Below are 288,358 nucleotides of genomic sequence, written 5' to 3'. Positions count from 1 at the left end.
CATACAGATAGCCAAAAGGCACATGAAAAGATGCTCAACATCATTAATTACGAGGAAAATGCAAATCAAAACTACAACTCACACCAGTAAGAATGGCCATGATTAAGAAGTCTATAAATAGCAAATGCTGGAGAAGGTCTGGAGAAAAGGGAACCCTCCTACACTGTTGGTAGGAATGTAGACTGGAGCAGTCACCATGAAGAACGGTACAGAGGTTCCTTAGAAAACTAAAAATAGAATTACCATATGATCCAACAATCCCACTCCTGGCCATATATCCAGACTACACTTTAATTCAAAATGATACATGCTCCTCAACATTCATACAAGCACTATTTACAATAGGCAGGACATGGAAGAAACTTAAATATCCACTGACAGATGAATGGATAAAAAAGATGTGAAACATATAGACAATGAAATATTACTCAACCATAAAAGAATGAAATAATACTATTTGTAGCAATATGGATAGACCTAGAGATAATCATACTATATAAAGTAAGCCAGACAAAGATAATTTTGTTTGATTATGATTTTTTTATATTTGGAATCTAAAAAAATGATGTAAATGAACTTATTTAAAGTCAAATGATCCTTAGGAAGCATTACTATGAACAAAGCAAGTGGAGATGATAGAATTCCAATTGAGCTATTTCAAATCCTAAAAGATGATGCTGTTAAAGTGTTGCACTCAATATGCCAGCCAATTTGGAAAACTCAGCCATGGCCACAGGACTGGAAAAGGTCAGTTCTCATTCCAATACCAAAGAAGGGCAATGTCAAAAAATGTTCAAACTACCTCACAATTGCACTCATTCACATGCTGGCAAGGTCATGCTCAAAATCCTTCAAGCTGGGCTTCAACAGTACATGGCCAAGAATGTCCAGATGTACAAGATGGATTTAGAAAAGGGAGAGGAACCAGAGATCAAATTGCCAACATTTGCTGGATTATAGAAAAAGCAAGGGAATTTCAGAAAAACATCTGCTTCACTGACTACACTAAAGCCTTTGACTGTGTGGATCATAATAAACTGTGGAAAACTCTTCAAGAGTTGGGAATACCAGACCACCTTACTTGCTTCCTGAGAAACCTGTATGCAGGTCAAGAAGAAATAGAACTGGACATGTAACAATGGACTGGTTCAAAATTGGGAAAGGAGTATGTCAAGGCTGTATATTGTCACCCTGCTTAATTTATATGCAGAGTAAATAATTTGGTACATAATTTGCTGGGCTGGATGAAACACAAGCTGGAATCAAGATATCAATAACCTCAGATATGCAGATAACACCACCCTTATGACAGAAAACAAAGAGGAACTAAAAAGCTTCTTGATGAAGGTGAAAGAGGAGAGGGGAAAAAAACTGGCTTAAAACTCAACATTCAGAAAAGTAAGATCATGGCATCCGGTCCCATCACTTCATGGCAAATAGATGGGGAAACAATGGAAGCAGTGACAGACTATTTTCTTGGGCTCCAAAATCACTGTGGACAGTGACTGTGGCCACATAATAAAAAGATGCTTGCTCCTTGGAAGAAAAGCTTTGACAAACTCAGGCAGTGTATTAAAAAGCAGAGACATCCCCTTGCTTATAAGGTCCATATAATCAAAGCTATGGCTTTTCCAGTATTCATGTACAGATGTGAGAGTTGGACCATAAAGAAGGCTGAGTGACAAAGAATTGATGCTTTCAAACTGTGGTGCTAGAGAAGACTCTTGAGAGTCCCTTGGACCACAAGGAGATCAAACCAGTTAATCCTAAAGGAAATCGATCCTGAATATTCATTGGAAGGACTGATGCTGAAGCACTAATACTTTGGCCATCTGTTGTGAAAAGCCGACCCACTGGAAAAGACTGTGACGCTAGGAAAGATTGAGGGCAGGAGGAGAAGAGAGCGGTAGAGGATGAGATGGTTAGATAGCATCACCAACTCAATGGACATGAGTTGGAGCAAACTCTGAGAGATAGTGAAGGACAAGGAAGCCTGGTGTGCTACAGTCTATGGGGTCACAAAGAGTCGGATATAACTAAGCAACTCAACGACAACAATAATAAAATAGAAACAGATTCATAGACATAGAAAACAAACTCATGGTGAACAAAGGGGAAAGGTGGGGGAAGGATAAGTTAGGAGGCTGAGACTAACACATATATTCTAATATATGCAAAATAGATAACGAACATGGACCAACTGTATAGCACAGGAGATTATATTTAATATTTTTTAATAAGCTATAAGGGAGGAGAATGTGAAAAAGAATAGATGTATGTATATGTATAACTGAATCATTTTGGTATACACCTGAAACTAACACAACATTGTAAATCAACTATACTTTGATTTAAAAAAATTATTAAAAAAAAGAAAAAGAAGGCATCAAAATACAAGAGCTTTTCATTCATGCAGTTTTTTTAAAAAATGAAATGATAGTTGATATAAAAATCACATGATAATTTCCTTTAGAAATACTTAAATAAGTGATATAATGATCTATAGTGCTCTGATTTCAAAAATATCAATACCTATAGCTAAGTTCCTTTGCTATCTACCTGAAATTATATCAACATTTTTGACTGATAATACTCCAATATAAAACAAAAAGCTTAAAAATATATCAATACTTATGTTTGACACTATATCCTTTGCAATTCTTTAAATTTATGAAGAAAAATATGTGACTATGTACATGGCTTTTCAAATTTCCCTTAGGGTATATGTGAATAAGAAGGTTGAAGACAATACTGATCTAGAAGATCTTTTATTACAAAGACCCTTAAAGACCTGAAAACTCCAAGTCTAAGCACTGTTCTACCTATGAGGGTCAGGGCATCTGATCTGCTTTCTGGTCCTGCTTCACAACGTCCCTTCCAACTTGTATATATATATTCCAATCACCTATATCTTTTCTCATGTTTTACTAGCAATAACATAAAGACAACATTTCTTATGGAATCTGGCACAAATAGAAGGGAATGGCTTAATTTACCTATGGAAGGAGACACTTGGAATATTCCATGGCTGCAGGCTATGTTCTATCTTATTAATTTCCCCATTTTCCATATTCAATGAGACTATAGCTTCATTTAGAAAGCTCTGTAAGACTGCAGACTGTAAAATAGGACATGTGGAGCCCTGGGGCTTTTGTGGGGGTGAAGGTCACGGCCTACTCAATGTCTGGGATGGATATTGTTCCACTTGCTTCCTGAATTATCAGGTTCACTTAAATACACTAAAGTAAGCCTGGACATACTCTGGAATAGGATGCAAGATACACAATAAGAATTTAAAGCTATCACACAAGACTTCTAGGAAAGTTTGAAATTGTGGTAGGAGCCAGTAGCTGTGCTTCCAGGACCACTGGGTGTTGAGTCCAGCATTTGCTGCTCTCAGGGAGGGCTCAGTGGATGTTTGAGAAGCCTGCTCTTTGGGCTTTGCCTCTTGGTGGTGGGCCTTGGTGTTACGGGCAGAGAAGAGACTCCAGGCATCCTTAATGCCTACATTTTACACTCTTATAGATGTGGCTCTTGTTGTTTGGTCCTGCTGCTGGCCTTGCCCCTGAGGCCATTCCAGATACAGAGTTTGAAAGGTGTTTGCAGGGTTTGCAGAAGTTCTAGTGGGTTTTCTTCTTGGCTGACATTCAAAGGGGAACTTTTTTTGCTTGGGTTACAAGGAGGTCGATATCTCATTAACAACGATGACAGATTGTAGGAGCTCAAAGATAGCCTCTTGCCAAATGTGAAACAACCAATATGTTTATGAAATCATTTAATCCATAATCATGGCATGTAATGAAAGGGGCTGGTGGCCTGGCATTGTCATTTACAAGGCTGACACTGTCCTATGTTTCTGTGAATTATGGATTGAGCAAACTCTAACTTATGAGTCGTGAGAAAAAAGGATTCATCCAGGCAGTTCTTGAAGCTTGTAGAGGAAAGGTGATGTCTTTAATCAACCTGAAGATAAAAATCATGCTTCTGAGTTATTTCACTATTCTGTGTAGTGCGTTGTTCCTCTGATTCTTAGCATTTTCTGAAGGATTTGGGGAGCAGAGGGGGTAACATTCAGTTTTGCTGATCATAAGCTTTTTATTTTCCAAAGATGCTATGGACGTGGTGCAATTATTTTCTTTGCAATACAGAGACAATAGAACTGTGACATTGAGTGCACTGCTTGTATTGACCTTGAGAAATTACTTCAGTTGACCATTCATCAGATAAATTGAGAGCCATAATTTGGCCCTAAATGAGGCTGCAGACAGAGCATCTGTGAGATTTCTGTGGACTTTGGGTTTCTCATCATTCTCCATAGTGCAGAGCAACCCCTCTCTGAACTCTGACTTCACTGATCAATATTTCAATGGGTCATTAATTGTGTTCATAGTGATTCATTCCTTTATGACCACTGCAGAAAGGCCCCATTTGTCCATCTCCACACAGCAGGTCAAGTTTAATACACATTTGGCAAATCCAGGCCTATCGTGACCTTTGGTGTCTTAATCTGGAAGGTGATGACACTGTAAATGTTTATACAGGTGATGAGGATGACATGATCCCAGGTGGGAAACATCAGCACACTGATGCTCAGTAAATGTCAGTTTCAATGTCTTGCTCCCACCAGTATTAAATATTCAACACATTCTCCCAGGGCAGGGAAAGGGTGCTGGGGTATAACTACATGCTCTCTTGGCTTTAATGAGGGTGGGGTGTTGCCCAGAGTGAATCAGACCCTGGGTGTTGGCTTGTAGATGAACATCAAGAGAACCTAAGTATTGGCTGCATATCACTGTTGCATGGTTTATGTATACATTTCCCCCCTGCTATTCCATATTCCCTAAAATCCACATTTTGAAGAAGAAAGGTACAATTTTGCCTATTAAATTTCAGCCACTCTTATGGCCCTTGAGTGCACTGCTCTCTGCAGTTACATTTTATCTATACAGTTCTGCTGGATTTGGGGGTTTCCCTTGTGGCTCAGATGGTAAAGAATCTTTCTGCAATGGAGGAGACACAGGTTCGATCCCTGGGTAAGGAAGATCTGCTGGAGAAGGGAATGGCAACCCACTCCAACATTCTTGCGTAGAGAATTCCACGGATGGAGGAGACTGGTGGGCTACAGTCCATGGGGCACAAAGAGTCAGACACAACTGAGCAACTAACACAACACGCTGCTGGATTTTAGTATTACAGCTAAGATAAATGCGCTAAAAATGCTTTTGTGAGTAGCCAGAATCCACAGGGGGATTTGACATGGAATCCAGTTCTAGGTTTCCACGTTGTCGTCTCCTCCCCATATTTTTTCTCATATAATGGGGATGTTTGAGTGATTTAGGTTGTGGTCAGATGTGGCAGGTTACCTGAAGATAACACTTTACCAACCTTTGTATGATCCCAGTATTCACAGATACACCTCTTTTTGATGTAAGAGTTGTCTCATATTCACAACTTAGTCCTGTGGTTTATAAATATAGAAATATAAGGCCAATTTATGTTTTTAGAAAGAGCCACTCCCTCTCCCCATCTTCAGAGAAATAATTAATGATATGTGCACAAACATGTCGATAAGAATGTTCACTGCAGCTCTCTTTATGACAGCAACAACAACAACAAAAAAAACTATAATTATCCATAATTATTGAGACATCAGTGTTTGTAACCTTCACAAAAAATAATTCCACTTCAAATGTCAGTGGAGAAGAAAACCCTCTATAGCCACTTCTGTGCTGGAAACTCTTCCCAACACATCTAGAAAGGCCTCAGGAAAAGGGGTCAGTGGCAGGGCCAGAGGGGAAAGGGCCATATTTATAAAATAAAATATTTACTTCTGTCAATGGGAACCACTTTAAGCAATGGGAAGCAATCACACAGTCCTGTCTTTCCAATGTTCTCAGTAACAAGTGACAAGAGTGAACACCTGGGGGGTGCTGCAGTGGGGTGAGGGGAAGGGTTGGGAACCATGCTGATATTTCCACCTAAATTTCAATGTCCTAGAAGTCTTGGGTTTCATCTTTAAAAATGAACATACATTCTGTATTTTATGCTACAATAATCCGTCCTTTATATCAATATTTAGGAAGCTGGATGTTACTGCTATTGAGTAAAACTGATGCCCCCAAGAGTCTGCGCCATGTCCCTCTTGGGCTTTGAAGAACCCATGGCTTTCTGCCAAGGGTCAGTTACCCCAGTTGAAAACCTGAAGTTGGGTGCATGTTTTTATTAGACATGTTCTCTAACACTCTTAGAAATATCTGCTCTGGGAGGGAGGTGGAAGGGAGGTTCAAGAGGGAGCGGATGTATGTATACCAAGGGCTGATTCATGTTGATGTTTGGCAGAAACCAACACAATTCTGTAAAGCAATTATCCTTCAATTAAAAAATAAATAAACTTAAAAAAAGAAGGAATACTTGCTCAAATGATCCCTGAAGCAGCTGTAGTAACTCTTAGTGAGGTATTAACGCTGGCTGCGGAGCATGTCAGGAGAAAGGGGTCCCCCAGGAGCAGACGAAGAGGGCGGTGGTGGGGAGCCCTCAGGAGAGGCACAGAGATGACAGGGGGGTGACCTTGGTCCTGGAGCGGATCTGCCTGCTCAGCTCTGTCTCAGCAGGACGACGGCCACGCTCCTTGCAGGCAGGCATGTACATTGGAAGAGGGTCTGTTTCAGGGCAGTGAGACAGGTGTAGCACAGATGAAACGTGAGGGTTGGTTCGTGGTTCCGGCTGTGGTCACAGCTGGAATGAGGAGAAACAGCATGCAGTCCAGATACCGGGCTGCCTTGAAGGAGGTGGGAGAGCAGGTCTCTCAGTCTGCCAGCTGCTTGGAGCCAGAGTGGAATTTCCCTCTCGGTTTCTGACACTGAGATAAGATTAAAAAAATGCAGGCAGAGTAGGGCAGGTCTTTGTGGCGTAAGGGGATTCCATTCTGCCTTCACCTAAAAACAGAGGCTTCCTGCTTCACACTGAAGAGCTGGAAGAGGTGCTCTCTCCCTCCACTGGCAGCCCCTGGACTGGTCTGGTTTTAGGGGGAAGCATCAAGAACGTCGCGAGGACTGAGACTGTGGCCTGTCGCTGGGTCTGAGGGCCAGCAGACAGCAGCAGAAGAGGTCAGGAGAACAAATATGAAAAGAATACAATCGCAAAGGCAGAGAGGGCTTTGAGTGTCATCGCCAGCCAAGGAGCAATAAAAGGATTCCTCAGGATTGACTATATTCCTGGCACTGAGAGCCATCAAGTGAGTTGTCAAAGGAAAGCAAGAGGCTGGCTGAGCTCTCAGTGTCGTTTTAGCTTGGGGATAATGAGGCAACATTTGGTTCAGACTAAAAATGTTCAGGCATAGATTTACTGTGAGTGAGTCGTGCACAGATGATCAGCTTGAGGCTGACAGGGGGTCCTGGACTGTTCGGAGGTTCATAATTCACTGCAATGGCTTGGACTCCCAAGGAGATAGACAACTCCTCCTTTTGTTTTATGAGAAGAGAAATATGAGCTTGTTTTCATACAGGAGGCCTGGTTCCCTTCTCTCAGTGTCCTTATTTTAAAAGTGAAACATAGTGAGATGACGAATATTGGATGCATGGGATAGGTGGGCATAAGCTGAGGAACTTATGACTTTATGAAACTCTTCTGAGTTTCATATTGCATCAGCCAATTCTACTTAATAAAACTGACTATATAAGTAACTGTGGGGGGTATAAAATACATGTCTAGGAATTACATATCATACTATATAAAAAAGGCTATATTCTTCACCCAGAAATCTTTTAAAGGATTCATTTAGCTTAAAATGGGATATTTTTGAGACAAGCCATGAGAAAAATACTTGTATGTAACTTGGTTTCTTGATGCTCCCTGAGTATATCTAAATGAATAATTCTCTTAATTTTCATTTTCCAGTCACTGGAAACCTAACAACGAATTCCAGGATAAACACTGGAACCTTTCAAGGCACCTACTGAACGGAAATGTCTGATGGTCCTGAAGCAGAGTTGGCACTCCAGCCTCTGCAGGAGCTGTCTGCTGGCTACCCAGACATCTCTTCTCAGCTCTTTCAGGGCTGGCTTAAGCTTGGAAATGGGAAGCATACTTCCTGAAATGTCCAGGAAAGTTCATATTGTAGAGTTTCCTATGTTTGTGTTTTGAAGGAAGCTGCTAAAATAATTTGCTATTATGTTGTGGCTGGAGTTTTCACAGTCATCATCATCACTTGTCATAATTTTAAAGCCTTGACAGATTTGTTTACTCATATATTTATATATGGGCTTCCCAGGTGGTGCTAGTGGTAAAGAACCCGCCTACCAATGCAGGAGGAAGATCCCCTGGAGGAGGGCATGGCAGCCCACTCCAGTATTCTTGCCTAGAGAATCCCATGGACATAGGAGCCTGGTAGGACTACAGTCCATAGGGTCTCAAAGAGTTGGACACGACTGAATCAACTTAGAACATATGCACATACTTATATATGGATGCAGTACTGTGTCAGATGTCAGACAGCCAGAGAATCAGCTTTAAGTAGTTGCCATCAACGTAGGGAAGATGAAAGTCAGGCAAGGGACTTCCCTGGTGGTCCAATCGTTAAGACCCTACACGTCCAAGGCAGGAGATGCAAGTTTGGTCCCTGGCTGGAGAACTAAGATCCCACACACCTCCGAGTAACTAAGCCTGCACACTGCAGCTATGCTGAAGCCTGCGCTCTGGAGCTTGCACACCACAGCTACAGAGTCTGTTTGCTACAACAGGAGATTCCGCATGGTGAAACAAAGATCCTGCCTGCCACAACTAAGTCCCGACACAGTGAAAGAAATAAATATCAAAAAAACAAACCCACTATATTTGAAAAAGGCAAGTCTGAATGTCCACCAAGAACATGACTGTGCACAGTACAAGCCCTGAGCTGGCTCATATGCTTTCTAAACATAAGCTGACACTATAAACAAACAAACGGACAAAAGTCATGGTAGCAACAGATGTACCACAAATCCCCAGGGTTCTAAGACAAGCAGGAAAGATTACAGCATGGTAGTGTTTTATGAAGGAAAACCAACTCTTAGAGCTTGTGCTAAATAGTTCATTAATACTAGAGTTTAGAAATCCAAGGGAGAACTCTGTGAGAGACTCTGCTTGTAATGTCTTAAACTTGCTATTTCTATGATCAAAGGAAAGCAATTGAATAAACCAAGGATATTTCTCACATTTCCACCTCAATTTCCACCTGCTAGGTTATACACAAAATTGTCACCTGATTCCAAAAGTATAGCTGATTAATGATTATAGCCATTTCTAACGATGAGATGGACCAGAGCACCATACCAGGAGTGTGTTTCAGCAGGGTAACTTTGCACAAGTTAATATTTCTGAGCTTCAGTTTCCTCTTCTATATAATCCCTATTTGGTTTAAAAGTATATGACATGGATCAAATGAGACAATCAAAGTATATGCATTTGGAAAACTGTCAAATTGTATTTAAATGTGAGTTGTGATTATGTTTGTCTACTCTTGCAGTTTTATAGATATTTTAACATCTCTCATTGTTCTCCTTTTTAAAAAGTCCTAAATATTCTCCAGATTAGTTTGGGATTAGCTGGTTAATCTTTCCAAAATATGTTGCTGCAATTTTAATTTGATTGTATTTAGTTTATATATTAATTTGGGAAAGACTGACATCTTGACCACAATGGGTGGTTTAATTTGATAACTTAAATTAATACACAGAAATCTCCTGCACTCATATATACTAACAATGAAAGGTCAGAAAGAAAAGTTAAAGAAACAATTCCATTTACAATTGCAACAAAAAGAATAAAATACCTAGGAATAATCAACCTAAGGAGGCCAAATATCTGTATGTAGAAAACTATAAGACACTGAGGAAAGAAACCAAAGATAACAAAAACAGATGGAGAGATATACCATGTTCTTGGATTGGGAGAATATTGAGAAAATGACTATATTACCCAAAGCAATCTACAGATTCAATGCTCTGTCAAATTACCAATGGCATTATTCACAGAGCTAAAACAAAATTTTTATAATTTGCATGGAAACAAAAAACATCCTGAATAGCCAAAGCAATCTTGAGGGAAAAAAATGGAGCTGGAAGAATCAGGCTCCCTAACTTCAAACTAAACTACAAAGCTACAGTAATCAAGACAGCATGGTACTGGCACAAAAACAGAAATATAGATCAATGGGATAGGATAGAAAGCTCAGATATAAACCCATGCCCCTAGGGTCACCTTATATTTGACAAATGAGGCAAGAATATACAGTGGAGAAAAGGCAGTCCCTTCAGTAAGTGGTGTTGGGAAAACTGGGCAGCTGCATGTAAAGAATGAGATTAGAACACTTCCTAACACCATACACAAAAATAAACTCAAAATGGATTAAAGAACTAAATGTAAGGCCAGACATTATAAAACTCTTTGAGGAAAACACAGAACACTCTTTGACATAAATCACAGTTAGATCCTTTTCAACCCACCTCCTAGAGTAATGAAAATAAAAACAAAAATAAACAAATGAGATCTAATTAAGCTTAAAAGCTTTTGCATAGCAAAGGAAACCACAAAAAAGACAAAAGACAACCTTCAGAATGGGAGAAAATATCTGCAAATGAAGCAACTGACAAAGAATTAATCCCCCAATACAAACAGTTCCTGCAGCTCAATACCAGAGAAACAAACAATCCAATAAAAAAATGGGTGGAAGACCTAAATAGACATTTCTCCAAAGAAAACATACAAGTGGTCAACAAACACATGAAAAGATGCTCAATAACACTGATTATTAGGGAAATGTAAATCAAAATTTCAAAGAAGTATCGCCTCATACGGGTCAGAATGGCTATCAGCGCAAATTTGATGCATGAAGCAGGGCACTCAAAGCTGGTGCTCTGGGATAATCCAGAGGGATGGGGTGGGGAGGGAGGTGGGGGGTGCTCAGGATGGGGGGGACACTGGTACACCCATGGGTGGTTCATGTCAATGTATGGCAAAAATCACCACAATCTTATAAAGTAGTGAAAGTCACTCAGTCGTGTCTGACTCTGCGACCCCATGGACTATACAGTCCATGGAATTCTCCAGGCCAGAATACTGGAGTGGGTAGCCTTTCCTGTCTCCAGGGGATCTTCCCAACCCAGGGACCAAACCCTGGTCTTCCATGTTGCAGGTGGATTCTTTACCAGCTGAGCCAAAAGGGAAGCTCACGGTAAAGTAATTAGCCTCCAATTAAAATAAATAAATTAAATAGCCCCCTCCCCCCAAAAAATCTACCAAAAATAAGTGCTAGAGCCAGTGTGGAGAAAAAGGAACCCTCTTGCCCTGTTGGTGGGAATGTAAATTGATACAGCCACTCTGGAGAATAGTATGAAGGTTCCTTAGAAAACTAAAAACAGAATTACCATATGACCCAGCAATCTCACTACTGGGCATATACCCTGAGAAAATCATTATTCAAAAAGACATACGTACTCCAGTATTCACTGCAGCACTATTTACAGTAGCCAGGGCACGAAAAAGTGAAAAAAGTGAAAGTCTTAGATGCTCAGCTGTGTCCTACTCTTTGAGACCCCATGGACTGCAGTCTGCCAGGCTCCTCTGTCCATGGAATTCTCCAGGCAAGCATACTAGAGTGGGCAGCCATTCTTTTCTTCAGAGGATCTTTCCAACCCAGGGATCAAGTCTGGGTTTCTCGCATTACAGGTGAATTCTTTACTGTCTGAGCCAAATAGAAGTCTTATTTACAATAGCCAAGACACAGAAGTGACCTAAATAGCCGTCGAGAGATGAATGGGTAAAGATGTGGTACAGATATACAAAGGGCCATTAGTCAACCATAAAAAGGAATGAAATTGGGTCATTTGTAGAGATGTGGATGAACCTAGAGTCTGTCATGCAGAAGGAAGTCACAGAGAAACACAAGTATCGTATATTAATGCATGTATATGGGATCTAGAAAGATGGTACAGATGAACCTGTTTAATGCAGGGCAGGAATAGAGACACAGACATAGAGAATGGACATGTGGACACAGCAGGGTGGGGAAGGAGAGAGTGGGATAAACTGAGAGGTGAGCACTGACATATGTACACCGCCACGTATAAAACAGATAGCTAGCGGGAAGCTGCTATGTAGCACAGGGAGCTCAGCTCGGGGCTCTGGGTGATCTAGAGCGGTGGGGTGGGGGGCAGGGGGGAAGCAAAGGAGGGAGGGGATATATATACACACACACACACACATATAGCTGATTCATTCTGCTTTACAGCAGAAACTAGCATAACATTATAAAGCAATTATACTTCAGTGAAAAAGAAAACAGATACTTAGATACATCAGGAGCTCTAAAAAAGATGCAGGTAAATGTGGACATATGGAGAATTATCTTTGCTTTCCTCAGTTTTCAAAACCATGCTAATTCAAAAACATCTTCATTTTTGGTTTCTTTGTATAACCAACTGTGAGGGTCTGATTTACTATACCGTAAGACTATCCTCCAAGTATAACAAGTGTTATTGGCTAACAACTTAATCCATTATGGTTCCTTGATGATGACAGCTGACAATTACAGGAAATAAATTCTATTTAAGCAAAAAAAAAAAAAATGGCTTCCCTGATAGCTCAGTTGGTAAAGAATCTGCCTGCAATGCGGAGACCCTGGTTTGATTTCTGGGTTGGGAAGAAAAAAAAAATTGACAACATGATATGTTGATCTCTTGCTGATGCATTTTGGTGTATTTTTTTTTTTTTTAAATTTCAGCTATTGTATTCTTCAGCTCTATTTTAAAATCCATTGTGCAAATTCTCACTGTGTTCATCCATTTTTTTCCAAGTACACTGAGCATCTTTATGATCATTACCTTGAACTATTTATTGGGTAGTTTGCGTCTATACTGTGACTTTAGAAACTCAGTGGAAATTGCGCCATTCACTGAGAAAGGAGAGACTGGTTACTTCCTATTTGTCCTCACATCCTTTCCCCCTCCCACCCATGCTATGCTCCACGTCAGAATCCTTACTGCTCAGGCTTCACTGTCAGATGGATTTTGGTTTGGCCCATGGAGGCAATGGCAGAAGACTGATTAGCAAGAAGAAGGGAGCAGCCAGTATCTCCTTCTGCCTCAGGTACTTTCAGTACAGGCTTTGTCTCTTTCGTGGCTCTAGATTCTGTCAGCCTTTAGGGTCCCATCTTTCCCTGGACAGCACTGACTTCCGGACTCTGATGATATTTCCACCTCTTCTTCCTTCCAGCCTTTCATCAGGTGATGGTAACTAATCTATGGGTTGCTTCACCATCTCCAGTCTTCATCACCTGTGTTGTCAACTCCTGGTATTTAAACATCTCCACTGGAAAGACCTAGAGTGACCCTGTTTTCCTGATTGAATACCTGGGTTAAACAACACTGGTTGGAAGGAGAGAGGAAAATAAATAGCTTTCTGAAATTCGAGGTCTTTTGTTTTTAAATTAATTTTTATCGGGGTGTAGCTGCTTTACAATGTTGTCTTTGTCTCTAATACAGCAAAGTGAAGCAGCTGCACGCTTACATATGCTGTGCTTAGTCGCTCAGTCCTGTCTGACTCTTTGCGACCTCGTGGACTGTAGCCCGCCAGGCTCCTCTGTCTGTAGAATTCTCCAGACAAGAGTACTGGAGTGGGCTGCCATGTTCCCAAACCAGGAAAGATCTTCTGCATTTCAGGCAGATTCTTTACCAACTGACCTACCAGGGAAGCCTGTGCTTACATATATCCCCTCTTTTTTGGACTTCCTTCCTATTTAGGAGGTATATTTTAGATATCAAAGTGGAGATGTCAAGGAGTGACTCCTTGATGGAAGAAGCCATATTATAATATCAAGCATTCTACTCAGACCTGTCCAGGAACATCAGGATATATAAAGGGCAACATGGGTCATGGAATCAGACAAACTTAGATTCATTTCCTGTTTTACCACTTACTGGCTATATTAATTAGAAATATACTACAGCAAAAAACAAACAAATCCAAAACAAATGTTTATGGCTTGGTGCTATAGAAATGTAACACAGCTAACCTCCACATACACAGGTGGGTATGTCGAGAATGAAGCTGGATGTGAACCTAGAATTCAGGTCAGAGGTGAAGAGATGACAATTTGGCACTTGTCAGCATATAGATGACACAAGTCTGAAGACAGATTATGTAATCCAGGGAGAAAACACAAGAAAGAAGAGAAGGGGTCCAGGATGGCCCTGGGGAATTTTGATATTCAAAATTCAAATGGAAGAAGAGAAAACTGCCAAAGGACATATGGAAGACTTGTCCAGGAAGGTAAGAGGAAAATCAACAAAATATGGAGCTGCTGAAAGAAGAGAGGAGTTAATGAAGAATGAGAGGCTATCTCAAAGGACTACAAAAGATTGAGTAATTAATATGAGAAGAGGAAAACAATGCACTGAATTTGTCAGCATAGAGCTCTCCCAAGGCCATTGCAAAAGCAGCTTTCTGGGAGGGTTGCAGACTGGAGGGAGGTGAAAGAAAATAAAAACAATTTTTGTGAATGTCTCCTACAAAGAGACACAGAGGCTTGACTTCCCTGGCTTCCAGTTACTTCTCTGGTTTGGCATTAGATCTCCTGGGACTTGTTGTGACTCTCCTGGGACATCTGTGAATGCTTGCCTTTGGTGTGAGATGTTTCCAACTCTATAAATGGGGGGATGGGGAATGGAGAGGAGGATGCATGTGAGTCATCAGTTCAAAAAATGAATGTCTTTGCTTTATGCTTACTAATATTTGGAAATGGCTGGTATGTGAGACACATGGGCTGTCCCCACAGGGTTGGGGCACTGATCTTGTCCCTCTGAATAGGTATGTGTGCTCATGGAGGTGTCTGATCTTGGAGGAATGCCTCTCTGCTGGGCCATGAAGATGAAGGCTGACAACACCATGCATGTCACATACGAGGCCACATCCTCTCCACTCTTAGCTATTGTTTAGCTCAGTGTTTCCCAAACTCCTCTTCATTATGATCCCTTAAGGAGCCTGTTGAGACATCTCTTCCTAATGGTCTCTATCCCATGAAATTTCATACCAAAGATATGCCGTGTCTCTGTTTATGTGCTATTTGTATATCTTTGTCTACACGTAAATGAGTAAATGTTTTTTCACTCCCCTAAAAATCAGTTTTATTGTGGTGTCACCTTCTTTGGGAATGCATGGTCTTAGCATAATGATTTATATGATTTGGAGTGGGGCTCAGCAATTTTTTCCTATGAGGAGCTAGATAGTAAATATTTGAGGCTCTGGAGGCCATATATGGTCGCTGGTCTCTGTCACATAGTCTTCCCCCCTGAACAACTCTTTAAAAATCTCAAAATGATTCCTAGCTTGCTGGCTATACAAAAACAGGCTGTGGGCCGGATTTGACTCACATTCCACAGCTTGCTAACTCCCTGATTTGTGATGACACAAAGGGTCAAATTTCAGAGTTTAGTTGTTTTTTTTTTTTTTTTTTTTGCAGATTTCTTGCATGAGAGTTTGAAATATGTGATTTTATTTTAGGTTTAAAAGGCTACACAGAATTCATTCATTTATTTGTCAAGTAATGATTGACTACTTGTGGTAAAAGGTATAAAATAATTTTTCTTTTCTTGTTTTGTTTTTTGACAGTGCTTTGAATGTTTTCCCTTTAATGTAGGCAAAGCTCTCCTGCCTGTAACTTGGCCTGAGGTCCATGGAGCCGGGGAGGGGAAGCTGATAGGAGCCGTTATGAATGCACTCAGTACCTTCAATATTATGGCAAAAGAACCAACTAAGTAACTAAGTGTTAAAATGAATCCAGCCAGTGATGTGCAGATCATGCTGTGGGTGATAACCAGGAGGATGCAGACTGAGGTCAGACAGACTGGCGGTGTATCTGCACTGACTGTGGTCTGGTGGCATGACCTTGGACAAGTCACTTAACCTTTTAGTTTGTGTGTCTGTAAATAATACTGTAGGTGATAATAAACCACCATTATGGAGCTGCTGGGAGGACGACCTGTGGTCTGGATCCCTTGGAGCAGCTCTGTGTGGTTGACTTCCTTCTCTCTTCCTTCATTTAACATAACTGAACTGAAGACAATATGAATATTGTTATGAATTATGTCAGAAAAGCAAGCACATACCTATTTCAGAAATGAAGACAACGGTGGCACTTTTTATAATTAGAATGCTAATGGAATTCAGGAAGCACATATAGTGCACCTACAGGAAAATATCCCCCAGGCAGTCTAGTTTGGGAATCTCCATTTTTTAGAGCATCTGAAGTGCTTCTGATACAGATGGCCCATAGGCTGCACTTTGAGAATCACTGCCCTGTTATTATGCAGAAAAGTAAGTTGAGGTTTCAAGATCCCAGAGATATACAATTTATTTTTTTTACCAGGCTTCCTGGTAGAAAACAAAGTTAGTGGAGGTGATGGAATTCCAACTGAGCTATTTCAAATCCTAAAAGATGATGCTGTTAAAGTGCTGCATTCAACATGCCAGCAAATTTAGAAAACTCAGCAGTGGCCACAGGACTGGAAAAGGTCAGTTCTCATTCCAATCCCAAAGAAGGGCAATGCCAAAGAATATTCAAACTACCACACAATCACGCTCATTTCACATGCTAGCAAGGTCATGTTCAAAATTCTTCAAGATAGGTTTCAACAGTACATAAACCAAGAACTTCCAAATGTACAAGCTGGATGTAGAAAAGGCAGACAAACCAGAGATCAAATTGCCAACATCTGTTGGATCATAGTAAAAGCAAAAGAATTCCAGAAAAACATCTATTTCTGCTTCATTGACTATACTAAAGCCTTTGACTGTGCGGATCACAACAAACTGTGGAATATTCTTTAAGAGATGGGAATATCGGACCACCTTACCTGCCTTAGGTCAAGAAATAACAGTTAGAACTGGACATGGAACAACAGACTGGTTCCAAATTGGGAAAGGAGTACGTCAAGGCTGTATATTGTTATCTTGCTTATTTAACTTCTATGCAGAGTACATCTGCAAAATGCCAGGCTGGATGAATAACAAGCTGGAATCAAGATTGCTGGGAGAAATATCAACAACCTCAGATATGCAGATGATACCACTCTAATGGCAGTAAGTGAAGAGGAACTAAAGAACCTCTTGAGAAGGGTCAAAGAGGAGAGTGAAAAAGCTGGCTTAAAACTCAACATTCAAAAGAGAAGATCGTGGCATCCTGCTCCATCACTTCATGGTAAATAGATGGGGAAACAATGGAAACAGTGACAGATTTTATTTTCTTGGGCTCCAAAATCACTGTGGGTAGTGACTGCATCCATGAAATTAAAAGACGCTTGCTCCTTGGAAGGAAAGTTATGACCAACCTAGAGAGTATATTGAAAAGCAGAGATATCACTTTCCTGACAAAGGTCCATATACTCAAAGCTATGGTTTTTGGTGGTAGTCATGTACAGATGTGAGCCCTGGACCATAATGAAGGCTGAGTGCGAAAGAACTGATGCTTTCAAATTGTGGTGCTAGAGAAGACTCTTGAGAGTTCCTTGGACCACAAGGAGATCAAACCAGTCAATCCTAAAGGAAATCGATCCTGAATATTCACTGGAAGGACTGATGCTGAAGCTGAAGCTCCAATACTTTGGCCACCTGATACGAACAGCCAACTCAGGAAAACACCTTGATGCTGGGAAAGATTGAAGTCAGGAAGAGAAGGGGACAGCAGAGAATGAAACGGCTGAATGGCATCACTGACTGAATGGACATGAGTGTGAGCAAATACCAGGAGATAGTGGACACAGAGAAGGCAATGGCACCCCACTTCAGTACTCTTGCCTGGAAACTCCCAGGGATGGAGGAGCCTGGTAGGCTGTGGTCCATGCGTTCACAAAGAGTCGGACATGACTGAGTGACTTCACTTTCACTTTTCACTGTCATGCACTGGAGAAGGAAATGGCAACCCACTCCAGTGTTCTTGCCTGGAGAATCCCAGGGACGCGGGAGCCTGGTAGGCTGCTGTCCATGGGGTCGCACAGAGTCAGACACGACTGAAGTGACTTAGCAGCAGCAGCAGTGAAGGACAGGGAAGTTTAGCGTGCTGCAGTTCATGGAGTCACAAAGAATTGGACATGATTTAGCAATCGAAAAGCCACCAGGATTCCTGAAACTTCAGGGGCAATAAAGAGGGGAAAATGACAGGGTCTGGGGTAGGGGGTCTAGCACTGCTGTCTAACTGGACTCTCTGCTACTGTGATCAGGCTAAACAGGCTCCACAAGGAAACAGAATCTAGCTTGACCCAGGCTCATGTGGCCATCCTAGGTGCCCTTCCAGGTGAGAGGGTCCAGCAGACAGAGGCTCTGGGTATTCTGTCTGTTTGGGTCAGGGCCTCGGACAATTGGGGATTCAGGAAACAGATCAAAGGCAAGAGGAGAGGAATGATAAGACCTGATGGAGTCCAGGATCTCAGACACAGTCAACGTTGAATGACCAGTTTTACTCTCCACTGACTGCAGGATAACTTCTCAAGGGTCTCTGTTTTCATAGTTGTAAAATGGGAAAATTCCCACTTTAGAGTGACGCTACAAGGATGACATTATATAAGGTATTTAAAGCACCCTGTGTGGCACCTAGCACATTGCAAAGTGAAAGTGAAGTCACTCAGTTGTGTCTGACTCTTTGCAACCCCATGGACTGCAGCCTACCAGGTTCCCCCATCCATGGGATTTTCCAGGCAAGAGTACTGGAGTGGGTTGCTGTTTCCTTCTCCAGGGGATTTTCCCCACCCAGGGATCAAACCCAGGTCTCCCGCATTGTAGGCAGATGCTTTACCGTCTGAGCCATGAGGGAAGTCACCCTAGCACACTGTAGGTCCTCAATAAATAGGGGATCATTACTGGGGCAGGGAGAGTTCTGATTCAATATGAACCCTGGAGGGCTGATCAGGAGATCAGGCTCACACCAGTCTGAAAAGAGCCAGAGGAATGGTCACCTCCTGAGATATGTAGCAGCAGTGAGGTGGCCCCCATAATCCCTAAGAGGAGGGTGAGGCTTTGTGCAGGGATCACGCTACTTTGGACAGAGGCGACCGGGGTTCCAGGTAGCTGAGCCTGTGGATGGAAGGGCTCATCCTCTTCACTGCTGGGGCCTCAGCAGAGAACTCTACAGAGCCAGGCTTTGGGCTTCGGGATGCAGGTCAGTGGGAGTGGCCAGCCTCACTGGGTCTGAGACCTCCTCCATACTCCATCCAGAACATCCATTTTGCCGGGATAGTCACTCTCAGAGACGCTAACCTTGTGAATGTGGGTGAGAGCTGAGAATCTACATTTAAAACCCTCCCCGTGAACTCCCTTCCCCTCTGGTCTCCAGCCTTAGAAACACTGTTCTGGGAGGTGGGAAGACAGGCGTAGGGAACAGGGGTCTTGGCTTTTTGTATTTGAAGCCCCTCCTTTGAATTTGGGGGACACATTAGGAGGGGTCATAGAAATTAATCTGCCGTTAGTAAGAGCTGCCTCTCCTGTATGATCCCATGACCACATAACAATGTCTCACGCTGCCCCAGAAGCGCCTGTCACCCCAGTGGTGCCTGGTTTGCCCTCAGAAAGTTGCTTCAGTTTGAGCAAAACAGTTACGGCTCTGATTGCACTCCTCAACATACCGGGGGCGGGGGTGGGGGGCACATTCTTGTGTTCACCCTTGGAGTCCTATTTGACTTCTTGCTGTGCCCCCACCTCTTATTCCCAGCAAGCTGTGTTCCCCTCCACCTTGCTTTGGAGGACAGAGTGTCAGCTGACTATTTGGAATGTACCCCTGTTATAGGAAGAGTAGATCTTATGTATGATCAACAGCTGGGGGTCCGCTTGTTCCACAACTATTTTTTTGGATGCTGGGGTTAAGAGCCATGGACATAGACACACAGAGAGATGGGGAAGAAAGAGAGATGTGCAGAGCCCCAAAGCAGGAGTTGAACTTGATGGAGACAGGTGAGGCACCATTCAGGATAAAATATTTCCTTTTTCACAGGAGTCAGTGCTTGCAAGTGATTCTCAGGCTGAGAGAAAGCCTCCACTTTTTGTTTCTCTGATGCCTTACGGGGTGAGAGGCTGTGTTCCCTGTGTGGACTGACTCCGCACACCCGTGGATCAGCTGGGTCACATGGATCATTGTCACAAGGCCGGAGCTTTCCAGCTTCTGGTCTGGCTTCAGTAGTTCGGCTGTGAACTGAGACAAGTCTTTGGAATTCACCCTGTTCCTCCTCTAGGGCATGGGAGCTTGTCCCTGCGGTTTTTCTGTCTTCTCTTTGTTGGTGCAAGCTTTGTTGGTGCAATGTGTTCATGCTAATTGGATGTATCTGACTGAAACTGTTTTCTGCCGTCATTATGAATGGAAAATGATGATTATTATTTATAAGAATTTCAAACAAAAACATACTCCTTATAAACGAATGTAGAACTAATGTTGTATGGAAATAGCATAATTTTTAAACTGAAGACACGGACATCTGTCAGCTCTTTTGCCATCTGCATGGTTTTGGAGGCAGCAGGCAGTTAAATGCATTGCCCTCAATGTGCTAAAGTTTCACAGGCCTGGGAGTGAATCTCTGATGTTAAAAAAGGCTCTGCCGAGTTGAATTTTTGCAGGGTGGAGTACCAGTGGGCAAAGCTTTCAGGGCAAAGCTTTTGCAGGCCAGTGCTGTTCAAAGTGTGGTCTGAGGCCATGCCAGTTGGACAACTATGTGAGCCTGGTCCATGAGGACATAAGTATGAATATGGTTAGCACACAGTTTAGTTTTTGTGTTTGTTTGAAGTTTTCTTTTTTTAAAAAATACATTTAGAATTTTGATAGCAGTTTGGCATCACTGATGTGTCCCAGGGCTGACTGGTGACTTTGTCTTTGAATGGCATGTTGACTAGTCTGGTGGTGACCTTCATGATGAGTTGCATGTGGTGTGAGCTGCAAACTTGTCGCACCTGGTTGGGCCATGTGAAAAGTTGGAGACGAGTATCCTGAGCTTGTGGAAATTGCTTTAAACTCTCTTCTTCCATTTCTGTCAACATACTCTTCTATAGGATTGGTTTCTACTGTCAGTCTATAATTCTAATTAAGACAAAACAGAAATCACTTAGATATACCTTACTGCCTGTGACTAGCACTGTCAATCCAATTTTGGATTGCAAATGCCTCGGAGGTGAGCACAAATCTGGATATGAGAGATGAAGCCAGCAAATCAGGAGCCAGGGCAGGTCAGAGGAGGGGTGGAGCTGGGGGTAGGGACCCTAGTGAAGTTCAGGGGTGAAGAGTGGGGCACCAAGTGCCTCCTCATTGTTGGGGTGTGGGCGATGAATGGGGAAGAGTTGGGAAGAGGGAGCAGGGAAAAAGAACCTGGTCTACTAACACCTTACATATTTTAATCCTACAAACAGTCTTAGGATGGTATTTGTTCTAAGCTCAGGCTTCAAAATGGATAAAAACAAGTGCACACGAATCCCAGCATGCCCATCATCCGCTGAGTAGAACACCTGGAGCTTAGCTGTCTTCTCTAGGGAATGAAAATGAGGGTTTTTCTGGCAAGGTGCTTATGCCAACTGCTACCCATGGTGCAGTTAGAGCTTGAAATAGCACAAGAAACTGCTGGGGGCAGGAAGGGGATTGTACTGAAGTTTGTTTGTCGTTGAATTATAGTTAGGGCCACAATAAAATACAAGGAGGGAATGTTTTGCAAAAACTATGAAGTTAAAAAGTATTTTTATTCCAAAACGGTTCAGTTGGTGCTAAAATGTCAAAACAGCAGGTGGTTCACTATTCTTTTTTGTAAGTTCAATAATGTGAATTCAGAATTAAAAAGACTGACAAGTCCTGTGGACTTCTGTTGCATTTCTTCATTGAGACACATTGAGACATGTCTTCCAAGTCAGTTTTATAAACATTTACCTTCTGCCCCCAAGCCCCGTACATGCTTGGCAATGGAAGAGCTGTGGGATATGGGGCCCCGGGATCACTTCATTATTTTGGTTTGACTGGATTGTTAACTCAGATGGGTAATGCATTAAAAAAAATAATAATATTGCAAATGAATGAAGTGAAAGCAGAAAACTTGGCCAAAGTCACTCAGGTAGGTACTGGCAGTTGGAGCTGGAATTCAGGATTGTTCAGAGGATGGGGTTGACATGCGTTCTTGCCCAAGACTCTCCTTCACTGCTTAAATCATCAAACCACAGAAAATCATTTAACAGTCACCAGGCAAGTCAGATAGGAAAAGGACACACCACCAGAAGCCAGTGGGTCTTGTTTATTGGTGTGCAGACCTAATCTGGAGATAGCGAGAAAGCAACAGAAGCCCTTATCTCTGACAGAGGCAGGGCAGGGCGGGCCAGCAAATTATGATGGAAATAGGAACACCAAGGGGCACTGGCCTCATCTGCTTCTCCTTCTACTTATTCTTGACAAATGTGATTTATGAATCCCAGTTCTTTTGTCCCATTATGGAATGGAGCTATCAGTTTCGTGTCCTGACACTAATTTTGTTCTAAGCCGTTCTGTCCATTCTTTTGCATTTCCTGGCAACATCTGTGTACCCGCTTGTCAGTTCCATAAATCATTATAGATAAGCAAAGCCTTCTCTTAACCTTTAGGAAAGATAACATGACCAATATTTTCTGAGCATATCCTTGCCAGGTTTGCTTTGGGGAGATAAATGGGGCCCATCTTGATGGTGCATCACTAAACAACAGCGTGATTTATGGGGTGGAATGGGCTTTGCTCTCTGTGACTCTCCCAAAACCTTTTCAAATGTCTTGGAAGAATCATGGTGAGTTGAAAGAGAACATAGTAAAGATTTTTGGTGAAGACTTTCTATGGAGGATTTCTGCAGCTGTTCCTAGGCACCAAGGGAAGTAGAGTGTGAAAAGTTTTAATACAGTCACTTAAATTATCTAGATAGTCTTTTTGAGGGATGTGAGTCTTATGTTTTCTTTCTGTAAGTTTATACAGACTCCACCAAAAAGTCTCAACCAAGAAGGCTCCTTCTAGCTCCCAAAGACACACATATGCAGTCTGCTTCTAGAATGAAGGGAATTGAACTAAGATACAGGAATGTATATAGCTTTTGAGAAAATCTGTTTACTATAGCATAACCATGGTCCTGCACACCTAAAGAAAGAATATATCAACAAAACATATGTCTAGCATAAACGTCAGAGACAGAAAATGTGTTGTGGCTGATGTTCAAGCTGGTTTTAGAAAAGGCAGAGGAACCAGAAATCAAATTGCCAATATCTGCTAGATCATCAAAAAAGAGAGTTCCAGAAAAACATCTATTTCTGCTTTACTGACTATGCTAAAGCCTTTGACTGTGTGGATCACAAAAAACTGTGGAAAATTCTGAAAGAGATGGGAATACCAGACCACCTGACCTGCCTCTTGAGAAACCTGTATGCAGGTCAGGAAGCAACAGTTAGAACTGAACATGGAACAACAGACTGGTTCCAAATAGGAAAAGGAGTACAAGGCTGTATATTGTCACCCTGCTTATTTAACTTATATGCAGAGTATATCATGAGAAATGCTGGACTGGATGAAGCAAAAGCTGGAATCAAGATTGCAGGGAGAAATATCAATAACCTCAGATACGCAGGTGACTTTGCCAACAAAGGTCCGTCTAGTCAAGGCTATGGTTTTTCCAGTGGTCATGTATGGATGTGAGAGTTGGACTATGAAGAAAACTAAGCACTGAAGAATTGATGTTTTTGAACTGTGGTGTTGGAGAAGACTCTTGAGAGTCCCTTGGACTGCAAGGAGATCCAACCAGTCCATCCTAAAGGAGATCAGTCCTGGGTGTTCATTGGAAGGACTGATGTTGAAGCTGTAACTCCAATCCTTTGGCCACCTGATGCAAAGAGCTGACTCACTGAAAAAGACCCTGATGCTGGGAGGGATTGAGGGCAGGAGGAGAGGGGGCGACAGAGGACAAGAAGGTTGAATGGCATCACCGACTCAATGGACAGGAGTTTGGGTGGAGTCCAGGAGTTGGTGATGGACAGGGAGGCCTGGCGTGCTGCGGTTCATGGGGTCGCAGAGAGTCAGACACGACTGAGTGAGTGAACTGAACTGAACGGAGACAAGGGCAATGGAGTTAATCAGTGGGTTGGTTTCAATGACTCTTGTCCATGGAGTGAACTTGGGCTGTACTGGGTACTTAAATTCATCTGTCTTGCTCCCTTGTAAAATATGGATAATGTGTGTGTACCTAAGTGTCATAAGGATGAAGAGAGACATTATCCTGCCTTTCCATGAAGCATTTTTTTTCCTCCTCAGTATGGAGACTTGGACTGATCATAGCTACTTATTTTATAGCACATGATGATCCTAATTCCCTTCACAGTCTCTCTTTATGAATTCATTTGTTGTCTCTTTCATCTCCCATTTCCATTCCTAGGTTCTGTTCTCAAGAAGCTCCCACTCTAGGGGAAAATCAGAGGTATCACATTATGGTGTTGAAATCATTTGACTTGCTGCCTTTTGCTCATCAGCTGGACGGCTGAGTTTCAGTTCCCAGGGCTGTCTTTTTAACTTAGCTCCATCCACAGAATCTAGAGAATACCAAGATGATATGCTTTAGAGTTGGCAGAATGAGGTTGGGACCTAATTTATTTATTTACTTATTTTTTCAGGATAAACAAACACATACATACATGGATACACACTCTTTTCTTTCTTTTTCCTTTTCAGGGGATATCATGGGATTTTGTTTTTGTTTTTGGTAGGCATTCACTTATGCAAATTTTTAAAACTGCTCACCTGTTTTCATTTTGCTTTTGGAATAAGGGGGTCTCTGATTTGGTCGTTACCATCCATCAGGGTTGGGACTTGATGCCCTTGGTCCTGCTCAAAATCCGTGCAGTTTCTGCCTGAATTCCCTTTGGCGGCAGAAGTGAATAATTCCTAGCTCAGTTTATTCTGGGTCCCTTGGCAGGGGAAATGGAATCTTTTTTATTTTTTAATCTCCAGTCTTTTTTTTTTTTTGCCACACAGCACAGCTTGCAGAATCTTAATTCCCTGATCAGAGATTGAACAGAGTCATAGCCACTGGCCCACCAGAGAATTCCCTCCACTGTCTTTGTCTTGTTTTCATCATCTTTTTCGTTTTAAAGCCTTTATTGAATTATTGAACTTGTTACAATATTGCTTCTGTTGTCTACATTCTGGTCTTTTGGGCATGAGGCACTGAGATCTTAACTCCCTGACCAGAGATCAAACCCACCAGGGATCGCTCCCCCGGATTGGAAGGCAAGTCTTAGCCACTGAACCACCAGGGAAGGCCCTCCCCCCACTTTAAAAAAAATAAATGGAGTTTGTGGCAATTTCTAGTATTCATTATCTACTGCTACTAGAGTGTCGGAGGGATTTCCTTTTTGGGGGCTGACAGATTATCAGTGCTCCTCTCTTCTGCCAGGGTTGTTTTCTTGGGGTTGCAGGATGCAATTAGATAAGGAGGTAAGGTCCTGAGGAAGGTGGGACTTATGTGGGCTGCCGATACAGCACCCTGATTGCCATACCACCAGCAAGAGAAGTTTTGTTTTGTAAATCTTGAGGCTATAAACGAATAAGGCTTCACAATTAAAGAAAATTTCATTACAGATTGTACGCTTATAAAAGGAGTATTTTCATGCCTTTAATTCTGTTTAATTTGATATTTGTATTACCGTCATGGCTTTTTTTCTTTATTAAATATTTTTTTCCTCAGTTTAACCTCTCTGTACCATTTTGGGTTAGGAGTACGTATATGCAGGATATAGTTGGGTTTACTTTCTGACCGTGTATAAGAATTCTCCTCTTTCAACAGGGAATCTACCTCAGATCATCTGTTTTCTAACGGAAATATTTCGCCGTTCCATGACTTCTGTTCTGTTTACTCCTCTACATATTTTCTTTCCTTTTACTTTCTCAGTCACTTGTTAAGTGTATGTCAAGCCTTCAGTTTAGCTCTTTTTGTTCAGCTTTTTAGAAATATTCATCTCTTTTTCCAATTTTTAAATTCAGTGACTAAAAGGCCCTTTTTATGTCATTCTTGGGATTAAGACTGATTATATTTCCCCCCTCACTCCATCTTTGATACTCTAATTTGGGATTATATATCTGGACTATTATCACTATTGAATACTCTTGCTTTTGTTACATATCTTTAGTTTTGATTCTGTTTGTGTGTGTGTGTGTGTGTGTTTGCATCAACCAAAATTCAATTCTGATTTCTGTTTTTAATTCCTTGCCACAATTTCCCAATGACTTCATTTTTTCCAGTGAGTTGCTATCTTGAGTCCGTACTTTAGTCTGTTACTTTCTAGTTTATTTTACATCTGACAAATAGAGTTGATATATTCTTGTATTTTAGTGAGAGCATAAATTAGATTTGTTATGAAAATTTCCTTTGTATCTTACAGCAGTGTCATTCAATGTTTGCTGTTTCCCTGCATCATGTAGGAAGTGGGGGGGAAAGGAGAATGAAAGGTGCCTGGTGTTTTTTGGTATGAGCAACCAGATGGATGACATCTCATTTGGATATTCCACTGTGGATATGTGAAGTGTGAGCTATCTTCTAGATAATCCTCTGGTGGTATATTAAGTTTAAAATTCACTGGAGATGTAAAGATAGTTGTCACCTTTATATGTGTGCTAAGTTGCTTCAGTTATGTCCAACTCTATGGAACCCTTTGGACTGTAGCCCACCAGGCTCTTCTGTCCATGGCTTCTCCAGGCAAGAATACTGCAGTGGGTTGCTATGCCTTCCTCCAGCGGATCTTCCCAACCTAGGGATCAAACCCGCATCTCCTGCATTATAGGCGGATTCTTTACTGCTGAGCCACCAGAGAAGCCCCTATGTATGGGTCTTATTAAAATGATAGGACTCTGCTGCTGCTGCTAAGTCACTTCAGTCATGTCTGACTCCATAGACAGCAGCCCACCAGGCTCTGCCGTTGCTGGGATTCTAGATTTCATCAAATGAGGATAAAAACAGAGAAGAAAAGACCCAGTCCTGAGGAATGCCAGGGTTCCTGGGTAGGAATACACAGATTTGGGGTAGGGGCAGAGTCATAACGAAGCAGCTGCTACTGCTGTTTAGTCGCTTAGTTGTGTCCAACTCTTTTGGACCCCATGGAGTATAGCCCACCAGGCTCATCTGTCCATGGGATTTTCCAGGCAAGAATACTGAAGTGGGTTTCCACTTCCTTCTCCAGGGGATCTTTCTGACCCCGGAATTGAACCTGAGTCTCCTGCATTGGCAGGCAGATCCTTTACCACTGAGCCACCACGGAAGCCCACGAAGAAGCAGAAAGGGAACCAATGATGTCGGAGGAAAAGTAGGAGATGATACGTTACAGAATCCAAGAAAGGCAAGTGCTTAAGGCCACTCATTAGTTTCAGTATAGCATGAAATTAGCCATTTAGACAATCTAGACTTGCTAGTCAAAATAAACTTCGCCCAGCTGAATATAAAGTTGAACACCAACTGGATGAAACAAAGTAAGCAACCATCTAATTAACATTGGGAATACCAGGAAAAAAAAAATAACTGCCTACTCTCGAATCCTTCATTCAACCTATGAGCATGGGGAGCATAATGGTTTTCGGTCAAACGTAGAACAGTTGAGATTTTTATTTTAAAGTCTTAAATTATATCTGAACATCTGGTTCTGGAACCGTGCGTTATTCACCCATTCTAGTAGTTTAAATAGAAAAGGTAGTTAACGAGTACTCAAAGAATCAGGCGTGGAGGCTCTGAAGTTAGGAGGAAAATCAAAATTATATTCACCAGGGCTCCTCACAGGTACAGTCCCATGACTAAACAAACATTCATCCCACACTTCTCATCAAGGACAGTGACCTGGCTGTTGGTAGGAATGTAAACTGGTGCAGCCATTATGGAAAACAGTAAGAAGGGTCCTCAAAAAACTAAAACTAGAATTGCCAAATGATCCAGCAATCCCTCTCCTGGGCATAGATCCACATAAAACTATAATTTGAAAAGATACATGCACCCCTATGTTCACAGCAGCACCATTTATAAAAGCCAAGATAAGGAAACAAGCTAAACGTCCATCGACAGATGAATGGATAAAGATGTGGTACATACATATAATGGAAAACTACTCAACCATAAAAAAGAACGAGAAATGCCATTTGCAGCAACTTGGATGCAACGACAGATTATCATACTAAGTGAAGTAAGTTAGAAAGAGAAAGACACCATATGATACCACTTATATGTGGAATCTAAAATGTGACACAAATGAACATATCTGTGAAACAGAAACACACTCAAAGGCAAAGAGATGAGACTTGTGGTTGCCAAAGAGGGAGGAGGATGGGGAGGGGAGGACTGAGAGCTTAGAATTACCAGATGCAGAGTAGTATATATACAGGAGAGATAAACAAGAAGGTCCTACTGGATAGCACTGGGAACTATATTCAATATCTTGTGATAAACCAGCATGGAAAAGAATATGAAAAAGAATATATATGTTTAATTGAGTCCCTTTGCTGTATGGCAGAAGTTCACATGACATTGTAAATCACCCATACGTCAATGAAATTAGAAAAATAATAACTGACATTAGCCTTAAAAAAAAAAAAAAAAAGGACAGTGACCTGAGAAACTGCTGTGAAATCCACTGGCTGATGTTACAGTTTCTGCAATACCGATACTTCTCTCTCAAACTCCCCCTTCTTTCCAGGGAAAGGGACTGTGCGCTCCATCCTCCCATGTCTTGCTTTCTAAAGGGAAATCTGTGGGGCCATTTTACTTCTGTGTCCTATCTGCAAGGAAGGCCAGGAGAACAAGTTCTCTTGCATTGGTGAGTCTCACAACGTGGAAAAAACAAAATACAGAAAGGGTCTTCGAAAGGTGCTGAAAGCCATCAGTAAGACAAATACAGAAAACAGACTGAATCCCAGTAAAGTCACCAGAAGCCTCAGTGATAGGAAAACTGGGAGAACAGTCCTAATCTACTTCTGTAATCAGTCTATGTCATTTCTTCTCATAGCATTTTAAGTTTGCTATCTTGCTAAAAAAAATTTTTTTAAATTTTGATTTTTTACAGCACATATGAATAGAAAACAAGCATGATTCTTAGTTCTCTTAACTTGCCATACCTGTCTTTTCTTCTTTTTATTTAGTCCTTTCAAGTGTCATTGTCTGGGAGTGACTCTGAGGTGGTGATTTGAAAGTAGGAGGTTGTCTGGGGGTATTCTCTTGGTCATAGCACCTGTAAAGAAGGGAGAACAGGGACTTCCTTGATGGTCCAGTGGCTAAGACCCCGAGCTCCCAAAGCAGGGCACCTGGGTTTGATCCCTGGTCAGGGAACTAGATCCCACATGTCTTAACTAAGACCTGGCACAGCCAAATAAATAAATACATTAAAAAAAACAATTTTTAAAAAGGGTGAGTATTAGCACCAGGCAGAGGGAGAAATAACAGCAGCACCTGCAAGGTGTATGAGCGTTTCCTTATCCATAAATGAATCATGTGTAAAGAAGCTTTGTGATAAAGTGAGACTGGTAGCTGAGAAGGTTAAGAGTCTGCTTGCAATGAAGGAGACCTGAGTTTGATCCCTGGGTTGGGAAGATGCCCTGGAGAAGGAAATGGCAACCCACTCCAGTATTCTTGCCTGGGAAATCCCATGGACAGAGGAGCCTAGCAGGCTACAGTCCATGGGGTCGCACAGAGCTGGACACAACTGAGCGATTTTCATTTTCTTTCAAGAATGGAAAAGGCTGGGTTACTCTAAGTAAAATAGGTTTTTCATTCTTTTCTTTGTTAACAGAATTTATGCATTGTGAATTTTTGAGAGTAGACAAAATTTTCTGATTTACTTGACCATGTATCTCCTTTTTAAAAAATTTTTTAAAGCAACACACTTTTGGGAGATGCTGGATCACCCTAATTCCTTTAGCCCTGGGGGTTTTGCAGTTGATATACATGGAATTAAGCACACTCCATAGACCTGACCTCGATGGTCAGATAATCCTCCATTCTTCTTTATTAAAACTAATATAACTTTTATCTTATGAAAAAAAAACCTGTATCTTATTAGAAGATTTACATAAATGAAGCATCCACAACCTTACCATCTGCACATCATTGGTGAGACCTGTGTGTGTATTCTTTCATAATTTAAAAATGCATATTTATAGTTACTAAAATATGGGATTGTGCCTTAATTTATTTTATGCCCTGATTTTTCACTGAATAATACACAACAAATAGGTTTTCATTTCCAAACGACACACCCACAGGATCATCTTTAGTGTCATATGGGTATCTTGTAACTTAATTCATTCATTACTATTGGACATTTAGATTTGTCTACAATATTACTGGGGCTTCTCTTGTAGCTCAGCTGGGAAAGAAACTGCCTGCAATGCAGGAGACCTGGGTTTGATTCCTGGGTAGGGAAGATCCCCTGGAGAAGGAAATGGCAACCCACTCCAGTATTCTTGCCTGGAAAATCTCATGGACAGAGGAGCTGGTGGGCTACAGTTCATGGGGTCGCAAGAGATGGACACGACTTAGCGACTAAACCACCACCACAATGTTATTATGCAAACAACTCCCTTATTAAAAATAGTGCTGCAATGGGACTTCCCTGGTGGTCCAGTGCTAAGTGCCAAGACTGTGCTCCCAGTGCAGGGGGACTTGGTTTGATCCCTGGTCAGGGAACAATACCTCATATACCGCAATTAAGAGTTCGCATGCTGCAACTAAAGATTTCACATGCCTCAACTGAGACCCGGTACAGCCAAATAAATTAAAAAAAAAAAAAAAAAGCTTCTAATAAGCACAAATAAATATTAAAAAAAGTGCTATAAAAACATTCTTGTGTCTAAGTCTTTTAAATACTCCCTTAACAAGTCTCCCTTATTTTAAATCTCCCTTAACAAAACTTCCTTAATCTTAGAGAAGTTAATTTAACCATCTTAAGATTTAGTTTTCTCCTCTGTAAAATGGAACTTTTAAGAGAATCTCCCTTTCATGAGGCTAATGTGCTGTAGTCCATGGGTTTGCAAAGAGTTGGTGATCACTTATTGTGGGGGAGGGAGCAGCTGGTGAATGTGAATCGGAGTGAGGGCAGGGCCACACACACATTCCTCTTTCAAAGAACTTGTTATTTAAAGGCATGGAGACGTGGTGAACTGTGAGGGTGAATCACAGATCACGTTCTCAGTTTTGTAACGGAGGAGACTTTTCTGCATAGAAGTCAGAGAGGACAGTAAATTATTTCAGAATAAGTCAGAAAATTATTTCAGCCTACATTCTTTCAGAGGTTACTTGGGATGGCCATTTACATCTGTCATCTTAAATCTCCATGAGGCAGATTAATCTCCATCTTAAGCTTCATGGTACTATTATCATTTTTGTTTCACTAGTAAAGAGAGTGAAGCCAGAGTTATATAACTTGCTTAGCGACAGAGCAAGCGGGGTGCTACTTCAGCCTAGTAGATGGACTGTAAAGTCTTGGCTTGTTTCTTATTTACTAAATAAAGATGGTGGAAACATCTTCTTCCTCCCATCCAAGAAATCCAATACACATGTGGGTGGTACTGCGAATGTCCTGGCGTAGACAGCGAGGGTCTGAGACCACTGAGAGACCTAGGGTGAGATCATGCTGCTCACATGGCCTTTTCACCTCCTGACTGACCCCGGGTGTGCCTAGAGCACTGGGCAACTTCACAATGAATGCATTGAGCTTCTGGTAGAGCTTTCTGCATCTCTGCTGTATGTGGCCAAAGCAGCCAGAACTCTTGGCAATTGCATCCAGATGTTGCCTTTAGCTGGAAAGCAAACAGCAACTACCTCAGCCTCTTTCTGGATCCAACAGAAGAAGCTTTGGGTTTGGTGTACTTCTTGGTGGATCTGCTGACACATTTCTTTTCATTTAGGGCCAAATGTTCTGAAAGCAGAGCCTGCATTGTATTTCCCAAACACGCATAAAAACACAAACAAAACTCATGTTTGCAAGCCCCAAATAAGTCCTTCTTACGCCTTAAGTGCCTCTGGAAACCATCCAGTGCCACAGTGGGTACGGTGTCTGAATAGTCCTTCATAATTGTGTATGCAAAGGCTGCATATTCACGGTTGTGTGAATGTCTCTAATTGCCTTTGATTACATGGCACGCTCTGTCCTACTCTCTTGAAATGAGGGTTCTTTATAAACCAGTGGCTTCCTAAATTTGATATAGGTTCCCGTGGAGTGAAATTCTGTACAATGGAATTTTCTAATTGGAGCTGGGAGGAAAAGAGAGGGAGGAGAAATGGAAGGGGACACCAAATTCTAAACCGATAAAAAGAAAAATCCAAATGTAAATTATTACATCCCATTGCTTTTCTCCCAAACAACTCTGTAGGCAGAATAGAACTGGCACCTTGGCCAAGTCCCTGCTGGGTGGTAGACTTGTGTAGCCTTTAATAGCATCTGATGCTTCTTGGAGCCTTGTTGGATAAATATAAAATTCAAAAGGGCCAACCGTAGGCAAGACAGAAGATGTGGGGGAATGTGTCTCATATTGTCTATTCATGCCTTCATAGGGCCTAGTATCCATCCTCCCCGTCCATGCTGGGAATGGGGGTGAACAAGACTGATGAGGGACCCTGGTCACCAGATGGTTGTTGCCCGTGTGGACTGTTTGGATGGGAGCTGGAGAGACTCTTAGGATTACCTCGCACTAGATGACAAGAAGTAATGGGTTGCCCACTGGCAATTATAGAAGGCAATGGAAAGGTCAACAACTTAGCACTATCTTGGTTTACTCAAAACTCTTTACAACTCATGTTATAAAGCTGAGCTGGGAGTTCCCTGGCAGTCCAGTGGTTAAGAATCTGCCTGCCAATGCAGGGGACACAGGTTCAACTCCTGGACCAGGAGGATCCCACACACTGTGGGCAACTTTCCGTGCCCACACGAGAAGCTACAGCGAAGAGTAGCCCCTACTTGCTGCAACCAGAGAAAGCCCGTGTGTGGAACAAAGACCCAATGCAACCAAAAATAAATAAATATATATACACTCTTTTGTAAAAGCTGAGCTGATTCCTGCCTTCTCTGAGTCCATTCATGTCCCTCAATGCTGGGCCTACATTTTTGTTTATGTATTTTATGTAGTCTTTCACATTGGGGGAAAGCTAATCAGATGTAACAAGCATAGAGATTATGCTGACAGGGAAACATTTTACAGGCTATACATTTTATTGCTTATACCCCATTTTCACCCAAAGATGGTACATGTGCTTCAGGCAGGAAACTTAAAGCCAGCAGTGATACATTATAACCAATTTTCTCTGGAGTCTGAAGCATACTGTTGGCCACACAGTGTTTAAAAAAATCATCTTTCTTTTTCTGAGTCATAGGTTCACAGCTAAAATTTTTCGTAATGAATTGAGCCTGAATTTCCCATTTTACAAAAGGCAGCAAGAGTACCAATCACACAAATGGAATATATATAACACACCAGAAGACAGAACTGCCACAAATCCTCCCAACTGCTACTGAGTCCCAAAACACTCCCCAACACAAATGGATCATAATGACTGGTCAGAACCAACTGGCAAAAGGGCCCAGAGAGCAGGTGCTCACAAGTGGTCCTTAAAATCAGAGACACGCCAGAACCAATGACAAAACATCAAAATAACAGTGCTCATAAATGGTCCTAACATCACTCTCACGTCAGAACCAGTTGGCAAAGATACCCAAATAGCACTTCGTGCTCGAAAGATAAGTTAGCCGGGTCTTGACGAACTTACGGGGTCACGGGGCTTGTCAGCTTGGCCAGATGCATGATTCCGTTCCACCAAGGAAAAGCGTACACTGCCGCCAGTGCTGAGCAGGGGAGAGACAGAGAGGGTCTCCCCAAAAAATGGTTTCAGCAGCTGCTGGGAAGAGTGTCCCAAACCACCTGTCTGGGAGCAGTGGCCCCTCGAAGCCTTCCGGGCATGTCATCATGGCGGCGGCTCCGCTTTGGGGAAAACCCCCAGGAGCCAGATATCGCGAGAGCACAGCCTCACACTGGCACCAAAAACTTACCTAAAGTGGGTTCGGGTGTTTGCCGCTTAAAAGCCAATATAGAGGCAAGGTTGGTGGAAAGGAAAGCTTTATTTTGGAAGCTAGCAACCAGCTGGGGAGTAGAGAGGAGCTTTTATAGGTGAAGGGAGGGGGCCCCATGCAGAAACAGCACAGTCAGCTCTGCCAGTCGTCTTGATACTGGCCGTCGGTGGTCTGATCAGTGTGGTCTTGATTGTTTTAAGTACAGTTAGTCTTCAGTTCTGGGGTCGGTTTGTTTCCATTTGTTTGGGGCCAATTCTCAGGATTGAGGCAGCTTACTTCATGCCTACAGTTTGATCCTCATGTAGTTAACTTCTTCCATCTGGTGGGGGTTTCAGTATCTACAGAATAGCTCCAAGGATGTGGGTTGTCTTCCTCTCTTTCTCCAGTGTCTGGTGTCTTGTAATATTAAGTTTCAGAAGAAAAAAAAAAAGTTTCAGAAGAGAAAACTGCTCAATAAAAAATGCAACTCTACTTTTCTTAACTGTGCTCTAGACCATAGCTTTTTTGGTTAGTATTGTGGTTTTCGTTTGGGTTCTTCAGGGGATAAATGCAATCCAGCTGTTTGGAGTTGGGGAATGAAAAAGTTTAGCCAGTGGGAGTGGGGAGCATAAATATGTGTCTTTATAGTGAAATACCATGTATTGAGCTATGTGCACAATGAGCACTGCATCATGGGCCTTTTGAAACATTTTCTCCTCTGACAGATATTCAAGAAACATATTATTCTTGCATTTAAACCAATAGGGAGACTATGGGTCTGAGAGCATCAGAAACTTTCCAAGCCTTGGAATGTAGTCAGATTTGTCTGAATCCAGAAGACATGGTCTTTCTGATAACAGTCTGACTCATTTTGGAATTGCCAGGGTCTGGCCTCCTGTCCCCATTTTCCCTTGGATTCCCTTTCCTTAACTCCCAGTTCTCAGCGATGAGTCCTAGGGTGATCTTCTAGTATATTGAAGGCTGATCTGATAGCAATAATTTATACTATGCATTGCTGTTGTTGTTTCTATTTTGGAATGCATTTCAGAAATGGGGTTTTGGAGACTAGTTCTGTGTAGAACTCTTCCGAAAGGGCCTTTCAGATGTCTGAAGATGCTGGAATAAGGCTTGCCAACATTGCTGCTTACAGAGTTTTGGTAAACAAAAATGAGGCCAAGCGAGACAATACCCTGCAAAGCGACCGTGGTGCTGCTCCAATATCCCCTGAGGGGGTGGACCATCTTCCCAGCTGCCCTGAACATTGGATGCTAATGTTTCACACCAGGAGAACTGTCCTGGACTGAGGGAAGTCACCTGGTCTTAAAGAGCTAGGGAAGTGACTAATATGGGAGCATAAGCTCCATTACTTTAAGAAGTAGTTCTCTGTAGGTCAGGACAAGGCCAGACTAACTATACCTGAGTCACTTTCTCTTCTCTTTGTTCCTCAAGTTCTTCACCTATGAAACAGAAATAATAATAGTTCCTATCTCCTAGCATTTTAGTGAGTATTAAGTGAGACAGACAATCCATGTGTATCACTCAAGGTTCAGTCAGAGAAGCAGAACTACTTTAAGTTACATAGAAGACAAAGTTATTATAAAGATTGGAATGTGCAATTGTATAAAACGACAGAGGAATCTGCCAGGCTGTGGTCTCCTCTTCTAACGTTGAGCTTCAAGTAGCTTTAGTAAAGCAGGTTGGCAGTAAGACGGGAGAACAGGGTGTGGCTGAGAACAAAGACAAACAAAGCCAGGAGAATGAACTGGAAGCCATGACTGTCTCTCCTCACCCACAAATTCAGTGCCATGGCTGACATGCATGAGAAGCTGGTTCCCTTCGCTAAGAGCCATGGATGCCTGGGGAGAAGCTGCAGGAGGAAACAGCAAGAGTTGGAGGAAATGACAATAACCACATGAGACAGCTGCCGTAGTGTCTAGTGCCTCATACTGACCTTTGGAGCATAAAAACTACGGTGACTGCCTCACCTCCATGTTTCATGTCTCATGCAGAATTTCTCTTGTGACCCACACTGACCTGGAGCCCCTCAGGAAAGGGAATTCTGGGAGATGTAGTTCCAGCTTAGCTATGTGGTCACAGCGCAAAGCCCATGAAGGCTCCAGGAGTGTTAAGAGGCTGAGTGTGTAGCATGGTAATAAATGTTAAGTATTGGCGTGGCTGAATTATGAGAAGACAGAGGCAGAAGGTTTCTAGTCTGAGAAAACCAGGAATGAGGGTAGTGGTCCCCCAGGGTCCACTGGAGGTTCAAGTTTGAGGTGGAGAGGGTTACTCTGCAAGCTGGAAACCTTTCTGCTTCTCGTCATAGCTGCCGACACTGTCCCAGGCTGGCAAATTGCACTTTGCCTTCTCAGAGTAGTCTCCCCCTCTTAACGCATAAAGGCCCTCTTCTTAGCCCCTTCTGGAGCTCTTTTTCTTCTGATTGTAGAAGAGACTGTAGAAAGAGGCTGGCTGTAGCCATAGAAACTCAGCTCAAAGCGGGATTTTGTGCTCTCCACGGCAGGTGCCACAGCCTTTGGAGCTCTGGCTTATGGGCTATGCGACGTCATTAACTCTGACTGGTTTTTTTTTTTAAGATTTTTTTCTTGATGTGAACCATTTTGTAAAGTCTTTATGGAATCTGTTACAATATCGTTTCTGTTTTATGTTTTTGTTTTTTGGCTGTGAAGCATGTGGGATTCTAGCTCCCTGCCCAAAGATCGAACCTGCACCTCCTGCGTTGGAAGGTGAAGTCTTAAGCCACTGGACCACCATTCAGACTCTCTACTCAATCAGCACACCCCCTGCTGCAGCGACATCAGCCCCTCCCCATCCTGTCCCATAAGACTCCTAATCATGTTAGGAGATGGTAAGCTTTCTCCAAGAAATTATAAACATGCTCTCTGGGGATCCCTGCAGACACTCCGAGAATTTTCATGAAGCACTGGCTGGTCTTCACATATAAACTGAAAGTAAATAAGAGTGAAGAATCTCTGATCTGTGCCCCCATGCCTCAGTTTATTTGTAGGGAAGATAAGGTTGTCAGCCACCTTCCTCAAAAGGCTATTCAGAGGTTTCACACTGGAGACTTGACATTTATTAACTAGGGTTAGATGAAACCTCTGATTTAATCTCCAGAAAAAAATGCTTTGAGTGTTTTAGTCATAGGGACCATATAAGCATGAAGAATTTTACCCATAGCTCTTTAAGGAGGCTGTGGTCAGTCAACAGGGGCATGGGCCAGTCCTTGGCATGTTCTGTTTATAGCTGTGTCCAGACAAGTGGAGAATGAGAGATCAGTATATACTAGGTTGACTTATTAACTTTTAACTGTTCACATACTGAACAAATGTATTCTGAAAATATTTACCATAGACGAGGATAGAATCATTTTGGTCAACAGGTTACAATTGGACTACAGCCTCTTAAGAGGGTAAGACCACTCTTGGGGGATAAAACTGTAAATATTGTTGAGCCTTCTGTGTGCCAGTCACTACACTATACACTTTCACATAAACATCTCCTTTAATTTGCTCAATAATTCTTCCAGGTGAGTATTACCAATATCATCTTTGAGGGTCAGAAATATCAAGTAATTTGTGCATGGCCACAAGCTAGGGACTTCCCTGGTGGCTTAGTGGTAAAGAACCCACCTGCAATGCCGGAGACATGGGTTCTGTCCCTAGGTCGGGAAGACTCCTTGGAGGAGGAAATGGCAACCCACTCCAGTATTCTTGCTTGGGAAATCCCATGGACAGAGGAGCCTGGCAGGCTATATAGTCCATGGTATTGCAAAAGAGTTGAACATGACTTAGCTATTAAACAAAGACAACGACAATACAAGCTAGGCAGGAACTAAACCAGAGCTCTAACCCAGGCTGTATTAAAAAAAAAAAATCCATGCTCTTCTCACTATATTATGAAACACCAATAGTTGCTTTCTAGGTCAACAGCTGTATTATTTAGCACTTACTATTTATGTTATTTTTGCAACAAAGAGGTAATCTAAGTAAAGATAAAACAACCTTTTATGGACTATAGCAATTATATTTTAGAGTACACAATTATTATTAGTTCTTACTAGTATAATAATAGTATTAATCATAATATTAGTATAATATATAATAAATTATTTTTATACCTAGGCTTATAAAAAAGCAAATAATGTTACTATTCTTGTGTATTTGTGAAACAGATTCTACTCCTTGAAATAAAGACTAGTAACAGATGAATTCTTGCAAAAGGGAAGCCAATTGCATCTAGCTCTGGGAAGGAAGCTCCAGGGATCTGAAGGATACAAACATTAAAGAGAAACCCGAAGCATGATGTAAGAAAGCTTACTTGTGCAGTAAAATCACAGTACTTCAGGTCATTCCATTCCTCCTGTTTGGTTTAGGGATGTAATGTCTATTTCTCCAAGATTAAACCATCACCAAGAATCTCTCATTGTTTCTTGTCTGTGTATGCTGGAAAGGTGACTTTTCAAATGTCATCTATTTGCTGTAATTATTCAAGTTTCAAGTCAGAAGCACAATAAAAATCATTCTGTGTTTGGCCTGAAAGGAAGACACTGATAAGCAAATAAGTGTGCATTTCACTCACATCAACAGTCACCTGAATAAGCTGATCTTACTCCATACATTTTACTTTTTTTTGACTATTACAAAAGTTCATTTAACAAAAAATTTCAGTTAAGAAAATGTACATGACCCAATTTTTCTCATAGTAAAATGTGGAGAGGGGATGCATGGAGGAAGTTGATTGCTCTGGTGAACACGGCTATTGTTCATACTCATTCCAAGGCTTCTAACATGATGATACTATTTCTTCGTATTACCACCATTCCAACACATTTTACTTTTAACATCTCTTGTAACTGGAGATTTTAAAATCATAGAATGCAAACAATTCCTATTCTCCTCCCCGTTTCCCTACCCAACCTGAGCTGTCTCCAGAAGCAATAGAGATGGAAAGGGGTGGGTATACAAAGGGGCCTTGTGGAGGCTGCCATGTCAGCAAGTGCTCTTCGAGTTGTTCTTCTGGAGGTGGTGATGGATTTACCTCACCCTGTTACGTGGACTGCATTCCCTGCCAAGGACGGGACAAAACCACACCCCGAGTCTAGGCTCTGAGTCTGATCTCTGTCTCGGTGGACTTTGCTGACTGACTTAACATGCTGCAGGCAGACATCATGCTCATCTATTGCCGTGGCCTGGACGTGCTAATAGATTGTGTGCTGATCATGACGGATGGGCTTGGGGATTTTTCTCACGATGTCAATACTCATGAAACTCTGAACTTACCACAGTGAGAGGAATTTCCTTCTCCAAGGCAATCCAGCCTGGCATTCTACCCTCAAGGAGTTTAGGGTCTATTCACTGAAATAAATGTAAAAAAAAAAATTACCTCCAGTCAAACACAAAGTGACAGATGCTAACTCAGTGGTTCTGGCCAGGGCCACTCAGCTTCAGAGGTGCTGAGCTTGCTCTGGGGTCACTGGACTCGCTTCTGTAGAACCTGGGAAGTCACTGGAGGGTTTTAAGCAGACGGGGTAACAGGATCAAAGTGATGCTGTAGGAAGATGATTCTGGCTTTGAGACTGACTCCGAAAAGACCCCCACCAGTCTTGCAGGTGGCACAAACTGGAGTTGTGATGTGATTCTCATGTGACAGTGATTGCTGTGATTTTTCTGTTAAAACTCCCTGACCCTGGGCCTCGCTGGTGGCTCAGTGGTAAGGAATCTGCCTGCCAATACAGGAGACACGGGTTTGATCCCTGGTCCAGGACGATCCCACATGCCATGGAGCAACTAAACTGGTGCATCACAACTGTTGAGCCTGTGCTCTAGAGCCTGGGAGCGGCAACTACTGAGTCCATGTGCTGTAACTACTGAGTCCATGTGCCGGAACTACTGAGTCCATGTGCCCGAACTACTGAGGCCATGCGCCGTGACTACTGAGTCCATGTGCTGGAACTACTGAGGCCATGCGCCGTGACCACTGAGGCCACGTGCTGTAAGTACTGAGGCCATGCGCCGTAACCACTGAGGCCTTGCGCCTAGAGGCTGTGCTCCGCAACAAGAGAAACCATCCACACAACTCAACTACAGAGTAGCCCCTGCTCCCCACAACTAGAGAGAGAAGTCTGCACAGTGACAAAGACCCATCACAGCCAAAAATAAACAAATAAAATTATTAAAAAAAAAACAAAACCTCCCTGACCCAATATTGAAGTTTTCCAAGAATATTTTCAGAATGTCTTCACTCAACACTGGTTCCTTGACTGTTTTCTCCAGGGAGTTAAAGATAAATGTTTAGTTAGGAAATAACTTTGGTGATTCATCCCAAATGTAGAAGAGGAAGTCAGGGTGGAGAGATTTTCTTCCAAGGGCTGGTACTAAAGAAGTGACTGGAGGTCCTTCAAGGGGTTTCTCAGTTCAGTCCCTCCTCATCTTTGACAAAGCACATTTGAAAAATAAAGGAGAACGTGGATGACTTGAATGCTTTAAGCATTTATTTAGTAGATATATAATGAGATTTATAGATTGTGGACATGGCTTTTTTTTTCTGCCCGCATCCATTGAACATTTGCAAAGATGACTCACACATTAGAGCAAAAAAAAAAAAAAAAAAAATCCAATTAACTCCTCAAAGTAGAAACCACATGAACCATATTTTCTGAAAGTGTTTTTAATCACACACACACAGGAAATAAAAAACCTGAGAGAAAAATCAAAACTGTAATTACAGAGTATTTTAAAATGAAGGAAAATATGGTCAAAGCTAAACTCAGAGGAAAAGTCATAACCTCGAATGACTTTTTTTACCTTAATAAAGAATGAAAATAAATGAGCTAAGCACATTTTCAAGGAGCTGGCTTAAAAGGAGTAGTAGACAAAGAATACTGCCATGCATAGAAAAACATGGGGCCAGGTGAGTAACCTGAGAACCTGAGTAAATGAAACCAGTGAAGGAAATCTGAAGATGACCCATTGTTTTTCTTGGATATAGGTACTGTCCTCTTCCAGGGCGTATGTTCAGTACTTCAGTACATCCTGAGTTCCATGAAAACATGGAATAATAGCTGTTTAAACTTGATGAGATGATTAAAAAATCTTCCACTTTTTCATTTTTGAAAAGGAGCTGTAAAATACATTGATATTACTTTGTTAAAATTTAAAGGTACAGTTAAAATTTTGTTACCCACAGGAAGACTGAGTACTATTTAAAACTCCTTATTGGAAGCTAAGGAAAAAAACATTACACCGGTCGAAAAACATCAGGTGACAAAGCACACAACCGGATGGCAACTGAGAAAAATCTAAGAGATCATTACAGGGTGTCATTAAACTAGTTTTAATTTTCTCGGTCTGAGTTGTTTGTAAGGGTTTCTGTTTTGTGATAAATCTGTGTAGTGCACCTGCTTACCCAGTTTCCTGGAAGTGCTATTTTGGGTGATGCTGAACTTTCTTTCAGTCTCAGATTTATACCAGCCTAAGCCCTGCTGGTCAGTATTTGCTGAAGTTATCAGAGCATGAGAAAACGACTCTTACGCCTGAGTTTTTTATCCCAGATTCAGCTTTCTCCTACTCCCTGCAGATGCAGATCCCAGAGTAGACTTTCAGCCTTCATCTTTTTACTAAGACTGTGCACTTTTGTCCTTTTCAATACTTCATAGGTATCTTAGTGAAATGCAGGAAGAAAGGGGCTAAAATATTACACAGGAATTCTCTACTGAAGATTTCGCGCCAAACTATGCCCCTTGGAATGTTCTAGCTGATGCTAAGAGGTGTTCCATAGTTCTAAATCACTCTCTTTAAGCCCCCAGAGTTTCTATCTGAGCACATGACATTTTTTCACAAGTACCTGGGCCTGACTCTAGGCTGGGGCTGACAGTAGGTTTCCTTCCTGGCTCTCTTGTCCTTGGAGCAGAGAGTGATCTGAACCAGCTTGTGAACTTCGGTGGTGCTTTTTCTTTTGTCTTGCCTTTTAGCAGTACTTGGCACCACACTTTTCACATGTGTTGTGATCTTCCCACTGGTTTTATTTTTCTTCCTTTAACAGCAATGAGGACAAAATCTAATAAGCTCCTGTATGTGTACTAAGTCAGTTCAGTTGTGTCCGACTCTTTGTGACCCTATGGGCTGTAGCCCACCAGGCTCCTCTGTCCATGGGATTCTCCAGGCAAGAATACTGGAGAGGGCTGTCATTTCTTCCTCCAGGGGATCGTCTTGAGCCAGGTATTGAACCGACATCTCTTAAGTCTTGTACATCAGCAGGCAGGTTCTTCACCACTAGTGGCACCTGGAAAGCCTCAATACCTTCCTACCATGTACCATCTCACTTGTTGCTTTCAATATGTAACACTGATGCTGGACTGTTCATTCTGATGGGGGTGTGTATGTGTGTGTACTTGTGTGTGTGTGGTATGCACAGTTGGGGGGTGGGGAGGGAATGGTCTGTGAAATCAACCCTACTGGTAGCCAGCTGGACATCTAGGCAGCCCCATCTAGTGGGCTTTCTTTGCAGCCCACTGCCCACATTAAAGCTGCCACGTGCTAAGCCGCTTCAGTCGTATCCAACTCTTTGTGACCCTTTGAACTAGCCCACCAGGGATTCTCCAGGCAAGAATACTGGAGTGGGTTGCCTTGACCTCCCCCGGGGGATCTTCCTGACATAGGGGTGAACCCATGTCTCCTGTAGCTACTATATTGCAGGCAGATTCTTTACTGCTGAGCCACTGGGGAAGCCTAGAGGTGCCACAGATGTCTGCTAATGATGGGGTGACAGAAGTTCTGTTGTTCACCTCCTGAAGCCCTGAGAAAGGTTCAGCCGGGTTCTTCACTTCAAATTCACCATGATGGAATCCAATCCTACAGCACTGGTGGTGAAGCGCAGGGGCCAGCGTCCGTGCTTTAGCTAGATGTGCGCCATCCTTTAGCTGGAGGCAGGGGGAGCTGAGGGGGGACAAGGAGATTCTCCACGCTGTGAGGAATACCCCCAAGCCCCCCTTTTCTTCTTCATATTAGCACTTTCCTCTCCTTTCTTGTCCCCTCACCAGGCTGTGTCTCCCAAAGTCTTCATCTCATCTCTATTCCAAAACTGTGGTCCTTCTTCTGGCCATTTCTTTAGTCATGGAAACCTTCAGTACTTTGGTAGGTCATAGCAATCCCGGTTCCTGCCATTTCTGCAGATAGGCAGGGGGAGAAGAGCAGGGGCTCCTAAAATCTCTCTCTTTCTCTCTGTGAGTATCCATGGCAACTGTGCTATGAGGAATATTTTGCTTTTCCTCTGATATCTAGATAGCCCCAGAACTTCAAGGAACACTAGCCATCTTGCATTTGGAGGGTGCCTGCTGTCAATAAATTGGCACCTACCAAGAGCATTGCCAGCGACTGAACAACAAAGGCATCTGCCTCTACAGAGATTGAACCCCATGCTGCTGTAGCTGTTGACCTTCAACACCCCTTGAGGGAGTTCCGGATGGAGTGGGGCACTCTGTGATCCAGGGAATCTGGTGGGACAGCTCTTTAGATAGTTGGATGTTTTCAGGAACAGATTTTATGATCTCAGTCCTTGTATCTCCTCATATCTAGAGAAGCACTAAATCCCTTCATGGTGACATTAGATCCTCATGACTAACAAAAAACCTTTTGTAAAATGAGTGCTTCATGGTATTGAACTCCCCCTTCACCAAAACTTTATATATTGACTTTCCCCCACTGCCGCTTTGGAGCAATCTCTCAGAGCTATTTGAGATGCTGCCTCCCAGGCTTGCAGTCCTCATTTTGTCCCAAATAAAACTCAACTCACAACTCTCAAGTTGTACATCTTTTTTAGTCGACAGTTATGGCGACTGATGAAGCAAAGTCCCAGAGGGGACTTCCTTCCTTCAACTGGACTCCACCAGGAACCGGAGCTTTGGTACCAGCAGTGGCCCCTTGCCCCATTCCATCTCCTCGGGGAATGCAGACGAATTTGGGTAAGTCTCTCCCAGTTCTTGAATCTCCAGTATTGGTTGAGTTATATTTGGCTGTGGAGCAGGTTACCTGCCCCCTCCCAGTAGGAAAGATACTGGGAGGGAGCCCGGGTGAAACATACAGGGCATACTCACTCACGGTCTAGACACTAGTGGGGCTCGGTTGAAAGATTCAGAGAAATCCCCACCCAGGCAAAGATACTGGGTGGGGGGCGTGGTTGGCTGAAAGATGCCAGGAGAATTACCCACCCGGTGGAAAGGTACTGGTAGGGGGGCTTGAATGGGGAAAAAAAAAATCGAGTAATAGCTGGGGCTGGGCTGAAAGATGCCGACAAGTTCACTAGTGATTTTTATTGACAAATTCAGCTTAAAATGGGAAACAAAATCTCTCAAAAATAGAAACAAAGGGGTGTCAGAAAGCCAGCCTCTGACTAACACTCCAGCCAGATTCACGTCCAATACGTATGGAGCTCATACTTGCAAGTACCTAGTTAACTGGAGAAATTATACTAAAAGAGATCTCAACCTAAAATGGCCAAACTGGGGTTCTCTTGATATTCCAAAATTGACATTTTTGCACGCACAATTAGAAAAGGCTGGCTGTGTTTACTTTGACTGGTATCTAGAAGCTTCTAAAATAGGAAATGAGAGTAACTTTTTGCAGGAAACCAACAAGAAATTGCTTGAAACTATCAAAAAAGGCTGCTAGCACTGACTTTGCCAGGCTGCAGGTCTAGTGGAACTGGAAAGTCATATTTGGCATTTATGCCATTTGGCTTTTGATTTCTGGGCATCACTTTACCATCTTTTGGGGGCACTCTTGCCACTTGGCTTTTGATTTCTGGGCATCTCTTTGCCTTTTGTTTCATTTGGAATGTGACTCCTGGCTGGTGAAGTACTGGTGCGGTTTGGTCTTGTTGGTTTGGTTTGAGTGCGCAGACATCTGATACAAATCACTCCAGCTAATATGGAAATTGCTCACTCTAAGGTACTACACTCCACCGGGGAACCCCTTGGGGAAAAAACATTTTTTTTTTTTTGGATTGGTCAATCTATAGCTGTGATCCAATGACAATAAAAAACAGCCTGGGGTTTATCAAACTAAGATCCCCTACTTCCCCAGAGGGACAATCCCTGCTGGGACCAATCTGCCCTTGTTATCAGGGCCAATTTGAATATTATCTGGTCCAAATTCTGGCTATAAAACTGTAACCACAGAAAAATACAATTTTTGACAATGTGGTCACAATATTCTTTAGTCTCCAGAGAAAGCTTACAGAAAAAAAAATTTTATCTCCTTAAAATTCTTGCCCCGAGGAAATAACTCCTCCTATACCTTTAGACCAGAGCTCTCTGGATCACTTACCTAGACCATCTCTAATTCCTAAAACTAAAAGGGAAAAAAAGGGGAACAAAGCCTTTTAAAATCTTATTCCAACCATTTTTTACAACTAGTATAGATAACTAAGTTTGGAAAACAAAGCTATAGGATCTCTTGTGTCTATTTGGATATATGTATGTCTCAGTGTGTCTTTGTTTTTTTGAATAATATTGCTGAGATTAGTTTGTAAATGAGCTGTAATTGAATTGACCTTAAAAAAAAAAGTAAAGCACTTACAAATCAAACAATTCTAAATACAAGAGAAATTAACCTAAATGAATTTCAGGTTCATGTGAACTGGGAAACATTCAGTATTAAATACCTGATATTAATGTTGGGTCTATGGCCATACCACCCTGAAAGCTCCCAGTCTCGCCTGATATTAATGTTTGTTGATCTAACTAAAGTAGACATGTCTAAGAGTAATTAACACTAAGCAGAATATTTTCACTGTACCTAGGTTTAATATAAGTTAAATATTATATCTGTTACAAGTTTGTCAGCAAGGAAATTACCTCGAGTGAAGAAACTTGTAAAAAATGTAAATGAGATTATGAGCCTTTAGATAAACTCTATTAAGAATAATTATGCTTTAGGAATATCTGTCTAAAATAGTCTCTCCAGACTGGGGTAACTTGAAATTCTAAGGGGTGTGCTGAACTAAGTGTTGCAAGTCTATTGAATAGCTAAGTCATTTCCAAATAAAATAAGATTTTGAAACGTTTACTATCCTAATTTCCTCTTACAGAGAAAGAGGTTTGGGATTTAAAAAAATGAATGATGTTTGGTGCCATCCTAAAATGTTCTAAGAAAGCAAAGGTTTTAGAAATTATCACTGATATTTATGCTCAGCAACCTACAAAATGCTAATATAAAAGTCAGTTCTTGGTTGCTTAAGGGAAGTAGGAAGTGTGTTTTCGGAAAAGAAGGTATGAGGAATGGAATTGCATTTTGTGAAGGGAAAAGGAAGTAAGCCTGATTTATAGGTGGCTTTTTAGGATGGAAGAACACAGTAATGGGTACAGAAAGTGATAAGGTTTGTGAAGAGTGAACCATGAGGAAAGAGTTTTGTATAAGGTGAGGACTAAGTTTAAAATAAAGTTAAATTTACCTTTTAAATAAAGTAAGTTGGTGCAAAACTTGAATTTAGCTTTTCTCTTTGTTAAGAGGACATCTTTTCTTCAGATATTGAACTGCCTTTGATAATAGATTTAAGTTTCTTTATCTCTTAAACGACCTGTTCTGAAATCCTTTATTGTTATTTTGGCTAAGTGAATAGCTACTGGTTCACAATGACCTATAGTCCTATCTGACTGAGTGTTCTCAACCTTTTTGATATTTGTTGACAAAACTTCCTAAATCATTCTAATGAAGATTTCTAGCTAACTTTGGGAAGCTTCAGAGGGCCCCTGAAACATCCCAAAGAGAGATATTATACTCTCTCTTTATATATATATAATATATATATTATATATATTAGGTTCATTTTGCATACAGAATTACATGGGGAGTATTGTCAAGTGAGTAATAAGTCTCAGGTTATATTGTATGGTACATGTTACTAATATAGATATACTAGAAACTGTATGGAGTTCCTAAAATTCTGATATGTTTGGGTAAAATGTTATCAGGCATAATTCTAGTTACTATCTCAAAATATAGCACTAATCAAGTTTAGCAAAAATGCTTCCTCTTCAAGAAAATATATAGACAGGACTTTTGGATAAATACGTTTCTGAATTGGGTAAGGATTCTAATGGAAAACCTGATGACTTCACAAAGGTTAACAAAAGGCTGGATGAACTGGTGAATGTGCTTATAAACTTTAAGGTTTCTATCTGAAAAATTACTGATTTGAATCTGTGTTTTCCAGGTGTAAGACACACCTTCCCCTCAAACTAATTATGACAGTAATTTGGTAAAATTGTATTTTATAAACAAATTGGAACATTTATCTTTTCTATCTGAACCCTCCGGAGATTGGAAGCTCTTAGCTTCCAGTAACTTTATCAGATAAGTTAGAAAAGGTTATCTCACTAACAGGTACAGAAATCTCAAGGAATTTTGGAGACCTTGAGAATGGAGGAATTTACTTAGATCTCTTAGGCAAAATTTGTGATAAACCTTTGGCATGACTTTCCTAGCCCTGAAAAAGAGAAAGAGAAAGAAAGAAAAGAAAGTGAAGTTGCTCAGTCGTGTCCGACTCTTCGCGACCCCCAAGGACTGTAGCCTACCAGGTTCCTTCCATCCATGGGATTTTCCAGGCAAGAATACTGGAGTGGGTTGTCACTTCCTTCTCCAGGAGATCTTCCTGACCCAGGGATTGAACCCCGGTCTCCTGCATTATAGACAGACGCTTTACCGTCTAAGCCTTCAGGGAAGCCCTGAAAGGTTTTATTTTAAAAGTTCAGTCTGAGACTCTATAAAGTCTATAAAGTCAGCAAAGCAAAAAAGTCTATGATCATTTATGGTTATATAAATCATCAGGCCAAGTTTATTGGGACCAGGCCTATATTATAAACAAGTCTTAATTTGGTTATATTTGGTTAAAATGATGGTGATTTTAGGGAGAAAAAGATGTTTCAATGAATGTTAAATCCCAGTTTGTTAATGGAGGTCTGTATCTACTAAGAATCATTTCCTGAATAGTTCTTTGCTGTTAGGGTATATTAATGTAACATTTAATTGAATTATTAAAGGACACGCTAGGGTTGTTTCTGAGGCTTATCTCAGTAATCTGTCTTTGGATGAAGATCAGATGCCTCAACCTGATGAAGATTAAGATGACCTGCAACCAAGACTAGAAAAAGACATAAATTAAAGAACTGTCTCTAACCTGGATGGAAGGACCTTTCTATCAGGTACTCTTAACTGACTCATGCACAGTGAAACTGATGAGAAATTGACTCTTGAATTAACTCCCTCTTCCAAAGACCAATAAGCTGGACTGGTATATGGAGAGGCCTGCTGACCTCAAACTCACCTTCCTCAAACACTACACTACCCTAGGACAAGAAAGAGACAACATCAGAAGAAGATAGCTTGCCCAAGATGCTGATCTGACTTGTGTGATCATTTATGTTTTCTTGATTCCTTGGACCTATGCCTATCAATCAAATGTTTTCTGTCATGGATATGATTCTATGCTAGTTTAAAACTCAATCCAATTGTTGGGTTGGGACCAATTACCTGTGTCTAGAACTTCTGGGTTACCTTGGTGGATTTCTGTTCTCTAGGGCTCTGATTGGATACCCCCTAGGAAATTTATTTTAGATGAGGGTTCAGTCCTGTTCTATCTATTCATGATATTACTAGATGGGATCCTCTCATCTGGCCAATTAATAATACCTGCTCTTATGCTGGCCATAGATTTAAGTTTTCTCTTAGGGTCATTCAAACACAATCAGAGTGATGAGCTGTCTCAATAAAAAAAATTAACCTCTCATCTATTGAAAGGAAATGCCCACAGTTGTGGGGTGGATCTACATGGTTAACACCAGGCTATGGTCATATAAGTTTAAAAGCTCCTCTATGTTCAGTTCAGTTCAGTCGCTCGGTCGTGTCCGACTCTTTGCGACCCCATGAATTGCATCATACTAAAAATGATCAACCTGGTAATTATGAGACAAGGCTGGGTGCTTTATGAACTATGTCTATTATTACCCTTAGAGAGAGTGATTGGTATGGAACTCAGTGGATTTGTGGCACTAATTTATGACCTTCACATCTATAGGGATGGATATGAAGATGTAGCCTGGGATTCCCATGAATTTAAGGTCATACATTTTAACAAATTAGAGGTAACCCCAACCAATCTACCATTGGTATGATCACAGTGGGTCAAGGATCTGTATTCTACTGGTATGACCATTTAGCAGCTTTTGTGGGTATGTGTGTGCTTTCAATGGGGTTAGAGAATGTAATCGGCCATATTGAAGCCTTAACAACTTTCATAAGCTTTAAATGATAGTAACTGGGCTATCAGCTTACTGAATGCTGAGATCTCTATGATGGGAAAGGCAGTGCTACACAAATACAAGGCCCTTGACACCTTACAGCATCTCAGGGAGATATCTCTGCTGCAATTCAGAGTTAATGCTATATTTTCATTCCTGATAAATCCTTTCATGTAACACATTTGATGAACCATATGAAAAATCAGATTTCTGCTTTAAATCACCAACTTCCTAGTCTTGATGATCTCTTAGGAAACTGGTTTGGTGTGGGAGGCTCATGGCTTAAATATTTACTTTTAATTTCACTAATGTTATTAACTATATTATTTGTATTTTGCCTCTTTCACAAGATTATCGTTTCTTGTATTACCAAGTGTATGACTGAGCCACCAACGAAAATAATGATGACTAGACTTGAAGCAGTTGATCAAATGTATAGCTCGATATTTGATCAACAATTGTAATAGTATAACTCTAGGTATGGGAAGATGCAACAGAAGGGAACACTTTTCTGGACCATAATTAGAAGACAGGTGTCCAGAGATCTTTGACTATTAAGACCTAGTCCAGTAATAGCACACTGAGTGGACTATCAACAAAAACCTTCTTCAGAACTGGGAATGAGCCTTCCCAGGGACAAAATGATCATGAAATGCCCCCCAAAGTATGGTCGGATTTATGACCACAAGGGGGCCATGTCAACTATAAATTGGCACTTACCAAGAGCATTGCCAACTACTGACAACAAAGGCATTTGCCATCTGCCTCTACGGAGATTGAACCCCATGCTGCTGTAGCTGTTGACCTTCAACACCCCCTGAAGGAGTTCAGGGTGGAGTGAGGCACTCTGTACTCCAGGGAATCTGGTGGGACAGCTCTTTAGATAGTTGGATGTTTTTAGGAACAGATTTTATGATCTCAATCCTTGCATCTCCTCATATCTAGAGAAGCACTAAATCCCTTCATGGTGACATTAGATCCTCATGACTAACAAAAAACCTTTTGTAAAATGAGTGCTTCATGGTATTGAACGCCTCCTTCACCAAAACCTTATATATTGACTTTCCCCTATTGCCACTTTGGAGCAGTCTCAATCTGAGAGGCTCCCTCCCAGGCTTGCAGTCCTCATTTTGTCCCAAATAAAACTTAACTCACAACTCTCAAGTTGTACATCTCTTTTTAGTTGACACTGCCAATACTTGATGTTTGCAAAAACTTATGGGCCACATTGTGCAGAAAGTTTTTTCCTCCTTTCTAATGCTGGCTTGAATGACAAAGTCCCCACTCCAGTTATCTGTATGTGTATAACAAATCACTCCCAAATCTAATGACTTAAAAACATCTTTATCTTGTTCATAAATCTTACGTTTGGGCAGAGCTCAGCTTGATGACTGCCACTCTGTGATGTCTGGGTTGTTCTCTGCTGCAGTAATGTGTGGTCTCACACTGGGTCTCTCTGGGATCGTGTCCTCAGAGTAGATAAACTTACACAGTGGCTCAGGGTTCGCAGGGGTAGAGATCCAAGAGATCCAGGCAGAGCTTCAGGGACTTTTCTGACCTAGCCATGGTTGTCACGCAGGATCACGTCTGCTGCATTCTGTTGGCCATAGAAGACCAGCCCTGACTCAGTGTGGGAGGGGAACTACACAAAGGCAAGGCTATCAGGAAGCAGAGATCAACCACGAATATTTATCAGAAGAACAGATGCTGAAGCTGATGCTGCAGTGCTTTGGCCACTTGATACGAAGAACTGACTCATGAGAAAAGACCCTGGTGCTCCTTGGAAGAAAAGCTATGACCAACCTAGACAGCATGTTAAAAGCAGAGACATTGCTTTGCCAACAAAGGTCCGTCTAGTCAAAGCTATGGTTTTTCCAGGAGTCATGTATGGATGTGAGAATTGGACTATAAAGAAAGCTGAGCACCAAAGAATTGATGCTTTTGAACTGTGGTGTTGGAGACTAAACACCACAGAGAGTGGTGAGTCCCTTGGACTGCAAGGAGATCCAACCAGTCCATCCTAAAGGAAATCAGTCCTGAATATTCATTGGAAGGACTGATGCTGAAGCTGAAAACTCCAATACTTTGGCCACCTGATGCGAAGAACCCACTCATTGGAAAAGACCCTGATGCTGGGAAAGACTGAAGGTGGGAGGAGAAGGTGACAACAGAGGATGAGATGGTTGGGTGGTACCACCAACTTGATGGACATGAGTTTGAGTAAGCTCCGGGAGTTGGTGATGGACAGGGAAGCCTGGCGTGTTGCAGTCCATGGGGTCGCAAATAGTCGGACACAACTGAGCGATTAAACCGAACTGAGGATGTGACAAAACTGTACCCCAAAGCTTCAGCGGATGTTCCACTAGAAAGAAGAGATCAGGACACATGTTTTCTGTGCTCCTTCCAGCCACTGTGTTGTCTTTATTAGATGGGATTAAGAGGCAGAGAGCATTTGTTTATTCCCTTCAATGGACTGGCAGTCATGTTATCCATCCTGGCTCTCAAAGAATCCGTCTTGACTCTGCACACTCAGTTTTCACATTGTATCAGAGAGGGAGGACATTCTGGATGCTGGCTTTAAAATGAGAGTAAGGCATCCAAACTACTGTGGAAGCAGCAGCCATCCTGTCTCAGCTCCTAACTTCACACTAAGCAGTAAAAAAAGAAATAAATGGAGACAAACGGTGCTTTGGTTTGGGAAATAATGTTTACATGCACAGGATGCATCCACTTAAGTCTTTTAAAAACCAATTGTTCTAAGGACTTTATTGCTCTGTAACAAAATAAGCCAAACTGACATTGATTCCAAGGTCACTGTGAACTGAAGTTTAACTGTATTAATAAGATGTGAGTCTGAATGCTAGGAGGAGGCTGGAGGAGGAAGGCATCACAGTATATTGCGTTCTTGTAAACAGTAGTACATACAGAGTTAAGAGGGACTCCTCTAGTTGATGCTAAATAGGACCAAGTACCTCTGCTTGCAGAGGGATGAAGCATTATGGATTACATTCCATTTTACACCTGCTGGGGCAAAATATCCTGCCCTAAAGAAGAATGGATTCCAATCTGGCTACTTTTCTCCTAAGATGCTGTTTCTATTTCTCCTCCGTGATTCCGGTTCCCTGTAAGATGGGCTCAGCCTCCAAAAGGGAGTCCTGTGGGATGGCAGGAGGGGGAACTGCCCCTAACACAGAAGAGGTCAAAGGAAGAGGAAGCTTTCACGGAGACTTTCTGCCACATTCACGTCCCCAGCTCCATCTCCTCGGGGAAAGGATTTCATCATCGAAAGGAAAGGGCTGTATAGTCGTCAGTAAGTAAGCTCTCTGTCCTACCTTCCCCCACTTGGCCCACCACCTCCATGCTTCATATCCTGCATCTGGTAATGAGAGGCAGGAGGGGCTGCCTGACAGCAATTCCGGGGCAGATCAGGTCTTCAAGTTGCTGCCACATCAGCTTAGCCCTCACACCTAACACACACCACCAGGAGGTACTCTGAGGACAGAAGATTTGGCTGGATTGTAAAGTGGGGGTGGGGGTCTGTGGGGAGCACTGGCATGTTAGGGGTTAGGGAGTAGGGCTTCCTGCTGCTCTGTAGGAAGACCGCAGGCCTCTCACATGTGACGATGCTGACTGGTGGGTACTGGGGACAAAGGTCGGGAACCAGAATCACACCTGGCTACCTGGATCTGAGCCTCACCCTCGGGCCACCCCACAGACTGGAGCGCCCTCCAGCAGGTTAACTTACACCACATGGACGGGGAGGGAGCTGAGTTCTGGGGGACAACAGTGGTTACCAGCTGCTGGGTACCGCACTTGGCTCCACGAGCCGAAGCTCCCAGCCTCACCCCCACCTCGGGCAGCCTGGACGTGCTGTGCCATGGGCCCCCTGCCTTGAGGCTGTTCCCCCACAGTCTCAGACCCTTGAGTCTCGTCTCACTATTTCCTGGGTAGCTGGTCAGGGCGGCAGCTCCTCTGGGTTAACACAGTGTGAGATGAGGCATCACCCCAGGGCTTGCCGACTTCAAAAGGAGGGGCCAGCAATCAGATGTTTTCTAGAACATCGAGGGGGACCAGGCCTCTCTTCTTTCCACTGAGCACTCTGATAAAGCCGTCTTGTTCTTCTTCAGAAGCCACACAGATCTGAGTAAAAGGAAGGGAAAAAAAAGACATGTGTGAATAGGAAAGAAGCCAGAACACGTGGCGTGTATCACTGCTGGCTGAGGTCAGCGGACACCAAATTGGAAAAGAGGGACCGGTTTAGGGAAATTGCGGCTTGGACAGAAAAATATTTGATAAGAAATTAGGCACCACCCTGGGTTTGGAACTAGATTCAGGCATTGAATGTTTCCTGAGATTCAGTTTCATGAATGAGGATCAGTAAAGCAGGACCGGAGGTGATGATTCTGTGTTCCCTTCTCAAGCGTCCCTGTTGAGAGACCCCAGAAGGACAGAATGAGATAACGTTTATCAGAGCCTAGTATGTGCCACTCAATGAGTCCTTGATGCATTATTTTGTAATCCAAAATAACAGCCACCATTTAGAGGGCTCCTGTCATATACCTGGAAGTTTAAATGTAAAATATTAGGAAGTCAAAGGAAGTTATTTCATTCCTGGCCCCAAAGAAACAGATGCTAATATCTTGTATACTTTGGGGCTTCCCAGGTGGCACAGTGGCAAAGAATCTGCTTGCTAATGCATGAGACACAAGAGACGTGGGTTTGATCCCTGGGTTGGGAAGATACCCTGGAGAAGGAAATGGCAACCCACTCCAGTATTCTTGCCTGGAGAATCCCATGGACAGAGGAGCCTGGCAAGCTACACACTCCATGGAGTCGCAAAGAGTTGGACATGACTGAGCACACACACATACTTATTTCTTGCACATTTCAGAGCAGGATCGCCTACGCTAGACTTTAAAAGGAGGTGGTTAATATCCACTTGGGTACTTTGTCATTCACCCTTTACATGACATTGAAGGGCATGTAAGGGCTTCCTTTGGGGCTCAACTGGTAAAGAGTCTACCTGCAATGCGGGAGAACTGGGTTCAATCCCTGGGTTGGGAAGATCCCCTGGAAAAGGGAACAGCTACTCACTCCAGCATTCTGGCCTGGAGGATTCCCTGGACTGTGTAGTCCACGGGGGTCACAGAGTTGGACACAACTGAGCGACTTTCAAATGGAATGGAAGGGTGGGTATGTTCCAGTTGTAAGTGAGAAGTGGTTTCAAAGGGCTGTTACTGTGTTGTGAGTTTCTCCTGTTGAACTTGCTCCCAAGGGTGGTGGGTTGTGTCTTAGGTTGAATTCCCTAGGAACAGAGCCTGAGATAAAAATCCTCGTGCAAGTGACCTGCTGTGGGAGGGCTCAGGGGAGGTGGGAAGTGAGGGAAACAGGATGGGGCAGAAGGCGCTGGAAAGCTTGTGGGCTTAGCTGGACGTGAACCTCAGCCTGATCCCACAGCAAGCTCCTGAGTTTTAACTGTGTTACTGACCCCCTCTGAAGCAAGGGGTCTGGCAATTTGGACCACATGTTAGGTATTAGTCACTGCAGAGTGAGAAGCATAACCTCTCTGGGAGGCAGCTCTCTGGGTGATTCACTGGAGAAGGGGCAGCTCTGAGCTGTTAGTCATTCACACAGCAACTAGAAGATGGTGCCCCATCTAGTGAAGGCGATGCAGACAGGGCACCAACAGAAACCAATAGAGTGGGCTCTTTGACACAGAATAAGGAGCTTTATAGTTATATATCAGGATACTTAGAGAGCTTGATGTGTGACTCCTGATGCTTGGGGCACACCATGGACTGGTGTCTGATTTACATTTCAGAAATCTCCTACCTATGGGTTAAGTGCCCCCCTGGGCTCCATCCCATGTTGGGCCTGTCTGGCTAAAGTCCTACAGTCTAACTCACTTCTGAAAGTATGTACGCTAATAAGGTTTCCCCTTGCATTGCCTTCAAGCTAGTGTGTGCGTGCGTGCTCAGGCACTTCAGTCTTGTGTTCGACTCTTTGCAACCCCATGGACTGCCAGGCTCTTCTATCCATGGTATTTTCCTGGCAAGAATACTGGAGTGGGTTGCCATGCCTTCCTGCAGGGGATGTTCCCAACCCAGGGATCGAACCCATGTCTCCTGCGTCTTGGACATTGCAGGTGGATTCTTTACCTCTGAGCCACTGGGGAAGTCCTGCCTCCAAGCTCATTAACATTTATGCTGCCACTTAGAGCAGATGAACAGTCATTTTATTTCAAAAGATTTCTTGCCTAGCACTCTTGGATTCAGTTTTCCCCTCAAAATACCTGGAAAAAGATAGGGAACTTGAGGTGGAGAAGAAGTGTTGAAATACTGAACGCCCAGACTGACAACCATTCCAGAAGCTGAAATTTCTCTAAGACCTTTGGAGGTGAGCTCAACTGATGACAGAAGCAAGTTGTGCTGCTGGACTAAGGATAAATCTACCAGACTAAAAGATGCCACAGACACCCTTGGTAGACATCAACAGTCATCACTGCCCTCTTCCCACGCAGCAGAGTGGGGACTTTTGTTCTGTTGTTCATCTGTAGCCTGCAAGACTCAGATAAATCCTAACTGGTCCAAATGTGTTTCTGTCCTCTGTGCCAGCAATGCTCCTAGTGGTTCCCATGAGACTCGTTCTAGCCAATGAAACAGGAAGGACTATCTGCTTGGAAACTTCTGGGAAGATTTGTTTTCTTCTTGTAAGAAATGCACTGGGAAGAAAATCTCTCTTCTTCTGGCAAGGATTCTTGGAGGCCTGCAACCCTCTCTGACCACTAGGGGAGGTGGCTAACATTTCAATGTTAGCAGAACAGAGGGATGGAGGAATCTAGATCCTTGATCCTGGGATCAAACTGCTGAATTACAAATCCAAGAACTGCCCTGTATCCAGATCTCTTATTATCTTAGTAAAACATATCTTTGGAGGTCGACTCAATTGGAGTTTAGTGACTTGAGATATGTATTGGTTTACTACTGTGGTCATAACAAATTACCATGAACTTAGTGGCTTTCAACACCACAATCTAATATGTATACATACAGCTGACTCACTTTGTGGTATAGCAGAAATGAAGATAACATTGTAAAGCAACTCTACTCCAATAAAAATTAATTTAAAAAATAAAATAAAAAATATCTGGGTTACCAAAAAACCCCCAATAGTCTGGTGTCACAGTTTTCTAAGTCCTATATCTGGTGGGCTTGGCTAGTTTTCTCTGCTCTGGGTTTCACAAGGCCAATATCAAGGAGTCAGTAGGTCCTATTCCCTTCTCTTCTCTCCCGTTTCTCTAGGAGAGAATCCAGTCCCAGGCTCGCTTAGGCTATTGCTGAATTCAGTTACTCGTAGTTGTAGGCCTGAGGTTCCGCTTACCCTGCTGGCTGCCAGCCCTGGGTAATTCTCAGTGTCTAGAGGCCAGTTGAATTCCCTGACTTGAGGCCCCTTCCTACATCTCCATCCAGCAAGAGCGGGCTGAGTCCTTCCCACATTTAATCTCTCTCTGACCTACCCTTCTGCCTCATCTCTTTTCTACCCTCTTTTGCTGCATCTCTCTGGCTCCCGGAAGCTACATTTCACTGCCTTTAAGGACCCAAGTGATTAGATTTGGCCAATTTAGACAGTCCAGGCTACCCCCTGCCACAGGGCCCATAACCTGTGACATAATTACGTCTGCCAAGTTGCTTTTGCACATGAAATAAATCCAGATTGGTTTCCTTGGTTGCTGTAACAAATTACAGTAAGTTCCCTAAATACAAACCAGTTCCATTTCAAGACATGTCTGTAAGTCCAAGTTGTTCATAAGTCCAACAAAGTTAGTCAAGTTACCCAACTAACAGTCAGTTATATATACTATACGTAAAAGGTTTATAATATTGGGTTAGATAAAATGTACCTTCAGTTTTTAAGTAAAAATAAAAGACAGTTTTCATTTTCACCAAGAACTTTATTGAACAATATCTTCACTGTTTTGTTTCACTACCTTCTGCCTCCATCTTCCCAAAACTTTTTATCTTTTTGAGCAAAGAACTATTTCAGGTGCCTTTTATGGTCTTTCCATGAACTGAACTTTTTTTCCATTAAGAGAATCTTATAAAGACTGAAACAAATAGACATCTGAAGGTGTGGTATCTTGTGAATACAGCAGATGAATCAGAACTTTCCAGCCAAGCTGTGACAGTTTTTGCCTGGTTATCAAAGAAGTATGCAGTCTTGCATTATCCTGTTGGGAGACTATGAGTTTTCTGTTGACTAATTTCAGATGCTTTTCATCAAGTGCTGCTTTCATTTTGTCTAACTGGGAGCAGTACTTGGACTTAATTGTTTCTTTTTCTTGGAGGAGCTCATAACAGAGGAGTCTCTTCCAACCCACCATATAGAAAACATCACCTTCTTTGAATGAAGAGCAGCCTTAGGTGTGGTTGGTGTGGCTCACTATCCCTTCCATTCTACATTACTGTACAGTATCCACTTGCCTGCTCATTACAATTTGTTAATGGAACATTTTTGTTACGTTTAAGAAGAGAATTATATATGGAAATGTGGTCAAGAAGGTTTTTTTCACTTAACTTATGTGGAACCCAAATATCAAAGTGATGAACATAACCAAGCTGGTGCAAATGATTTTCAGTGCTCAATTTGGATATTTTGTGTATGTTGGCTATCTCCCAAGTGGTGTAACATTGACTGTTCTCAATTAACGTCTCGATCTGATCACAGTCAACTGCAACTGGTCTACCTGACTGTGGAGCATTGTCTAGTGAGGTATGTCTAGGACGAAACTTTGCAAACCACTTTTAGCACTGTTGATCAGTCACAGCATCTTCTCTATACAGTGCACAAATCTTTTTCTGCATTTCAGTTGTGTTTTTATCTTTCTTGAAATAATAAAGCATAGTAGGCTGAGAACATTGCTTTTTACTTCCATCTTCAATACAAAAATGCTACACAAAAATTCACCAATTTTGATTTTTTTAAATGCATGCTGACATGACAGATGTCACACTATACAATTTAACAAAATTGTTTTGAATGAAGTTAAAGACAACTAAGTACTACTAGAGCCAACTTATGAAAAAAACAAAAGGAACTTTTGGGCCAACCCAATACTTTGCAAGCAAATAACACATAAAAAAGAAACACAAAAAATAAAGGAGACATTTTTACAGGACAGTACCTTGAGAAGTACAGCAGTACAGTACAACGCTGGCACTGAGGAAGCAGGCAAGAGGAGTTATTGACTAGAGGAGGGAGAGAAGGTGGGCGATGGTAGAGCTGAAGGATCGTCAGCAATAGAGACGGAGGGCAAGCTGTGATTTCACTCACACACCTGACCTTGATGGCAAAGGTTCTGGTTCCTTGCTGGATTCAATTCTATCTACCCTCTTGAAAAAAAATGCTCCAGCAATGTCTGGGAAGTAGTTCTTTTTTCCTCATCACAGATGACACAGTAGCACTGGACTGCATTCTGAGCAGCTGCTTCAGCCTCCGTGGACCGTTCTATGTTGGGGTCCTGCATGCCAAAAGCTAGCAGTGCCTCCTCAGATAAAGAAAACCCCTTGTCACTTCCTGTGGCGTGAGTTCCTTCGGTTCCTCAGCAGTATCAGCTACATCACCACTGCTTTTACATGTGTTTCTGGACATCCTGGGTCTGAAATAAAGACACTGTCTTGCTGTACTCTACACAGTACCACACGTAAAGTCCACAGAAGCATGGCCGCGTGTAGAGGCTGAAGGCACAGACAATGCATGCAGACACGCGAACTAATAATGGCGTGACTGGACATGTGAACACATGTTCACATCTTTGAAAGTTTGCAACGTCAAGGTTCCTATGCAGGGGACTTACTGTGCCACAAATTCAGTAAACTAAAACAACACAAATTTATTATCTTGCAGTTCTGGAGAGCAGAGTCCCCAAATCAGGGAGCTGGCAGGGCTGTGTTCTCTCCAGAGGCTCAAAGTGAGAATCTATTTCCTTGCCTTCAGCTTCTTGAGGCCACCTGCATTCCTTGGCTCATGGTCCCTTCCTTTATCTTCGAGGCCAGCAGCACAGAATCTTCAAATTCCTCTTTCTTCCTCTCTCTCTACTTCCACTGTCATCTCCTCTGACTCTGACCCTCCTATTTCTTGTAAGACTCCCTGTGATTGCATTAGGTTTATCTGGATAACCTACATCTCAAGATCCTTAACTTAAAGAAAACCTGCTGCAGAGGAAAGAGGGCTGATTGAGGAGAAAACACTATGAGGAAATAAACACTAAATTAAAATCAATGCCAGGAGTGATTAAAGTCTGAATAAAAACTTCAGAAAACTGAAATGAAGTGGGGGACTATCTTGAAACATTCTCCTAAGAAGAAGTGAAGCGATAAAGAGATTAAAACCATAAGGACAAAACAGTAAAACAGAGATGATTCAACTGAAGAGTTATTAAGCTTCTGAAGGAAGAAGCATTAAGATCAAAAGGCAAATGACAAAATGAGGGAACTGCTGGCCACGTACAGCAGATCAGGTGTCAATAGTTTTAAGGGAGAAAACTTTTTCAGTAGCATAAGAAAGTACATAAACAGATGATTCATAAAGAAATACAGGGGCTTCTCTGGTGGTCCAGTGGTTAGAAATCTGCCTTGCAATGCAGGGGACATTGGCTCAATCTCTAGTCTGAGATGATCCCACATGCCGCTGGACAGCTAAGCCTGTGTACCACAACTACTGAACACGCTCTAGAGCCTGCAACTCACACCTGCTGAGTCCATGTGCCACAGCCACTGCAGCCCGAGCGCCTTAGAACCTGGGCTCTGCAACAAGAGAAGCCACCGCAATGAGAAGCCCGAGCATCGCAACCAGAGAGCGGCCACCACACAGCGGCAGAGACCCGTCACAGCCAAAAATAAAAAGAAAGAAATTCTCTTTAAAAAAGAAATACAAATGCCCAATACATACATGATAAAATCTCAACTCCCCTAACCACCCAGGAAATAAGGATTAACACGAAATATTACTCACTTCTAAAAATGACAGATATCGTTTGTATGCTATACAAATATGTAATAGACAGTAATATTCAGTTCTGGCAAGGATGTGGTAACCTGAATATTTTCATAAACAGCTGATGTGGGTGTAAACTGGCATAAACTGTTGGGAGGCAGTATGTATCAAGAACTGGAAAAATGGTTTATCGGTTTTCTTGTAAATTCTAAAGCATTTCCTAAAGAAGGAATCAGAGTTATGGGAAAAAACTTAAATTTGGAGCTGTTCATTGCAGTTATCCATAATGGTTTTTTTAAAGTTCTGAATCTCCAGTCACAGGAATACTAGATACTTTCTTGTATATCTGTCCATCTCGTACGGCTGGCAAACTTTTTCTGTAAGGGACTGAATAGTAAATATTTGCAGGCATTGTGGTCTCCACTGCAATGGCTCAACTCAGCTGCTGCAGTGTGCAAGCAGCCATAAGCAACGTGCAATGAATGAGTGCAGCAATGTTCTAATAAACTTTGTTTTAAAAACAGGGCCAGATGGATGCAGAGTTTGGTTTCCCAACCTCTGATCTATATGATGATATCTTATATAATTGCTAAAACCTGTGTTTTGATAAACATATAATAACTAAGTTAATAAAAGTTGGAAAACTATATAGAATATGATATCAAAATAAGAAAAGTTTGGTGGGAAATAACACAAAGGTATTCATGTTGATCATTGCTTGATGGTTGAATTACCTTGAACTTGGTTTTCTTCTTTATAATTTTGGGGGGTATTTTTCAAATTTTCTCCACAATAAATGCATTTTAGTTTTATAATCTAAAAGTGATTTATCCATTAAAATGCTTTTATAGAACATAAGAATCAGTTAAAATAGGTATCCAGGGATGATGGAATCATGGATGAATTAAAAAATAGTTTTATGGTATTTAAGTTGATCTCATAAGGATAGTTTTGAAATTTCAAAAATGAGAACATACTTTTGTGTCACTGCAAACTCTAGATAGGTTCTTGACAAAAAGATAACTTAATTCTATTTGTAGCAAGAGTTCTGTGGAAACAATAATGTAATAATTGTAAGACAGATGAACCCCAGAGGCAGAAATGTGATTTAATCACAGAGATGTGTTACACGTGTTTCCAGAATCAAATTTCTTCTTTTTCCCTGCTAATGACCACTTGTCTCTTTATATTTTTAGACTTATAAGTGCATGCTATGTTCTGACGTCTGCTGCTGTTGTTTCAGTTGCTAAAGCCCCACGGACTGTAGGCCGCCGGACTCCTCTGTCCATGGGGTTTCCTAGGCAAGAAGAACACTGGAGTGGGTTGCCATTTCCTCTTCCAAGAGATCTTCTCGATCCAGGGATTGAACCTGCGTCTCTTGCACTGCAAGCAGGTTCTTCACCCCTGAGCAACCAGGGAAGCTTTCTGAGGTTCATCAGGTAATTTCGGGAGGCCCTGGCCGCTGCAGATGGATGTCCCATTTAGGCAGCAAGGGTAATGACTCCACTCAGCGCTGATCCGTGGTGGCTGGGCACGGTGCTGGCGCTTTACACAGGTGACAGACGTGACTCTCATCTCCAGGCTGTGACGATCTTACAGAGGAGAGCACTGACATTCAGAGGGGATTTTGTCAAAATCACATGGGGTATAGACCATTTCTGTATGACACTGGGATCTGTGTTTTTGCTACTACAGTGAACTCCCCTCAATCAATAAGCAAGTTTCAAACTTGTACACCTAAAATAGCTTAAGACACTAAAGTGGAGATAAATTTAATTTTTTTCTCAATAATTGATTTTTTAATTTGTATTGATTTTTTAAAATGTAATTTTCTTTTAGGGGGCTGATATTTTCCAAAAATTGACAATGCAAAAGGCACTTTGCATTCCACATTGACGACAAAGACTGAAAACAGAGAGTCTGTGTAGAAGCAAAGAGACCTCAGTGCATTTTGCTGACGCACATGTAACTGGAAATAAAAATGCCTTCAGTTGTCACAGAACTACTAGAGGACACAAAAGTGAGAAATGGAAATGAAGGTCATTCTCGAATTTTAGCTTTGATCAGAACACCCGGGAAGTCTGTAAAAAGACTAATTTCCTGCCTTTGCCCTGAAGGTTTCTGCTTTGGCAGATCTGGGGTGGAGTCAAAAATCAGCATTTTCAACAAGCTCCCAGGTTATTCTGATTCAGAGGGTGCAATGGCCACCCCTTAGAAATATCAGGCTGGACAACTATCAGAGGTTACAGCACTCTCCTACAATTATGGGCAGATCCATGTGGTTCCAGGTCCAAGCTGAAATGCTGTGCTGGGTCTTGAACACGTCTCATTAAAGATGCTGGGTGGTTTGTCTCTCCCCTGCCCCAGCAGGTTGTCAGTTCAGCCGTGAGAGGGGAACACACATATATGAGCTCACTTCCAGAAAAAAAATTGAGGTTTGGGGGGCATAAGGTCCAGGGATTGGCAGAAGTCACTGATTGAGCAGCTGTTCCACTTCTGGAAATTGATCAACTTAAGCACATTTTAACTTGCCTTCTGGTTGGTTTCCTGCCATTCCCTTCTCCAGGGGAATTTCCCGACCCAGGGATCAAACCCGGGTCTCCTTCATCGCAGGCAGATTCTTTACCCTCTGAGCTACCAGGGAAGCTCTATTTGTATTTTAGTAACATAAAATAATGTTTAATCTCAAATGGGGAAGCACAAGATTATTCTGAGAAGAAAAATCAAAGCAGCTAGCAAAATTACGTAATAATGCTTTGCCAATAAAGATGAACATCCTTCCTGGATGTATTTCATTCAGAAGACTTCCCAGATTTTGTAACAGGAAGAATACAGTTGAGTAATCTTGGAGAAGTTTGAGACATTGACATGGAATCCAGATGGGAAATGTGACTGTTTGCTTCGTGGGGTGTGTATGGCGTTAGAGATGGGGTCTCAGTCTGATGAGGGTGAGTCCATTGCCTGGAATCAAGAATGACTCACTAAGGCTTCTGTGGCTTCTGTATGAGCAAGAATTTGTTCCCAGGGGGTCCTTCTGGTCCTAGGACACTTGCCTTCCCTGGGAATTGACAATGCAAAAGGCACTTTGCATTCCGAGTTTGTTCCACATCGTCCAGGGCACATGGCTCAGTGGAAGGCATTGACTTGAAGTTTGCAGATCTATCTTTAAGTTCCAGCCTGGCCACATGCCAGGTTATTGCCCCCGAGCAAGGCACATCATTGTTTCCTCATTTATAGGGCATGTGTAAAACTTCAACAAATAAAATGTATTGGGTTGGCCAAAAGGTTCGTTGAATTTTTTTCTGTAAGACGGCTCTAGTAGTGCTTAGTTGCCTTTAACTTCATTTGAAACAATTTTGTTTAGATTGTATTGTGACATCTATCATACCAGCATGCATTTAAAAAAACTTATCAAAATTAGTGACTTTTTGTGTAGTTATTTTAATATTGAAGACAGAAGGAAGAAGAGACATTTTTATTATGCTTTATTATTTCAAGAAAGGTAAAAATGCAACTGAAGCAAAAAAAGATTTGTGCAGTGTATGGAGAAGGTGCTGTGACTGGTCGAATGTGTCAAAAGTGGTTTGAGAAGTTTCACACTAGATTTCACGCTGGAGGATGCTCCGCAGTTAAGGTAGTGGAGCAAAATGGTGAATACGTTGTTCAATACAGTTCTTGGTGAAAATGAAAAATATGTCTTTTATTTTTACTTAGAAACCAAAGGAAATTTGTAGCCAACCCAATAGATATATAAGCTTTATAAGTATTATATAAGCTATATGTTTGGTTCTCAGGAAAGGCAACTGAGCTTCCTAACATTTTGGTTTTGCCTGTTTAGATCCTGCTACACTAATATCAGGCTTCCTTGGTGGCTCAGATGGTAAAGAATCTGCCTACAATGTGGGAGACCTGGGTTTGATCCCTGGGTTGGGACGATCCCCTGGAGAAGGGAAAGGCAACCCACTCCAGTATTCTGGTCTGGAGAAGTCCAAGAGGTCACAAAGAGTCAGACATGACTGAGCGATTAAAACACACACACACACACAAATATCACTGGACTAAGAATATCTTTTCTCAAAGTGAATACACTCACGTGACTACTTGTTAAGATTTATTGCTATTTGTAAAATGACCCTTACTCTATTTTGGTCACACTGGGTGGGCGCTGGTGGGCTTTACTCACCTGATTCTCTTTCAGGGTTATCTGTCCCTGTTCCTTACACCCAGTGAAGGTTCTAACACATCTAAAAATCTTCTCATTTTGGTGTACTCTCTGAACAAAGTTGGCTGGAAAGAAGCCAATTCTGTCTTGAATTTTCCCCTGAAAGGAAAAAAAGAGGCATGCAGCCATAATTGTAGCATTTATGGTAATTATAGTTACCAAATGATTTTTCTTAAAGAAAAAGAAATACTTACTTTCCACCAGTCTTCATTAGAGTCCTCTAGAAGAGTAATCATGTCTCCTGGCCTAAAATGAAGAATGAATGAGTTGGGTGGGGGGTAGAGAGGGTGAAAAAGAAAAAGATGGTATTTTAAAGTCAGAAGTGGTAGCTTTCACTCACCCAAATAATACTAAAATAAAAATGAATTTTACCTGCTCTTCCCACCCATGAAAGTAGCTTTGTTAGAGGCTGAATGCAAATGTAATTTCTGTGCTGTATTTAGAAAAAAATCTTTAACTTTATTTTTATACACAGATTATCATCTCTGCATTGTAAAAAACTCTGAAATGTGGAAGTCTAAAATATGAAAACTGGAGTTTTTTCATATTCTGCCCCATAATCCTCCTCCCACTGTCCAGAGGTGACCACTGTTAGTAGTTTCCTGTGTCTCCCTCTGGACTCTTTTCCACGCACTGACATTTATACAGAGATATGTAGGTGTATTTGCTGTTTCTTTTGTCTTCTATTGACATCTAGAATGAGGCATTGTCTTTACTATTAGCTGCATCTTCTCAGTACCTTCTTGAAACCACTTTTATTTAATTTCTATTTCCCTTGTCTGCCACTTTTTATGTTGGTATAATCAGGAAGTTTGTTTTAGACTTGTGTGTGTGTGCATGTTATATCCTTCATTAGGAATTACTTGGGTTTAACTGAAGACTTACATGATGTTTTTGCTATGGGTATTGTAGATACAGTGATTATTGTCACCTCTAATTTGATTTTCACATCCACCTGTGTGTGTGTGTATGTGTGTGTGTCTTTTATTCCTTCTACCCAGCACCTAATGGCACTTTTACTATCTGAAGACTCATATTATTTTTCAACTTGGGAAAATCTTGTCCACTATTTTTTCACTGTTTTCTCCCCGTCATTTTCTTTCTTCTTTTTTCCTGGAATTTCTAGTCAACATGTGTTGGACTTTCTAGATCAATTATCTATATCTTTTGTCTTTCTAACATTATTTTCTGTCTTTAACAAGAAATCTAGTCTAAAATTTTTCTCAATTTAATCTTCCTAATTGCTTAGTTTGTGTATGGGCTTATCTCTTGTAATATTTATTACAGTACTGAGGGTTTTAGGGAAAATTTAATTTCCAAGAGTTCTTTATCATTTTCTGAATGTCTCCTTTTCACCTTTGTCAACTTTATCTTATGGATGGAATAGCATGATGGATATTGCTGAGGATATTATTAGATATTAAAAACAATATTTCTTCCCTTTATTAAATTTGTTTCCATTAGGATTAGTTAGAGTGTTATTTGTCTTATTGCTTCTTTTTTTGGTTGTGCTGAGCAGCATTTGGGATCTTACTTCCCCAAGCAGGGATTGAACCCATGCCCCCTGCAATGGAAGCACAGTTTATCTTATTAGTTTACTTTTCCTTCATGTCAAGGGATTTTGTCCTGCACCTGTGTTTCTTGGCTATTTCTTTATATTCATAACTGAAAACACAGGGTGTGAATCTCTGGGTGAGTTTCTCCACTATCAGCTACATCTGCATCTGCTATGTGTGAGGGCTAATTTCAGGCTCTGCTTAGGACAGCAGGGTGTGTCAGTTGATGCATCTCATTTTTGGATGCTTGAGAGTATAGCAGACAAGCAGTTTGGGGACTCCCACCACCACCCCAATGGCTAAAACAAGGGTGGCTTTCTTAACCCTGGGAAGGAGAAGGTTAATTTATTTTCCTCCAAGTAAAGCTGACTTTTCCTCCCCTACCACTCTCTACAAGCTCTGGAGGTCTAGAACTACCTCCAATTCTTTTTCTTTCTCAGTCTTTTGGGCCACACAGGGGCACACTTCCTTGGGCATGGGTTCCCTTTCTTAGAGCACAGGTGATGGTTTAATTCTACAGTCAATCACAACTGCTGCCTATTTTTTTCTTTCTAAGTAGTAATAATGGGTTATAAATGAACACTGTTGGGACTCTGTATCAGTTATATTTTGCTGATAATGCTGTGTAACAAACAACCCCCAAATCTCAAAGGTTCACTCACATTCTTGAGTGCTGGCTGGGATGACTGGGGTGATTTTGCCTTATTCCACGTTTCTCATGCCCAAGAAGACCAGTTTGGACATTCATGGCATTGCCAGGGCAGCAAATGGAAATGTGAAAAACATGTAAGGCTTCTAATGCATAGGCTCAGAGCTGACATGACACATTGTCATTCTGCCTCAAAGCAACTCTGGTGAAAGAATTGTAAAGTCTCATGGCAAACAGCATGGATACAGGGACAGTGGAGAATTGAGGCCACTAATGCAATTCAGCCACTGCGACACCCACATGCTCTTTTGTGAGATCAGTGTCTGTTTGAGTATGCTCTGACATAGATGTTTCTCTCTGAGCATTCTTTGGACTCTGGTCATCTTCCTTGTTCTCAATTTGCTGTAGTCTCCCAAGAAATTCCCAAGATTTGGGGGTCTCTGATAGTGTTATTTTCTAGTACTATTATGGAGATATTCTCAGAAAAACATATTTCTCACACTTTAAGGGATTGGAGCAAGAAGGCAAGCAGATTTGTGTGCTCCCTTTGCTATTCTGGTTCAATCTTCTCTGCTGTCATTTTCAATTCTCAGCTAATATTTATCTTCGTAGGGGATTCCAAATATAACAGGCTTGTTACATCTGAAGCATTAAACACAACTGGCATTTTGGTATTTCAACAGTCACAGTTTCATACTGATGTCACAGAAAGCGAGGAGGATGAAAATCACTCTTTTCCCAGGTGAGGGATTTAATTAAGCAGCAAGGATGAAAGTCGATGTAGAAAAATCCTTCTAGCTCCAGCAGATTTTATTTAACCTAGTAACCTAAGAAACTGTGTGTTAGCATCAACTAGAGTGACTTTGCTGATGGTTGGGCAAAAAATTATAAGCAGCGAATCAAGATTGGAAAAGGCTTCTTTCCCTGGGTGTAAAACAGTGTTGCCTGAATCCAACATCTATTTTGCTAAAAAAAATATGTATTTATTTATTTGACTGCATCAGGTCTTAGTTGCAGTATGCAAACTCTTAGATGAAGCATATGGGATCTAGTTCTCTGACAGGGATTGAACATGGGTCCCCCTGCACTGCAGAATGTGGAGTCAGCCACTGGATCACCAGGGAAGTCCCTCCAACATCTATGTTTATGGTCTGAATGGTCAATCTTGACCATGCCCAGAGGTAGACAGTACCTGAGCCCATGACCCATGTGAAATAAACCACACATTAGAATAAAGCACTCACTGGAATACAAGCTATAATTTTATGAGAAAGATCAGATCTCCCGACAGCATGATGGGGATTCTGTCTTAGGAAAGAGCGCTGCCAGCATCTGAAAACTGCTTGGTGAATGAGGAGACTTACATTCATCCCTTTATCTTTTGTTGTTCTGTTTACCTGCTCATTCCACAAATGTTCTAGACCACTGACTCTGAAAGGATGATTTTACTAGGCATTGGGTATACTTCGGTGAGTAAAGGCCTCACAGGAGCTAATATTCTAGTAAGAAAGATGGATAATAAATAAGAAAATGCATAATTAAACATTTCATAAATAATAAATATAGAATGTGTATGCATAACTAATAAATATATGATTGCAAATTGTCTTCAGGACTACCAGTGAAATAAACAGGATGCATAAAGAATGAGTGATTCCTACTGATACGACTTAAATACTCTAATCATGAGGCAGAGACAGCTAATGTGTTTTTCATTTTGGGGAGGATCTTGCTTTAGGGCGGTACTTGAACCCAAAACAACAACTCTCTAATATCTGGGTCGGTACATGTGTGGCTTGTGGGGCTTCTGCTGCCCTCTTGCCTCTGCCTGGCACCCCCCAGCAATCTCAGCATTCTTTCCCACTGAGCCCCCCTTAGATCCTTTCCCACTCTGGGCTCTGGGCAGTTGATCTGAGCAGGCACTTAAGGTAAAATCATTCTGTGTAATATAATATTTTTAATTTATTTTAAAAAATGCCTTGACCCACTTTGAAACTCTGTCTAGGGACTGATGAGCTCCTCTTAGACAACTGATTAAATTAACAACCCACACCACCTCCCTCTGGGGGCTCGAATGCTCTGGGGCACTATGCACCAGCCTCATCCTTAACTGCCCTGGCGCGGGCTCTGGACAGCTCAGGACAGCCTCTGTGACTGGAGCCTGGGACATTATTCAAATCAGCTAACCCGTGGGGAGCCTGGGAAACCTCACTCACCCAGCTGCTGACCACATGTAAGCTGCCCCTACAGCTCCAGCTGCTGTTACCCCGACTCCCCAGTCGCTGGTGTGGTCCTGAGTGGCTGCACCACACACTTCACTCTCAACTGTGGGTTCTCTTCTAACCTGTTCTCAACTCAGGCCTCTTCCCCTTCCTTCTGCCCACCTGCTCTCCTGACGCAGAACCTTGCCATGGGTCTTGGTAGAACGGAGGCCTAAGGCTTAATATTCTCCGTCCTTGGGTTGTTCCTAAGATGGACACTGCCAGGGTGTGACTCTGCCTCCAGCTGTTTTACGCCTCTCTGCTGACTGGAGCCCTTTCCATGAAATAATTCTTATGTTGTGTTATCACATTCTGTTAGTAGAAAGTCCTGCTCTGGTCTATCAGCTATTTTCTTTCTTTTAGGTGACTTTATATTCTGATCCATTATATATAGATTTTATAATTTAACTCTATATTTCCAAATCTTGGAGACGAACTCCAAAGAAAGTGAAAGTGAAAGTTGGTAGTTGTGTCCGACTCTTTGTGACCCCACGGACTATACAGTCCATGGAAGATGAACTCATCTGGCTCCCAAATACTTAAAATAGTTTGTGCATGCTAAGTTGCTTAGTCATGTCCGACTCTTTGTGACCCTATGGACCATGGTAGCCCATCAGGGTCCTTTGTCCATGGGATTCTCCAGGCAATAATACTGGAGTGAGTCGCCATGCCCTCCTCCAGGGGATCTTCCTGTTTCTTTTGCTTAATTCAATCAATCAGAATATCCTAAGTTCAAATATAAATTCTGCTGCATTGTAACCTAAAATTATGTTGTTGTTTTTGTTCATCGCTCAGTCATGTCCAACTCTTTGCAACCCTATGGACTGTAGCACGCCAGGTTTCCCTGTCCTTCACCATCTCCTGGAGTTTGCTCAAACTCATGTCCATTGAGTCGGAGATGCCATCTAGCCATCTCATCTTCTGTCATCCCGTTCTCCTCCTGCCTTCAATCTTTTCCAGCATCAGGGTCTTTTGCAGTGAGTTAGCTCTTTGCATCAGGTTGCCAAAGTACTAGAGAGTTATATACATTGATAAAATGTACAATACACTTCAGAAACAATCCAGTTTGTAGCAGAGAGATCATAACACCACAGCTGGCCTTTTTGTTTGTTCAGTAAAATGGGTCTTAAACCTTGAGGAAGACTCTCAGATGACCTATAGCATGGTTCATGGAACATCTTAAAATTCTGAGGGAACTGTGGGCTATCCACAGGGGTAGGAATAAAGTAACAAAGCTAACTACAGAGTCATGGCTTTGTGGTGAGGAGGACAGAGTTTATTTGTGAGTGTGTATATGTGTGTTTATGTGCATGTGAGCTGGACAGTTGCTCTCTGGGGTCGTTTCCAGCAGTCCTCTGTGTCCCTCATGTGGTTTTCCACTTGGACACAGCAACCCTTCTCGCCCTCACCCAGGTACACTGGATTCAGGGACTGTGAGGACACAATGTTCACAGAGCGTATGAATGATGCAGGCAAGCCCAGCCATCTACAGGAAACTCTTCTGCAAGGTTAAGTTATGAAGATGGTTGAGTCTTTCATGGGTGGGGGCTCCCAGAGGGTCAACTGTGAGCTGTCTCGAGGCCCCCCATGTAGCCTGTCTCTGGTCCCCACGTAGAACACAGATTCCTATGGTTGGAGACAGTGACACCCTTTTAATGAGGTCACATGTTAGGTCTCAGGTGTGTACTCAGGATAAAAAGATGCTTCAAAGCATCAGTTATCTTAACTGTTGGGTGACAATAAAAATAGTACATTTCTTACTTTTTTGATGATTAAATGAGTTAAGACCTGAGAAACACATTTAGATAAGCCCACAAGAGATGGTGGTTATTATGGTTGTTAAGACATTGTTACTGTCCTCAAGATGTTGGTGATCTCAACTGGTAACTTAACAGTATCACTGCCAAATGAGAAGAAATACACTCTAAGGGCATAGACATGTATGGAATTAAGAAACAAAATTTGCTACTAGTCTAGCAAAAAAGGAAGTGGGGGAGACTAGTAGCAAAAAAAAAAAAAAAAATTTGCTACTAGTAGCAAAATTAACAAACAAAAATTCCAAACAAACAGGCTTCTTTGAGACTGAGCTACCTCAATGATATTCACATAAGTACACACTCCAAGGCATCTATATCTCCATCTCTCTATACAGTGAACTATATTGACTTTGCAAAGTTGCTATGTGAATTAAATGAGAAGACCTATGTGGAAGCCTTCAGCACTGTGAACGATATACACTAAAGGCTTAAAAGTTCTAATTTCCTTCTAAAAATTTAGTTTTTTACTGGGGTATGAGAAAATTCAGTGTCCCCTCAGGTTTCGCAGGGGCAACTGCTTAATGTAATAACCTTTGACCTCTTAAGGGGCTTCAAAAACTGACCTTTGATGTAATTCAGTGTTTTGGAAAAGTTTCTCTCTCTTCACATCCCCAACCCCCTCTCTCTTCCCCTTGACTCCAGATAGCGACCACATAGTTGTGGCAGGCTCAGGGTGGAGGGAAGAATCTACTGCCCATTAGCTGACTTCAGGGGAGATGCTGGAAGGGTGCAGGTCCCCCCTACCCAGAGCCTGGGGGGACAGCAAAGTTCACTGAAGGAAGTGGGGGAGACTAGTAGCAATTACACACAAGGAAGAAGATCAAGAGAGACTTTCTCCCTAAGAGGGTTTGATTCCACCACTAAGTCCACGAAATCATGCTGCCTCTTGTACCACTCAAACTTTGTGAAACTCCTTAGAATTGCCCATTTTACTCTGCAACTATTTGGAGATTTTAAAAAATTTCTTACAGTTTCCCATTCATTAGGCAAAAGAACCCCAAATCAAGCTTACATCAACCACTCTTACTCAGGCCAAACAAATCTCCTGGAGAAACCCAAGCCAAGGGGAACAGAAAAGTAAAAGAGAAAGTCACTCAGTTGTGTCCAACTCTTTGCGATCCCATGGACTATAGCCCGCCAGGCTCCTCTGTTCATGGGATTCTCCAGGCAAAGATACTGGAGTGGGTTGCCATTCCCTTCTCAAGAGGATCTTCCCAAACCAGGGATCGAACTCACGTCTCCTGCATTGTAGGTGGTTTCTTTACCATCTTAGCCACCAGAGAAGTCTCAAGGGGAACAGAAAAGGAGCCAGCCAAACTGCTCCATTAGTTTCAGATCTATTGCTAAATTTTCCCCTAGACCCTTTTCTTGATTTCCATTATCCTGGTCCAGAGCCTTTAAAATCTTAGCATGTGGTTAGGGAACAAGGGACTCCTGAACTCTGCTGTGTGATTTTGTCTTAAGCTTGGCGTCCAGAAAACTGGCCTGCGCCTTCTCAAGTCCAGAGACCAGCTCAGAGAGAAAGGATTCAGCTAAAGGGCCATGTGGATGAGATTTGGTAAATGTTCCTGAACTGTCACAGATCATGCTCTCCAGAACCTAATTGAAAAAGGCATTTGAGTGAGAGAGAGGCTGCTAAACACATTAGTGATATTCGGGAAGATCTGGGTTTCTTGACATAGCACAGCGTCAGAGTATAATATGCATCAGAGACTTTCCTCAAATAGCCCTTAATTGCATTTTGATGTCCTGGTGACTGTGAAGATTATTTTAAATCAAATTGGTGCATTAGAATTACATTTAGTTTTAATTAAGTTGATGCATTTGCCAAGCAGTAATGTACTTAAGAGAATGGAAATGAGACACCAAGTCTTATTTTGTCTAACACTGTCTCTAGGGCTCTCCTTTTCTTATTTTATGGAGGATTTATAAAACCATACAGAGTGAAGGACATTACCAAATAAACCACAGGCTAAAGCCGCAGTGCTGACCAGTGTATTGAGCACTGGCTGAGGATCAGAAATCTGCATCCCATTTGGGTCGGCCGCTGGCCCACTGTTCATCTCAGGAGAAGTCAGTTAAGTCACAGTTGTTCTCAAACCTGGCAGATTACCAGAGTCTAAGGGAATATTTGACCATACAGATTTCCAAATGGGAATTGAGTCTCCAGTGTGGGTGTAACCCAGGAGTCTCTATTTTAATAATGTTCTCCTGGAGATTCATACGGATTATAACATGTAGTTTAACCATCCTAACCACTGTTCTCTCCTCTGCAAAATGCTGCTTGCTTGAACCACTTCACTGATCAGTTGAAAGAATGCAAGGGGTTGTCAGGGACAATTTGGAAGACTCTGAAATGGGCAAAACTGATGACTGAACTGGGGTGCTGTCTGGTGCACCCTTCTGGGTCACCTCCCCCTTTCAGGGTCTTTGAGCTACTGCACATCTCTGCAATAATGCAAATAAGCCTTACCCCGAGAAACATTAGTGAACTGTGTCTGGCAGAAAGTAGTCAATGACTACCCTGTGAATATTATCTACTTTTGCACCCATTTGTAAGTTCACATCAGCACTCCTGATTGCCTACATATGGGTGCTGCGTGAATCTTCCTTTGAATCAGATGTTAAAGTGTACTGGTTCTCTCATTCATTAGTGATTCAAATTAAAATTCTGACCTGTACTCATTTTATATTTGTAGAACAGTAATCATTTTAATTTTAAAAAATTATCCTTGACCAGGAGTGACTTTTCATGAACCCCAGTCTATAATCACACACTTCCTGTTCTTTTGAAGCAAATTTAACAATCCAAATAGATTTATAAGGAGTAATGTGAGTGGCCAAAAAGGGTAAAATTAACCCATTATCTGAATCTGCTAATATAAATTGTCTTCCTTAACAGAGAGGAAACCTATCATGTCAGTGTAGGATGGAAAGACAAGTGGATGAAGAGTTTGCCTCCCCAGATAACAGCTCTAAGCCTCCACTTCCACCTGTGGGTTCCTGGACTCGCTTCTCTCTCCCCCTCCTCAAAAGGGTAAAAGACCATAAATTATCTCCTTGGAATATGAACTGAACAGCTAAGTGTCCATTTGCTAAGCTTTACTGAATTTTAAGACAGTCTTTCCAGAATGAAGACTGGGATGAATGTAAGAATCTAAGTATGCTCCTGCAGTGAATTTCCACAACTTCTTTTGGAATGGGATTTGCAACTGGCTTGCATCTGACACCACTTGTTCTTATAGTTGAATTATTCTTCTGTTACCCTTTCCTCAGTGGAAGAGGGAATGACTGCTCACTGTTCAAGCCGTACAGGTACTCATGTCCACTCTTTCTGGAAGTCCTGGACGGGCTGCGATGCCATCTCCTTGCAAAATCTTCCCTGGCTTCTTCCCAAGGCTGTTTCAATGCCTTCTTCTTTTTTTTTTTTTTAAATATTAAATGAAATTATGTCGTGTAAATAACTTGATACACATTGAAAGTGTTAGTCGCTCAGTTGAGTCCAACTCTTTGCATCCCATAGACTGTAGCCCACCAGGCTCCTCTGTCCATGGAATTCTCTAGGCAAGAATACTGGAGTGAGTTGCCATTCCCTTCTCCAGGAGATATTCCCCATCCAGGGACTGAACCCAGGTCTCCTGCATTGCAGGCAGATTCTTTACCATCTGAGCCACCAGGGAAGCCCTTGATATACAGTATATGCTCCCTCAATATTAGCTTCCTTCCTCTCTTCCTTCTAGATTTTAGATCACAGTTCTATTCTGCAGTGGGATCACGCGGTCGGAAGACCTGATTCGCTCCAGCTGATGTTTCAGCGTCCCCCTGAGGTGCAGCAGCAGTATCTGGAACTACATCCCTGCCCACAAGCCCTCATATCGAAGGGACTTTCTTGTCGAGGGCCTGCAGCCTTATGGCCACGGGAGCTCTTTGATAACAGGGCCTGTGAACTGCATCTCATTCACCACGAGGTGAGCGGTGGCACATGACACAAATCCTGGAGATAGCTGCACAAGGGTTAAAGTCCCATTTGACCTTATTTCAAGTGGTGCTTTCAATAAATCAGGAAGAGGTGAATTCAGCCCATCCCATCTCCAGAGGTTTTTGTGAATATCAGCTAATGGGACAATTGGTTGCCTGGTTTTGTTCAGACTCGCACACAGAAAAATCTGGTACTCATGACTTCCAAGAAAGAGTCTGGCAATTCAAGACTTTAAATCAGGAATCTAATTTGGAGTTACAAAAGAAGATATGTTTTTCTCTTACGGCCCCCAAATTTAGCTATTCTGACACAAACAGATTGAGTGGCAATTAATTTACATCTCTCTTAAAATTTAATAATATTCAAACAGCAGTTTCCTCATTCCCTCTTTTGGCTCACAGGAATTTTTCCTCTCCTCTTCACCCCTTATGAAACATGGCCATTATCATATAAATCTGTTTGGGGAGAACTAATAAAAATGAAAATGATTTAGATGTGGAAAACCAAAATGGATTCTTTGGAATAGACATACATGGTCACTTAAATATGTATTTGAACCCTTGAGTTTTTTGTTTATGCTTGATCTTTTATTTCAGAGTCCCTACCAATGTTTTAGGGGTTCATGCTTACTCAGAGTTATTTATATATGCTGACTATTTAAACAATATGTCAACTTGGCCAAGCCACTGAAGTTATTCTTACAGATTTTAAAAATATGCATCACTGTGAATTAATAAGTGATATCTCCAAGAATATTTTGCAGACTTTCAATGAGACAGGTTACACTGCAAATATGGACGGCAGGATTTACTTTCATCAAAAGGCTAAGAAAGGGTTATCAAGCTTTTGCTAATATGTGTGTGTATAAATGCATGTGTATTTGTGTGTGTGTGTCTGAATGTGTGTGTGTGTGTGGCTGTGTGTGAGTTTGCTTGTATCTGATTGTGAGTGTGTAGGGATGTATGTGCATATGTGAGTGTGTCACACACAGTCAGGTACATGGTCAGGAGAATGACGGACCCACGGCTTTTGTGAATTTATGAGACAGTCTCTGATCATGATGCCAGTCCTGATTATGGGGTTCTCCAGTTTGTATTTCAAGTCGCATTTTAAAAAGCTTTGCTCATTAATTAAGCTGGCATTCCATAAAGTGTAATTTTCAGGACTTTTAAAAAACTAGACATTAAAGGTGTTTGGTGGAGACTGTCTAAGACCCTTAATGACAGAGGTTATCTACTATGCTAGCTCATTACACTCAGCCAGAGGAACCCGGGTGGCTCACTGATGTTATCAGACCTCAAATTATCAGCAAGGGCAGCTTAGAGAGCCCCTCGCATGATGGCATCACATCCATCTCGTGTATCAGCGATAAAATTCCATACCTGGAGCATGTCATGTCAGCAACCACAAAACCTACTCAGAAGGTAAGAGACGGTGTCACAGCCTCCTTATCACCAGACTAATTAGATAAAGTCTCCTTGGATGTGCTCAAAGATAAGACAGAGTGTTGAACTATATATCCCTAAAGATATATATACTATATATCGTTAGAGTAATTGATCAGAAGACCAGGAAAATAAAATGTATTGTGAAATGATGCAAATGATGAAGAGATGGTATCTAAACAAACTGTACACCTCACTTTGTACTGGGCACAAATAGCATCTCATTTTTTTTTTTTTTAACATTATCTCATTGCTCAGTCTCCCTAGGAAGGAGAAAATGGAGGCTGCAAGAGATTAAACAGTTTGCTCAAATTGATGCAGCTAGGATGTGTCAGAGCTGGGAGGTGGACCCAGGTCAATGTGACCCCCAGACACTGCTCCTTTCCGCCCTGCACCCTTGCTCTCCCCTACTCTCTGCCCATGATGGTAGGAAGATTATCATGGCTTCCATGAGCTCCAGAGTTTTGGGGAGGTAACAGCAGATGAATTTATGAAGGAAGTTTGCACTGACAGTGTAGCAAAGCTGACTGTACGAAGCCTCTGCCTTTAGGCAGTGTGTGGAGACTAATGATGGGACCACAGCAGTTCTGAGGGGGGCAGGAGCTGCTCTAGGAATAAGGAGGCAGAGCCCTACACTCCTTCTCCCTGAGGCTCACCCTACCATGCCCAAACTGTGTTTGGCTTAGCAGGGCTTCTTCCACATTGTCTTCAACTCTTTGTTCTTTGTGAATATGACTACGGGCTACTGTTGGTCTATTTTTCTACAATTTCTTCTCAACAAATCATATTCATCCTGAGTTCAAGCCCCATCTCCTTCAGGAAACAGGTCCTGGTAAACCACTCTGAGCTGGGTTAGCTTCCTCCTTTACAGCGTCCATTCTATTAACATGGACTCTATTTGCCCACTAATTGTATATGCCAGGGACAACACTTGTTCATTCATTTAATCTCCACAATACTTATTCATTCATTCATGAAATATTTATTAAGCATCTACTAAGTCTCAAGATCCGCTGGATCATCGAAAAAGCAAGAGAGTTCCAGAAAAATATCTATTTCTGCTTTATTGATTATGCCAAAGCCTTTGACTGTGTGGATCACAACAAACTGGAAAATTCTTCAAGAGATGGGAATACCAGACCTGCCTCTTAAGAAACCTGTATGCAGGTCAGGAAGCAACAGTTAGAACTGGACATGGAACAACAGACTGGTTCCAAATAGGAAAAGGAGTACGTCAAGGCTGTATATTGTCACCCTGCTTATTTAACTTATATGCAGAGTACATCATGAGAAACGCTGGGCTGGAAGAAGCACAAGCTGGAATCAAGATTGCCGGGAGAAATATCAATAACCTCAGATATGCAGATGACACCACCCTTATAGTAGAAAGTGAAGAACTAAAGGACCTCTTGATGAAAGTGAAAGAGGAGAGTGAAAAAGTTAGCTTAAAGCTCAATAGTCAGAAAACTAAGATCATGGCATCTGGTCTCATCATTTCATGGCAATTAGATGGGGAAACAGTGGAAACAGTGGCTGACTTTATTTTTTGGGCTCCAAAATCACTGCAGATGGTGACTGCAGCCATGAAATTAAATGACGGTTACTCCTTGAAAGGAAAGTTATGACCAACCTAGACAGCATATTAAAAAGCAGAGACATTACTTTGCCAACAAAGGTCCATCTAGTCAAGGCTATGGTTTTTCCAGTGGTCATGTATGGATGTGAGAGTTGGACTATAAAGAAAGCTGAGTGCCGAAGAATTGATGCTTTTGAACTGAGGTGTTGGAGAAGACTCTTGAGAGCCTTTTGGATTGCAAGGAGACCCAACCAGTCCATCCTAAAGGAAATCAGTCCTGAATATTCATTGGAAGGACTGATGTTGAAGCTGAAACTCCAATCCTTTGGCCACCTGATGCGAAGAGCTGACTCATTTGAAAAGACCCTGACATTGGGAAAGATTGAAGGCAGGAGGAGAAGGGGACGACAGAGGATGAGAAGGTTGGATGGCATCACCAACTCAATGGACATGAGTTTGGGTAAACTCCGGGAGTTGGTGATGGACAGGAAGGCCTGGCGTGCTGCAGTTCATGGGGTCGCAAAGAATTGGACACGATTGAGTGACTGAACTGAACTGAAGTCTTAAGAACTGGCCTATACTCCAGGGACACAGGGTTATTTAACAAATACAGATTTGTTCTCATGGGCTTTACAAGGGAGAGATAAGTTAACCAAACAATCCCAGAAATATATAAATACAAAATGAGATAAATGCTTTGAAAAGAGATATGATGTCATGAAAGTATATCATAGAGGATCTCACTGAGGTTGCACCAAGGAAGAGTTGAGATTTACTGGGTGCATAACAGTCAACTGGAAGAGGATGTGTGTCTGTGAGGGGGGTGGTGGTGGTGGGTGAATAGAAGGGTGGGAGGAACAGAGGGAAGGAAGAAAATTTCTTTGGTAAGGGTTGAAAGTGAAAGTAAAAGTCGCTCAGTTGTGTCCGACTCTTTGAGACCCCATGGACTAGTCCATGGAATTCTCCAGGCCAGAATACTGGAGTGGGTAGTCTTTCCATTCTCCAGGGGATCTTCCCAATCCAGGGATCGAACCCAGGTCTCCCGCTTTGCAGGCAGATTCTTTACCAGCTGAGCCACAAGGGAAGCATGATCCTTTTGGGGAACAAATGATGGAGCAGAGAGGTAAGGGGAACAGTGGTGCCAGAAAAGCAGAGAAGTCACCAGGGAGAGAGAAGCCACCACGTCTCTGTAAATATTCCGGTCTAGACCCAAGGGAAGTGGGAGGGCATTAGAGAGTTTTAAACACACTTGTGGAGGCTAATTACTTTACAATATTGTAGGGGTTTTTGCCATACATTGACATGAATCAGCCATGGATTTACATGTTAATTAGCCTCCAACTAATAAAAATAAATGGAAAAAAAGAGAAAAAAATAAAAATAAAAAAATAAACACACTTGTGTGTCATGAGCAGACCTAAGACAGGCACAATGATTCTCTTCTTCATGCATGTATTATAAAAGCAGAAGCTCGGATGGCTTGTGGAAACTTCTCAAGCTTCATGTGGGTCACACAGGTAGTGAGCAGCTTGGCTAGAGCTTAAATCCAGGTCAAGTGATGCCCACACTTTTTATTCTTAAATACTCAGTGAATCCATGTTGCATGTCAATCTCTTTCTGCCTCATTTTTTATGTCTGCAAAGGAAGCATCTACCTCTGGAGTATGAACAGAACTGACTGGAATTAACACTGTTAAACTCCTACTATGTTATTTTATTTAATGACAACCATCCTACAAGGGCTTCCCTCGTAGCTCAGTTGGTAAAGAATCTGTCTGCAATGCAGGAGACCCGGGTTCGATCCCTGGGTCAGGAAGATCCCCTGGAGAAGGAAATGGCAGCCCACTCCAGTATTCTTGCCTGGAGAATCCCATGGACAGAGGAGCCTGGTGGGCTACAGTCCACGGGGTCACAAAGAGGTGGACATGATTTAGCAACTCAACTACCACCATCCTACAAGGACAGGCCTTATTATCTCTACTTCAAGGTGAGAAGACAGAGGTTCAGAAAGTTAGGTAAGATGCCCTGTTGTCCGAAAATAGAGGAGCAGGGACATGAATCCATTCTGTTTGACTCCAAAGTTTAGACGATCCCAGGACACTGGGCTGTCTTTGCAGCATCCTTTCCACCCAAAGTAAATGGGAAGGGAGGAATGGGGTGGTGGTGGTATAGAGACCAGGTGGATCCCATAGCAATCCAGGGAGAGGTGAAGGTGGGGCTGGATAAAGCAGATCTGAGGCAAAGAGAACCAGTAGGAATTGAACATTGAATGCATTTTGGGCATGGGGTAAAAGAAAACCTCAGGTGGCTGGCTTGAGGCCTGGGCAGATGGTGACATCACTCACCCTGGGGACAGGTTTGTAGGGGGGCAGGACAGAGGTCCTGGGTGCCAGTCACTCCTGGGGCAGGCATGGAGAAGAATCTGGAGGTTTGGAGAGAGGTCTGGACTGTTGGCTATTGGCAGAAAAAGCTTTCTTGTTATTGAGCAGATATACAGCAAACTCTGGCTGAAGTGATGGGCCATCTGCTCTGATCTGTGACTGTTGGCTTTGCCAGTTAGACCTCCTTTGTCCTCAAGCTCACACTTTCAACATTCCCTTCACTCTCGTATCCTTTGTTTTCTTTCCTGAGGAGAATCTCCAGCATGCCCCCTGGGTCAGAAGGAAGGTGGATGAAAACAAAAGTTTTGTTAAAAGGATTTTTACTACCTTGTGGTTTAAGGAGAAAAGATAATTCACAAAGCCCTAGTTCATTCAAGGAATGATACTAAATCCCCAAAGCATTGCCTTACACATTCTAAATCAGAGCTTGGCTTCTAAAATGGGAACCTACAATCTCTTTGCAAAGAAAAAAAAAGTTAAGTATGATTTATCACTCCAATCTTGCAGTCTATGCAATGCAGACATTTCATTCCTGGGAATGAAGAGTCCTGTTTGCCTTGAAGCAGAGTGTAAACATTTGATTCGTGACCAGACAACTTGACTGTTAATGGCCTGAGACCGACTAAAATAAGCACAATATCTTAAGACCACCACCAGGCAGTTCAGACTTCACTCCTGAGACTTCTCTGGAGCTATTGTTTCCATCTGATACGTTCAGAACAATCTTCTAAGATGAAGCTGTGGGGCCTGCACAATGGGGTGCTGTTAAATTTTAAATTCTAGACACTCAAATGATAATCTCAAGAAGAACCCAATATACTGTTCACTGCAAAGTAAATATAGGTTCTCCTTGTCTTCATCAGCAGATAGTTAACGTAGACTGTCAGTTGAGGGCAAGGGACCACACCAGTGATGAATCCTAGGTAGGTTCTGACTGGCAGGGTTTGCAGTATCTTGATAGAATGGGGCTTCACCTGATAAATAGCATCTCATTCAGCTGTGCCTAATCAGGCTGTTTAGATAACATTTACAACTCCAGCCAGTGAGTTCAGCATGGTGAGTCTTCCTCAGGATGGAGAAAATTCAGATGTACAAGAACCTAATTGTCCGAACGAATCTAAGGAGCCAGGAACCAAGCCTGAACTCCGCCAGGGAAAAGCCCGAGAATCAGCTGGAAGCAGACCACAGATGAACAATGAAAGCTGACCTTGGGTGTGAGCTGGGGGAGCTGCCAGACTTCAGCAGGACACCCACACCTGCTACGGGGGCCACTGGGCCTTGTACCAGGAAGGGCAGCTGAGCGATCCAGCTTGACCCCAATGGCAAATGGGACCAGGAAACAGGGTCTAGATGGAGGCTTTTGATAGTTCTTTTCTCTTCAGGGACTTTGGGGTAAGTGGAAGAGGAGAAGGCTGATTTCACTGAGGAAGAACCATGTTCAGGCAAAAGCCAGAGGGGTCACACCAGGGAAATGGACAGACCTGAGATGTGAAAAGGATTTCCCAGGTGGCGCTAGTGATAAAGAACCCGCCTGTCAATGCAGGAGACGTCAGAGAGGTGAGTTTGATTCCTGGGTCGGGGAAGACCCCCTGGAGAAGGGAATGGCAACCCAGTCCAGCATTCTTGCCTGGAGAATCCCATGGACAGAGGAGCCTGGTGGGCTATGGTCCCTAGGGTCTCAAAGAGTCTGACACAGCTGACATGACTTAGCACACATGAGATGTGGGAAAGCTCAGAGAGCTCCAGGGTGGAGACAAGGTGTTCCAGAGCCTTCTGCAGCGAGGACCAGTGACACAGCACTTGGATGGTGGGGTCCACCATAAAGTGCAGGCTATTTTCCTAGTGCTCTGACATATGAATGGTTTTGTGTGCTAGGTTTTCTCTCCATGCTCTTCAGAAGAGGAAAGAACCCATCTCTAAGGGCCCATGTGGCTGCAAAAGCAGCCCCTTGTATCCTGCTCCAGGGCTGGAAAACACCAAGCCCCTCTCCTGAGAGTGCTTGTGGCATGGGTCATGAATAGAGGGAAGGAGTGAAGTCTTTTCTTTGGGACAACCTGGGGAACGCGACGTTACAAAGACTGTACTGATAGCCAGTTCCTGAGTGTCTACCATTACTATTCTAAATGCTTTATGAACCTTATTTGCTTTATCCTCACAAATGCCTTAAGGGAAAAGGTCACTATTATCTTTTTATCAGTAAGGAAACCAGGGAAACATGATGTTTGTACATTGCTTAAAATCACACAGCAAGGAGCATGTAGACACAGTACTGACTCCAGCCACACTACCCCTGAAACATGAGACTGTGGTCCAGAGAAAGGTTCGGATCTCATGAGCGCCCTGAGGCTCACCTGTCTCTCTGTTTCATTGACCATGAGGTGGGATGGTTCTTGAAACAGAAGAACCTCTAGGTGAGAGCCAGGGGGAGCTGCCAGTCTCTGGCAGGGATAGATAGAGTTTTAGCTTGATTCATCAGTCAGTGTTAATTTGGGCAACAAGTACATTTTTGGTTCCCTATTAGACCCCACAGGATGCCAAGTGCATCTGATGCTCAGCCTTCATGAAGAATGCCAGAATCAGCTCTACTGATGATGTACTAACCACGCTTCTCAAAGTGTGGCCCCTGGGCCAGCAGCGTCAGCACCACCTGCAGACCAGTTAGAAACTCGGATTATCAAGCCCCATCCAAGACGTGCTGAATAGTGCTGAGTCAGAAACTTCCAGAATAAGGCCCAACAGTCTGCATTAACCAGCCCCGCATGCTAACATTTGAGAATCACTGCTCTAAGGCACTTGGAGGCAGCACAAATTGAATTATTTTCCTTCACATACATCACCACTGACTTTAAATCTTTCATTCTTCTTCTTCCTTTAAAAATATTTTTTACCTCATTTCCAAATCTTCATTCTCTTGTGGTACAAATTTGTACAAGGCAACATAGGTGTTCATCTGTAATGGGTCTTTGGAAAGAGGTCCCTGAAAGAGAAACATAAAAGAAAAATGAGAGAAGGAAGGACAAAGAAATGGAGCAAGGGAAGAAGACAGGAAATGGAGAAGTTAAATGTAATTCCAGTGTATGGATCTTTGTGTTAAATATCTAACCATTATTATTTTGTTCCGAACATAAGTTTATTTTTAATTTCCTAGCTGAGTTTGATTTCATTACAAACTATTTGAAAACATTTATGTGGAACTTTTTGTCAGAAATACTACAATTTTCTTCAAATCACTTTTTTTTCTTTGATCTAGTTGTTCATGAAAGATGATACAGACTTGAGTCCAAGCAAGAGAATATTCTCTCTATAGACAGGAGACAGGTGGAGAATAGTGAACAACTTCTATTCCCTAAAATGGACAATTTTGTATCTAGTAATATCAAAGGGATCTGAGTGTATTCATCCAGAAATAAGTTCATTCATGCTGTGGAAAAATGAAAGATGTTGTGGCCTGAGACTGATTTGATTGGTTATGGTATCACCATCCACTGACTATGAAACTGCAACAATGATAATAAAAGCTACTGTTTTTTGATAGCTTGCTGTCTGAGAGGCATGATGGCACATGGATTAGCACATGCAATGCTAACAACAGCCCTGTGAGGTCGATATTATTGTGTCCCTAATTTGTAAACTATATAAGAGTTTTACAGGTATTATATAAACATAAGCGGTTATTATTAACTACATAAATGTTATAGCTATATAAATGTTTCTGCTTTATAATATACAAGATAAATTAAAATTATACAACATGTAATATTTATAGTGTAGCATTTTATATGCATGCAGATATACAATGTATAACTATACATTTAAATATATAATAATATAATGAATAGATGCCATAGCTAGAAAACATAAACAAAAACTGCACATAACTATATTCTTTTTATCTGTGCTTCACTTTGCTACCCAAAGCTCAAGTACTTTATGCAGTAATATTCCATCTTAATTATATATGTAAATTAACATAAAATACAATACTTATGTACTATGAAATATAGTCATAATATATAATTTACATACTATAGAGCACGTATCAACTTGTATGTAACATACATAACAGAAAGAGAAGCACACAGTGCAATATCTATCCTTTGTGCCTTGGACACGTTGATATTTGTTTTGCTCAGTGCTGCCATATGCTATGCACTCTATGGTACATTATTCTCTAAAAATGCTAGTCTGGGCCTCACTAAAGTGATTTCATGACCCACTTGGGGGGTGACCTACAGAATAACCTAAAGACCCTGTCTGGTCTGTCTTCTGAGATGTCCATAAATACCTGGTGGTTTATGTTCTTTGCTTGGTCTCTGAAATCGTCGGTGCCATTTTCTGGATACGTGAACACTGAAAGAGACCAGGAGAAGTAGGAGTTTTATGAGTCCATATTTTGGAAACATGCTTGAAAGACGTAGCTTTATTTATTCCCTGCACCACAGTTTCGGCTCGGTTTCTCCCTGCCTTTCCCCATCCTCAGCGACCCAGCTCGCATGTCATGTCCCGACTGTTGCCCTCTGCGCCCCTTACAGGGTCCGCACCGCACTCTCTGCACACCCACACCCTCGTTCACGCCTCCGGGCCAGCACACATCCTCCTGCATTGCTTGGTCTCATTTGGCAGAGCTCTTCTCAGGAGCAGAAACCATGTCATTCATCTATGTTAAATGTATCCAATCGTTTGTTAAGGGGATGGTAGGGTAGGTGAGGTATGGCGCAATTTAACTGTATTTGAATACACTTTTCTAAGTACCAGGCTCTTTGATCTCTATTAAATATCTTCATGCTAGTTTCCTGATGATCTCTGTATTTTACTTGCAGATTGAGGTTTTGAACTTCAAAATACTTCCTCAATCTCTTACTGGCAATGCACTGGGGGCTATTACTGAGAAAAAGATTAAACACTGGCTTCTCATTTAGTGTGTCCTTAAAATACACAATTCTCTACCTTCGGTAGCAGCCACTCTGTGGCCTTTGATGAAGAAAAAGGCTTCTTAAGATGGGCAGGAGTTGTCACTGTCCACACACATAGCTGTGGGAGGTCCCTGATGGGTTGATGGGTATTGTGGGGCTCTGCCTTAGCTAGTCAAGCATCTACCCTGGAGACCAACATCATGTATTGTTCTTAAATAAAAATAAAAGGTGGCACATGTTTCCAAGTCTATATGATAGGGCCCATAGTGTTGAAATTACTCTACCTTGTAGAAGCTTTGATAATCAAAAATAATACATTGCTGCTTTAGTCTTCCCTTTGGGTCTCCTTCAGAGGGTCAAAGAAACCAGAAGAGGAAGAGAAACACATCCCAGAAAGCTCTGCACCCTCTTTCAGTTAGCCCTGACAATCTCCATTGTCCTGCAAATGGACTCAGTCACTGTGAAGGAAACACACTTCCGAACAAGAGCCCCATAAATGTACCAATGCTCAGTAAACATCTGTTGTCCATGGTTTATGGTTCCAGAGCTGGTGGACGCGGTTTCATTATCCCTAGGAAGTCAATATGCAGTCATGGAAGGAGCTCCTCTTTGTAGGAAAATGAAGGGCCGATGCTTACAGACCTTGTCTGCCTGAATATTTGGCTATGCAACTTCCTGGTTTAAAAAGAGTAGAGACCAGCAATACTTTTCTCTGTTTTAAGTGATTACTTGAAATCTTGGCATAATACTTGATTCCATAAATATAAAACTGGACACATTTAAAGAATATTGAATAGTTGAATGGAAACATAACAAGACCATCTTCTTAGAAAATTATTGATTGAAGCTAAAATTGAGACTACATAAGATGCATGTGCAATATTCAGTTTGATTTTACAGTTTTGTAATTTCAAATTATTTTAGCTCTTCATTGACTACCCATTAGTCATCACAACAATGTGCATCATTTTGAACTATGCTGAACATTATTTGAAGTGACTCCAAATGTGTTTTCAGTCAAATGGTTACAGACAGAAATGGAACATTTCAAAAATGATTTTTTAAAAAACCCATTCCTTCTGGCTATTTCTAAGATGTTGATTTGAGGGGAACAGTATAAAGAAAGATAGCTATTTTACCAAAAAAAATGTATCAGACACTTTTTTATGTTTGGTACTTTAAATTCATTTTATGAAAAATAATTTGGCTGTTGATTTCATCCATGGAAACACACAAAATCTGTGTTAATTCTGCAGGTATGTCTTCTAATGTTACAGATGCAAAATCAACCCTCAGTTTTTGCTAGTCCCCCTAAAGCTTTCTTCTCTTCCTTTTCTACATTCTTTCTCTTTTACTTCGCAGTCCTGTGAGGCCCATGTCTCCAATGAGCTGCTGAGGTGGGTTCTCAGCTTTAACCTGGTCATGTACAAGTTACATTATCAGCTTGCTGACACTGACTCACCTCGCATCCCTGGAATAAACTCAACGTGGTAATTATGCACAGCCTTTCTAAAATACGTTACTGGGTTCAGGGTACTGAGGTGATTTTGTGTCAGATTTCTGCGCCCACATTCAAGAGGGGAATGAACCAGCGATTTTCTTTCTCCTGCTGTCTTCCTTTGGCTTTGAAGTCAGCATTATACCAGCCCCCTAAACTAAGTTAGAGAATGCTGCCGGCTGGCACTTTCTGTTGTCTTGAAAGAGCTTAGCTAATCTGGAAATTTTATCTTCCTTAAATGTTTGGTCAAGTTAACTTATAAAGTTGCCTGGGTCTGGCATTTTTGTTGTGAAAAAACTTAAAATATTGATTCTGTTTCTATCATAATTGGAAGCCAAGTCAAGTTCTCTAATTTCTATTTCCTCTTGAGTCATACTTTGGTCATTGATAACTTTCTTGGCAGCTGTCCATTTGAAGTTTTAAATCTACTGGTGTGAAGTTGGTCATAAGGTGCTTTCCTGTCAACCTTTGTTGACATTTCTCCTCTTAAAATTATTACTTTTGTTTCATCGTTCTCTCTTACTCTTAAAATTATCAATTGTAAATTCTACTTTTTTAAAGAACTGTGTTTAGAATTTACTGATCTATCTGTGTCACGTAATAATTCCTTGTCTTTATTACTGCCTTCCTTATCTATTCTTTTTTCTTTTACTGACTTCTTTTTTAATTTTTTTTTACTGACTTATTGAATGTGATGCGCAGATTATTACTTTTCAGCTTTTATTTTTTAATGAAATAATTTTAGAGCTGAATACTCTAGGCACAATTTTAGCTGCATCCCACAAGTTGCAATAGGTATGTGTTCTTAAATATTATTTATTTATGGTTGTGTTGGGTCTTCTTTGCCGCATGAAGGCTTTCTCTAGTTGCAGCAAGTGTGGGCTAATCTCTAGTTGTGGTTCACAGGTTTCTCGTAGCAATGGCTTGTCTTTTTGTGGAGCATTGCCTCTAAGGCATGCAGACGCCAGTATTTTGTGGTGCGTGGGCTCAGTAGTTGGAGCTCAAGGGATCTACAGCTTGGGCTCAGTAGTTTTGGCTCATAGCCTTAGTTGCTCCGCAGCACATGGGATCTTCCCAGACCAGGTATCAAACCTGTGTCTTCTGCATTGGCGGGCAGATTCTTAACCACTGGACCACTAGGGAAGTCTGGTAGTGTTTTCATTATTATTTAGTTTTAAATATATTTCAATTTTCATTATGACTTCTTTGACATATTAGCTTTTAAAAAGTATGTCTTTAATTTCCTAAAGAGTGGGTTTTCCTAGTTATATTTTGGGTATTCATTTCTATCTTGTTTGCACTGTAGTTAGAAAGATGCGTTCTATATCTTATTAATTCTGTGAAATTTATGAAGTGTGCATTATAGTCCAGTAGGTAAGCAATAGTTCCATGTGTTCTTAAAAAGAATGTGAATTCCTCATTTGTTAGATGAAGCGTCCTTTTTAATTTTAATTTTTTATTATTTTTAACTGAAGTACAGTTGGTTTACAGTGTTGTGCTAGTCTCGGGTGTAAAAGTGATTTAGGATACATATATATGTATGTGTGCCATGCCAATTTGCTTTAGCCATGTCCGACATCTTGCAACCCTATGGACGGTAGCCTGCCAGGCTCCTCTGTCCATGGGATGTTCTAGGCAAGAATATTGGAGTGGGTTGCCACGTACTCCTCCAGGGGACCTTCCCGACCCAAACCCATGTCTCTTATGTCTCCTACATTGACAGGCGGGTTCTTTACTACTAGCGCTGCCTGGGAAGCCACTTTGTAAATATATTAATATATTCATTCTTTTGGAGTGTCCTTTGAAAGTTAATTAGGTTAGGATCGTCAAGTATGTCCACAGATCCTCCATATCTATACTGAATCTCTTTGTTTATCTCATTTGCCAGTGACCAAGAGGTGTGTTAAAATCTCTGATTATGAAGTGCAATGCCAATTTCCTAACAGTTCCGTCAATTTCTCCTTGACTTTTTGTCATCTTGAGGCTATGCATTAGACAGATGCTTCACCCTTTGCTTATGACCTTGCTTCCAGGGGAGATTCGGCAGTTAAGGCAAAAGCGAAGACCAATAATTCTGCCCGTGTCAATTTCTGAGGCACCAAGGAATAATGTTGAAGACAACAACCAGAAATCCTCAGACCTGCCCAAGCGATTCATAATATAAGAGAGAAAGCAGAGACTGCGTTTTTATCAGTAAACACATGAGCATCAATTGTGCTTCTTCTGAGGTGGCCTTGGAAATATTCCTCACGAATTCTGACACAACACCTGGCTGGCAGAAATAACACCTGTGTGCCCTGCGCACTTTTTAGAACACACGTGAAACACGTGACACAGACCTGGAAGCTCTCCTTGCCGAAACTGTGAGAAGATGAGAGGGAACTCGGACTCTATGTAAGCAACTATGTTGTTTCTCAAACTGCACAGACAGAGCATTAAATCCAAATCAAAGGGACACGTTTTGAAGCAAACTGCTGCATGACTACTCACCCTCACTTCTAAGAGGGCATGTGAAGAAAGCTACTGCTGATCAAAGGAATATTTAATAGATCTCTAAAGCGTTTTAGAGATTTATTGTTTGCTAAGTTCTTTCAACAGATTTCTTTGATAAGACTGTGAAAATGCCCCTTAATGTGAAAAAGAGACAGCAGATAATCAACTTGTGTTTTTGAGTGTATTACTCAGTGTCTCAGCTTCCTTGATCTATCTGGTATTTGTTGTGTGTGTCTGTCTATGTATCCTTGTGTGTGTATGTTGGAGGAGAGGGTGTTGGACCAAATGGTCTCTAATCCTGTTTCTCAAGTGTTAACAAAAATGTGAACCACAGATTCATCTGCAAATTCTGATTTTGCAGGGCTGGGGCAGCCTGAGGGTCTGCATTTCTCATGGGCTCTCACGTTCTGCCCAGGTTGCTGGTCCATGGGCCACACATGAAGTAGTGATGCTCCGGACTGTATCTTTGACACTCTGTGACCTTATGATGACTTCAATAATAGCAATAGTGCTTCATAGTGATGATTCTTAAATATGGTTGTTCATAATTTAAAACTCTGAGAAGATCCCCTTAAAAAAAATAATTTACGGTTGTGCTATCTTTGCTGCTGCATGCAGGCTTTCTCTAGTTGTAGCAAGCGGGGGCTACTCTTCATTGCTGTGCATGGGCTCCTCATTGCCGTGGCTTCTCTTGTTGCAGCACGTGGGCCCTAGAGAAGCACGGGCCACAGCAGCTGTGGCACATGGGCTCTAGAACACGAGCTCAGTGGTTGTGGCGCATGGACTTAGCTGCTCCATGGCATGTGGGATCTTCCTGGACCAGGGATGGAACCCATGTCCCCTGCATTGACTGGACTACCAGGGAAGTCCCTAGAAGACCACTTTCTGAGTAAAGAAATCCCCAGGGCAAATAGAGACCGCATCTACTGAGGAATGGCTGACAGCATCCATCAAGCTGGATCAAGCTGGTGGAGGCAGAGGGGGAAGCGGTGGGCACATGCTGGGTGTGATTCTGAAGACCAGCAGATAAAATCTGCCAACAGACTGGACAAGAGGTGCAAGAAGAAAGGTGTCAAGGATGATGCCAAAAGCCTTGGCCTGATAATCTAGCAGAATGACATTCCTACAAGTGAGTAGGAGCAACAAAGAAGAGCCAATTTCAGTGGGTGGGTGGGCGGGGAGGCAAGTGAGGGACTCAAGAGTCCACTTGGGTGCATTATCTTAAAGAGGCCTGTCCTCCATTCACATGGCCATGTCCAGCAGGCTACAGGCATCAGAGGCAGCCAAGAGGCCTAATGCTAGGAATGAAGCTTCAGAGTCATCAGTGAATGGGTAGTATTTACATTCATTATCTCATTTAAAGATCACGAGGCTCTATGGATTTGGTGTTATTAGCATCGTCATTTTAGAGGTGAAGCGACTAAAGCAGAGAGAAGCGAGGTCTCTCGAAGGCCACATGATCACTAAGGGAAGCCCAGCCTTCACTTTCAGAGCAGGCAGGGGCCCAGGACCAAATACGTCCAGTGCAGTTATGATGAGAGGCCACCCGTGGTTTGGCGAAAAGAGTCTGGGGCAGGTGTCAGTTGCTCAGTCGTGTCTGACTCTGTGACCCCGTGGACAGCAGCCCGCCAGACTCCTCTGTCCTGGGATTCTCCAGGCAAGAGTACTGGAGTGGGCTGCCATTTCCTTCTCCAGGGGATCTTCCCAACCCAGGGACTGAAGCCAGGTCTCTTGCATTGTAGGCAGATTCTCTACCGATTAAGCCAGCAGAGGAGCCCACTGTCAGGGGCAGGAGACAGGCAGAATCAGACTCAGGGGAAGAACAGCTGACCAGACCTGAAGCACCGAGACGCAGCTCTGGCTTATATTCCAGTCTCTGGTGAGTTTGGTCCTAAGATACTGATGAACTCCGGGGCTGCTGGCCCAAATTCAGTTGCTGGATCTGCAGTGCTGGACAGACCCAGGCTGGGTGCATGCAGGGTTATGGCTCTGCCTCGAGGGCCCCGGCAGCTGGCGCTCTCTGATCTGTCTCCCTCATGGCACTGCTAAGTGCTCCCTGGATATCTGCATGGATCCCAAAGTATAGTTTTCCCCATGTGATGCCAAAGGCTTCTTACTCTAGTGGTATGCTTTAGCAGCTGTGTACAGGCTTGGCAAGAGAGGGGCCCTGATGGATGCTGACAGTTATTTAGGAGGGAGGGTCAGCACAGAGGCACAATCCTAACTGGAGAAGAGACATGAGTGAATTCCTAGAGCTAAAGAAATGGAAGTGGTACCTCATTGTATGACAGCTGCTGACAACGCAGCTATAGGGTATTTGATGTAGAAGTTCTGTTTCCAGTCTGGAAAAGGCAGGGACAACCAGGCAAGTGGAAAATCTGTCCAAGACAGCACTCTCCGGTGCTTCCCACATGGGGATTAGAGCCATGAACGGTAACTTCTGCCAGGAGAAGGCATTCAGCCCAAGGTAACAACACAGGTCACGGCCTGCAACATTGCTGGGTTATGAGTGACCTGAGCACGGTTCTGTGACATATGTGGTTTAGCTAGTGGTAGAAAACACTTCATAATTTATTTTTTTTTAATAAATGAGAGGAAGTTAAGCAGTTGTTGACATCAAGGAGGCTCATCAAGATTCAAGTATTAGGAGCTGGTTATGTCTCTTTAAGCTAAGAGGAGATTCTTTCTCAATGTTAGCAAGTGGTAGCATGTAGTTAGTGTTTAACAAGTATTCCAGGAATTATTTTAAAAAGGGCTTATGCTATCAGAAAACTAAATGATATTAATAAGGAATATCTGTCTTGATTGTGCAGATCAGATTTTGAATCTTAGTTATCTCTGCTGGGGAGGAGCCCAGGGGAGGCCCACACTCCTCAGCACCACCCCTCACTGAGCAGGCACATCACTGTGAGTCCTTCCGATGTTTTCTCTCTGGGATGCCCTGCTCATCCAGCGTAGGTGAGTGGGGAAAGTGATATGTTAACAAAAAGGTCTGGAAGGACCTCCATGTCCTTAAAGCCTGAGAACTCAGGAGCCAGAGCTCAGGGAATGTTATAACTGAATTCCTGAAATTCACCAAAATTTATCCGTTCCCCTCCATATTATCAAACACTGTCCAGCCTGAATTCCAGAGGTAGCTGAGAAAGAGAGGGGCCTGGAAGTCATGTGAGCCTGCCTGCTGACCTGGATGATGGATGAGATCCCCGTTTGCACTGGGCGGTGGTGCCTGATTCCCACGCCCTGACTTACCACTGTTGCTCCGCTTCCGCAGGTCATACCCGTCTCCTGGCCCATCAGCCTCTTCAGGAACCTCCACGAGATCTGAAGTCTTGAAAAGAGGGAACAGCAGCGAATAAGCAATGTCATTTAAGTGACTGAGTGAGCAGAGACTGTGATACCAGTAGAAGAACTAAGGTGAATTTTCACGATACTGTCTTAAGCATCTCATCATTGCTCTCTTGTCTGTTTGGCTAACTTCAGAGAGGCTGTGTTCTCCCTCTCGAGCACTGTCCCTCCCTCCTGGTGTCGGGGGCAGGCTCAGGGGCTGGCACAAGAAAGGTGATCAGTGAGAGGTGAACGAGTGCCTATATGCACCGGCTACAGTTAGGCTGCTTCCCAGGAAGAGACGACAGAGACAAATCAGAATTCCTGCCCACATCCTGTTACTTAAAGTGTTCAGTAGAACTATAGCTTTTTCTAGGTGAGTGCTGAACATTAACTCTGGAGAACAAGATGCACTTTTGAGGGTTGCATTACTTAGGTATGAATTAAAGCCTGTTTCCATTGCTGCAAAAAGTAATTGTTTCAGTAACATCAATACTTATTCTGCCCTTTCTTATGTATAGGAAGGGCTATATTCATTATAGGGCTTCTGTGGGGGCTCAGATGGTAAAGAATCTGCCTGCAATCTGGGAGACCTGGGTTTGATCCGTGGGTCGGGAAGATCCCCTGGAGGAGGAAATGGTTATTCACTCCAGTATTCTCACCTGGAGAATCCCCTGGACAGAGGAGTCTGGCAGGCTAGAATCCATGGGGTCACAAAGAGTTGGACACGACTGGGCAACTAACACTTTCACTTTTTTTTTCATAGTCATTATTTAGGTTACAGAAATAACAACAACAATAATAAAGCAGCACTCTAAATAGCTAATTATAACCAATCATCTACCGCCTGCTCTTTTTAAGTACTTTATATGAACTGTCTCATTTATGCTTCACAATAATTCTATGATAGATCTATTTTTCAGATAGGAATCTGAAGCCCAGAGGGAACTCAACTCGAAGTCTCAGAGTTCCTAAGTGGTAGAGCTGGGGTTAGACCTCTGGTATTGTCTCCAGAGACCATGCTCTTTTTTAAAACAGAGTTGATCTACAGTATTATGTTAGTTTCAGGTATACAACATAAAACTTCAGTATTTTTTGCAGATTATACTCCATTAAAGGTTATTTCAAGATAATGGTTATAATTCCCTGTGCTATACAGTATATCCTAACTGCTTATCTACTTGATAATTGTTTGTATCTGTCGATCCCATAGGCCTAATTTGTCCCTCTCCCCTTTGGGAACTATAAATTTGCTTTTATATCTGTGAGTCTGTTTCTGTTTTGCATATACATTCATCTGTATTATTTTTTAGATTGCACATATAAGTGATTATCATACAGTATTGGTCGTTCTCTGACTTATTTCACTAAGCATAACATCCTCTAGATTCATCTCCTAAGCACTGGGAGATGCTTATTTTTGCTTATTTTCTTATTATTTTTTGGTCATAATACATGGCATGTGGGGTCTTAGTTCCCCAACCAAGGATCAAACCTGCGCCCTCTGTAGTAGAAGCACAGAGTCCTAACCACTGGACCATCAGAAAAGCCCCTCACCTCTCTAAAAGAGGAATTCAGGGGGCCTTAGAAGAGAGTCACATACTTTTAAAACAATTTACATCTCACTAGAGAGGAACAAGTCGGCCTTCCTAGCTCTTCTCATCAGCTCTAAAGTCCTATAGTGCTGCCTGTCTGAGACTGATGTCTTGTTACAGTTTAGCTTTAAGATTTGTTTCAGCCATTCTTCCTTTCACGACACATCAGAAAGAAGAAAAAAATAAATGTCACAGGGTCTCTAAGTCACTTGGACCCTTCTCTGCAGCTCACTGTTTCTGAACAAAAGTTGCTATGATGATGTTAGTTTAATCTCATAAAACTGAAGGTCATTCCTAAACGAGCTAACCAACTCTTAGAAAGTTTTTGTATTTGGTTTCTGCTGGCTTTCCCAAAGCCATCAAGCTTTTTATATTCTACAGCGTTTGAAAGCACATGAGAGGAAACCTAATAATTTAGAAACAGCCAGGCAGCCACTTCCCGACAATGTAAAGCAAATGCCTCTATAGCCCTGGAAGAAAAGAAACCTTTGCTACGTGGGAATATGTTTGCTTCAGGACATAACAACACTGCCAGAATGGCAAGAGGCTGAAGTTCATTACCACTGACCCTGCAGGAAGGAAGCGAAGTCATTTTAAAGGAGCGATCAATTGTTTCTGTTTGCTTCCACCAAGGCAAGTTGGGCTCCAGGGAAAGAGTGAAGTGACAGATATTTAAGCACAATTTGATTTGTCTTTGTCTCCCTGCAGCTCTCAGAACGATGCCTTCACAGAACAAAATTCCAGGAAATATTTACCAGTGGAACCAGTGCCAGGAAGTATAAGCGGACTATGATGAACCAACAAGTTACTGACATACAGAAAACTATGCTTTTTTGCCCCTAAAACCAGTCTGTAGGGTCAAGACACAGACACAAAAGCAGCCTGGACATCCCTCAAGTGTGCCTGTGATGTTCCTCTTGCTCCAAACACCAGTCACAAATGCAGAGGTGAAAACGTTCACTGCCTCCTGCCGAGTGGTCCCTGGGATGTCTCTGTGCTAAAACTAGCTAACCAACTAGTTAGTTGAGCTAGTTCCTGCGAGCTCAGAACCGCAGGAGTGGACGCTGCTGCTGAGGTGAGCAGGTCAGACCTATCTCTGAAGTGCCTTCTCTCTGCTACAGAGCTGGGTGGCATCTTGGGGCATTCACAAAAATTCTGGTTAGGACAGCCAGAGAGGATGATGATACCAGGTCACAGAGATGCACAGAACACTCATTTTTAGGTCAGGTCAAACGAAGGAGATTCCCTGGTGGCTCAGATGGTAGTAAAGACTCTGCCTGCAATTCAATCCCTGGGTGGGGAAGATCTCCTGGAGAATGGAATGCCAACCCACTCCAGTATTCTTGCCTGGAGAATCCCATGGACAGAGGAGCCTGGAGGGCTAGTCTATGGGCTCATAAAGAGTCAGACACTACTGAGTGACTTCACTACTGCTATTACTAAGTGTGGGAGAGGTGCCGGGGTGTGGGTGATGTGACCCGTGGACAGAAACACCCCGTGCCTCTGGGGAGGGCAGTGTTCATGTGAAAGAAATCAAAGGGTGGATCTTGCTTTAAAGAGAAAGGACTGAGAACATGTGAGAAAGGGCTGTATTCTTGAACCGGGATGCAGCTGGAAGGAGAACAGGACACAGCTGGGACATTCCAGCTTCTGCCCTTGTTTGGGTCAAACCTTTCTACGTGTTGGCAGATACGCTGTCTAATGGAGGGGGGGAGGTACACGGGGGTCAGGATTATGAGGCCAAGAGTGTGGTCTCTGAGGATCTCTGGGGGCCGGCCACAGAACGTTACCCTTCAGTGCCCCAAGGCACTTGGAGCCCCCTTTGGAGGCCTCGTGACTCCCGCGACTCCCCCCCTGACGCCTCTGTGGTGCTCCAGGCCTGCCCTGCCTGGGACCACGGCAGGTTACCCGAGGGAGGAGGAGGCAATCACCGAGGTTCTGTGAGGCGAGTCGGAGCCGCTGCCCGAGCTGCTCTTCTTTGTCCTCTGGGCCAGCGAGGTGCCGAAGCGGAGGGTCTCATACACAGGGTCCACCTTATTGCCGCAGGCTGCGACAGAAGAGAAAGCTCATCTGAGACAGGGTTCCCTCAAGTCACAGTCGGGGACACAGCCGACCATCGACCACACCTCCTCTCCTGGGTTAACGACACCAGAAGTAAGTTCTACACAACGCACCCGCTAACCCCTGGGAGACCCCTGGGGAAGTGAGGCTTCTGTGGTCAAGTATCCTTGGGGATGTGCACCTCCCCCCCATGATTGTGCCAATTTTCCGGCACCCTCCACTGCACTCAGCGCTCTCTGCTCCCGAACGTTCCCTGACTGGCTGGTTCTCCTCTTTGTTATCCATCCCCAGGGCTCCAATGCCAAGGTTCTTCCCAGAGACCGGCTTTATTTCCTCTAGCGAAAGGCTCTGCTTGCCAAGGTACAAAACCTCGTGACACAAAGCCGGCAGGAGGAGGCAAGTGTTTGGAAAGAAAGTCACATTACTAGGCTTCCTGAATTTCTAATTAAAAGCTTTCTAGTTTGTAAATTTCTAGGTTAAAACTTGTTCCCCCTGCCTCCACCAAAAGGCAAACATAAATGTAGAGATTTTCAGAAAGAAAGAAAACATAGAAGTAAACTGAAAGATACTGCTGAGGAATACATTCAAGCCAGAAATATCTGTAAGACATTATTTGTCCTCATTAAAGAATAACTGATATTCACTGAGTTCCTTTCAAGCATTGGTCTTACGATGTATCTCTGTGTATTTTCACATACAGAAAATTATGAAAAGCAGCCATTGCAGTTTTCAGAGTACAGGGTCCAGCAGGTTGAGTTACTTGCTCAGATACACATCTGGCCGGTGGGGGAACTGGGCTCTGACCCAGGTCTATGGGAAGCCATGATTCACACTGCTTCCACTCTGCCATGGTGCTGAGAGCTGGCACAGCATGTCAGCAGCCTTTGGGACCTGGGTGTCTCTCAAGTTTCATCAGGGCAAGGAGAAAAACTTCAGGGGAATTTGGTCCACCTTCAGTTTCCCCTCCAGCAAAACAAATGACCATAACCCAGTTAGCCACTGAATGAATGCACTCCGTCCTGCCCCCTGCCACCCCTGTGGCCCTGGGACCCGGGAGGAGAGCAGGCCTCAGCTTGGATGTTGCTGCTCAACCCAACGCAACCCAGCAAGGTCTCAACTCACCAATGGGCATAACTTCTTTAATGCAGCCAAACTGTTCATGAATGAGCAAGGGGGAGCTGTAGTAACGCCGAAACCCCTTTGGCTGGGGAGAGAGAATGGGAAAGAAAAGGGTTCAGTGTCACTGCTGAGATGGAGGCAACCACTTGAGAACTCTGAAAATGAAACCAGTTGGCTTCTCTAGGGACGCCTCCCTGTCGCCCTTTAAGATGCTGACATGGCCTCTAATTTCTCCCTGGGGTGGGGGCGGGGAGGTACAGCTGTCAATAAGCAAGCCCCACTCCCCCCACCCCTGCCCTCCCGTCCTGCCTCTCCTCTGCACGCGGCCTGCTGCCACCTCCTTTCTGCTGGGCTCCTTATCGCCTAGGATACAAATGGACCCTCGTGCATTCTCTCACCACGTGGTCTATCACACTCATTCAAAGGCCTGGGCGTGGGCAAGTGGACCTCACAGGGAGACCTCAAGTCCCTTGTATGTCTGATGAGCTCTGAGGTCCAGATCCCATTCTGTTTCCCGGACCTCTCACCCATGGTCTCTACCCTGGCTTGTGGGAATCACCGTGGGAGGAGGAGGAGGAGGTGGGGGGGGGGGGAGGGGGAGCGAGCAAGTGAGGCGGGGGTTTTGGAGAAGAGGGTATTGCCAGTCAAGAGTACAGAGAGGAACTCTAAGAATCGTGGCTTCACCCCAGACTCAAAAAGGAATGTCAGGGCCCTGCCCCTACAAGAATCCCAGAACCCTCTCCAACGTTCCTGGCAAGCGTTCCTCCGGTGAACACTGCTGGGGACGTGGGTGGCAGGAACTCTCACTAACCCGGGATGGAGGACCTTAGTGGCATTATCTCTGGTTGTTAAGACATGGAACCTACTGATCCTAGGTGCTTTCCCTGGAGCCATAGAGAACAACAGAATTCTTCCGTGAGCCAGATCTTAAGTTTTTCTGAATCAGCTATCATGACCTAAGTGTCTCTAGGGCAGACCTTCTTGGTCCCTTATAGTAACAGAATTCTTTGGCCATCCTCGTTTCAAATATTTTCAAAAGTGTTCTGGGTGGCTTTCTATCATTGTGTAGCACCAGTAGGGAAGCCCACTCCTGAGATGAGACAATCAGCCAGCATGGGCCAGGCTGAGGCTCCCTCTCTGGGTTTGGCCATCATGATCCATGATAGTAGTGTAGATTTTTACTACTCCACTTCTGTGGAGTGGTTATTCTCCATCCCATTCTTGATATCCTCTGAGCTGTCAGCCCATTGAACTGGGGCTGAGGAGGTTCCTGGGATGCCTAACTTTTACTTTCAAAACCTGGACAGTCCTGGGATGTGGGACTTGAGGGCTAACACTGACAAAGTCCTGACCCAAGACAAGCTGTCCACTTTACTAAAGACCCTGAGTTTTTTCTACACACAGAACTTGCACCTCTTCGGTTGAAAAAGCTCCTCCTCACTCAATCCTACTAGGAAGCCAAGCTGGCCAGCCAGAGACTGGGGCGGGGTGGGGCGGTGCTTCCTGACTTCATCAGGCAGGCAAGTGCCCCGAGCAGGGGTTCCGGGGCACACTCTGGGCACGAGCCCTTACCAGCTTGCCCATGCACCGCTGGGGCGCCAGGCCATCCATGCACTTGTGGTGGACGCTCATCTTACAGGCCTTGCAACGCAGTCCATGCTTAGCGTTCGTTCCTGTTGGATATACGGCGAGATTTGGTTAGGACACAACGTACTTTCCCAGACACTTGTATGAATTCTTTCCTGTGACTTGTACAAAGCTTTCAAAATGGACAAACTATTATGGCGCATTCTTTACCTTCTTCCCTACTTTCTATGCAAAGTATCAGTTCTGGTTTCCCTTCGCTCCTTTCCTGTTCATTTCTCCAGGAAACCTCAATCTTCTCTGCTTTCATCACTCATTCAATTCAAACTCGCAAATCCCACTTTCTTGGCTCTTCACATGGGTCACATTTCTGCTCTTTTATGTACCTCACTAAGTAGCCCAAGTCCAGACATTCTGTCCATTTACCTGAATTCCTATCACAGAGTCTGAACTCTTGGGCAAACTCTCTGGAAAATACCCAATACAGGGGGAACAGTGTGGTCTGTGTGATGTCAGGGCTGAAGATGCTCTGAAGTGGGGAGAGAGAGAGCTCGATCAGACACCAGCCCTGGCCTCGGGGAGGAGGAAGGGCAGTGGGTGGCAATTAAACCACCTCTGCAGCGAGTCACTTAAGTGTCCTGGGACAGGGTGTCGTAGCACGGTGAGAAGGAAGAAAGCAGAAGAGGGGAGGACAGGAGAGAGGCACCCAGGGAACTGTGCTGCTGCCCCAGGCCCATGGCAGCAGTGCTGGAACGGCACGGGGAGGACAGACCAGGGCGCTGGATGTGGCAGCTTCAGGAAGGTGGGGGCGGAGCTGGGTACCTCATTTGTTGTTTTAGAAAGTGGCTAGAAGGAGACAAGGAGAGGATGTTAAAATGGGCTGTGTTGTGTCTCCACTGAGTCCAGGACAGAGGACACAGATGGCACAAGAGGTGCTATCTGCTCTGATTTATTAAAGGGAAATAGGTGCTTGGCTTCCAGGCGGGCCTTAAAAATTTGGTGCCGAAATGCATTTCACAGCTAAGTGACCGAGCAATTCAATCCTATTAGGAAAGAGGAAGGGAAGTGGGAGACTGGAGGGAGCACTTCTTTGCAGAGCTGTTTGGGCATTAAGGGTTTTATCCCTAAAACGATCCTTCTCTACATAATGAGAAGAATGTGGTGCTTTCTCCTCTGTCTCCTCCTACTGAGGGGGTTTGGAGGAGATTTGGCCGTAGGGCTGTGGCCACACCCTTGGGAGAGTATACAGGTGAGAGATACGGGTGACCGGTGGTCCTGGCATCCTGTCCGGGAGACATAGCCATAGAGGCGAGGCCTGCACCCTAAAAGCTTGTCAGCAAGGGGATGTGTGAATACCTCCTGTGGACCACGCTGAATGCTGCCTGAGAAGACCAGCTAGAAAGGCAAAGGGCCTCCCTCAACAGGAATTAGTATGTCCATGTACTGTGACCCAGGAGCCCACAGGTCTCCCTCTGCATGTCGTAGTTGGCAGGCAGGTCTGGTGGCTCAGACAGTAAAGAATCTGCCTGCCATCGGGAGGCCTGGGTTTGATCCCCGAGTCAGGAAGATCCCCCGGAGGAGGGCATGGCAACCCATTCCAGTATTCTTGCCTGGAGAATCCCATGGACAGAGAAGCCTGTCCAAAGTGAGGAGAGTTTGAGATACGTAAGATCCACCTCCACCTGCACCTCCTCATCCAAACCACCACCATCCCTTGTCTGGATGGTGACTGAACTGTCTTTACCTGTTTTTATGTTCCTGACTGAACTGCCTTTATCTATTTTTATGTTCCTCCCTGGTGTGTAGAAAGGCCAGACAAACGTACTCAAATCCCCTTCTCCCTGCTTAACTGTCTCTCAGGAGGTTCTCCCTGCCTTTCTGATGTTATACAAAATGCTTACCATCATGGCAAGACTTTGTACGATTTGGTGGGAACCTTCACCAGAGTATAGCTACATGGCTTTCTTCAAGTTCCTTAAATGCACAAGCTCTTGAATCTCCGGGAGTCTTTACACATGCTGCCCTGTGTGTGTGGAACACTGTGCCTGTCCCTCCTCACTTGTGTCACTGATCCTCATCCTTAGGGTGGCTTGGCATTTCTTCAATGAAGGCTTCTTAGAACACTCCCCTTTCCCTGTCTAAATTATATTTTTTCCTATTAGTCTTTTCATGGCACTCTGTTGTTATCTTTCACAGTATTTATCACAATTATTACTTATTTGAGTTTTTTTTTTTCCATCTGAACTATGAACTCAGTGAGGCTAAGGCTATTTGCCACTATATACCAGCTCTGGGTTCGGTGCCCAATAAACATGCATTAAAGAAATTAATGAACAAACTCTGTATTTTATCATCAGTCACACATGTGCTGAAATCAGTAGTGACTGATTCACATAATTAATTGAAATGGTTTTACTGATGGTGTGAAAAGCATTTGGAGACCACCTATTTCACAGATGAGAAGCTTGAGGGTTCAAGCAGTAGAGTGACTTGCCTCGGGTTCGAGGAAGTCCTGCTTAGTTTCAGTCTTTCTTGACTTGATCCAGACATTTCCTCCTTTTATTTGATTGTTTCACTGACAAGAGGATGCACTTGGGGATGTGGTAAGTCTCTTTAGTCATGTCTGACTATTTGTGACCCCATGGACTATAACCCACCAGGCTGCTCTGTCCATGGATTTCCCAGGCAAGAATACTGGAGTGGGTTGCCTGCTCTTCTCCAGGGGATCTTCCTGACCCAGGGATGGAACCCACATCTCTTATGCCTCCTGCATTGGCAGGCAGGTTCTTTACCACTAGAGCACTTGGGGATAACGAAATGATAAAATAAGGAACTATGAGAACCTGACATTCAGCTAACAAAATCAACAAGAAAACCCTTGACAGAAGAAAGTCCTAGAAACTCTTCAGGAGGTATTACCTGAAAATCCCATCCTGAAGGCACATTGAACAAAAAAGTGTTTGCTATTACAAACACAGAAAGTTGAAGTGACATATAAACGCACCATAAATTACTGGATATGTTTGTTTGTTCACAAATACTAGTTGGACAGTCTCTTTTTCACTTTGACAATAAGCACTTACTTGAAAGACTGCAATGCCTTCAAAAGACTGGACTTTGAAAGCAGTAACTTAATTTTTGTTTTCAAATTGGAGAATGCTATTTGTGCCCTATGTGAGAATGTAACTAAAAGCTTCAAAGAGGAAAGTTATTTCACTGTGTGCCGGACTCTGAAATAGAGCCATTATATATTAAGGTATATTTTCCTTCAGACTTGAACACTGTAATTTCAGTTTTCCTTGTTTGTTCTAACACACTCCACTGTATGAGTCAGATCACTAGCAATTATTCGGTTTTAGGTGTTCCAATTTCTACTGTGTAATAACAAGAGTGATTGAGGAGGAAAGCTTGTATTCTGTGACTTAGAGAATAGTTCAAAGGAATAATTTACCTCCCAGCAGTGGCATTAGTTTACTGTAGCAAGATAGGGAGAAGCTACGATCTAACTTGTTTTATTACCAGCAACCTCCATCACAAAGGCATCACTGAACATGACCCTTATGCCTCAGTAGGGTGGGAAAAGTATGGTTTTAAATGTGAATCCCTCATTCAGGCTCTTTAAACTAACATTCTTGGAGCCCCAGCTGTCTTATCGTCAAATGGAAACAGTACTAACTACTATCAGGGTTGCTAATAGTAAGAGCATCATAATACATACAAAGGGGATAACATGGGTTTACATACTTAGAAACATAAAAGTATAAGTGGATTTTGAGTAAGCATGGTGGACAAGTCACAGGAGTTTCCTACTTACTCATACCAAAACTCCATTCAAATTAGCAAGGAAAAAAAGATGATATAGACCCCCAATAATAGGATTATCATATCAGAAGGAGTTGCAAGGGTATAAGAAAGTTCGACATACTTTTGGAAGACAGCAACTGGAGGTACTGTAAGAAGTTTAGCAGAAGAGATGAAGATTGGATTTCTCAATAGCAACTTGGAAACTAGACGATCACAGAGCTTTAAAAACTGTGGAATTTCAAATATCTGAGAGAAAATAATTTCTAACCTAGAATTTTATACCCAGTCAAATTACCAACAGGTATGAAGGTAGCATAAACACATATTCAGATTTTCAAGGAATTAAAACTATATACTTTTCACGTACTCTTCCTTAGAATACTAGTGAAGAATATGCCTTAACAAGATGAAGAAATAAATCAAGAAAGAGGAAAATATCAGACTCAGTGTGCAACACAAGAACCACGTAGAGGAGAGATAAATGATGTGCATACATGACAACACTATAATAGCCCTAAACAGGAGCCATGGATGATATGAGGCTAGGGGGAAAATTAAACTTAAATGTTTATGGAGCTTTTAAAGATTTGGGTATCTTAATAGATATGGGATTTGATAGGTATATGGGGGCATATAAAAAAACAATTACAGGTGTATGAAAAGTCAAGGAAATGATAAAGGCAACTTTCAATTTGAGTCAACATAAAACCTGTGTAAGAAAAGAAATGTAATAGTACCATGCTTGAATCAGATGTTAGCAACAGGGACTTACCTAGGGAACCAGTGGTTAAGAATCCTGCCAATGCAGGGAACATGGGTTCGATCCCTGGTCCGGGAAGATCCCACATGCCCTGGGCAACTAAATCCACGAGCCACAACTACTGAGCCCGTGCACTCTGAAGCCTGTGCTCCGCAATCAGAGAGGTCACCACAGCGAGACACCTGAGTGCTGAAACTAGAGAGTAGCTTCTGCTCACCCCAAATAGAGAAAAGCCCTTGCAGAATGAAGACTCAGTACAGCCAAAAATAAATAAATAGCTTTTTAAAAACTTAAAAAAAGAAGTTAGTAGCAGTCATAAAAAAAGCATAAAGTGACCAGTTAACGGCAAATTGTGATATAACTACTTGGGAAGGTGAGAGAGCAAGGGAGCAGCCAAGATTGTGATATCACCTTTATGAGGAGGTGAGCGCGAGAAAGACAGGAATAGGCAGGCGTGTTGGAGGGTGAGAGCTGAATCCTCATCCTCTACAGCAGGAAGCCAAGACGCATTTGATTTGTCAATAAGGATTAGTAGTACTGGAAGCACAGGATTTAAGATATTGACGTAAAGGCCAGAAGCAACTGTTAAAGAAGATGAAAGTGGTTGCCTTTCAGAAGCAAGATGATATAGTTTCCATTGTAGTATTTTCAGTACCATCTTTAAACTAGTCTCCTATACTACTGTAACAAAAAGCAAAAGTTGAAGATGCTGGAAACTGGGACAGGTCAGCCCCTTGGAATGAAGTGGTCCTTGGAACATGGAGACATAGGGAGGATATGGGGCCAGCACATCAGTTCTTCCCTGGGATGTGAACTTCTAGGATAAATCTAAGATAGCTCTATGAGTTACAGCTGAAAATTGTTAAGAATGTGAACTATGATATTAAGATGGATTTTGGAATGGATCAATGCAAACAAGTACAACACTGATTAATTGTTGGGCACCGAGCTGTTTTAGGAGCCTAGTATCATTTGCCACTATGGATAAGTGAGCTGTCCATAGAAAACCAAGTGCTGAAGCTCCAGTGAACGAAGATGTTTATACAGAGATGTTGGGAGAAAATACTGAAGGGGTTTTCTGAATGCAAATAACTGAAATAACTACAGTGGATGACTTTTGGCTTTTAAAAAGCCTCACAAGGCTTTTTAAAAGAAATGATATTGATTACAGACATCTAAGAAACAATTGACAGGCTCATTTTGATAAGATTTTTCCATCAAGGCACTGCTTAACACTTGGTTGAATTTCATATATTAGTAGTATCAGAGTTAAAGATAAAACTGTGGTTGCACTTGAGGTCACTCACCTAGAGAAATAATATGGAGAATGAGTAAGAAAAGAAAGGTATAAGAAAATAAATGTAATCATAGTCAGTACTTAATTTAGCAGTGAACAATAGTTGTAATTGTTACCGATAATATTTACTTCCAGACAGTACAACCATAGAATCACTTCTACAATTTGTTTGAAAAAATTAATATAAGTTAGACATTAGGAAAGATACTTTATGGGACTTCCCTAGTGGCCCACTGGTTAAGAATTTATCTTGTAATGCAGGGGATGTGGGTCTGATCCCTGGTCAGGAAACTAAGACCCTTCATGCTGCGGAGCAACTCAGCCTGTTTGCTGCAGCTACTGAGCCCGAGTGCCATAATTAGAGAGTGTGCATGCAGCCAAAATAAATAAATATTAAAAACAGAAAGATACTTTACTGTGATTTGTGAAAAAAACTAAGAATATTGAAATATATATTATATATCTATGAGTATCTAGAAAAAGATACATAAATATTTCTTGGATTATATATAAAAGATTCAAAGGTACATATAGATGAGATAGTTCAAGATGTTCCAGGTCCCTGTTCTTATCGGTTTAGCTGTTGGACTCCCCCCAGCCTCGGGCAGGACAGGCCAGGGGTAGGACAGGAGAATGCAGCAATCAGGTGACTGTCGGCATCCAATGTGCAGTCTCCGAAGACCAGAAGGCTGGATCACAGAACGGCCTCTGAGCCAGAGACATGAGAGCACAAGCCGTGGGCGAGTTTTCGGTGCCTGGGCAGACCACAGGCATTTAAGGCTAGGGACTAGCAAACAGTAGTAAAGATGGCAGAGTTAGTATTTTTAAAGTAACAGTGGTAACCAAACCTCTGCTGGGTAATAATAGCTGGTAATATAATGCAGCTAGCATTATTCACGGGCCGTTTGCCTTTGCATAAACACTAACACAAGAAACGAATCAGAATTCCTTAGGATCCCCTCTGTGAGGGGACCCCTGCCGACGCTCTTTGCTTCGTTTTCAGCAGGCCCCACCCTGATGCCCTCCTCAGTTTTACCAGATCACTTGTGGCTCCTGGCCAGCGTGGCCGGATCGTGGCACTCGAGGGCTGCTCACATGCCTCCTCTGCCTTTCTTGTTCAATTGCTAAACAGCGTCTCATTTTCTTGAAGCCCTTTTAAGGATTTTTCAAAGCCTCCTGCACACACATTCTCCCTGCTTCCACTGCCTCAGGACCCACGCTCTCCTCTGTCCCCTCATCGTTGCCAGGTACCTTTCACAAGGGGCCCTTGATATGGAGTATCTGCCTCTAGAACCCCTGTGGCCAGGAGAAACCTTGGCACAAAGAAGATTATTGCCCACTAGAAATGATCAGTCTTTTCAGACCAGGGCCAGAGAAGCACCCAGGCTGAGAAAATGCTGAGGCTCCACTGACCATGTTATGGAAGGAGCAAGGGGCCTTCTGTGGCCCCTGGTCCCTGTGGGTTTGTGTAACTGTCGGGGTCTAGTTGCCTGCAGATCTTTACTGCCTGGGCTTCACCTGGTTGGCCTGTTTTTCATGCCAATATTCCCGTGTGACTGCATCCTGGTTTGCTGGGATCTAGAACTCTCCAAGCTTCTGGACCCTACAATCCAGGCCAGATACTGTTTCACCCGATGCTTGCCTGACCTAGGAAGAGGGCTGAAAGTCGATTCTGGGAAATCACCCCTTCCATCTCTACCAATGGCTCTTCAAACCCTCCCCAAAGCAGTTGCTGACAACTACCTGGACCTGTCCTCGTGGTGTGGTATACTTGAAAGAGCTGGAGCTTTGGCATTAGGACAATATAGCTTAAACTGCCCCCAAACTTTGGGTATCACTCAATAGTTAGAAAGTTTTCTGATTGGGGGGGGGAAGCAGGAAATTTTTCCCATCATAGTTGAACTCTAGTCATGAGACCTTGATTAAAAATAACCCATGCTATCTCTCCCCTACCATGAGTTCAACTGAACAAGATGGTTTCCAAGTTTTCCGGGAAATTCACTAATGTTGACTTGAAATACCATTAAGCAAGCAGGAAGGATCATTAAAAATATGAAGCCCCCTGGGCCACCTTTCCTTGCAGACTATATTCCCCACTCCCTGACACATTACATCTTTTCCAACTCCTTCCTTGCTTAAAAAAATTAATGGCATTCATTGTTTATAAATGCCTCTGTTGATCTTTCCTATTTCGGTTCCTGACTGCTAGTGGAAAAACTCTCCCCACTTCTCCCGGCCCTCACCCGCACTGAGCTTCAAAAATAGCAGCGGGAGTTGGGACGGTTCAGGGCTTTTTGTTTCGAGTCAGTAGCCTTTGCCCTCCGGGTCACCGGTTCATGGCCTAACACCACGGCCAGCAAACTTTCCTTCTGTTACATGTGTGTGGCTTGAAGTTTTGAGGCCTGTCTTCCTGAATGATCACTTTCTCATGACCATCTGGAACACCCCTGACCTCGGTATTAATGATCTCTGCTGCTGTCTTCTCTTTCTCTTCTCTGAGGTCTGCAGTTTTCACAGTCTCGTTGTCTTTCTTCAAAACTTTTCTTTCAGCTTAGGGCTCAAGAATTTGTATTTATCCTCAGTTTTCCCAAGAATGGATTGGCTAATCTCTGATATACCCCCCTCTCCATCCCCAAGGTGCCTGCTATTAAGCTCAACTGTTCATACAAACAGATATATCTAACCATAATGAATAATTTTTGAGTTTTATACTCCATAAAGAACATTCACTTGTATCAATTTATTTATCAGTAAATTCCATGAAGTAGGTATTGTTATTTTTAATCTCATTTGTAAGACACTGGGATTAAAAGATCCTCAACACTGCTAACTGAGAAATGCAAATCAAAATGACAATGAGGGGATTTCCTTCATGCTCCAATGGTTAACACTCCACATTCTCAGTGCAGGGGGCCCAGATTCGATCCTTGGTCAGGGAACTGGATCCCCAAAGCTACAACTAAGAGTTCTCAGGCTATAACTAAAAGATCCCAGTATGCCACAACTAAGACTAAATAAATATGAAAGAAACCACAATGAGATATCATCTCACACTGGCCAGAGTGGCTATCATAACAAAGTCTACAAATAATAGATGCTGGAGATGACGTGCAGAAGAAGGAACCCTCCTACACTGGTCATGGAAATGTAAATTGGTAAAGTCATTATGGAGAACAGAATGGAGGTTCCTTTAAAAACTAAAAACAGAGCTACCATGATTGAGCAATCCCACTCCTGGTCATATGTCCAGAGAAAAACAATTCAAAAAGACACATACACCCCAGCATTCATTGCAGCACTATTTACAATAGCCAGGACATGAAAGCAACTTAAGTGTCCATTGGCAGATAAATGGATAAAGAAGATGTGGTACATATAGACAATGGAATATTACTCAGCCATAATAAAGAATGAAATAGTGCCATTTGCAGCAACATGTATAGACCTAGAGATGGTCATACCAAGTGAAGAAAGCCAGACAGAGAAAGACAAATACCATACAATATGGCTTATATGTGAAATCAAAAGACTGTTACAAATGAACTTGTGTACAAAACAGAAATAGACTCAAAAACATAGAAAATAAATGTATAGTTAACCAGAGGAGCCACGGCCTGGATAAACTAGGAGTTTGGGATTAAAATATACACCCACCACTATATATAAAATAGATAAACAAGAAGAATCTACTGTACAACACAAGGAACTATACTCAATATCTTATAATAATCTATAATAGAATAGAATGTAAAAAGAGAATATATATTTCTGCATATGACTAAATCACTTTGCTCTACACCTGAAACTAACGTAAGACTGTAAATCAACTGTATTTCAATAAAAATTTTTAAAAAGACACTGGGATTGAGGGAAGGTAAATTAATTGTCCAAGGTCACTCGATCTACCAAAGGCAGAGCAAAATGCAAATACCCATCCTGACCTCTCTGCACCATTGTGCCTCTCTGCTGGATCTGTCTTGAAGCTCTGTGTTTTGAATCTGCTTGCAATGACCCACTTTCAGGTGTTCACTAGGGCCAGTGATGATGACTGTCAGGGCACTGGACAAAGTTTCACTTCTATAAATCTGATGGTACAGAGCCCTTATTTCTTTGCCTCTGTCAGCTACTGGAGGATTTAGAATAAGCATCAAGCTAAGGACTTGAGTACAATTCTTTGGGCAATCAGGTAGGGCAAGCATTCCTAAGAAAAGCAGGAATTCGAAGGCAGTCTGCTTTCAGAAGAGGGTTGGCAGCGGTGTAAAGGGAATGAGGTGGTGGAAATGGATACGAGAACATAGTTTAGGGAGTGCCTGAAACAGCTCAGGTGAGGTGTGCTGAAGCCTGGACTGGGGCCGGAGCAGCGGGACCAGAGGAAGGACCTGGCCGTGGAAAAGTCAGAGGCGAACTGACTGAGCGTTCTGCTCATGGCTGGGTTCCTAGAGAGAGGGGTTAGGAGGAATCAAAGATGGCCTTGAGGTTCTGGGTGCTATGAGCCCCAGCAGAAGAGGCCAGCAGTAAAGCAGCAGGTTTTTCGGGGGCAGGCGATGCTGTGGGAAGATGTAGGCATTTCCACATCCACACGGCATCTGGGCAACAGAGTTCTGGTAGCTGAAGTGAGAGACCAGCGCTTGGGAGGGAGGCTGGCCAGCAGCAACACACACCTCCAGGCTGGCAGGACAGGAAAGCAGGGATCCCTGGATCTCACTGTTCGCTAACTGGGGGGCACCACTGTTTCGGGCACTGTCTCACTGAATCTCTATGCCACATCTGTCAGAGAGGTATTTCTATTTCTATTTCTAAAATGAGGAAATGGATGCTCAGAAAACATTCCGTGAAATCTCCTTCCCAAAGAGGTCTGTCAGGGTGATCTCACCCAAAGGGACAGAGTCCTTCTGGGTCAAACTCAGGCTGGTTTCTGTCTCTGGTTACAGTCAGTCATTCTCGTCACTTATCCTTATGGCCTTATGGAGCTTGGATATTAGATTATAAGGGATCAGAATGAAGCAGATGTCAACTCTTGAAACCATGTTCCTGCCATGTTAATGGAAACTCACATTTCCCTGACTGGAGGCGAAGTGTGTGTGTGTGTGGTGTGCACACAAGCATACAGGTATATACGTGCACACTCCTGTGCTTGCCTGCTGTCACACTGTTGGGGCAAGGAGTACAGGGCAGCTATAAGCTTCTGGGTTTTCTTTCCAGGTAAGCTTAGCACATGATAGAATAATCTATGCTTTGTTTTTCCCGGTTCAGCAACCAGTGTCTGCATCACAGTGCGTAAGAAAAGCGTAAGAAAGTGTTGGTCACTCAGTTGTGTCCGACTCTTTTTGGCCCATGGACTGTGGCCCGCCAGGCTCCTCTGTCCATGGAATTCTCCAGCTAAGATTGCTGGAGTGGGTTGCCATTCCCTTCTCTAGGGAATTTTTCCACCCAGGGATTGAACCTGGGTCTCCTGCCTGGCAGGCAGATTCATTACCATCTGAACCACCAGCGAAGCCAGTGCGTAGGTGTCTCCCACAGACACACACACACATACACACCTGCTGGATGCTTTGAGCCCCAGACACACACGAAGGGCTGTCCTATTTTCTTTCACTGCTGGCCCAGTTCTGTCATTTATGTGGTATCCCTGTGGCTGTGCAAGCAAAGGGACCTTTCTAAAATAGGTCAGTGGAGCATTCCTGCCCTACATGCATCTTCCAACAGGTCTCTGTCCCACGTCTGTAACAGGAGATGGCCTGTCCCTGGAGATCCCTAGCTTCCAAACACAGAATTAATCATGGGTCCCTTCTACATATGTCTGTCATGACTTGGTCTTAACTTCAAGCAGGAAAGCATAACTCAGCAACATTACAGCCAGGAAAACGTTTTGCAGCTGCAAGTTTAGAAAATGCTTAAAGTGAATCCAGAATGCACTGTCTACTTTCTGTCTCCTCAACTCCACCTTGACTAATTTCTCCCCTTTCCTTCTGCCCTAGGCAGCTTTTTAATTTCTTGGCAGGTGGGACAAGGAGAAAATAAATGAAGCACAGAAGGTCTCAGGAGAACATGGAAGTGTATATATTCAGAATCTATTGGTTATGGTATTACTAAGTAGCATCTAGCTGGTGACCTGGACCTGAAGGGAATAACTAAAAATATAATAAAAGACCACCTTGAATTAGCATCCTCCCCCATCTGGCCAGTTATTTATGCAGTGAAAACACTCTCCTATATTGTCATTTCTCTCCACTAAGGTATGATCTTGAAGGGCTCCTGAAGTGCATATCTCTTCTTTGGAGCACAACAAAATTATTTCTGTGAAAATCACTTCAATGTCGTGACTCTAGAAATCACCAAAACACTTGCAAACATCATGATGATTTAAGAGGAACAGTCTCTTTCCTCTGGCTACCTTTTATTTTTCACATTTTCCTCCCAAATTCGACCATTTAAGACTTTGGTCAATTACTAGCAAAATGAACAGTTCACAGGAATGAAGTCTTGCATGTTCTTTCTTACACTGCGAGGATATAGCAGCAGTGCCTGGCAACTTGTGGAATCTTTATGCATATAAAGATCCATCACCACACGGTCCCTTTTTTTAACCATCGTGAGATGTTTAAGGACAGCGCGGGAGGCAGTGTCCATGTCATCCTAATGTCACAACATGTGTACCTTTAGAAAAACAATTTTAGACATAGAGTGGAAGTGTGGCCAACAGCACTGAGATGAACCAAACTCTAACGGTTTCTTTGGGTCCTGACTTCCCCAAACTGGTCCCCCCAACAGGATTCAGATGTTCTCCCATCAGTGATGTGGCTTTAGGACATCCCAGGCTGATGCCCCTGGATGGGAGTGAGAGGGTGGGATGGCCCCGGAAGGCAGGCATCATGAGGCCTCTTAAACCCAGCCTGCCCACTGGACACAGCAGGATCTGCACGGAAAGAGGCCAGCAGGTCTTCAGCTGGAAGAGTAAACGGCTCCTCCTCACTTCTTCCAGTTTCTACATAATCCCAGTCCCTTCCCCTTGGGTACCTCCCAGTCTCCTCACTTGAACTTATGAAGGTGTCAGACATTAGCACTGGGCTGGTACACAACTGGCGCTCAATGTTTGACGGATCTATAGCTATTGAGATTACCCACAGTTCTACCTTTTTAATGGTGAACATTTTTGTGTGCAATAAAATTAATCATAATCATAATTCTGATGATAATAGTTATCAATGGCTGATCATCCATTTATCTGTTCATTCATTCAACAAATTCACATTGAACACCTGTTACAGGCTGGGTGCCAGGCTGAGTGCCAAGGCTGCCACGGCAAACATGGTGCATCACGAGAAGCACCCCACCCTCCAGAATATGCACAGTGACATCTGCTATTCACCTTGTCTGTGTGACAGCATTCATTAAGGATTATATTATACTAAACAGAAAACAACTGCAGACAGCATCATCTTTTAGCTGATAATAAAATACAAGAGAATCAGATACTATGATAAAGGAGTCAAAAGAAGGAATAAAAAAACCCTGGAAGAATGCATAGGAAATATAGGAGAGCAAACAATGTCCATAATCAAAATCTTTATTAGAAGAAGTGACGGTCAAAACTAACGGTACAGATGATTTAGTTACTATCACAGAGCAGCAGTTCTAAGATCTCTGGATTTCATGCACTGAAGTAGAAGAGGAGAGTGTGCAAATAGCATCAGCGAGAGCAGCGTGGACACAGGGGACAGAGATGCAGAACAGCCTGAGGGACACTGAGTGGAAACCATGGGAATTCCTGGAGTGGACTCTGCTCACCATTTTGCCCCAGTCTGCGAGAGGTTCATCAGCTAAGCAAGGGGGCCCATGGCAATAACCTCCCTTATGCCCCTTATACTTATATCCTCTGGAAAAATATTACTGAACAACTGAGAAACAAAAATAAGAGCTGAAGAATGGAGACATTATGTAAGAACAGAGCTGGTGGTAAATACTAGAATCAGTTAAACCTGGAAATGTCTAAATCAATGTACAAATTTTGTTATAAAAAGGTGTATATATCTTAAGATTTATTCTCAATCAAATGTCTGAATTGCAAAATATTGGAATAACAATAAAATTCTAGATTGGTAAGAGTGTTGTACTTATTTACAAAAACAAGAAGTTGAAATACTATTGCTGGAGGGTGGGAGTTGTGATTAAAACCTCAGTAGGCTTATTTGGAACAATAGAGCAGTAAAAATACCATATTCTCACTTTTTAATAAATCAAAATCCAATTATGTTTATTTTCAAAAGAAGCACATAGAACACATGACAAAAAAAGGTTTGAAATTACAGGTTGATAGAGGTGTATCAGGCAAATATAAAAAACTTAAGTGGAGGCATTAATAGTGAAATTCATGACAGAAGTATTCAGAACACTTGCTGACATAAATCACAACAAGATTTTTTTTTGACCCACCTTCTAGAGCAATGAAAATAAAAACAAAAATAAATAAATGGGATCTAATTAAACTTGAAAGCTTTTGCACAGCAAAGGAAACCATAAACAAGATGAAAAGACAACCTTCGGAATGGGAGGAAATATTTGCAAATGAAGCAACTGACAAGGGATTAATCTCCAAAATATAGAAACAACTCATGCAGCTCAGTATAAAAAAACAAACAACCCAATCAAAAACTGGGTGGAAGATCTAAATAGACATTTCTCCAAAGAAGACATGCAGATGTCAAGAGGCACATGAAAAGATGCTCAATATCACTAATTATTAGAGAAATGTAAGACAAAACTATAATGAGGTACCACCTTACACTGGTCAGAATGACCATCAAGAAAAAAATCTACAAACAATAAATGCCGGAGAGGGTGTGAAAAGGGAACCTTCCTACACTGTTAGTGGGAATGTAAACTGATACACTCACTATAGAGAACAGTATGGAGGTCCCTTAAAAAACTAAAAATAGAACTGCATATGACCCAGCAATTCCACTCCTAGGCATATCTGGAGAAAACCATAATTCTAAAAGACACATGCATCCTAATGTTCACTGCATCACTATTTAAAATAGCCAGGACATGGAAGCAACCTAAATGTCCATCAACAGAGGAATGGATAAAGAAGATGTAGTATAGTACATAATGAAATATTATGCCATAAAATATGGCATAATGAAATATCAGCCATAAAAAGGAAAAAAAACTGTGCCATTTGCAGAGATATGGATGGACCTACAGACTGTCATACAGTGAAGTCAGAGAAAAATGAGTATCACATATTAAGGCATATATGTGGAATCTAGAAAAACGGTACGGACAAACCTATCTGCAAAGCAGAAATAGAGACAGAGACATAGAGAATAAGTGTACGGACACCAAGGGGGAGAGGTGGGATGAACTGGGAGACTGGGATTGACATATATACCCTACTATGTACAAAACAGAAATCTAATGAGAACCTACTACACAGCACAGGGAACTCTACTGAATGCTCTGCGGTGACTTAAACGGGAAGAAAATCCACCAAAGGGGGAATATATGTACACGTATCGCTGAATCACGTGGCTATACAGTAGAAACTAAGACGACACTGGAAAGCAACTAAACATCAATAAAAAATTTAAGAGTTCAATGGAATTGGATGTCATTTCATTTGGCTACGGATACAAGTCACAATGAAGGAATCCCTGCGATGACCATTTGTGTGCGGGGTAACTTCACATTAAAATACAGAACACAAAGGAGAAATGAAGAGAACATTGTCAGATGAGAAAATAGGGCTTCTTGTGCCCAGCTTCCTTTTGGGCACAGTGGAGACCTGATATACCCGGGGAGCAGCTCTCAAACGATTAGGGAGTTTTCCATGCTCTTCTGTTTCTGTTGGTTGGCATTTAAGGCTGATGACGTTTCTGCCCACTCATTCACTGCTCTTTTTAAAGTACTCACTATGAGCCAGGTGTGTGCTGTGCTGGCTGCTGTGGGAACAGGCACCGACATCAGACCAGATCATGCCTTAAAAAACATCAAAAATAGTTCTGGGAAGAAGGTATCCAGCAGTAAACAGAACGGAGTCTCTTGGGAAAACCTCCTTAATTGATGGGATGGACTCACGCAATGAGTTAGTTATTCTAATAGTACATATTGACTTGTTCAAGCCTTTAATTCCAATGAGATGCAGATTACCACAAGGAACTTCAATGCTCTCCTGAAATGAGTCATTGCAGACTGTTCAGTGTAAAGACAGAGTGCCCTAGATGGAATACATCTAGTAGTAGGTGCCCAGTGAAGATGAGTCCCCAACACTAACTCCCACTGCTAGGATCTAAGGATGGCAAGGGTGGATTGTTTTCATAGAGAAAGCATTTCCTTCTAACCAAGTACAAGAGGATTCTCCTAGTCTAAGACTGGGTGCTGAGTCCTGATGACTCAAAGGATGTGGCGTCCAGCATTGGGGCTGGTAAACACACCTGACTGCCTACTTCTCTCATGTCTCCATGAAAAGTTGGCTTGACCATCTGTGGTTTGCATAGGTAACAACATTTCTGGGACGGAGGTGATCAAAAAGGCTAGTCACGTCCTGGAGGCAAGATTAGATTAGTAGGGGGCAGGTCAGCAGGGGAGGAGCAGTCTCAGGTGTCAAGTCCAACACTGGCAGTATGATGGAGTAAATGAGTCAAGGAAATGGGCAGAGAAAGAGATGGGCAGGGAATGAGACTGCGGTACTGGTCTACTTTTATTGCCACTCTCCTGTGGCAAATGTTCAGCCTTTCCAGCTTTCAGGCCAGGCAGCCGGGGAGGCACACACGTGAGACCTTGGAAACCCAGCTCTGCATGTCTGTTCCAAGTTAGAAATTCTCAACAGTGAGGATGCTGGATTCTGTTAAATAAATGTCCGTCAGCTAGAAACTACACAAGTGGGATTTGATTTTTCTTGGTCATCATTAATGTCACCCTCGGTTCTCAGCTGAAAGGAAAAAAAAAAAAACACCTGCTTTAATAAGTTCCCTGGAATGCCATTCTAGGGGGTTAACAGCAGGTGGTTTTCCCTTAGAATTTAGAATATGAAGATGACCTGTGGCCTGAAGAAAACAAAGCTTCAGTTGATTATGTACAGACTCTGTAGAGGCTTATGTCTCTGTAGAAACTCTGTAGGTTTGCAGAGTAAAGAAACAGGCAGCACTTCCCTGGTGGTCCATTGGTTAAGAATCCACCTGCCAATGCAGGGACACTGGTTCAGTCCCTGGACTGGGAAAATTCCACATTTTGTGGAGCAGCTAAGCCCGAGGGCCGCAACTACTGAGCCCACGCTCTAGAGCTCATGAGCCACGACTACTGAGCCCACGAGCCCCAGAGCTCGTGCTCTGCAACAAGAGAAGCCACTGCAATGAGAAACCCATGTACCGCCACGAAGATCCAGTGCAGCCAAAAATAAAAATAAATAAACGGATAGAAATGAAAAGAAATGAAAAGGGGAAGGTCAGTCAGCTGTGCTCTCTCACAGATCACGAGTCCTGTGCAGTGTTTCGGGAAGGATGACGCCCACCAGCCTCCGCTTCACCTAACCCCTCGCCTCTCCTTGCCTCCTTCCCGTGCCGTCTCTCCTCACCCATCCCCTTCGACCTCACGTCGCCTCTCTAATCCCTTTTCTCCATTCAGAGAAGGAGCTTCTATTTGCTTTATGTGGTTTTCATCTCTGAAAAGAGCAGTGTGCCTTGTTGATTGTTTTTAATCTCTTTCTTAAGATAAAAAGGCAGTTACACTATACATTTAATTCCAGAAGAGAAAAGGAGCGTGAGAGTCTCTTTAACACAAAGCATTTTGGGGAGTGTGATTTTTCAAAATAGAACCTTTCCAAACTGTGTCTGTACTTGAGGTGTACCTGGAATCCTCCTTAGGGTTAAGGAATGTTACATTCCTCAGAGATGAATTCATTTCCGTTACTTGTTTTAAAAAGACATGGGCTGTTTGTCTTTTCACACTTGTCACAATGAGATGGAAAATTGAGACTCATGATCACCTATTTAAAGGTTATGAATAGCACTGCCTTGAAAAGGCCTGGTGGAAATCTGTGTGGAAACTGAAAGTGAAGCGTTGGATTCCAAAGCGGGGAAGGCAGACACGAAAACCAAGTTGCAGACCAAACTGCCTCAGAGTTCTGAGCATGAGAGATGATGAACAACCTACCCCACCTCCCTGACCCTCCATCCAAACCCCTGCCACGGAAACAGTCAGGAGCCAGGCATCACTTCCAGATGCAGAAGGGACATGGAAGGTGGTTCAGCTCCAAGACTCAGCAGTGTCTCCCAGACAAGCAAGGCTCCGTGATGCAGAGCCATCCTAAGCCTGGTGATGGGCTGGATTATTAACATTTTTCACCCTGTCCTCTGCCAGGTGGCTCTGCTGTCCCTGCTGCTAGGGGCAGAGTGTCTTCTCCATTCATAGACAAGGGTTTGACCCACATTCTGGTGGAGTGTCCGCAGAAGTCAAAGGGCACGACCTCCAACCCAAGGTCCTAGGGAGCTTTGTACAGTTCCACTTGTCTTTGCCATCAGAAGGACGTGGCTTGACCAGACCCATGCATCCAAGGACAGGGTGAGAGACAAGGAAGAGACAGAAGACGCGATAACTGAGCTGAGTCTGGATCAGCCGAACCCCAGCAGATCTGAAGATGCTGCTGCTGCTGCCGCTGAGTCGCTTCAGTCGCATCCGACTCTGCGCGACCCCATAGACGGCAGCCCACCAGGCTCCCCCGTCCCTGGGATTCTCCAGGCAAGAACACTGGAGTGGGTTGCCATTTCCTTCTGCAATGCCTGAAGATTCTAAGTAATAGTAAAAGGAAGCTGGAATCTTAAAGCAGTTGTGACACTTTTTCCGGAAATCCTTGACTGACGCAAAGCACTGTTGCTAACCGCGGCTTGTTGGAAGGAGGAACACGAATAACGAAAGTGACTAGAAAATGAGAGTGTGGTTACGTGAGGGTTTTCTGAGGGTGAGGACAGGCCTGTGTGTGCGGCTGCAAGAGGGGCTGACGTTGCTCCCCGTTTTGAATCACCCCTCCCCCTTAACTGGGTCTTGGTGAAGGGCACCACTCAACTTGGTCCTGGCCATGTTGGAAACCACTGATATGTGCATGGCTGATGACAGACACTGAACTCTCTGGGAAGCGGCAAACATTCCAAATCTCATTTCAAAGAATATCAGACAGTTAAGTAGGGGGCCTACTTTAAGACAATCTACACCTGGGAGAAGTTAAAACTACTTGCTACTCAGAAGGTAAACCCTTCAGTTACCAGTCAGTTACATCAGTTACACGGTTATCTCGTCCCTGAAATTTATTTGCCTTTTAGCTTTACCCCTGGTTCCCAACTCTTCCCTCTAAAGCCATAGAAAGTGAGTCTCTTGACTTTTCCAATACAGGATTTTAAAACACCGTTGCACACCCAAAGTCTTTTCCAAATCAAACTCCCAGAGTTTCCTCACAATCTTATCCTGGCATGCACTCACCACTCTGATCACTTTCTTCTAGATGCCTGCTCACTTGTTCACATCCCTCACAAAATAGGAAATGCAGAATCATAGACAATCTTTAGGGCGCACAAAAAACACGGTTGTGCTAAGTTGCTTCAGTGGTGACCGACTCTTTGCAACCCTATGGCCTGTAGCCCTCCAGGCTCCTCTGTCCAGGGGATTCTCTAGACAGGAATACTGGAGTGTGTTGTCATGCCCTCCTCCAGGGGATCTTCCTGACCCAAGGATTGAACTCGCATGACTGGTATCAGAGCCAGGATGGAAAGGAATCAACAGAGGCCAGTCCTGTGATCTTTAGCTCAGGCTTTCTTCCATTGCTGTGGTGGGTACTGCTGATGCCCTGCCCAGATACTCTTTCCTGGGTGTGAACAGGCAGAACAATGGCCTCCCAAAGATGTCCATGTCCTAATCCCCAGAGGTTGGATGATTACGTTATGTGGCAAGAGGAACTCAAGGGTGCAAGTGGAAGTAAGGCTGCTAATCAGGTGACTCTGAGATGGGAAGGTCATGCTGGTTTATTCAGGTAGGTCCAGTATAATCACAAGGGTCCTTGGGAAAGGGGAGAGTCAGGACCAAAGAGATGGCGGTGTGACCTGCCATGGCCCTGCTCCACTGCACTGAAGATGACAAGCGGCCACAAGCCACGGTGCACGTAGCCGCTAGAAGCTGGAAAAGACGAGAACACAGATTCTTCCCTACAGCCTCCAGAAAGGACTGCAGCTCTTTGCACACCTTGATTTCAGTCCCATGAGACTCACTGTGGCCTTCTGATCTCCAGAACTAGAAGATGATAAAACTATTGTTTTAAATTACCAAGTTTGTAGTGACTTGTTTTAGTAGTAAAACCCCACTAATACACCAGTGGTATCCCTGCTGGCTGGTCAGAGCTCACAGCTGTCCCTTTTCTCGAGAGAACTGCCTTCAGCAGAGCACGAACCACTTTGCTCAGGGGTTTGAAATGACCTCCATCATGGGAGGAGAAGGGAAGCCCACTGATACCAAAGGCTGGCCTTGAGGAAGGACCAACTGCTGAAACTCATGCTCCAGCGCTCCCGCAAGATCCACCTAAGACCACGTCCTAGTTTAGTCCCTTCCTTGCCCATCGGTTTCCATTTCCCCTTCTTGTCCTCTCAATAGATCACGGGCATGTGAGTCCCTGTCTCAGCTCTGTTTCTGGGGAATCCGGCCTAAGACAACTATCATGCTCAGAAGAGACTCTGGGCACTTAAGGGGAAACTGCGGGCTGGGAAAGGTGGGTGTCAGGGCTGAGGAGCTGGAAGGCGAGAGGAACAACATGTCAGGGTCACATGGGGCCCTGGCTCCCAGCTCGGGAATCAGGCTCTTGATCTTAAAGTATTCTTGTCTCAAGCCTTGGCCAGCCCAGTGCCACAGCATCCAGGCCATAAGTGAGCAGAAGGCACGGTGTGGGCCTAGCCCTGGGACCCCAGGTGGGGAAGGGCTGTCTCCCACACCTGCATCCCTCTCAGCCATGGTCCAGGATCTCCAGGCTTCGCTTGGCTCCGTCTCTGCAGGACAAGCTCCCAGCTCGGTCAGCTTTGCATCTTTTTGATTTTCAGCCTCATTTCCTCTCTTAATTCTGGGTTTCTGCCCTTCAACTTCTCCTAGGGTGGGTGAGTGCATCCTAACCACCCCCTTGAGAGCAATGTGGGCATCCCTTCCCCCTCCGCCCTTGTTCTGCAGTGGACCAGTCAATCACTTAGGACATGCTGCTGTCTTGAAATAACTGGTTTCAATTCACTCTGGTCCCACCCAAAGTCCCTTTCCTTTTATGGTTTCCTCTATCTGTTTGGTCACTGGGTTTCTGCCACGAGGCAGGGGGTGTCAAGTGTGGAGCCCCTGTGCATGTGATTCCGAATGGCTATGTTTTCCTTCTGGTTGGGACATTTTATAGGTCACTTTCTTCTTCTGGACACAAGCCCTAAGACACTCAGGCCACTACCATTTCTTTGTGGTACCAGGAGTGAGTCCTTCCCGGGGTCCAGAGTTGGTGACCACCATTACCACTGAATCCTCTGCTCTGGGTCAGTGCCTCCCGAGGGATGTCTCCTACCTTCCACACCTGCCTGCCTCGCTCACTCACCACGCCACAGACCCCCTGCCCAGCTGACCTCAGGCAGACACAGCCATGCAAACACGAATGGACCCTCAATGCAGCGCTCAGATCCCCTTACACATCGGAGGCATTCGAACTCCAACTGCCCTTGGCTAAAAAGAGCCGCTTTGTCCAAGATGTGGCCCTCTACCTGGGGGCTGCCGATATCCGGTGAGAGGTGATGCAGGGTACAAAGTCCCGGATCTCTGGCCTCAAAGCGAGATGACTGAACAGGGCTGAGGAGCACTCCAGGGAGCAGCTGAAGGCTCTGTCACATCCGCACCATTACCCAGCTTCTCCTCTGCCCAGCCCTGCTTCCCTTACCTTTGACACATAGTGTGCTCTCATGAGTGCGTGCATGCTAAGTCGCTCAGTCGTGTCCGACTCCTTGTGACTCTATGGACTGTAGCCTGCCAGGCTCCTCTGTCCAGGGGATTCTCCAGGCAAGAATACTGGAGTGGGTTGCCATTTCCTTCGCCAGGGCATCTTCCCAACCCAGGGATTGAACCTGCATCTCTTATGTCTCCTGCACTGGCATGTGGGTTCTTTACCACTAATGCCATCTGGGAAGCCCGGTGTTCCTCCAGACGATCCCAAACGATCCTCCCCGCTGCCAGACAGTCTCAGAGTCTGTCCACAGGGACCTGGACTCAGGTGCACCCCTCTCATCTGGCTTTCCAGAGCTGCGGGGACCAGCAGCAGGGGTACAGGGGCAGGGCTTACCCACGATCATGTGGTTGCAGACGTCACAGAAAGTGGGCTTCTTGAAGATGTGCTCCTGAAAGGCGTGGGCCTTGCCGCCGCCGCCGGGGTATAGGCCGGCCCTGGTGGGTGTGGAGGTCAGGCTTCCGGGGGCAGGGAGTGGGCTGGAGCTGGGGCTGACCTCCGCCAGCACGTCCGCCTGCAGCTTCACGTCGCTGTTGGTTCGCTGGAAGAAGTTGTCAGCACTTTTGCTCCGTAAACTCTTGGTCTTGAAAGAAAGTGATCGTTTTAGTTTCTGGAGCTGCAATGCAACGACAGAACAGACTTACGATCAACCATGCAGGCTCCTGCTGTGAGTGTTGGGGGGTGGGGGTGAGGCCTGTTCCGTGGGCTGCTCCATTCCCGACACCCTCAGCCCCTGTGGAGGCTGATGTCAGCGGCCCCCACTCCACCCCTCCTCCTCCTCCCTGCCGCCCTGGGCACCAACCCATGTGCTTCAAAATGGCTCATGGTTTTGGACACTGTTTGCCTTTCAAAATGGAATCACTGGAAACATTAAGTGTATGAACTCCTAGGATCACAGGCTGGGTCCATCATGCTGGGGTCTGTGCCGGCCTTTCTCTGCTGGGGTCCCTTGGCCCCATCATTTGTCTGTTCACACAGCAAAGCAGAGGAGGCCATCGACTGGGAATTAAAGTGGCTAAAGCATCACAGAACATAAACCAGAGCCTCCCAAACCTGCTGGGCTCCAAAGCATGTGGATAAGTGTGTGTGTGTGTTTGAGGAGAACACCGTGTGGAATTATCCACCCGACTTTCTCCGCTCCGCCCCTGCCCTGCCTCTTGGTTTTGATCCTGGCAAAACTAGGCCATCTCGCCTCTGCTTTTGGGGCCTATGAAGAAGCACCACACGGGCTGGAGGAATCCTAACGCGGTTTGGTCCAGCCTGCCTCTCCAATCTAGTCTTCCCATGGGAACTGAGAGGATATTTTGGGAACACAGATGTGACCACGTGAACCTGTTGTTCAAAACCCTTTACAAAGTTCCCTTTGTCCTTTATAAATTAAATTTATTTTATTCTTTTGGCCATGAGGCATGTGGGGTCTTAGCTTCCTGACCAGGGATCGAACTCATGTCCCCTGCATTGAAAGTGCAGTCTTAACCACTGCACTGCCAGGGAAGCACCTGTTCTCTATAAATTTAAAGAAAAGCTCCTTGCCACGGGCTTCAAGGACTGGTAGATTCTGGGTCCCAGTGACAGCTGAGATTGCCATCCACCTTGCTCTTGCCATCCCAGCCACAGTGACCTTTTAAAAGTCTAGGTTACTTATTATGCTTTTTTTTTTTTTACCCTTCTACCTCATTTTATTTTGATTGCTTGGTTTTTTAAAATTAATTTACTTTTTAATTGAAGGATAATCGCTTTACAGAATTTTGTTGTTTACTGTCAAACCTCAACACGAATCAGCCATAGGTATTCATATATCCCCTCCCTCATGAACCTCCCTCCCACCTCCTGCCCTATCCCACCCCTGTTGGAGTTTCCCGAGACATACAGTAAATTCCTGTTGGCTATCTATTTTACATACGGTAACGTAAGTTTCCATGTTACTCTCTCCATACGTCTCACCCTCTCCTCCCTTCTTATTATGCTTTTAAATCATCAGCTCTTAGTGCAGAGTGTCCCCTCTGCCCAGACAAAAGAAATGAACCACTTGGCAGGCAGCTGCATGACCTGTCATAGGTCACTTCACCTGAAAGGCAGTTTTTCCCTCATAATTGAATATCCATGCCTGTTGCCTGGAATTAATGTCTAAGCCCCAAAGTTGTAGACAGAAAGTGCTGATCACACTGTTCTAATAAAGGCCTCCATTTATTAGACAGCCCTACTGGACACACAGATGACTTCATCAAACTTGCCGAGTCCAGCCACCTCCGCACCAAGCCCCCAGCCTTCCCTGCAGGAGATCACGAAGATGTGGCGGGTTTAGTGCTTGGGGTGGATGCCACAATTCTCTACTTTACCCTTCCCAAGCTCCTTGGCAAGGTGACCTCAAGATCCGCCCATCCAAGCTGGAGCTCCTTGAATCCTGTTGGTTTGCGGGTGTTTGACCAACAGCAGGTGGCAGAAGCAACTTCAAAGCCATTTCCAAGCCCAGACTTCAAGATGTCCTGAACACTTGTCTTCTACCTCGGAAACCGGCCCAGCTGCCGTATGCACAAACATGACGCAGCCTGAAGGACGATGGGAGCACAGGGTCCAGAAACCACCCCCATCACCCGAGTGATGCAGAAGCAGAGCCACCCTGCTCCCTGCAGGGAATCAAGGATCCAGATGAGAACAGAGGAACTGCCCAGCTCAATCCTCATCAAACTGTCGACCCACAGAGTCATCCACTGACGAGATGGCTGGTGTTCTGAACCATTAATTTGGGCATCTTCTGTGTGTAAACAGCAATACAGTGCTGTTCTCCCCACCTTTTAGATACGTGCCAGGAATGTGCTTTGCTGTCGGTCTGAAGTTGGCAGTGGCTATGTGAAGCCAGTGCTCCACTTCAGGGAGCTTTCTGGGGAGAGGGGTCTGGGGGGACACCCTGCAGGGCCCTCAAGCGAAGCTCGACTGAGACCAGTAGTACAGCGTCCTCAGTCAGAAAGGGCTAGCCAGAGAAGCAGCAACAACCTACAGAAAAGGTCAGAAGCTGTGGGCCACCGAGACTCTTGTCCCTTTCTCTCCGTCCTACAGCCCAGACCCAGCAGAGGGGCTAGACCTGACAGAGGAGAAGAAGGAGGTGCTCCTGGGTTATCTTGGGGTGTTCGTTACTGAACCATAATCTAGCGCATCCTCACTATACAGAAGAAGGAGGTCACGAGCTCTTGGGAGCACTGCACTTATTTTGAAGAGGAACTTCCATCTCCATCTAAGTTAACTGCGAGGGTACTATGAACCACTCACTCTGTGAGCCTGAGTCACACAGAGGTGAGGACCTGGAGCTAGCAAAGAAACAGAACACACGTTCTTCATGTCAAGTCCTTCCGGCTGTAAACTGGACTGGTGCTGAAGGAAGGCAGACTTAAACAGGAGGCAAGTGATTGAAATATGTAGTACATACACGCATATATATTGTATATTGATATAATATAGTATACAATTATATATGTACAATATACAATATTAAATACTATATATGTGGATAATAAGACATTCAAACTACTACTACTTATTTATAAAATAACTTGCATGGGTGGACCTCCAGATTGTCATACTGAATGAAGTCAGTCAGGCAGAAGGGGAAATATCATATGACATCATATGAATATCATATGGAATCTAAAAACAAATGATACAAATGAACTTACTTACAGAACAGAAACGGGTTCACAGACTTAGAGGACCAACTTACATTGCCAGGGGTTAAGAATGGGGGAAAAGAATAGTTAGGGTTTGGGACAGTCATGTACACACAGCTATATTTAAAATGGACAATCAGCAAGGACCTACTCTATAACACATGAAACTCTGCTCAATGTTATGTGGCAGCCGGGATGGGAGAGGAGTTTTGGGGACAATGAACACATGTATATGTATGGCTGAATTCCTTTGCTGTTTACCTGAAACTATCGTAACTTTGTTAATTGACTATATTCCAATAGAAAATAAAGTTTTTAAAAAATAGGTTGCAAAGATGGCCAGCACAGGGAATATAGCCAGTATTTTATAATAACTTTATATGGAGTATAATGCATAAAAATATTGAATCAGTATGTTGTACACTGAAAACTAATAACAATATTGAAAATCAAAAGTTAAGTTACTCAGTCGTGTCTGACTCTGCAACCCCATAGGCTGTCACCTGCCAACCTCCTCCCTCCATGGGATTCTCCAGGCAAGAATACTGGAGTGGGTTGCCATTTCCTTCTCCAGGGGATCTTCCTGACCCAGGGATCCAACTCAGGTCTCTTGCATTGCAGGTTGATTCTTTATAGTCTGATCCAGCAGGGAAGTCTACTGTAAGTTAAACATACTTCAATTAAAAAGAAGAACTTGACCCCAAGTATCTAGGTCCACATCTGGAGACTTTTTTCATACCCTCATTCTGCTATTTTGTATTGTGTTAACTCAAGAAAAACTTGCTTGGGTCTTGAAAAAAGTGGCTAATGGATTAAGTCCATTTATAAGCTGAATCCTTTGTGTATTTTATATGCTATGTATGATCCTTGACTTTTCATTTTCAAAGCACTGCAGAACCCCTCTAAAGCTGCACATTAGATTTATAGGAACCCAGTAAACGATTTTGGTTTAACAGCTTGCACTTTGTAAAGGCAGGCTGGAGAATCAGAAGAGCATGTAGAATCCCAACTCTGTTCAAAGCCTCACTGATGCATTCTTTGGTTTTAACAACCACTTAGCTAAAGATAAGATACGGGTTAGGGCAGTTTCCTTAGTCAAATGAACAGAATTGCTACTTTCAGATAATTAAGAAAGAAACCCAGAGTTAGGTTGTGCCAAATGAAGGAAAAAAATTACTGATTTTAAACATTAGCTATTCGATGGTTAGAAAATTATTCGAAATTCTTCACTTTAGCAGGGCTCTGGAGTGTTTCTCTATGAAAGACCAATCCAGTGAAAACTGCATGGCCTATTCTTTTTTAAAACCTTTTATTTAAAATAACTTTAGTAATACAATTGCAAAATAGTAGGATCCCTATATAAGTTTCACTCACTTTTCCCTAATGTTAACATTTATAGTAAATTAATTGTAACCAAGAAACTAACACTGATATAAAACTATTATCTATAGATCTTATTTGACTTTTTCCAGTTTGTCCCTTAATGTCTTTTTCCTGGTTCAGGATGCAATTAAGCATTTATTGCTAAATGCAATCCATATTGCATTTAGTTACATCTCCATAGTCTCTTTTTAAAATTGAAGTATAATTTATTTATAACATTGTGTTTGTTTACTTATTTACTTTTAATTTTTGACTGCACCCTGCTACATGTGGGGTCCTGTTTCTCAACCAGGGATTGAACATGCACCCCCTGCATTTGAAGGCTGCGTCTTAACCACTGAACCACCAGGAAGTCCCTCCACAGTCACAGTCTCTTCAATCTATATCAGGTCCTCACTTTTCTTGTCTTTCTTACTTTGATTTTTTGAAGACTACTAAGCAGTATTTTGTAGAATGTTCTTCAATTTCGGTTTGCCTGGTGTTTTCTCATTATTAGATTGAGGTTTTATATATATATATATAAATGCACACACACACACACGTTTATGTGTATATATTTATTTATTTGGTTAAGATTGGTTTTTAATATATATATATACACACATTTATGTGTATATATATATATTTATTTATTTATTTGGTTAAGATTGGTTTTTAATATATATATTTATTTATTTGGTTAAGATTAAGACAAAAGTGATGTGTTCTTCTCAGTGCAGCATATCAGGAGGTATCTGATGTCAGTTTGTCCTGTTACTGGTGATACTAACTTTGGTCACTTGGTTGAAGTGATATTTGCCAGGCTGTTCCACTCGAAAGTATTTTTCTCTTTATAATGAATGAGTTTCACACAGGGGGACTACTTTGAGACAATGTAAGCATCCTGTTTCTCATCACACACTTGTTTTCTAATTTCAGCATCCATCAATGACTTCTGCCTATAAAACTTCATTATTTAGTGCTTGCCTAATGGTGATATTCTACTTCCATTATCCTTCTATGTTAATTAGTATTCTACTGTAGAATTCCTCTTTTCATCTATTTATTCAATTGGCTATTTCTGTTAGTATGGACTGATGGATCTTTTCTTTATTCTACGAGTTACAGTTTACTACTACTGTTATTTATTTCGTTGCTCAACTTGTCCCAGGTTTGGTCACTGGAAGCTCCTTTAGGTTTGAATCTGTGTCCTTTTCCAAGTGCCCTGATTATCTCTGAAGACTTCCTTACTTTCTGACACTACAGGTTCTCCATGCTTATCTCATTCTCCTCATTCCAGTCTTGGAGCCAGCATTTCTCCGAGGAGCCCTGGTTAGTTTTACTGGGCAGTGGTACTTTAAACTGCTCTCTGGGTACCAGATGTGCTTATTACTATTGGGGTGTCAGTGGCTTTAGCTATCTCAGGGGACAGAACTAGGAAATACATTAATGTCTACTCATAAACCCATATACACATATCTATATTTATTTTTACATGAATCTACACAACTATTAAAAAACCATGAGTTCATACTGAAGCACTCCTTTATTTATTAAAACATGTTTGATTGTTCCCTGGTTCATATGTGTACGGCTGGTGATTCAGTGGTTAAGACTTTTCCAATGTAGGGGGCACAGGTTCCACACCTCTGGTCGGGGAACAAGGATCCCACATGCTGTGGGACACAGCCAGAAACTTAAAAAAATAAATAAAAAATGAAGTTAGTGTTCTTAAAGTACAGCCAGAAGAGATAGGGACAGAAATTGGCTGGGATGAAATACACAGAACAAAGGAGAGAAACGAAAAAATTTGAGGAGTGGATAAGATGCCCGAGAAGACTCAGGCAGCCACTTAATAAAAGCTTTTTAAACTAAGTGGGTAAAAGGATCTTTTCACTTCAGTAAATACTTATTGATTATCTGCTTTGTCACATATCCCTCTAGGGACAAGGAGAGGTAATGGCACGCCCCTGGTCCTCAAGTTTTCATCTCACTCAGGGAGATATATGGGCAGATCCATGATACTCATATTATAGCGCTAAACTCAGTCTTGTGAGTGGAAAAAAAGCACGGGGGATGTAACTCACTCTTTTATTGTGGTCTAATATTCCATAAAATGGAGGTATTGGATTAACTGTTTCTCTATTGATGGATATTTGACTGCTTCTAGTATTTTTTGAGGCAGAGACCTGCTTTTGTTTACCAAAATTCATTTTCATCTCTTCCTGGCTATACAGTTACATTACATATCCCAAAGCTTTCGGCAGATAAATGAGGAAATGAGACAGCGTTCTTGCTCATGGAATATGCTGAAATGACACGTGTCACTTCTGAAGCTAGACCTTTAGGCTGGGTGCATACCTGCACATCCTCTCTTCCTGCTTCACTCCAGCTGCAGTGACGGAGTGGCGTAGATCCTGCTTCAACTGTGGAGTTACAACATTGCCCTAGAGGATGGTGGAGCACGTGTTGGAAGGAAATGGGTGCTAGGGTGACTCATGGAGTCGAGCTGCCCTGCTAACCTAAACAGTTTACCCTGAAGTCTATGTGAGGGAAAAATAAACGTCTGCCTTTTTTGACGCACTGACTACTGACTGTGTGCTTATTACAAGAGTCTATCCTCACTCTCACTGGCTTATTTTCTATTATAAACAACACTGGGATAAATATTTTGTACATACATCTTTGCACACATGTGCAAAGATAAAGAGCTTTAGTGCTGGAAGAACACTTGCTTGTCTATATCTGTATATTTACAGTCACAGTCCACTGGTTGGTATAGGAGAATGTCTTTTTCTCCATACCTTGGTCAATACTTCTTATAATTAACTTTCAAAATATATGCCAATTTCATAGGCAGAAAATGGTTATAAACTTCCAATTTCCTAATTGTCAGTAGGGATAAATTTCCTTTTTATATGTTTATGAGCTAAACTATGTGGCTTGTATTGGCAGAAACTAACTGTTCAAAATTTGGTCAATTTCTAGGAGGTGAATAGATCTTTTTATTGTTATGTACATATTTTATAGATTTACAAAAACTCTGCCATTTGTGTGGCAAACATTTATCTCAGTTTGTCATTCATCTTTAACTTGATTCACTCAACATGCATATGGAGGATGAATTTAAAATTTTACAAAGTCAAACTGATCAACACTGCTGCTGCTGCGAGCTTCCCAGGTGCCGTGGTGGTAAGGAATCTGCCTGCCAACGCGGGAGACGTGAGAGAGACCGGTTCCACCCCTGGGTCAGAAAGACCTCCTGGGGAAGGAAAGAGCAATCCACTCCAGTGTCCTTGCCTGGAAAGTCTCATGGACAGAGGAGCCTGGCGGGCAGTAGTCCATGGGGTCAGACACGACAGAGCAACGGAGCACACACACACAGCTGCCGCCAATGGCCAACATGTGCTGAAGATGCTCTGTCTGCTATTCTGTGTGATCACCGAGGCTGTTCTATCAGTCAGCTAACAACATGTACTTACATTGACCTCTCTTCTGGCTCAAGACATGACACAAGGACTCGAACATCATCTACGTGAATATTCAAGTCATCCGGGTGACTTCTCTCGCTACATTTAGGCAGAAATTCCAGATCTTGAAAAGCTCATTTCACTGAGAAATTTAAGAACATAAAACATAATATGGTGCCTGTACAACCTCTAAAACCTAAAATAAGTAAATACTATAACACTCGGGTGGTAAAGGGAGAACACAGTTATGAAAATGCTTACTGTTGGAATAAAAAGTAAATTTTATTTACACTCTATTTTGTGCTTTCAATACACTTGGAAAGGTATAATCTATAAAAAAAAAAAGCTATGAAAGCTGAGATGATCAAACTCAATTAGAAAGGAAGAAGAGATCTGCTAGAGTTAAGAAAAGAATTTATAGCAACCAGTAAACTCTGGGAGTTGGTGATGGACAGGGAGGCCTGGCGTGCTGTGATTCAGGGGTCGCAAACAGTTGGACACGACTGAGCAACTGAACTGAACTGAACTGAACCAATATCAGAATAAAATTTAAAACAAGAAAGGTAAAAGCAAAAAGGACTTGTTCTGCAGAAGGGTGATCTTGTGAGGTGGGGGCATGTTTGAGAAGCTCTCACGAAACACCAGACCTACTGTAAAGATACAAGAAGTTGAAAATCATCAGAGAAGATGATATGAGAGAGGATATGAAGAAACAACTAGGTCTTGAAGAAGACTTCAGAATGACTACAGCAGAAGCATGATTCAAAGATAAGAGAGAATTCCTGGGCTAAATGAGGGAAGGAGACTTAAACCCATCAATGAGGGAACCACCAAGTGTCGGGTCATCTGGCTAAAAAGACACAATCTCTTTTCCTGCCAGCGGGTTCAAGTGTCCTGTCAGAACATCCAGGTGTCAGAAGAAAAGGAGGCCAATCCAAACACATAGGAAGGAAAGTGGGTCATCCATGAAGGAAGAAAGCTAAGACTCACTTCAAGTTTCTCTTCTCCAATATGAAACAACGTAAGGCAAAGTTATGACCCAAGTGTTCTGAGCCCAGACAAATGACTGTTCAGGAGCAGAGAAAACAAAAGCATTGGAAAATATGGAAAACAGGAGGCATCAAAGAACTTGTGCTTGAAATAATTCAAACGTGGTTAAGTTAAAATGGTATAAACAGTTCACGAAGACAATTCACCTGTTATAAATACTTAATGAAACAGATGACATATAATTTAGAACAGATGACACATAATTTCGTTTTCACAGTAATAAAAATACCACAAGTTGTAGTAACAAAACACAAGTAGTGAGGGGGTGGAGGATGGGGGAGGAAGCCAGCTTGTGTTAACTTCCTCATTTTATGTGGAGGAGAAAGCCAGGGTGTTAGTTACAGCTGACATTTGAGTCCTTAGGATGTGTCATGTACTATTCCTAAAACTTCACATATATCATCTCTTTTAATCCTCCAATCCACCCTATGAGGCAGTTACTGTATGGCAGACACTTGACATGCACTCTCCTATTAAACCCACTCTACAGCTCTTGGAGAGACTATTATTCCAATTTGTAGATGATGATCCTGGAGGTCATAATGTAAGTGGTAAAGCCAAGTGGTAAGCCACAGTCTTGCTTACTGTGACCAAGCCAGCATTTGCAGCAAGCCCAATCTGACCATATTCCTTACTCGGAATTTCAGCCACAAGTGACCGAAGAGGATGATATGTTCCTTCCTCTGAGCCTAGGTACCTCGGGAATACCCTCTCACCCTTAGGGAAAGCCACCTGCTATGTCAGACTGTCACAACTGGAGTTCATTTTCTTTATTTGTTCATTTGTTTCTTGTCCTTCTTTTTAAAGAGCTCCATGTGAGGGCAGGCAGGTTTTCTGTCTTGTTCACTGGGGAGACTTCAGCAATTACTGTTGAAATGCCTGGTACAAAGGAAGTGCTCAAAGAGATGAATGAAGCTGCCTCCGTCTTTCCAATCAGAACTAATTGCTCCCTGGGTCTACAATAACAATGTTTGCATCACAATACAGTTCTTATTTCAGTTTGTAACACCTTACTATCTTTTTGTGTGTCGTGCATGTGTGCATGCACGCTTAGTCATTCAGTCGTGTCTGATTCTTTGCACCCCAATGGACTGTAGCCCACCAGGCTTCTCTGTCCACGGGATTTTGCAGGCATGAACACCAGAGTGGGTTGCCATTTTCTTCTCCAGGGGATCTTCTCAGGGATAGAATGCACATCTCTTGCGTTTCCTGCACTGACAGGTGGATTCTTTGCCACTAGCACCACCTTTTGTGTGTCTCCCCACCCTAAATTTGTAAATTCCTTACAGACTGGATTATATCTCAATGGACTTTAGATCTCTCCCAAAGCAGTTCTCAACCCTTTGTTTCCCTGTGGGACTCTGCCACCCCACCCCCCAACCCCCACCCACGGCAGATTCTGTTAGCTGTGTTTCCAACTTTCAGTCTCTACTTCTCTTTCTCTTACTAAACCTTCATTTTTCTTGAAACATCAGTACATCCAGCTTTCCTTACAGCCGGAAATAGCTTATGACACAGTCCTGACCAAGGCAATGTACATCCAATGCAGATTTCTCCAGAGTTTTGCTTTCCTGATAAAAGAGGGAGGACTGGGTTGGTCTGATCTTTCTCTCTTCCTTCCTGTCTTGACACAGACATAATGTCTAGAGCTGCAGCAGCCCTCTTGCTATCCCATGACAATGAACAAGAGGACATAAGCCAACAGGTCAAAGTGACGGAGCAGAGAGGAGGAAGATGGTGATGGCTTTGCTGAATGACTAAGCCAAGGCCAGCAACTTCTTATCTCCAGGCTTCTTACTATGTGAGAAAAACCAACCCACCCTTGTTTAAATTACTGTAAGTTGGATTTTTTTGGTCCCTTTAACCAAAATTATCTTTAACTTGATCCTGCTCATATTTTGAATTGGTACAGCACTTACATGCTACACTCCCATGGGTATATGCAGATTTTTGACAAACCCAAACTATTACTGCAGGAGCATAAATCACTGCAAAAATCTGAACTATGAGGAGAATGAGACTCCAAGAGGTTAAGTGTCTGCCCACTGTTATTCTGACAGGAAGCGGTGGAGTCAGGAATCAAATCCAGGTCTCTCAAGACTGCCAAATCCGTGCTGTGCCCTCGTCAGCTCATCACAGAGTGCATGTGTGACACCTGCAAAGCCGTTTCCCCCGGCCTAATGGAGACACGGGGCCTCTGATCACCGCTCTTCAAAGACTTCACCCTGGAGGAACACTCTTTCTGGGGTTTAGCTGCCATGATCTCACTTCCAATGATGGGGGTGCGACTTTGTTGGCCAAATGCTGTCTCCCCGTTCTGGGTACATCTTTAAGGGCCACTTTAGGACATCCCCCACCAGCACCCTGTGATCCTGGTCATCCTCCCACCCTGAGCTGGGAAAGTGTTCTGTGTGTTTGAGGAACACCAAGGAGCTTAGGCACCACTGACTGGGACAGGCTGGGAGGGAGAGGAGGAGGCAGGGGACAAAGGCAAAGTTATACAGGCAGAGGCTGATCCTACAGGACCTCAGAGGCCTCGGGGAGGACATTGGATTCATTCCCAGTGTGATGGAAAGTCACTGCCCGACCCTGAGTGACCTGTATCTGTAAAGGATCGCACTGGTTTATACATGGAGAAGGGCTTCCCAAGTGGCACTAGCGGTAAAGAACCCATTTGCCAAAGCAGGAGACATGAGATGCAAATTCGATTCCTGGGTAGGGAAGATCCCCTGGAGGAGCCCATGGCAACCCACTCCAGTATTCTTGCCTGGAGAATCCCCATGGACAGAGGGGCCTGGTGGGCTATAGTCCATAGGGTTGCGAAGAGTCGGACATGACTGAGTGACTTAGCATGCACATGCATGGAGAAAGGACTAGCATTTTCATAGACAGATGACAGCTTAAGTGAGGGCCACTGCAGTGGAAATGGTAAGAAGTGGTGTGTTCTTGGCATATTCTGAAACAGAGTCCACAGAGTTTCTTAGTGAGTTAGGTGCAGTGTGAGAAAAAGAGAGAAACCAAAATGAGTTCAAGGCTTTTTTTCCTGAGCAGTTGCCATTGGAGAGATGGCTACTTACTGAGAATGATGGACAGTGGGAAGAAGCCAGTCTGGTGAGGAGATGACTATTGGTCAATTGTTTTTGATGGGCTAATTCTGAGATGACTCCTAGAAATCTATGTAAAGATGTGGTTAAAGAGAGTCCAAATCCCTGAAATGTCCAGTCCCAAACATCACAAGTTTTACCCACTAGAGGCCAGACGCAAGGCACCAGAATGAAAACTGTATGGGCTATGTCTGAAGATGAAGACAAAGAACAAACAGGAACTGCATGCAAACACACTGAGGGTTTAGCTTTTCAGTCTCCTTTTGCTGCTCAACTCAGTATGTTACCAAGAAGATGGGTGTGTTTCTAAGAAAGATAACTACTGATTCTATGATAATGCAGATAATAGAACTGCTCCCCTTTAAGACAGGGCTTCCCAGGTGGCGCAGTTGGTAAGGAATCCTGTCGATGCAGGAGACACAAGAGACGCGGGTTCCATTCCTGGGTCGGGAAGATCCCCTGGAGCAGGAAATGGCAACCCACTCCAGTATTCTTGTCTGGAGAATCCCATGGACAGAGGAGCCTGGCGGGCTTCAGTCCAAGGGGTTGCAAAGAGTCAGATACGACTGAGCATGCACGCACTCCTTTAAGACTGTCTCCAAAACAAACACAAGATACACAAAGACACACATAAACACGGTTCTGCAGCATGGTAATGTAATCAGTGGTCGAGGGCTCTGGGGAGCTGACTGCCTGAAATGGTCAAGCTGCCTGGCTCCAAATCCTGGTTTTGATTCCTAATAGCTCTATTAACCTCTTCGTGAGAGGAAAACACAGGCTGCAGAGATAATTCAAGGAGATAATCTCCACAAGACTCTTGGCAGAGTCTGGGATGCAGAACCAACCTGATAAATATTAGCTATTATTACTTACATTCACAGAAACATGTAATACAGACACACATAACCCACTGAACACACACCTCCATGCCTGTGCCCTGATAAACACACTAGTAAATCTACATCTGCAGTACATGCATGCCTATATACAAAAAATGCCTTAAATTTTCTCATTCTCTCGCTGATATCTTGCTTGCCTTTGATGTGAAAACATTCCTTTTTAATGATTTTCAAGAATGGAAGGATTATTTTCTTTTCCTCACAAGAGCTGGCTCTTACTACTGATGCCTGCCAGGGCTCAGGGTTGGCTGTCCTCCTGAATGAATGACAAATACCCTCAGCAAATCTCTCTATAAATAGACCGCCCCAAATGATGTTTGGCTTCAATTCTCATTTCCATGCACCTTGAAAAGAAAAGAAAAACTGCATTCTTTTTAGAGACTTAGCACTAATCTATCTCAAGTAATGTGATTTGATAAAAATGAACAAATCTCTCAAGTTCTTCAAAAAGCCCTGTTTTGCCTCATTTATTTATCAGATTTATATAAAATACAAATGGAAAGCTGACCAATTTCTCCATATTCTGCCCATTGAATGTGCATTCTGTTTGGGAGCCACTTACTTAGAGTATGATACCTTGATAACTTGCCTTCTCTATTTCTTCCTCCAGATGCATGTGAATGGGTTGAGTGGCTACAAGATACCTTTCAAGTTATAGTCACTATGTAGAAGCAGATGAATTGCTCTCAGGATTACTAGCCAACTAAACTTCTGATGGACACAAATCTCCCAAGAGTTCATTTGACTTTCTGGGTCAAGGACTATGCAGTTTATATCATCTATACCACTGAGATGCATGTTTGTGGCAATAAAAAAAAAAAAAAAGCAAACAAAAAACAAATTTAAAAAGAACATTTAGAGTGCATTTTATATTGGAAAATCAATGCTGTTGGCCCAATGCTAATCGAGCATGAGCATGAATTCTATTAATCTCCTTACAACCTTAATATGCATAAACCAACTAAATTCTGATTTGGACCACCCTGCTGCCTTGATGTGGATCAGACAGAGGCAGTCAATCAAGATCTTAACACCAGATCATTAGCATTTCTTCTACAGTCTATCTTGGCACACTTACTCTGGATGTTCAAACCGGGGAGCACGGAATCTGGAAGACTACAGGAAACATGTCAAATCTATACTTAGATCCTTCTAGATGCCTTCAGTAAAATCAGAGGCAATGGATTTGCATATATTGCCTGCTGGTAACTTTGACATCATTCCCTGGACACAGGATGCTCCTCTCCACATTACTGCTGTTACTATCATTACCTTCATCATCATCATCATACTTCCAACTGCAGTATGTAAAGTAAGGGAACCACAATATTTCACACTGATTCACTCTGCTCTGGGGTGGGTGCCACAATTTAAGACTGATACCCGTGCACACACTCACATACAATCATTCAGGTACCTACAGCTGCAAGTGTTAGGAAACCCAGATTCAACCTGGCTTAAGCATAATGAGACTGCTTCACATTAAGACAAGGTCATAATGTGGGAGATGACACTAGAGATAGCTAATTCAGCGGCAGAAAGACATCACAGAGAACTTAGGTTCTTTCTATCAGATTACTCTGCCTTCTTCATCCCAGACTTAAAGCTGGGACAGTCAAAAAATGGCTGCCTGTTCGCAAATATTCAGCAGCAGAAGAGTGACAGCCTCTCCCCTTACATCTGTTCTTATTGGCCTGCCTGGAAAACCTTCCTTCAAGCTCATCATCAGATTTCCCTTCTCTTATGGGCCAGAATTGTAACCACATGTCCTTCCTAAACCTTTCTCTAACAAGGAGAGTGACTGGCTTAGACCAATCCGGATTCACTTCCTTGGTGCATGGGCTGAGAACAGTGTTTACTGAAGAACACAGTGATGGAGAGAAGGGTGGGCACCAGAGCAAAACAGCATTTTATCAGGAAGGAGTAAATGGTCCTGGGGTAGGCAACCAACAGGGGTCCTAAACGTAAGGAGCCACGGGTGGAGACCCACTGGGTTAGTGAAGGAGGATGATGGGAGGGGGATTTTAGGAGAAGATAACAAGGACTTCCCTGGTGGCTCAAAGGGTAAAGCGTCTGCCTGCAAGGCGGGAGACCTCTGTTTGATCCCTGGCTCGGGAAGATCCCCTGGAGGAGGAAATGGCAACCCACTCCAGTAAACCCACTCCAGTACTCTTGCCAGTCTGGTGGGCTATAGCCCACGGGGTCGCAAAGAGCTGGACTTGACTGGAGCAATTTCACTTCACTAACAAGAACTTAGGGGAGCAAAAACACATTATCCCCTCCTTATTCTTTCTCACATTCTGGGCTTCCCAGGTGGCACTAGTGATAAAGAATTTGTCTGCCAATGCAGGAGATGCCAAGAGACAGGGTTTGATCCCTGGGTCAGTAAGATCTCCAGCAGAAGGAAATGGCAACCTACTCCAGTATCCTTGCCTGGCAAATCCCATGCACAAAGGAGCCTGGCAGGCTACTGTCCATGGGGTCACAAAAAGTCAGACACAACTTCCTTGTTAGATTACTCTGTATGAGAAAAATGGTGGGATAACTGCTCCAGGGTCGTATAAGACTATCCTAGCAGGCTGGAATGACATCACCCTGCTGAAGTAAGCTTGAAGAAGCTTCCATGTTGTGGGTGAGGGAGTGGTGGCCTGTGGCAAGGACCAAAGTGGCTTCCAGTTATTGAGACCATCCCTAGCCTGTAGTTAGCAAGAAAGCGGGAACCTCAGTCATCCAGCTGCAAGGAGTTGAATTCTTCCCATAATGAGTGAGCTTGGAAGAAGACCCAGGCCTCAGATGAGACTGCAGCTTTGGCTGACGCCTTAATTTCATCTCAGTAAGATGCTAAGCAAAGAAGCCCACTAACCTCCACCTGTGATTCCTGACTCACAGAAACTATGAGATTAAATAAATATGTGTTAAGGTGCTAAATTTGTAGTATTTTGTTAGGCAGCAACAGAAACTCATACACCCACTTTAGTCCATCAGGTGAGTGGGAAATAAACATGTTCTTCATGTTAAGCCACTGAACTTCGGCAGTTCATGGCAGCATGTTACCTTAACTAAATAAATACAACAGCATTAACAAGGTTGCTCATATAAAGGCAGTCAAAACCCCATGAAATGCGCTGTGGCCATCTCCTCTGGAAACCTTGTCATAGAGGCAGTCCCCTGGGGCTCAACCACTCTTGAAATGGAATCCTGAACAGCTATTAGTTGTCACTCCCAAATTACAGCACTTTTCACTTATGGCATCTGGCTTGCTTCAATTAATTAGAATATGTGCCAGAAATTATACCTCTGAAAACCATCAGGGGGACTGCCTGTCATATTTATGCAGCAGGAAAGGCCTTTCCTGCCTTTCTGGCAGGTACTGAGGTCCTGCTTGTTTTTTTTAATAAAACAAGCAATAGTCTACCCAAATAGGGACAGAGGATTCCAGCCTTTTTCAGCCCTAAAATGTCATATAACTTTTTAAATAGACCTAATGGCTCCCATTTTAGTGAACAAATAGTGTTTATGAAGTATTGTGACAGAAATCTATATGTGCTTCTTCCTTTAATGTTTACCTCAACCCTGAAAGAGAAAATATAAATCCCATCATATTGATGAGGAACATGAGGCTTAGAGAGGTTGAACAATGTACCTAAGACCATAGTGTCTGAATGGCATAGCCAAGCGTCAAATGCAAGCTCATGTGAATCATTCATCTATACATGAATTCATTTGCCATCCATCCAAGATTCCATTTTTAGGCAGCAGTGAAATTCTGCAGGTTTACTCACATATACTTTTACTTGACAATCTCCATCATCAAATGAGTACAAGGAACACTGGTCAAATCTGAATACAATAGGTGAATTGTATGAATGTCAATATCTTGGTTATGATACTATAATTTAGCAAATGTTATCACTGGAGTAAACGAGGTGTAATGTACATGAGATCTCTCTGTATTATTTCTTATAATTATATATGAATCTGTAATTATTTTAATAAACACTTCAATTAAAAGAAATAAAAAAATTTCCATCATCTATCTTTTGATCTATTTAGCTATCATTTCAATACTTCTTACATACATGAATTATCCTACACATTTTGTCCTCTGTTTTGCTTTTTCCACATCGGACTATAGACAGACTAATTTTATGAATATATTTTTCCATGCTATAGTGTATTGCACTTAATCATACTGTTGATGGAAACTTGAGGCTGTCCTAAATTTTGCTATTGCAAGCACTGTTCCAATGAACATCATCATATGTATATCCCCAAGCAGAAGTACATTTGGTAAGAGTAATAAAATAAAACCTAATATTGGTGGGTGCTACTTACAGATTGGTATTTTGGTAAGTGTTTTGCATGTGTTATTCATTTAAGTGTCACAGTTACCCTTTGAAGTAAGTTTCATTAGGATCCCAGTGCTACAAATGAAGAGACTGTGGCTAGGATAGCTGGTACTAATTCCTCAAGAAGGATGGCAGAATGGACTTACTGGTTTTCATTTTGAAAAAGCATGTTGGGGTTTTACTATTGGAAGTCACTTGAGTTTATGTGATTGACACCCTGACAATACTGAGTCTTCTCATCTAAAAATGTCATGCCTTTCCACTAATTTAGATCTCCTCATTTGCTTTCCATAATGTTGGCATGTTTCTTCACATTGCACATACATATTTCTTGCTAAAGATACTCTTCCGTATGTCACAGTTTTTGCTGGTGTAAAGAAAATTAATGGGTTTCACATTTTTTAAATTTTGAACTTGTCACATACAGAATTGTCTTATGAGTCATAAGAATTTCAACTGATTATTTTAAATAGACTTTCATATAAACTGCTCATCGTGGCAATTCTGTCTCTTCATTTTACTATTCTTATTTATTTTTCCATCCTGGGACTTCTAGAGCAATATTGGTTAACACAGGCAAGAGTGAGTTTGTCTTGTTCCTCACTTTAAGGGGATACATGATTCACTACTACATGGAGTATTTACTACAGTTTTCTGGTGAATAGTCCAGTAAGTAAATACAGCCTAACTTATTAAGAATCTTTTTGATAATCAGGAAGTCTAACTGATTCTGCATTGGTGGAGTCAAAGCAATTTTCTCCCCTCCCCAACTTTTTTTTAATCAAAGTAGGGAATTACATATTTTTTTAAAGTTTTGTTGCCCTTGCTTTTTGTGGGTCCATTCCCCTTGGTTATGAGAAATTCATTTTTAAATATACAGATGGCTTTGTGAATGCTTTACGCAGAATTTAATTTGTATCTATGCTCTTTTGGAAGACATGATGACTTTTTTTTATGGAGTCTTCCCAATGACTTGATATTGAATTCCAAGTTGAATGTACCTTTCTGTCACAGTCTGAAAACCCTTTATTTTTACTCTCAGCCTGCTGTGACTCTTTTGAGTCTCATTATGAGAAGGTCTCCTGTTTTTTAGTTTCTGGAGACATTTAGAGATTTTTCTCTATTTTTGAAGTTTAGAAAGGTCATCATGACTTTTCTAATTGTGCATATATAGTTCTTTCAATTTTATTTTTCATATCATTCTTATATTTTTGCTTTTACTGCCTAACACAACTTATATTTGACTTTTATTGCTCAGCAATTATTGAAACCTTTCAATTTTAACATATAAATATTATTTCTTTCTCTTCAACTTTTTATTACTTTTCTTTATTTTTTCATATTTAAAAAATCCTTAAAGTTTTTAAAAAATTATCTTGTCATCTCCATTTTAGCTGTTCTAGTGGCGATGACCTGCTGGTCTTCTGTTTCTATTTTCAGTATCTCCAGACCTTTCCTTTTCTATCTCTTTTGGGAGATTCCCTACTTTACCTTCCATTTTACTGATGCAGTCTTCAGATCTGTTCATCCTATTTTTCAGACTTTGCACTTTTTAAAAAAATTTCAGAAATCTTACTTTTTCCCCAAAATTCATTCATGGCCTTTGTTGCCCACCCCCCCCACCCGCCACCTTTTTAAAAATAGAAACCCGTTCTTTTGATATGGTCACAATTCTGTTTGAATCTCTCCGAAGATACCAATTATAAGGTAATTTTATAGAGTCGCCATATGATCCAGAAATCCTACTCCTTGGCATGTGTCCAGAGAAAACTCTAATTTGAAAAGACACATGCATCTCTATGTTCACAGCAGCACTACTCACAATAGCCAAGACACGGAAACGACTTAACAGTCTCAGGCGTGAGAGGGGATGTTCCCCACAGAGCTGAGCGCTAGCTGCTGCAAAGAGTCAGGGTGGACATTCAAGTTATCCATTGACAGACACAACGATAAAGAAGATGTGGTACATTTGTACAATGGAATACTACTCAGCCACGGAAAGAAAGAAACCATGCCATTTGCAGCAACACGGACCTAGAGATGCTCATATGATCACACTAAGTGAAGTAAGTCAGAAAGGGAAAGACAAATACTATATAATATCACTTACATGTAGAATCCAAAATGCAACACAAATAAACTTATCTATGAAACAGTAACAGACTCAGAGACAAAAAGAACAGACTTGCCGTTGCCAAGTGGGGGGTGTGGGGAAGGGATGATGCAAGCTATTACAGAAAATGGATAAAAAACAAGGTCCCACTGTATAGTACTGGGAACCATATTCAATATTTGGGGATAAACCACAATGGAAAAGAATTTTTAAAAGAATGTTTGTATAACTGAATCACTTTGCTGTGCAGCTGAAGTTAGCACAACATTGTAAATCAACTACACTTCAATAAAAATGAAACTTATTATAGGTCATAATCCTTGTGTCATCTCCCGTCTCGGGGTTATTTGGTTGTGCACACATCCTTCTCCCCTCTGCTTTTGCTGTCTGTCTGTGTTCATGGGTGAAGAACTAGCCTGAGCACACAGGTGGTTGGGATGAGCTTCCTCAGCAGATACAGCTCTGAGCAGACCCCACCATGGATCCATGTGACTTGGGAACAGGCAGCCTCTCCTTTAGGGTATCTGGGTGGGGATGACAAAGGCAGGATGGAGGGCCCCACAAATGCCAACATATGGGGGGGCTTTACTGTGAGATTTGAATGCTTTCCTATATTTCTCTCCTGGGTAGAGGTGTCTTCTGTTAACTATTTTCCTGCACTTAAGGGTTTTTGAAGTCAGGAATTATCTTGGGCTCTGCTTCTCTGTCTGGCCTCTGAATCTACTCTGAGTGACTTCCTACACTATGCATTAGGTTATTTAGACAGCAGTCTGGAGGTGTTTGCCTCCAGCAGAAGCCTACACTGCTAGCTCTTTGCATCCTTCGGGGAACGAGGCGGAATGACAGGACCTCTGTTCCGTAGTTTGCTGCTGATACCTCCCTGCTCTTTGCATCGGCTAACTCTCAGCTTGGGTGGGGTGGATGTCCTGAGCTCTGCTGGGAATGTTTGTCCGCTCTCCTGGCTGTAAATATTAACTCCCTCCAGAACCTGTTTTGAGCAAGTTTTCTATGAATTTGCTTTCTCTGCTTCAAAATTTCCACAATTTCCTCACAAATTCTGGACTGTGGGTAGTATCATTTCTCATTTTACCACCGTTACTGACATCATCTTTTAACGTACATTATCTGCTACATCAAGGATTTTTGCGAGGAAAGGCAATTAAATATCTATCCCAGTCTAGATTCTGAATGATGAGTTCTTAATGATCTTTAAAGTGGGGCTGACCAATTGCCTGGACAAGCTACCTCCTCAGCCTCAGTTTGCTCACCTGTGGTTTGGATTGAATATTAACCTGTCGCAAAGGGACTGCTGTAAGGATTAGAAACTAGATTCAACATACCTGGGTGATCAGACTCAGTACATGGCACCTGCTTTTACTGTCTGCACTATAGTGACGTCATTGTGCCTCGCTGGATGGACGGCAAGACTCAGCCTGACACAGGACACAGCCTGCATCACTTTCCTTGCAGAAGAGGAAGAGCGAGCAGCCTTCAGCACCCAGCCTCAGCCACACACAGGGTGGGGAGGCTGGGTAGAGGTAATTAACGGCTGTAAGCTTCTGGCTCCTCATCTGTAAAGCAGGCATAAAAACAAGATCTGTTTGGGAACGCTACTGTGAGGACAAAATAAAATAAGGTCCAGAAAGTGCGATGCAGTGACCGGTCCTTCCTTCACCCTCTTTTTCTCCTCTTCATACTCATCCCCTCCATCCATCCATCTCCTTTCCTTCCTCCTCTTTTCGTGGGTTTCCACTCTTATTGTTGTGCACACTCATCCTTCTCCCCTATGCTTTTGTTGTCTGTTTGTGTTTACGGGCGAAGAACTAGCCTGAGCACACAGGTGGTTGGGATGAGCTTCCTCTGCAGATAGGGCTCTGAGTTGTTGTTGTTACTGAACCAGGTTCCAGAGAATTAATTAATCCTTTATCTCATTAAAAATCATTATTGACTATTGATGTTCTTTAGCCCCGTAGGGGAAAAAATCTGCAAACAGATGTAAGTGCTTTTTCCCTACAAGCTGTTAGTGCTTTCAGAACGTGGCTGTGGAAAAGGTAAAGCAAAGAAGCAACAAACCAACCAGCAACCAATCAACCTACGAGGACTCAAAGCCAGAACTGGGAACAAATTTCAGCTCACACACACATCAGTCATATGCCCCCAGGGAAGTCACTTTGCTTTCCTGAGCCTTGACCTCTGAGGCTTCCTCATCTGTCAAATGAGGATGAATTGGAACCGTGTACACAGATCACCCCGCACAGCAAGGCCCAGGGAAATGTCCATCCCCCTTCCTTCTCACTTCCCTCACTCTGCCAGACCCTGAGTGGTGATCACCGTGCAAGGCTGGCTTTATGGGGTCACCCGCTGTGTGCCGCTGTGCTGTGCTGTTGTGTCCGACTCTTTGCGACCCCATGGACTGTAGCCTGCTAGGCTCCTCTGTCCGTGGACTTTCCAGGCAAGAATACTGGGGTGGGTTGCCATTTCCTCCTCCCCGGGATCTTGCCAACCCAGGGACTGAACCTGCGTCTCCTGCACTGCAGGTAGATTCTTTACCGCTGAGCCACTGGGGAAGCCCCCACTTCCTGTGTACGGTCACCAAAACCCTGCAGCAAGAAGAGCCCCGGATTTGGTTTAATTCTCTGCTGTTGCTGTTGAAATTCTTAATAATGTTTGAACAAGGGGCTCTTACTGTCATTTTGCACTAGATCCATAAACTACGTAGCTGGTTTTGCAGGCTGTGGCATAATGCATGGGAGAATCCATATTTCTGTCTTCCCCATAGACAGGGAAGAAGCAGGTTCCCAGGTGCCCGAAGGCAGCAGCTACGGAACCCTACTGCTGGCCGTCTGTGGCTTCCGCTCTCCCAGTATCATTTCTATCCAAGTTTCCAAAGCAGCTGGCGCAGGCTTCCTTGGGTTTCCTGCAGCCCTTCTAACTATAGCTCCGATGTGACACACTTGCTATTTTCTCTCCAGGTCCTCAAGGTAGTTCTCTGCAAGGTTTTGGAAGTGATGCAGCTTCCTTTTTGTTAATGACTTTAAAGGAACGAGCATGTTTGTGGGACAAGAAAACTTCTAGGAACAGGCTGGAAAAGGCAGGCTCATGCTGTGCATGGACTAGAGTACATCCTCGAGTGTGAAAGACCAGCCAAGGAGACGGGAATCTGGGAAGTGCCCCCGCTTCCTTTCGGAGCTACCTGCTTCTTTATTTCCAGAGGGGACAGAGACTGCTTTTCACAAGCGAGTGTGACTTCACAAGGGAGGGACAGCAACTTTTTTGGAGGTTTGATTTCCCGCTTGTTTCAAAATGAACCCTGGAAAGTTGTTTGTAGGTTTGAGCAAGTTAGTCTCAAATATGTGAAACTGACATCCATTGTCTTCTTTATCCAAGTCCAGCCCCACAAGGATGTTTCAGCCCTAAGGCAATAGTGTAGGGTGCTCCACCCAAATCCGCTCTACTGGGGCCCTTGCACTCAACTCCCAGTGCCTGGGTTAGCAGATCACTCTTCCCAGAATTTTTTTGGGCTCCAAAATCACTGCAGATGGTGACTGCAGCCATGAAATTAAAAGACACTTACTCCTTGGAAGGAAACTTATGACCAACCTAGAGAGCATATTTAAAAGCAGAGACATTACTTTGCCAACAAAGGTCTGTCTAGTCAAGGCTATGGTGTTTCCAGTGGTCATGTATGGATGTGAGAGTTGGACTGTGAAGAAAGCTGAGCACCAAAGAATTGATGCTTTTGAACTCTGGTGTTGGAGAAGACTCTTGAGAGTCCCTTGGACTGCAAGGAGATCCAACCAGTCTATCCTAAAGGAGATCAGTCCTGGCTGTTCATTGGAAGGACTGATGTTGAAGCTGAAACTCCAATACTTTGGCCACCTGATGCGAAGAGCTGACTCATTTGAAAAGACCCTGATGCTGGGCAAGATTGAGGGCAGGAGGAAAAGGGGACAACAGAGGATGAGATTGCTGGATGGCATCACCGACTCGATGGGCATGAGTTTGAGTGAACTCTGGGAGTTGGTGATGGACAGGGAGGCCTGGCGTGCTGCGATTCATGGGGTCGCAAAGGGTTGGACACGACTGAGCAACTGAACTGAAATGAACTCAATGGAAACTGTCTTCCCTGGGAGATTACCTAATGCCTCCCCTCCCCTCTGCTGAACCCTGGGGCCACAGGTTGACTGATATAGAGTAAAGCAGTACTTTACTTAAAACTCAACATTCAAAAAATGAAGATCATAGCATCTAGTCTAGTCCCTTGATGGCAAGTAGATGAGGAAACAATGGAAGCAGAGACAAACTTTATTTTCTTGGGCTCCAAAATCACTGCAGATTGTGATTGCAGCCATGAAATTAAAAGACGCTTACTCCTTGGAAGAAAAGCTATGACAAACCTAGACAGTATATTAAAAAGCAGAGACATTACTTTGCCAAGAAAGGTCCATCTAGTCAAGGCTATGGTTTTTCCAGTAATCATGTATGGATGTGAGAGCTGGACTATAAAGAAAGCCGAGCGCCGAAGAATTGATACTTTTGAACTGTGGTGTTGAGAAGACTCTTGAGAGTCCCTTGGACTGCAAGGAGATCCAACCAGTCCATCCTAAAGGAAATCAGTCCTGGGTGTTCATTGGAAGGACTGATGTTGAAGCTGAAACTCCAATCCTTTGGCCACCTGATGCGAAGAGCTGACTCATTTGAAAAGACCCTGATGCTGGGCAAGATTGAGGGCAGGAGGAAAAGGGGACAACAGAGGATGAGATGGTTGGATGGCATCACCGACTCAATGGACATGGGTTTGGGTAAACTCAAGCAGTTGGTGATAGACAAGGAGGCCTGGCGTGCCGCAGTCCATGGGGTTGCAAAGAGTTGGACGCGACTGAACCGAACTGAACCAATGCGAAGAGCCAACTCATTAGAAAAGACCCTGATGCTGGGAGAGATAGAAGGCAGGAGGAGAAGGGGATGACAGAGAACAAGATGGTTGGATGGCATCACCGACTCAATGGACATGAGTTTGAGCAAGTCAGGGAGATGGTAAAGGGAAGCCTGGCGTGCTGAGTTGATGGGGGTCACAAAGAGTCAGTCATGACTGAGTGACTGAACAACAACAGAAGCCGTACTGATGTACTGCTTTAAAGCCAGGATACCCCTGTTTGGGCGTCCCAGGTGGCTCAGCAGTAAAGAATCTGCCTGCCGATGCAGGAGACACAAGTTCAGTCCCTGGGTCGGGAAGATCCCCTGGAGAAGGAAATGGCAACTTGCTCCAGTATCTCACCTGGAAAATCCCATGGACAGAGGAGCTTGGCGGCCTACAGTCCATGGGGGTGCAGAAGAGTCGGACACAACTTGGCGACAAAATAGCAACAACAAAACCCCACAGTGTTGTGTGTGCCCCAGAGCCCCACTGTGGATCAGGCAAAACTACCGGAGATTACATTCCTGATCAGCCTCATCCTGTCCTATGCTGCTTTCCTAGCACTTTCTAGGTTTCTCTTGAGTGCGTGCCCTCTGTAAATTACATGCTTCTGATCCTCATGCTTTCTTTTAGAGACCTCAACTTAAGATGAAGGAGACAGGGAAAAAAGTAATCTCAATACGTTCTGAAGCTACAGCCACTTTATATGTTGGAAGTCAGCTGCTTCAAAGTTGAACTTATATGATGTGATGAGTCTGACCACTGGGAATGAGGTCAAAGTTGCTCTCCCCTTCAGCCTCTGTCTGCTCCACAGCTGCTGTCAGAGCCTGGGAAACCAAGGGCATGGGCGCCAGAAATGAGATGCAGGCTCTCAGTGCAGCTGTCCAACCAGGTTGTGGACAAACTTACAAGAGAAGGTCCAATTAAGAACCAGAAAGTACAGCCCTCAGATTGGGAGAAAATAATAGCAAATGAAGAAACAGACAAAGGATTAATCTCAAAAATATACAAGCAACTCCTGCAGCTCAATTCCAGAAAAATAAATGACACAATCAAAAAATGGGCCAAAGAACTAAACAGACATTTCTCCAAAGAAGACATACAGATGGCTAACAAACACATGAAAAGATGCTCAACATCACTCATTATTAGAGAAATGCAAATCAAAACCACAATGAGGTACCATTACACACCAGTCAGGATGGCTGCTATCCAAAAGTCTACAAGCAATAAATGCTGGAGAGGGTGTGGAGAAAAGGGAACCCTCTTACACTGTTGGTGGGAATGCAAACTAGTACAGCCGCTATGGAAAACAGTGTGGAGATTTCTTAAAAAACTGGAAATAGAACTGCCATATGACCCAGCAATCCCACTTCTGGGCATACACACTGAGGAAACCAGATCTGAAAGAGACACGTGCACCCCAATGTTCATCGCAGCACTGTTTATAATAGCCAGGACATGGAAGCAACCTAGATGCCCATCAGCAGATGAATGGATAAGGAAGCTGTGGTACATATACACCATGGAATATTACTCAGCCGTTAAAAAGAATTCATTTGAATCAGTCCTAATGAGATGGATGAAACTGGAGCCCCTTATACAGAGTGAAGTAAGCCAGAAAGATAAAGAACATTACAGCATACTAACACATATATATGGAATTTAGAAAGATGGTAACGATAACCCTATATGCAAAACAGAAAAAGAGACACAGAAATACAGAACAGACTTATGAACTTTGTGGGAGAATGTGAGGGTGGGATATTTCAAAAGAACAGCATGTATACTATCTATGGTGAAACAGATCACCAGCCCAGGTGGGATGCATGAGTCAAGTGCTCGGGCCTGGTGCACTGGGAAGACCCAGAGGAATCGGGTGGAGAGGGAGGTGGGAGGGGGGATCGGGATGGTGAATACGTGTAAATCTATGGCTGATTCATATCAATGTATGACAAAACCCACTGAAATGTTGTGAAGTAATTAGCCTCCAACTAATAAAAAAAAAAAAAAAAAAAAAGAAGAAGTTAAAAAAAAAAAAAAGAACCAGAAAGTGTCCAGCCATGGAGATAGAGGGCTTGGCATATTGCTCATGGCCCCTGACAGACAAGTTTAAAATATCTTCCATCTTCAACCCTATGATTTATTATAAATTAGAGTATCAAGCTTTCAACTTCCTATTGTCTGCCCAAGTCACCCTATAGGCAGTCTATAAATGGAATTTTGCCAAAATAATTCTAACCACAAGAACAAACAAACAAATCACATGTAAAACTATGTATACTGCTTTCTCAGCCAAATTCATAAAATTCATGAAATTCTAGAACACTTGGGTTATCAGAACCAGATTGAAGTTATTCCTTCTGGAAAAGAGGCCATTCAGTGGTTGAGAATCTGCCCATTTGAGAGGCCTTCTGTGGGTTGAGCTGTGGTCTGATATGAAGCCTCCTAATTGTACACCATGTTCTCGCTTGTGTTCACTGTAAGAACCATAAACTGTAAGCTTTAATTTTGCAAGTTGCATTTTTTTTTCTTTTGCTCTTTTTTTTTTTTCCCCATACATCATATTCATGAAACATTTATTTTGATCAGTTTACTTCCAGGCTATATACTTGGGGAGAACAGACAGAGCTCAGGATAGCAACCAGAAAAACATCACTCCATAGAAACTGACAGTAATGAGACCTTCTATTTTGGAATTAATCTTTTCAAATGTTACTGGAAGGTCAGATCCACTGGGGATGATCAGCAACAAATTGATGAATACATAAAAGATCCAGTACAAACGGATTAATGGAAAAAAATGGATACCAGCAACTTGAGCTTAATCAAGTTTTCTTTTTAACAAGAATTAAGAAATACTAAACTTATTGGGAATTCAGCAAGTGACTTATAGAAAATGCAGCTAAGAACCAGAAGATGTAAGCAAAAAGTCTGATGAACCAATTACTGCTGCTGCTGCTGCTGCTAAGTTGTGTCAGTCGTGTCTGACTCTGTGCGACCCCATAGACAGCAGCCCACCAGGCTCCCCCATCCCTGGGATTCTCCAGGCAAGAACACTGGAGTGGGTTGCCATTTCCTTCTCCAATGCATGAAAGTGAAAAGTGAAAGTGAAGTCGCTCAGTAGTGTCCAACTCTTCGAGACCCCATGGACTGCAGCCCCCCAGGCTCCTCCGTCCATGGGATTTTCCAGGCCAGAGTACTGGAGTGGGTTGCCATTGCCAATCGCTAGGTAAAGTCATTAAGTAAAATAAAAAACAAAATACTGAAACCCCCATGTCCTCTATTTACTTCCCTGATAGTCCACTGAGTGCAGTTTCTATTTTCTTTTAAGGAACATGAAATTCCCAACTAGTTTGATGATTTATTTTCCAGTATAAGAGCAAATGAGAAGAAGTATATTAGAAGATTCAAACAGCCTGCACAGAGAAGGTGGTCTTTGTGTAGAAAGAGTTAGAAAGTTGTTAGATACAAAACTAGGAGAGCACAGCAAAATGGGAGTCATTAGTACAAGAAAAAATAAAAAAACCTCTCCTGCATGCAAAAAGTTCAATAACTAGTGTTTAAAATGGTGAACCTGAATAATTAGGAAAAGGAAATTACAAAAGTAATATAATTGCTTTGAAATTTACAAAGCATTTGCAACTCTGTTAGACTGAATGAAAATCCATGTGGCAGATTCTGCTTTTGAACGCACAGAGATGTGAACCAGATTATAGAAAGAGTTGCAAGCAAAATTCTCAATAGGGAAATGCATGGAACATGAAAGGACATGTTCTCTGTTATCAGGAAGGGTTGACCCCCACAGAATGACTCCTTTCCTGAGCATCTTTGCCTGAAAAGTTTTGTCCGTACATTTTTACAATTGGAAAGATAGTGCAATCGTTGTGCAAAGTCTTGGGAATGGCCACAGAAGTGGGTGGCAAGGTGGGAGAGACTGGAAGATGAGATCTTAGGAGGAGAAAAGCTTAAGGACTGAAGAAGTCAGAATATCTGGAAGAGTCATCTGCAGAGTATGGAAATCATACAAGTGTATGACAGAGGTAGGGCTGGAATGAGGGAGAGTGAGCCTGGCGCATGGAGAGATCTTCTCAGGTTGGTAGGTGACTGCTGATGTTAGCAGCGGGTAGAGGAGCCTAAGGGTGTGGATTTTAAAGCTATACATTTTAGAGGAGGAGAGACAAGATTCTGGAAACAGTAGGGAGGTTGCCTCCCCAACAATCAAGCCTAATTGATGAAGGAGAAAAGAGTCACAATTTGAGAGGCTGCAGGGGAGGGACCAGGCATCAGAGCCAGAAGTGAAGGATGCTTCAGAGAAGCTGAGGAGAGAGGATTTGCTGAAGAGTCGATTCCAGAGGGTAGAGTGGAGGTCCTGCCCACTGAGGAGGGTGGCAGGCAGAGCTGATGATGTGCAGATCTGCGTGGAGATTAAACTGTGAGAAAGGAAGGGGGCCCTGCCGCCCCGTGCTCTTCTGATGATTGACGTCCCGGGGGAACGGGTATTATGGGAATCTTTTCCAAGGTCTCCAAGTGACTTGGTTCTGATAAAACTGAGAGTGTTGGAGATGAACGGAGAGAATGTGAGGATCTTGCCAGGGCACATGGAACTCTGGGACCTCTTTTCACTGCTCTCTCTCATGTCAGTTTGGAGGGCAAGGGAATAGGAGCGTCTTGGGAGCCCGGTGTGTTCTGGATCCCTCCTCTTTATTCCTTCTCTTGTGCCTGACCTCAGTCCTTCATGCTGTGGTCACAACTGCTCCCAGATCTGAGGAACACACTGACTGACACTTCAGCTATGGGGGCCCTTAGGAACAGACAGCGTGTCCAAGTTTCATTTTCAGATAAATGAAGCACCCTCTAGGGGCTGACAGACATCTTGTCTCCTGTCCACTTGCTTTCAAAAACCTCCCTACTCAGGTCCCCGGGGGGTCATCAAGGATGAGTTTTGGTTTCAACCTGGCTGACTCACCCCACGGATGATGCTCGTCTCTGGATGAGAACACAGGAAGAACACACAAGAAGTGAGCTGGCATCTGAGCTGAGAATGATGAGTTTAGTTGAGAGTATGCTGAATTTAAAATATATGGAGGAGATCAAGACAGGTTGTTGAAAAGGCAGTTGAATATGTTGGTCTGAAGCTCACAAGAGTGACTTCTGAACTGTGGTGGGCTTCAGATTTGGGAGTTATTAGTTGGGAGATGTAATAGAAAGAACAGGTAAGATGTTCCAGAAAGACCCAGAGAGATTGTCCAAAGTGAGAAGGGCTGAGCGCAGAGAATAGAATATTGGGGAGGACTAACTCTTGAATGATAGGTGGAGGAAGATGCGAGAACGAATAGGACTAGAGAGGAACTGTTACAGCAGTTGGAAGGGAATCAAAGGAGAAAGGTATACCTAAGAAAGGAGCAAAGACGAAACACCTTTTCTCTAGATAAGGAGGAAATGTGAGTACTGATATTTGACTTTCCTGATTCCAGATCCAGATCTAAGGGACCACTGTTATATGAACACAGAGAACCACCATAAGAGGGTTTTCAGGAGATAGGAACACATAGGAAGCCTGCTAGAAACTGAGTGAGAATGAAATGAAATTGACGGAAGGTGCCAGGGTGGTCCTATAGTAATTAATCCAGAGATGTTCTGACGATTTAAGTGAAATAATTTGCTGGCAAAATACAAGTTACCACCACTGATTCATGTCAATTTAGAAAAAAGACAACAGAATAAAAAATATAAAAATGTCTTCAAAATTTATTTTAAAATAGGTGCTAGGTTTAGACATGGCTTCCCATGGTAGCTCAGTTGGTAAAGCATCTGCCTGCAATGCAGGAGGTCTGGGTTCAATTCCTGGGTTGGAAGTTTCCCTGGAGAAGGAAATGGCAACCCACTCCAGTATTCTTGACTGGAGAATCTCATGGACAAAGGAGCCTGGCAGGCTACAGTTCATTGGATCACAAGAGTTGGACACGACTTAGCGCCATCTTTCTTAGGTTTAGATATGTTTCATTTTTTCTTTTTTCAAACATTCAAAGTGGAGATCTAGGCTCTACAAACTGTTTCACAGGGGAAAAAGACAAAAAGAACGAAACAAAAATATCCATGTATATCTTCTCAATAAATTTTTAAAACTTGGTATATCCTTAAAAATAAAGTCTGACCAGAGGACACAAAATGACAGTTAAAGAACAATCTTTCTTATGTATATAGATATAAAAATAATAAAGTATTGGCAATCAAAACTTAGCAGTTTATTAAAAGAAAATCCCCATGGTCAAGTGGGACCGTTTCCAGCAATGTAAGAAGAGTTTAATTTAGGCTATCTATTAATATAATCCATCACATAAAGAGGCCAAAGGACAAAAAAAAATCACATGATTACCTTGATTCTTGCCAAAAAGTCATTTGAAACAATTCCACGTCCATTCCTAGTGGAAATTCTTAGTAAGCTAAGAAGATTACCCAAATTTAACGTAAGAAACACTGACTCAGTTTAATCACAAATAGAGTGGGAAGTCTGGAATTCATGTAGAAGAAAGACTTAAAGAATGATTTAGTTGGAAATGGATTTGTTTTTAAAGTTAAAGTTGCAAATTACCACCTAATGTTTCTCAGGCTGAATGTGTAAATTTGCAGTGGCTTGGAGAGTAACTTCAGAGTCAATCAATCTAAGAGCACCCCTTAGCACCAACACTGCACAATATACACCTATACACAATGGACACTCACAGCAAAACTTTGGCAGCAAAGTTAGTTAGGTACTCGCTCAATACCTCCACTAATATTTACCATATTTTGGGGTATCTAATGAAATAATACCGTGTCCCTACCTAGCCTATTCCCCCACCTGCTAAAAGAGAGAATTATAGTCAGAGAGGCAAAATTATTATAGATTTTATGATAATCAAATAATAACAGCTAACACTGCCTTACTCTGTGCCACGCACTGTGTTAGGCACTTGGGATACACCATTAACCTAAGCTACTGACAGTGCCGCATACAGAGGGGCATTACTGTGCTCACTGTACAGCAAGGACAGAGAGCCTCAGGGAAGTGAAGGTCAGGGAAGCTTGGGAGGCAGCATCACAAAGCCTCACAGTGAGAGGAGAACACAGCTGCTTCTGACTCCAGAGGACACACTCTGAATCAGTAAGCAACACTCTACCTCCTCGTTAATGAATAAGAAATGGAATCTAAAAGATATTAGATGGCAAAATTAATATAAAACTAGTATTAAATACCTAGGAAATAGCTAACAGAGGATCGGGCAAAAAGGACTTGAAGAAAATTCCTAAGCATTTGTGAGTGACATAAAAGACATTTCAATAACTATATATATTATGTTCCTGGGTGATAAATCTTCATTATATGTAAAGATTTCATTGAAATGATCTTAAAAATTTCATGCAATTACTCTCAAAATATTATATTTATAACTGTATGGAAAATCAAAAAGGTGAGTACAGCTAAAGAAATAAAATTGATAAAATTGTATTATCAATTATCAGTATTATATAAAACTACAATGATTAAAACATTATTGTAATGTCAAAGTACAGCATAGTAATAAATGCACAATCATTAGAAATAACAGATGATTACAAAAAAGAACCTAGTACATATTATCATTTATTACATAATAGATGTAACACTTCAAATCAGTGAAAAAATGAGTTGTTCAACAAATAGTTTTAGAAGTACTCATTCAGGAAAAAATTAAAAGCTCTTCCTTACCACATAGTAACAAATTCCAGATGGATTAAAGTGATGAAAGTAAAAAGTAGGTAATAAGGAGCTAGAGAAACATATAGTTTAATATTTACTTGTTGCCAGGTGTAGAAGACCTTTCTAAATATAGATGGAGGAAAGAAGCCATAGTTAAATAAATTTGAGACATTTAACAACATAAAAAACAAAATCTGCTATGTTGAAAATGCAATAAAATTGAAATTTCAATCTGGAAAAATGTTAACGTATATGAAAGATCATGATTTCAGTATTTATAAAACTTTTTGAAAATTAATAGGAAATAAGTGCTCTATTAAAACAGACAAGGACATGAATATAAAATTTGTAAAAGAAAAAAATATAAAAATAAGTATTCTAGTGAATAACTTTAATAAAATAATAAAAAATTTCAATATATCACCGCCCTTCAAAGTTACTAATAAAAGGCTATGAATAACAAAAATTACTAACAAAAAAGGAAAACAACTCAACTAAAAATGGGCAAAGGCCTTGAATGGACATTTCTCCAAAGAAGATACACAGATGACCAACAGTACACAGATCACCAACATGAAATGATGTTTAACAACACTAATCATTAGGGAAACGCAAATGAAAACGACAATGAGATAGCATCTCATACCTAGTTTGGGTTAAAAAAAAAAACCCAGAAAATAACTAGTGTTGGTGAGATGTAGAGAAACTGGAATCCTGTTCATTCCAGGTGGAAATCTAAAATGGCACAGCCATCTTTGAGAACAGAATGGTGATTCCTCAAAAAATTAAAGATAGAATTACCATGTAATCCAGCAGTCTCACTTCTGGCTATATACCTAAAAGAAATGAAAGCAGGGACTTGAACAGATACTTGTACACCCGAGTTCATAGCAGCATTATTTACAATAGTTCACTGATGGATGAGTAGATAAAGAAAATGTGTTATATATACACAACAGAACATTACTCAGTCTTAAAAAAGAAGGACATTCTGACTTATACCACAATACAGATGGACCTAGAAGATTTATGCTAAGTGAGATAAGCCAGGTACAAAGGGAAAAATATTATATGATTCATCATAGAGGAGGTACCTAGAATAGTCACATTCATAGAGTATCAGAGAGCAGAATAGTGGTTGCCAGGAGATAAAGGGAGGAGGAGACAGGGAATAACTGTTTAATGGGTACAGAACGTCAGTTTGGGCCGGTAAAAAGTTCTAAAGATGGTGATAGTCACACAACATATGAATGTATTTAATGCCACATAAAATTACATTTCATATGTAACCATTTAAAAATTGGTAAGAAGGCAAATTTTACGTTATACATATTTTAACTCAAATAAAAAATATCTTTGGAAGATTGAATTTTACTGCCTACATACACAGAAGATTTGAAAAGAAAGAATGAAAAAGAAATAAATCTCTCACCAAATCAGGTCAGGTCAATGAGAAAGAAATCTTAGTAGAGACATAAGGTGGACAACAAACAAACAATTATTCCCTGGGAATCATAATCATGGATCTGTCTTCACATAGATTTGAAGTTTAAATTTATACAACACAACTTGGTTTGAGAATCCCTCAAATGAAGAAAACTAGCATAGAACTAGGTTCTCAGGTAATGATGCCCTGGGGCACTTGATGGAAGCAATCTCTGTGCAGTGGGCACTATTATTGGAAGAACTAATAGTAGGAGGATGTCTATTCTCTCCAAATGGATGTGTAGATTTAATGCAACCCCAACCAATATCCTAGCAGGTGTTTTGGTGGAAACTGATTAGCTGATTCTAACATGTATTAATATATGGAAATGTCAGGGGCCCCAAATAACCAAAACAGTTTTGAAAAAGCAGAGCAAAGCTAGAAGGCTTATTCTGCCAGATACCAAGACTTTTTAATAAGGTCATTATATTTAAGTCAGTGCCATACTTGTACAAGGACAGACAAATAGACCAATGAGGCAGAACAGCCATCTCTACATAAATAAAAAATACAGCCATCTGATGTATGGCAAAGGCGGCAGTGCAGTGTCATAATGTATCTTGGCCCCTACCTCACACCTTGGCAACTTCAAAAGGATCATACACTTATGTGTGAAAGGCTAAGCAACAGCATTCCTAAGAAATTATATAAGAGAATACCTTCATGCCTTTGGGGTAGGCAAAGGTTCCAAGTGAAAGTGAAAGTGAAGTCGCTCAGTCGTGTCCGACTCTTTGCGACCCCATGGACTGTAGTCTACCAGGCTTCTCCATCCACGGGTTCCGAAGGGGAACACAAAAAGCACGTAAGCAAGAAACTGAATGAACTGACCTCACTGAAGGAGAGTTTTTGGGACTTTCCTGGTGGTCCAGTGGTTAAGGATCTGCCTCACAATGCAGGGGATGTGAATTCAATCCCTGGTCGGGGAACTAAAGTCCCACATGCTGTGGAGCGACTAAGCCCGAGCACCACAAGTAGAGAGTCAGTGTGCTGCAACGATCCTGCATGGTGCAGTGAGGATCCCGAGCGTTGCAGCTCAACCAAGACTCGACACAGCCAAATAAATAAATAAATAAGATATAAAAAAATAATAAAGAAAAGAGATAAGCCACAGGATGGGAAGAGATACCTAAAACATATTATCTCTAAAAGTACTTGGATCTAGAATATGTAAAGAATTCCTACCAATTAAAAAATGACATATAGCCTAATAGGAAAATAGACAAAAGGTTTGAGTAACTGCTTCATAAGAGGACATTCAAGTGCCCCAATGTATTAAAAATGCTTAGCTCACTAGTCACTGGGGACATTCAAGTTAAAACCATGGCATAACACCACTAATCACCTATGAGAATGGCTGAACTGAGAAATACAGACAATAGCAAATGTTGGTGGGATAAGGATCAGATGGAACTCCTCTTCATTGTTGCTGGGATTATGAATTGGCACAGACACTTTGGAAAGTTGATAGTATTCACTATCAATTTAGGCATATCCTGGAGCCCAAGCAACGTTGCCCCTAGGTATACACTTGAAAATAAAAGTGCCACAAGGAATATGTATAAGAACGGTCAAAGCAGTACACCTCCTAGCAGACAAAACCAAGTAGCAATCCAAATTCCACCATCAATAGAACAGTTAAATAGTGGTCTATTTATATAGTGGAATGCTATACAGCAACAAAAATGGAAAACCATGGCTACATGTGATAGCATAGATGAATCTCACAACATAATGCTAAGTGAAAGAAACAAGACATAAAAGAGTATACTTTGTATGATTCCACTTATAAAGTTCAAAAATAAGGAAGATTAATTTACATTGTGAGAAATAAAAAATTTATTTACTTTTGGGGAGCAAGTGACAAAAAAGGGTATGAGAGAGATTCCTGGGTACTGATAACATTCTATTTTTTAATTTTTGTGTTGGTTACATACAAACCAGTAATTTATCTTCTGAAAATTCATTAATTTGTAATCTTATCATGTGTACACCTTTTGGTATGATGTCATTCTTCACTAAAAAGTTTACAAGAAGAAAAGGTATGATATATGTTTCTAGAGAGCACTGTATCAGTGAGAATAAAAGATCTCTGAAGTGTTTATAACCAGACCTAGTAATTCCACTTCCCATGACACTAATCAGAAATGTATTCCAATGCTGAGGTATCAGGATGCCCATTTCAATATTTTTTAAAGCACGAAAGCTAAGGATCTAAACTATAATTAGAAGAGACTGATGAAATAGATACAGTACAGCAATGAAATGTACCATCTTTAATACTTAGTCAGAGAGTAGAAGAAAACTCTGTACAACATTATGTAGAAGAAAAAATATAACATGCGTCTGTGTATGTGTGCATGCATGCTAAGTCGCTGCAGTAGTGTCAGACTCTGCGACCCCATGGCCTGCAGCCCGCCAGGCTCCTCTGTCCATGGGATTCTCCAGGCAAGAATACTGGAGTGGTTTGCCATGACCTCCTCCAGGAGATCTTCCTGACCCAGGAATCAAGCCTGCATCTCCTGCAACCCCTGCATTGCAGGTGGATTATTTACTGCTGAGCCACCAGGGAAGCCACCATTTCAATTTTGTTTCAAGAATGTGTGTGGGAGTGTGTATATAAAGGAATACAGCAAAAACTTAACAGCTCTTATGTCTAGGTCTGTGCTTAGTCACTCAGTCATGTCAGACTCTGTGACCCCATGGCCTGTAGCCTGCCAGGCTCCTCTGTCCATGGGGATTCTCCAGGCAAGAATACTGGAGGGGGTTGCCATGCCCTCCTCCAGGGAATCTTCCTAACCTAGGGATCCAACCCAGGTCTCCTGCATTGCAGGTGGATTCTTTACCAACTGAGCCACCAGGGAAGTCCCTGTCTAGGTCATTATGTGATAAATGCATTTTTATATTTTCTCTGCTTTCCAGTTTTCTACATTTAGAACTTATTACTTTTACAATCATGAAAATAATATGGACATAGTCAACCCCATAAATCTAGCTACATCTGAGCAACACTTGGATTCTTTGACAGAAGGGAGGAAACAGTAGCTTACCTTTTCCAGAGCCATCATTTGGATTAAAGTATAAATGGGAAGTGAAGAAGAAGAGAAAGAAAATACAAATGGTTCCTTCAAGTATCTTGGTTGGAAGGGAAAAAATCCTGCTTTCTTTGACCTTCTATTTTTTTTAGTCTAGACAAGTGTTTCTTAAATTTGGCTGTACAAGGAAGCTTTATAAAAATACTGATTCCTGGGACCTTCACTCACAGATTTCCATTTAGCAGGTCTAGCCTATGTTCTGGAACTCGCCAGAGGATTTGAATGCAAGGCCAGGGTTCCATTTTCTTTCATCTTCCCCCCTGAGTAGAAGTTAGAAGTTAAATTCCTATCAATAATAGCTTCATATATGTGTAATGGGTTAGCTGGCTACAAAGTAGGCAATCCATACACAGTTTCTGATTAACGGACAGAGAAACTTTTCTGGGAGATGCAGGGCACATCTTCATTGTTAGGGATTGCTTCTTGCTAGCTTAGAGGGTCATCCAGGTTCAGAGAGAACCATTCTGGAATGAGGGGACACTGGTCCATGGCTCCAGTGGGACCCTAGGTGGCTTAAATCAACCTTTTAAAATCAAAGTCACTTGCCAGGGAGTCTATGGCTTAGCTTCTTGGGGATGCAACACAGCTAAGATGAAATCTCACTGGAGTCAGCAGTATAACTGAAAGTGCAGAGGGAGGAAAATTCAGTTATACTATAAGAATGTCAGTTTTGATTACTGAAATTTTCCCAATGATGAAATATGCTGTTGGCCAGTGACAGAGTCATCTAATTTGAAGCAAGAAGAAAAAGCAAACAGTGCTTTATGCTTACAAAGGCTTTCAACATATTGGATGTTTTACATATTCTCAGACCTTACCAAAAAAACCATGGCAATAGGGAATTAGCATCCTCATTCTAGATTTTAGGAAGCTGAGACTCAAAGAGGTTAGGCAGCTTCCCCGTTGACACAAAGATGGCACGGATAAGAACAGATCTGAAAGCTTGTTTATTTGTCCTCAAAACCTATAATCCCTTCACATAATCAAAATGTGAGCTTGTGTCATATAAGTGATGGTAAAGGGAATCCATATCAAACTCCATGTGACACTCCAGTAAGGTTTCTACATTGTCAATAAGTCAGTATAAAAAGAGACATTCCCTGCAATAAAGGATGCTGAAACATGAAATTTTTCTTAGTAGTCAATGATCTCTGTCAAACACTTAGACAATGAATTAGATTGTGGTCTTTCTGAGATAGTTAGTGGAAAGATAGAGGGGTGAGGTTCATTAGTGGCTTTGAAACTCTTTCAACTCAACTAATTTTATGAAAAAACAAAACCACATAAACTACATTATAACTTGTGCTTACTGGAATTTACTCTGAGGAAACTGTGCTGGGGTATCTAAGGCCCTGGGCTTCCCTGGTAGCTTAGATGGTAAAGAATCTGCCTGCAATGCAGGAGACTCCAGTTCTGTTCCTGGGTCAGGAAGATCCCCTTGAGAAGGGATAGGCTACCACTCCACTATTCCTGGGCTTTCCTGGTGGCTCAGACGGTAAAGAATCCGCCTGCAATGCAGGAGACCTGGGTTGGATCCCTGGGTTGGGAAGATTCCCTGGAGGAGGGCATGGCAACCCACTCCAGTATTCCTGCCTAGAGAGTCCTCATCGATAGAGGAGCCTGGTGGGCTACAGTCCATGGTGTCGCAAAGAGTAGGACACAACCAAGCGACTAAGAACAGCACAGCATCCACGGCCCTAGCCAGGTTCTTAGGTGGGGTTATTGTCAGTAACTACCTTTGTGATCTTAGGCAACTCATTGCCTCTCTCTGGGCCTCCATTTACTTGACAGAGGGAAAAAAGAGAGAGAATATTTAAATAAACTGGGAAAGCTATGAGCACTTTACTGATTTGGTATAAGCTATGGATCCCTTCCCTAGATGATGCACATATACACGTACATGAGCAATTTTGAAAGTTCTGGCTGTTCACAGGTATTCCAAAGACAATTTGTAGACCTCCAAAGACTATACTGACCCATGATTTAAAACACCTCCAGTGTGTGAAAATAGGATTATAGTCATGTTTATGAAAAGAGCCCTTATTCTTTAGAGATACAACTGTAAATACGTACGAATGAAATGCTTTGGTGTCTGGTGTGTGCACACATGCTCAGTCACATCCGACTCTTTGTGACCCCATGGACTGTAGCCTGCCAGGTTCCTCTGCCATGGGATTTTTCAGGTAAGAATACTAGATGGGGTGCTCGCTTCGGCAGCACATATACTAAAATTGGAACGATACAGAGAAGATTAGCATGGCCCCTGCGCAAGGATGACACGCAAATTCGTGAAGCGTTCCATATTTTTAAAAAGAAAAGAAAAAAAAAAAAAAAAAGAATACTAGATGGGTTGCCATGCCCCCTCCAGGGGATCTTCTGAACCCAGGGATCGAACCCATGTCCCTTGCATCTCCTGCACTGGCAGGCAGATTCTTTTACCACCTGGGAAGACCCTTGATGTCTGGAATTTGTTTTAAAATGAATCAGTGTGTGTAAGGAAGGGTGGAGGTACTGGTGGGGGTTACAGATGAAGCAAAGACTGTCCATGAATTGATAACTGGTAGAACCAGGTGATTAGGTACATGATGGTTCTTCATAGTGTTTTCTCTGCTTGTGTGTGTTGAAGTTTTCCATAATAAAATAAATGTACACAATAAAATTATCCATTATTTAAAAAATACCCAGAGTAGATCATCTCCAGTGTTTCCTATTCTTATATTTGATTTAGCATTCCAAGGAATCTGCAGAGAAAATGGCATTCCAGAAACATTTTATGTGCTGAAGGCACTGAATCATTATCATTCTTCCCTAATGGCCCCTCTAGACTAAAGGGTTCATCGTGGTCAAGTTTTCCAGATGGTTCTGTGAAGTTCCATTTAATCACTTCCGTAAATATACTTCTGGGGAAAGAGTAGCAAAATCAAAGAAGCTGGAAAAGAGTTGGTCTTTAATCATTTTACCTCATAATGTGGCTCAATTTATTTTCAAGGATTTCTTGGGAAGAACAAAACACAGTTGCAAATGGCTTTTAGTGGCATAGAAAATACTTGGTTAGGATGTTGGGCGAAACAGTATAGAACCTAAGACAGGACACGGGCATAAAAGACAGCAGCACGGTGGTCAAAAACTTGTTCTCCAGAGTCATGAGGCCTGGGATCCTGTCATTGCTGTGTCAATCAACTCACTATACAATCAAGCGGAAGTCACCTACCCATTCTGAGCTTTCACTTCCCTATCCATAAAACAGAAATAACAGCACAATATCCCTCACAGGGTTATTATGAAGGGTCAAGTTGTGTCTGACACCCACCAAGCACCCAGTAGATGCTTACCATTGTTCTCTCAACTGGGTAAATATAAAAAAACAATGAGAAAAGGCAAATAAACAACCAAGACATTATCAGTAATTGCCTCTGGATTGTGACTAATGGGTGATTTTTTTCCTTCTCTTTTTTTTTTCAGCACTTTTCAAATTTCCACAAAGTAGCTGTTACTCTTATCAGGAGAGAAAAAAAGTTATTTTAAAAATGTAGAGTGAAATCTAATAATCAAAACAAATGAGCAAATATAACCAAACAGAAACAGACTCGTAGATACAGAGAACAAACCAGTGGTTACCAGAGGGGAGGGAGGTGGGGTGAATGAGTCAAAGAGATGAAGGGGATTAAGAGGTACAAGCTATTAGTTATGAAATAAGTAAGTCACAGGGTGCTATGTACAGCACAGGGAACACTGTCAATAACACTGAGTATGATGACTAACTTTGTATGATGACTAATCTAGAGAAACACTGGATCACTATGTTGTATACTTGAAACTAATACAATACTGTACATCAATCAGACTTTAATAAAATAAGAGAAAAAATGAATTTCAAAAGTCCTTCTTGAGAAAGGTTACTGTCCAGAAGGGCTGAACTATGCCTGTCCCACACGGTATTTTGACAAACAGATCACTTCAGAGGGGAGTAATACGGGATGACTAGCTGTCCACGTTCTCCTACCAGACACTCCAGACACTCGTTGTCAGATGGAAGATCCTTGTAAATGCCAATAAACTTTCAAATGTGGCGCTCCTGGTGCAGAATGAATAGAGCTTGCCTCTGTCCCTGTTTCTTGCCATCCTGCTGTTCCCTACCACACAGCCTCCACATCAGCAGTTTAGCCCTTTTGAGAAGTATTGGCCCCTTGGAGAGTATCGCAAGCACTATGCCAAAAAAATTCCACATTCAGGCACACTACTTTGCACTCAGTTTCCTGGGGTTCATGGACAACCCCCCCATAGCCTGTCTCCACTGATCAAGAACACCTAAGCTATGACAGCAAATTTAGGAATATATAAATACACATAGAGAAAAACTGACGTGTACAAGTCTGAAACCATAAGCCAGATAAATTGGAGGATAATGATGGGTATTACATATGTAGTCTTTGTTTTGCCAAAGAATTTACATTAGGGTATCTATAAATAGCAAGCCCATACAGTGTGTTTGAACCATGCTGCTATAAAATCAAATGCTAAGCCCCTTCCAGAACATACCTACTGCAGAGCAACAGGCCCAATTAAAAAAGCTGATTATTAGTTTCAGTCTTGAGTTTAGTTACATTCATTTCCAGTATTCTAGATCACCTGTGAAGTGTCCACTACCCCGTATCACTTAGGTGAATTAGGTCAATGACGCACAATGATAGAGAGCCAGTAACTTCTGATTGGAGGGGCAGTGGTCCGTGTGTGGGGGTTGTGAGACCCATTTGGAGTGAATTGTCTGTGGTGAGATGGATCCCATCTCCTTATCTCAGGAAGGAAAACAGTGAACAGGATTGAGTCCTTACACTGTACTGGATAGGTGTTAGGTCATCTCTCTATGCTTCTCAATGATTCTGGAAGGTGGGGTTTTTGTCCCTGTTTATAGTTAAGTTTTAGAAAAGTTGACACACATGTTCCAGGTCAGACATTTGCCCCCAAAATAAAGATAATGCCAAGCTTTCCATCTTGGATTAGCATCTTTGATGGTTAACTTGCAGAGGCTGGGATACTGTCCAGCCGGCAGGATCACTTAGGATGGGAGTCACTTAGCTCTGCTTGTGAGCCTGCTGACTTGTCAATGGCTTCCAGGGATGGGTGTGAAGGCAGAAAAGGAGAAGACTCTTCTTGGCCCCATCTGACCTGCTCTCCACACTGGCATCCTCCTCTCCTTCATTCCTCCACAAGAACTGCCCCACATTCCAAAGACACCCAGGGAACCCACAAGGAGATCTGGAAAAAGAGCCAGGAGCCCTGCACTTAAAGAATCCATATAACTACAAACTCCATCTTATGGTTTTTACTCCCGACTGAGATGCCATTTGGCATCGCACAGCTAGCAGCCGCATTTTACTTGATCCTCTTCCAAGATTTCCAAACATGCGCCTGGCACCCGCGAACGTCTCGGAGTAAGTGTAACAGGGACAGAAGTGCCGCGGGCTGGTTTTGTGTATGTCAGTGTAGCTCTCACAAAAGCGAGTTTAAGTTCGAGGATTAACTTCCACGAGAGGAACATCAACTTTCTCGAGAAGGTAGCATTTCCCTAATTTTTCTGAAATCAGTGGTATCCGAGGTTAGGGATGAGTTCGGTTAGCCTAAGGGTCTCAGGCCCTTGGGATACAGGCGAACCTTTGCTGGTTCGCAAATGCCCCGGCTTTTCTGGAGGAGTGTCCTGGGCTGTCTGTCCCTCAGCCTTCAGAAGCCACCTAATACCCACACGCACTTTAGGCACATGAAGGTTCAAGGCACAGAACAAGCACGCCACCACCACCCAGGAAAGCGATCCGAACCCGGAGCCACTGTGAACTGCGGGTGCTCGCAGGGTAGGAGCCCAGCGCAACGCCCCGAGGCCGTGCGGACAAGAAGACTGGGTCCCCAGCGACGTGGTCCAGCATCGCTAGCAGCGAGTCCTGCCGGACATTCAAGTCTCAAGGGAGTACAGTCCTTGAGAAGAACTAGGGAAGCGTCTTAGCCTCCGGCGCCAGCGCCAGTGGGGAGGAAACAAAGGTGGACAGAGAGGAAGAGGAGTGAGTTTGTGTTCTCTTGGGGCAAGCGTGCGCGGTACCTTGGATTCCTGACTGCCGGTGGATGCAGGAGAGGGCGGCTGCTCGGCGCTCGCCGTCTCCTTGGGCAGCCCGTCCACGCCGTCCTCGCGGGCGCCGCTCGGGGGGATCATCGTGGCGGCGCGGGAACGGTGTTGGGCTCCCGGAGGAACAGCGAGGCTCGCCTCCCGCTGGAGCGCCCTCCCCGCCGCGCGCAGGCTCGCTCAGCTTCTGAGGCCGGGGACTCCCATCCTCGCCGAGGCGCCGCCGCGCCCTCCTCCGGCCTCGCCCCCGCCCCGGCCCTGCCCACCTCCCCGGCACCCGCCCGGGCTGGGGGAGAGCGCGCCCGCCCCGCCGCGCCCGCGGCCACCTCGGCGACGACCGCACAGTGGTGACTGCCGCTCGGCCGCGGGCGAGTGGGCTCCGGCTGACCCGCTCGCCGGAGGAGGGTGGGTGGGGGCGGGTGGCTCCGGGGCGGGGCTGCGCGGGCCCCGGCGGGGAACCAGAGGGGGCCGCGCCCTAGAGAGGCCCTGCGACCAGGCTGGGCGAGCTCGGGTGCTCGGCACGGTCCCGGGATGCTTTAGGAGGTAGAAGGAAAATTCAGACCAAAGCCCAAACGAATGATCCAGCGGGAGGGACCACCTGCAGCAACTCCCTCCTTCTGCACCCAGAGAAACTGCGACTCTCAGGGAGCCGGGATCCGGTGACTTAGCCAAGTTATTTATAGGGTTCAGTGACGGAGGAAGCAAGCAGAGCTGGGGTTTCCTGGCCTGAGGGCGCTCCTCTTTCGTCGGTTCAGCTTTGGACTTAAGCAGAGAGATACTGCAAAACGTGGATATGCCCTAGTTTGGTTGTGTTAAGCCGGTCACACTTTTTACGTATTTATTCCTCAGAGCCACCCTATTAGGCTAGGTGTTATTAACATCGTTCTCATCTAGAGATGAGAAAACCAGGAGAGTAACTAATTTGCTCTAAGTGGCTGAGCTGTAAGTGGTGGAGCTGGGATTTGAACCCATTTTAGCTTCAAAATCCATGCTTTTTGAACTGTGGAGCCTCAAATCCAGGCCAAATCTTCTCAGCTGTGGAGTAAGTGGGCATTGCAAGATAGTAAGAATGTCAGGGCTGTTTGCGGAGGGGCAAACCAGTGTGCCTTAGATCTTTTGGAAACAGAGGGATGGTCCCATGAAATTAAGGGGCAGAAGGACCTGGTACCTTTTGAAGAAAAACCTCAATGTGCAGGGAAGGAAATACGTCTGGATATTTAAGTCACACCCCCTCCCATACAAAACTGCTCAATTTTCCCACAGGAAACTATAAACTCATGCTCAGATTTTATTTATTAACTATAAATGTTTGTAAGGCCAGCTTCATGGTGTTACTGAACGCAAGTTCGTGTGCCCAGTGCACAGTGAAGCCAAACAAACTGAAAAGTCGGAGTTTGGGGCAGAGAAAGATTTACCCCAGGGCTTTGCAAAGAGACAGGTGGCTCATGTCTCAAAACCCCCAAACTCCTCACAGGGTTTCAGCAAAGCACTTAAAAAAATAATTAGATTTATTTATTTACGGCTGTGCATTGCTGTGAGGGCTTCTCTCTAGCTGTGGTGAGTAGGGGCTACTCTCTAGTTGCAGTGCACGGAATACAGGCTCTCGGGCAAGCAGGCTTCAATAGTTGCTGCATGTGGGCTCAACAGTTTTGCTTTCCAGGCTCTTAGAGCACAGGCTCAGTAGCTGTGGCACATGGGTTTAGCTGTTCTGTGGCATGTGGGATCTTCCCAGATCGGGGATCAAACTTGTGTCTCCTGCAGTGGCAGGCAGACTCTTTACCACTGAGCCACCAGGGAGACCCTCAGCAAAGCACTTTTAAAGGCAGCTTGAGGGAGGGGCATGGTTAGTTGTTGCAAAATTCTTGTAAGAATTCTCTATTCTTGTAGCAGTCCACACAGTTCATAATGTTCATGTAGACCTCCAACAAGGCAAATGTTATTCTCTATCCTGCAACTTTTCATCTCTGTATGGATGGACTCTTAAAGGTCAGAGCCTTGAGAATAGTCTCTCCTGTATATTTCAGCCTATAGGCAACATTCTTTTACAAAAGCAGGGCCACCAGGACTAAGCTCCTGGGCAACAGAACACAAAGATTAAAGTGAAAAGGAACAGATCTAATAGGAGCCAGTGTTTTCTTCCCTATTACAGTGGGTATACGGTCTGTGTAGTCACACAAAGGCCCTGCACTTGTGTAAATGCTCTTCTGTCACTGTCTTGAAATTCTTGATACTTTCTGAGCAAGAGGCCTTGCATTGGCATTTTGCACTGGACCCTGTAAATAATGTATTTGGTCCTGTGTGTCTGCCATAGCTTATGTCCCTTGGAAAAAAACAAACCTATTATTCTTTTCATCCTGGACATCACTTGAAAGCTTCTGTTCTAAGTGACGGCCTCTTACCTGGCAATTGGCTCTGAGAGCTCTAAATACCCCCGTGACCCTTAACCTCTTATATGACCAGGTCATATCAGCTAACCTGAATGACTATAGCTTTCTCCTCCTCCTAACACAATTCTTGTTTTCTCCATAGAGACAAAATTCTAATAGTGAAAATCACAACAGAACAGTACACAATGGCAGGAGCCGCAGAATCAACACATCTAGCATGTATTTTGTGTCAGACATTGTGCTGGACACTGATGATAGAGCAGAGAGAAAACAGATTAAGATTGTACTCCTAGGAGGTAGAACAACTGAATCTCACACACATGCACACACCCACACATACACATTTTTCATGAACTGGGATAAAGAATAGTACAGGACTCTAGTGTGTACAAGTGCAAGGTCTGACCTAGTGTGGGACCAGAGAGAGGTTTCCTGAGAAAGTCAAGCCCTCAAGTTCAAGGAAAATTCCAATCTTGTTGGGCAAGCACACTGTGGCTTACAACAAGACATTTTTCATCTTTAGATTTTTTTTTTAAGGAATTGAAGAGCAGCTATAAGATGTCATCCTTCATTTTATAAATGCTTACCTTTGATTAACACTAGTAATTCTCCAATAGCTTAAGCTTAAATGTGGTCCCCTTGAGGGAAATGTTAAAGGAGCTAGTACATCCTTCCTCCTCACCGTACCCCCATCCTAGTAACAGAAATCTTTGGTCTGATAAATAATAGCTACCTTTCCTAGGAAACTGTGGAATTACCCATAACTGCTAAAACTAAGCAAGCCTTTCCTCATGTATCACTTTCACACAAATCCCTTTCCATCTCACATTTTATTATTTAGCTAACTTCTTTTGTTCTTCAAAACACATCCCCAAACATTTATTCTTCTTGAAGTCTCCTTCCTTGACTCTTTTTGTCTGATTTAGGTTTCCAAACCTAAATGCTGTGTTCTCACGGCATCCTTCCCTGAATAATCAATGACAAAGTTGCCTGTCCTCCTACTGGGCTCTGAGCTCCACTGGGGCAAGACCATGCTGTGCTCATCTTGTTTCCTCAGCCCTTGGCTGATGGGGAAAGGAGACTGCTCTTGTAGCCCTGGAGCTTTAAGATGGCCTAGCCATTTGTTACTCCAAGTGTCCTACACAATCTGAATGGAGAAAGACCGGGATGCTTCTAGAAAACAGTAGGATTTAAAATCAAACAAGCTCCTAGATAGCAAGGATTTTGCCTTCATTGGCTTAAGAGAGGATCTTACACTGAGAGTCACGCTATCTGTGAACATGGTATTCACTGGTTTGGGGAGGTAGGGGGTCTGTACAAAGGCTGTTAGGTCCACAGCTCCTCTCTGGGATCCGGAGTGCAGGAGGACAAAACACCACTTTGTCTGAGTCTGTGGGGAGAGGGCTGCTGGCAGAAATAGGATGCCTTGAGGCCTGGGTCATAGGCCACTTCCACTTTGGGACCTAGGCTACTAGGCCTAATTTCGAGTCCTGGAGTGATGAGAGGCCTCCTATGTTGTCATGAAAGCCTGCCCTGACCTGGTACTAAGGGGACACTGGTATATTTAGTAGTTATGCCCAGAGGACAGTGGAGAGGACTGATGGTCTCCGTGTACTGGAGTCCGTGGGTGGTGATTCCAGAGGACACCTCATGAAGCACTGACATCCCTGAGAAGTGGACTTTTTCAGTCTCCACGTAAGATATCCTTTCAGGACTCCTAGGTATCCTGGGGCGACACCTCAAAGAAAACTGGATGGAGGTCCTGCATTAGAAGCTGGGGTGACAGTTCAGCCATGGCTATCATGATGACCTCATTTCTACCAGAGTTTGGGAAATTCAAGTTGTGGATAATTATCTTAAGTCTCGAGTCTGGAGCAGAACCCTGTGATTTTCATAGCTTCCCTTCATGGTCCATTTTACTCTGGTTACTTGTTAAATATCAAGGGAGTAGAAGTGTGAGGTGTGCAGAAAGGCAGCTTCACAAACTTGATGCTCCCTCTCCTGGTCCATTTATTAATTCATTAATTTGTAAAGACAGCAAAGCCCTCCTCATTATTGCATGCAACTGTGTTTTTGCAGTAACACTGATGAGCAGAAGAGTGTATAATATTACCAACCTTCTCCCATTGCTGTGCTCCAAGTGTGGATAAAGAGACTGGACTTTAATTATATGGACTTTGGCTTCTTCTAGAGCCAAAGTAAGTAAAAAGATACCATCAAGACTACTTAACTAAAACCGTCAACTTATGAAGGGTACAAAAAAGTACAAAGAGGGAATTCCCTGGAGGTCCAGTGGTTCGGACTCTGTGCTTTTACTGCCAAGGGCATGGGTTCAATCCCTGGCTGAGGAACTAGATCCCACAAGCTGTGCGGTGCAGCCAAAGGAAAGAGGATAAGGACAACAAGGGAAAGGGGAAAGGGAAGATCATCAGAATGTCCTGGGGGTGGAGAATGACCTGGGTAAAGGAGAGAGGGTCTCAATAAAGGAGTGTTTCTCAATGTCTGATGTATCTGAGTCATCATGGGTAATGGCATGTATGACTAGGGCACATGGTTAGAATTTGGTTGTTGATAATAACAATGAAACTCTGGGAGTTGGTGATGGACAGGGAGGCCTGGCGTGTTGCGATTCATGGGGTCGCAAAGAGTCGGACACGACTGAGAGACTGAACTGAACTGAACATATATTGGGCTCCTATTATGTTACAGACAATTTCTATATGAGTTCACTTAATCTCTACAGAATCATAGCAAGATAAAGAGAATTAACTTAGATTCCACAGTGAGCATGGGAACAGGATTTGAACTCAAGATTTGAGCTCCTGCTTCTGGGCCAGGTTTTGGCTTTGCTCTGCTGATCCCCAAACAACATTAGAACCCAGATCTGGTGATGAGGCAGCAGGACTGAAAGGAAAGGACTGACATGAATGAAGAGCCAGAGGCCTATTAGAAGACACAGGGAGAGTCCTCCAGAGAATGAAGCATTGCTCACTCCATTCTTTTGTCTGAAGAGTAAATAATAACCACATCTACACTTTGAAAGTGATAGCCAAGAAGTCAAGACAAAATAGGCATTCAGCCTGCGAAGGAGACACTGGGAATCCTAACATTAAGCCTTATGCCCTGGCTACTTTGTCTGAAAACCTGCCTTAAAGCCCAGAGAAATCAAGACTTTAATTTTTTATGGCTAACACAACAACAGCAGCTCCTACTGTTAATGACAGTCTGCAATTCTCACAGCAACTCTGGACTGGTCTCTCCTCAGCGCCAAAGTGAATCATTAAATTTGGAGACTCTTATTGTCAGGGTGAATAAGATCCAGCTTAAGCATCCTCACCCTGTTTTCTCTAAGTACCGATCAATGAGAATAACGGCAATGTGAAGAGTAGATAATATCTGACCAGCGCGGCTTGGCTGCATTGGAATTCATCTCCCACTGGAGGTGCTTAGACCTCATGTAGCAGCTTTCTGGTTAAAATCTGCCTCTTTTCTCTAGACAGAGCATGTGTGGGCTTCTCCTAGTTGGTTATAATCTGTGAGAAGAGGGCGGCTTGAATCTTTATTCTACATCTGGTGGAAAGGCCATGAACTTGAACTCCAAACATCCCAGCTCTTCTGCTCACAAGCAACAAGATCTTAGACGACTAATTTCCTCTCTTTCAGTCTTGGATTCCTCAAGTCCAAACAGGGATAACAATCCCTAATTCAATGGATTTCTATAAATATTAGAAGATTTATCTTTATATTTATAAATGCCTGGTCCTGATATTATTAGTCCTATGATTTTGGTCAAATATATTAGCTTTGAGTTAGGTTTTCTATTCATGACAGCCAAATGCATAGACAATATCAAAAGTGAATCTTTTCTGCATCTCCAAAATTATGAATATCTCCTTTCTGAAGAGTTTGGATTGAGCAGATACCTCAAGTTTCTTATAGATTTTGCCCCTTTGGTTAGTCATTAGCATTGAGCTCTAGGTATCTATTATGAGTTCAGGCCCACAGTTTAAAAGTCGCCAAGTCCAGCTCACTCTGGCCACGTTGCTCCTCAAAAATGCCTGGTCTGCTTGGTGCTTGCCACTCTTCCCTGCAGCTGAGGAGCCCTCACCATTCCCGGTCGCCACCAGACCTCAGCAGCTACCAGCTGAACGCATCCTGTGTCTTCCTCTTACTTGATGTCCTTTAGAATGTCAGTTCCATGGGGTCAGAGGCTTCATCTCAACTCTTCATCACATGTCTCTGATGCTTAAGTGTTCATGTGATAGGTGCTCAGTGAATATTTGTTAAATGAATGGAAGAGAAAATGTCAGTGCTGGAGAGGAACTTGTAGGTCTAACGAAAAGCTATTTTTTAGCAAGAAAAATGGAAGCTCATAAAGGTTACATACTTACATAGAGTCAACTAGTATGTGGCACAGTGAACCAGTGTCTGTTTATTGCTCACCAATCCCGATGGTCGTTGCATATTCAGTTTTGGAATATACAGCCAAATTACCAGTTACATGTGTTTTTTCCTCCAAGTCTTCAAATTTATCATGACATTATGCATGGAATTCCTAAAGATTCATTTCCATAACAATAGCTTTATCATTATTCAGGCAGTTTTCAAAAAGAATAGTGAAGAAAGTAAGAACCTTCCAGAATTCCACAACCTACTGGTAATAATTATTAGCATTTTGGTAAGCCTCCTTTCTAGAAGCACAATATATATGAGTATATTTTAAATTTATATATAGTTACATAAAAATGATCTTGGGACACTAAGTGTTTTTGTAACTTCCTTTCCTTAACATGTCACAGATAGTTCTGTGTCAATAAATATATGTACATATTACCATTTTTAATGGACATGTATTCCACTGTATAGATGCATCATGATTTATTTATGAAGGCTTGTTTATGCTTTTTGCTAGGAACTGTTAGAGGGTAATTAAACACTCATTCTCGGGACTTCCTTGGTGGTCCAGTGGTTAAGAATCTGCCTGCCAGTGCAGGGGATACAGGTTCAATCCCTGGTCTAGGAACTAAGATCCACATGCCGGGGGGCACATGCCCCGTGCCACAACTACTGAGCCAAGTGCTGCACCTCCTGAAGCCCACACCCTAGACCCCATGCTCCACAACAAGAGAAGCCTCTGAAATGAGGAGCCCCTGCACCACAACTAGACAGGAGCTCATGCAGCAAGAAGACCCAGTGCAGTCAAAAGTAAATACATGAAAATTAAAAGCGCAAAACAAAACTCATTCTCTCTTTTATTGCCAAATGTCAACCTGGTGAGGTAAGTACTATTAGACCCATTTTGCAGGTGAGGTCATTGGAAGTCTGAGCAGCTTTATGATTCCCCCAGTGGAGACGGTAAGTGGAGAGTAGAGATTTGGGCCACATCTCCAGATTCTAAAGCTCAGGCTCCGGACAACATGTAGGCAGACCATAAACTTAGTGCGATTGCTGCTGGGTCAGAAGCTTGCACAGCACGTTGGAGAGCACAGACGGGAAGAAGGGCGCCCATCAAGTAGGGAGGGTGTTTGGGAAGCTTCTAGTGGAGTCTGAAAAGTGACTACAATTTTTGTGGAAGGAATCTGTGGCAGAATGTATAGTATCAACACAGACTTAGGAGGGTACTTAAGTAGGATCCTGTTCCAGCTTGTTACAAAACTGTTTCTTTTCTTCATGAGTAACATTTACCAATCACATAGACAATGCTCAACAAAGGGAAAGGCTAGAGAAATTCTCTGCCTAATAGTTTCAAGTACCTTTATAAATTGCCCTGGGGGGAGTTAGAGCTCAGTCAGTCTGGGAGGAACAGTATTGGTCAGTCACAGAGAGAAGGAAAAAAGCCATCAAAAGGGTTTCTGGAAGGTTAAATGGGTCACGGAGTAAGAAAGGCCAGCATTCAGAGTTCTGAGACGCACAGAGAATCATCACACCAGGCAACCAGGCACAGGGAGCCCTAATTCCCTCTGAAGCAGGAACTCATTCGATAGGTTCAAAACATATGTGTAACTTGCACACTGTAACCTCTAAAGGATTCAGTTCAGTTCAGTCACTTAGTCATGTCCGACTCTTTGAGATCCCATGAACCGCAGCACGCCAGGCCTCCCTGTCCATCACCAACTCCCGGAGTCCACCCAAACCCATGTCCATTCAGTCGGTCATGCCATCCAACCATCTCATCCTCTGTTGCCCCCTTCTCTTCCTGCCCTCAATCTTTCCCAGCATCAGGGTCTTTTCCAGTGAGTCAGCTCTTCATGTCAGGTGGCCAAAGTATTGGAGTTTCAGCTTCAAAGTCAGTCCTACCAATGAACACCCAGGACTGATCTCCTTTAGGATGGACTGGTTGGATCTCCCTGAGGTCCAAGGGACTCTCAAGAGTCTTCTCCAACACCACAGTTCAAAAGCATCAATTCTTCTGTGCTCAGCTTTCTTTATAGTCCAATTCTCACATCCATACATGACCACTAGAAAAACCATAGCCTTAACTAGACGAACCTTTGTTGGCAAAGTAATGTCTCTGCATTTTAATATGCTGTCCAGGTTGGTCATAACTTTCCTTCCAAGGTGTAAGCGTCTTTTAATTTCATGGCTGCAGTCACCATCTGCAGTGATTTTGGAGCCCCCCAAAATAAAGTCAGCCACTGTTTCTGTCGTTTCCCCATCTAATTGCCATGAAGTGATGGGACCGGATGCTATGATCTTAGTTTTCTGAATGTTGAGCTTTAAGCCAACTTTTTCACTCTCCTCTTTCACTTTCATCAAGAGGCTCTTCAGTTCCTCTTTACTTTCTGCCATAAGGGTGGTATCATCTGCATATCTGAGGTTATTGGTATTTCTCCTGGCAGTCTTGAATGCAGCTTGTGCTTCCTCCAGTCCAGTGTTTCTCATGATGTACTCTGCATATAAGTTAAATAAGCAGGGTGACAATATACAGCCTTGAAGTACTCCTTGTCCTATTTGGAACCAGAATATTCAATTTGTGCTCTGTTGATCATGATGTATCTTGGGGTTTTTTTTTCCTTTATTTATTTATTTTTTTTCCAGTGGGTTTTGTCATACATTGACATGAATCAGCCATAGACCTATACGTATTCCCCATCCGATCCCCCCTCCCACCCCCCTCTCCACCCGATTCCCCCGGGTCTTGGTTTTTTTGTGTGTGTGTTTTAGATTTATTTTTAATTGGAGTAATATAATGTGCTTCCTGGGGCTTCCCAGGTGGCACAGCAGTAAAGAATCCACCTGCCAATGTAAGAGACACGGGTTCGATCCCTGGATTGGGAAGATACCCTGGAGTAGGAAATGGCAACCCACTGCAGTATTCTTGCCTGGGAAATCCCAAGGACAGAGGAACCTGGCAGACTACAATCCATGGGGTCACAGAGTTGGACACAACTGAGCCACTGAGCATACATGAATAATTGCTTTACAATATTGTGTTATGTAAGTTTCTGCTTTGACTTCCCGAGAAGTGAGCAGTAAGACTGATGTTGTAAAACACAGAATGGGAAGTCCAGCAAAAACACCTAATATTTCCTGTTCTTTATCCATAAAGCTTTGCACTTATTTTGAAATATGTTCTAAAAGCTTGTAGAGTCATGCTGTGGGCAAATGAATCTCAAAAATTCTCTTTACAGTGTTTTCCATGGAGGGTTTATATTACTGCTTTGTCCTTCTGCCTTTTGTAACCCTCTGTGTTCCTCTAATAACTCACTTGGCAGCCCTAAGCCATCCATCAGGCACTTGACAATTGGCCTGGAAAAGATGACTCAGGCCTTAGCTTTAAATGCCACTTTCTTCCTCCATAGCCAAGGCAGACTTAACCATAGAGCCTGGACTTAGGAAACATACCTATGTTTCATCTGTCTTTATTCTTGCAGAGATGGCCAGGAAAATGGGGATTCTGTCTCCTCAGTTAATAATGATAACTTATCTGTTGCAGGGTTTAGTGAGATGGTATCAATGGAGTTGTTATTCAATAGACTTGGAGGTGGTTGTTGTTTACACCGTATTCTCCTGTTTCCTTCTTTAAATGTAAGTTGCTGAAATGTCCCATGTCTACCAAGCAATGGCTGAGAACATCGAGGAAACCCAGGCTGGCTAGTAACTCTACTGTGTGGAATCACTGAGTTCCTTAGAATGCAGTTAGAGTTGCTAATGTATACAATGAGATGAACACCAGATTTTAAGTAAGATTCCCCCCTAGTTTACCATTTGCTTATCCTCAAAGCTCCCTCCCCACCCTCCTGATATGTGAGTGACCATGTCTTGTTGCCTCTACGTCTTACATGGTCTTGGAGTAAGGAGTTATTATTCAACTTTAGATATTTGAGATAATTATAAACTAAGGTAGAGATGTTTACATAAATGAAGTCCTTATTTTATTCACTGATTTATTTATCAACAGTTGCTGAGAACTGCTATGTAGCAGGCACTTTATGGTTCCAGCATATTTCCTGACCCAAAGGAAAAATCCAGCTTTGTGAGGATGGCAGAACTGGGACAAAGAGTAACCCCTGTGTATGACCAGCAGGCGGTAGGAGCCAGAGGAAGAATGAGTTAATTCGGCTGAGAAGCAAGGGGGAAGATTCCCCAAAGGAAAGCAAAATTATCAATAACACGGTAAGGTAACATAGTAGTTTTTCAAAAGGAGCAGAAGAAGGTCATTCTTGGCATCTTAAGATGAGTATACTTCTCTGCTTATATTTTCTGTGACTATTATTATTACTTTGAGGCTTTGAGGGGTAGTGAAGGGACCTGGAATTGTCACCATCAATTCTCGCAATTCTTTCTCATTGAATTTGTCTTAGTTATTGTCCTGATATAACCCAATTCTCACTCAAAATTCCCTTCCTTCCATGACACCCACTACGATGTTCTTAAAGCATATATCTTAGATATGTATGCATATTGGAAAAGTATGGGCAGTTAATTCATGTGTATGAGCATTTTAAATTACATAAAACATATTGCACTGTAGCATATTTCCTCTAACTTATCTTAGGAAACACAGTTTGATTTTTAAAACCAGATTAAAAGTAAAATATGTAAAAATCATTTAAAATGGATGAAGACCCATTCTATCCTAAGACTGCCATGACTGACTTAATCCATCCTCTGTGGATGGTTAGGTTGTTTGCATTTTTTGCTTATCATGAAGAGTGCTGCTTTGAATATTCTTGTCTTTGACTTTGGGTGCAAATGCATAAGCATGAATTATGGGTTCCAGTTGTTTTCTCCAATGTGGACACTGCATTATTTTTAAATTTTATCATTGTGGCTTTATTTGCATTTCACCATCACACTCTAATTTTCACATTGTCAGTATTCCTTCCGTTGTCAGTAACTATCACTTTCTGGTAACCAGATGTGGGGCTGACCCCCTGCAAAGGAAGCTGCTCTTCACACTGACAGAGACAGCAGACACTTGCCATGTTGTGTTTTGCAGATGTGTTCAGACACCTGAGTTAACAGACATCTCTGGCCATTGTACTCAAATCCATGCTGCATCTCACCTCAGCTCCTCCTTCCTTTCTTGGACTTACATCCCCATGATTTCATATCATAACAGTCCCAGACTATATAAAGCATCATATAATAGTCTTTGGTCCCAGACAGCCTGACATGAGATCACTCAGTTTAGTCAGCCTCTATCTTAGATGAGGGTTCGACTACACTGACTCTTGTGACTCATCCATAAATAGTGACCTAAGCCATGGCATTCAAAACACAGGAAACATTCAGCAAGGGTCAAATGCACCACTACAGAGCAACAAGCATGTACTGAGTGTTTTTATGACCCAGTCACTGTTTTAAGTGCTTTTACATGCATTATCTCACCTAAGTCAGCAAGGTAATAATATTATTTACACTTTGCAGATGAGGCCCTGTGACTCAGAAAGGTGACACATCTTGCCCAGAGAGCACAAAACTAGTAAGTGAAGGCATTCTGATTAGAGTCTTGCTTTTGTATGCTATACTCCCTCCAAATTGAGCACCCTGTTAGTATTCAAAATACAAGTGGGAAATTCCAGTACACTCTTGTGACTTATCTTTCATTTACAGGCACATACAATTAGGGCCTATGGTATGAATTAGTTCAAACAAATTGGAAGAACTGAGGCCATGAAGAAGGCTTTTATTGAAAAACTCCCTCAATTTCAGTTTTGTAGCCCTTATGCATGTTCTTAGAAACATTCATTTTCTAGGTTAAGATGGAATTCAGACTGAAGATTCAATAATCTTCAGTTGTCTACCATTGTCTAACAATCTGTTGTTGTCTAGTAGGAAACAGCCATCTGTAAAGGTATTACTGAAGATTTTTTTGATACAAGGAGAAATCTGTTACCTTGAACAAACTTTTACATTTCAGAATTACTGTAATTCAGGGGAGTACTGAGGGTCAGGTGGAGCTTGGTTCAAAGGTGTTAACTGTTAGCTTACAACTAATTTAAAAAAAGGAAAAATATCAAAATATAAGTATTGTACAGTATAATTACAGCTAATTTAAATTTATGTCAATTTCTGACTTCCATTGGAATATGAACGCTCATGGCTATGAGATATTACTTGAAGTTACTTAAAAGAAATTAAACCTACATAATTGAAAAGGGAATGTTCACATATTTTCCTAATTGTGTTCCATTAGGACAGAATTATCATTTTTAGGAAATTAATTCCATTGAACTTGATGTTTAAGACAGAGAAGTGGAAAGAATCAAGCTACTTAGCACTTAATTTTTTCAGGCCATTAGCAAACCCACATATGCTTCCTGTGATGTACTTGTGTATTATATTCCCCATGCTTCCCCCATGGGAGATGAGTCAGAAGATATTATGTGCCACTGAAGTCACAGAAAACAGAAACTCCAGCTGCTCAGAGTGTGTTGTGCAGAGTTGTTGTTCAGTCACCAAGTCGTGTCTGACTCTTTGCAGCCCCATGGACTGCAGCACACCAGGCCTCCCTGTCCCTCACCGTCTCCTGGAGTTTGCCCAAGATCACGTCCATTGAGTTGGTGATGCCATCCAACCATCTCATCCTCTGTGGCCCCCTTCTCCTGCCCTCAATCTTTCCCAGTGTCAGAGTCTTTTCCAATGAGTCACTCTTCACATCAGGTGGCCAAAGTATTGGAGCTTCAGCTTCAGCTTCAGTCCTTCCAGTGAGTATTCAGGGTTGATCTCCTTTAAGATTGACTGGTTTGAGCTCCTTGCAGCCTAGGGGACTCTCAAGAGTCTACTCCAGCACCACATTTCAATGGCATCAATTCTTCGGTGCTCAGTCTTCTTTATGGTCCAACTCTCGTATCTGTATGTGACTACTGGAAAGACCACAGCCTTGACTATATGGACCTTTGTTACATTGTCTAGGTTTGTCATAGCATTCTTTCCAAGAAGCAAACATCTTCTAATTTCATGATTGTAGTCACCATCCACAGTGGTTTTAGAGCCCCCAAAGAAGAAATCTGTTACAGCTTCCACCTTTTCTTCTTCTATTTGCCATGAAGTGATGGGAGCTGATGCCATGATCTTAGTTTTTTTTTAATATTGAGTTTTAAGCCAGCTTTTTCACTCTCCTCTTTTGTCCTTATCAAGAGGTTCTTTAGTTCCTTTTCACTTTCTGCCATTAAAATGGTATCATCTGCATATCTGAGGTTGTTGATATTTCTCCTGGCAATCTTGATTCCAGCTTGTAACTCCTCCAACCCTGCGTTTTGCATGATGTGCCCTGCATATACATTAAATAAGCAGGGTGACAATGTACAGCTTTGCTGTACTCCTTTCTCAATTTCAAACTAGTCAGTTGTTCCATATAAGGTTCTAACTGTTGCTTCTTGACCCGCACACAGGTTTCTCAGCAGACAGGTAAGATGGTTTGGTATTCCCATCTCTTTAAGAGTTTCCCAGTTTTTTATGATCCACACAGTCAAAGGCTTTAGTGTAGTCGATGAAACAGAAGTAGATGTTTTTCTGGAATTCCCTTGCTTTCTCTATGATCCAGCAAATGTTGGCAAATTGATCTCTGGTTCCTCCGCCTTTTCTAAACCCAGCTTGTACATCTGGAAGTTCTTGATTCAAGTACTTCTGAAGCCGAGCTTGAAGGATTTTGAGCATAACCTTACTAGCGTGGGAAGTGGGCACAATTGTCTGATAGTTTGAACATTCTTTAGTACTGCCCTTCTTGGGAATTAGAATGAAGAATAACATTTTCCAGTCCTGTGGCCACCACCGGGTTTTCCAAATTTGCTGACATATTTAGCGAAGCACTTTCATAGCATCATCTTTTAGGATTTTAAGTATTTCCACTTGAATTCCATCACTTCCACTAGCTTTACTGGCAGCAGTGCTTCCTAAGGCCCACTTGACTTCACATTTCAGGATATATGGCTCTAGGTGAGTGACCACACCATTGTGGTTGTTCCAGTCATGAAGATCTTTTTTTGTACAGTTCTTCTGTGTATTCTTGCCATCTCTTCTTCATCTTTTCTGCTTCTATTAGTTCTTTACCGTTTCTGTCCTTCATTGTGCCTATCTTTGCATGAAATATTCCTTTGATATCTCCAGTTTTCTTGAAGAGATCTCTAGTCTTTCCCCTTCTGTTATTTTCCTCTGTTTCTTTACTGTTCATTGAAAGAGGCCTTCTTTTCTCTCCTTGCTATTCTCTGGAACTATGTATTCAGTTGGATATATCTTTCCTTTTCTCCCTTGCTTTTTGCTTCTCTTCTTTCCTCAGTTATTTGTAAAGCCTCCTCAGAAAATCACTTTGCCTTCTTGCATTTCTTTTTCTTTGGGATGGTTTTGGTTAGTGCCTCCTATACAATATTACGTATTTCTGTCTATAATTCTTCAGGCAATCTGTTTACCAGATCTAATTGCTTGAGTCTATTCATCACCTCCACTATATAATCATCTGGGATTTGATTTAGGTCATACCTGAATGGCCTAGTGGTTTTCCCTGCTTTCTTTAGTTTAAGCCTGATGTTGTGCAGAGACAGTGTTTAAAAATAAGAAAAAGTTGTATTTGGGGGGAAAACCCCACAGAACCATAGCACTTCACCAAATAGCATTTAAAAGCCTATTAACTGTTATAAGAAACATCCAAAATAAACTGAAAAATCAATCAAACAAAAAAATCACCACTGTTTATCTTAAAAACATGTCCCAGGAAACTTTATGACTTTAGTAATTACAGAGCATGAAGCACCCAAAAAACCACTCTTGACCTCAGGAAAAATTAAATACTAAATATAAGCATGTAATTATACTAATACTATTAGTCACTATCTGGTCATTATTTTGTAAGTACTTTATATGCATTATTTTATTTAATATTCTCAGCAACCTAGGAGATAATTACTATTCTGATTTCCATATTATAGAAGAGGGGACACAAGTTTCAAGAGGTGAAATAAATTATCCAGAGCCACTGAATGTACCAATTAGTTTCCATTCTACAGCATACTTATTCTATAATAAACAGCTTCATTTATTTAGCTCAGAAGTCTGTGGGCAAGCAATTGGGGTGGGCTTAGTGGGCAGTTCTACCACTAAACTTGCTGAGCTCACACACAGGTCTGAGGGCACCACCCTATCTCATAGTCTCTGATCAAACGATAGGCTATTGGGCCATGCACGTGGTAGTCTCAGGAATCCAAAGACAGGATAGTCCCAATGCTCAAGCTTCTGCTTGAGTCACAAAGCAATTGACATGGCAAAGCCAGATGCAAGGAGTAAAGAAATAGACTCTTATCTCTTGACTGGAGAAGCTGCATAGTCACAGTTTGAAGAGGAATAGAAGGATTTTTGGCTGCTTTGAAATTCATCAGTCAGAGCCAGCCTTTGTCCAGATTTTGACAACTAATAGAGCCAGCCTTTGTCCAGATTTTGACAAGTAATAGAGCCAGCCTTTGTCCAGATTTCAAAATCCAAGTACCTAATACTGATCCTACAGTGTCTCTCAAAAGTAGATTCCTTCAAAGTTTTCAAGAGGACTGTCCCACTTTTTGAAGGGTACTTGACTTCTCATCTTTTCTAAGTCCCTGCTAGCATCACTGAGTCAATGGACAGGAATTTGAGCAAACTCTGGGACATAGTAGAGGATGGAGGAGCCTGGTGGGCTATGGTGTTGCAGAGTTGGACATGACTGAATGACTGAACTACAACAATAACAACAATCTTCCAACCCCTGACAAACATTAGTTCTGTGTACCCCTGTTCTGTGCATCCATCCACTACAGCACTTATCACATTATAACGAAGCATTTATCATAATACAGTGTTTACTCTCTAGACTAGGCAGGGATTATGTCTAATTATTTTCTATAGCTCTGATCCTTGACCCAGTCTTTGGTACAGAATTTGTGTTCAAAAACAACTTGCCGAAGAAAGTCATGATGATTTACATGTTTATAATCATTCGCGTCCATTGTAATTGACAACAGCATCGAATAGCTGGCAGTGTTTATTGCTATCATCTTCAGTTAAACATTCTCAAATGCTTTGAAAAACAGCAATGATAAACATTTTACTTTTGGAAAAGTTTTCCATTTCTTTGTTATTTTAGGTGTCCCTGATAATATCAGTGGGCTTCCCGGATGCCCATAGTGGTAAAGAATTCTCCTGCTAGTGTAGGAGACATAAGAGAGACACAGGTCCAATATCTGGGTTGGGAAGATACCCTGGAAGAGCGCATGGCAACTCACTCCAGTATTCTTGCCTGGAGAGTCCCATGGACAGAGGAGCCTGGCAGGCCACAGTCCATAGGGTCACACAGAGTTGGACAAGACTGAAGCGACTTAGCATGCACATAGTATCAGTAACATTAATTTAAAAAAAAAAAGAAAATTAGATGCACAGGGCAAGAAAGGAATTTGGAACCAATTTCACATCCAGTTTAGTAATGTTAAGGATGGAGTGTGCACAAGGTTCTCCACCTTATCTGAGCTTTTTAAGTAAGCCGCTTTCAGCACCCCAAAAGAAACAGGTGCTCAGAAGCCCCCTCCTTTCCTGGAAATTGAGTGGTACCCTTTGAAATACTGCCTGGCTTGACTGAGAATCACTGCTTTACTTGTGAATTCCTTCTCTTTAGTAGCCGATGAAACTCTGGGCTGCTTCCATGGACATTTCAGTTCTTTTCTCCCCCAAACTCCTCCAACTTCTCCATGACACCCAGGGCCTTACTCCTCATCTGCACTCTGCTGTTTGAATGTTCCCTGCACACTCCATGCACACTCAGAGGCGGGTATATGGGCAAGCACAAAGGAATGGGAGGTTGATGCAATTCACACCAGGGGCAGGAGTGAGAGAGGTGTAAGAGAAAAATACTGAGATCCAAAGCTTAACTTTTTCTTTAGTGTTTCTAATACCACCAAAAAGCTGGTAGAAGGCTGATTTATCTATGTTCCCCAGATTATATGAACCAATATTTACTGTGACTGTTATACACACAGCACATCTGTACTCGACACTTGCCAGCTGGGAGCACTTGGCAAGCTATTAGTTTGTGAGCTTCAGTTTTCTCCTATGTATCTTGTGGAGCACAGTATTGATGGGATGATTAGATAGATTATGCATATAGAGCAGGCAGCCCTCTGCCTAACCCAGGGGAAGTGCTCAACAAAATGGACTACTAGTTATTACCATTGTTAGTATTAGTACGCCAGTGTTCCCAAGTAAATCTCAGTTCTTAGCTTAACTTTCTGTATTTTATTATTTTTGAGTTATAAAGATATTTTAAAGAACAGATTAAAGTGAATTCCTTGGCTGTCCAATGTTTACAACTCCATGCTTTCACTGCCAAGGACATGGGTTCAATAAGGAAAAAAACAGATTAAAGCACATAAAAATTAAAAAAGTAGAACCCAAATTCCTATACCATTAGAAAATCCAATTGTCTTCATTTTCCATGTTGCTGTTCAGTCCTTATCCATACATATAGGTAGTTTTTCTCCTAGTTGCAATCATTACGAAGGAAACTAGTGTATGTAAATTTTTTTTCACTAGTGTTATACCCTGAAATGTATTTCAGTTGCCTGAATTTTAAAGATTCAAGTAACAATAGCTAGCCAGAATGTTAGTTTTGTCATCTACAGTAAGTTACATAGTTCTTTATGTTTAGGTAATGCTTTGTAATTTTTCATGTATGCATTTTTATTTAACATGGTAATCTTGGAAGATTATAATAATAGAATATGAATTATTATAAATAACACCCCTAAGTGCTTACTATGTGCCAAGTATTCTCATCATTATTATCCCTGTTTGACTCTCAGGGAAGCCAAGTGTCTCACTCAGTCTCACAAATCCAGTGAAACATTGAAATGAGTCTGAAGATACAGATCCTCTAGCTACTACTCCAGTCTTCTTTCCAATTTATCAATTTACCCCTTCCAGAAAATACTGGTTCTTGGGTCATTAAATCTGGAGCGCTCTCATTGTAAACAACTGTTTTATTGGTTCCTATAAAACAAAAGTCAAATTAACCTAGGAACTCTTTTGAACAAGAAAAACCAGTTTAGGAAGCTTCATTGAGGCCTTTTTAATGGGCCTTACAGATGGTAATAAGAACAGTTAAGAATATCAACAAAAAACTTGGGAGAAAATAAAAGCTATTATTTCAATGAGGTTAAAAAAATTTTTTTTTTCTTTTAAAAAAGGAGTTACCACAAATGAATTAAAAAAATTCTTTGAATGGTTATTCAGAATGGGATAATTAAGATAGACTTTTATGTGATTAAAACAAGATTTGATATTACTATAGTATACTATCTAAAGTTGGCTTTCCTGGTGGCTCAGACTGTAAAGAATCTGCTTGCCAATGCCAGAGACCGAAGTTAGTTCCCTGGGACCGAAAGATCCACTGGAGAAGGGAACGGCAGCCCACTCCAGTATTCTTGCCTGGAGAATCCCATGGTCAGAGGAGCCTGGCGGGCTATAGTCCATGGGGTCACAGAGAGTGAGACACGACTGAGTGACTAACACACTTTCAGATCCTTTGTGGCATACAGTCCCTCTGGGCACTTTTAAAGTTTGCCTTGGCCACACATCTTGGGCACTTACGTTGCCAAGATCAGTTGGTCTAACCTGTAGGCACTTATGGTAGCATTTATTGTCCTGAATCTTTTAGACAACTACAACCCCAATGATTAAACCGAGAGAAGAAAAACCAAATATGTCAGCAGGAAATCTAAGTGGAATGGTCTACCCTTCATTTTAAATATGAAAGCTCTTTCTATGGGTATCTTTTCTACATTTCTTTATCTAGGGGCACACTAGTCCAAGTATCATCAGGTCAAGAGTTCTTTCTATGTGCAGTCTTTTCTTTTGGCATTATTAAAACCTCACTAACCAGCACTTCAATCCAATTATTCTAGTAGTCATGTATGGATGTGAGAGTTGGACCATAAAAAAGTTGACCGCCGAAGAATTGATGCTTTTCAACTGTGGTGTTGGAGAAGACTCTTGAGAGTCCCCTGGACTGCAAGGAGATCAAACCAGTCAATCCTAAAGGAAATACACCCTGAATATTCACTGGAAGGACTGATGCTGAAGATGAAGCTCCAATACCTTATGTGAAGAACTGACTCACTGGAAAAGACCCTGATGCTGGGAAAGATTGAAGGCAGGAGGAGAAGGGGATGACAGAGGATGAGATGGTTGGATGGCATCACCGACTCGATGGACATGAGTTTGAGCAAGCTCCAGGAGTTGGTGATGGACAGGGAAGCTTGGTGTGCTGCGGTCCATGGGGTCCCAAAGAGTCAGACACAACTGAGTGCCTGAACTGAACTGAACCCGCATCTGTCACTCTTGTTTAAAAGGTTCTAGACAGGGACATAGAGTAGTGATTGCTATTAACATAAAGTCAAAGTTAACTGCTATGGCATGGTGTAAAAACATGACAAACCTGTGAACTGACGTTCATCCCTGTCTCCTTTTGGTCAAAGTGAGACCGTTGGTGAGATGTTCTTTACGTTTTTACTTGCATCCTTCCTGTACTATGATTCTATTCTTGTTTCCTGTTCACCTACCCACAACTACCTACTTTATTAACTGTCTAGTTGAAATTTTAAAAAATTCCGTTAGTGCCATCACAAAGACATTGCGAAGGGAGTATCACATGTGCCCAATTTCCTATTAATATAACTACACTAAAGTGCCATTCAAGTTCTTTAGACTCTCTCTCTGTGGGTGTCTAAAGTATCTTATTCATTCACTCAACACATAAATTAAATATTAGCATTGCTAAAATTATAGACACAATGACTAATGCCCAGAGGAAGATATATAAAATAGCATAAATTCAAAAAGGAGACATAACTTCTAAAACTAAAATGCTTACAAGTATTTGGCCTTGTAATTTCTACTTTAAAATCCTCAGAAACTTGAAATTTTAGAATTTATCTTTTGTTTATAATTTACCTTTGGTTGATCTCTCTTATGAGATTGAGAGATTGTCCTATTAAATCCATCAGACTTTTTGAACTTATTAATTTGAAAAAGATATATGTTGTATTTTTTTTCTTTTTTTTTTATGTTGTACTTTTATAGCAATAGAATATATTAAAATGATGCATTAAGTATGAACTTTCTTAATACTGCTATAATTAGCAATTATTTTATGCTTCAAACAAGTGTTAGTTTCTATATATTCTTTGTTTCCAAATTCACCCCAAATTCTGCAATCCAGGTTCTATGAATTCCATTTTAAAATTTAAGAAATTGAGATTTAGTGAGTGACTTGAAACACTGACTTGTTTGAAACACTTGAAACAATGACTGATCTGACTTGATCTCAGAATTGATATCAAAGAGTAATTCAGTTTTTCTTTATGAACTGGAATAAAGAAAACTACTACCTGTTTATTAATGGGTCGTATTTTGTTTTCTTGGGTATATTTTTTAGGTCCTTACCTCCTTACTTTCTTTCCCTTTCCCTTCTTCCCTTCCCTCCTTCTCTTCCTAAATGCATATAAGATACATGACAAGGATGGCAATTATAAATAAAAATAATAATTACAAACACTCATTACAAGTGATCCAGCTTAAAAACAGCAATATCAACACCTTCACTGACTCTCTCTCAACCTACTGCTATGGCTTCCTGGGGAGTTTCCGAAGACAAGTTAATGGAGAAGGAAAGTGATAGTATCTTAGTCTGTTTGCACTGCTGTAACAAAATAAATACCACAGCTGAGTAGCTTTTAAACAATAGACATTTACTTCTCACAGTTCTGGAGTCTGGTTTCAGAGAGGGCTATGACTGAATTGACATTACCCAATGATGATATGGCAGTTTTTGTGATCTCATGAATTCCCTATGTTAGAGTTCCAAACTCTTCTACACAAGAGATAATCTGGGTGGACTTAGGCAAAAGGGGTGAGTTCATGGCTATGTCAGTCTATCTTACCTTTGCCTCTCAAAGTCCACTTCCCCCCCTGTCTCTTATACTTTTCATCCTGCTCTCTGCTCAAGGAGGCTGATGTGTCTGGAATTTATCAATGATCTATCATCTAGGATTTCATGTAAAATACATGATGCATTTGAATTTCAGATAAATAACAAAACTTTAGTATGTCCTATAAAGTATTTAGGATATATGAAAAATTCATTTGTTTTTAATCAGAAATTGGAATCTACCTATATGTCCCACACTTTTAATTTGCTTAATTGGGTAACCCTACTTCTATCCTCTTTGGTTTTTGGCTGAGATCCTCCCCTGGGGAATGTCAACAGGAGACCGACCGATGGGAGGTTGGGATGGGAGTCCAAAATACATACTTTCCTGCCTCCCTCTGTGTGAGTTTCTTCACTGAAGCCCACTGCTCCTTGTAAAGAGACTTTTCCCATGGGACTCTCCTTCCAGGCTCCAGGGGCCAGTTCTTCCCCTTGATCCTGAGAGATGGAGACAGCTCTACTGGTGTTCCCAGTTTTGTGTTACTGTACTATCCCTGTGATCACCTCAAATCTCATCATAGCTTTGTAAATAGTCTCTTTGTAAATTCAGTTCAGTTGCTCAGTCGTGTCTGACTCTTTGCGACACCATGAATCGCAGCATGCCAGGCATCCCTGTCCATCACAAACTCCCGGGGTTTATTCAAACTCATGTCCATCGAGTCGGTGATGCCATCCAGCCATCTCATCCTCTGTCGTTCCCTTCCCCTCCTGCCCCCAATCCCTCCCAGCATCAGGGTCTTTTCCAACAAGTCAACTCTTCACATGAGGTGGCCAAAGTATTAGAGTTTCAGCTTCAGCATCAGTCCTTCCAATGAACACCCAGGACTGATCTCCTTTAGGATGGACTGTTTGGAGCTCCTTGTAGTCCAAGGGACTCTCAAGAGTCTTCTCCAACACCACAGTTCAAAAGCATCAATTTTTCGGTGCTCAGCTTTCTTCACAGTCCAACTCTCACATCCATACATGACCACTGGAAAAACCATAGCCTTGACTAGACGGACCTTTGTTGGCCAAGTAATGTCTCTGCATTTTAATAAGCTATCTAGGTTGGTCATAACTTTTCTTTGTAAATTAACCCTCCTTAAATTATCTTACTGAAAGAGCACCACCTAGACTTAAGTCAAGGTATTTCCAAAAAATTGATTCTGTTGCAGAATGAAACATAAATAGAATTTAATCTTACAATTTCTTGTTTAGTCCAATACCTTGCTTTCCCTTTGGATCTATTGGAGTCCTTGATGTGTTTAGCCAGAGGGTGTGTTTCCATCCTGATGGAACTTACAATCTAATAAAGACATCGAATGGGAAGGAAACCAACTTCGGTTCATCTCCAAAGGAAGGTAACTTTTCCAGTGAGGCTCAGAAAGGTTAATAGGAAATTTAAAGCATATTTTCCGAAGATTTACCACCAGAGCATGCCGGAACCCTAGTTCTCATGAGATTCACTTTCTAGGCACCATTCTAGCCAAGATCTATTGAGCACATACTATAAGCCAAGTGTTGTTCTTAGCACTTTTCACATATTTACTAATTTAGTCCTCTCTAAACTCTGTGATGCAAGTACAGATAATAAAACTATTTTCCAGCTAAAAAATTTAAGCAGAGAATGGTAATTCTCCCAAGTAGTTTCACAGGCAGGACAAGTGGTGGGACCAGGGTTTGTGTCCATTTAGATAGGCTCCAGAGCTCACATGCCCACCCATCATGCCTCAGGGTCATGTCTTGCTCTAAATGAGGGCTGCTCTTAATTCTTGTGTGCCAACTGCAAAAAAGCACCTTAGATAAGGCAACTGATATGGAGCAGTAGTCTGCCTGGTGTTGGGCAAAGGGTCTGTCTTTTGTGCAATGAGATGCTGAGCAAGCCCACTTATGGTTGTTCCCGGAGTTTGTCTGCATAGGGGATGGGTGGTCTCTGGTTCACAGAGAGCAGCAACAGCTGAGGGCCTTTCAGAGGAATTGGTTGGCCTGTTGCCTCCAACTCTCCCAGCAAGACCTCATCCTCCAAGCTTATTTCTTCAGAAATTGGCTACAGTGAATCTTCTTACCTCCCTTCAACTCCTAAAAGTCACCATATTAGGGGAACTTTGAATTTTTCTCTGAAGCTCAATTACTCCCATTCCAACATAGAGAGAGCATTTTCTTTCTAACGATACGAGACCATCCAATTAAGGAAGGTAGTTAGAACAGAGAGAAGGGGAAGGGTGTAAGAGGGAGAGATGTAGAAACACATTAAATTATTAGTATTTTGTTTTCAGATAGCATAGTTGTCTACCTGAAAAGCACAGGGAACTAACTTAAAGACTATTAAAACTCAGTAGAAGATAAACAAGGTCCTACTGTATAGCACAGGGAACTATATTCACAAGCCTTTAATAGACCATAATGGAAAAGACTATGAGAAAGAATATGTGTGTGTGTGTGTGTGTGTGTGTTTCTGAATCACTTTGCTGAACACCATAAACTAATACAACACTGTAAATCAGCTACAATTAAAAAAAAAATGGTGTTGGGAAAGTTGACCAGATTCTGAGCCACCAGGGAAGCCCCTTGTAACTCTGGGTGGGGGAGTCACAATTCTCTTTTAATGCATATGGGATGGGTAGTCACCTGCAGGACGTTCTGCCATTGTCACTAACAAGGAGGCTGAAAGAGTAACACATCAAAGCACAAAGATCCTCGAGGCTGAATCCTCAAACTGATCTTCAAACTGAACGCATGCTCTACCCTGGTCACTCTAAGCAGTATCAAGGAGCCTGAATCTGACACCTTTTTTCCTGGCTGCCCGCGCGGTCGTGGGGGTCAGTGGCATTGTGTGTGAGCGCCTAAGTCCTGGCAGTAAAGAACAGGGTCTTGGTGTGGATCCACAGAGTGACCCCTGTGTGTGGCATGACTCCATCGACAGGTCTGACTTCTGGTATACAGCGTGTAAATAAATGGAGTTAGAACACACTCATTCACCAAACACAAAAATAAACTCAATATGGCTTAAAGGCATAAACAGAAGGCGTGACACCATGAAACGCCTAGAAAACATCATAGGCAAAACATTCTCTGACATAATTTGTACAAATGTTTTCTTAGGTCAGTCTCCTAAGGCAATAGAAATAAAAGTAAAAATTAACAAATGGGACCTAATCAAACTTACAAGCTTTTGCACAGCAAGTGAAAGTGAAAGCGAAAGTCACTCAGTCGTGTCCAACTCCTTGCGACCCCATGGACTATACAGACCATGGAATTCTCTAGGTCAGAATACTGGAGTGGGTAGTCTTTCGCTTCTCCAGGGGATCTTCCCAATCCAGAGATAGAACCCAGGTCTCCTGCATTGCAGGCAGATTCTTTACCAGCTGAGCCACAAGGGAACCCCTTTGCACAGCAAAGGAAACTATAAACAAAACAAAAAGACAACTTACAGAATGGGAGAAAATATTTGCAAATGATGCAACTGACAAAGGCTTAATTTACAAAGTATACAAAGAGCTCATATAACTTGACAACAACAACAAAACAAACAACCCAATTGAAGAATGGGCAGAAGACCTAAATAGACATTTCTCCAAAGAAGAAATACAAGGCTAATAGGCACATGAAAAGATGCTCAACATAGCTAATTATTACAGAAATGCAAATCAAAAACCATAATGAGGTATTATCTCACAGAGGTCAGAATGGCCACCAATAAAAATCTACAAATAAATGCTGGAAAGAGTGCGGTAAAAAGGAACCTGCTTATACTGTTGGTGGGAATGTTAGCTGGTGTAGCCACTATGGAAAACAGTATGGAGGTTCCTCAGAAAACTAAAAGTAGAGCTACCATATGATCCAGCAAGTAGGCATATATCCAGGCAAAACACTAATTCAAAAAGATCCATGCACCCCTATGTTCATAGAAGCACTATTCACAATAGCCAAGACATGGAAACAACCTAAATGTCCATCAACAAATGAATGGATAAAGATGTGGTACATATATGAATGGAGTGCTACTCAGTCATAAAAAAGAATGAAATAATGGCATTTGCAGCAACATGGATAGACCTAGAGATGATCATACTAAGTGAAATAAGTCAGGAAAAGACAAACACCAATATCACTTATATGTGGAATCCAAACTATGACACAAATGAACCTACCTATGAAACAGAAACAGAATCATGGATATAGAGAACAGACTGGTATTGCCGAGAGGGAGGGGGTTGGAGGAGAGATGGAGTGGGAGGTTGGGATTAGCAGATGTGAGCTTTTATACACAGAATGGATAAATAACAAGGTCCTAATGTATAGTACAGAGAACTATATTCAATATCTTCTGATAAAACATAGTAGAAAAGAACATAAAAAATAATATACCTAGTGGGCCTAGTGGTAAAGAATCTGCCTACAATGCAGGAGACCCGCATACATACAGCAATAACATCAAAAGTTACTACATGCCTGACCCACACACTAGACACTTAGTCTATAACTGCTGAAGCAGTAAACAGAGGACAAAACTAGAGGTTTTAATAAGTGGTGAGAAGCATCTTGTTTCTAAATGGGAAGACATATTATCAAATAGATGTTGTCACCAACATAATTACCAATTTTATTTTCTGTAGTCCAATATTTGCAATGTTTGAACTCGGACAAGTCAATGAACTCTCCTGAGTTTTCATTTCCTTGTCTTTACAATTTAAATCACCTCATGTTGTTGTCAAAACGACTAAATAATAAAATTGCCTTTGAAAGCTCTATTTATAATGTGACCAATTATACGTACGTTCTTTGGTAAGAGAAGTCAGATCTGTCGGTGGAGTCGTGCCACACACAGGGGTCACTCTGGATCCACACCAAGACCCTGTTCTTTACTGCCAGGACTTAGGTGCTCACACACAATGCCACTGATCCCCACGACTGCGCGGGCAGCCAGGAAAAAAGGTGTCAGATTCAGGCTCCTTGATACTGCTTAGAATGACAGGGTAGAACATGCACAGCCTCGAGGATCTTTGTGCTCTGATGTTGAGAGGGTAACAGGCAGGAAGGCCAGGGGTCTCCAAATGGATAAAAGAGGCTGTAAGTGCCAGACATTTTTATCTCTCTTAAACAGCAGGAAGAAACAAACCAGTGATCTGTTTTTCCTTCTCTATACAAATTTAAAAGGAGGTTTCTCTCAACATTCTGGGTTGCCATGACACCTGGTCTCACCTAAAGCTAACTACTCTCAAACTTTGAGTTAACCAATACATTTCTTTTTCATATGGAAATGTTGTCTTAAGCTATGTTAATGAACCCCAGACTCTATCTTCAAGTTGGTTCCGCCAAACGCCCTAACTTACTTACTCAGGTATTGTTCCCCTAATCTATGTAAACGGAACTATTTGTTGGTATTCTGCCCTTCTACAAGATTCAAGTCAATCGTTTTATGGCCTGGGATGAATTATCTGATGCCATTCTAAATTTTATGACATTCCTTTCATTTCATTAACAGACTGTGAGTGACTATATAACATACAGCTAAAGACTAGGAAGGGGGTACTCTTTTGCCCCCTTCTGATGCCTATGTCAGAAGCTTTCTCTATACTTTAATAAAACTTTATTACACAAAAGCTCTGAGCGATCCAGCCTCATCTCTGGCCCCGGATTGAATTCGTCTCCTCCAGAGGCCAAGAATCCCGCGTCTTATCGTTCAATGTGTTGCCCTTTCAGCCTCCTTGTTGGTGACAATGGCAGAACGTCCTGCAGGTGACTACCCATCCCATGCACATTAAAAGAGAATTGTGACCCCTGCCCCAGAGTTACAAGAGGCTTCCCTGGTGGCTCAGAATCTGCCAGCAATGCTGGAGACCAGGGTTTGATCTCTGGGTTGGGAAAATCCCCTGGAGAAGGGAATAGCAACCGACTCCAGTATTCTTGCCTGGAAAATCCCATGGACAGAGGAGCCTGGTGGGTCCATGGGGTCACAAAGAGTCGGACATGACTGATCAACTAACACTTTCACTTTCTTTTGGAGCTACTGGGTTTAGTAGAAAGCATAGAGGAATATGACATTACAGGCAGATATTTTTAACTTTTTAACATGGGAAAAAAGTGGGCAGAAGAGTTTGAGAGTCCTGTACAGAGAATCCAACTGGAGTTTACATGGCTCCTAAACTGTGCTACCCACCCACCCACCTCTAACGTCCATCCTAATTCCTGCTTCAAGATTTGAGGTCACTGGGGAGATCACTTCCTTGGAGTTGGTTGTGAAAAAAGCAGCCACCTCTGAAAAGAAATGGAGCACATCAAATGCGGGACTGTTCCAAATTAGTCTTGAAGCTGGGAGCTGATAATGTAAATTACCTTGGTAGGACCACCTAACGGGAGCTTTCTTTGGAAAGTCTATTTTTAACTCAGAGGCCAAGAGCAACAAAGACCCAGCAAGAAGACTGCTCCTGCCTGACACATGACGGAATGCACACACCCTGGAGTGGGCTTCCCATCCCCTTCCTCCAGCACCACACTGGGAAGGAGGAAGGTACAGCCTAAGGATTAAGGATGCCAGGAAAGGCTGCACAGCCTCAGTTTCTGGCATGGTTGTGAGGATCCCAATTTTTCTCCATTTTAGGGGCGCAATTCTGTATTTTAAGGGATTGGAGAGTGGTAGGGAACTTCTCAGCTGAAGCGCTGTCTAAACACAGCATGCCATCCCAGGATGTGATCGGCACGGCGGTTGCCCCTTTCTGCACCTCAGCAGCTTTCCTCACTAGCAGGTGAAGGATGATTCTGTCTTTGCATATTTGTGCTTTTCCAGCCCCTTCACCCTTCCCGTGACCACCTCTCCTCCCACCCTCTATCCCCCTAAAAGTTAAACAAAGAAAAACCTGTGAAGGAAAACAATACAGGACACCATCTTTTGCCTGAACTATTAAAATCAGCTCCCAGATGGTTTTTCTTTTTCTTGTCCTGCTCATTCTTCTGAAAAAGTGCCGAAGGGATATTTCCAAAACAAGCTGACTATGAACCCCTTGTAAGTCTATAAGCTCCTCCAAGGAAGTAATCATCTTTGTGTCCTTGGCTCTGGACCTAGTGCCTGGCACACGGTAGATGCTGAACCAATGTTTGCTTAATTGGGACAGAACTGAAGGTCTGTCATTCATTAACATGCATGACCAAGCTTTCTCCTCAACCCGAATGGAGGTCTTGTGTGGCTCCCCACTTCCACCAAATTCCCACAGGCTGCATGACCTCACAGCTAGTCCATAAAACACATTGTTCTACAAGTGATTCCCTGGCAAGAAACTGGAATTACCTAACAAGGCATTAGTGGAAACACTCAAGCTGGAAAACCTTTGAGTCCTGTGTTATAGCCTTCCACTAACCCATGGGAGGTGTTCTGCTGAACAACACATATGTCAAAGGTGTGCCTTTAAAGGCTGTTCTTCTAAATCGCTCATATTAGACATTCTATGACAAACAAAGCAGTAATTTCACATATTTCAATATAATATTTATTGAGAGCCCACTAAATGCTGAGGCTTTAAGAGATATAGAGGCAGAATAGGCAGACCCAGTTTCTGCCTTCATGGACTTCATATAACACGTGCCCTGAACTTTGTGACACTGGACTGTCAGGTGCTCAGGAGTACATAATGGAAGGCAAGCAGGCAGGATCTGCTACCTTGCCAAAATCCACATCCTCCTCTTATTCCTGGGAATACAGCAGGACGAGACTACCCCATCTCTCTTGCAGTCAGGCATGGCCCCATGACTGATGATGGAATGTGCCAAGATGTGGTGTGGGCTGATGTTCAGTTTGGCCCATAAAACCACCCATATACACTCCTCTGTGCTCTTACCCTGATCCAGCTGCCTGGGCTGGAGGTCATCATGGTGATCTTGGAAGCCACGTGTTGAAGGAGTTGTTAACTACACCAGCCTGTGTACTTGAATGATCCTGCCTTGCATGGCTACATGAGTGAGACACATAGTTCTACTGGGTTTGAGCCCATTTTTGTGCTGAAGTTCATTTGTTATAGCAGCTGGATTTACCCTAATAATACAAGAGACTATTTAGTTTAAGTCAGAAGAGGCCTAGTGGAAGTAACATTTGAGTTGGGACCTGAAAGGTGAACTAAGGTTATCTGGGCCATGCCTGAAGGGGAAAGTTAGAAGGCTGCAGCATTGTGTCTGTGAAGGTGCTGAGGAAGTGTCTGGGGAGTGGAAGGGAGTTCTGTAAAGTTGGGAAGCAGGTGGCCTGAAATACACTCAGAGAGGAAGGCTGAGGCCAGATTCCATAGGATCTTTCAGTGGCATTAAGGATTTTCAATGATATTAAGGGCCTTCTGGGGGAAGAGCAGGAACCCTCGAAGGAGTTGAACCAGAGAAGTGACCTATTGCTCAGCTACATATAAACATTTTGTGGAAACATACATGTAACACTGTCCCTTCAGTGGCTCTGGTCCCTGATACTTGCCCTAACTCTGAGAACGAGTGTGCCTGTGAAAATGAAACACAGTCAAATTACTTTCTCCTCCTTCACCGGTTCCTCCTCTCTTCTGCCTTGCAGCTTGAGATTTGTGAAATTTTAAAGCAAAGGAATAAGGAGTTACTTCCTCAGACAGACAGAGGAGCAAGTCCAAGAAGGCAGAAGTGTTTCTGCCTTTCTTTGGTGTTTCTGCATTCGCAATTTTCCTTGTCTTAGTCTTTTTCCTAGAGTATACTTCCTCCACTTCTGGTGTCTACTGTGTATAGCAACACAGTATTTAGTTTTTCAATAATTTAATAAAAAAAATTTGGAGAGGGCCTACTCTGTGCCAAGAACTATCTTAGCCTCTAGAATTGATGTAACAGTGAATGGAGGAGGCAAAATTCACGTTTTGTGAATTTTACATTTTAGGGTATGATATGGACAATAAATAATATCATGCTATCATGCCAGTCAGTATAAATATTGTGGGAAAAAGTAAAACAAGGAAGCAACCAAAGAGGGGCTGCTATTCTACTAATATATAGATTTGCCAGGGAAGGGTTTTATTTAGAAATAACATTTGACTCAAGACCTGAGTGAAATGAGAAAGTAAGCCATGGCAATATCTGGGGGAAGAATCATAGAGAAAGAGGGAGAAGCAAAGATGAAATTCCCTGGATGGGAGTGTCTGGCATACACGAAGTTCATGAGTGCATCAGGGAAAGAGATAGTCAAAGAGATCCCTAACTGAACCATTCTTATTTCAGGCAACACTGCACCTCACTGAGGACCAACATCAGAGACTTAACACTGCAGGACAGTGTTAAAGGGGGACAGACTTCACTGATATAATCCAGTCAGTCACTAGACAAATAAAAAATCAAATAATAATAATAAGTCCAAGAAAGGGAGTACCTATGTCCAGCCACAGTTGTTATAATGTTTTATCTGAAATATCTAGTTACCAGCAAAATTTATAAGGAATGCAAAGAAGTAGGAAAATATGATCCATATATCATAAAAATGCAGGCAATGGAAACTGCTTCTAAAAGAGACCAGATGTCATATAAAAAAATTTCTCTATGGGAGAAGGCAAGGGTGGGATGATCTGAGAGGACAGCATCGAAACATGTATATTATCAAGTGTGAAACAGATCGCCAGTCCAGGTTGGATGCATGAGACAAGTGCTCAGGGCTGGTGCACTGGGAAGACCCAGAGGGATGGGATGGGGAGGGAGGTGGGAGGGGGGTTCAGGATGGGGAACACATGTAAATCCATGGCTGATTCATGTCAATGTATGGCAAAAACCACTACAATATGTAAAGTAATTAGCCTCCAACTAATAAAAATAAATGAAAAAAAATTCAAATTAGCCATTATAAACATGTTAAAGAACTAAAGAAAAGAATGTTTAAAGGAGTAAAAGAAGGTATGATGATAATGTTCCACTAAATAGGAAATATCAATAATGAGACAGAAATCATATTAAAGGGCAAAGTGAAGCTTCTTAAATTGGAAAGTAAGGTAAGTGAAATAAAAAATTCACTTGAGGGACACAACAATAGATTTCAACTGTCAGAAGAAAGAATTAGCAGACTTGAGGATAGAGCAATAGAAATTATGTAATCTGAAGAAGAGAAAAAAATAATAAAAACAGACAGAGCCTCAGAGAAACACTAGTGCATTAAGTGTGCCAACAAGTATATGATAATACCAGAAACAGAGAAGTTAAAGACAGTAGAAAAAATACTGATGAAATAATGGGGATGAAAACATCCTAAATTTATGGAAAAACACCAAATTAAACCTAGGAAGCTCAACAAACTTAAAGTAGAATAAATGTGCAAAGAGACACAAATAGACACATCATAGCAAAAATGCTGAAAGCCAAAGACAAGAAAAGATCTGGAAAAGCATCAGGAGAAAAATGATTCATTATTAACAAGGGAACCCAATGAGATTAACATCTGACTTCTTAGTAGAAATAATAGAGATCAAAAGGCAGTGGAATAACAGTATTCAAAGTGCTGGAGGAAAAAAACTTGTCAATCAAGAACCCTAGGAGTGATGTCACCAACATTTAACGACATATGTTGTTCCTAATCTCACTCTTCCTCACAATAAGAACAACTAACAACTATTCAAGAACATTTTCACCACTGAGAGAATCATAGAACATGGAGGTGAGGCTGAAGCACTGCCCTGCACCACAGAGACCAACATAGACAGCATTAGAAGGGTAAGAGAAGTGGTTATCTGCGGGCTGGATGTCTAACATTGAATTGAAGCACATCTCCAGTGAGAAGCTCATGTAGCCAGATAGTTGTTTATAAGAAGGAAAGACTAAACTAAACAGTCTTTCTGAAATGTATCACTTTCCAGTCAGGTAGACCTGAAAAGTACTGTGAATAAGCTGCAGGGAGCAGGCTGGGGGCTGCTCTGCTCTTTAATTTCAGTTGCTTTGTGGTCTAGACTGCAAAACAGATTGCTGGAAGGCATCTGTAATGCATTTCCCATGGCCCTTGCTGGGACTCTGGGAGAGAAAACTGACACTTTTCAGAACACTGCTTTGTGATAGGTACTGGGCTAAATTCATGACTCCAATTTTAAAGAGAAGGAAACTGAGATTGAGAATGTTAAAATGGTATACCCAAGGACAGACAGCTAAGAAAACCAAAGGCAAGGTTTATACCAAGGTCCAAGTTCAGTTCAGTTCAGTCGCTCAGTCGTGTCCGGCTCTCTGTGACCCCATGAATCGCAGCACGCCAGGCTTTCCTGTCCATCACAAACTCCCGGGGTTTATTCAAACTCATGCCCATCGAGTCGGTGATACCATCCAGCCATCTCATCCTCTGTCGTTCTCTTCCCCTCCTGCCCCCAATCCCTCCCAGCATCAGGGTCTTTTCCAACAAGTCAACTCTTCACATGAGGTGGCCAAAGTACTGGAGTTTCAGCTTCAGCATCAGTCCTTCCAATGAACACCCAGGACTGATCTCCTTTAGAATGGACTGGTTGGATCTCCTTGCAGTCCAAGGGACTCTCAAGAGTCTTCTCCAACACCACAGTTCAAAAGCATCAATATTTCGGCGCTCAGCTTTCTTCACAGTCCAACTCTCACATCCATACATGACCACTGGAAAAACCATAGCCTTGACTAGATGGACCTTTGTTGGCAAAGTAATGTCTCTGCATTTTAATATGCTATCTAGGTTGGTCATAACTTTCCTTCCAAGGAGTAAGCGTCTTTTAATTTCATGGCTGCAGTCGCCATCTGCAGTGATTTTGGAGCCCAAAAAAATAAAGTCTGACACTGTTTCCACTGTCTCCCCATCTATTTCCCATGAGGTGATGGGACCAGATGCCATGATCTTAGTTTTCTGAATGTTAAGCTTTAAGCCAACTTTTTCACTCTCCTCTTTCACTTTCATCAAGAGGCTTTTTAGTTCCTCTTCACTTTCTGTCATAAGGGTGGTGTCATCTGCATATCTGAGGTTATTGATATTTCTCCCAGCAATCTTGATTCCAGCTTGTGCTTCTTCCAGCCCAGGGTTTCTCATGATGTACTCTGCATATAAGTTACATAAGCAGGGTGACAATATACAGACTCGATGTACTCCTTTTCCTATTGGGAACCAGTCTGTTGTTCCATGTCCAGTTCTACCTGTTGCTTCCTTACCTGCATACAGGCTTCTCAAGAGGCAGGTCAGGTGGTCTGGTATTCCTATCTCCTTCAGAATTTTCCACAGTTTATTGTGATCCACACAGTCAAAGGCTTTGGCATACTCAATAAAACAAATAGATGTTTTTCTGGAACTCTCTTGCTTTTTCAGTGATCCAGCGGATGTTGGCAATTTGATCTCTGGTTCCTCTGCCTTTTCTAAAACCAGCTTGAGCATCTGGAAGTTCTCAGTTCATGTATTGCTGAAGCCTGGCCTGGAGAATTTTGATCATTACTTTACTAGCGTGTGAGATGAGTGCAACTGTGCGGTAGTTTGAGCATTCTTTGGCATTGCCTTTCTTAGGGATTGGAATGGGAACTGACCTTTTCCAGTCCTGTGGCCACTGCTGAGTTTTCCAAATTTGCTGGTATATTGAGTGCAGCACTTTCACAGCATCATCTTTCATGATTTGAAATAGCTCAACTGGAATTCTATCACCTCCGCTAGCTTTGTTCATAGTGATGCTTTCTAAGGCCCACTTGACTTCACATTCCCGGATGTGTGGCTCTAGGTGAGTTATCACACCACTGTGATTATCTGGGTTGTGAAGATCTTTTTTGTAAAGTTCTGTGTATTCTTGCCACCTCTTCTTAATATCTTCGGCTTCTGTTAGGTCCATACCATTTGTGTCCTTTATTGAGCCCATTTTTGCATGAAATGTTCCCTTGGTATCTCAGATTTTCTTGAAGAGATCTCTAGTCTTTCCCATTCTGTTGAATGGAGTAGCCATCATAGTCAACAAAAGAGTCCAAAATTCAGTACTTGGATGCAATCTCAAAAACAACAGAATGATCTCTGTTCGTTTCCAAGGCAAACCATTCAATATCACGGTAATCCAAGCCTATGCCCCAACCAGTAACACTGAAGAAGCCGAAGTTGAATAGTTCTATGAAGACCTACTAGACCTTTAGACCTTTTAGAACTAACACCCAAAAAAGAAGTCCTTCTCATTATAGGGGACTGGAATGCAAAAGTAGGAAGTCAAGAAACACCTGGAATAACAGGCAAATTTGGCCTTGGAGTACAGAATGAAGCAGGGCAAAGGCTAATAGAGTTTTGCCAAGAGAACGCACTGGTCATAGCAAACACCCTCTTCCAACAACACAAGAGATGACTCTACACATGGACATCACCAGATGGCCAACACCGAAATCAGATTGATTATATTCTTTGCAGCCAAAGATGGAGGAGCTCTATACAGTCAACAAGAACAAGACCGGGAGCTGACTGTGGCTCAGATCATGAACTCCTTATTGCCAAGGTCCAAAGCCCCCTGATATTTCTACTAAACCATAGTCTTCTTTTATAGGTTAAGTAAAGTTAAGCAAACCAAGCTTATTTCTCCAAATCTGTCTCCAGATGTCTGTTCTGTAGAGGAACTATATTTTCTCAGGCAAAACCCATTGTATGAAAATACTGAACATAAAACAGAGGTTGGCAAACTCTTTTATAAAGGGCAAAACAGTAAATGTTTTAGGTTTTGTGAAGCTTACCATCTCTTATCCTAACTACTCAATCTGCTGCTATACTGTGAAGGCTGCCTTATTGCAGATGATATGTAAACAAACAAGTGTGACTATATTCCAGTGAAACTTAAGGACACTGAAGTTTGAATTTCATATAATTTTCACTTGTCATGGTATTTATTTCTTTCCATGCCTCTCAACTATTAAAAAAGCTTTTCTTAACTCCTGGACTGTACAAAAACAGGATGAAGGATTTGGTTTGGTGTGCAGGCCATAGTTTGTAGAGTAAGTCCCCTATATATGAACAAGTTCTGTTCTGAGAGTGAATTCATGAGTCCAACTTGTTCTAAGTCCAACCAAGTTAGCCTAGGTACCTAAGTAACACTATCGGCTATAAAGTACTGTACTGTAATAGATTTATAATATTTCTCACACAAATAATACATAAAAACAATAAATAAAGAAAACATTTTTAATCTTCCAGTAAAAAGTGAAAGTGAAATTCCCTCAGTCGTGTCTGACTCTTTGTGACCCCAAGGACTATATAGTCCATGGAATTCTCCAGGCCAGAACACTGGAGTGGGTAGCCTTTCCCTTCTCCAGCGGATCTTCCCAACCCAAGAATCAAACCGGGGTCTCCTGCATTGCAGGCGATTCTTTACGAACTTAGATATCAGGGAAGCCACGATCTTGTGGTGTGGTACCTTGGAAAGTACAGTGATACAGTAAACAGCTGGCATACAGGTGCTGGCATCCAGTGAACAGGAAAGAGGAGTTACTGACTGGAGGAGGGAGAGGAGGTGGGAGAGGGTAGAGCTGGAGGATCATCAGCAACAGGAGACACAGGGCCAGCTGCTGTGAAGATTCTATTCTACTGCACTCTAAGCAGTGCTGTACACTGAAGCACAACCACTTGTAGGGGAGTTGTGCACATGACAATGTACACCAGACGCGGGAACTAACTTATGTGATTGGACATGTGAACCAATGTTCACACCTTTGAAGTTTGCAACTTGAAGGTTTGTAAGTAGGGAACTTACTACACACACACACACACACACACACACACACACACACACACACACATTGCTTGATGGTACTCTGATCATTAAATTTCTTGAATCCAGAGGATCTTTCTCATGCTGAATTTCACTTTTAATGCAACACACAGTGCCAAAATAGCAGTGTTTCAGAATATGTAGAGGAGATACAGAACATGATAGCAACAGTAGGAAACAAATGACAAGCAACAAGAATAAAAATGAGATATGATGAACTTCTAGAATACAGTTGGTTATACACAGGTAATGTATTTATCAACTTGTTGAAACAATTCCAGGTTTCTGTGTTTAATTTAAAACAGTCTCAAATAGGATTTTTACAGAACTAATTTTTAGAGCAATCATTCGATCAAAGATTGAATAGAGACTCTTGTTAAATGAATATAAGAGAAAAAGGCCTTTAATGGGATTCAATTATATTGCTGTTTGGATAGTAACTTTGGAGTAGACTTCATGGTTAAAGAAAAAAAAAGAGAAAAAAAAAAAGGAATGAGTTTTACAAAGGATTGAGTGACAAGGGTTGTCTCTGGTTGGGAAACCATTTCTCATATTTCATGTTCAAAGAATTGAATTAATGAAAATAACATCTAGCATTTGTGTAATATTTCATTATTTACAAAAGAGCTTCCCCATATGGCATCTTATTTAATTCATGTACTGATAAATGCTTTGTTGAAGTAGGTGTTTCACTAGCTTAATAATGGAAACTGAGGTTTGTAAAATTTAAGCGATTTTCAAGTTCACTTAAGAACTTGTGTTTAGAACTGGAACTCAAATATTTTCTGATTCTTAGCTGACTGTCCTTTGGAATGTTGCTAGTATTGCATGAAAAAGAAAGTTCTATAACCAAATTATCTGAAAAATGCTGAGATAAACTAGTGTCTGCTTTAGGACTCCCCAGAACCTTTCATTAACTAACATCAAATGCAAATTCCCAAAAGGAGAATATAGGAGGTGGTGTTTCCCAAATTTATTTGGTTCTAGAATCCTTTCTAGAAACAGTGATCAAGCCCCTGTGCTTCATGTGGCCCTGAATAAGAATTAAGATTGGGCAAATTACCTAAACCTCTCTACATCCCTGTGTCCTTATCTCTAAATGGGGGGATAATGATAGCTTTTCCACAGGGTGGTTGTGAGAGTTCAAAGAGTTGATGCACTTGGAGCAGTGTCTGCTATATGTAATTGCTTAATTACAAGTAATTGCTGAATTACACATGATTGTTTGATAGCCACATATACATCTGGCACACACATCGGCAAATCCAATCTCTTTTCAAAGATGAAGAGCAATTCAGGGAAGTGAAATGATTCTCTCAAGGTCACGAGGCCAGCAAGAGAGAGTTGGAATACAGACAAGTCTTCTAAACCCAAGGGCACAGTTTTATTTATCAAAACAAGAAAAATGAAACCATATATCCATTTTGATATTCAGGTCCGAATGAAAACTGGAAGATCATGGTCCTTACCTAGATTTTTTTAAAAAGAGATAAAATAAACATCTGAATATTTGGCGAGAGAGGGATGTCTGGCTGGTATTTTTGCTCACTTTCTGTCTGAGGGATGCAGTTTCCTCTTTGATGAGATTGATTTGTAACTCCCTGCACTGCTAAACCACTGATCTCAATTTAACTATACAACTTGGGAGAACTGGAGCTGTGCCATTTTCCCAGAAAATGATTAAGACCAACTCTAAGAATATTGTGAACTTTATCAGGAAAATCAATTCCTCTAACAAGGAAGTGAATCACTATTGATTTTTTTTCCACTCTAATTGGACTCTGAGCCCCGATAGCTTTTCATAAGTGGTGGCAGCTTGCTTTCAGCAAAATGCGTTTTTCACTCAGCAGTGGAGCATAGCATGCTCTCCAACACCTGTGACATTCTTTTTCTTTCTCTAATTTGTATTCCAACTTGAAGGTGAACATGGAAGCTTTCAGACACCTGCTATTCACAGCAACATGATGTTCATGAGACTTTTGTTGCCCTAAATGGACAATTTCTGTGTTCCTGTAATGTAGATACATGGGGGTGGTGGAAAGGGCTTGGTACAGAGCAGATGATGCACAATGAGAAAATGGCTAAGATGTAACTAAGGTGACTGGTGAAGCAGCAAGCCATACACTCCCAATCCAAGATGCCTACATGAATGTGCCCCATAATTTACAATATTTGAATTATGTGAAGTACTAAAAGGAAAGTTTCCAAATTATTTTTATCAGGTAGATACACATTTTTTAAAACTCTGCCAAAGATAGCACAATAGAAAAAAAACCTACAAAATTTAGTTATAAACATCCATGCAAATGTCTTAAAGTACAAGTATATTCCAGTGTACTTGCTGTGCCTGATGCTTAGGAGATGTAGTAATGGACAAGTTGCAGTGCCTGTCCTCAAGTAGTCTAAATTTAGACTGGGGTTTCAAACCAGAAAAATGATTTTACTACACAATCATGTAAGATAAGGAAAATCGCAAATGACCCATATATTGCTAGGAAGGCTCAAAGGAAAGCACTTGGTAATACTTGGTTTGGGCATATGAATAACAATTTGGAAGAGCTGCTCTTTGAGTTGAGCGGTGAAGAAAATCATGGCTAAAGGTCTCAGTTCTTCCCTTGTTCTGCCAAGTTCAAATCCCAAGTCTGGGACTTCATTATTTTATGCTGCTTAACTGATGCATCTTTAGATGTGGGCGCATCTCTAGAATCTGGGTACCTTGAATAATACAGGGACATAGTAGGTTATTCTTGTTGGAACAGATCACTTTCCTCAGATAACTGTAATAGATAGCAAACATGACCACAATTCTTTGTAGCCTCTCCCATTAAGAAGTGGAATCTGAGACTTCCCTGGCTGTCCAGTGGCTAAGACTCTGTGTTCCCAATGCAGGGGGCCCTGGTTCAATCCCTGGTCAGGAAACTAGATTTCACATGCCACAACTAATACCTGGAGCATCACAAAAAATTTTTTTAAAAAGTAAATATTATAAAAGAAGCAAAATCTGCTTCCTTCTTCCTTGAATCTGGGTTGGCTTTTCCATTGACTTTGATTAGCAATGTGATGAAAATGGCAGTGTACCTGTTTCATGCCTGGTCTTCAAGAGGTCTTATATTTCCACTTACTGTTCTTTTCTTCTTTTTGTGTGTTCTGTTTTTTTAATAAGATTACAGAGCTGGAAAGGGCCTTGCAGATCTCATCCTCACTCTTTTTAAAAAATTTTATGCTGGAGTATAGTTGATTTTCAATGTGGTGTTTGTGTCAGGCGTCCTGCAGCTTGATTCAATTATACATAGACATATATCTGTCCTTTTTTTTTTTTTTTTACTCTTTTCCCGTATAGTTTATAACAGAGTGTTGAGTAGAAGTCCCTGTGCTATACAGTAGATCCTTGACTCTATTTTTATATAAAAATATGGAACACTTCCCGAATTTGCATGTCATCCTTACGCAGGAGTCATGCTAATTTTCCCGTATGGTTCCAACTTTAGTATATGCACTGCCGAAGCAAGCACTCGTCCTCATTCTTTTAAACTCCTGAGAATCTTCTAAATTATAACCGATGCTCTTATGACAAGTTCACATACACACTTCCCAGCCATAATTTGGTGCAGGCTCTTTTAAATTTTTGGAACTGTCCAGCATTCCCTTTCATTGAGGAGAAATTCACTGATTTTTAAAAGATTTATATGTTATTGAGGTACATAAGTTTCATGTGTACAATATTATATTTCTACCTCCATATATTTTAGTTTGCTCATCACCTAAAATTTAGTTTCCATACATCACCACACAGTTGATACCCTTTACTTATTTTGCCCTACCTCATCTGGTAACCACCACTCTGTTCTCTGTATCTATATGTCTGTTTTGGTGTTTATTGTTCATTAATTTTCTTCTTTTTTTTTAATATTCCACACATGCATGGTCATATGGTATTTGTCTTTTTCTGACTCATTTCACTTAGCAAGGTGACCTCAAGGTGCATCTACATTGCCACAAATGACAAGGCTCATCTTTTTTGGTGGCTGTCTACTCACTGTTGATGGAGCCACATGAACAGGCCTGGACCTTACTGCTGGAGGATGAGGCTGGGTAGAGAGGGAACTCAGTCACTCAGTTGTCCCAGCCCAAACCCAGACCCGTCAGCCTCACAAGTCAAGCCTGGCTGCTGTCAAGAAATTTCCAAAGATTTTCCACATTTTTGTTCATGAGTACTGACTGCATATAAAAGCTACTGTGTGTTCTCTGAAATGTTCTAGCTGTGTGTGAGACACTAAGTTGATGGGCTTAAGTGAGCAGTTCTCATTAAGACTGTGAGGCAATCTCATTCACCATTGCAACAAAAAGAATAAAATACCTAGGGATAAACCTACCTAAAGAGACAAAAGACCTGTATGAAGAAAACTATAAGACACTGATGAAAGAAATCAAAGCTGACACAAATAGATGGAGAGATATAACATGACTATGAGTCATGTTATAATAAGTCAGAAAAAGACAAATACCATATGACCCATGCATATGTGGAATATGTGAAAATGACTATACTACCCAAAGTAATCTACTGATTCAATGCAAACTACCAATGGCATTTATCACAGAACTAGAACAAAGAATTTCACAATTTGTATGGAAGCAAAAAAGACCCCAAATAGCCAAAGCAATCTTGAAAAAGATTGCTTTGAGAAAGAAGAGTGGAGCTGGAGGAATAAACCTTCCTGACTTCAGACTATGCTACAAAGCTACAGTCATTAACACAGTATGGTACTGGCACAAAAACAGAAATATAGACCAATGGAACAAGATAGAAAGCCCAGAGTAAACCCGTGCACCTTATTTTTGACAAAGGAGGCATGAATATACAATGGAGAAAAGACAAGCTCTTCAATACATGGTGCCAGGAAAACTGGACAGCTACATGTAAAAGAATGAAACTAGAACACTTTCTAGTGCTATACACAAAAATAAACTCAAAATGGATTGAAGATTTAAATGTAAGGCCAGAAATTATAAAGGTCTTAGAGGAAAACATACGCAGTACTCTTTAACATACATCACAGCAAGATCCTCTTTGACCCACATCCTAAAGTAATGGAAATAAAAACAAAAGTAAACAAATGAGACTTAATTAAACTTAAAAGATTTTGCACAACAAAGGAAGCAATAGACAATATTAAAAGACAACCCTCAGAATGGGAGAGAATAATTGCAAGTGAAACAACTGACAAAGGATTAATCTCCAAAATATATAAGCAGCTCATGTAGCTCAATACCAGAAAAACAGACAACCCAATCAAAAAATGGGTGGAAGACCTAAAAGACATTTATTTGAAGAAGACATACAGATGGCTAATAAACACATGAAAAGATGCTCAATATCACTCATTATTAGAGAAATGCAAATAAAAACTACAATGAAGTATCACCTCACACAGGTCAGAATGGCCATCATCAAAAAATCTACAAACAATAAATGCTGGAGAGGATGTAGAGAAAAGGGAATCCTCTTGCACTGTTCGGAATGTAAATTGATATAGCCACTATGGAGAACAGTATGGAGATTCCTTAAAAAACTAGGTGTAGAAATACCATATGACCCAACGATCCTACTCCTGGGACATATCCTGAGAAAACCATTGAATGTACCCCCAAAATGTTCATTGCAGCACTTTTTACAATAGCTAGGACATGGAAGCAACCTAGATGTCCATCAACAGATGAATAGATACAGAAATTTTGGTACATGTATACAATGGAATATTACTCAGCTACAAAAAAGAATGCATTTGAGTCAGTCCTAATGAGGTGGGTGAACCTAGAGCCTATTGAACAGAGTGAAGTCAGTCAGAACGAGAAAGACAAATATATATTAGTGCATGTGTGTGGAATCTAGAAAGATGGTGCTGATGAGCCTATTTGCGGGGCAAGAACAGAGGCCAGACACAGAGAAGAGATTTGTGGGCACAGTAGGGGAAGGAGAGGGTGGGATGAATTGGGAGAGCAGCATGGAAACATATATATTACCGTGTGTAACACAGCCAGTGGGAGTCTGCTGTGAGACACAGGCAGCTCAGCCCAGTGCTCTGTGTCAACCTAGACGGTGGGGTGGGTGGGAGAAGGGAGGGAGGTTCAGGAGGAAGGGGACATATGCATACCTGTGGCTGATTCATGTGGAGGTATGGCAGAAACCAGCATAATACTGTAAAGCAATTATTCTCCAATATTAAATTTTTAAAAAATCATAAAAAAAGATATGTGAGGCATGTGAAAGCTATTTCCTGACTTCAAACGGAAGTCAGAAAATCTGGTTACTGTACTAATGAACTACAGGGATTCAAGCAAGACATTTGGCCCAAAGGGCTTTGGTTCCCTGATCATGAAATGAGGGAGCAGAATTGGGTCTCCAGGATTCTAGACTTCCTGCCATGCTGACTCACTTTCCGGGTCCTCTGGGCACTAGGGTTAGTAGCAATTCTCTGCTATAAAAGAAAATGATTTCCATCTTCAAGCTTATATTATTTTATTTAGCTTTAACTATGCTAGTTACTCATATACCAGTGATCCATTAGTATTTAGAAAATAGAGTGTTCAGATATGGAAAAAAATAATATTCCCACAATTCAGCTGTAAATTATGTGAACACTGTTAATAGTCCATCCTTATTTCTAATCACCTGCCAATGCGTGAGTCATAATAGACTTGGGTTCAATACCCTGGTTGGGAAGATCCCCTGGAAGAGGGCACGGCAACCCATTCTCGTATTCCTGCCTGGAGAACCCCATGGACAGAACAGCCTGGTAGGCTATGGTCCAAATGGTCGCAAAGAGTTGGACATGACTAAAGCGACTTAGCACAGCACAGCACACATGTATTAAAAAATAAATTTGTAAAGTACGTATCCCCCTACCAATTGGTTTTTCAGTATCTTAGCACAGGGAGAGATTAAAGGGCTGCACTGTGTTCCATAGACAAACGCCGTGTCTATGGTTCCACAACCAAGTTATGCTGATTTTCACTCTTATCAACAATGTTGTGACAAACAAGGCTGAATTCCCCAAATCTGAGGAATAAATATTTGAAAAGCAGAGGACCAGGCAGAGCTTTGGTGACGATCTAGTGCAAATGGTGAAAAGTAAGTCTATATTTTGATATGTGTCATTGTGACATCATATATTAGCCACAGGTTCCTAAATTTGTGTCTGAAGCGAAACACTGAAAAATTCTACAGACGATGAAACTGTGTAGACCCCCTGCCGAATCTGATTAAACTGAGGGTCTCCAGGGCAACCCTCAGATGCACAGCGAGCAAAAGCTTGCAAAGATAGCATTTCTTTAGTATACTTGTTTATTGACCTAATTAGAAAAGTGTCAGAGAACAAACCACTTTTAAAACCTTGTCCCCATTAGCTATAGATGATGAGAGGTCCCCAGACTCAAAAACACATTCTGAGATCAATGAAATGAGCATCCAGAGAAATAACCTCCTGCTTCATTTCCAGACAGGCAGCAGGGTTTCATTTTAGTCACAAAGAAGATTTAGGAGCCTGACAGAAATGATGGCAGTGGGAACTGCCCCTGAACACAAACCAGAAAATCTGAACATCTACAGATTGAGTGGCACATTGCTCCACAGATGGTCACAAGTGGTCTCCCATCATACCCTGCAGACCTTTACTTTCTAATAATTTTTCTTCATGCCAAAGAAATTTTGTGTAGCTCACATATATCTGGCCAGGTACATTTTTCAATACTTCAAGTCAAATCTACCTTAAAATACACACACTCATGTCTCCTCTGTCTCTCTTACTAGAGTGTATGGCCACTGACTGCACCTGGCACACAGGAGTGATAAGAATTGTTACTGGTTACTATGTGCCGGACATCAAGCTGAATGGGTTGCATATACGGCAGGTTAATTAGACTACTTTCTTCCTTCTGGAGTTTCTGTCCTTTGTTGGTTATCAGTAGGCAAGCAGCATCTGTGTTTCTCTGTCACAGGGATCTTCACAGAACAGGAAGCAGATGTTGTAGGCATCATTGGTTCTTCCTATTGGTTAGGACTGGAGCGCTTGTGCTTGGTATTCTGGATAGTGAGGGAAGAGAGTGGTGGGTGGAAAAAGGAGGGCAGGGAGTTAGATTGCCCTTCCCCAGCTCAAACCATTACAGATAAGTTAGAGGGCCAAGTAAGCCAGAATGTGGGATATTTAATTTTTAAACCACAAAAGTCTCTGGCAAAGTTGGATGGCTGGTCACCCTAGATGAGATGACAGTCCTTCAGAGAAGGCAAAGCCTTCAGTTGGAGAGCTTGTGATATTCACCTGGAGACAGAGGGAGACTCCACATACAGATGCTCCTACATTTGCCAAAAAATCTTTTGCTCTAAGTGCAACCCAGATATGACAAGGAAAGATCTCTGGACTCAAAATTTCACCCTGTGGAGACACATTCATCTCCCTTCATTCTGGTGTCTGGAACCCCTGTGTTCTCTTGTTTCATCAAGTTACTCTGTTCCTGCTGCCTAGGAATTGCCCTGAGTCATTGATGTGTGTGTATATAAGCCTCATTAAGTTGCAAGATCCTTGATGACGTCTTGAATGCACCCTTGCTTTCTCTCTCCCTTTCACATAAACTCTCAGGGATAGCGATTGACCAGCTACCCAGCAGCATCGTCATTATCTGGGAAGGCATCCCAGCACCCTTGTCTCCAAGGAGCATGCCCTGGGTTCTTCACTCTTCTGTTCTTGCAGCTTTTTCCGGAGGGTGGAGTAAATTTTATTTTGTCTTCCTCAGTCTTTCAAGTGCCTTGTTAGCCATCTTTGTATCACCAGTTCATTACACAGTACCAGCCACAGGAGCTCAATAAATGTTTGGTGACATGAAGACATCAGAGAAGGCGCTAACCCTGGTTTCTGCTGAACTCCCTGTTGTCACAGATTCTAGGATGTCTTCAGGCCCAGACTCCTTGTCATCTCTGGATGGCTGGAAAGAGACTGGAAAATAAAGTGAAAATAAACTTTCACACTTTAAAAGTGAAAGTCAATTGAATGGAGAGCTTTCATCTGGATAGCACTCCACCCCCTTCTCTGGAGGTGTATACTTAAACAGAAAAGACAAGATCTGGAGGGAAGAAGGCAGGAGATGAAACTGGCTTGATTACTTCTATCAACAGTACAGTTTGGGCCATCATACTAAGGACTCTCCAAATTTTGTTCCAAAATTCAGACAAGATCTTCACCCTCACTCACCAGACCAGCTGCCTTCAAATTTGGTTCCCAAGAAGGTGGCTCCAGGTCTCACTCCCTTGATTCAATCAGAACCACTCTATTTTTTTTCCTGTTGTTATGTTTTACAGACTTAAATCAGTTTTATTGATGTTCCAAGTAACATCAATAACATCAAGTAACATCCAAGTAACATGTTTGAAATCTATTCTAAAGATGAAAGCCTCCACGCTGGACCATGACTGTGTTGTCCCTGGGAGTGGAAGTAGCTTCTGGTCACCATCTGTGCCAGCATGGAGCCTGTCCTGAGGAAGCCCCATGGCCCCCATCCCAGGAGTGCAAGGGCAGGCCCGGGCACGTGAAGCTATGGGAGAAGTCAGACAAATGGAAAGACATAGGATTTGCACAAATTCCTTACAAACACTGTCCACGTGTCTCAAAATGTTTAATAAAGCAGAGCAGCACTGTCCTCAGTCAGACAGAGAGAGTTCTTCATAAACAAGGCTTCCGCTTGTAAATGCATTTCCTCCTCATGAATTACCAGTGAGATAGGCTTCCCATAGGGAAGCTCTTGGGATCTAAAAGGGCTCAACATTTGTGTCAGGACGGCTCTCCCTCTAATAACATGCAGTTGTTTGAAGAAAATGGGCCGAGACTCACTCACCTGAATCCGGTAACAACTCCCTACAAATGTACTAGCACTGCAGCCCTCTCTTCCCTTTCCTGAAATTCTCTCTCAACTCAAACAGATCAACAGTGCACATGTGTAGTAATTTAGGGATAAGAAAGTAAAAATATGTAATCAAATGCCCATATGGACACCCTCCTGTTAGTGCCCTGGCAGGGTGAGCTGCTCCTGTCTCCAACTGCCCGTGGCTGTGGAGAAGTTCACGGAAGCCTGCCTTTGGAAGCATCACCTCCGTGGGCCTGAAGCCCAGGATCCTGTGTGGGGCTCTGGGCCACTGCTGGTTTGTAGGACCAGCATTGGGAAGAAGAGCTGGACAGAAAGCAGGTGGAGGGCTAGGAGAAACAGGGCCCATTAGGTCCTCTGCCCTGACTGATGACCACACGTGACAACTTCGACCTTCTCAGAGTGGTATCCTCAGCTCTGGACAATTGCATATGTGTGTCAGGAGGTCAGGAGAGAAATCTGCACTTAAAAGTAGATGACTGTGGCTCAGATCATGAACTCCTTATTGCCAAATTCAGACTTAAATTGAAGAAAGTAGGGAAAACAACTAGACTATTCAGGTATGACCTAAATCAAATCCCTTATGATTATACAGTGGAAGTGAGAAATAGATTTAAGGGACTAGATCTGATAGAGTGCCTGAAGACCTATGGATGGAGGTTTGTGACATTGTACAGGAGACAGGGATCAAGACCATCCCCAGGAAAAAGAAATGCAAAAAAGCAAAATGGCTATATGAGGAGGCCTTACAAATAGCTGTGAAAAGAAGGGAAGTGAAAAGTAAAGGAAAAAAGGAAAGATATACCCATTTGAATGCAGAGTTCCAAAGAATGGCAAGGAGAGATAAGAAAGGCTTCCTCAGTGTTCAGTGCAAAGAAATAGAGGAAACTAACAGAATGGGAAAGACTAGAGATCTCTTCAAGAAAATCTGAGATACCAAGGGAACATTTCATTCAAAGATGGGCACAACAAAAGACAGAAATGGGATGGACCTTACAGAAGCAGAAGATATTAAGAAGAGGTGGCAAGAATACACAGAAGAACTGTACAAAAAAGATCTTCATGACCCAGATAATACACCATGGTGTGATCACTCACCTAGAGCCACACACCCTGGAATGTGAAGTCAAGTGGGCCTTAGGAAGCACCACTATGAACAAAGCTAGTGGAGGTGATGGAATTCCAGTTGAGCTATTTCAAATCCTAAAAGATGATGCTGTGAAAGTGCTGCACTCAATATACCAGCAAATCTGGAAAACTCAGCAGTGGCCACAGGACTGGAAAAGGTCAGTTCCCATTCCAATCCCAAAGAAAGGCAGTGCCAAAGAATGCTCAAACTACCGCACAATTGCATTCATCTCACATGCTAGCAAAGTAATGCTCAAAATTCTCCAGGCCAGGCTTCAGCAATATATGAACTGTGAACTTCCAGATGTTCAAGTTGGATTTAGAAAAGGCAGAGGAACCAGAGATCAAATTGTCAACATCCACTGGATCATCGAAAAAGCAAGAGAGTTCCAGAACAACATCTATTTCTGCTTTATTGACTACACCAAAGCCTTTGACTGTGTGGATCACAATAAACTGTGGAAAATTCTGAAGGAGATAGGAATACCAGACCACCTGACCTGCCTCTTGAGAAACCTTTATGCAGGGAAGGAAGCAACAGTTAGAACTGGACATAGAACAACAGACTGGTTCCAAATAGGAAAAGGAGTACGTCAAGGCTGTATATTGTCACCCTGCTTATTTAACTTATATGCAGAGTACATCATGAGAAACCCTGGGCTGGAAGAAGCACAAGCTGGAATCAAGATTGCTGGGAGAAATATCAATAACCTCAGATATGCAGATGACACCACCCTTATGGCAGAAAGTGAAGAACTAAAGAGCCTCTTGATGAAAGTGAAAGAGGAGAGTGAAAAAGTTGGCTTAAAGCTTAACATTCAGAAAACTAAGATCATAGCATCTGGTCCCATCACTTCATGGCAAATAGATGTGGAAACAGTGGCTGACTATTTTTTTGGGCTCCAAAATCACTGCAGATGGTGACTGTAAGCCATGAAATTAAAAGATGCTTCCTCCTTGGAAGGAAAGTTATGACCAACTTAGACAGCATATTAAAAAGCAGAGACATTACTTTGCCAACAAAGATCCGTCTAGTCAAGGCTATGGTTTTTACAGTAGTCATGTATGGATGTGAGAGTTGGATTATAACGAAAACTGAGCACCGAAGAATTGATGCTTTTGAACTGTGGTGTTGGAGAAGACTCTTGAGAGTCCCTTGGACTGCAAGGAGATCCAACGAGTCCATCCTAAAGGACATCAGTCGTGGGTGTTCATTGGAGGGGCTGATGTTGAAGCTGTAACTCCAATACTTTGGCTACCTGATGCAAAGAGCTGACTCATTTGACAAGACCATGCTGGGAAAGATTGAGGGGCAGGAGGAGAAGGGGATAATAGAGGATGAGATGGTTGGATGGCATCATCAACTCAATGGACATGAATTTGTATAAACTCCAGGAGTTGGTGATGGACAGGGAGGCCTGGTGTGCTGCAGTCCATGGGGTCGCAAAGAGTCGGACACGACTGAGCAACTGAACTGAACTGAACTGTGAGTCAGCACCAAACTGATCAAAGATGGAATGTGAAAGGGAGAGAAAGAAAAAGTTGAGGAAGGGGCAGAGGAGACGGAGTGTCTAGACAGGTGGGCAGAACCATCTCCAGCAACACCCCAGCACCAAGAAGAGAGCTTCAGGGAGGACCTGGGATCAGCAGAGTCATGTGTAGAGGGGCTTAGTGAGGCCAGGGCCAGCCAGGCTCAGCGCTGCCTAAAAGCCACTCCAGAGTTCTCTGAACCGTTCTCGAACTCTGACTGCTCCAGAGTTCTCAGCTCCTTCCTTCCAGGACCCAATATGCAGCAGAACCTTGCTAAGAAAAGGCAGCGATGTGCAATGTTTGGCTTCAGATCCACTGAATTTCATTGTAAATATCTGATTCTGATTAAAAAATATTTGAAAAGCGGCCTGATCTTTTCCTGTTTACTAAATCAGTCCATAGCTGTTTATCCTGAAACTCCCATGTAAAAAGTCTCTGAACCACATTTCTGAGATCAGCTAAATTAAACACACACACACAAATATGCACCCACCCACACACACTCTGATATGAAGATATATGTACACATATACAAATATAGAGAAGGTAATTTTTTTCTAGCCATAATATCCATCATTACTTCACCAAGCCATTAAGATCATTTGGTTCTAAAATAAGAAAACCTAAGTATCTATTTGAATGGTTTTCATAGACTTTGAAAATCTTCTCTACGGTGTATTTTAAAATGTGCTCAATCACGTATGTTTTCTCAAGTTACATCTTTTCCTGCTTGATTTCTAGCTGAACACTTGTGCTCCTAGGTACACTCTTCCATAATTATAAAACAATCAGATTCAGGCTCTGCAATCTAGTTTAGCTAGACTTTTTAAAAGAACTTGTAAATTAAAAACATCTTAAAATAAAAAAAAAACCAAGCATGAAGTTTCTTCTGCTATGAACTGCCCTTTTGAGCTTTTTATAAAGAAGTCCTAGAGATCTGTGCCTAAACCTCTAGAGAATGGTTGTTGTTCAGTCGCTCAGTCGTGTCTGACTCTTTGTGACCTCATGGACCACAGCACACCAGGCTTCCCTGTTCTTCACCATCTCCTGGAGTTTGCTCAAACTCACGTCCACTGAGTTGGTGATGCCATCCAACCATCTCATCCTCTGATGAGAATGGTTAATGAATTCAGAACCACACCCTTCGCAGTTTTTTGCTCTCCTTTCTGCTGTCACCCAAGGCAGGACCCCTCTGCTGCACTGATGTCCAGGAGGCGTCCCGTAGTGTATTCATTATACCTGGCATAGTCCTAGGCAGGTGATGGATTCTTAATACATGTTGTTCTCCTACATACTGTGACTTTATTTATTTCATGCATTTGATTTGTTGGTCTATAGATCCTGCCTATTTTAATAAAGAGAGAGCTGGAGTAAAAATATTACCTTTTTCTTTACAGAATTTTATTAGGAAAAGTTAAGTATAAAAATACCTATAAACTACTCTTCAGGATTCAAAAACCTTTTTGTTATATTTTTTCATATTTAAAAATATAAGGCATAAAAACATGACTAATAAAATGAAATCCTCTCTTTACTCCCTTGGATTCCATATACGATTTGCCTATTATATACCAAATTCCCCTAGTGAATTATTTTGTTTCTGGGTTATTCATTTAGACTTACTGTTTCAGATTCTTCTAACTATTCCTCCGCTGGTGATGTAATTACTGGTGATGTTTTAATTACTATATCTTTATTTTAAGCTTTGATATTTTTGCTTTTTGCTACATTTTTTAACCTTGAATTGCCATTTCTAGATAATGTTGTCTTGTGACTTAGAATAGTGATATTAATTATATGGATGAATCTGGGGAGAATTTATCTCTTTAACATTGAGGCATTTCATTCATGAGCACAGCCTGACTTTCTCTTTACTTGTGTATCTTCATTTGTCCTTTATCTCCTACCATAACACGAGGCAATTTCTCCAATAAGGTCACATTTATCTTTTAGTAGATATGTTCCCAAGTACCTTATGTTTCTTGCTCTTATTGTGAAAGGGAACTTAAAAAAACATTTACCTTTGGCTACTATTGTGTGACAAGAATGCTGTTATCTTCTGAATCGTCTTGTACTCAGAAACTCACTTACTGGCTCTTACACTCCATATAGACAAACACAACACCTGAACATACTTGTGCTGCCTTTTTATTTCTAATTCTTGTACCTCCCACTCCCCTACCTACTGGCTCTGTCTTACTGAATTGAGGGGTGCCCTTTCAAATTGTACATTTTCTGATCTTGAAGTCAGATGTCTCCCATGTGGGTGTCTGTGATGTCTGTTGCTCAGGTATTTTCTCATGTCTGTCTGTGAGCTCATTTTTAACAAGAGTCCTCTTCTGTGTGGGTTTTATGTGGGTTTTTGCTTGTGCAGACACTCCTATTGGAATGACAAAGTTACCTCCTGAGTCATGTCTCTTCCGGCCGCCTTTATAGTTCACAGGTTCTGGACAAGTTTTTGCATCAGGTCACTTTGTGCTTTCACATCACAGAGGTTTTGGAGATTATGGATCCCCAATGTCCTGGAATTTAGTCAAGAAACTTTGCTTTCTTGCTGCTTTCTATGTTTCTACCCAGTCCTAGGGCCCTCACCAGCCCCTGGGTCCTATCTTTGGGCTGATCATGTGACCTTTCATAGACAGGAACACACTGCATGACTCCTAATTTTTTTTTTTTCATTGAAGTACAACTGATTTACAATGTGTTAGTTTCAGGTATATAGCAAAGTGATTCAGTTTTATATATATATATATATATATATATATATATATATATATATATATATATATATATATATACATATATATGTGTGTGTGTGTGTGTTTATGTAATGTTTTTTTTCCAGTTCTTTTCCATTATAGGTTATTACTAGATATTGATTATAGTTCCCTGTGTTATATAGTAAATCCTTGTTTATCTATTTCATATATAGCAGTGTGAATACTATTTAAAGTAAACAACAAGGATCCCAGATTTATTTCTGCAGGGAGCTCACAGAGGATTTGGGCTCTTGACTACCATAGCCCAAATGCATCCCTTAGGATAATTATTTTTTTTAAATGAAAGCAGCCTCAACAGTTTGTAACTGGTTTGGTTACTCTGACAGACCACGTGATTTTAGTTTCACTCACAACTGAAAGATTTTCTAACTTTCCAGCACTAGAAAAAGGTCTTTTCTTAATTTTGAGCAGGGCTTTCTACTTTAAATTTTTTAAATCTATTTCACGAGCATGTGTGTGTGTGTGTGTGTGTGTGTGTGTATACTGTTTTGAAGACAGAGTCTCATCAAACATCAGTTTCTTTCAGAAAATAATCTAGTGCCAGAGAAAAGAGTCCAATAGCAGAGACAAAAGGTACTTCATAAGAGCACTGCAATCTTTGCTCCTGGGAGGTGGGGCAGGAAGAGAAAAAAACCAGGATATTTAAAGACTTAATGCATAATTTATGTGCAGGGCTATTTTTGCAGGCTGTTGTAATAGCAAAGGAGATAAGAAGGCATCAGCAAAAATCAAACACTAGTGGAGCTTTGATTAATCTCAAAATAAGTCTCCAAGAAAGAAGCCGCAGGAATTCCATAGTTCCTCCCTCAACAAGTATGGGAAGGTATGTCTATTTAAAAGCCTCAAATAACTGTGAAGAAAGAAAAAGAGGCAAAACCCCATTAGCCCTTCAGATGAAGTCACTGTAAACGTCAGTGATCTCTCTGGCATTGGTAATCTGCAGGTGGAGATGGGGCATCTTGAAGTAGAAAACTGGAGCTCTTTTACCCCAAAGCTAAAGCTTGATGAGTGCTAGGCATTTATTATAGGCAGTGCGCAAATAACTTGTTGGTGAGGAATAAAAAAAAAGCCTATAAAAATCTTTCAATAAATGAGCTACAACCGTGCTCTCAGCAACACCTATCTGTTGAGTGCCTTCTGGGTCTCCAGCCCTGCTCTAGGTTCTGGGTGTTGGGCAGCCAATGAAATTCCTCTACATTCCTTTCTAGTTGTGAGATGATAAGCAAGTAAATAACTCTATCAATACCATAATTCTGGGACGTGGGAAGTGGGAAGGGGGAAGGTGGAGAGTTTCTAGATAAGGAGAGTAGCCGCAGCCAAGGCAGACAGAGAAGCTTGCTATGGACAGAAAGAGTCATTTGACCTGAGTCCTGCATTATGAGAAGTAGGGGGGTGGGGAGAGGAAGAACAAGATGCAGGAGGTAGTAAGGGCACTGGCCCTCAGATCAGAATAAGCCTAGTTCTAGACCCCGAGAGCAGCCCAGTGCAACCGGAGTGTGCAGGAGGCATGGGCAGATGGCACAGTGCAGCGTGATGGAAGACATACATCTGCTTGTCTAAACAGAACTTGTATATACAAATCTGGATTTCAAGGGTGAAGCATAGAGTTTATTAAATAACTGGAGGAAGGGTGGTGGGTATTTGAAAGACTTCCTATAGGATTCCTTTAAATAGTAATGTTCCTTACCCACCTAGAGGGAAGGATGTAATTCACTGCTGTTGTCTAGTCACTCAGTTGTGTTCAACTCTTTTGTGACCCCGTGGACTGTAGTCTTCCAGGCTCCTCTGCGCATGGAATTTCCCAGGAAAGTATACTAGAGTGGGTTGCCCTTTTCTTCTCCAGGGGAACTTCCTGACCCAGGGATCGAACACATGTCCCCTGTGTCTCCCGCATTGGCAGGCAGATTCTTTACCACTGAGCCACCAGGGAAGCCCTAATTCACTGTGCATGTGTCAGTTTGACTACAGTTTCTTGTTTTATGTTTTAGGGTATGGTTATTTTCTAGGCTATGGACAACCCATGGGATTGAAAAGTTGTGTCGGACACAACTGAGTGATTAAACAACAACAATGATGTTGAAGCTCAGTGAGGTTAAAGGACTCCTCAAGGTCATAAACCAGAGCAGGTGTACAACTCTGGCAGATGTCAGTCCCCTCATGAAGGAGGGCTATGGGACAGGGGGAAACTTCCCTGACCCCAGCTCATGGATGGTGACCCATCCCACTGGGCATGATGTCCTAGTCCCTTCATGCTTTGTAAAGGAAGCCAAGGTCATGAAGGCAGAAACACACCAGCAGTGCCCATGACACTTGCAAGGACCTCACACTTCCAGTGTAAACTGTCCTTTCAACAAAATAATTTCAAAAAGATGGAAACATGAACAATATAGTTGTCCAAACAAGCAGTGCACCGAATGTTAGGCTAAGGACAAGGAGGATTTGTCTCTTTGAGAATTCACTCATGAAAAAAGAAGCACTTAGTGTTTGCTGAAATGACCCCACAATGTGTGAACAAGAGCAGTTTGAAACCTCCTTGACAATCAATTTCAATAGTTTAAAAAATGTTCAGTCTTTTGACCCAAGAATTTTGCTCCTGGGAACCTGGGAACCTAAAAATACTGTAAGAATGTTACTTACACATGAGTATATAATTTACAGCACTATTTATAATGCATGAAAATAAAACAGAATGTAATATCCTCAAACAAGGCAAACGGAAGATTGCTCATGGAACTGGCTCTTGATGAATTACTGTGCTGACATTTAAATTAATCCCTATGAAGATGACACAGCTCCATGAAAAATGACCTCAAATGTAATATTTAGGTGAATAAAGCAGAAAAGGAAAGAATGAGCTAACCTTAATAGCATTCTAAAAAATGTATCAGCACATTTAGAAGACCAAAAATGAACATGAAGAAAATGTTAAAACTGGCAGTCTATACCTACGCTGCCATTTCAAGAATTTCCTTTTGTCACCTTGCCTTTTATTCTATTTCTATAATAAATAAAACAGCTTCTAGCAAATAATTTGTTTGGAGACCTGCTTTTATCTGGATGTTGGGAATCGCATCTTTCTATCACAGTCTTATCTTCTGTCTTCAGGTCATCCTGTCCAGAGCTGTGAGGCAAGGGCAACAGAGGCAGCAGGCAAGGGAGTTGGGTTGGGGGTGCCCAGCATGGTCTACTCTTGCTCAGAATCATGGATGGATGCTGGTGGCAGAAGAACTTGAACTTCTTCTGATGGAGGTCATTCATCCATATCCTGAGAAACCTTCCTCCCTTGAAGATTACAAAGGAGATGTATCATGACAAAGCACTGCAGATGGTCTGAGATGACAAGTCTTCCATCTGCACCTCCGTTTTGTAGAAATAAAACTCAATGCCAGAAGATCTGTCAGATATAATGGGCCAACAGAAAGGCCATGTAAGATGTTTGTTTCTTTGGCATAGATGCATCCAAAATAATTGTACTCCCTCTTTTCCTCTAGTTCATAGTTATCGGCCCCAGTGGGGTGAACAGTACAAAGCAACTCATAATCCTAAAGCTGTGAATGCCTCACTTGTAATTGTTAGCAGATTTGGTTTCCTACTGATCTTGTCATTGATATATCTGTGAAAACACACATACAGACACAAACAAAGTCTTGCAATGTACTGGTAATGCAGGATATTGCTCAGCAATGGACTACATTTTTGTAAAAATTCCCGAAAGGAATTGAGAAATGTTGGAAGTTCAGTCATCCCTAAAGCCTGTCAAAGCAAGAGATAATGAGAAGGGCTTTTACTCCCGCCACTCTCACCCCTGTATACCCTTATGTTAGAAACTCAAGGTCTGTGTTGCTGAATATAACACCCGACTGAATATCCTCCCTGTCACCAAGCAGCACTCCAAGCCATCCACAGGCATTTGGTCCTCCCCTGAACTACCCCGCTGGCCCAGCGGTACCACCCTTTATATGCCAGAGACAACTCTCAGGAATGTGAAGCAAATGAGGGCGAGAAAAAGGAAACTAACCAGTGCCCCCTGGAAGAAGAAGCGGCAGCAGCGGGGGTGATAAGAAGCCCACTGGGAACCATGTGATAAGGGGATTTCACATCTGCTTCTTATAGTGCTTCTTGCATATGATTTTTATAATTATTTCAAGATAAGTCAACTCTCCAGGAGCCAGGTATCATTCAGTCCAGTAGCGCTGCCCTAGATATGGTTCAACATTTGTTAGGAGCTATGCTCAAACCCTTGCCTTCAACTGACTGAACTGACTGAATACCAAGGGAGAGGGTGATAGGAACCATCAAAACAACCCCCAACCCTGGGTAATGGAAAATGTAGGCCCTGCTCAGAGCTCTCTTCATCCAATCTGAGGACAAAAATGCAAGTTAAGACTCAGAGAGAGTCTCTTACATAACAGAAGGGACTATGTTTCCTAGATTTGCAGAGGAAAGGTGAATTTGTGAAAATTATTTCCAAAAGAAAAATCTAGAGAACATTTACTCTTTGTTCTCACTGATGTGTGAGATAATATTGTTTATAAAATTAGAGATTAGGAGGGGAAAGTTACAAATAAAAGTTCAAGAATTAGAACGACCTTAACTTCCTATTGGCAAAGCTGGAAAACACTACAATGGATGAACACCTTTAATATACTGGGGAAAGGATTTCCTACCTGGAATCTCCACCCAGTTATAAAGGTCTTGTCACCTATGTGAAGCCTCACAAGGGGAACCTCCCGTACCCTCTTTTTGAGAAGGCTGCTAGCACTGTAAATAGAGAAGAACCCTGAAAACCTAGTCTTTGCGATGCCTTGAATGGTAGGGTGTGGGAGACATCTTTCCTGCCTCTGGTTCCACACGCCATTCTTCACCTCTGAACTTTATAACCATCGGATGCAACATGTCACCACCATTTTCACTGCACTATTTCCTGCACAATAGCTTCCTGAGAGCTCTGGTCTCTAAAAATGGGAGCAAGGAAAAATTTTAGATCCTTCAAAAAGTAGCAACCACTTTGAATCAGCAATTTCTGGTCTAGAAAAGCATCCCATGGACTCCTCACAGCAGGCTGCAGACACGGATGTATGAGAACCAACACTGCAGCATTGCTTGAACTGGTGAAAAACTGGGGGTCCAACCCATCACTGAGTTCCCTCTAGAGTAATTCCACAGAATGAAATTCTATGTGACAATGAAAAAAGGAGGTGTATGCATAAAACAGACCTGCCTGAATGTCCTATGTTTATCAAAAGCCAGAGTTGCAGGACAGTAAATTAAACATGCCAGGGCTTTTCTGCTGGCGTTGCCCCCTCCATCCTTTCCTGGGGTCCCGGGGACAAACCTGTCCTGAAAACTTCAAACTATGTCCCTGTCCTCCGGTTCTGGTTAGAACTCAGAAGAGACTAGAAGGAAGAAGCAGAGGGCAGACTTATTTCCCTGGTTCTCTGTCTGCAAGCTGGTTGGGTCCCATGACTTGGGCTTCTGAGGGTGCACCTTCTCTGTCTTCAGCTCTAGAACTACTCCCTCCATTCTAGGGAGGTGATGGCACCTGCTGTTAAAGTCCAAGGGGCCTGCGATTTTCCTTCATTCACCCTGCTACAACTTCATACCTAATTCGAATACTAAACTTTCCTCACTTTGTTTTACTTTGATGTGCTATTTGGTTTATGTTTCGACTCTAACTGGTACATATAATCCAATCCTATTTTTGACAACAATGCTTTTCATATATGGGCAGATGTCTGGAAAGATGAAACCAAACTGTAAATAGCTGTAAACTGTAGAAAGTAGATTTGAGAGAAGAACAATAAGGAGCTATAACTTTTACATTACCTACTCCTGTATTATTTGAATGTTTGTGATGAATCTATGTTACATTATATAAAATGAATTATAAATTTCTTTTAATGAACTACTAATTTAAATAACAAAAAACACCCACACCCAAATACAAAAAACAAAATCAGTAACTTAATTTCCTGATCAATAGACCTTGGGTTCCTGAACCACAATCTAGCTACTAAGAAAGAGCTCATTTATCCAGCTGATTTCATGTCAGCAGGCTTCTGAATTCGTAAAAATATGTGTTTCAAAGAATTTATTGATATTTGTGGATATAATGGGGGTAACTCAGCAATTACAAAAGTTCTTTCAAATTTCCCCAATGAGGCTTGATGAATGGAATTATTGTATCTCATGATTTAAAGTTTTACTTATAACTTCTGATTCAAGATGGCAGAATAGAAGGACGTGTGCTCATCTCCTCCTGCAAGACCACCAAAATCACAACTAGCTGTTGAACAACCATCGACAGGAGGACACTGGAACTCACCAATAAAAGATACCCCATGTCGAAGGACAATGGAGAAGCTGCAACGAGATGCTACGAGGGGAGCAATCATAATAAAATCAAATTCTATACCCACTGGGTGGGTGACCTACAAACTGAGAACAATAATACCAAAGTTCTCTCATTGTTGTCAAGGTTCTGAAGGCCACTTGCCAGCCTGAGGACCTGACAGAGGGACTGAGAATCCCCAGGGAATCTGACCTTGAAGGCCAGTGGGATTTGATTATAAGACTTCCACAGAACTGGGGGAAACAGAGACTCTAGTCTTGGAGGGCACACATAAAAAAAAAACCCTTGAGCTCACCAAGACTCAGAGGAAAGGAGCACTGACTCACTCCATAGGAAACTGAACCAAAACTCCCTGCTGGTGTTGAAGGGTCTCCTTGGAGGGGCGGGTCAGCAGGGGCTCACCACAGGGATGGGGGGACTGGCAGCAGCTGTCTGGGAAGGCCCCCTTTGGTAAAAACCCTCTTGGAGATCACCATTATCCCAACCATAGAGCCCAAAGACCCCAGGGCTGGGTGACCTCAGGCCAAAAAACTACCAGGGAGGGAGCACAACCCCACACATCAGTGGATAGTTGGATTAAAGCTTTACTGAGCAAGGCCCTGCCCACCAGAGCAAGACCCAGTTTTTCCCACTACCAGTCCTTCCCATGAGGAAGCTTACACAAGCCTCTTAGCCTCCTTCATCAGAGGGCAGACAGAAGAAGCAAGAAGAAGCACAATCCCACAGCGACTAAAACAAAACCACATTACAGAAAGCTAATCAGCATGAAAAAGCAGAAAGTTATTTCCCAGATGAAGAGACAAGATAAAACTCCAGAAAAACAACAAAACAAGTGGAGATAGGCAACTTTCCAGAAAAAGAATTCACAATAATGATAGTGAATATGATTCAAAATCTTGGAAAAAGAATGGAGGTAAAGATTGAGAAGATGCAAGAAATGTTTACCAAAGACCTAGAAGAAATAAAGAACAAACAAACAGATGAATAATACACTAGAAGGAATCAATAGCAGAATAACTGAGGCAGAAGAACAGATAAATGACCTGGAGGACAGAATGGTAGAAATCACTGCTGCAGAAAATAATATAGAAAAAAGAATGAAAAGAAATGAAGACAGCCAAAGAGACCTCCAGGACAACATTAAATGTACTATCATTCACATTATAGGGGTCTGAGAAGGAGAAGAGAGAGAGTGAAAGGACCTGAGAAAATATTTGAAGAGATAATAGCTGAAAACTTACCTAACATGGGAAAGGAAATAATCAACCAAGTCCAGGAAGCACAGAGTCCCAGGAAAGATAAACCCAAGGAGGAACACACTGAGACACACAGTAATCAAACTGACAAAAATTAAAGGCAGAGATAAAATATTAAAAGCAACACGGGAAAAATGACAAATAACATACAAGGGAATTCCCATCAGGCTATCAGCTGATTTCTCAACAGAAACTCTACAAGCCAGAAGGGAATGGCATGACATATTTAAAGTGATGAAAGGGAAGACTCTACAACCAAGAATACTCTACCCAGCAAGACTCTCCTTCAGATTTGATGGAGAAATCAAAAGCTTTCCAGACAAGCAAAAATTAAGAGAATTCAGCACCACCAAACCAGTTTTACAACAAATGCTAAAGGAACTTCTCTAGGCAGAAAACAAGAGAATGAAAAGCCCTACCTAAAGAAAATAAACCCAAAACAATTAAGAAAATGGTAGTAGGATCATACATATAGATAATTACATTAAATGTAAATGGATTAAATGCACCAACCAAAAGACAGATGAAAACATGTGCATGTATGCACTTCCACTTACCATGTAACTCTGCCTGACCCCTCAAATTGTATGTAATTATTTTATATTGTTAGGTTAATCACATTCCCATTATGGCTTGCGATTGTAATTGTCTTTTTTGTCTGGCTATTGACTGTGAAAATTGATAAACAACTTTTACTATTGTGATTATGTAACTATTACTGACTTAATAGCATTGTATCATGATTGGTCAAAAGAAAAATTATTGAATTTTATCTCTCCAAAACAACCATTTAAGAGAAAAACTTGCAATCACTTTTTAAAATCTAGATGCATATCAGAATTATCTTGGAATTTTTTGAAAAATACAAATGCCCCAATATTGCTTTTCTTTTTTTATTTTTTGCCAGAGCTCCAGATAGATTTCTAATGAGCAGTCTTGTTTAAAAACAACTGGACTATATGAAGATCTTTTACTATCTAGTTTGTTTCACCTTTTCTATTTCATATTCAGTGCTCCCATTTCATTTAGTTTATGTTTTCTAATTTCTCCATCTCTCTTTTTTTTTAATGTTCTTTCTCAAGCCTTTATCAACCATAGTTAAAAAAAAAAAACTCTTGTATACATATATATAAATGATATGTATAATATATTTTAGAAAACATGAATTTTTGCCTAACTAAAAAATTTATGACATTTTGATTCTACTTGTTTGAGTTAGTATGAATAGAATGCTAGATTTCTAGTTTTAAAAAACAGATATGCAAAAAAATAAAAAATAAAAAACAGATATGCAACAAGCAAGAAAGTTGTACCATATAGCACAGGTAACTATAATCAATATCCTGTAATAACTTATAATGGAAAATAATTTCAAAAATAACATATGTATATATGTATAACTGAACCACACACACACAAAAGAATTCTACTTTTTGAAATTTAGTAATGTTTATCTTTTTTTTAACTGTCCTATGGACATCTAATAACAGCATATGAGACACAAAATTTTAAATATATTTCTGTAGGATATGATTAATATAAATTAAATCTATTATGTTTAAATTATTAATGAGACCATTCAAGATGCTCCTATTCTTTTTTCTTCACTTGATAAAATATTCTCTGAGAAATGTTAATATGTCTCACTATGATTATATATTACTTTCTTCTGATTTTTGCTTTATGTATCTTTGTTTCTTCGTTGTTAAGGTATCTAATGGTTTATGACGTCCATCTTCTTTGTGAATTGTACCTTTTATCATTAAAAATATTCATCTTTGTTTCATTTAAAATAAATAAACTAATTTAAATAAGAAGAAATGATAGAATTTTTACAAAAACTGAAGTTTTACTTATATTACATCATATATCAACTTTCTTAAGATTTCAGTAACAAATGTTTTTATTTCATTTTCTGGAAGATTTTTTTTTAGCATATTCCATTACAGCATAATATCTGAAATTCAAAGTTATTTTTATGCTCTGTCTGTATTTAATTGGTGGGTTTCAGTTCCCCACATGGAAATTTCATTTTGTGTCAGGACTTTGGAATTGGAGGTTTTGCTACTTCAAAATATAGCACTTCCTTTGGGAGTTGGGGCCATTATAATAAAACCAAGTGGGATACAAGTTACTTTCCAGAAAAACCAAAGCATGTAAGAATGCATATTTTTTACTTTCAGAATTTTACTCCCATGAAATCAACACATGTCTAGTAAATTAGACATGTTAATTAGCAAGTTTTTATTGAGGACAAATTTGATTTTTAAAAAGGCTATATATTTGAGGGGGCTTCCCTAGTGATTCTTCTGGCGTTCTGATGGACTTCTCTGGTGGCTTAGAGGGTAAAGCATCTGCCTGCAATGCAGGAGACTTGGGTTCAATCCCTGGGTTGGGAAGATCCCCTGGAGAAGGAAATGGCAACCCACTCCAGTACTCTTGCCTGGAAAATCCATGGATGGAGGAGCCTGGTAGGCTACAGTCCATGAGGCTGCAAAGAGTCAGACACGACTGAGCGACTTCACTTTCACTTTCTTTCCCTGGTGATTCAGTGGTAAAGAATCCACCTACCAATGCAAGAAACACGGGCTCGATTCTTGGGTTGAAAAGATCCACTGGAGAAGGAATGGCAACCCATTCCAATATTCTTGCCTGGGAAATTCCATGGACAGAGAAGCCTGGCGGACTAGAGTCCATAGGGTTGCAAAGAGCTGGATGTGAATGAGTGACTGAGCCCCGCCCCACACACATATCCACAATCCTATTCACGAATCCATAGACCCCTGTTTAGGAAATTCACATAGATAGAATATCTATTAAGTTTAACAACATATCTATCTATTGAAATTAAACAAAATATAACAATACAATTCTTAATAACATAAGTGGTAAGAAAACTATGGATATGGACAACATGATTAGGAAAATGAAAATCTTCTGGGTGAACTGTTGGGAATGTTTTGAGAAGAATTGGGAAGAATTTAATTCAATTTGAGAAGAATTACCTACTTTTAAAAATTTCATTATTAAAGAAGGCTCTCAGGTGGTTTTTAAGCAGGGGAAATGTTCTTTCCATTGACTCTTTGTCAGAAATATTATAGGTTCCCCCGTGAACTACGTGTTTTCTGAAATACCGCTTTGCAAATGCCACTCTATTCATAACCGGAAGCTCAGCGTGTTCCTTAGAGCCGAATTCCAGTTGGCAAGGCTTCAATTTTTCTAATTCCTCACCAATAGAAGTTTGTTTTTAAATTCTCATTAGGCCACAGCAGGTCTTTGAGGCCACAGGTTAAAACTCATTAAGGTTCTGGAACACAAATGCTTAGTTTCTTGTTTTTTAATTGCCAATCTCAACTTCTTTATGGCAGGGTTACCTGGAGCTCAAATTTTATTTCCGGAATGGTCCTTTGAGTCACCAAACCCTGGGACATCCCTGAGCAAGAAATGCTATCGCGTAAAGAACAAGCAAATTTAATACGACAAATAACTTGTGCAGCCTAGCATAAAAAATCTGCATAGGTATATGCATGTATTTAAATGCATATAGCTACATCTATTTATAAAATGCTGAAGCCAACATCAAGTTAACCTGCAACAACAAGTTGGGAAATTAACTCTTGACAGGATTTATGCTGATTGGTGATTTGGATTCGGCACTCACACTTGTAGTTCATAACTTATTTACCCTTTCATGCTAAACAGGGCAGAAACTGCTTTTACTTCTTCAACTTTCCAGACCTGTTTCCCCCAACTGTCTGGAAAGTTTATATAGTAATTTTTCCTTAAAAAATTTTTATAGTTCAATTACATTCTTAATGCCAATGATTCTAATATGTAGAACAAACACAGACATCCCTGCTTCACGGCCCCAGCCTTTCTCTTTTCAGGGATAACCCTGTGAATAGATGTAAGTGTGCCAGTCCCTTTTCTTGTACTTCATGTTTATAAATGTCTTTCTGTTTTTCCTCATCAACAGTATTGTACTGCATCTGTTTTTCAGAGGCATACATGTTCACTTAGCAGCATGAGTAGGGAACATTTCCATGTTACTAACTTATATTTATTTCACTATTTTAATGGAAATAAATATTCAGTTGGATGGATATTCCATAGCTAAACATTCCCTTTCTGAGGGGCATTAAAGTTGTTTCCATTATTCCATTATGTACAATTCCACAATAAACATCCCTGACTGTATAACTTTACCCACATGGGGTAGCCTGGGCTAGCTTCATGGATGGGCAATGTTTGCACAAGGCTGTGTGCTCAGAAGAGGGCCCTGTCTGGTTTAATGTTTTGTTGTTACTGACTTGAAATTCTTGATTATTTTTGAACAAGGGTCCTACATTTTCCTTTTGCACTGAGCCCTACAATTTAAATAGCCAGTGAGATGGTGGTCTTTTTGAAAGATTAGAATAAAATTTCTGGGTCAAGGTGTGTGTATGTATTATATTTTGTTAGGTCCTCTCCAACTGCCCTCTCCTCTAATACTGCACTAACAGAATGTGAGATAGTTCCTGATCACAAGACAACTTTTTTGGCCAATACAATGCACACACACACAAAAACATTTCATTGGTGGTTAGCATTTCATTTGTTTTGTTAATATTTCAATGTTATTTAGTCTGTTTTCCCCGAATAGTGGAGTTGAGATCATAATAGGGTTGGATGAATAGTTTTTGACCGTATTGTTTTACTTTTTCTTCTACCTTTCAGGTATTTTTCACCTTGTGATGCTTGTTGAAGAGGACACCAACTCCCCTGGGAGGAACTGGAAATTCCAGCCAGCTGTGAGTACAGACCTGTGGGAGGTAGTCCTGGAGGAAGGTTATATGGGCACTGGTTACTGAGATCAGACCTGCTTTTGTGTCCATTTTCATTGTAACCCTGGACAAGGCCCCTCATTTTTCTGAGCCTCAGTTTTCTCATCTACCAAATAGGAATAATTGTAATCCAGACCTCACATGGCTGTTGGATTAAATGAAATAACTTATACATGGGCCATTCTGACTAGTGTTAGGTGTTACCTCACCGTAGTTTTGATTTGCATTTCTCTAATGATGAGTGGAGGAAATGGCAACCCACTCCAGTACTTGCCTGGAGAATCCCATGGACGGAGGAGCCTGGTAGGCTACAGTCCACAGGGTTGCAAAGAGTCAGACATGATCCAGCGACTTCACTTCACTTTCACTTAATGATGAGTGATGTTGAGCATCTTTTCATGTGTTTGTTGGCTATGGTGTATGTCTTCTTTGGAGAAATGTCTGTTTAGGTCTTCTGTTCATTTTTGACTGGGTTGTTTGTTTTTCTGGTATTGAGTTCCATGAACTGTGTGTATATTTTGGAGATATATAATGGAATATTACTCAGCCACAAAAAGGAATGCATTTGAGTCAGTTCTAGTGAGGTAGATGAACCTAGATCCTCTTATACCGAGTGAAGTAAGTCAGAACAAGAAAAACAAATATCATATAGTAATGCATATATATGGAATCTAGAAAAATAGTACCGATGAACTTATTTTCAGGGCAAGAATACAGGTGCAGACATAGAGAACAGACTTGGGGACTCAGTGTGGGAAGGAGAGAGTGGGATGAACTGAGAGAGTAGCACTGAAATATACATTAGCATATATAAAGCAGATAGCCAATGGGAAGCTGCTGTGTGACACCGGAGCTAACTTGGTACCCTGTGACAACCGAGAGGGGTGGGATGGGGTAGCAGGGGGGAGGGCGGTTCAAGAGGGAGGGGACATATGTATACTTATGACTGATACACACTGTTGTGTGGCAGAAACCAACATAACATTGCAAAGCATTTATCCTCCAATTAAAAATAAATTTAAAAAATTGTACATGGGGCTGGCTCTTTCTTAAGGCCCATAGGCATAAGCAATCTTTCTCTTCTACTCACTCTCAAAACAGCTAAAATTCTTACCACCTCTAGAAAATACAGGGAAAAGCAAATGCACATTCATCTCAGAAATAAACAAAATCTCATTTTTACCTGTGATGACATTTATAGATACTGGAAAGTTTTCATATACCTCCTAGATGAAGGTTATAACCCAACAAGTCTTTTTTAAGAAGGGCTGGAGGGGTGGGGGAGCCAGGAACATGCATTTTGATAAGCATTTCAGGGGATTCTAATGCAGGTGGCTGATGCAACACACTTGGGAAATGCTGTCCTGGGAGCTGAATTTAAACTAATGTTTCTGATGCTGTTTAATTAAAAGACAGTAATAAAAATAAGTAATTGCTTTAGAGCTGCTCAAGTTTGCCTTTCCAGGTAAATGCACAGATCTTCGTGCCTCTCCTCACCACCTGTCTTCTTCCCGTCCCTACAATACTTATACTCTAGATATTCCAGATCTTACACATTCATACTTTTGCTCACACTGTTTTCTTTCCCCAGAATGTAAGCTCCTACTCATGCCTTAAGGCCCTACTGAAAAACCTCGTTCCCTCTGGGGGTGTCTATCGCCACACTCCGGTGGAATCCCGGGCTTCCCTCTTTGTGTCTTCATGGCACACTTGTCCTCTGAATGAGTCTTTGTTTATATGACTATTGTTTCAGGGTTAAGCTGTGGCCTCCTTAAGGCCAGAGACCACAGCTTGTTCATTTTTGTATTTTCAGCGTCTGATGTAGATGACTCCCACTGATATGCCATCTTTCTCCAACTGTGTGTATGCATCTATTTCCCACTTCCACAACTGGAGTCCTGGAATCTCCTCCACATGCTCTGATCATTCCTTTCATGGTTTCTCATTCTCTGACGAATGCTTATATACAGACAAGCTTCTTCCTACCAAAGGGATTTTGCACCTGCCATTCCTTTTGCCAAGAAAGTTCTGCCTATAGATCTTCATGCAGCTTATTTTTCTTCTCTTATTCAGAATAATTCAGTCTCTGTTCAGACTGTCCTCGAGAAGAAAGTTACTGACCACCCACTCCAAACCCATCACCAACCCATAGGTCACTCTGTTATCTTGGCCTGATTAACTTACTATATTTACTGGTACTCCTCATCATCTGAAAATCTCCTGGGTGTATATGCACTTCTTTACAGTCTGACTTAGACATGGTATTGCCATGGTGGTGCCAGTGGTAAAGAACCCGCCTGCCTATGCAGGAGACACAAGAGTCGTGGGTTTGATCCCTGGGTTGGGAAGATCCCCTGGAGTAGGAAATGGCAATGCACTCCAGCATTCTTGCCTGGAAAATTCCATGGGCAGAGGAGCCTGGCGACGGGGTCACAGAAAGTCAGGCATGACCGAGCATGCATGCACGCAAAATAGAGAAGAGCTCTATTCATTTTTGCAACCTTGGCATGAAAAAAATACCTGGCATAGACAGCGGACGTTCGCATTTTATTGAATCAGTAATGCTTGCCTTTTTATGGACTGAAAGCCAAGGAGTAGTCAACTCTCCAGAAGAGTTGTTACAGACACTGTTGGTGCCCAGCCAGTCTTCCCTTAATGACAACCCACTCCTCTAACTTCCATTAGTGTTGGCAGTTAAAGCTGCCTCTTCTCTGAAGACTTGGAGTGCCCTGAACAGGGGATTATGCATCTCTTTTCTTGGGGCTGACGGTAGTCAATGACTGATGGGTATGGATGTACAAAAGGACAGCACTTGCTTCTAGACAGGGAGACCTATGCAGTATGATTTATGCACCACAGCCTCTTATGGAAGAGGACAAATGTAGGGTTTCCAGAGATTATGTCTTCACTCAGTTCCTTTTCTTCCCTTCCATTATTCTCTCCTTCCTTTTCTTACAGATTTATCTTGAGAGCTCATCCTCAATAAATCACTGGTATCTGCCTCCCTGTCTCAGGCTCTGCTCCTAGTGAGTCCATTCCATGACAGTGGTGTTCCCTGGAGGAATATAGGACCAAAAATCTATGTCTCTATTCATAAGGGGGCAGGAAAATAAAGAGCTAGTCACAGATACATCAGGAAGACAAACCTGAGGTGAAACAATAATAGATTTAGGATTGGATACTATTCATGTCCCGCTGACCAAATTCCCTACCCAAAGTGAAATAAAGCAAATCTGATTCCCAGTTTTTTACTCTGGCCTCCAGTATCAATTACCAGACTGATTCAATAAAAACTATATGTTGGGCATTGATTTCAGTGATGAGTTTTCAATGGTGAATAAGACCAACAGTCTAGGCTCTGGGGCCAGAGAGCCTTCACTCAAGCACATCCCAGCAATGACTCTAGACATGTCAGTGAGCTTCCTGATTCTCATTTTCTCACATGAAAAGTATATCAATACCTGCTTTATGGGGTTAATATGGGGATTCAACCACTCAGCATGGCATTTAATAAGTTCCAACTTGGTTCTAGCAATTAGAGCTAGCATAAAAGACTCTCTCCAAAAGTGATTCATGTGTTGGTATGGGAATCCCTTGATTCCTAACAAATTTAGAAATCAAATTTGATCAGGGGACAGAACATCTGCGAACTCTTTGAGCTGTAACATGAACTATCAATAGATTAAATTTAATACAACTAGATATATAAATTTATGCAAAAGCAGATCTCATCTCACTCTCATTATAATGATGATGGTATCAGCTTTCAACATTTAAAGAAAATTTACAACAGGAAAATAATTAAGGTTAAAACATAATTATCTGTTTCTTCTGAAAATTTGAGAAAAACAAAACAACCACCTTATATTTTATGTTAGTGGTGTCCCTAGAAAATACTGAGTTCCCGAGGGAGGCTCACTTGGGAGCCTCTGATTTGAGGTCTCTCCTGGCTGTGGTCTACAAAGTAAATAGCTGGAGGCTTTTTCTTTTATTTCTTTCTGCAATGGAAACTAAGGACAGGGATTACATCTTTAGCTCAGATGAATTTTATTTTTCGTATTAGCTAAGTCCCTGAAACATTGCTGTGAATCAATGCTTTGCCAGTCAATTTCTGTTTTAATTGTGTGAGAAAGTTAGTATTTAAAGAAAATAAAAACGCTTTGTCGAAGCTTACATAAATCAAAGTTCATTTTTGTTTTCAGTGAGAACAACCTTTTGCCACTCCTTTCTTCCTGAATTATGGTCTGTCCTGTGTGGATTATATAAATGTGTGCCCCAGAGATGATCCAGCTGGAATATGCCAGCTTGTCACAAGGCAGTTTGACCCAAAAACTGGGTGGCAAGGATGGGACCTACTGGCTCCAGGTGTATGCGCTGCAGAAGGAAGGAACAACACCCTAGTTTGCTTTTTCCCTACACAGTTCCACAGAAACTTAAGATTTTCCTTAAGGAAGAGGGTTTGAAATAGGATTTTTCTGCTCTCAGAAAACAGAACACTCGGTTAAGATTCAACACCTTTCTCACGTGTCCTCATTTCCAGACTCTGGAAATGTTAATATGGGGATTAACTTTAAGAGTTCTGTCCTAACTGGGGAGACACACTTTCCTTTTCCTCAGAGGTCTGTTTTACACACTGTGCCTGCCGGAGGCTTATTGTACTAGTCAGTTACTTTGGACACAACGGCGGTGTTGCAGTCTCAAGGAGAAGCCTGAGCCTTTAGCACCGACAAGGCAGCTGCCCACACACTTGCATCCTTCCCTGGAGAAGGGTGGAACGTGGCTGGTCTCTGGTGTTCTCTGATCTGTGTTTCTCTGAGGGCTCCTGTCTGAGGGAACAGCTGCTCTCCTGCCCTCCGGGACTTTGTGCACAAATAAAAGCTGAGTAGTTATGGGATGACGACTGTGGCAATAACCAGAGCTGATGAGTTCTTTAACTCAAGAGGCCAAAGGAGGTTCTTTGAGTTGGAATAAATACCTAAAACTTTTAGCAGGTTCTGCTGCCTTTGGTCCTGCCTATTACAACATCATTGAAATGAAAAACTAGATTTCCATTTCCTTTTGGGAAAATTAGAGCCTGGGGATCCCACTTGATGATTTCCTTCCTCGTCCCCCACCCCTCTCCACAAAGAAGCCTTGAGTTTAGGGGCTTGAGTTCCTAGGAATGAACTTCCTCTCTGTTCATTCAATGTAAGAAAAGGTATCTTTCACATCTGCCTTCCCTTCCTTCCCACCTAGGCTCTAAGTTGTTTGAGGACAGGAGTAAAAACCTGCCTTTTAATTTATGTATCTATGTCTAAACCTTAGTGGGTTGCTTTGGAAAGAACAGATGCTCATTCCTTATTGTTGAATGAACTTATGAAGGAAGGAAGCAAAAAATAAAGGAAGGAAAGGAGGGAGAAAAGGAAGGAAGGAGGTTGTGGGGAGGAAGATCAGTTTTTGAGTAACTACCACATGCATAGCTCTGAAAACAGAAAAATAAAATAAAAATAAAATTGCTTTATAGATCATTATGAAGGATTACTATATTTCTGATTCATCTTCTAAATGTACATCCATTTACCCATACAGTACCCTTTTGAAGATTTTTTTCTCTTATCCCCATTTTATAGATAAGCAAGCTGAGGCCCAAGCCAGAATACTTTAGAGTTAGGGCAGAACACTGACCACTCAATTTCAAAGCTTCAACCTTAAATGTTATTATTAGAATTTTAGTATACATTCTTTGCTTGATGTTTAACAATTTTTATTTTTGAGAATCGGAAATTAACAAAATTGTAGACATAAATTTAGAGAAATATCAATAAAAACACTAAGAAAAAATGGTCTATACACCACAATTAAAAGCCCAAAATTGTCAGATTGGATAAATTAGCAAGCCCGATATGTGATGCTAATACAAAATTCAATTTAAATAAAAAGAGACAACTAGGTTAAAATTATAAGGCTTGAAAAATATATACAATATTTATACTACAAAATATGTAGTGACCATCTTTAAATGAGACAAAGTATTGTTGTTGTTCTTTAGTTACTAAGTTGTGTTTGACTCCTTTGCGACCCCATGGACTGTAGCCCACCAGGCTCCTCTGTCCGTGGGATTTCCCAGGCAAGAATAATGGAGTGGGTTGTCATTTCCTTCTCCAGGGGATCTTCTTGACCCAGAGACTGAACCTGTGTCTCCTGCAATGGCAGGCGGGTTCTTTACTGCTGAGCCATCAGGGAAGCCCTGAGACAAAGTATATTTTTGAACAAATATATTACCCTGGATAAAGATGTTTCATAATGGTAAAGGTGTTAGTTCATCAAGAGAATATAGTAATCCTAAAATTTTATGTGCCTAATAAAAAACTACAGAAGACATTAAGCAAAAACAAATATAAGTGAAAGGAGAAGTATACAAATTCACAATTGTTTTCTTAAATTTTTAACTTCCTTTCTTAGAAATTGTTAGGGCAACTAGACTGAAAATCAGTAAGTATATGGGAAACTTGAACAAAATGGTGGACTCAAACTAGACCTAATTTGCACTTATAAAGTGCTCAAAGAGTTGGACACAACTTAGGGACTAAGCAACAACAACAACAACCCAGTAACAGAAGGACATAAACTTTTCAAGTACACATGGAACGTTTACTAAGATGGTAAAATTTTGGCCTTTGAAACAAGTCTCAATGAATTAAAAAGATTCAAAACATACAAAGATCACAATAGAGCTTAAATTAGAAAGTAATATCAGAATGATCTCTAGGAAGTCCTCAATATCTGGAAGCTAACATACTTTCAAATAAACTATGCATCAAATTAAAAAATCAAAAGGGAATTGAAATACCATTTCATTTCTGTACTGCATGAAAATATAAACAACATGTCATAATGTGTGGCATGCAGCTACAGCAGTATTCAAAGAGAATTTTATAGCACTAAATGTTAGTATTAGAGGGAAAAATATGTCTCAACTCAGTTACCTCAGCTTCTACCTCAAGGAAGCAGAAAAAAAGAGCAAGTTAGACCAAAGCAAGCAAAATGAAGGAGAAAAAGAAGATAAGAATGGAGAGTAATGAAAAAAATCAGAAAAACAAAAGAGAAAATCAATTAAACCAAAACCTAGAGTTTTGTGATCATTATAATTAATAAACTAGTGCTCACGCTGGTCAAGGAAAAAAAGAGACAGAGAGACAGAAGGTATATAAATTATCACTGTCAGGAATGAAAGAAGTGACATCCCCACAGATTGTATAGATATTGATAGGATAACAGGCAAATATTTTGAACAACCTCAAGCCATTAAATTTTGCAAAGTAAACGAAATGGATAAATCCCTTGAAAGACAGTCAAAACTCATTCAAAAGGAACAGATAACCTAGTACCTCTAAATCTATTAGAGAAATTGAAAACTCCAGACTCAGATGGATTCACTGGTAAATTCTACCAAACATTTAAAGGAGGAAATATTAACAATTCTAAAAACCTCTTTCATAAATTTTAACAGGAGAGACTACTTTGCAACTCATTTTATGAGGTCAGTGTTTTCCTGACAACAAAATCAGGCAAATACATTATATGGAAAGAAAGCTAAATGCTAACATCCCTCATGAGCACAGATGCAAAATAATTTTAGTAAATTAAACAATATCAAAAGGAAATTGCATCCTGACCAAGTGGAGTTTATCCTAGGAATGCAAGGTTAGTTGAACATTCTTAAAGCAATCTATATAATTTACTATGTTGAGAGACTGAAAAAGGAAAAACAAACAAACAAAAAAGATGTGATAATCTCAACAGAGAAAAAGCATTTGGCAAAATCCATAATCCATTCTGGATAAAAGCTCTCATCAAACCTCAAAGAGAAGAAAATATCCTTAACTTGAAAAAAGACATTTACAAAAAGTATATAGCTACTACAATATTTAGTGGTGGAAGACAATGTTTTCCTCCCAAGATAAAAAACAAAGCAGGAATGTGTGTCTTCATCACTTTTATTCAGCATTGTACTGGAGATTCTAGTTTGTACAATGTGCAATAAAAATTAAATGAAATGCATCTGGGTTGGCAGGGGAGAAGTGAAATTATTTTTATTTGTAGACAACATGATTATTTGTACAGAAAAATCCTACAGATCTACTAAAAACCTGCTAGAACAAATGACTAAGTTTAGTAATTTTCCAAGATCAATATCCAAACATTAACAGTATTTCTTTATTCTAGCAACACATAATCTGAAAATGGAATTTAAAGTGCCATTTACCATTGCATTAGACGTTGCAGTTCTTAGGGAAACTTCTTCAGCTAGGACCGCCCCCCCCCCCCCCCTCTCTCTCTGAGTTAGGTATCCTGGAGAGTGAGCTATTTTCAGCACTGCCTTCACTTGTCCCTTGTCCAGAGGGCTCACATTCCTGCTCCGACAACTCCACCAATACTGCGCTCATCAATATGGCCAACAACCTCCACGTGGACCAGTATATTGCCCCATATAAAAATGACTGTTCCATAGTTTTCAAGGCAGAAGCCTGGTGTGCCTCCCTTTGCCTGGCAAAGCCATAGACTATCCTTTTTAACTTCATGACCCTCCCACCCTGCAACCAGTAAATAAATAAATAAAAATTACTGCTCTTTCTTAATCTCTTTACTGAGTCTCTTGGTTCTTTTAATACCTCTAGGAAACACTTCAATAAATTTTGTGGATTACATTCTGGAATGATCTCCACGATTATGATGTTTCCTTTGTTCATTAAGTGTGCACTGATGCTGAAACTGAAGCTCTAATACTTTGACCACCTGATGCAAAGAACTGACTCATTGGAAGAGACCCTGATGCTGGGAAAGATTGAAGGCAGGAGGAGAAGGGGATGACAGAAGATGAGATGGTTGGATGGCATCACCAACTCGATGGACATGAGTTTGAGCAAGCTCTGGGAGTTGGTGATGGACAGGGAGGCCTGGTGTGCTATAGTCCACGGGGTCACAAAGAGTCAGACACGACTGAGTGTGCACAGATTTAGCCATTTGAATTGTATGCATTGCACTAAAAACACACTTATATTGTGGGGATGATATGCCCAAAAGAACTTTTGTTCTAGGGGAAATATACGTGCTTCCCATGAATACTGTGCTAACGGCAGCGTGGGGCAGGGGTGGCACTCGACTATGTGGGAAGAGCATGGGCTAAACATGAAGACAGAAAGTAGCTAAGCGGGTAAAATATTTATCTGGCCTTCTATTTTTGAATAATTTGGCATCTAATTCATAGTTTTCCTGTCTAATTCTCTTCCTGCTATGATCCAGGATGACAAATGCCTGAATGAATGACTCAAACATCTTGAGTTAATATTCAATGATCTCCCACGGCCACATCCTGAACCTTGCAATCCCTGGAATCTGCTCCTTTGCCTTTAAGCCATAAATTTAGATTTTTCCAGTTTCTGATCACAATTTCCAGTCATGTCAGCCTGCTCAGAGAGTTTCACCCATACCCTCTACCTTTTGACCTCATCTAATTCCCCCAGTCTCTCTAACTTCTCTCTATTTAACTCCTTCTTCTGTCTCTGATACCCTTAAACATTGCCTCCGCCACTCTTTAGACTGACAACATTCTCAGTTTCCTCCACCCTCTGACCTTTGGTGCATCTCTGTGTGCTCAGACTTTCCATTGCCTCCGAACTGATCTGATTTCTGGAGAAGTAAACATCAAGACATTCACACCCAGTAAGCTCACATGCATATGCAGGACATGTGTTTCTAATCTACCCTGCCATGTTACTCTGTGTGTATGGGGTACTGTATGTGCCTGAGCGTGATACATGTGCAGTGTTGGGGCTTCTTACATTCTCAGTCCAGGCTGTCTTTTTTTCTGGTGTGAAGGTACTTGGAAAAACAGTTTTGTGACTAGAAGAATGTCTGGTTAGCATGACACGTGAACAAGAGTAATGGTCATTGTGACCGAGTTATTTTTACCAAGCAGATGATTTTGTCATCATTTCTCCAGGGCACCCACTTGCCTTAGGGCTGAAAGGACACCACAATATTTGCTTCCCTAACCTCATTCCTTTTCCCAGTGTTTCTTAGTCTAGACAGTTGCTTCTTCTTGGACCATTCACGTTTAGAGGTATTTCTAGCCTCACTCAGGATGATGTCAAATCTTGTTGACCCTGGAATCATTTTATCTCTTTAAGGTAACTTCATATATTTCTGTTTTGATCCCTTAACATAATGATTTTTTATTTTGGTACTTATTTCCAAATTCTAGGGTTCTTCTTACTTACTGACGCATACAAACAAGCACTCACACACACACATTCATGCACACAGAACGTTCACAAATGAGTATACAACTATGTTTAATCCAAAAGGATGAAGGGTTTCACCAACTACATATTTTATGATAGCATACACACAGATGCCATCAACTTAGTTAAATGACACAGTAGTCACCAAAAACCAGTGGCACGAAAGGAAATAGGGGATATTTCAAACTTTCTGACAAACAGCTCATGCTCAGATGTAGAAGGACAATGTGCACAACCTGGAGGTAACGGCTGCTCCCTGTTCCCTTTTGGTCTCTGAACTGTTTTATGTGCAGCTGCCACTATACACCACACAGCAAACTGGAAGCCAAGTCTGTTGAAAATGAATGTCTGAAGAATGTAGATAAAGCTGGGGACAAGGACCTCTCTACCTTAGAAACTTGCATGTAAAGAAAAAAAAAAAAATCAGAGACTTCCTGGATTCCTGGTTCACATGAGGTTTTGAGGATCAATTCAAACATTTGCTGAGAACCAAGTAGGTGAAAAGTGCTGAGGCAGATACTGAAGGAGAGGCTCATATAAGTACAACTTGGTCACTGACAGGAAAACAAAAGTGCTCACAAAGCAGTAGCTGATGAGTAAATACTTCAGAAAAAAATCCGTATCATAAATATATCATGTATATTCTATATAGACACTATAATCCTAGAAGCAGCAGATCTATGTTTGTCGATTGACTGATTGACAGTGGACTCTAGTCAGTTTTTAAGGATCTGATCTCACAATCTTCTCCTTTATAACTACTAAGAAAACTTTAAGTCATCTGTCTACAGTCTGCACAGGTATGATCTCACTTTAGGTTTTTGGTGAAATTATGTTGTCTGATCTAACCCTTAAGTGCATAAGCTCTGAAACAGAAACTTTAGGCAGCAGGAGAAGGGATGAGCTCCACCCTCCCCCAGGACGCTGTGCTGTGCTGTGCTTAGTCGCTCGGTCGTGTCGTGTCTGACGCTTTGTGACCCCACGGACTGTAGCCCTCCAAGTTCCTCTATCCATGGAATTCTCCAGGCAAGAATCCTGGAGTGGGTTGCCATTTCCTCCTCCAGGGGATCTTCCCAACCCAGGGATCAAACCCAGGTCTCCCACATTGCAGGCGGTCTTTTTACCATCTGAGCCACCAGGGAAGTCAGACCCCAAGAAGGAGTGGAGCCATTAATAACGTGCATCCTACAACCACTTACAAAGGAATATAGATTGTTTTCCTTCAACCCCACAGCCCTGATTTAAGAACAGTATGAAAAGTGAGGGGATGAGTCATTCCAGGGAGAATAATAACACAGGATAGGCAAAGATAATATATTCTTCAAGTACCCTGAAGCTTAGGACATTTGAATCCCTGTCAGAAATGGCCATATGAATTAGACACTAGTCTATTGCCTATTGCATGAAATCTATCTATTTATCTATCTAAATCTATCATCTAACAAAGGAAAGTTTCTGTACTATTATAGAGGGTAGAGTTAGCTATAATTTATCTTTTCTTTCAGAAATTCCATCCTAACTTGACTTTTATTCAGTTCCTATTATTTCCTGAGAATGCTGCTGAGAAGCATGACATGACAGTCAGTCCAATCTTCTGCTCTTCATTTGTTCACTCATTCACACAGAGCTGTTCAGGTTCAGGAGACAATGATATGAAAGACATAGTCTTTACTCCCCATAGGTCTTAGAGTAGTGAGTTGGACAGATAAATGAATAAATGACTCAAGGGCAATTATGCAAATAATGAGATAAGATTGTAAGAGTTTAAAGGAGGGTCAGCTGAGCTAGAACCACAAGTGTCAGAGATGGGAAGACCTACCAGAGAAGATGGCATCTGAGGTGTGTTCGGAGGGAGGAAAAGAGCCAAAGGCATATCCTTGAGAGGAGGGATATCATATGCAAGGTCCTGTGTGACAAATATGTTTTTGAATCTTTGAAACATGAAAGGCAAATTGGGGACTGTGAAGAGGTGAAGTTTAAGAAGAAAGGTAGGGATCAGATGAGGATTGTCTTGTAATCTGATAAAGTGAACCAAATCCCATAGAGGGAAACAGAAGGCTAAGTATGATCAGAGCTGCATTTGGAAGGACCCATCAGGCAGCAGGAAGCTGAACTGATTGGGGAGTAATGAGAGGGAGGCACAGAGATGAGTTAGGAAGCTGTTAACAACATCCAGGGAGGAAGGATGAAGGCCTGAATGCAGGCAGCGATGATGGAAAGGCAGGCAACACCCTGAGGGATGTTGAAGAGAATGAAATGGAAATAGGAGTAATAAAGAATCACTGGTTTAATGGAAGAAATGTTCTTTTCCCCCCATTTAATGCCTAGTATAAGTCTTTACATACAGTAGGTGCTCAAAATCTATGAAAAGTGGGAAAACATTTTTGATGTGCATGTCACCTAGATGCCTATGCAATTCTTCTAAGGATTGTTGATGATGTTATTACCCAGTTTTTTGGATGAGGAAGGTGAAGCTTAAGAGTAAATAGCTTTCCCAAAGTCACATAACCATACCTGCCTTGTAAGCCATTAAATCCATTACTGTATGCAGAACTTCCAAGTAGTAGTAGTAATAACAATTGTACATACCAAAGAGAAAACTCTGAGCAAAAGGCATAGCCGTTTGATACAGGAAAACAAATGGCAAATTAATAAGAAAAAATGTTCAATCTCACTATTCAAAGTAGTACAAATTTAAAGTATTTTAGTAGTGCATGTTCACAAGACAGCAAATTCAAGGAAAAGGATGTATGATGTCTTCTTTAAAATTTATCAAGCGGGTAAGTATTTTTTTTTAATAAAATGATACATGCAATACTTAAAACCTGGGAAATATATATGTATTTGGGAGGTAATACACTTTTAAATAGATTTTTAAATAATTTTATTAATTTATTTAATTTTTACTGTGCAGGGTCTTCATTGCGTGCGGGCTTTCATCTCTAGTTGTGGTGAGTGGGGGCTACTCTCTAGTTGTGGTGCACAGGCTTCTCATTGCAGTGGCTTCTTTCGTTGCAGGGCACAGGCTCTAGGGCATGTGGAGTTTAGTAGTTGAGGCTCTTGGGCTCGAGAGCACAGGCTTAATAGCTGTGGCATCTGGGATTAGCTGCCTCAAGGCATGTGTGATCTTCCTGGAGCAGGGATCAAACCTGTGTGCCTTGCATTGGCAGGTGGATTCTTTACCAGTGCCACCAGGGAAGTCCTGGTAATACACTTATATTAAAGACAAATTATAAAGTATAACAAATACATTGAATGGTTTATGAATCAAAGTTACATCGCTTGATGTGTTTTCATAAGGAAAATACATTGTTGAATGCTGACAGCACTCCAGAAGCTTCCCACTCACCATCATCTTCCTATCCAAAGGTCACCTCTCTCTTTACTTTAACATCATAAATTTATTTTGCCTATTTGTGCATTTTGTATAAATGAAATAGTTTTGTCTTGCTTCCTTTATTCGAGGTTATGTTTATGAAATTTATCCACAGTGCGGTTATGTGGCAGTACTTTGTTTCACTGTTGTTGCTCTGTAGCATTTATAGGGACATATCATGATTGGTATATTGTTATTCTATTGTTACCTAACAGAAGCAGAAGACATTAAGAAGAGGTGACAAGAATATACAGAAGAACTATACAAAAAACATCTTCACAACCCAGATAATCACTATGGTGTGATCACTCACCTACAGCCAGACATCCTGGAATGTGAAGTCAAGTGGGCCTTAGGAAGCGTCACTACAAACAAAGCTAGTGGAGGTGAAGGAATTCCAGTTGAGCTATTTCAAATCCTAAAAGATGATGCTGTGAAACTGCTGCACTCAATATGCCAGCAAATTTGGAAAACTCAGCAGTGGCCACAGGACTGGAAAAGGTCAGTTTTCATTCCAATCCCTAAGAAAGGCAATGCTAAAGAATGTTCAAACTACCTCACAATTGCACTCATCTCACACACTTTGCTAGCATAGCTTTGCTATGCTCAAAATTCTCTAAGCCGGGCTTCAACAGTAAGTGAACTGTGAACTTCCAGATGTTCAAACTGGTTTTAGAAAAGGCAGAGGAACCAGAGATCAAATTGCCAACATCTGCTGGATCATTGAAAAAGCAAGAGAGTTCCAGAAAAACATCTACTTCTGCTTTATTGACTTGCCAAAGACTTTGACTGTGTGGATCACAACAAACTGTAGAAAATTCTGAAAGAGATGGGAATATCAGACCACCTGACCTGCTTCCTGCGAAATCTGTATGCAGGTCAGGAAGCAACAGTTAGAACTGGATATGGAACAATAGACTGGTTCCAAATAGCAAAAAGCAATATACAAGGCTGTATATTGTCACCCTGCTTATTTAACTTACATGCAGTACATCATGAGAAACGCTGGGCTGGATGAAGCAAAGCTGGAACTAAGATTGCTGGTAGAAATATCAATAACCTCAGATATGCAGATGACACCACCCTATGGCAGATAGTGAAGAACTAAAGAGCCTCTTGATGAAAGTGAAAGAGGAGAGTGAAAAAGTTGGCTTAAAGCTCGACACTCAGAAAACAAAGATCATAGCATCCAGTCGCATCACTTCATAGCAAAAAGATGGATAAACAGTGGAAATAGTGGCTGACTTTATTTTTGGGGGCTCCAAATTCACTGCAGATGGTGACTGTAAGCCATGAAATTAAAAGATGCTTACTACTTCGAAGAAAAGTTATGACCAACCCAGATAGCACATTAAAAAGCAGAGACATTACTTTGCCAACAAAAGTCTGTCTAGTCAAGGCTATGGTTTTTCCAGTAGTCATGTATGGATGTGAGAGTTGGATAATAAAGAAAGCTGAGCGCCGAAGAATTGATGCTTTTGAACTGTGGTGTTGGAGAAGACTCTTGAGTCTCAAAGGAGATCAGTCCTGGGTGTTCACTGGAAGGACTGATGCTGAAGCTGAAACTCCAATACTTTGGCCGCCTGATGCGAAGAGCTAACTCATTTGAAAAGACCCTGATGCTGGGAAAGATTGAGGGCAGGAGGAGAAGGGGACGACAGAGGATGAGATGGTTGGATGGCATCACCGACTCGATGGACATGGGTTTGGTGAACTCCGGGAATTGGTGATGAACAGGGAGGCCTGGAGTGCTGCAGTTCATGGGGTTGCAAAGATTTGGACACAACTGAGTGACTGAACTGAACTGAGCTGATCTGAACTATGGAGAACAGTGTGGAGATTTCTTAAAAAACTGGAAATAGAACTGCCATACAACCCAGCAATCCCACTGCTGGGCATACAGACTGAAGAAACCAGAACTGAAAGAGACACATGTACCCCAGTGTTCATTGTAGCACTGTTTACAATAGCTAGGACCTGGAAGCATAGATGTCCATCAGCAGATGAATGGATAAGAAAGTTGTGGTACATATATACAATGGAATATTACTCAGCTATTAAAAGAACACATTTGAGTCAGTTCTAATGAGGTGGATGAAACTGGAGCCTATGATTCAGGGTGAAATAAGTCAGAAAGAAAAACACCAATGTGCAATATATGCATAGGTATGCATATTTTAATGCATATATATGGAAATTAAAAAGATGGTAATGATGGCCTTATATGCAAGACAGCAAAAGAGACACAGATGTAAAGAACAAACTTTTGGACTCTGTGGGAGAAGGTGAGGGTGGGATGATTTGAGACAACAGCATTGAAACATGTATATTATCATATGTGAAACAGATGTGCATTCCAAGTTTGATGAATGAAACAGGGCACTCAAAGCCAGTGCACTGGGACAACCCTGAGGGAGGGGATGGGGAGGGAGGTGGAAGGGGGGTTTGGGATGGTGACATATGTATACGAGTGGCTGGTCCATGTCAATGTATGGCAAAAACCACCACAATATTGTAAAGTATTAGCCTCCAATTAAAACAAATTAATTTAAAAAATTAAAAAAAAATATTTGCAGCATATGTCTGAGCCTCTTTTATATATCTATTCTAGATACCTTCTCCCATTCTTTGGGATGCCCTTCCAATATCTTAATAAAACAATTTTATGGACAAAAGTTCTTAATTTTATTCTAATCTATTAATTTTTTACTTTTTGGTAAGTGCTCTCTGTTTCCTGTTCAAGAAAACTTTTTCTATTCCAAAGTCATTAATAAACTATAATAATTTTATTCTAAAACCATTATTATTTTACCTTTCATATTTAGATTAAATATCTCTAGTATTGATTTTTAAGTTAGGCATCAAAATTCATTTTTCTATATGAATATGTAATTGACATAGCATTATTTTTTTGAGACAACTACCTTTCTCTCACTGTTCTGAAAGAACTTCTTTTACTTAAATCAAATATTCATATATTTGTCTGTTTCTAGAATACTCTGTTCTATTTGCCTTTTTGTATGTCTTGCTTCCATACCACACTATCTCAATTATTGCAAAACGAAAATAGTTGGTCAGTTGTGTCCAACTCTTTGCGACCCTGTGGACTGTAGTCCACCAGGCTCCTCTGTCCATGGGATTCTCCAGGCAAGAATACTGGAGTGGGTTGCCTTATCCTTTTCCAAGTATCTTCCCTCTCCAGGGATAGAAACTGGGGCTCCTGTTGGCAGGAGGACTCTTTACCATCTGAGCCACCAGGAAGATCCTCAATCACTGGGCTTAGTAGTAAGTCCTGATGTGTGGCAGTGTAGGTTCTCACTCTCAGAATTTCCCCCTCAAGACTGTCATAGGCACTTTTAGTTCTTTGGATTTTCATCTAATTATTAGAATTAGCTTGTCAACTGAAAAAAACAAACAAACAAACAAACACAACCTGCTTAGATTTTGACTGGAACTTCTTAGTCTTTAGATCAATTTAAAGGTGTTCCAGGCGGCGCTAGCGGTAAAGAACCCGATCGCCAATGCAGGAGACAAGAGACGTGGGTTCAATCCCTGGGTCAGGAAGATCCCCTGGAGGAGGGCATGTCAACCCACTCCAGTATTCTCGCCTGGAGAATCCCATGGACAGAAGAGCCTGGCAGGCTATAGTCTGTAGGGTAGCAAAGGGTTGGTCATGACTGAACCAACTTAGCAGCAGCGGCAGAAAAGGTAATTGAAGTATCTGCAACATGAATCTTCATATCCATAAATTTGTATAGCCCTATTTATTTAGGTGCTAGGTCCTCTTGAAAATGTTTTGTAGCTTTCAGTGGAGTGATATTACAAATCTATTAGACTGCTGTCTAGGTATCTGATATGTTTTGAAATATGTTGAATTATATCATTCACCACATTTTATTTTCTAATTCATCACTTGGAAATAAAATTGGTGTGATACATTGATATTGTACCCAATGATTTTACTAAATTCACTTATTAGTTCTAACAGGTTTTAGATTTGTTTGGATTATCTGAGTTTTGTCTTTTTGCTTTCCAGTTGTTTTTTCTGTTTTTTTCCTGAAGACATTTGGGGAATTTTCAGAGTTATTTGGGCTGCCTCTGCTGTCAAAGCCTCCTGTTATTCTTTTGCTTTATTATCTCTATTTTGAACCCTTGTATTTCCTCTTTGAGGTCTTATTTCATAGAGGCTGTGTCTATTTTTTTGAATAATTTTATAAAGATGTGTTTATCCATCAAGTCTCATGGCATAACTTATTATTTTTCATATAGGTAATTTGTTTGCCTTTGTTGCTATTCGGTCACTAAGTTATGTCCAACTCTGTAACCCAATGGACTGGAGTACACCAGGCTTCCCTGTCCTTCACTCTCTCCTGAACTTTGATGAGACTTGTGTCCATTGTGTTGGTGATACCTACAACCATCTCATCCTCTGTCATTCTTTTGCCTTAAGCTCAGAGAAAGACTTCTTGGTGCTACAAGTAATTTTGAGTAGCCCTGGTGCCTTAGGTAAAACATCTGCCTGCAATGAAGGAGACCTGGATTTGATCCCTGGGTTGGGAAGATCCCCTGGAGAAGGGAATGGCAACCCACTCCAATATTCTTGCCTAAGAAATCCCATGGCTAGAGCAGCCTAATGGGCTTCGGTCTACTGGGTCGCAATGAGTTAGACACGACTGAGTAACACTTTCATTTTCACATATTGTTTATTTCTCTACAGCACTTGTACAGGTGTTTGACACCCACTTATTTTTTTCTTATCCCATCCTTCTCTCCTTCCTTCCTTCACATAACAATGTCTGGCATCTGCCTTGTATTGCTGTTCATCTTTCTGCCTTATCAATCTTCAGTAGCAGGTAGAATCCCTCCCTGGGGAGGTTTGGTAAAGCTCCTGCTTCCTTTGCCAAATCTAGTCAATGCAGCCTCCTCTCAGTTTTTGCTTCCCAGACTCAATATTTATGGCATTATGAAGCCCTTCTTCATAGAAAAGTTCATCAGTGTGGCTGCATTCTAGCTTATCAAAGATCTTATTCTATTTTTTTGCTTTTTATTGTCCTCTTTCATCAGTTTCAGAGAAGACAGGAGGATAGAGGCATCTTTACTGTTTCTAAATACACATTGATTGCTTAATCATATATAAAATATTACACAAAAAATTTATCCTATGTGCACAGTACAAAACTCACTAAGATCTGGAAGGATTTTGAATACTGGAAGGGATAAAAATAGCACTTTGTAGGCTGGAGGCTTGAAATAGTAAAATTGACTTGAACTATCTGGGACTCAATTAAGTATGTTTTTCACTGGTGCATTACACTCTTCCATGAAAAACAAATGAATGCTTCTGAGAGATTCAGAAAGGCATTTCAAAGTTTATATTGCTCTATTTTACTGACTGATCTCTTTTTATTTGTTTCCTGTGTGCAATTTTTGCTCACATAAACACAGCCATTTGATGTTGCAATTGAGGCAATCCCTTTTTCTTTAAATCCTTGTTGATCTATTATGCAGGAAGAAGGGTTTTATCTTTCTACGAACAGATGGTGAAAATGTTGATCTGGTTGAAACTAACCTTCAGCTCTTCTACAGCAAGTGCTACATGTCCTTTCGCAGAAAGTGGAAAATTAACCATCCCTTGGCTTTCTCAAGTCATTGAGTTTATGGAGTTGGTAACATCCTGTTACTGACCAACAATCACAACCAGAGATTTCCATTGTTAAGTCATCAGTCTGTGGTTTTCACTCACAGTAAACATTCTATCCTTCCGAATAAGTGATACATGCCAGAAATCATCTCAGATTTTTGACTGAGGTTGATTCTTTTCTCCCCATTATCCTTTTTGACTCCAGAGACACAGCTGGAAGCAAAGGCACAGGCAGACAGGGAATGAGTGTAGCACTCACTGAATATTTCACATGACCTAGGGACTGAGCTATATACACGTTACAGGTTTTTTACTGCATTTCATCCTCACAACTTCTTCATCCTTATTTAAAGCTGAGAAAACTGGAGCTCAGAGACATTAAGTACTTATTCAAGATCACACAGACAGTAAGTGGAAAATCTGGAATTTGAACTCAAGTTTTACCTGATCCCAAAGTCCATGACTGGTCTCCAAAAAGAGCTTCCTAAAATCATAGTTACTGAGACAGTGTAACACCTGCTTTGCCTGACTTTAGAACATGCTCTTTCCACTACCTTCCTGGAGAGTAATTGTTGTTTAGTCATTAAGTCGTATCCGACTCTTTGGGACCCTATGGACTGCAGCCTGTCAGGCTCCTCTGTCTGTGGAACTCTCCAGGCAAGAACACTGTAGCAGGTTGCCATTTCCTTCTCCAGAGGACCTTCCCAGCTCAGGGATCGAACCCATGTCTCCTGCATTGGCAGGTAGATTCTTTATCACTGAGCCATCTGGGAAGCCCCTTCTTGGAGAGGAGAGTCATTTGTCCTCTTCATGTAGTGGCACAGGGCTGGATATACATCAGAGACTCAATGTTTATTTGTTTAAAGATGAAAATTAAAGAAGTTGGCATTCTATATACCCAGTATGTTTTGCTACTCAAATCAGAAAAAACTATAGGCAAATAGATATTTCAAGGATGTTTGGGCTTCCCTGATAGTTCAGTTGGTAAATAATCCACCTGCAATGCAGGAGACCCCGGTTCGATTCCTGGGTTGACCAGGTCCCTGGAGAAGGGATAGGCTACCTACTCCAGTATTCTTGGGCTTCCCTTGTGACTCAGTTGGTAAAGAATCCTCTGCAATGCGGGAGACTTGGGTTTGATCCCTGGTTGGGAAGATTCCCTGGAGAAGGGAAAGGGTACCCACTCCAGTATTCTGGCCTGGAGAAGTCTATGGACTGTATATATAGTTCATGGGGTCGCAAATAGTCGTACACGACTGAGAGACTTTCACTTCCAAGGATGTTTATTGCCTTTATTTCCCCATATTTCCCTACATTTTCTATCTTTTTTCTGTGTAGCAAAAATCTATAAGTCTACATAGCGGCTAGATATCAGAGGCAAAATGTTCAAATTGACAATTAAAAAAATCACCCAAAACTGCACAGTGAAATAATCAGAATTCACTAAAAAATGTTTATTTCTATAGATTACTATGCCAAATCTAGGCATAGGAGGAAAATGTAAATACTTCACATTTCTGAAAGGCTTTTAAGTTTAGAAAGTTGAGATGAAAAAATTTCTGAAAATATATTAGGGTCTAATCAAAATGGCTCCTAGTTTGATCACTTGAATCACTTGATGGGTGATATCACCTTTGAATCAGATTTCATCTCTTATACTTCATTGTCAGTTTTATACCATTTCACATAATATGAATTTTACTCTTTTGGGAAGTGCTGTAACCATGTTCTAGTGAACAATATTTGTTCTGCATCCTGGTCCCTCAATAAATGTCTGATAATTGAGTAATATTCAAATTAACAACAATTTTTGATTATTGAGTAAAAGAATGAATGAATGGCTTTGCAGGTTTAGCCAAAGAACATTCCTCAGAATACCTGTAAGGGAAATGCAGAATGGGAGGGTGAAGGTGGAAAGAAGGGGATCCATCTACTTTTCCTGTACTATACAGATGAACTGAGTTTCCTTTAAATTAAAAATGTGAGGGAACTTGGTCCAGAGGTTAGGACTCCAAACTTTCACTGCCAAGGGCACCAAGATCCTGCAAACAGTGTGGCAGGGTGAATTAAAAAAAAAAAAAAACTATATTAAAAATTGAGAGAAAATGGCAAATCTTCTGTTCAGACTCACATCTTGTGGAAAGTTCTGCTATTACCAGTGCTTTTATTACATAAACATGCTTATTTTATCTTTTGTTTCATTAAGGCCCAAATCAAGTCTGTTTGTATGAACAGATCAATGCCAATTTCTCTGAATCCTCTGATGCCTCATAAAAAGGGTCCATTTTGCTGGTTTTATGACCACAGATTCTCAGTTATAGAACTTTTATTATTTATAGTCTTTTAAGGACAAGTGAGCTTTTACTGTCTAAAAATTTGGTATTATTTTTCTGAGAAAGTAGCTATTTCTCTTCTGTGAGGCTAGAAATATGTTTTGGTTAAAATAAAAGCAAGATTTGACAGATCTAGAGTATTGTTTCATTTCTGGTTTAATCCCAGGGTAGCAAAAATACCTTTGGGGGCCCAAAGATTGCATCTGTCTAGTTTGGGAAGGCATTTGTGGAGATGACTATACTGAAGATAGAGACAATTCTTGCATTTCCACCTACAATGGCTGTGCCACCTTAAAGCTTTCCTTGTAACGTGTTTGGGATTTTGGGCTTATTGTCTCAAGTCTGCACAGATTTTCTGTAACTGCCTGGTAGAGCTGCCCCCACCTTTAATGTGAGGTCCCATGGTCCCCAAGGTCTTTCCATCAGCAGCTTTTTCAGGCCATGTTTTCTTAGGATGTTGGATCCTGATTGTCCCTGGTGGAGACACTTCAATCTGCTTTGGTCTCTCTCCTCCATGACATTCCTCTGGGCTCTGGTCACTGTTTGAAACTTCTTCACAGTTAAGACAACTCATATTTCTTCTGAGTCCCTCCTTAAGAGCAGCTGTGCCTAGGCATATTTTCTTTTCTCTCTTATTTGCACCCACTGTGTCCTTAGTATCTGTGTGTATGTGTGCGGTGCTCAGTTGCTCAGTCGTGTCTGACTCTTTGTGACCCCATGGACTGCAGTCCGCCAGCCTCCTTTGGCCAAGGAATTCTCCAGGTGAGAATACTGGAGCAGGTTGTCATTGCTAGGTTGATCCTACTTCAGGCGATCTTCCTGACCCAAGGATCAAACCTGAGTCTCTTGAGTCTCCTGCATTGGAAGGCAGACTCTTTACCATGGTGCCACCTAGGAAACTTCCCTTTAATGTCCAATTTCCTCCATGATATTTGCCTAGATTATAACACTGTGAAAGAAAGTGAAGTCACTCAGTCGTGTCTGACTCTGTGACCCCATGGACTGTTGCCTGCCAGGCTCCTCCATCCATGGGATTGTCCAGGCAAGGATTCTGGAGTAGGTTGACATTTCCTTCTCCAGAGGATCTTCCCAACCCAGGGCTGGAACCTGGGTCTCCCGCATTGCAAGCAGACTCTTTACTATCTGAGCTACCAGGGAATGTTATAACATTGTAACCTTTATTTAAAGAATAGTTCTTTTTTTCTTCCAGCTTAATCAATCTATCTTTCCTTATTTTGTCACAAGATGAATGTCACAAGATGAACTTTTTAAATGTTTATTATTGCTTAATTTCTTGATTAATCTTACTGTTTCACACAGGCTTATAATATTATTTAGAATCTATTAGTCTGTAATAACTTCCTAAAAATATTTTTCTTATCCCTAAAAGATGGCATATTATTTCTAAAATAAGGACTCTCATTTTTAAAAAAAATTTTGTGTTTTAAATAAAACTGACCATCTTTCTATGGGTGAGGTCTCCATTTGGGTATCTGAAATCTACAGACATTAGAGCTAAGGCGAAAAACAAGCCCAAAGTCACACTGCATATGTGCTATGGGCAGTTTCTTTGGACCCATGGACAAGCCACACACAAACTCTTTTTGTTGTCCTAAATCCATTCAGTTCAGTTCAGTTCAGTCGCTTAGTCGTGTCCGACTCTTTGCGACCCCATGAACCATAGTGTCTAGCAAATTGAAAGCACCAGAGTCAGCCTCATAATACTAAAATAATTTAATCCCACCTTCAACTCCCCTTTGAAACCAGGTGAAGCTGCGACTCTCTGGTTCAAGGTCAAGCTGCAGCAGCAGCCGTACCCTAAGACCCTGGCCTGGCCCGCCTTCAGGGAAGCTGCAGGTATTTGCTTAAGGCCTGAGTAGACTGTGTTTCCCTTGTGCCCTGTCTCAGCTTCTCTTCCCAGGACAATGCAATTACAAGCTGCAGTTACTAACCAAGGCCAACGCTTGCTCAGGGTAACTTACCACTTCTATCTAGACTCTGTGAGATGAAATCCAGCCACACACAATCTGGGCTGTCACAGTCATCAAGATCAGAAACCCACAAGCCCAGCTCCACAAAAAGTCTTCAGGCCTATTGTTCCTTTGCTATTCCCAACTGATACTCCCTATTTTTTAAGATTCATATTCCATTGCTTAGATTTGGGGTTTGAGAGGAACCACATAAATGACTCATTAATAAACAGAAAGGATTCAAGTAGAGATCAAAATAACACAATTATTTTTTCTCAGCTGATAAAACCAGTTCAGAATGTGGTTTATGTTAACATGTGCAAGCAGCTGAGCTTCCTAATATAAACCCAAGAATCAGAGATTTTTGCCATAGTTACTGCCATCACTGGGCAACCCAAGGATTCCCCATATGCAAGTCTGTTATTTTATTTTATTTTTGCAAGTCTGTTATTGACTCTGTGAAACTCTTTATGGAGCTCTGAGTAGCCTGACTCCCAAGAGAGAAGCAGACATAGTTTAAGCTCAAGGAGGTTATAACCCATTGAATATGCAAACATTGCCTTACTTTGCATTTATCTGGTAACAAATGAGATTGAGCACCACTTACCACATGGCTAAGACTGGAGAGAGAATGCTTTGACCCTGGAGAGTCCGTTGGATTTATACTTGCCTATTCTTCTTCTAGGGGCCACAGACAGGATTCACAGGGAAACAGCAGCTCCATATTCTATGAACACATAGACAACTGTAATTGATGGAAGTTTTAGAGTGGTGATATTTGCATAATTGAGTTTTCTGACCCTTTTAGAATTTCAAGGTTAAAATGAGTGGTGGCAAAATCTTATCTTTATAAAAATAAAGATATTTGCATGATATACAAGTAACTATTATATGCATTATGCCATCCTTTGCAATGACCTCTAAAGTAGAACATGTTGCGCTTTGTTTTATAAAGGAGAGAAAATTTTCATAACACTAACTGATTTTTGGCCTAATGCCATAAAGCTAGTTAAGTAGAGGTGCAAAGACTTAAGAATCAATATATCTTGGCTGTAAACTCATTTCTATTTCCAGCAAGTCAACCTCTTTAACCAGGTGGTGCTAGTGATAAAGAATCTGCTTGCCAATGCAGGAGACACAAAAGACTTGGGTTCGATCCTTGTGTCCGAAAGATCCCCTGGAGTAGGAAATGGCAACCCACTCCAGTATTCTTGCCTGGAAAATTCCATGGGCAGAGGAGCCAGGCAGGCTACAGTCCACGGGGCCATAAAGAGTTGGACACAACTTAAGAGACTTGCATGCATGCCGGTAAGCAACTGAGCATACACACAGCCAGCCTTTTTTCCTAAGAAATGAAAAGGCTGAAAAAGTATGTGTTTGCTAGTGGTATGTGGTCGTGGCAAGGAGAAGCAAATGCAAGAAGGACCAAGAAATTCCTTCTCCCTCTGAAAGAGTGCTCACCTTTTAGATATGTAAAGAACTGCTCACAGGAGGTTTCTGAAAGGTCAAGTGGGGGCGACTTATGGGGATGATGATCAGGACTCTTGCTCTTTCCCTCCTAAATTCAGGTAATAACACAGTTACCCAAGGTTACTGATTAAATGCATCCCATTGTTTACTGGGGAGGAGAACTACCTTGGTAAACAAGTGACCTTTAGTGAAGTCCAACATGCTGATTACTTCCACTTGACATAAGAAGAATAATATTACCTCACCTGTTTAAAGACTAATTTAGTGATACTTTGCCAAGTATGAAGAATTCCTCAATTTGAGTTTAGCCAAAATAATGGTTTGTTAGGATACGAAACTAAATTTCACAGAAAGAAATTGATCTATTTACAGAGCTGCTGTCAGAGTGATTCAGGATGCCTGAAAGAGCCACATTAAGACTGCTCATAAATCAATAATCATCCTAATGAAACTCAGAGAGAACAAAGACAATAAAAAGTTTGTAAACTGTGGAGAATGAATGAAGCCTGTGATCAGAAAAGCTAAGATATAAAGATTGGCTATTTCTTATTTGCTCTTTTTCAAACAGAGCTGGAGAACAAGCACAAAAACTTGCACGTATAGTTTGTGAAGAAAAAGGAAAAAGAAATCAAGAATAAATTCCCAGCTCTTCCTCACAGCATTTTGGTCCAAAGCCACCTTCTCTACTCTAAGGCTATAGACACACACACCTCCTTACCACACTCTAATAAGTTTCACACTCTGACTCCTGGACAGTTTCACCCTCGTGTGGCTTTTCCTGTAATAGTGCCTCTGCTAGGAATGCTTTTCTTTGCCTTGTATTTATAAAAGCTTTACTCTTCCTTCATGGTCCAGGTCAAATATCACCTTCTCCTTGAAGACTTCTCGGACTCTCCTTGTTCAGAGAAAGTCACTGTGCTGTATTTCTTCTCCAGTGTTCTAGAGACATCTCTGTTAGCATATTTGCCCCACTGGGTCATGCTGCATTCTCCCTCAGCTTCCGATGAAATCACAGATCACAGGGATGGAATCCATTTACAGTTACAGTCACTAACAATGGGCTTTGACTCAGGAAATGTTTGTTGGGTATAGATTGTATGTTACTGAGTCCAAACTCATATTGCTTGCTGCACAACAGGCTAATAAACTGAGAGACGAATTGTTGGGGCAAGGAATAGCGACTTGATTCAGAAAGCCAGCAGATCAAGAAGAAGGTGGACTAGTGTCCTAAAAAACTCTCTTACCTGAGTTAGAGTTTATGTTATTTCTACCACTCTAGTGGTTTTTCTTAAGACAACTTACACTAATGTAATCAAACAGCTAAGCAATTCATTGATGCTTTTTCCTACCACCTGATGATGTTCCTCTGGCCTGGAACATCCTTAAAACATTTCAACTCCCGCCTTGCATCTCCCTTCAAGATATTTTCACAGTACTTCCTGTCCTAGTCTTTGAGTCTAAAAGACATTTATTTAGAGACATCTTTCCTGATGAGTCTCACTGATGTCAGTTCCTCACAGTTGTCTACTCTGTTATTTCCACCATCATATTTAAAACAAATGGTATCATCTTATCACTGTCTTTTACAACCACTGCACTGTAGACATCATGAAGGCAGAGGCCAAGTCTCTCTCAGTCATGCAGTATCCCAATAATTAGCACAGTATTAGACATATTATAGACAAGTGCTGATAATAGAAACTTAATATGAGCCATGTACATAATTTAAAATATTCTGGGAGCCATATTAAAAAAATACAGGGAAATAGGCAAACTTATTTTAACAATGTGTTTTATTTAGTCTATAATATATATTTAATATTATCATTTCAACATGTAATCAGTAGAAAATGATTATTAGTGAGCTGTGCATTCCCTTTCTTTCTTACTGAGACTTCAGAATCAGTGTTTATTTTACACTTAGAGCATACCTCTTTGTGGACTAGACGCTTTTCAAATGACCAATAGGCAGGACAATTGTAGATTGTCAATAAATATCTGTTGACTACAGCAGACTACAATCTGCTGAGTGTGGATGTGTGGGTGGAGCCATGACTAGTTCCTTTCAGATCCTTTTTATCCTGTCTGTGCACACATCCCCAGCTTCTCAATGCTTAGCTGACAACAGTTATACCTTCATCCTTCAGAGGACACAGGACTGCTCTGGCACACTGGGGTCTCCTTACTGGTACATATAGCTGGAAGTGTCCAGGAGTTTTATATGTTTCCAACTCCCGGACAACAGGAGACCCATCAGTTCAGTTCAGTTCAGTTCAGTTGCTCAGTCATGTCCGACTCTTTGCAACCCCATGAATTGCAGCACGCCAGGTCTCCCTGTCCATCACGAACTCCTGGAGTTTACTCAAACTCATGCCCATCGAGTCAGTGATGCCATCCAGCCATCTCATCCTCTGTCGCCCCCTTCTCCTCCTGCCCCCAATCCTTCCCAGCATCAGGGTCTTTTCCAATGAGTCAACTCTTCCCATGAGGTGGCCAAAGTACTGGAGTTTCAGTTTCAGCATCAGTCCTTCCAATGAACACCCAGGACTTATCTCCTTTAGGATGGACTGGTTGGATCTCCTTGCAGTCCAAGGGACTCTCAAGAGTCTTCTCCAACACCACAGTTCAAAAGCATCAATTCTTCGGCACTCAGCTTTCTTCACAGTCCAACTCTCACATCCATACATGACCAGTGGAAAAACCATAGCCTTGAGTAGACACATAGAGTCTACCAAAGACTAGTGTGGAAGGACAAACTCCAAGTTCTTTTGTCTCCATGCAAGGCGTTCTGAGGTGTGACTTACACTCCAAAGCTCCCTGTTGGATCAGGCTGAGACTTGGTGTTGGCCTGAGATTGTCTGTTGCTTGGATTATTTCTTTCCCTGTCTTAATTCTTCTACTGACTTGCTGAGTTCTCCTCGAATCTCTTTCTAAATAAAGCATTTTCTCCTAAATCCTTGGTTCAGGGTCAGCTTCTGGGAAACTCAAAGTGCTCAAACTGTACAGTGTTCCTAATGCACAGTTGTGGGTGTTGCAGTGGCTTAAGCAAGAGCGCAGGTGGATTCTGTGTGCATCAGGAGTAATTATAGTGTACACTGTGTCTTCTTGTCCCAAATACAACACACTCCTGAAAAAGATTCAATTTTACGAAATAAATCACTTGAAAAGTATGTGTTCTGCTCCCTCTCTCTCCTCCATAGTAACTGCTAATTTGTTCCATGTATCCTTGAATAAATTCCTTATGTAAATGTAATATGCTTGTGTAAATATACTATTATATTTATAAAATATACCTTCCATATAGTGAGGTCAGAAATTTTCTTCTGCACATTGCTTGTTCCCTCAAGATTTTCATAAAATATTCAAATTTTCATATTTTTATTGTTGTTCAGTCACTAAGTAGTGCCCAACTCTTTGCCATCATCCCATGGACTGCAGTATACCAGGATCCCCTGTCCACTATCTCCTGGAATTTGCTCAAACTCATGTCCATTGAGTCAGTGATGCCATCCAACCATCTCATCCTCTGTCATCCCCTTCTCATCTTGCCCTCAATCTTTTCCAACATCAGGGTCTTTTCCAAGGAGTCAGCTCTTTGCATCAGGTGGTCAGAGCTTCAGTATCAGTCCTTCCAAAGAATGTTCAGGGTTGATTTCCTTTAGGATTCACTGGCTTGATCTCCACTCAGTCCAACGGACTCTTATGAGTTTTATCCAGCACAACAATTTGAAAACATCAATTCTTCAGCACTCAACCTTCTTTATGGTTCAACTCTCACATCTACACATGACTACTGGAAAAACCATAGCTTTGGATGGATCTTTGTTGACAAAGTGATGTCTCTGCTTTAGAGTACACTGTCTGGGTTTGTCATAGCTTTTCTTCCAAGGAGCAAGTGTCTTTTAATTTCATGGCCACAGTCACCGTCCACAGTGATTTCAGAGCCCCCCAAAATAAAATCTGTCACTGCTTTCACTTTTCCCCCTTCTATTTGCTATGAAGTAAGATGCCATGATCTTAGCTTTTTGAATGTTGAATTTTAAGCCAGCTTTCCCCCTCTCCTCTTTAACCCTCATCAAGAGGCTCTTAAGTTTTCCTTTACTTTCTATCATGAGAGTGGCATCATCTGCATATCTGAGGTTGTTGATATTTCTCCTGGCAATCTTGATTCCAGCTTGTGATTCATCCATCACATTCTGATTGCAGTGATTCATTCACATGATGCACTCCACATAGAAGTTAAATAAGCAGGGGGGTGACAATATACAGCTTTGTTATACTCCTTTCCCAATTTGAGACCAGTCAGTTGTTCCATGTCCAGTTCTAACTGTTGGTTCTTGATTTGCATACAGGTTTCTCAGGAGACAGGTAAGGTGGTCTGGTATTCCCATCTATTTAAGAATTTTCCACAGTGTGTTATAATCCACACAGTCAAAGCCTTTAGTGTAGTCAATGAAACAGAAGTAGATGTTTTCCTGGAATCCCTGCTTTCTCTATGATCCAGTGGATGTTGGCAATTTGATCACTGGTTACTCTGCCCTTTCTAAACCCAGCCTGTACACCTGGAAGTTCTCGGTTCACATACTGCTAGGGCCTAACTTGGAGGATTTTTAGCATAACCTTACTAGCACATGAAATGAGCACAATTGTAGGTAGTTTGAACATTCTTTGGCATTGCCCTTCTTCGGGACTGCAATAAAAACTGACATTTTCCAGTCCTGTAACCACAGCTGAGTTTTCCAAATTTGCTGGCATACTGAGTACAGCATTTCAGTAGTATCATCTTTTAGGATTTGAAATAGCTCAGCTGGAATTCCATCACCTCCACTAGCTTTATCTGTAGTGATGCTTCCTAAGGTCCACTTGACTTTACATTTTGGGATGTCCAGCTTTAGCTGAGTGACCACACCATCATGGTTATCTGGGTCATTAAGACCATTTTTGTATAGTTCGTCTGTGTATTCTTATTCTTGCCACTTGCTCTTAACCTCTTCTGCTTCTGTTAGGTCCTTGCCATTTCTTTTCTTTGTAATACCTATCCTTGCATGACATGTTCCCTTGATATCTCCAGTTTTCTTAAAGAGATCTCTAGTCTTTCCCATTCTATTGTTTTTCTCTATCATTTGTATTGTTCATTTAAGATCTTTTTCTCTCTCCTTGCTATTCTTTGGAACTCTATATTCAGTTTGGTATATCTTTCCCTTTCTCCTTTGCCTTTCAACTTCTCTTCTTTCCTCAGTTATTTGCAAAGTCTTCTCAGACAACCACTTTGCCTTCTTGCACTTCTTTTTCTTTAGGCTGGTTTTGGTCAGTACCTCCTATATAATGTTAACAGACCTCTGTCCATGGTTTTTCAGACACTGTCTACTAGATCTAATCCTTTAAATTTATTCATCACCTCTACTGTATAAACATAAGGAATTTGATCTAGATCATACCTGAATGGCTTACTGGTTTCCCCTACTTTCTTCAGTTTAAGCCTAAATTGGGCAATAAGGAGCTCATGATTTGAACCACAGTCAGCTCCTGGTCTTGTTTTGGCTGACTGTATAGAGCTTCTCCACCATCAGCTGCAAGGAATATAATCAATTTGATTTTGGTGTTGACCATTTGGTGATTTTCATGTGTAGAGTTGTCTCTTGTGTTGTTGGAAAAGGGTGTTTGCTATGACCAGTGTGTTCTCTTGGCAAAACGCTATTAGTCTTGGCCCTCCTTCATTTTGTACTCTGAGACCAAACCTGCCTGTTACTCCAGGTATCTCTTGACTTACTTCTTTTGCATTCCAATCCCCTATGATGAAAAGGACATCTTTTTTTTGGTGTCAATTCTAGAAGTCTTGTTGGTGTTCACAGAACTGGTCAACTTCAGCTTCTTTGGCATATTTTTATTAGTGGCTGTTTAACTTTATAAATGTATTTCAATTTACCACTTTTATTCTTTGTCTAATTTAACTTAATCTGCCTGCAATGCAGGAGACCCAGATTAAATTCCTGGGTCAGGAAGATCCCCTGGAGAAGGAAATGGCAACCCACTCCAGGGTTCTTGCTTGGAGAAGCCCATGGACAGAGGAGCCTGGCAGGTTACAGTCCACAGGATTGCAAGAGGCAGACACAACTTAGCGAGTAAACCACCACCATCAATTTAACTCTTAGTTGCTTCTACTCCCTGATATAAACTCTGTATCTTTAGGTCTCTGACATGGGTCTCTATTTACGTGCCATTCTTGTCAGCTGATTTCAACCAAAAATATTAAAATGAAAAGTAATTGCATAGTCTGAGCCCAAACATATATTTCTTGATACTGAAGCCGAGGTTCTGAATCTGAGCTCCAGTGCACTCCTGACCTTAAATGCATATGTGCTATTGTATGTATGTATGTATTTCTGGGAGGAAGGATCAGCACTTTTCACTAGAATTTGAAAGATATCCATGGTATTCAAGTGCCAGGCTTAACTGTACAAATATACACTGTGTGATGTACTTTATATAAATCTCTTGCAGTTTCATCTTCCTGTCTCTTCTCATTAGAGTTAATTAATTAGCAGCTCCTAGATTAGAGTACAGATTCTTCAGAGGCTGGGATCCAGCCTCACCCACGTTTGTATCTCCCCGGCTGCCTTGTTCAGTACTACAATGAATGTAGCTGCTAATAGTTTCTTGAGAAATGGCTATGTTTTCTTTTTTATTTATGAATTCTCAGTGGGACACATTTATTTTTCTTCTGTTTCTGTCTTTTACCCTGGTTTGGTTTGATTTTGGGGGATTTAAGGACAGAAGTTCCTTTTCTATAGAGATGGCACATAAATCACTTTGGACGATGTGTACAAACTTGAAGGCACTGAGCAAGAGGCAGACCAGAAGCAACCACCCACTCCCGTGTCCTCATTAGGGCCTGGTTTCAGCTGCCGCCAGCTCCAGCATTCGCGCCTCCACTCAGGTCAAGGATGCTAGTGCAGATTTGGTTTTCCCTATCTCTTTGATTATTGATAATCTTGTTTAGAAACACAAAGTAACTTAGAAATTTCTTAAAACAGTGAGTGGCTAAGCCATGCACTGTGCCCGCCAAATCCATATGTTGAATCCTATGCATTAGGATTTAAATATATGGATTCTGTGGGGACATACACATTGGGGCTTGATTATTTAATCACTTCCATTCTTCTCATTCCTTTCCTAGTCTATAATATTTTGAGGGAAGCACCTATGTTTTACTTAATACATATCTTTTAGACCACCACTATGAAAATGGTTCACTGCTTGGCACTAGAAATAAGAGACAAATGAGGCAGTGCCAGCCTCCAAGGGATTCAGGTTAGCACTGGAAACCCTTATCTCTTGCAATCAACTGCTCCCACCAGCTCCAGTAGTGGGGTGTGGAGACACAGAAGATGATTAATCTTCCTTTTGTTTGGGCAAGGTTTAGAGAGAGGTGACACTTGGATAAATAGACATTCAATCCAGAGGGAGGTTCTGCTTAGCTGAATGTTACACAGCTTTGAGAAGCTTTTCCTCTTTGCCTTGTCACTGCCTCCCTGGATGGCCTTGATCAAGTCTTGCTTTTTGCATCCTTTCTTACATAGCTTCTAATGGGAGGTAACTATTTCTTCTCTGAGTCCTCCATCTCAAGATTTCACTGCCATAGAGCACAATATTTATGAAAAATAAAATGCTACAATTCTTTGAGAATCAAGTCCACTGGCAGGACAACGTACTCTTCTCATTTTTTTCCTCCCTGAATGTCTTGGGAACTTAAAAGGGAGGAATAATAAAATTCAGGTATCTTATTATAAATATGTGGCAGTAAAATGACAGCTAGTAAATCAGTGTTCTAAGAACAATTTCAAATAGCAGAGTCTATAGCATACCTCCAATACTAATAATGTTTGGTGAAAAGCTCAGCATCCCAAATGGGGAAGAGCTTGCTGACTGCATGGAGATAAATGTGGCCTCACAAGGCTGGTGGCATCTCCGGTTAAAGAAGAGCCCAGGCTATGGATTACAAGCTGCTCTTGTATCATCATCAGGGCTCACCAAACCTCTGCAGTAAGTGGAAATCACCTTGTGCGTGCTAAGTTACTACAGTTGTGTCCAACTCTTTGTGACTCTATGGTCTATAGCCCACCAGGCTCCTCTGTCCACTGGGTTCTCCAGGCAAGAATACTGGACTGGGTTGCCATGCCCTCCTCCAGGGGATCTTCCTGACCCAAACACTGAACCCATAAGTTTCTTATGTCTCCTGCCTTGGCAGGCCAGTTCTTTACCACTAGTGCCACCTAGGAAGCCTGGAAATTGCCTTGATTTGTAACTAAACCTTCTACTTGGGAAGGTTCATGCCAGAGGATTCTAGACTTGTCCTACTTCGTGCCAAGAAGGTAGCAGATGACAGTCCAAGTACAGAGGAAGTGGAGTGCCTTAGGTTGGATTCCTCGGAAGTAGAACCCAAGGAAGGATTCATGAGTGATTCATTAAGTGTGAGTGATTCATTAAGGAAGTGCCTCTAGAGGAAACCAGTAAGGTAGTGGGAAGCAAAGAGGGAAGAAAACCAAGCAAAGTCTTACAGGGTATTCTCGCCTGAACCACAGAAGAGTTCTGGATTGTAAGCCATACCATGGGGGAGTTATACCACAAGAATATTTCAATGAATGGGAGACTAGGTTGACCTGGCAGGCTGTCCAGGAATATAGGGAATGTAAATTCCTAGACACTCTGGGTCTTCTTGGTATGGGTGAGTGAGTCTACAAAAGCCTGAGGACAGTCCTCTTTGAAATGGGCATTAGTACTGGAAATAAAAGGGCACTGAAGGGAGATATGTGTACAAAAATGATAAAAGGAATCCAAATAGAGCAACCCGATTGTGTACTAAAACAGTAGTACCCAAAAAAAGGTGACAAAAACATCTTGACTAATAAGCAGCATAAGGAAGTAGAGGTCATAGAGAAGGCAACATGATGCTTCATGCTGCCCATGAAGTGTGGCCGTGTTGGAGCAGGAAGGTGGTGCTACCCGCTGGGTTCCAGACAGGGTCCAGTCCTGAATGGGACTGCTGAGAACACAGGTTAAAGTGTCCCATGTAGGGCACTGTGAGTGCCTGCCAGGATGTCAAAGCCAGGATACAATGTCCAGATCTAGGAAAGCAGCCCTTGAGGTGAGGTTGAGTCACCAGAAGATGGAACTGGGCTTCCGAGGTTTCAGGTCAGGCCTGTCCCTGAACCTGATCAGAGCTGATCTTTGCAGTCCTAACAGCAAAGACGAGAGGGGCAGATGGGATATTTGCTATTTACAGGTAGTAACAGGCCTAGGTTGGAAAAAAGGCAAGATTCTCAAGCAAAGAACGTGGTAGAACTAGATGTTACTTCCATTCTTATATGCAGCAAAGGTCTTCAAGGTTCAGATTTTTGTATTCATTGTTTCAAGTTCATTTTCACTGCCATCTTTTCATTTCCTTTTTATTTCATATCTACTTCTAATATGTTATTTTTCTGTTATAAATATCCTTGTAAGTGATTTTAGTATAATATACAGACAAGGATAAGTCTATCTTAACTTTAGGAAATGCATTCAACATATGATTGAATATTTCTACATGTAAAAATTTCCCTGCCAGAGACATAGAAATTATTCCTACATAGTCATTCCCTTTAAGGAGAGCCTGCATGAGTACCTTTGTAGTTCTAGCTAAAACAGTACTGCCAGATGAAACGTGAGATACAAATATTTCTTGGGATGTACTTACACTAAAAGTTAATCCTTAGTTATCTTGTATTTTCCTCTGCTAAATCTGACCAGCCGCCCTAAGAAGACTCATCAGTGAGCATTTCCTCTCCAGGAAGAAGGGCTCATCAAGAGCTCACCAGGCAGTGGCGAGAGGCATCGCTGAGACTGGAGAAGCTTAGTCAAGGGAACTCAGAGGGAAGAAAACGCTGCCAGTTACCACCTGTGGGTCCCTGAGCCAGGAACTAAGCTCTCTGAGCTATTTTTCATTTGTATAATAGGGACAAAACAACCTACTTTCCAAAGTGATCATTAGGCAGCAGATGTTCAGGGAAAAGCAATCTCAGACCTCTAACAAAGAGACAATGAGCATGCATTCTTCATTGAAAATGCCATTTCCGCAAAGGAGAAGAGGGTAAAGCATTAGATAGAATTTTCAAGCTTCCATGGGTTGCAATTCAGTCAAAATTATCATTTTGTGAAGGGCGGTTGAGTTTGTTCTCCACCTCACAGGTGACAAACAGCAGAGCTCTGGCAGGCGAGCAAGGGCTGCGCACGTCCACAAGTAACATGATTCATGATGACAAAGGTATATTTTGGATTCGCGAGAGGCAGTAAACAGCCAGATCCCCTTAAAACTAGAATAATTTGTTCCTATAGTTCTTACTTATCTCAAACTCTGCCTTGCTGCCTCAGGAGCTCTGATTTCTAGGTTCTCCTATCTTTGATTCGTCTTTGGCAACGAGTGCCATACAACCGTCCCATTTGAATGAGGATCCAGAAGCTCTTTTTCCACTGCAGCATCTCTATACCCACCTGTCACATGGACCACATGGTTTACATATCCAGTCCCCTCTGCCTGATGTACTTACCTTTGACAGAGCAACAGTTAATCAGTTATTTATTCCTTACTAATGTACAAATAGAGCCTTAATTTATTATGCAAATTACAGAATACTATTTTTATGATATAAAATGCAAAAGTCACACCCATTCACGTAGCAGAGTAGGTGAACATCCTCTCAGTAAGGTTCTTGTTTTCCTAGTTCAATCAACAATGCACCCTCCTGACAGCTATCAAGGAAACACACATTCCTAAGCCTCATACAGCCGTTTGTGCACATTGAGAGAAGTCACTCATTGAGATGGTTTTCCCCTGAGAAGTAGAATCGATAATGACAAGGACTGCCAGATAGATTTTACTTCCTGTGGCACCCCAGAGGGAAGATATTCCTGTTCCAATGATGAATAAAATAGAATATGGAGTAGCTGTGACTGTATTCATTGATTTATTGTTAAGAACTTAGTAAGTATCAGGTAAGACTGCAAGAGAATAAAGAGGGATGGACTGACAAATTGGTTGCTAACAAAGGCCACAGAAGCCTACTAAAAGAGCTTACAGTGACCAAAGCTGGAACAATTTAAGGAAAACAAAATAAATGAAGTAGTATTGGAATAAAACCCAAGGTATAAAATAAATATCTGTGATCCATACCTATATAAATAAGTGACTGAACTAATAAATAAATGAGAAAGAAGATACATCTCCTGTGCCATAAAATTCCAAATATACATGTAGATGCTCTGTCCTCCAGGAGGGAATATAAATTCCCACATCCAAGTGTGCACACTAAGACTTTCTTCCAAAAAGTAGAGTGTGGAAAGTGGAAGAAGATTAACTTTACAGTGGAGAAATCTGACAAAACTGCAGCAGCCAGATGATCAAGGCTAATACCGAGAATGGTTAAGTATGTACCCTCGATAGATGGGACAAGAAAGACACTTTACCTCAATGATCTTCCCCCCAAAACTCTACAGCCCCAGTCCAATTATGAGAAAAACATCAGCTAAATCCCACAGGAAGGCCATTCCACAAAATACCTGTCCTATATTCCTCAAAACTGTCAAGGTCATCAAAAACAAGAAAAGTCCGAGAAACTGTCACAGGCAAGAGGAGTCTAAAAAGACGTGACAAATACATGTGATATGATAGGGTTCTGGAATAGAAACAGAATCTTAGAAAACAAGGAAATATGCACACATTATAGACTTTAGGTAAAAATACTATATCAACATTGGTTCATTAATTGTGAAAACTGTTCCCTACTAATTGAAAATGTTAACAATAGGGAAAACTAGATGGGTTATACAGGAACTAGCCATACTATTTTCACAAGTTTTCTGTAAACATAAATTATTTTAACATAAAATTGTTTAAAAAATATAAGCCAGTAATTAAAAACCTTCTATAACATAAAAAATAAAAGGAATTGATAATTCAGGAAGTGGTGCTGTGTAACTGCTTATCTGTATGGAGAAAAATCAGATGAAACAAGAAACCTACCTAAACCCACACACTAAAGGAAAAGCTGATGAAATAGAGGCCTATATGTGGAAAACTTGCAGCTATAAAAACTTTTTAAAGACTCTTTATGACACATGATCCTATCAAATTGTGGTCCCTTGACCCCCAGGATCAACATCCTCAGAGAATTTGTTAGAAATGCAAACTTCTGGACCCCATCCAAAGAAACTCCAGAGGCAGTACCCACCTATTCTTATTTTAAAAGCCTTCCAGATGGGTGTTATACACGTTACATGTGAGGACCAGTGGGAGAGATAACACTTCCTAAACAACATAGGGAAAACAAGCCAGAAGATGAAAGGTTGATAAAATGCCCATACTAATATTTAAAACACGAAATATTTAAGAAAGCATCATCTTAGAAAAGAATAAGTGACCACAGATTAGCATATAAAATATTCAGCTTAGAAAAATATAGAGTATTGGTTTTCAACTGGGGATGATTTTGTCCTCTGAGGAATCCTGTAAATGTCTAATGACATTAGATCATCAAAACCGCAGGAGGGCAGTCATTTGGCCCACAGAGGGCAGGGATGCTGCTAAACATCCTACAGTGCACAGACAGCCCACATGACAAAGAAGTACCTGGCTCATAATGCAAATGGTGCTGAGTCTGAGAAACTCAAATGATTAACACATGTATCAAAAGAGGCTCAAACAAACTTGTTGTTCGGTCGCTAAGTGATGTCTGATTCTTCGTGACCCCATGAACTGTAGCACATCAAACTTCCCTGTCCTTCACTATCTCCCGGGATTTGCTCAAACTCATGTCCATTGAGTTGTTGATACCATACAACCATCTCACCCTCTGTTGCCCCCTTTTCCTATGGCCCTCAATCTTTCCTAGCATCAGGGTCTTTTCCAATGAGTCAGCTCTTTGCATCATGTGGCCAAAGTACTGGAGCTTCAGCTTCAGCATTAGTCCTTCCAATGAATGTTCAGAGTTGATTTCCTTTAGGATTGACTGGTTTGATCTCCTTGCAGTCCATGGGACTCTCAAGAGTCTTCTCCAGCACCATAGTTCGAAAGCATCAATTCTTCGGTGCTCAACTTTCTTTATCGTCCAATTCTCACATCTGTACATGACTACTGAAAAAACCACAGCTTTGACTATACGGGCCTTTGCTGGAAACTAGTAGGTAGGCAGATGCAGATCTTCACAACCCTAATTTTGGCAAAAACAAAACAAACAAACAAACAAAAAACACCAAGTCTTACAACATTATATGTGATATTTACCTATTGCTGTTGTAACAAATCATCTAAAACTTAGTGGTTTCAAAAACACAGTGTCTTCTTTTACTGCTTGGGAGGTCAGTTGCCTAAGACCCATCTCACTAGGGGAAAGTGAGGGTACTGGCATGGCTGGTTCCTTCTGAAGGCTCCAGAGGAGAATCTATTTTGCTTTTTCCAGCTTCTAGGTGTGGCCTTGGCTAGTAGCTCTTTCCTCCATCTTCAAAGTCAGCAGTGTACAATCTTCAAGTCTCTGACCTCTTCCATCCTCACATATCTTTCTCTGACTCCCAAGTCCTCATTCTAAGGACTCCTGTGATGACACTGGGCCCACATGGATCAATGCAGGAGTATCTCCCCATCTCATAACTACATCAAAAGTACCTTTTGCAGTTATAAGATGATGTTCCAGGAACTTGGCATGGACAGAGTGGAGGTCCATTATTCAGCTTACTAACTGTATCACATAATGAGGAGGCTGTGGGGGAAATTCTAATACTTTTATTTTGGAAATGTAAATTGGCACCACTACTCAAATGGGCAGTTGGGTGTATTTAGTGATGCTGAAGAACATCTTTCAACTTATCAACAATCTTTCTCAGTGGCTACATCTAAAGAACTCTCACACATGAGCACACAAAGAAATGTGCCCAGAAGACAAATAGGAGAATATTAATTTTAACAGGGATTACAATAGTACAAAAATAAGAACTCCAGTTGTCTCTCAGTTGCAAGGTTAATTCAAACTGAAATTATAAATGAATTAGATGCTTTGTATCAAAATCAATCTCTCAATTTAAAGTCGAGGGGGACAAAGGAAGCTATAATATGATGAATGTATTAGAATATAATTTATGTAAATTGTTAACCCTATTGGTTTACAGATACATAGTAGAGATATAAAAACATGCTTGAGCATGGAGGGAAGGAGCATGGGGAAGGGATAAGAGAAAAGTGTGGCTGTATATATTTAACTGTTTATTTAGATATTTATTTAAGAATTTTTAAAAAATTAAAAGAGAAATCTGAACCCAATATGGCAAAATGTTAATGTCTTTTTAATTTCAGTAGTGACTACTGTAGTCACATGTAGTAGTGACATACATGTATGATAATATTTCAAAATAGATGTTTTAATTCACAGACATCCTGGACCCAACAGAATTATTTTTCCTTAGGTCATATCTTCTAGAGAGTTCTGATTATTAAGGCATCGCCACTGTTTTTGTTTTTACATTTTTGTCCTGATAATCTACTTATTGTGAATTTGATTCAAGAAAATCATTTCCTTACAGCCTCATCATACTGAAAATAAGATATAACCTAATTTCTGCTATAAGATGGCTCGTTTCTAAGCCTAGTTTATTTGCTTTGCTTTTTTCTACTGACTATTCCCATAGCCATTAGGAAGACTGTGCTCCGGCTTTCACATTTTGTGATTTCATGTAAATCACTCCTTTGGCCTGGGATTTAATATCTTCATTGATAAAATGATGTTACTAGACTAAAAACATCTTTAAGGGCCTTCAAGTTTTAAATTTTGAGTCCTCTTCATTTTCTCTGACTTTTTAATCTATAGAGCATTTGTGCTATGTTGTTATCCTCTAGTATTATCTGCTGGGCTTGAAAGAATTGCTTTGGAAAATATTGACCTCTTAATTGGCTTTTAATTAAAGGACCACTGAAATAAATAGAGACTCTTAAAGACTTGCAAAGGAGTGACAGTACTAACCTGACACCAGAGTTCTATTGATGGGGTGCTTGAAGATCTAATTTTAAGTGAAGTAACAGTGTCCTAGTCTTCTTTCCAACTCTTCAGTATTTAAATGTTAAAAGTTATGTTTATGGCTTGTTCTCCTGGTCTATTAATCAGAATATTGGAACAGCTGGTATCGTAGCAACATGGCACATGTGACCTCTTTCCATCCTTTCTTGTGTGACCATATGACCTGTGGTCATCTTCTGTATAATATGAATTAACTCTTTTTCAGCTTGGGGCATTAAATATTGAGGGCTCCATGGCACACTGTAGCTCACAAAGTTTCCATCTTTCTTAGGAACATGCATAGATTGTATGTAAGCAAGGTGAAAAGGCAGAGGAACCAGAGATCAAATTGCCAACATCTGTTGGATCATCAAAAAAGCAAGAGAGTTCCAGAAAAACATCTATTTCTGCTTTATTGACCATGCCAAAGCCTTTGACTGTGTGGATCACAACAAACTGTGGAAAATTCTTAAAGAGATGGGAATACCAGACCACTTGACCTGCCTCCTGAGAAATCTGTATGCAGGTCATGAAGCAACAGTTAGAACTGGGCACGGAACAACAGACTGGTTCCAAATTGGGAAAGGAGTACGTCAAGGCTGTATATTGTCACCCTGCTTATTTAACTTATATGCAGAGTACATCATCAGAGAAGGCAATGGCACCCCACTACAGTATTCTTGCCTGGAAAATCCCACAGACGGAGGAGCCTGGTAGGCTGCAGTCCATGGGGTCGCTAAGAGTCAGACACAACTGAGTGACTTCACTTTCACTTTCATGCATTGGAGAAGAAAATGGCAACCCACTGCAGTGTTCTTGCCCAGAGAATCCCAGGGATGGTGGAGCCTGGTGGGCTGCCGTCTATGGGGTCGCACAGAGTCAGACACGGCTGAAGGGACTTAGCAGAAGCAGCAGCAGCAGCAGAGTACATCATGAGAAATGCTGAGCTGGAAGAAGCACAAGCTGGAATCAAGATTGCCGGGAGAAATATCAATAACTTCAGATATGCAGATGATACCACACTTATGGCAGAAAGCAAAGAAGAACTAAAGAGCCTCTTGATGAAAGTGAAAGAGGAGAGTGAAAAAGTTGGCTTAAAACTCAACATTCAGAAAGCTAAGATTATAGCATCTGGTCCCATCACTTCGTGGCAAATAGATGGGGAAACAATGGAAACAGTGACAGACTATTTTAGGGGGCTCCAAAATCACTGTGGATGGTGACTACAGCCATGAAATTAAAAGATGCTTGCTCCTTGGAAGAAAAGTTATGACCAACCTAGACAGCATATTAAAAAGCAGAGACATTACTTTGCCAACAAAGGTCCATCTGGTCAAAGCTATGGTTTCTCCCGGAGTCATGTATGGATGTGAGAGTTGGACTATAAGGAAAGCTGAGCACTGAAGAATTGATGCTTTTGAACTGTGGAGTTGGAGAAGACTCTTGAGAGTCCCTTGGACAGCAAAGAGATCCAACCAGTCCATCCTAAAGGAAATCTGTCCTGAATATTCATTGGAAGGACTGATGCTGAAGCTGAAGCTCTAATATTTTGGCCACCTGGTGCAAAGAGTCAACTCATTGGAAAAGACCCTGATGCTGGGAAGATTGAAGGCAGAAAGAGAAGGGGACGACAGAGGATGAGATGGTTGGATGGCATCACTGACTCAATGGACATGAGTTTGAGTAAACTCTGGGAGTTGGTGATGGACAGGGAGGCCTGGTGTGTTGCAGTCTATGGGGTCGCAAAGAGTCGGACATGACTGAGCTACTAAACTGAACTGAACTGAAGCAAGGTGGTGGCTTTAAAGAAAAGAATATCCTGCCAAAGACAGAGAACAGAAGTCTCAATCATATTCTCAAAGAGTTTACATGCTAATTTTATTTTACACTCAAAATAACTTTTTGTTGTTGTTCAGTCACTAAGTCTAGTCCAACACTTTGCAACCCCATGGACTGCAGCACATCAGGCTTCCCTGTCCCTCACTGTCTCCTGGAGATTAGTCAAATTTATGTCCATTGAGTCAGTGATGCCATCGAATCATCTCAGCCTCTGTCACTCTCATCTTCTCCTGTCCTCAATCTTTCCCAGCCTCAGGGTCTTTTCCAATGAGTTGGCTCTTTGTATCAGGTGGCCAAAGTATTGGAGCTTGAACATCAGTCCTTCCAATGAATATTCAGAGTTGACTGGTTTGATCTAATTTTATATAGTTATAATTATTATGCTCATTTTATGAGAAAACTTAGACTTATGATGAGAGACTGATTTAAACTCTTTTTTTTCTTAGATATTTGAAATACAACTTTATTCTGATTCTAAACGAAAAGGAATGGGAATGACAGTAACAAACAAGATTCCACCTCTCAATATTGTCATGTGACTATAGCAGTCTTATATTTGAAACTCAAGGAGGAAAGAACTGTGTTCCAAAACACCTAAATATGCAGGCCCAAAAAATGAAGGTATTTTTTTTTTAAACTGCCATATTCACTCCAAAGCCCATCCATCTCCTTCAACATCCAAAGATTAAGCACATGTTCCGCTTAGCTATAACATGCTGCACCACTGACATCACAGGACAGTTGCCTATAAAACTAGACTTCTGATGCTGGGCCCCAGCTTCACTTTCTCACAGGTCATCATCTTCATCAGGGAGAGCAGTTGTCTGAGCAATCTCTAAATCGTGCTCGTACTGGGCTGCCAAGGCTGGGTCCATGACCACCTCTGGCGGGGCGAGAGCAGGCATGGCGACAAATTCCAAGTTAGGGTCTCCAATCAATTTTTTAGCAAGCCAGAGGAAGGGCTTTTCAAAGTTGTAGTTATTTTTGGCAGAAATGTCATAGTACCGAAGATTCTTCTTTCGGTGGAAGACAATTGACTTTGCCTTAACCTTTCTGTCCTTAATATCCACTGTGTTGCCACACAACACAATTGGGATGTTCTCACACACTCGTACCAGATCTCTATGCCAGTTAGGCACATTCTTGTAAGTAACTCCTGATGTTACGTCAAACATTATAATGGCACACCTAGCTTGTATATCATAGCCATCTCTCAGTCCACCAAACTTCTCCTGACTGGCCGTATCCCATACACTGAACTTAATAGGTCCTCTGTTGGCATGGAACACAAGAGGATGGACCTCCACACCCAAGGTAGCTACATACTTCTTCTCAAATTCACCAGTCAGATGACACTTCATGAATGTAGTTTTTCCAGTACCACCATCACCAATCAAAACAAGTTTGAACTGAACTTGGGGTTCTCCTTGGGCAGCCATCGTGATGTTACTTCCAGAAGCGTCTCCGCACCCGTCTTACTGAGGGCTGGAAAGATGGCGGAAGCGCAATTCAAAAAAATCTGATTTAAACTCTAAATTCACATTTTCTTCTGTTCCATTGCAATACCTCTCCTACCAGTAAATATGAAACATAATAGCAAGCAAAATCTTGACAAGTTAAAAGAAATTACAAATTACAGAGTTACTAAAGTCAGTTATTATTTTCTTAAAGCAAATTTCCTATTCTTTAGGAATTGGCGAGAGAAAAGTTTCTTGCTAACTAATTAAGATGTGTCTAGTTGGAGTTTGCAGCTTTAACTAATTTATTTTAAAAGTACTGACTAAAAAAAAGGACTGACAATACCTCTCTACTGTGTGTTTGCTACTATCAGAGAATTATTCAGACACTTTTAGAAAGCTACTTTGCATGTCATTTAGCTATTTGCATGGAGATTATAGTTGTCCCCTGTGAACTGCTGTTTTACTTTGCTTTCCAATTTCAGTTACCTGTGGTCAACTGTGGTCTGAAAATATTAAATGTAAAACTTCAGAAATGAATAACGCATAAGTTTTAAATTGCCCACCATTCTGAGTTGCATGATGAAATCTTGTGCCATGTGCCTCCTTCTGACCAGGGATCCCCAACTGACTACACTCTCTGCTTCTGACACCCAACCATCAACATTATCACTGCTCCATGAGCCAGGATCACCCAAAGCAGAAGATCCTTCTGACTTCCTGTCAGGAGGTTAATAGTAGCCCAACACCGTGTCAGTTGTCTCACTTCATCTCATCATGGGCATTTTATCATCTCACAAGAAGAAAGGTGGGTAGAGTACAATAAGACATTTTGAAAGAGAGAGACCCAATTCATGTAACTTATATTGCACATATTGTTATGTTTGTTATCTTATTGTTAGTTATTATTGCTAATCTCTTGATTTGTCTAACATAAATTAAACTTTATCATAGTTAAATATGTATAGGAACAAACAGTATTGCAGCATTTGGGGCTTTCCAGCTGGCACTAGTGGTAAAGAACCTGCCTGCCAATGCAGGAGATGCAAGAGATGTTGGTTCTATCCCTGGGTCAGAAAGATTCCCTGGAAGAGGGCGGGGCAACCCACTCCAGTATTCTTGCCTGGAGAATTCCCATGGACAGAGGAGCCTGGCAGGCTACAGTTTATAAGGTCACAAAGAGTCAGACACGACTGAAGTGACTTAGCATGCACGCATGCAGGGTTTGATAGCATGTGTGGTTTCAGGCATCTACTAGGGGTCTTGGGATGCAGCCCCTGCAGACAGGGGGGTTACTACTGCATCCAACCAGTCCATGCTAAAGGAGATCAGTCCTGGGTGTTCACTGGAAGGACTGATGTTGAAGCTGAAACTCCAATACTTTGACCACCTGATGTAAAGAGCTGACTCATTTGAAAAGATCCTGATGCTGGGAAAGATTGAGGGCAGGAGAAGAAGGAACGACAGAGGATGAGATGGTTGGATGGCATGACCGACTGAATGGACAAGGGTTTGGGTGGACTCCGGGAGTTGGTGATGGACAGGGAGGCCTGGCGTGCTGTGTTCATGGGGTCGCAAAGAGTCGGACACGACTGAGCGACTAAACTGAACTGAACTGAACTGCATTCACACTTGAAGAGGTCAGCTGTAGTTTGAGTGAGAAACAAAGTTTAAATCAGGATTGATGAGAAAGAGCAGAGAGAGGAGAAAAGGCAAAATTCAGGCAATCAGGGCACAATGAACCTTGTTCGTACTTCTTTGGTTCTGGGCTTTTTTTTTTTTTTTTTATAAACTGATTCATTGGCAGCTGTCGGAGAGGGCAGTCTGGGCACTATCCTTGAGCAGGCTGATCAGTGGAGTCAACGTAAAGCAATTTTAGTCGTTTGTGGTTGCCCCCTTTGAAATTTGAGCTGAGGAGCATGCGGGGGCAGTCTTCCTCTGAGTGGCGTCACCTGGAGCCCCCACCGGTGCCTCCACCTGGGTTAGGGCTGATCTGCGCCACTCCCTCCTTGAGTGACTCTCAGTACTGTTCTCTCCTCTACCTGCTCCAAGATGGGGAGGTCTGAGGAGAGGCTCCTGGAAGCTTCTCCACTTAGAGAAACATGAGGCGAGTGTTAGAAGGCTAATAGGACAGGGAAAAAATGGAGTGGTAGGATACGCCATCATTTTAGAGAGGTGAGGAACATGAGGGACCAACAGAAGGCCGCGTGCACCAGTGAGAGGGGACACCAGGGTTTGGTCCTTTGGAGCACCGGGAAGGCAGAGCTAAAGCTGCAAATGCCACAGGGGTCAATTCAGAGAGGACTCTGAGGACTTTATCAACATATTGAGATTGTGTCCTGGGGGCAACAAGTGGGCATCAGAGATCTTTAAGCAGGTGTCTGGCATGAGTAGGTTGGTGTTTCGGGATGTCTCCTCTGGCTGGAGGGAGAGCTGGGGTCTGGAACCAGAACCCAGAAGTGGGCCATGCAGGAGATACCAGGTGTGCGTGTCGGGGGTGTTTCTGTTTGCATCAGGGACTGCCTGGTGATATCTCATATTACTTTCACCTTTAAATATATACAGTTTTGGGTAATTTGAAAAATCATAACCTTAAACTTCAGAAATCAAAGTCTTGTGAGAACTGGGGCTGAATTATTCTCAACTGCCTATTCACTCAAATATCTCAAACTTTGTTTACATTTTAAGTTTGGCATTTGAAAAATTCATTTTGCTGTTTTAAGGCAATTATTCCTAAGCCCCTCAAAAATTTAGCAATGATTTGTCACTTAGAGAACCCGAAGGAACATCCTAAATAAATGTTTCAAAGTTCTTGTATTTGATACCAAAAGCTGTGTTTCCAAGGATACAAGAAATCCTAGGGTCTCCTTTGCTGCATTCTTCATCCAGAAGCTGTGTTGTGTTTGAAGCAGAGTTAGAAGGTTTCATAAAGCCTTTTTAGCACAAATTCTCTTTTATGTGAATTGCTGCAACATGTTTTAACCGGCCTTCCTATCAGAAGTCCTGCCCCACTTCCATCCAACAATCTCTATGGTTTGAGCAGTCTGATTTTCTACTTGAAATACTTCAAAATCTTCCCGTGGACTTCAGGGGAAAGTCTTTATTATTGACCATGTGGTTTTTAATGACATGAGTGCAGTGTACTTCTCTTTCCACATCCTTTACCATAAAAGCCACTTACATTTTATTTTTCTAGCCATACCTATGATACCTCCTAACATCTTACCAAATATTGCATGATGTTTTTGTCTCTAGGCATTTCCAAATATTCCTCCCTCAATCTCAAAAATAAAACCTAAAAATTATTTTGTCTCTCCTCTCTATGCTCAACCTCACAATCAACCATACACAGAAAACTATTTCTCTGGTAGCTTTTCTTACTACTATTTAGTGAAAGCCCAAAGAAGTGGACTGTGTTCTTGAATGATAACACAATGCGAAGACTAGACGTATTCTGTCTGGGGAAAAGCCATATCTGACTGTAGAAACAGGTCCTGGAGGGAGCAAAGAAAAGACATTCCATTTGCAGTACCAGTTATGCGAAACATTCAGAAGACTCTTGCCAAGACACTGTGTACACAATGATGAGATCCCAAGTCAGCCAAGCTGGCAGGTGAGGCAATGATTCCCGCAGGCTCCCAGACCAAGGCCCACAGTTCACTCTAGGGCAAATGAAGCTATGGCTGCTGTTAACACCGAGAACTACATCAACAGACTAGGAAAATGAGAACTTGAGATGCCAATGTATCCTAAATGTGATCTCATTTCCAATAACCTGTGCCCCTGCATCCTGGTTCTTGTATCAAGGAAAAGTGAAAGTGAAAGTCACTCAGCTGTGTCTGACTCTTTGCAACCCCATGGACTATACAGTCCATGAAATTCTCTAGGCAAGAATACTGGAGTGGGTAGCCTTTCCCTTCTCCCAGGGAGCTTCCCAACCCAGGGATCTAACCCAGGTCTCCCTCACTGCAGGTGGCTTCTTTACCAGTTGAGCCACAAGGGAAGCCCTTGTATCAATAAATGGTACCTATTTAGTTAGGCTCAGCTTCTTTATTAATGGGATTAATAATACTTCTCAGATTTAGATACCATGAGGATTAATTTAGGTATTAATATAACATTTGCACAGTCCTTGGCCTAAATTATCACAAAATTTTATGGATCTCTGTTGCTACCACATCTTTACAGGATTTTATATTTCCCCAGCATTCAAGGCAGGTATGTAATGCATGCGTATTAGAAGCACAAAGATCCCCCTCTCTTATTCTTTGCTTACTGTCTTCTGACACAGGTATCAGAAGGCAAGTGGTATCTCAACTAAGAAAATTTTTCTGATCTTCCTGGTGTCATTTACCATTTTCTCCCTAGTGTGGTCACGTAACCCCATAGATAATTTTGTCCGTATGTGCTGAGTGCAATGTAAGACACTTAAAGGCGGCGCCTGTGTCTAATTTTGTTTCTTTATTTTTGTCATATAATACAGTACTAGGCAGACAGTGCTCTGTAAATGTGTCCTGAATACATGAATGATGAATAGATGAATTAGCGAGTTAACAATTAGCTAACAATGCATCTAGTGAAAGGACATGTGTATTCTTAAACAGAAGAGCATTTTATATGCTATCATTAAGGTGGCAGCTGTCCACAGCAGGGTCTTGAGGAATCTCTCTAATGATTTCTTCTGACTCTGTGCTCATAGCCCTGAAACTCCCACAGCCAGGGCCACAGACCACATCTCACCATTCACAGGGTTTGCCCATCCCTGTGCTCATACCAATCATGCTTCCAGAAAACTGAAGGAGAAAGGTTAAAGGATCACAGATTAACAGAGTATCAGAGGGCATTTTCTTTGCTCTGGCCAGTTCTGAAACTGAGTTTCAGCTAAGGCAGGGTCTTCCACCTAACATTTGTGACCAAGTTCTCAACATATCCCTCAGTGGATTTTGTGACAGACCATCCAGATCTGCCGGCAGAATTAAAGGACTTACTCTCCCAGCTCCTAAGAGTTCTGCCAGCAGACAATATCTCAATTCTACAGAGCAGCCTTTTCCATACTCACACCCCATTCCCAGGGCAGTTTATATACCATTAGCGACTGAGGCCAGGACATAATGGTGTGGACACTTCTCTCACCATGGGACACTTAGGAAGGATCACCCCAGACTCAGAAGTCCTTCGGCATCACTTGGAGTCTTTGTTGACACTGCATCACAGTCCAAGTTCTCTCTCTGCCCAACATCTTTCCTCTCATAGGCTACATGGATTCTGGTGTCTAGGATGAGGCTGGGGAAATGGTACAGTGTGAAAATACAGATAAGTCTCTCTAAGAAATTAGCCATCTGCAGGAGCATCCACAGAAACAGCCTTTATTACAGGGTGATTTTCAGACAGACAGTGTTAAGAAAGAGGAAACAACCCTCTAAGCTGTAATCATCACAAAACAAGCTGTGATTTTGGAAACTGACACATGGAAAGGTGTTATATGTTAGACACTACTATCGGGAAACTGCTGCCCAGAATGGAATGACAACAAAGAAGAGTCTGGTGGGAGAAAATCTCTTTAGACACAGTTTGATTCCTGCAGAAAATTGCATGGCTGCCAGGTCGAGCCAGATAAAGCTCATTATCGGTGTTTAACTTTTAGATGCTAGTTTCTGTCCCCTGGTCTCCTCTGTAGTCAAACCCTGAAGAAAAAGTACCTGTTCAGATCACCAGTCTCACCTTATAGGAGAGATAAATATGAGATATCATAAATATATGGTAACTTTATGACGTTAAAGTAGACTTCAGAATACAAATTTTATGTAACAAGTAAATTTTATCTTTGGACTTCATAAAAAATGTGTGGTCTCCATGCTATGTTTGAAGCATTGAGAAAGCACCTGGTTCGTACCAGAAACTTAACAATTACACTGGCAGTAGAATCCCTTCCAAAATCTTTAAGCGGAATGGTTTCAGTAGATTAAAAGTCAAAGCGTTGAAAAAGATATACCAAGCAACACTAATAATAAATAAGCTGCAGCAGGTATATTAATATCAATGTCAGCTTAGAACTTAGAAAGTTAACAGAAATAAGAGGTATATTACATAGTGACAAGAGTCAATTCACCAGAAACACATAATATTTTCAAATGCATGAACCCTTATTAAGAGTGCTTCAAAAATTCATGAAGCAGAAGCTGACAGAACTGAAAGGCAAAATGGATAGATCAGATCTACAATTTGTGTTGCAGAGTTTTGAAATTTTATTTTCTAAATAATCAATAGTGCAAGTGAGGGAAAAATCAGCAAGAGGTAAAAGGCACACCCTTAACAAACTTGAATTTAATTGAAACTTACAAACCATTGTACCCAACAAGAGCAGACTACACAGTCTTTCTCAGTTCAAATGGAACACTTAACCAGGAGTCATCCTGCATCATGAAACAAATCAAAAATTTTTGAAGAACTGAAATCTTATAAATTTTGTTCTCTAAGTTTACTGTGAATAATGAAATAAATAATAGAAAGTTAACTGAAAAAAAAAACCAGAATTTTTTGGAAAGTAAACAGCACACTTCTAAATAATCCAGGGACCAAAGAGGAAGTCTCAAGGAAAATCAGAAAATATTTTGTCAGAACAAAAATAAAAATTAAAAATAGCAAAATTTGCTAAAATAGTACTTTAGAAGAAAGTTTATAGTGTTAAAAGTTACTGTTCAGTTTGCTAGGGCTATTGTAACAAAGTAGCACAAACTGAGTGGGTTAAACAAGAGAAGTTCATTGTCAGTGTTGAGGGCTTTCCTTTTGGATATAGGAAGTCAAGAAGTTCTCAGGGTTGGTTCCTCCTGAGGGCTGTGAGGGAGGGATCTGTTCCCGGCTTCACTCCTTGTCTAGTATATGGGTATTTTTGTGTTCATAACGACGCTCTCCCTGTATGCAGGTATATATCCAAACTTCCCTTCCATCAGGACAGCACCATATTGACTTAGGGATCCCATCCTACTCCAGAATGAGTTCATCCTGCCTCAGCTAATTACATCTGCAAAGCCTATTTCCAAATAAGGTCACATTCTGAGGTACCGGGGGTTAGAATTTTAGTATATGAATTTTGGGGGAACACACTTCAACTCATGTCAGCTTGTATTATAAAAGAAGATTTCACATCAGTAACCTAAATTTCTATATGAAGAAACTAAAAAAAGAAAAACAAAAGAGGAAGTAAGGCAATCATATAGATAAGAGCAAAAGTCAATTAAATGAAAAACAGTAACAACAGAGAAAAACAATGAAACCAAACTCTTATTTTGGCAAAGATAAATAAAACTGATATATCTGTAGCCAAACTCACAAAGCAAAAATGAGAATATGCAAATTACCATCATCAGCAATGAGAAAGAATATCACCAGAGACCTCACAATATATTCAAAAGGATAGTAAGAAATGGGTAAAGAATCCGCCTGCAATGCAGGAGACAGAAGATGTGGGTTCGACCCCTGGGTCAGGAATATACCCTGGAGGAGGAGATGGCCACCACTCCAGAATTCTCACCTGAATAATCCCACGGACAGAGGAGCCTGGCGGGCTACAATCCATGGGATCTCAAAAGAGTTGGCTATGACTGAGTAACTAAGCACAAGAAAATATTATGACTAATTCTAAGCACATAAATCCAACAATTTAAACAAAACGGAGTAATTCTTTGAAAGTCATGAACTACCCAAACTCACTAAGGATAAATAGATAACCTGAACATAACTGTACCTACTGGAAAAATTGAACTCATAGTACCAAAAAAAAAAAAAAACCCTAAAAGGAAAACTCCAGGCTCAGATGGCTTCATTAGCATAGAATAAAAGGCAAAGTCTACAAGACTGGTAAGAAAGGTCCACTAGGGTAGGAGACCCATTTTGTTAACTGGTCCCCCCACCCATGGTTATTCAATCAGGATCTGCCCTATTGGAGCTTCAGGATCTGCCCTATTGGAGCTGCAGGCTCCAATGATGACTGACCCCTGGTGTGCTAAAGGGTTCTCTGCTTACCCAGAGAACCAAGTCTCCCTTTCTAGACCATTCTCCATGCGTGAGGACCTTGGAATTCCTTTTTCAAGTGATCCTGAACTTGCTACCAAGGCCTATATGGGTGTCATTCTGATTATACCCTTATGTTCAAGAGCTGTTGTCAGAAAGTATAGATTGAACTTGGACAAGCTCAGAAGATTCCACACAGTTGCAGGAGAACACTGTGGGGCAATGGGAGGCAGGGGTGACAGGAGGGGAAGGTGGGCTCCAGGTGGGGCCAGAGGCTGGGGCAGGATTCTCTCCCTGCATTGCCATGTTCTAGCAGGGAGTTTCAGAATTCTAAATTTGAATGTGAATATCATAAAGGTATATTTGCAGGGAGGATGATAAAACACACATATTCAGGCATTTGTTAACTTGATGTCTAACCATTTACGATCTAGACATATCCCATCTGTACTCCTACTCTGAGCCCCTGAGTGTTAGCATTGGGTGGAGTGGGGGGACTCTATTTACATTTGTTTAAATTACGAGTACCTAGAATAATGACTGGCACAGGTTGGGCAGTCAATGATAATTTTGTATTAATGAATGTGTAGATGAACGAATGAGTTTAATCCTCACAACATTCCTGGAAAGATCTAGCTAAGAAGAAAGTGATGGTGCTCCATCCTTGACACGATAATGGACAGATGACAACTTGAGAAGAAAATCTTTCAGGAGATTAGACATAAGCAGATGCTGATATCTGCTCTGATGACCTGTGAGCACATCTCTGATGAGTGTCCTGATCCCCAGTGGGCTGTCACATCCTCTCTTTCAAGAGCACTCATCTTACTCATCTTGTTGGAACTCATTAAATCTCTGCCCAACCATGAGATGATATGGCAGTGACTCAGATGGCTTCCCTGTCCCCTAAGACCACTCATAATCTGTCATATTTGTCTAGGAGGGCTTGTTTCTCAGAAGAAACTTTGGTTCAAGAAAGATATCTGAACTTTTAAGAATCTCAGCTTTGAAATAACTGATGGCACTGAGAATACAGTGTGGGAAACTATAGTAGCACAACATTTTTGCCCCCTACTGACACTCTATTTACTCAACTTGAATTGAACTGAAACATAATATTAAAAAATTTCCAAGGTAGTTATGTTCCTGTAACACAAAGTCATGGCTATTACTCAACTTCACGATGAATTATTTTCAGCCATTCTTTTTATCAGGGGCAAATACAGCAAACAAGCAATTTAATTTTTAAAAGAACGCTGCAGCAATTAAACTTTTCCTAACAAATACCACATGAGTAAAACAGACGGACAGAAAGTAATCTATTAACTGTTTGCCATTCAAATGGCTCATTGAGCCTCCAGTAATCATATGCTATAAATAGGATGTTTATATCACATGCAAATTTAGTGCCTAGAAAAGCATCGATGGTAAACCTTCACACAGCTCATTGGCTTAGAGTCTTTAATGATTGAGCCACAAGGGGACAATTACTTCACCAATACCCCATTTATCTTGTCTGCAAATCCCTCTTTGGTTCTGTTAATTCTATTATTAAATAAATGGCAATACACAATTTCTTTTAAAATACAACTAACCTTTAAATAGAGAAGAGTAAGATAAAATATATTTCTAAATAAATAAATATATTTGATTGTTTTCATTGCTTCTGAGTTGTCAATCTGTCTCTAACATAAGCAGACACAAGATATTGAATCTTGACAAAAGTACTTAACACACATATTTACTCCAATGCACACAGCACAGAGATTTAAAATTATTAATATTGATTATTTGACTAGTTAAGGACTTTTGCCTCAATTAGACATGTTTATAAAGGAAAACTGCAAAACTTATTTGAATTTTAAGTCCATTACTGTGACCATTCTACCATCAGCATGGAGATATGAGGAACACAATTCACATGATGTCAAATATTGTAGTAAACTAGTATACTTGGACTAAAGGTCACTGGAAAAAAGAAAGAAAAATTCTTACAAATTGACTTTTCATATTTAAATGTGATCAGGAGCGTAAGGAATGAATGAGTTGATAATGTTCATAAGGTGACTGCCATCCAGAGCTTGGTCTTTAGCCACCGTGTGCTTTCTGTGTGTGGCATTACTGCCATAGTGCTTACCCTTAACAGACGTGAGACACATCTCTGATTTCCTCCTCCTAATGTTAATCCCTTCTGTGTGCTTCCTTATCTTTAAGTATGTCTCCTGCATTTTCAGTTTATGTTATTATCATTTTTATCTCTGATATTTCTTCCTCTCCACAGTCTTTCTATTATTACATCTACTTGGAAAATAACAGAAATAATAAAACATTTTTCCTTTTTATCATTAATTAATTCTTTGTTTTTTCCAGCTCTTAAGTGTGGTCTTTTTTTCCTCTACATTGTTTTCTCTGTTTTTTGAATTTTATTTCTGTCCATACTAAATGTCTTCCTAAATACTTTGCCATCTTTGGTTCTTAGCAACATACATTAAACTATTTGGAAACTCACCTTGTGTTTTCCAGGGGATGATGGTGATGGTGGAGCAGGAGCACTTATCATCATATGCACTTCTTTATAAACTGACCAGGCGGAGGCTGGGCCACTGACATGTGGGACCTCTGAAAGTCAATGGCGATAGGTCTTGGAGATTTTTTTTATCTTGAGCAGGCTTGTTACCCTAGAGAGGAATACCAGTATGTTATATAAAGCTGATTTATAGGTTTGGGAGTTGAACAGGGATAGGGAGCTGGGGGCTCCCTTTTTAACAGGCAAACTGCTGCTTAATCTCTTGCTTTCAGTCCTAGATTATCACTCCTAACCTTGTTCATGCCTCACATTCTGAAGGCACAGTCTTTTTAAACTTAAGATCTTGACAGAGTCAACATCCAGTCTTCCATGGAGAGGGAAAGGCAAGTCACCCAGCTTTGTAGGAAAGATGGGAAGATCCACATTTCTCACTGTTCCTTAATCAAACTTTCAACTAAGTTCACTGTTTTTACTGACATCTGGCTCCCCCAACTTCAGAAGTACCTGATGCAACAAGATTGTCTGCATTTGGAGATAGGATGTGGTTGTGGCAGGAGTGAGTTTGCTTCTTTTGGTCTTCATACCCTAGCCATCACCTCAGTGCCATCACCACCAGCTCAAGCTGTATTTAGCCGTCCCTGTTCCATCAATTAAGGTGCTTGTTATTTATCCTCTATTTTCTCTGTCCCTCTCCCCTTTCCCTTACTTTGTGATTTTCTTTTATTCTGATAGGTTATAAAACCATCAAAAAGAATGACAGCAATACTTGGTGATGTGCCACTTCCTAAATATCTTCCACTGAAGGCAGTGGCCAAGAGTCAGGAAAAACGAAAACCAGGAAGGTTTCTTAGTGTGTTCAGGCTGCTATTACAAGTACCAGAAACTGAGTGGCTTCTAAACAACGGAACGCTCTCACAGTTCTGGAGGTTAGATGCCCAGGATCAGGGAGTCAGCATGCTCAGGTTCTGGTGAAGGCCCTCTTCTGGCTGCCAGTTTCTTGTGTCCTCACTGGGCAGAAGGGTCTTGGGAGCCCTGTGGGGTCTTTTTCATAAAGACGCTAATGCCATTCAGGAGGGCTCCACCCTCATTACCTAAGCACCTCCCAAAGGTCCTGCCTCCTAATACCATCATTCAGCCTTTGGAATTTTAACACATAAAAATTTGGGATACATAAATATTCAGGCCTAAGCAGAAGGGTAGTGGATTGTATGGTCTGATGGCATGTGCATTGAAAGATATTTTTCTGTGGGTCTTGAAGAAAAGTAAAGAGAGAGCACTAAGCATTAAGGATGCCATTGAGCCTCCTCAAGAGCCTGTGGTACTCAGGTTGTGAGAGAGAAAAGTAGGTGCCATTCAAAGGGGTCCCAAATAAACAATCTCCATGGAGCAGGTCGGGTGCCAGTGAATCTGAGAGACTAAGGAGATCTTAAACAACAGGTTTGAGAAGATAAGGACTTTTGTTGATGTCAGATAGACTATTCCAGAAAGCATGATAGAAAGGTTTGGGAACTTGGTAAAGAGTGGAAATTTGTTGGAACTTGCTTGATGGTCCAGTGGCTAAGACTCTACACTTCCAATGCAGGGGGCCCACGTTCAGGGAACTAGATCCTACATGCCAGAACTAAGAGTTCCCATGCTACAGTTAAAAGATCCCACAGGCTGCAACTGAGATCCAGTCCAGCCAACTAACTAATTAACTAAATAAAAATATTTTTTAAAAAAGAGTTGGAATTTGTTAGGTTACGGATATACAGAGCCCTATGAGGAAATGTCCCAGTGTTAAAGGATGACCTGGGTGGTTGAAAGGTGATGGGTATTTAAGGATGAAAGGATTTGTCCTGGTGGCAAAGGGAAAGGTAAATAACTAGTTCTAACTGCAGCATTCGTCTCAGGCCCGGTCTCTTGTGCTGCTGAAGTTGGTGGGAGAGGTGATGTGGCTACAAGGACTGAGCCATAAACAGCAGGCTCTGGCTGGGGTGGGGAAGCCCAATGTGTTCAGGTGCACACTGGGCTCCAGGGGCCTCCTTTTATGCCCTGAAGTAAGTGCTGTGGTTTCCCCAAGCTCACTGCAAACTCTGAGGCCTTCATCCACTCAACTGTGACCTGGATCTGCCACTGATGATATTCACAACTGCAGAGAGCAGGCCTGGGCCTCATTTCCTTCATCCACAAAAGGAGGACATTGGCCTACTTGCATGCTTCTCAAACTTATCCACCATACATCTCCTGGAGAAGCCTGTGGAGGTGGCCTGAATAAACTTAGCACTGATGACATTTTAGATATTCAATGTGAAGTTTAAATGGGAAATAATCTTAGCCCATGCAGTATAATCATTTCCTGACATTTTAATTGGGTTTTATCTTTTCTGCCATTGAGAGCCATTAGGCCAATGTAGAGCTCTGTGTACTGTGTTTCCTGTATTTTCCCTCTTCTGTTTCAGGGAAGTTGCCAGATCCTTAACATTCCTACCTCACGGCTTTTTGTCAGAGTATAACAGAGACATTGATGAATGTTAACCATCCCACCTACCTATGAAAGTCTGAACTCCCAGAGCAGTCCCTCATAGGTGTGGGTTTGGATAATATAAAGCAAAAGAGACATGAGAGACGGGGTATTTCCCTCCAGTCTGGGAGGACTGGGTTTGGGGCCTGTGCATAGTACAGCTTTAGGGCCCCAGACTGGAGCCCAAAAGAGTGTGTGGTGCCCATCAAAGGCTTTACCCGAGGTCTGTGGGCTCCAGTATCAAGGAGATTCATTCCCATGTCTGAGTTTAGCTCTGTGTCAACATGTTTGATGGTTTTGAGAGACTCCAGATCCCAAGATAAAACAGTCCTTATCCTATTTGGGAGACTTTGTAGAGGGCTCCAAGATTTTCTTTTTAAACAAACAGAAGTTTAATAACATATATAACTCCTATATACATGGGAGATACTTGAGTAACTCTCTTGGATTCCTGTATGATCCCAGAGGCATCAGTTGTTGCTCAAATCCACTTTAGTGCCAGCCATGCAGGAAATTTGGAGTCATATTTAGACCCAAGACCTTGGTAAACTCTCTAGGCCTCCTTTGCCTCCTTGGAGAAGTGAGAAGGTGGGTCTACCTGATATTCATGGTCACATCCAGCTTTAAAATGAAATGTGATGCTTTTTAAACATCCTACTCTGATCCCTGGAGAAGGAAATGGCAACCCACTCCAGTATTCTTGCCTGGAAAATCCCATGGACAGAGGAGCCCGGTGGACTACAGTCCAGGGGGTCGCAAAGAGTCAGACGCGACTGAGTGACTGAGCACTCTGAACCTACCCTGAAAATTCCCCCCTAAGCCCTCTCCCTGCCACCCGCTAAACCAAGGCCACACTCTGATTAGTACCAGTGGTTCCCCTAAACCAAGGCCACTCTGATGAGCACCAGCAGTTTCACTAAGCCACTGCCCTCCAAGGAAGCAAAGTATGTTTCTTTGCCAGCCTTTTTTCATGTTCCTGTGTACTGGAGTGCTAGAGGGTTCATTCTGAGCATTAAAATTGGGAAATGTTGAGTAATCTCTTTGTTCTTCCTCCTAGGTAAGCCAACTTCAAAAGCAACAAACACAGCATGAAACACAATGTAAAGAACAAACATTATTTAAGCCTATGGAGCTCAGCAGCATTTTGAAATATCAGAAGAAAAACTAAGACTTTCACAAAATGCAAGAAATCAAAATTAATAAGTTTTAGTAAACAATAAATTAAAATCTTTTTTTTTTCTCAAGCAAAATACCTTAATAGAAATTTAATCTTTGGTGTACTTCAAAATAAATAGTTGTCCAATCCTTAAGAGTAACTGCAGACTTCCTTGGTGGCTCAGTGGTTAAGAATCCGCCTGCCAATGCAGGGCACATGGGTTTGATCCCTGGTCCTAGAAGATATCACGTGCCACAGAGCAACTAAGCCCGTGAACCACAGCTACTGAAGCCCATGTGCCTAGAGCCCATGCTCTGCAACAAGAAATGCCAATGCAATAAGAAGCTCAAGCACCACAACTAGAGAGTAACTGCAACTAGAGAAAGTCCGCCACGCAACAAGGAAGATCCGGCATAGCCAAACAAATAAATTAATTAAAAAAAATAAACAGAGTAACTGCACGTATACCTATGAAGAGAGTAAAGGGCGAGTGTGGGTGACACGACCTTCATCCTTCCCCAGCTCCCTCTCTGCTGCCTTTCCCTTGTAAACCAGAGATCCAGCAGTCACTGACCCAAAGCAAGTAAGCGAACTCTTCATGCATCCTTAAGCCAGCGGAAACTCCTAAAAACATGAGTTTCCTCTATTAACACTAGTATGTGGTGAAGCTGGGACTTGAGCCCCATGTTGACATTAACACTGTAAACATCATACTATTATGAAAGGGTAAGCAATAGATCTAGTCAAGATTACATAGATTATAGATTAATGAATTAATGGTTAAGGTTTTGGATTCAGAGACCTGGATTCATATTTCAGCTTTGTTATATATTAAAAGAGGTTTCTTAGTATCATGTAGCTTTCATGATTACATAGATCTTGCTTGTCACCAAACCACATAGCTGGATCCAATTTATCTAGGCCAAGTTCTAAAGCTTTACACTAGTACTTCAGTGTGTGAGGAACTTATAAAATGCAGATCCTCGTGAAGTAGGTCTGGGGAAGGTCTTGCGTTCCTGAATTTCTGACTAGGCCTCAGGTGACATAGTTGCTGTTGGTCCATGCACCACACTTTGAGTAGCAAGTCTTCCCACTGTACCACCACCTAGAAAGTAATACACATCTGTAGAAACTTTTCAAATGCATGTTGAAAAGAAAATGCTTTCCCATATAATTTCAATAGAAACATCCATTTACTCCTTATAATTTGCAAAATAAACAATTCTATGCTAAGTAAAAGTCTAAATATTATGGGGGTTTTAAGGCAGAAAAGATTACATCCCAGGTACTAGACAGCATAACAAATGAGAGGCACACTGCATATGTGTGGATAGATGAGAAGACATGGGTAGGTAAAAATGAAAAGGCCATCACAGCAGCTGATAAAATAACAACAAGCATCTGTATGGTACTGCTTGCCAGACTTTTGTTCTAAACCTATACATATTAACTAATCTTACTCTGAAATTCATTCTATAAGCAAAATACTTTTATTACCTAATTTTATGGATATAATTGGCATAACTGGGGCACAGAGAGGTTAAGTGATTGTACTTTCCCAAGGTCACAGAGCTAGTAAATACAGGAGCTGGAATTTGAAAGTAAGCAGGCAGGGTTCAGAGTGTGGGTTCTCAACTTCTCCACTGTACTATTTCATTGGATGGAAATATGGGATGCTCATGAGGAACAGAATAACTCACCTAGGAGAACATGAAGGGTGCATAAACTACAGAGAATGGGTGGGAAAGGAGCCACAGAGCAGTCAGACGTTAGTGGAAAAAAGCTAAGAAATTTGGACTGAATTCAGTAGGTTAAAAAGTCATTAATGCTGAGCTCTGACACTGGCCCATTTATAAATTCCATCAGAATCTCCCTAAAAGGTGATAACAAATACGATTTTAAAATGAAATAGTAAAATAGCACATTGGCAGTCAGAATTTTAATATAGTGATCAACAGAGACATTGATTTCAACAAACTCATGTTCAATTCCCTACTCTTCCATTTAGTGACTGTCAACCATTAAACAGATGGAACATTAATGCTGCTATTAAACAGCATGAACATTTGTATCTTTTTTATGCTCTAATGACTACTGCAACCACAAACACATGCACACAGATTCCCATGTGTGGTGGATGAGGCATGAGATAAAGTATTGCCCATCACTCTGAAGAAAATGCCAAAGCTGGAATTCCTAGTGACACTAAGTGGTCCCCAGCCTGACACACAGGAAGCTGAGGAAACGACGTTTAGTATGGTTGTTGGATGGCTCTTTGAACAAAGAGTGGCTAATAGCTGGGGCTGCTGCTATTGTTAATGCGAGTATTCTTGCAGCCGAGAGAAAAATGGGACTGCTCGTCTCATTCTGTCCCTTGTCTTTGTGTCACTGACTTTAAAAGAAATCAGAGCAG

The 288,358-nt window shown here is 41.8% G+C and overlaps 2 protein-coding genes and 2 non-coding genes across 7 annotated transcripts; 1 reads left to right on the top strand and 3 right to left on the bottom strand.

Moving 5' to 3' along the window:
- Positions 1–51,760: 51,760 nt before the first annotated feature.
- STAC (SH3 and cysteine rich domain) lies at positions 51,761–164,228 on the bottom strand. Of its 4 annotated transcripts, none has more exons than XM_061127746.1 (11): positions 164,005–164,228; positions 121,025–121,304; positions 98,819–98,919; positions 97,250–97,331; positions 95,998–96,113; positions 92,397–92,475; positions 84,529–84,593; positions 83,132–83,220; positions 64,775–64,826; positions 64,542–64,679; positions 51,761–53,506 (listed from the first exon to the last, which is right to left on the bottom strand). In XM_061127746.1, the coding sequence occupies exons 1-11, from the start codon at positions 164,113–164,115 to the stop codon at positions 53,408–53,410; spliced, it is 1,212 nt and encodes a 403-aa protein (XP_060983729.1). In that variant the 5' UTR covers positions 164,116–164,228; the 3' UTR covers positions 51,761–53,407. The 4 variants fall into 4 exon arrangements, with proteins under 4 accessions (XP_060983729.1, XP_060983731.1, XP_060983730.1 ...); XM_061127748.1 differs by lacking the exon at positions 51,761–53,506 and adding an exon at positions 58,269–61,966; XM_061127747.1 differs by lacking the exon at positions 51,761–53,506 and adding an exon at positions 58,269–61,950.
- Positions 160,118–160,224, top strand: LOC133046347 (U6 spliceosomal RNA). The gene has a single exon (XR_009690478.1). It is a non-coding gene; the product is annotated as a U6 spliceosomal RNA (small nuclear RNA).
- A 39,703-nt stretch (positions 164,229–203,931) lies between the features above and the next one.
- Positions 203,932–204,035, bottom strand: LOC133046307 (U6 spliceosomal RNA). Its single transcript, XR_009690448.1, has one exon. It is a non-coding gene; the product is annotated as a U6 spliceosomal RNA (small nuclear RNA).
- Positions 204,036–271,080: 67,045 nt separating this feature from the next.
- Positions 271,081–271,800, bottom strand: LOC133046156 (GTP-binding nuclear protein Ran-like). Its single transcript, XM_061129095.1, has one exon. It carries the CDS (start codon positions 271,729–271,731, stop codon positions 271,081–271,083), a length of 651 nt encoding a protein of 216 aa, XP_060985078.1. The 5' UTR covers positions 271,732–271,800.
- Between the last annotated feature and the right edge of the window lie 16,558 nt (positions 271,801–288,358).

The sequence above is a fragment of the Dama dama genome, chromosome 24 (assembly GCF_033118175.1).
Source record: "Dama dama isolate Ldn47 chromosome 24, ASM3311817v1, whole genome shotgun sequence".
NCBI lineage: Eukaryota > Metazoa > Chordata > Mammalia > Artiodactyla > Cervidae > Dama > Dama dama.
The sequence above is the reverse complement of the archived record's forward strand: the minus strand, read 5'-3'. Positions and strand labels throughout refer to the sequence as shown.

What these genes read in the sequence shown, in the direction of transcription:
- LOC133046156 (XM_061129095.1), bottom strand. Translation starts at nt 271,731, where the DNA reads ATGGCTGCCCAAGGAGAACCCCAAGTTCAGTTCAAACTTGTTTTGATT.
- STAC (XM_061127746.1), bottom strand. Translation starts at nt 164,115, where the DNA reads ATGATCCCCCCGAGCGGCGCCCGCGAGGACGGCGTGGACGGGCTGCCC. An exon ending in AGCGGTGCATGGGCAAGCTG is followed by an intron (nt 97,332 to 98,818) that starts GTAAGGGCTCGT and finishes CTCTCTCCCCAG; the next exon opens with CCAAAGGGGTTTCGGCGTTA. An exon ending in AATGAAGATTTGGAAATGAG is followed by an intron (nt 64,827 to 83,131) that starts GTAAAAAATATT and finishes TCTTCATTTTAG; the next exon opens with GCCAGGAGACATGATTACTC.